Genomic DNA, 288,358 nt, shown 5'->3' with positions numbered 1-288,358 from the left:
ACATTCAATAGGGTATTATATAAGAATGGTTGTGTGGCCAGAAACGTATATAAATTGACCCGCCCCTGCAGAACACGTTTAATAGGCTATTATATAAGAATGTTTGTGTGACCAATGATGTATATAGATTGACCCACCCATGCAGAACACATTTAATAGGCTATTATATGAGAAAGGTTGCGTGGCCAGGAATGTATTGTATATATAGACAGAGCCCACCCCTGCAGAACACATTCAATAGGCTATTATATAAGATTGATTGTGTGGCCAGTGATGTATACAGTCATCCCTCACCACACATTAGTTGTGTGGAGTGTATGGTGGGGGCAGTATGTACAGAGGAGGAGTGGGGAGTGTATGTGGGGGACAGTATGTACAGGAGAGGAGTGTGGAGGGTATGATGGGGCAGTATGTACAAAAGAGGAGTGAGGAGGGTATGGTGGGGACAGTATGTACAGGAGAGGAGTGCGGAGGGTATGATGGGGACAGTATGTAAAGGAGAGGAGTGTGGAGGGTATGGTGGGGGCAGTATGTACAGGAGAGGAGCAAGGAGGGTATGGTGGGGACAGTATGTACAGGAGAGGAGTGCGGAGGGTATGGTGGGGACAGTATGTACAGGAGAGGAGTGCGGAGGGTATGGTGGGGACAGTATGTACAGGAGAGGAGTGCGGAGGGTATGATGGGGACAGTATGTACAGGAGAGGAGTGCGGAGGGTATGATGGGGGCAGTATGTACAGGGGAGGAGTGCGGAGGGTATGATGGGGGCAGTGTGTACAGGGGAGGAGTGCGGAGGGTATGATGGGGGCAGTGTGTACAGGGGAGGAGTGCGGAGGGTATGATGGGGGCAGTATGTACAGGGGAGGAGTGTGGAGGGTATAGTGGGGGCAGTATGTACAGGAGAGGAGTGAGGAGGGTATGGTGGGGGCAGTACATACAGGAGAGGCATGTGGAGGGTATGGTGGTGGCAGTATGTACAGGAGCGGAGTGCGGAGGGTATGGTGGGCGCAGTACGTACAGGAGAGGCATGTTGAGGGTATGGTGGTGGCAGTATGTACAGAAGAGGAGTGCAGAGGGTATGATGGGGACAGTATGTACAGGAGAGGAGTGTGGAGGGTTTGGTGGGGTCAGTATGTACAGGAGAGGAGCAAGGAGGGTATGGTGGGGACAGTATGTACAGGAGAGGAGTGCGGAGGGTATGGTGTGGACAGTATGTACAGGAGAGGAGTGCGGAGGGTATGATGGGGACAGTATGTACAGGAGAGGAGTGCGGAGGGTATGATGGGGACAGTATGTACAGGAGAGGAGTGCGGAGGGTATGATGGGGGCAGTATGTACAGGGGAGGAGTGCGGAGGGTATGATGAGGACAGTATGTACAGGAGAGGAGTGTGGAGGGTATGGTGGGGGCAGTATGTACAGGAGAGGAGCAAGGAGGGTATGGTGGGGACAGTATGTGCAGGAGAGGAGTGCGGAGGGTATGGTGGGGACAGTATGTACAGGGGAGGAGTGTGGAGGGTATGATGGGGGCAGTATGTACAGGGGACGAGTGCGGAGGGTATGATGGGGGCAGTATGTACAGGGGAGGAGTGTGGAGGGTATAGTGGGGGCAGTATGTACAGAAGAGGAGTGAGGAGGGTATGGTGGGGGCAGTACATACAGGAGAGGCATGTGGAGGGTATGGTGGTGGCAGTATGTACAGGAGAGGAGTGCGGAGGGTATGGTTGGGGCAGTACGTACAGGAGAGGCATGTGGAGGGTATGGTGGTGGCAGTATGTACAGGAGAGGCATGTGGAGGGTATGGTGGTGGCAGTATGCACAGGAGAGGAGTGTGGAGGGGCATGCTTGTTTATGGAGTGTAGATTGAGCATGCCCCGGCAGAACACCTTGTACAGGCCAATATAGCATAATGCTTGCAGTGGGGCTGTGCTTGTTTATTGTATGTAGACTAAGCCCGCCCCCGCAAGACACCTTGTACAGGCCAATATACAGTAATGGTTGCAGTGGTGTCGCGCTTGTTTATGGGGTGTAGACTGAGCCCACCCCCTGGGGGAACACCTTGTACAGGCCAATATACAGTAATGGTTGCAGTGTGGGCATGCTTGTTTATGGGGTGTAGACTGAGCCAACCCCCGGGGGAAAACCTTGTACAGGCAAATATACAGTAATGGTTGCAGTTGGGGCGTGCTTGTTTATAGGGTGTAGACTGAGCCCGCCCCAGCGGATCACCCTGTACAGGCCAATATACAGTAATGGTTGCAGTGGGGGCGTGCTTGTTAATGGGGTGTAGACTGAGCCCGCCCCTGCGGAACACCTTGTACAGGCCAATATACAGTAATGGCTGCAGTGGGGGGCGTGCTAGGTTATTGAGTGTAGACTGAGCCCGTCCCTGCGGAACACCTTGTACAGGCCAATATACAGTAATAGTTGCAGTGCAGGCGTGCTTGTTTATGGAGTGTAGACTTAGCCCGCCCCTGCGGAACACCCTGTTCAGGCCAATATACAGTAATGGTTGCAGTGGGGGTTTGCTTGTTTATGGAGTGTAGACTGAGCCTGCCCCCGCAGAACACCTTGTACAGGCTAAAATACAGTAAAGGTTACAGTGCAGGCGTGTTTGAGTATCGAGTGTAGAGTGAGCCCACCCCCGCAGAACACCTTCAATGCAGCTCGCAGCGCAGAGAACGGAGGTAACTGTCAACCTGAATGGCCTGTGTTGTACTGTTACAGATTAATTTGCTATGCTCAGTGTTGCCTGCCCCCCCCCCCCCAGTTGGTGTTAGGGCCCCCAATATTTTCATCCACACAGACGAAGGGACTCCAGGGACCAATCTTCCACAAAGCACAGCATAGTAGGGTATCCAGGGAGGGGGTTCGATCACTGCATCACTTATCCGTCCACACCCTTCGCCCAGGCAACCTTTCGCTATCAAACACGTGACCTACCTGTGTGGGCGGGGCCTCGGGGGTTACCGGTGTGATCTCCGCGCCCAGAAACAAGCCCAAGCAGTGTCACATCCGGAACTCCGCATGCGTAGATTCTGTCTTGGTGTACTACGCATGCGCCTACGAATCTTCCGTACGTCACTTCCCTCAGTCGCTGTCCAAACCGTTCTCCCTTCAGAGCACAGAGCGGAGGAGCGACATTACCTCAGGTATACCTCCCAGCATGCTCTCGGCCAGAGTTACCTGACGTTCTCTCAGGCAGTTTGTCTCTGTATATATATATATATATATATATATATATATATATATATATATATATATTATATATTATTATTTTTTCTTGTGAAAAATATATTTATACAATAAAAAATATATATATATATATATATATATATATATATATATATATTTTTTTTTTTTTTTTAATTGTCAGGTTTTTTTTGTTCAGTGCATCAAATACCACCAAAAGAAAGCTCTATTTGTGTGAAAAAAAAGTAATACATTTTTGTTTGGGTACAGCGTTGCACGACCGCGCAATCATCAGTTAAAGTGATGCTGTGCCGTATCGCAAAAAAATGGCCTGCTTATTAATCCCTTTCCGACCGCTGCACGACTATATATGTCGACAGAATTGCACGGCTGGGCAGATCAACGTATATTTACGTCGCCTTTAAAGGAACACTAAAGGTTTGTTTTTTATTAGATCAATTGATTGCTGTAAGCTAGAGCATTTAAATATCACTTACCTCGTTTTTCCTTTTGACCTCCAAAATACAGTATTTCAGGTTTGAAAATGCCATTTCCTGTCACTCCTCTTCTTGCTTTCCACCAGCATCTGAGCTGTTTTGCATGGTGGAAAGCAGAATGTGCTCACCCCCTCCCTATGACTACAGCCCTGCGTGAAGATGCTCTCTTATCCCTCACAGGCATGGAGGCTAAGCCTAATGGTAACTGTAGTTCCCATTAGGCCGTGAGGTAGCAAGAATGAATGCGCACCGCAAACCAGGAAGTCAGTGAGAATAATGATTCAGGAGTGCTGGAGGTGAATAAAACAGCTTGATTTCAACAGGTATCAAACTAGTTATAATGCAAAACATTACTTTTTACTTTATCAGCTACTGTCAGACTTTAATTTAAGAGGAAAATATTTTTGTCTTTACAACCCCTTTAAGGCTCGGGGTTGCGTGCCCGCGTGTAAACAAGCATTTCCCCGTTCTTCCTAGTGACAAGGACACTGATCACAGCTTCCTGTAATTGGGAGCAATGATCAGCGTCGTGTTACACGTAGCCAGTCTACCCCACTACCCCGAAGGCTTTCCCACTGAAGCGGTGCGGTAGCAGGACCGCTCCAAAAGTCCTGCTAGCCGCATCTTTGGAGCGGTATAGGAGCGGGGTGTTTACCGCTCCTATACCGCGCCTTCCCATTGAAATCAATGGGAAACCACCGTAATAACGCAGTAATACCGCCCGCAATGTGGGCGGTATTAACCCTTTTTCGGCCGCTAGCGGGGGTTAAAACCTCACTGCTAGCGCCCGAATATCGCGGTAAATACGACGGTATGGCGGCGCTAAAAATAGCGCGGCTATACCGTCACCGCACCTCCGCTGCCCAATGTGAAAGCAGCCTAAATGTTTGAAGAAAGATCATTTATTTCAAAATTTCCTAACCAAAACCAAGAAAAGCGCATTTTTTTTCAAACTTTTCTGTCTTTTTTTTTGTTTATTTAGCAAAAGATAAAAATTCCAGTGGTGATTAAATACCGCCAAAAGAAAGCTCTATTTGAGGGAAAAAAATGATAAAAATGTCATATGGGTACAGTGTTGCGTGACCGCGCAATTGTCATCCAGAGTGAAAGCTGAAAATTGGCCTGGGCAGGAAGGAGGTGAAAGTGCCTGGTCCTCTGTGTAATGTATGTCCTGAAGTATGTCCCTCCATGTTACAGATGGGTGTCAGTGTCAGTCTCTCCGCCTCCTCCCAGGGACCTATCACATTTGAGGACGTGGCGTCGCATTTCTCGGAGGAGTGGCAGAAGACCTTGTATCGGGCGGTGATGAAGGACAACTATGAGGCTACGGTAGCCTCGCTGGGTAAGTGCTGCAGTCAGTCAGAGGCGTCTCTAGGGGGGGGCCAGAGGGGGCCCTGACCCCCCCTACATTCTGCTGTGCCCCACCATGTGCCCCCCCAAAAAAAAAAACATTTTTTTTTTTTTTTTTGCTTTTTTTTTTTTTCGGGCCGCCGCTGGAGTAACAGTCTCTCCTGAGAGGGAGAGCGTCCCCAGTCAGCTCTGCGGGGCATTCCTCCCCCTCCCTCTGCTCGCTGACACTGCATAATGCGAGCGTTCACACAACCACAGCCGCCCGATCTGCTCCTTCCCCTGCATCCTCATTGGCACGGAGAAAAGCGAGTTGCAGAAAAGACTCCATGAGCACTGTGGGGGAGGGGGGCCCAAGCCTTCATCTCAGTTACTGAAAAAACAGACTGATTTCTCCCGTCCTTAGGACAGGAGAACCAGCCTGTAAATTCCGAGAGTGGTGACTGCAAGCTGAGCCAAGTGTCAGTCTATGACACTCTTTTACAGCCCAGCGAGTCTAGCCACCCCCCCCACTCTCCTCACATACGAGCAGGGAGGAATAAAGCTCCTCCTCCTTCTCCTTTCAGTCCCGCCCACACTATCTCGGTGTGCTGTATCTGAAGAGAGGGGATGTGTGTTCAGGAAATATGAAAATCAGCAGCATGTGTGTGAATGATGCCTGAGATTCTAGCCTGGACCGTGGGTATGTGTGTGCACTGCAGACTGCAGTACACTGTAATCACTGAACTGCATTATCTCTATCCCTTCTCTCCCCCATCTGTCTCCCTCCCCCTCTCCTGTTCTTTCAAGACATTCACAATTTACTTTCTGTAACGGTCACCACCGTTTACGATATTCCAATCCATCGCCCCACGACAGGTTATCCGAAAGTCCGATAGACATCAGACATGACACATTTCATTTCCCAGAATAAACGAGACAAAACAAGCACTGGTACGGGCTCCAAAATGAATCCTTTAATGGTAACTTAGCTTTGTTATATACAGTACAAGCATGTTACAGTTAATCACAGGGACAAAGACACACTCCACCCACACATCACACAATGGGGGGCTTCATACACATTCTTTTAGATAATAACATTCCGATGAGTTAATTACTACTTATTACCCAGACGGTCTGGCTCCGCATTTAGAGGTGTTAATTACTACAGCTTGACAAGTCACATTCCACATCTTAACAGTGTCATTAGCATACACAATGAACAGGTCTTAGGAGCAGACCTAATTAGCACAATGGACACAAAACAGTATTAGCATCACACAAAGGAATGTCTAGGAGCAGACTCAATTAACACCTCAAAAGCATGTGTCCCCCCATTGAATGAAAACACTCTATTGACCTGTCGGAGTCAGACTTTAACAACTTGTAATATTTCAAGATATCCTGCAATACATGAATTATCAGTAATGTCCCATCTCCCACCAAAAGGGCATAGTGACGCTGGCACAGGAGTAAACCCCATCCTTCAAAAGTCTCTGGGTGTCACGGGCCATTCTGTTACACTTTCACTTTCAGTTAGGCAGGTAATATACAATGCAAATTTTTTTCCTACATCCACAGCTTGCAGGAAAGAAACTTGCATGATTCCCCCATCAACACAAACAGTGCTGACGGGAATATCCCTCCTGCCCAGCAATTGTATTCTATACAGCAACCACTGGTGATAATCATAAGAGAATCTGCTCATTAATGGTTCAAATCTCAGCCAGTTCCTGCTGAACCAGCTGAGATTTAAACTGTCTATGGCTGGTCTTAGCTCTTAGGCAGCCCATACATTGATCACTTTTTTTCATTCAACTATTAGGTTGAATAATAAAAAAAAAAGAAATGATCCAATTCCCCCATCTACACATTATAGGTGGATGGGGGAATCGTCCCAGTGTGGACCAGTGCTGGAACAACCAGAGTTACTGTCCTGTCCCGGCTATTCACAGCGCTGGTCTCTGTCTCCATGGCAGCGGCAGCAGGACATTGGAACCCAGAGCTGGTTACTTTGTGGGGCTGATGTACAGGAGGGCCAGCACAATTTGTTGTTAGAGATGGGCTGGGCATGTTCAAAATTACACATGCCAGAGCCTGCCAGGAAGCCCACACTGCACAGCGCTAATCACAGGCAGTGAGACATTTCCCGGTCCGCAGCTGCACAGATCAGGAAATGTCTCACTGCCTGTGATTAGCACTGTGGAGTGTCGGCTTCCTGGCGGGATCGGGCATGTGGGATTTCAAACACACCCGAGCCCATCTCTATTGGTTGTAGACAGTTGAGCTCCCTGCAGGTTGCTTAGCAGCAGTGGCGCTTCTCTGACATGCTGATCATGATGCAATCCAGGTGATGCTCCCAGTCAAATCCTAGTGTTAAATATCAGAGATTTTATTGATCAAAGCCCACACTTTACAGGCATAGAGCCCACATGGCTGCGGAACATACGTTTGATTATATATATATATATGTGGTTGTACTCTTGATGCTAATAAATATTGTGTTTATTAGATCTGACTGGGAGCATCACCTGGATCACATCCCGATCAGCATGTCAACAGAGAAGGTTATACAGCATTACTGCTGCTAGGTGACCAGCTGGGGGCTCGGCTCTCTATAACCAATAGTGCCAGCCTTCCCTTGCATGCACCCATATTGTCACCAGCACTAGGTCCTAATAGACTGCCGCCCCTGCCAAGGAGACAGACGCCAGACCAGCGCTGTCAATAGCAGGGACAGGACAGCTGGGGAACCCCACAGTGGCAGAACACCAGGCCCCGGTGGTAAGACAACCTTTGCAACCCTGAAAGTTCTCCCACTGCTTTGGACCCTTATATTTTATTGGTGTGCTGGTGACATATATCTCTTGTTTTCTGCCACCCTGGGGGGCCCCAGTATAGTAGGAAGGGAGCTCACGACAGAACATGTAAAAGGGCCCGTTGTGGGATCGTAGTAAAGGGCCCCAGGAGATTTTATATATATATATACTGTATATATCTAAAATTGCATTTTATAGTTGGCCCCCCTACTTTTTTCCCTGTCCCCCCATGTGCCCCCCCTAAATATGAAAGCTGGAGACGCCACTGCAGTCAGTACAGCATACCTCCCAACATTCTGAGATATTAATGTGGGACACCTACTAGCAAATGTATGTAGGCATGGGACACGCCCCCTACCACGCCCCTTAAAGGGGAAATAACCCTTAAAAAGGATAATTAAATCCACAAGTGTTTTTTTTTTTTTTTACCATTACTAGTCCTTTATATTGGCTTTTAAAATTGACAAATGCAGCAGTTCAGAATTTGGATAAAAGATTTAGCAGTATCAGACACTTTTTGAAAGATAACAAGTGAATTTTATATACAACTATATGGATCAGACAAAAATGAGGGACAAATGAGGAGGAAAGAGGGACAGAGGGACAGTGCTTCAAATCAGGGACAGTTGGGAGCTATGAGTACAGTGCAGGTACTGCAGAGAGTTGGTGCACCTTATCCAAAAGCTGTCACCTTTCCCTTCCCAGGATTCCCCGCTCCTAAATCCAATTTCCTGCTTGGAGGAGGCACCCTATTATGTGTGAAGGAGGAATTCAGGCCTGGATCTGGGGTGAGTTGTACCATCTTCATAGCTCCCAACTGTCCCTGATTTGGAGCAATGTCCCGCTGTCCCTGATTTGGAGGGACTGTCCCTGATTTGGAGGGACTGTCCCTGATTTGGAGGGACTGTCCCTGATTTGGAGCAATGTCCCGCTGTCCCTGATTTGGAGGGACTGTCCCTGATTTGGAGCAATGTCCTGCTGTCCCTGATTTGGAGGGACTGTCCCTGATTTGGAGGGACTATCCCTGATTTGGAGGGACTATCCCTGATTTGGAGGGACTGTCCCTGATTTGGAGCAATGTCTCACTGTCCCTGATTTGGAGGGACTGTCCCTGATTTGGAGGGACTATCCCTGATTTGGAGGGACTATCCCTGATTTGGAGGGACTGTCCCTGATTTGGAGCAATGTCCCACTGTCCCTGATTTGGAGGGACTATCCCTGATTTCGAGGGACTGTCTCTGATTTGGAGGGACTATCCCTGATTTGGAGGGACTGTCCCTGATTTGGAGCAATGTCCCTCTGTCCCTCTTTCCTCCTCATTTGTCCCTCATTTTGATCTAATCTATATAGTTATATATAAAATGCACTTTTTATCTTTCAAAAAGTGTTTCCCAGTGCTAAATCTTTCATCCAATTTTTAAATTGCTGCATTTGTACATTTTCAAAGCCAATATAAAGAAATAGTAGTGGTAAAAAAAAGCACTTGTGGATTTATTTAACCTTTTTCTTTGGTTAATTGATAGTAGGTGTCCCTCATTCCTATCTCAAAATGTTGGGAGGTATGCATCTTGTATATCATTATGTGAAGTTTATGTGGATCTTTACTTATCTTCACTCCAGCGCTGCGGTATCCCAGAGCTCCCTGCCGGCCGCTGTCCTCTTCAACTAGACAGCTCCTGGATACCAACATCTGGCTATTTTCATTGGCCGGACTGAGGTTACATCACTCTTGTGCAGTCATCACAGCATTGCCAAAATTGTGCACTGACCTGCACATGCACAGCTTGGTGTACAGCAGAGGACAGGAGGTTTAGAAGCTTCAATGCAGAAGAGACAAGGTATGTCTCCTTTGCATTAAAAATTCTGTCTGTTCCCCAGCGTTTTTTTTTGTTATTTTAAAAATAAAAGTGTTATACTTACTTGCTCTTTTGAGTCTTTTAACCACTTAAAGGAGTTGTAAAGTTCCGTCTTTTATTTTCTAAATAGGTTCCTTTAAGCTAGTGAATTGTTGGTTCACTTACATTTTCTTTCGATTTCCCTTCTAAATGTTTTTTTTTCTTTGTTTGAATTTCTTACTTCCTGTTTCTCCTCAGTAAGCTTTCCACCATCATCCGAGTGGTAGAAAGTAATTTAGAACAGCTTACTGAACACCTCACTGAGGAGGAACAGGAAGTGAGAAATTCAGACAAAGAAAACAAAGAAGAAAAACATTTAGAAGGGAAATGGAAGGAAAAGGTAAGTGAACCAACGATGCACTAGCTTAAAGGAACCAATTTAGAAAATAAAAAACAAATCTTTACAACCCATTTAAGCCCCAGACCATTATGCAGCTTAATGACCAGGCAATTTTTGCGATTCAGCACTGCGTGGCTTTAACTGACAATTGCGCAGTCGTGCGACGTGGCTCCCAAACAAAATCGTCATCCTTTCTCTTCCGTTCATAGACGGACACAGCCTTCTTTGACATTAGGGTTATGCTTCTTCCTATCAGGAGAGTTTAGGCAGAATTTAACAGCACTTAAAGTTTTAAAACCTTTCCTTCGTGCCGCTCCTCCCAGGGGGCGTGGCTCCCCCAGGCATAACCCACACCCTGCTCCAGGAGCCTCAGTCTTTTTCTGCCTAACGACAGGAGAGTCAGGCGCTCTCTGGAGTTCCTGTACTCTGGATTTTTTTTCTGGCGATTTTTCTCGCTTTTATTTTTTTGTTCCTGCATTTTTGAATCCTGCGATTCTTCTATCAACAGCCGACTGGGTGACAGGCTGGGTCCTCGACTCTTGTAGTCCCCCCATGTTTGGCCATCGAGCGTGTGCCGGCCCATAGCTCAGCTTTGGGACGTCCACGACAGGCCCCATTGCTCCAGGGGCGGCCGGGGAACTTCGGTTCTAGGGCACACATATGACCGGTCTCTATGGCTGTGTCACAGTGTGTCTGGCCGACAGCCATGACGTTTACGGACGTTGGTTCTGTCTGGGATACCTCCAGCCGGGTAGTCGCAGGATGGGTAAGTAGTGGCCCCTTACTCAGGTAAGTGGTCTGGCTGGAATGTTTCCCTAGGGAGGTCGACTGAGGGTCCGCCCTGCTTTCCTCTCTCCCCTTCCTCTCCCTCCTTCCCCTGACTGGGTGGTGGCTGTGAAGGGGGGCCTCCTGGGTTTTCTTTATTACCACCGGGGCCCGTGTGTTGTTGGGGGACTGTTCTGGGGGGTGCTGCTGTGTGCTGCTGTCGCTTCCGAGTCCTCTAGGGACCTGGCTGAACGATTAGTTCAGGGTCAGAAGTTTCTCTGCGAGGCGGCCATGGATACGATCCGGGGCTTCCGTCTATGCAGGGTTCTGCGCCGCCTTGTGTGGCTGAAGAGCTGGTCTGCGGACTAGTCCTCTAAGGAGGCCTTGGTGATGGCCTTTAAGGGTGAACGGTCCTTTTGGGACTTCCCTGAATGGCATCATTGTGGATGCCACGGGTGGTAAGCGCATGCTGTTCCCACAGTCTGGGAAGGGCTAGGGACCTCGCCCTGTGCAAGGACCCTCCTTGACTACCTCTGAGCGTTTTTTTTGCCCTCCCTGTGCGGTGGGGGTAGGTCTACATGGTGCTTAAATCCCCGCCGCGGGGTAGCAGCCCACCTAATACCGCATGCCTAACAAGTCTGCGGACGTACCTGCTTCTGCCTGTAGGTCTGCTCCTGCCCGTCTCTCTGGTGGGAGACTGGCTTCGCACATTCATGGCTCGGTGGAGGTCTCTCCTCTCCGACTGTTGGGGTTGCGAAGTGGTTTCCTTGGGGTACAAGATTGAGTTTCTCTCTTGTCTGCCAAACAGGTTTTTTCCCTCCGGCCTCTGGCCTCCTCCGGTTCGCCGGTTGGCTCTGTCAGGGGCTGTCCAGGATCTTCTGGTCAGGGGAGTGATTGTGCCAGTTCCCTCGTTGGAACGGTCTCAGGGGTTTTACTCCATTCTGTTTGTGTCCCCACAGAGGATGGGTCCCGGTCAATCCCTGGGCCTCAAGTCCCTCGTTTGTTTTGTCAAGGTGCAAATTTTCAGGTGGTGTCGATTCGCTTGGTAATAGCGGCACTCCATCAGGGGGATTTTTTTCTGGCATCCTTGGATGTCATGAACGTGTACCTACATGTTCGCGTATCCTCAAAGCACCAGAGTTTCTGTGCTTTGCGGTCGGGGGGGGACCATTTTTAATTGGTGTCCTTCCCATTCGGCGGATTTTCTCCAAGGTGCTCGTCCCGATACTGGCCCGGCTGTGTCAGCGGGGGTTTGTTATCATGGGATGTCTGGATGACATTCTCCTTCGAGCTTCTTTGAGCTCTGCATTGGTGGAGCCGTGTCTATCACGTGTTACCTGGGCTAGTCCTGGATTCCGCCGGGGCGGGAGTGTTTTTCTCCTAACGGACAAACTTCAGACTCTGCTATCTGCTGTGCAGCAGTTGCCGAACCCAGAAGCGGTCATCTCTGCATTTCTGCAGGAAGGTTCTGGGTCCGTTGGTGGCCTCGTTCGAGGCGGTTCTGTATGTCCAATTCCACGCCAGGGTACTAAGGAGGGAATTGCTGTCACGATGGGACTAGCTTCCGTCATCTCTGGATTGCCAGATTCAATTGAGTCCTCTGATCATGTCTCCCCTGGTGTGGTGGCTGGCGTTTCCGGTGCTTTGGGCCGGAAAGTCGTTTTTTTCTGCAGGCCACTGGACAGTGGTCACGACGGATGCCAGCCTCTCCGGTTGGGGAGGGGCGCTTGGGGCACCCAGTTAGCCCAGGGGCACTGGACTCAGGTGGAGTCCTGCCTACTGATCAACGTTCTGGAGCTCCAAGCAATCAAGCTTTGCCTTGCCAGGTGGTCCCTGGATCCACAGGGCCGACAGGTCAGGATCCTGTCCGATGACGCCACGGCCATGGCGTAGGTTGATCATCAGGGAGGCACACTGAGTTCTGTTGCAGCGACGGGGGTCGCGCACATCCTTTCGGTGGGCCGAAGGGTCCGTTCCAGCTCTATCGGCCGGGTACATTCCGGGAATACGGAATTGGCTAGCCGACTACCTAAGTCTCACTGCACTGGGCCAAGGAGAGTGGTCTCTCCACCCGCATGTGTTTTGGGGTCTGTGCCGAAAGTGGGGCATTCCGGACGTGGACCTTCTAGCGTCCCGTCTCTTTCGGTAGGTGCCACGGTTCGTGGCCAGGTTTAAGGACCCGTGGGTGGATGCGTCAGGTGCGTTGGTGGCTCCTTGGGGTCACTGTCGCCTACTTTACACCTTCCCTCCTCGGAAGCTTCTTCCTCGACTGCTGCGCAAAGTGTAAGCTGTAGGGATTCTATTAGTCCTGATTGCCCCAGATTGGCCGCGTCGCTTCTGGTACGCGGACCTGATGCGTCTTCCCCTGGGAATTGATCTTCTGTTACAGGGTCCGAAACCTTCCACCCTGTTTCACAGCCACCGGCCTTAGCGGTGTGGCTGTTGAGAGCCAGGGGCTTAGAGACCGAGGCCTATTGGGCTCGGTGGTCTCTGACGTGCTGCATGCACAGAAGTCTACCTCACGTAGGTTTTTTCCTCATACATGGAAGGCCTACGTCTCTGTGTGTGGGGAGATGAACTGGCACTCTCGTACATGCGTTGTGTACAGGGTTCTGCTGTCTTTGCAGCAGGGTGGGGTTCAGGCTCTCGCCTTACGTACGGTTAGGAGCCAGATTCCTGCTCTGGCTGTTTTTACTTGCAGCGACCCTTGGCGTTGCACTCCTGGGTGCGTACGTTGGGTCAGGGGGTCTGGCAGGTGGCCCCTCCGGTGCGCCCTCCATTACCCCCATGGGACTTGAATTTAGTCCTTTCGGTTCTTCTGAATGCTCCCTTTGAGGACATTCGGGAGGTTTTTTTGTTTATTGTCACAAAAGGTGATTTTATTTCTGGTAGCAATTACCTCGATCAGACGTGTGTCTGTCTGATCTGGCGGCCTTGTTTTGCAAGGCTCCCTACTTGGTCATCCATAAGGATGAGGTAGTGCTGCGGCCGCAGCCGTTTTTTCTCCCTAAGGTCGTTTCGGCTTTTCACATTGATGTGGACATTGTTCTTCCATCCTTATGTCCTCGGCCAAAATGCCAGGAGGAGGCCACTTTGCATCCTCTGGATGTGGTTCGGGCCCTACGAGTGTACTTATTTGTTACGGTTCCGTCCCGGAAGTCGGACTCACGGTTCGTGTCGGTGGCTGGCCCTACAAGAGGGCCTGGCGGTCTCGTCGGCCACCGTTCCTAGGTGGTTCCGATGGATTGTGCTTCAGGCCTATGCCCTAAAGGGGCGTGCGCCCCCCTTTCGGGTTGTGGCGCATTCGACCAGGGCGATCGGGGCCTCTTGGGCTTCCGGCATCATGCCTCTGTGTTACAGCGGTGTTAGGATGCATCCTGGTCGTCAATCCACGCTGTTTCAAAGTCTTGGTGGATGTGTGTGCATCTTTTGATGCCTTCCTCAGCCGCAGGTGTTACGGGCGGCAGTTTATGTTTGGAGTTTCTCCGTTGAGCAACTCCGGTTTTTGTTTGGGGTGTAACCTGGTTTTCTGTGTTACTTTCCCACCCCTCTAATTTTTTTACACTGCTTGGGGACGTCCCTAATGTCAAAGAAGGCTGTGTCCATCTATGAACGGAAGAGGAAATAGGATTTTTGTACTCACCGTAAAATCGATTTCTCTGAGTTCATAGACGGACACAGCATCAACCCCTCCTTGGTTTGTACTGCTTGTTACGGACTGAGGCTCCTAGAGCAGGGTGTGGGTTATGCCTGGGGGAGCGGCACGAAGGAAAGGTTTTAACACTTTAAGTGCTGTTAAATTCTGCCTAAACTCTCCTGGTAGGAAGAAGCATAACCCTAATGTCAAAGAAGGCTGTGTCCGTCTATGAACTCAGAGAAATGGATTTTACGGTGAGTACAAAAATCCTATTTTTACCATGATTTGCGGTTCTTATTGATATTAGCATAGTATGGCGTAGTGGTTAGCACTCCTGTGATATTAAAATAGTATGGTGTAGTGGTTAGCACTCATGTCATATTAGCATAGTATGGTGTAGTGGTTAGCACTCCTGTGATATTAGCATAGTATGGTGTAGTGGTTAGCACTCCCGTGATATTAGCATAGTATGGGGTAGTGGATAGCACTCCTGTGATATTAGCATAGTATGGTGTAGTGGTTAGCACTCCCATGATATTAGCATAGTATGGGGTAGTGGTTAGCACCCCTGTCATATTATCATATTATGTTGTAGTGGTTAGCACTCCTGTCATATTATCATATTATGTTGTAGTGGTTAGCACTCCTGTCATATTAGCATAGAAAGGCATAGTGGTTAGCACTCCTGTCATATTAGCATAGTATGGTGTAGTGGTTAGCACTCCTGTCATATTAGCATAGTATGGTGTCGTTTTTAGCACTCATGTGATAATAGTATAGTATGGCGTAGTGGTTAGCACTCCTGTGATATTAGCATAGTATGGCGTAGTGGTTAGCACTCCTGTGATATTAGCATAGTATGGTGTAGTGGTTAGCACTCCTGTGATATTAGCATAGTATGGTGTAGTGGTTAGCACTCCTGTGATATTAGCATAGTATGGTGTAGTGGTTAGCACTCCTGTGATATTAGCATAGTATGGCGTAGTGGTTAGCACTCCTGTGATATTAGCATAGTATGGCGTAGTGGTTAGCACTCCTGTGATATTAGCATAGTATGGTGTAGTGGTTAGCACTCCTGTGATATTAGCATAGTATGGTGTAGTGGTTAGCACTCCTGTCATATTAGCATAGTATGGCATAGTGGTTAGCACTCCTGTGATATTAGCATCGTATGGTGTAGTGGTTAGCACTCCTGTGATATTGGCATAGTAAGGCATAGTGGTTAGCACACCTGTCATATTAGCATAGTATGGCATATTGGTTAGCACTCCTGTGATAATAGCATATCATGGTGTAGTTTTTAGCACTCCTGTGATATTAGCATAGTATGGTGTAGTGGTTAGCACTCCTGTCATATTAGCATAGTATGGCATAGTGGTTAGCACTCCCGTGATATTAGCATAGTATGGCGTAGCATCTAGTGTCAGGCAAGTGACATTCTGCAATTTGTGGCAGGTGATGTGACAATCTTTAACGTGTGGCAGGTGACGTGGCAAGTGACACACTCGGGGGTCCCACTGATTTTACATTATGGTGAGTTGAACCATTTCATTTTATATTACAATGTAATAATAGAAATAATGCATTTCAATCATCCTGACACCAAAACAACCATGGTGCCGTGATCAATGAAGTGCCAACACCAGAAATTTCCCTGATAAATTGCCCCCGAAATAATATTTTCTGGTAGTGCCCCTCCCGAGACCGGACTCTGTATCCACCCCTGTCCTATGGTATTAGCATAGTATGGCATAGTGGTTAGCACTCCCATCATATTAGCATAGTAAGGCGTAGTGGTTAGCACTCATGTCATATTGGGATAGTATGGCGTAGTGGCTAGCACTCCCGTCATATTATCATAGTATGATGTAGTGGCTAGCACTCCTGTCATATTAGCATAGTATGGCATAGTTGTTAGCACGTCCATCATATTATCATAGTATGTTGTAGTGGTTAGCATTGCAGTGATATTGGCATAGTATAGCGTAGTGGTTAGCACTCACGTGATATTGGCATAGTATAGCATAGTGGTTAGCACTCGCGTGATATGAGCATAGTATAGCGTAGTGGTTAGCATAGTATGACGTAGTGTTAGCACTCCTGTCATGTTAGCATAGTATGTTTTAGTGGTTAGCATTCCATTGATATTTGCATAGTATGGCATAGTGGTTAGAACTCCTGTGATATTAGCATAGTATGGCATAGTGGTTAGCACTCCTATGATATTAGCATAGTATGGTGTAGTGGTTAGCACTCATGTGATATTAGCATAGTATGACGTAGTGTTAGCACTCCTGTCATGTTAGCATAGTATGTTTTAGTGGTTAGCATTCCATTGATATTTGCATAGTATGGCATAGTGGTTAGAACTCCTGTGATATTAGCATAGTATGGCATAGTGGTTACCACACCTGTGATATTAGCATAGTATGGTGTAATGGTTAGCACTACTGTCATATTAGCATATTATGGTGTAGTGGTTAGAACTCCTGTGATATTAGCATAGTAAGGCACAGTGGTTAGCACTCCTGTGATATTAGCATAGTATGGCACAGTGGTTAGCACTCCTGTGATATTAGCATAGTATGGTGTCGTTTTTAGCACTCCTGTCATATTAGCATAGTATGGTATAGTGGTTAGCACTCCTGTGATATTAGCATAGTATGGTGTATTGGTTAGCACTCATGTGATATTAGCATAGTATGGTGTAGGGGTTAGCACTCCTGTGATATTAGCATAGTATGGTGTAGTGGTTAGCACTCCCATGATATTAGCATAGTATGGGGTAGTGGTTAGCACTCCTGTGATATTAGCATAGTATGGTGTAGTGGTTAGCACTCCCATGATATTAGCATAGTATGGGGTAGTGGTTAGCACTCCTGTGATATTAGCATAGTATGGCATATTGGTTAGCATTCATGTGATATTAGCATAGTATGGTGTAGTGGTTAGCACTCCTGTGATATTAGCATAGTATGGTGTAGTGGTTAGCACTCCTGTGATTAGCATAGTATGGTGTAGTGGGTAGAACTCCCATGATATTAGCATATTATGGTGTAGTGGTTAGCACTCCTGTGATAATAGCATAGTATGGTGTAGTGGTTAGCACTTGTGTCATATTAGCATAGCATGGCGTAGCATCTAGTGTCAGGCAAGTGACATTCTGCAATTTGTGGCAGGTGATGTGACAATCTTTAACGTGTGGCAGGTGACGTGGCAAGTGACAAGCTGCATCTGGTGGCAGGTGATGTGGCAAGTGACACACTCGGGGGTCCCACTGATTTTACATTATGGTGAGTTGAACCATTTCATTTTATATTACAATGTAATAATAGAAATAATGCATTTCAATCATCCTGACACCAAAACAACATTGGTGCCGTGATCAATGAAGTGCCAACACCAGAAATTTCCCTGATAAATTGCCCCCGAAATAATATTTTCTGGTAGTGCCCCTATCGAGACCGGACTCTGTATCCACCCCTGTCCTATGGTATTAGCATAGTATGGCATAGTGGTTAGCACTCCCATCATATTAGCATAGTAAGGCGTAGTGGTTAGCACTCATGTCATATTGGGATAGTATGGCGTAGTGGCTAGCACTCCCGTCATATTATCATAGTATGATGTAGTGGCTAGCACTCCTGTCATATTAGCATAGTATGGCATAGTTGTTAGCACGTCCATCATATTATCATAGTATGTTGTAGTGGTTAGCATTGCAGTGATATTGGCATAGTATAGCATAGTGGTTAGCACTCATGTGATATTGGCATAGTATAGCATAGTGGTTAGCACTCACGTGATATGAGCATAGTATAGCGTAGTGGTTAGCATAGTATGACGTAGTGTTAGCACTCCTGTCATGTTAGCATAGTATGTTTTAGTGGTTAGCATTCCATTGATATTTGCATAGTATGGCATAGTGGTTAGAACTCCTGTGATATTAGCATAGTATGGCATAGTGGTTAGCACTCCTATGATATTAGCATAGTATGGTGTAGTGGTTAGCACTCATGTGATATTAGCATAGTATGACGTAGTGTTAGCACTCCTGTCATGTTAGCATAGTATGTTTTAGTGGTTAGCATTCCATTGATATTTGCATAGTATGGCATAGTGGTTAGAACTCCTGTGATATTAGCATAGTATGGCATAGTGGTTACCACACCTGTGATATTAGCATAGTATGGTGTAATGGTTAGCACTACTGTCATATTAGCATATTATGGTGTAGTGGTTAGAACTCCTGTGATATTAGCATAGTAAGGCACAGTGGTTAGCACTCCTGTGATATTAGCATAGTATGGCACAGTGGTTAGCACTCCTGTGATATTAGCATAGTATGGTGTCGTTTTTAGCACTCCTGTCATATTAGCATAGTATGGTATAGTGGTTAGCACTCCTGTGATATTAGCATAGTATGGTGTATTGGTTAGCACTCATGTGATATTAGCATAGTATGGTGTAGGGGTTAGCACTCCTGTGATATTAGCATAGTATGGTGTAGTGGTTAGCACTCCCATGATATTAGCATAGTATGGGGTAGTGGTTAGCACTCCTGTGATATTAGCATAGTATGGTGTAGTGGTTAGCACTCCCATGATATTAGCATAGTATGGGGTAGTGGTTAGCACTCCTGTGATATTAGCATAGTATGGCATATTGGTTAGCATTCATGTGATATTAGCATAGTATGGTGTAGTGGTTAGCACTCCTGTGATATTAGCATAGTATGGTGTAGTGGTTAGCACTCCTGTGATATTAGCATAGTATGGTGTAGTGGTTAGCACTCCTGTGATTAGCATAGTATGGTGTAGTGGGTAGAACTCCCATGATATTAGCATATTATGGTGTAGTGGTTAGCACTCCTGTGATAATAGCATAGTATGGCGTAGTGGTTAGCACTCCTGTGATATTAGATTTGTATGGCGTAGTGGTTAGCACTCCTGTGATATTAGCATAGTATGGTGTAGTGGGTAGCACTCCTGTCATATTAGCATAGAAAGGCATAGTGGTTAGCACTCATGTCATATTAGCATAGTATGGCGTAGTGGTTAGCACCCCAGTGATATTAGCATAGTATGGTGTAGTGGTTAGCACTTGTGTCATATTAGCATAGCATGGCGTAGCATCTAGTGTCAGGCAAGTGACATTCTGCAATTTGTGGCAGGTGATGTGACAATCTTTAACGTGTGGCAGGTGACGTGGCAAGTGACACACTCGGGGGTCCCACTGATTTTACATTATGGTGAGTTGAACCATTTCATTTTATATTACAATGTAATAATAGAAATAATGCATTTCAATCATCCTGACACCAAAACAACCATGGTGCCGTGATCAATGAAGTGCCAACACCAGAAATTTCCCTGATAAATTGCCCCCCAAAATAATATTTTCTGGTAGTGCCCCTCCCGAGACCGGACTCTGTATCCACCCCTGTCCTATGGTATTAGCATAGTATGGCATAGTGGTTTGCACTCCCATCATATTAGCATAGTAAGGCGTAGTGGTTAGCACTCGTGTCATATTGGGATAGTATGGCGTAGTGGCTAGCACTCCCGTCATATTATCATAGTATGATGTAGTGGCTAGCACTCCTGTCATATTAGCATAGTATGGCATAGTTGTAAGCACTTCCATCATATTATCATAGTATGTTGTAGTGGTTAGCATTGCTGTGATATTAGCATAGTATAGCATAGTGGTTAGCACTCACGTGATATGAGCATAGTATAGCATAGTGGTTAGCATAGTATGACGTAGTGTTAGCACTCCTGTCATGTTAGCATAGTATGTTTTAGTGGTTAGCATTCCATTGATATTTGCATAGTATGGCGTAGTGGTTAGAACTCCTGTGATATTAGCATAGTATGGCATAGTGGTTAGCACTCCTGTGATATTAGCATAGTAAGGTGTAGTGGTTAGCACTCCTGTGATATTAGCATAGTGGTTACCACACCTGTAACATTAGCATAGTATGGTGTAGTGGTTAGCACTACTGTGATATTAGCATATTATGGTGTAGTGGTTAGCACTCCTGTCATATTAGCATATTATGGTGTGGTGGTTAGCACTCCTGTGATATTAGCATAGTAAGGCACAGTGTGTAGCACTCATGTGATATTAGCATAGTATGGTGTAGTGGTTAGCACTCCTGTGATATTAGCATAGTATGGTGTAGTGGTTAGCACTCCCATGATATTAGCATAGTATGGGGTAGTGGTTAGCAATTATGTCATATTAGCATAGTATGGTGTAGTGGTTAGCACCCCTGTGATATTAGCATAGTATGGTGTCGTTTTTAGCACTCCTGTCATATTAGCTTAGTATGGCATAGTGGTTAGCACTCCTGTGATATTAGCATTGTATTGTGAAGTTTTTAGGACTCCTGTGATATTAGCATAGTATGGTGTAGTGATTAGCACTCCTGTGATAATAGCATAGCAGGGCATAGTGGTTAGCACTCCTGTCAAATTAGCATAGTATGGTATAGAGCGGGCATTACTAAATGGCGGACTGCGGTCCGGTTCCGGCCCCAGTGGCCATTCTATCCGGACCGCAGCCCCGCCAAGTAGTTTCCTGTGTGTCCTCTGTCACCGGCTAGTTCGCTCTGCCGCTGTGGATGCCGCTCTATACACAGCATGGCAGGTGCGGCAGGTCCGTGCCTCTAACATTGTTTCACTCCTCCCTCCCCACACTGCCTGTGAGTGTCTAAATCACACAGGACACGAAGCGTGACTGCTCTGGACTAAGGGCGGGGCTTTTTAAGTTAAAAAGTGGGTGATTGGTTGCTAGGCAGAGAGGGCGGTCCCAGCAATAAATCACTCACTTTTAATGGGGAAAGTCCTGCCCATTGTCCAGAGCAGCCATGCTTCATTTCCTGTGTGATTAAGGTAGGGTTCTGTGGGGAGGGGGAGTGCAATGCAATGCAATGTAGGACAGGACAGGACAGGGGACGTCTGCGATGGGGAGTCTGATGTGTCAGGACCAGTTTGTGATTTGGGGGGGTCAGTCTGTGATTTGGGGGTCAGTCTGTAATAGGGTGTCTGTTATGGGTCAGGACCAGTTTGTGATGGGGGGGTCAGTCTGTGATTTGGGGGTCAGTCTGTTATGGGTCAGGACCAGTTTGTAATGGGGGGTCAGCCTGTGATAGGGGGTCTCTGATGGGTCAGGACCAGTTTGTGATTTGGGGGGGTCAGTCTGTGATTTGGGGGTCAGTCTGTTATAGGGGGTCTATTATGGGTCAGGACCAGTTTGTGATGGGGGGGGGGGGTCAGCCTGTTATAGGAGGTCTGTGATGGGTTAGGACCAGTTTGTGATTTGGGGGGTCAGTCTGTGATTTGGGGGTCAGTCTGTTATAGGGGGTCTGTTATGGGTCAGGACCAGTTTGTGATGGGGGGGTCAGCCTGTGATAGGGGGTCTGTGATGGGTCAGGACCAGTTTGTGATTTGGGGGGGTCAGTCTGTGATTTGGGGGTCAGTCTGTTATAGGGGGTCTGTTATGGGTCAGCAGGGCCAGTTTGTGATGGGTCAGGTCAGTCTGTGATGGTCAGGTCAGTCTGTGATGGGTCAGGTCAGTCTGTGATGGGGGGGTCAGTCTGTGATAGGGGGTCTGTGATGTGTCAGGACCAGTTTGTGATTTGGGGGGGGGTCAGTCTGTTATAGGGGGTCTGTTATGGGTCAGCAGGGCCAGTCTGTGATGGGTCAGGTCAGTCTGTGATGGGTCGGGTCAGTCTGTGATAGGGGGTCTGTGATATGTCAGGACCAGTTTGTGATGGGGGGTTTGTGATGGGGGGGTCAGTCTGTGATAGGGGGTCTGTGATGGGTCAGGACCAGTTTGTGATTTGGGGGGTCAGTCTGTGATAGGGGGGTCTGTGATGGGTCAGGACCAGTTTGTGATTTGGGGGGTCAGTCTGTGATAGGGGTCACACCAGACATTTATTTTCTTTTTCTTATTTTCTTTGTCTGTGATAGGGGGTCTGTGATGTGGGGGGTCAATCTGTTATAGGGGTCTGTTATGGGTCAGGACCAGTTTGTGATGGGGGGTCAGTCTGTGATGGGTCAGGTCAGTCTGTGATGGAGGGTCAGTCTGTGATAGGGGGTCTGTGATTTGGGGGGGGGGGGGGGTCAGTCTGTAATAGGGGAATGGGTATTTGGGGGGGGGGTCAGTCTGTGATGGGGGGGATTAGGCTGTAATGAGGGGTCTGTGATTTGGGCTGTCATTCTGTGATGTGGGGGGGGGGGGGGTCTGTGATGCGTCAGTCTCTGAAAGGGCAATAGAAAACAATTGTTTTCTATGTCTCCTGTTCACACTGCAACAGCGCCCCTGCGTGCTGAGCAGTATGTTGCAAAATGCATTCTGTTTCTATGCACCGCAATTGAACTGTGGTGCATAAAAATAAATTACATTTATTTTTACATTTCAATAAAGTGTGATGTGTGTGGGTCATAAAGGTGTGTGCATGTGTGTGGTGGTGGGCGCTGTGATGGGAGGTTGTCAAGTGGAGGATATCATGTGGCGTCATAGCACCAATTTGGCATTTGGACCTCCTCTGGAAGAATTTTTTTCCGACTGGACCCCCATGAATTTTAATTCAGTACCCCTGGTATAGAGGTTAGCACTCCTGTGATATTAGCATAGTATGGTGTAGGTTTTAGCACTCCTTTGATATTAACATAGTATGGTGTAGTGTTTAGCACTCCTGTGATATTAGCATAGTATGGCATAGTGGTTAACACTCCTGTCATATTAGCTTAGTATGCAAAAACAGTCAAAAGCAACATGCATAGGATTGATTTGTGCCTTAGGCGGTAAAAACGTGAGTGGATGTTTGCTGCGTTTTTCGACATGCGTTTTACCGCGATTTTACCGCGATTTGCGGTTCTTATTGATATTAGCATAGTATGGCGTAGTGGTTAGCACTTGTTTGATATTAAAATAGTATGGTGTAGTGGTTAGCACTCATGTCATATTAGCATAGTATGGTGTAGTGGTTAGCACTCATGTGATATTAGCATAGTATGGTGTAGTGGTCAGCACTCCTGTGATATTAGCATAGTATAGCATAGTGGTTACCACGCCTGTAATATTAGCATAGTATGGTGTAGTGGTTAGCACTACTGTGATATTAGCATATTATGGTGTAGTGGTTAGCACTCCTGTGATATTGGCATAGTAAGGCATAGTGGTTAGCAAACCTGTCATATTAGCATAGTATGGCATATTGGTTAGCACTCCTGTGATATTAGCATATCATGGTGTAGTTTTTAGCACTCCTGTGATATTAGCATAGTATGGTGTAGTGGTTAGCACTCCTGTCATATTAGCATAGTATGGTGTAGTGGTTAGCACTCCTGTCATATTAGCATAGTATGGTGTAGTGGTTAGCACTCCTGTGATATAAGCATATTATGGTGTAGTGGTTAGCACTCCCATGATATTAGCATAGTATGGCGTAGTGGTTAGCACTCCTGTCATATTATCATAGTATGGTGTATTGGTTAGCACCCCTGTGATATTATCATAGTATGGTGTAGTGGTTAGCACCCCTGTCATATTATCATAGTATGGTGTAGTGGTTAGCGCTCCTGTCATAACTCCTCCTACAAAGACAGGCTGACCTGCGGTCAGCCTTACACTTGTCAGAGGAGTGCTGAAGCACCTCCTAGGGTAGGGAGGGTGGATGCTATCCAATGACGTCATTGCACCTGGAAGGATGGTTTCAACAGGGACTACGCCGTGCTGCCCGACAGATACTTGGGGCCGGCCTATGGTTGCGTCTGAGCCATCTGGAAGGGTGCTCCTGGTGAGGATGGGTGGCTGCACTTGGTCTGGTCTTTTTGGCGAGTTCTGGTGTAAGTGCTATCTCTGTCAGCGATCCGGTTGGAAGAGCTGGTAATGCCCTGGGATGCGACGGGGTAGGACCATGCAAATCCGCCGGGTTGACGGGCGGTCTGGAAGGGCTAGTATTGGTGGGGGTTGCTAACTGGAGCGGCAGTTCTCCCTAAAAAAAACCTTAAAGGGCTCTCTAGCTGGCAGGGGTGGAGGGCTGCACTGGTCGGTCGGGGGGTTGGATTTGGAACGAAAAGCCTATGGTGCATGAGTGGCAGTCCAGGGGTATCTGAGAATCACTGTGAGGGTCACTTTGATTTAAAGATACCACGGTCACTGCACCAACAACACGCTTTGTTTTAGCACCTGCCTCCTGGGCCGGGCCTTTTGGCTAGGACCGGAGGAATTTTTTATTCCTGGCCGGAGGGCCTGGTCATTGTATAACACAATGACCACTTCTTTCACTCTCCTCTCCACTATCCCTTTCCCCCACTTTATTTAATTCATTGCCTATGTTTGTCACGTTTTTGTCTTTTTTCGTTTGTGCACGTTATTTGTTCACTGTGTGATTAGTAGGGTGCCGGTCCTCGGGCCAGCCCTGAATGTCTTGGGAGTGGGTGGACATGGCTTTCTGGCTTAGTTCGCCTGCTCTCATGGGGTCTCCTTTCGGGGGAGCCCCACCTAGTACTGGGAGGGCTCTGTTTCGGCAGTCCCTCCAAGGAAGTTGGGTCCGTGTCGGCTTCGGTTGCTCGGACCACAGTACCTCAGTCCCCGTCTGGAGCCCAACGCCCCGGGGGATCAGGGTTTGGGTCCTTTTTCACAGGAGGACCACTTGACGTTGCACCCGTCTGCACGTTTGTGTGCACATTTTTTCTGCACCGGGTGGAGTTTTTTGGGTGTGTTCACACGCCATAGGCTTTTAAAAAAAAATATATATATATATATATATAGACTAGCACTATCACTTCTCAGCCTTTTGGCTAAGATCAAGTGTAGTATCTGTTCTTATCAGTAGGTGGTGCTATGCTAACTGTCCCTAGTACTCAGCGAGGGGGAAATAAATGGCGGTTGGCAGACGCTAAGCCTGCTGGCGTGGAGGTGGAAACCTGATTTGGTCAGAGAGGCATGAGGTCGAAGCTGGAGGGCTGGGCCCCATGCCTGGATTTGGTGGTGCCTGCCCCAGTCAGTTGTTTGGGAGAGAACCCTTGCTCCTCTTTTAGTGAACCTCCAGCTGTTGCAGAACTACAAGTCCCATGAGGCATGGCAAGGCACTGACAGCCACAAGCATCACACGCAGATGCATGATGGGAATTGTAGTTTTGCAACAGCTGGAGGTCTGCTAATTGTATATCCCTGCTTTAAGGCATCAGCAGCAAAACACAGCGCTCGAGGAATATCTGTCTTATATTTAGGTAGATCATCCTCCTTGTTTAGGCCTATTACGCCTTTTGATCCGATCCTTTACAGACTGGCCAATAGCAATTGCTGCAACAGTTGGCTGAAATAACTGAACTGGTCAAAGAAAAAAGGAAGCTGTAACGGAATGACCCGTGACACCCAGAGACTTTGTGAGGATGGGGGATACACCTGTGTCAGCGTCACTGATAACTCTTGGGTCTGAGTCCACCCTGTGCCCTTTGGGCATGGGGTGGCAAGTGAATCATAATTCATGTATTACATGAGATGGGCTACACATGTTGGATTGTTTTGGCATGGACAGTGATTTACAGTATATTCCTTAATGCCTGCAAAGAATATTCTATGACTAATTTCTATGATTAGACCTGACTAGTGACATGCTAATTGAGTCAGGGCCTGGAAGACATTCCATTGTCCTTGTGTAAAGGTGTTAATCCAGGTCTGCTCCCAGACCTCTAATTATGTATGCTAAATACTGTTTATGTGTGTAATGTACTTGTCGGAGACAGAGCGTCTGTCTGGGGATGTGGATTGGAAGGAGATCATTGTGTGATGGTGTTTTGTTTGTTATGCTGTTAATGAAGGAATGTTTAGTAATTAGCCTTAGTGTGTGATTAGGGGGGTGGAGATTTCATTGTCCCTTTGAATACTTCCATGCCTTGTACTGTATATAAGCTGAGAAGAAACCATTAAAATTGTCTTCATTTGAAACCAGAGAACACAGAGCAAGTCTCGTTATTCTGGGAAATGGGAGACCTGCTGGTTTGTCTGTAGTTGATGGGAGGTCGTAAACGGTGGTGACCGTTACAAGTTCACGGGTCATTCCGTTACAGAAGCCCTTAATAATAACTCCAATTTCTTGTCCACAGGGTCTTAGGGCCTGTGCATTATCTCCCGGATGAGTTAAAGGGGTTGTAAAGGTAAAAAAAAAAAAAGTTTTCCTAAATAGCTTCCTTTACTTTGGTGCAGTCCTCCTTCACTTACCTCATCCTTCGATTTTGCTTTTAAATGTCCTTATTTCTTCTGAGAAATCCTCACTTCCTGTTCTTCTGTCTAACTCCACACAGTAATGCAAGGCTTTCTCCCCGGTGTGGAGTGTCATGCTCGACCCCTCCCCTGGAATACAGGAGAGTCAGGACGCTCTCTACATTGCAGATAGAGAAAGGAGCTGTGTGTTAGTGGGTGTCCTGTGTAGGGGTAAATACTGCACAGCCTGAAGAGGCCTTAGAGATCCCAGAGAGAACCAGGGGGGCTCAGTTAACTCTTTTTTAAAGAGGCAACTTAAAGGCAGAACAAACCATTTCGGTCAGGGTCTGGATGAGAGGCCTCTGCAACTGCGAGGCAGACATCCACTGGATATCTTCTTGTCCAGATTGCGCGGAAGGAGATTCATCTGCTGGGCACTGAATCCTGAGCTTTTTAGCTCTTCCCCATTCCTGCTCCAAACTAGGAGACTCCAGGTAGGGGGATTTGTCACGCTTCTTGCCACCCTGTGTGATGAAGGCAATCCTGTGCTCTAACCCAGATAGGTCTGAAGACAGTTCCTTAGTATCAAAGGGTGAAGCAACAGCGTTGACTGTAGGCACTATACCAGATAGGCGCAGCGACTTAGATTGCCCGGAAGCCTCTGGTCTTTCAGGGGATACAACACTAGGGATACGACCAAGTTATCAGGAACTACTAATGACATAGGTATGCCCTTCCCTGTAGTGTTAGTCCCACTCCTTTTTTTTTGGAAGACCTTTATAGCCACAAACAAAGAGTACTTGGATGTGTGTGACAACACCCCCTTAGAAGGGAGACCCTTTAATAGGGCTCACCAAGCCCCTATACATCAATCCTGCCAAGCACCTTTAGCACCTCACGTGACCCGGGTAAGAAGAAACGAACCACTGCAAGTGTTTGTTCAGAGCCTGCTCTTTGTCCCACAGCTGCCTTCTAGAAGCACCACATGCTTAGCTTAACCAGCTTAAATGACCCGAGTGTGCGCCGGGATGTAGGTGTATTTGCGCATGACGCAAATCTTTGTGCGCCAGAGAAAAGACCATAGCACATGTGCACCATGGCTGCCAAACAGTTTAGAAAAAGGGGTGCACTTACGCCATGGTGATCCGAATGAGAAAAAAAAAAAAAAAACAGTTGTGTGACATCATACAGGCAAGATAAAAAAAAAAAAAAAAAATACACTTTGCAAACACCCACAGCTAGCCCAAAACTCCCTCGTATGGTCACCGCACACAGTTGTCCAGCCCTTAGCTAGCTTGACTGATCGTTACAATTACTGGGACACCCCATAAAAAAATAAAGGAGTTTCGCTTACCCATCCAGGCGCAGGGCCACTTATAAACCAAGGGCCCAATTTTCACCCTTCACGGGTTCTAGTCACATGAACCTTCGCGGGACTGGGTACCCTTTCAGTTTTAGGGTCCACTGCCCTGGACCTGTATAGCACCCTGCAGGAAATGCCTTAAGAGTTGTAGTGTCCAGGATTTCCACTCCACGGGGTCCAGTGCCCAGAGGCAGGTTACCATTTATTTAGGCATAAAAGCCTGTATTCAAATGGATCCGATTGGTCAATACCTTGATTCGTTTTTGGGAATCGAGACATGGAGCTCAGAGAGCTCCAACAAACTGTGCCATTCACCTTGTAGGCACTGGTTAATAAAAAAAAAAACAACCAACACACACACCCCGATATGCTTCCTGTATGGAAGGGATGATATAGGGAGGGGCATTTCCTGTCTGAAGATCTTTGATCTTCCAGTGTCGTTCACCTGACAAAGTATAACCCAGCAGGTAATGCATATTAGCCAGACTCAGTGTCCCATGATGTATGAAAAAAAAAAAAAAAAGTTTTCTATTTAAGATACAATAATTTTGTTTATGTAGCATAGTTATGTAGCATGAGGCCGTTTAACATTTTTAGTAAACGCATTCAATGAATCCAAGCGCTGCAGGCTGAGATAACATGCACTGCATTGATGCTTTCACACAATTTTACAGTAACCATGAGATAAAACAAAGTTCAGGAATATGCCCTTATCCCATTGTTTTGCAAATCTATGTATACTAGTATAAACTGTATGGTTGAATCGGTTCTGATATCACCGTTTTACGAACCTGACAGCTTATTATTCTAAATAGGAAACCTTAATTTTGTTTGCATATATTAAAGATTCTTACTACCAGCAAGAATAAGGCCCCTTTCACACTGGGGCGGGAGCCACGGTGGCGGTATAGCGCTGCTAAAAAAAGCAGCGCTATACTGTTGGATTTGCCCTGGCATTCGGCCGATTGCGGTGCGGTATTAACCCCCGCTAGCGGCCAATAAAGGGTTAATACCGCCCGCAATGCCCCTCTGAGGAGGCTCATTGCAGGCGGTAATGCCGCAGTTTCCCATTGTTTTAAATGGGAAGGAGCGGTGAAGGAGCGGTATACATATCGCTCCTCTCACCGCTCCAAAGATGCTGCTGACAGGAGATTTTTTTCTCTCCTGCCAGCGCATCGTCTCAGTGTGAAAGCCCTCCGGCTTTCACATTGAGGTTGCTGGGCAGGAGTTTTTCAGGCAGTATAGCAGCGCTATTTTTAGCGCTGTACCGCCTGAAAAACTCCTCAGTGTGAAAGGGGTCCAAGTCTTTACATTTAAAGAGCACCTGTCATTTTAGATCCATCATGGCAGCAATTGTTAATGGCATCCACTCACCTGCTGCCGCCACATCCCTCACCTTGTTGTATCACTGCCGCAACCAGCTGTCCCATTAAAGTGAATGAGCATGAATGAGACTATCGGGGAGTCAACAGCGGTTCAGAGGAGGAGCCGCTGCGGGACAGAGGTGACAGTTGCTCTTTAAAAATTATGATTTAAATCAAGCTATTTTACCAGCTATTTAAATCAAAGTCACCCTATTGTGAATACTTTCCGGAAGCACTGTACACCCTAAAAATTTAAAGCATTTCATAGCCTTAGCTTTGGAAGTGATTTAGTGACCCAATATAAAATACACATACACATGAAGTAGAAATATTTATTATTTCAGATCTGGTTACAGAGTAACAACAAAAAATCCAGGGTTCTTGTTTGGTCAGTGATACTTTCTCCAGCGGTCATGTTCTGCAACAAAGAACATTTTTACTAAATGGTGATACACATATTTATATCAAAACATACTGTACATAATTTTTTTTATAAAATACAGGTTTTAGAGAGTCCTTTTAGGCCTCATTCCCACGTTTGGGGTCAATTACAATTTATTGTGATAAAATCAGCAGGGTTTCCTGCTGGCAGTAAGCCATTAAACAAGTAAAAAAGGCGCAAAACACAGGTACCTCAAGTAGTGGTACCCAATAGTCCAAGGGCAAAGGTAAGAAGGTGTGTGTATATACACATATATATGCACACATAGAACTATATGGCAGGGTATCAGTGCTGGCAGTAAGCCGACAGTGCCACAGCCATTTGCATGTAAACAAACATGTGTAATCGCTGTAGGGCCGAAACAACGAATCGAATAATCGACAACTAATCGATTATGAAATTAATGGATTAATCGGCCAGTAACATAATAGGGTAAAAAAAATGCCCTTTATAGTACAAAAAGAGCAAATCTCTACTGTAAATATTACTTTCACTGTCCCAGAGTAAAAAATGAACCCCTTACAGTAGCGATTATTTGCTCTTTTTGTACTAATTTTAGTTTTTTTTAACCCCCATTATGTTACTAAACATCTCAGGCCTGGGTCACACCTCTGTGCTTTTTGCAGAAACACACTAAAGTTAATTTACATGGTTTCACATCCATGATTTTTAAGCTGTTGCGTATTTGGAAAGGGCAAGGACTTTTTTTTAACGCAAAACGGTGCCATTTTGTTTTTTTGGTTCAATATACTTCAATGGAGAAGCTGCAGAAAAACATTTTTGTGGCAATTTGTGTTTTCTAATATGCCCAACAACAATTTGGACAAAAATAAATAAAATGCAAATCGCAGCAAAAAAATTTTTTAATAAGGTTATTAACCGATTATTCAATTAATCGAAACAATAATCGGCCAACTAATCGATTAAGAAAATAATCGTTAGTTGCAGTGCTAAATCGCTGCAACCGATCCAATGTCGGATTACATGCACCATTAGACTTTCATTACTTTGTATAGAGGTTCCTGCCTCAGGGGTTGTGACACCAGCCAGAGGAATCTTTGTATTAATTGCTAGAATACATTGCTTGCTCTGAGCAGCTGAGCGCCGCTGTGGTAGACACTTCTGTGTTACGGGTATGACAGGAAGTCTTGGCTAGCACCCAGAAAACAGTGCGATATGCAGCTATATACTGCACATCTAGCTTGGCCCAAACAAATTATGTAAAGTGTGTGGAAAGATGGAGATCTTCTTTAACCACTTAACGCTCGCCGCATGTATATGTACGTCCACAGAATGGCACGTACAGGCATATGGGCGTACATGTACGCCCCTGCTTTCTTGCGGGTCGGGGGCCCCCCCCCGCTACATGCGACGGGCGTCTTACCTCCGGGAGCGATCCGTGATGAGGGGGCGGCTGTTCGTTTTTGTCGGCCCCCTCATGATGGCTCCTAGACAATCCCGCAACCCCCCGCTGTGTGACTTCCTCTGCCTGTGTAATGTAAACACTGGCAGAGGAAGTGATGTCAGCTCTCCTCTCGGCGGTATTTTCAATCCGACGAGAGGAGAGAAGACATCACAGTAAGTGGCACCAACACTACACTGACACCACACACATAGGCACACTTAACCCCTTCCGATCACCCCCCCCCCCCCCCCCCCGTCACAGTGTCACTGTCATATTTACTGATCACTGCATTTAGTGTCAGTGTGACAGGCAGTGTTAGGTCCAGGGTAGCCCCCGTACCCCCCCCCCCCCCCCAATAAAGGTTTAACCCCTTGATCACCGCCCTAGTTAACCCTTTCACCCCCTTTTGCCAGTGTCACTAAGCGATCGGTTTTCTGATCGCTGTATTAGTGTCACTGTTGCCGCTAGGTAGCTAATTGTTTTTTTATATTGCGATTTTTTTTTTTTTTTTACTAAAGACATGTGGCTGAATACATTTTGGCCTAAATTTTTGACTAAAATTTAGTTTATTCGATTTTTCTTATAACAAAAAGGAAAAAATATTGATTTTTTTCAAAATTGTCGCTCTATTTTTGTTTATAGCGCAAAAAATAAAAACCGCAGAGGTGATCAAATACCACCAAAAGAAAGCTCTATTTGTGGGGAAAAAAGGACGCCAAATTTGTTTGGGAGCCACGTCGCACGACCGCGCAATTGTCAGTTAAAGCGACGCAGTGCCGAATCACAAAAAATGGCCAGGTCCTTTAGCTGCCTAAATGTCCGGGTCTTAAGTGGTTAAAAGTACTGATTTCCAAGGGCTCTACCAGACCAATAAAAGGGTGGGGGGAGCACACTGAAGGAGAGTATTAAAGGGGTTGTAAAGGTTTTTTTTTTTTCTAAATAGGTTACTTTAAGCTAGTGCATTGTTGGTTCACTTACCTTTTCCTTCAATTTCCCTTCTAAATGATTTTTTTTCTTTGTCTGAATTTCTCACTTCCTGTTTTTCCCTCAGTAAGCTGTTCTAAATGACTTTCCACTGCTCGGATGATGGTGGAAAGCTTACTGAGGAGGAACAGGAAGTGAGAAATTCAAACAAAGAAAAAAAACATTTAGAAGGGAAATCAAAGGAAAAGGTAAAGGAACCAACAATGCACTAGCTTAAAAAGGAACCAATTTAGAGAATAAAAGATGAACCTTTACAACCCCTTTAATAGGAGAAGGCTGGTGTTCTTATGAGGACCAGTCACTTTGCCTTACTTGGGAAAAATGCCAGGTTCCTTTTGTTAGTGATTGGTCTGACAAGCGCCCCTTCCTCATACAATCAAATTTGTTTAAATTGCAAAGCATACCATATACTTTAAAATAAAAGCACATAGCAGAAAGAAAAAAAAAAAAAAGCTTATTGAAAGATCAGATTTAAAAGTTCAATCACATTTTCTACTGTATAAAACACTGGGGGTCCCAAGCTCAAATCGTATGACACCATCTGCTTGGAACCGATATGTTACACTGCTGTGACAACAGCAGCAGTTGTAATTGGTACGCAAACGGATCAGCAGATTACAAATCTAAATTCAAGGTAAACATGAATGTATTCTTATGTCAATAACAGGTAATATAAATATAACTTAGCAATACACAGCTTGTATTCTAGTATAAATTAGATGTAACACCACTTACTGATGTGATCATATTGCCAGGCGTAGCTCAAAGCTACATAACTAACAAGTACCATGGCAATCCCTCCAATGCCCCCTCTTTTCACATTGATGTATTTGTTATAATATCGATCATAACCTAAGGGAAAAACAAAAACAAATAAATTTACCAAGTGACAATATAAAACAAACAAAAACAAACACACACACACACACACACACACACTTGAAAAAGTATTCACTCCCCTTGAAATTTTCCACATTGTCATGCTACAACCAGAAACAAATTATTTTATTGGGATTTTATTTGATAGACCAACACAAAGTGGCACATAATTGTGAAGTGAAAGGAAAATGATAAATGGTTCTCAATTTTTTACAAATATGTGAAAAGTGTGGTGTGTATTTGTATTCAGCCCCCCCTGACTCAATCACCGTAGAACCCCCCCATCGCTGCAAGTCTTTTTGGGTATATCTCTACCAGATTTGAACATCTAGAGGGTACCATTTTTTCCCCATTCTTTGCAAAATAGCTCAAGTTCTGCAAGTCTGGATTTTGACTGGACCATGCCAACACATGAATATGCTTTGATCTAAACCATTCAATAGTAGCTCTGGCTGTATGTTTAGGGTTGTTGTCCTGCTGAAAGGTGAACCTCCATCCTAGTCTCAAGTCTTTTGCAGACAGATGATTTTCTTCTAAGGCTGCCCTGTATTTGGCTCCATCCATCTTCCCATCAACTTTGACCAGCTTCCCCAACCTTGCAGAAGAAAAGCATCCCCATACCATGATGCTGGCACCACCATGTTTCACGGAGGGGATGGTGTGCAGTGTTAGCTTTCCACCACACAGAGCATTTTGCTTTTAGTCCAAAAAGTAAAATGTTGGTCTCATCCGACCAGAGCCCCTTCTTCCACATGTTTGATGTGCCCCCCACATGGCTTCTCACAAACTGCAAACGGGACTTCTTATGGCTCTTTAAACAATGGCTTTCTTCCTGAGCCTCTTCCATAAAGGCCAGATTTGTGCACGAATAATAGTTGTCCTGTGGACAGATTCTCACACCTGAGCTGTGGCCTGCTGGCTGCTTCTCTGATTAACACTCTACTTGCCCAGGCCTGTCAGTTTAGGTGGTTGGCCATGTCTTGGTAAGTTTGCAGTTGTGCCATACTCTTTCCATTTTTAGATAAGTGAAAACTATTTATTATTTCTCTTCCACTTCACAATTATGTGCCACTTTGTGTTGGTCGATCACATGAAATCCCAATAAATTACATTTGTGTTTTTGGTTGCAACATGACAAAATGTGGTAAATTTCAAGGGGGTATGAATACTTTTTCAAAGGCACTGTACATAGAGACATCAGTAATAAGATGTGTTCTAACGCAGCCTCTCTCAACCAGGGTGCCAACTGAGGTTATCAGGGGTGCTGCAGCATTCAGCTCAGACCAAGCCCTGTCTCTCCTCGCCCCGTCTCTCCTCCGCTCTCCCCTATGGGGAATCGGATGAATACGCACCGTGTGTCCGTATTCATCCAATCCGTTCCGCCGGACGGAAGAAAAGTAGGGTTTTCTTCTGTCCGCAAAAGCGGATCTTTGCGGAGGCGTATGGTCGCGGACGTTAGCGGATGCATCATCCGCTAACGTCTGCATCATCCGCTAACGTCTGCAATCCCATAGGGTTACGTTACAACTCCGTAAACGGACTTGTAATAAACGGACCGTTTGTCCGTATGTGTGAAAGGGCCCCAAGTCTTTAAATGATTAAACTGAGAACTCTTACACAGGGAGCTCAGCCCTTTGAAGTGTTAACATTGTATCTTTTCACAAACTTGGCAGGCTGCCCAGAGAGGAGAGAAGTCTCCATGGGAAACTTCAGGCAACTTGCATTGACTTTTATTAGAGAAGTCGCATTGAAGTTTTAAATCTGCTTTTTTTTTCCAGCACAATCGGCCAATGCCAAATAAAAAACACCAAATATCGGCCAACCTCTAGTTATCGCTGTACTATAATCTCATTGTCGCTCTAGATCTTCATGACTTTTCAATAAACTTCACTCTCAACGATTTATATGGGAATGCAAATTGCACTTAAAAGTGATTAAGGCTGGATTCACAACTATGCAGTTTTAGTGCTTTTTGCAGATTTGCACTACAGTCCATTTAACATGGTTTCCTATGGAACACGTTCTGTAGTGCAAATCTGCAAAACGCAGAAAGCACTAAAAATGCATAGGTCAACAGATATGGGTTTTTCTCTGGCCGATGCCGATATTTAGAAATTGCGGCGGCCGATATGTTAGGCGGATTTAACAAAAAAAAAAAAAAAAAGAATTTCCCCTTCATCTTATAAAATTTAACAGTTAGACCTATTTCACACTGGGGTGTTTTTCAGGCGCTTTTAGGCTAAAAATAGCACCTGTAAAGTGCCAGCAAAACGGCACCCCTGGAGTCTCAGTGTGAAAGCCCGAGGGCTTTCACACTGAGGCGGTGCGCTGGCAGGACGTTAAAAAAAAAAGTCCTGCAAGCAGCATCTTTGGAGCGGTGTATACTGCTCCTCCACCACTCCTGCCCATTGAAATGAATGGGCACTGATGCTGAAGCGCCTGCAAAGCGCTTCAGCAGGGGTGCTACACGGGTGCATTTGACCTCTTCATCAGCTGCTAGCTGCTAGCGGCGTTTTACCGTCAACGCCTGCCTGATCCAGTGTGAAAGCAGCGGAGTTCCGCCGAATAAAAAAAAAAAATATTAAAAGTCAGCAGCTACAAATACTGCAGCTGCTGAGATATATATGTACCAGGGCTCGACAAATCCCGGTCGCCATGGCGACTAGAAATAGCGTCCTGGCGACTTAGCTTGGAAGGTGGGCAAAAAAAAAATAAAAAATTTGTTCCATAGGACCGGCGCTCCGCAGACTAGGCCGAAGCCGCGGCCTCACCTAAAACATCCTGCCCGCAGCTCGCCACGGTCCTGGGAAAAGGCCGCGAGCGGCATCTGCCGCTCACAGCCTTTTCCCAGGATCGCTGCGGGCAGGATGTTTAAGGTGAGGCCGCAGCTTCGGCCTAGTCCGCGGAGCGCCTTTTCACCAGGATCGCGGCAAACTAGGCCCCCCACCTCCCCCGCAGATCGATCGCGGGGGGCCCATGATGTCCGGTAATTGAGGCCGCGGCCTTGTGAAGTCTCCAGCTCTTCCTTGTGTGAGCTGGCGCCATCTAGTGGTGACCGTTGGTATTACAAGTTAAACAGCAATTCTAATGTCATTTTTCACTGCCGTCTTCTTCCCTCTAATTAGAACCCCCAAACATTATATATATTTTTTATCCTAACACCCTAGAGAATAAAATAGTAATAGTAAATTCATACCCAACATGTCACGCTTCAAAATTGCGTCCGCTCGTGGAATGCCGACAAACTTTCACCCTTTAAAATCTTCATAGGCGATGTTTAAAAAAAAATCTACAGGTTGCATGTTTTGAGTTACAGAGGAGGTCTAGGGCTAGAATTATTGCTCTCGCTCTACCAATGGTTAAACAGAACTTCTATGGATAAGTAGAAACATTGTATCTCTTTTCTCACACTTGGCAGGCTGCCCAGAAACAAGTTGCTCAACAGGAAACTTCAGGCAACTTGCATTGACTTCTATGATACAAAAGTTATTTGCAAGTCGCGCTGAAGTAAAAATCTACCCTTTTTTTTTTTTTTTATAAAAACAATTGGCCGATGACGATCAATTAAAAAGTGCCAAAAATCGTCCGATATATCGGTCGACCGCTACCATTGACACAAGCTCCAACAGTGTTTCACAGGTAAATAAACAGACATTTTATATACTAACCCCTTCTTACACCGGCCAAAACTCCATTTGGAGTGAAATTACAAGTGGCAAGCCAGTTGGGAAGCTGACCGACCTTAACATCCAGCAGTCTCTTCTCAGCCAAAGGTACTAGAAAAAAAAAAAAAAAAAATGTAATAACAGTTTTATTACCAGAGTATATACATTTCCTGTCCTAACAGCTAATGAATGGAGACAATGCAACCATGACACACAACAAAAAAACTTTATACTTGCTTTGGGACCCCCACACCTTTTTTTTTTTTTTTACTCATTGGTTGTTGAGGACACGACGGGCGGCTTCCTTAGCAATCAGCCATCTTCCCCTCCTTAGCAATCAGCTATATACAGCGTTTGAAGTTCCATTACTTTTTTCCGGATGAATACTTCATCCATTTTGACATGACTGAACTAATGAAATGAATGGTCCGTATGTGTGAAAAGGGGACTAAGGCACTTACCTGTCCAGGGATCCAGTGCAGTACTCACCGAGGCTGGTTCTTGATCGATCTTTGGATCCCTGATGCCACCACGGAGCCTGTGGGAAGCTGGCTGTGAAGTCTTGCCGCTTCACAGCCGGCTCTCCACTGCGCATGTGTAAGATGCATGGAGGGAAGAGGCCGAACTTCCAATGGAATAGCTTAGGCAATTCCAGGGCAGGTACCTGTCAAAACTAGATATGGTGGTAGGAGTGATGAGAGAGGTAGCCCTGAGAGGGAACAAGAAGTGCATGCTCTCTGACTGAAGTTCAGGAAAGCTGCCTGAAAGAAGCTGGGACTGTGCTATTTACAGGAAGAAAGTGTGACCAGTGACATTGAGGCAAATGATCAATTGGCAAGTTCTTAAAGGGAGAAGTATAGCCAAAGCTTGTTTGGCTGTACTTCTATGGATCACAGGAATGCAATTCATTTTGTACTCCTGTGACCTGTTTTCCGCAAAGAGCGAGTCCACTCTCTGCCGACGTCACGGATTTCAGTCCAGGCACTGCGCAACAATACAGTCTGGATCTGCCACCCGTATCAGACTGATCTGGCCACCCCTGACCCCCCCCCCAGCCCAGCACACCAATGAGCGAGGAGGGGGGGGGGGAAGAGCAGAGAGCTACTGACTGAGTCTACAGCAATCTGCTCTGGGATCTCTGAAAACGGAGTGATTGGCGGTGTTCGATCACTCGGTTCTCAGTGTAGAGGCATTGGGGGACAGAGGCAACTTCGAACCGATGCTGCATCCACCTAGGTAAAAATAATAAATTAAATAATAGGTAAAAATATGATACTCAAATAAAAAATCCTTTACTTCTCTTAATAGGGCAATGTATGTGTAGGGGAAAAAAAATGCTAAAGCCTTAAGCTGGCCATACATTATATCATTTTTCTTAATCAATGTCCTTTAGATTTACCTTCAGCTATGTAGTGCAAGTGCCTGCCAGACTGCATACAAATTTAACGTGTTTAGGTTTGCCATCATATTATATGGTTTTGGTAAATCTAAAGGAAAAAAAAAAATGGTACAAAAAACGTGCCATTACTTCAGTTTGCTATAGTGCGCATGTGCCGATGCAGGGGATATCTCCAAAACCATTTAGGATATCCTGAGTAATTACAGGTAAGCCGTATTATAAGCTTACCTGTAGCATAAAGTGGTTGTAAAGGGTTAACAACCTCTTTAAACTTTTTTTAAACACCCTGCAATTCCATACTAGCTCATTATGAAGTACTTACCCGAGATCGAAGCCCCCGCAGTGGTGCTTGGTCGCCTCCTCCGTCTGCGCCATCTCTCCACGATTCACTTCCGCATATCGCCGGAGCAGCGATGATGTCACTCCCAGACATGCGCGAGGGTGCCGCCACTAACGCCGTTAGTAATGGGGCATGCGCCGTAGACATTGGTGTCTTTTTGCAAATATCTCCTAAACCGGGTAGGTATTTGTTGCACCTACAGGAAAAGCCTTAATCTAGGCTTACCTGTAGGCTAAAGTGGTTGTAATGGGTTTACAACCACTTTAAGGGCCACAACAGGCAGTGTAAGGGAACATCTCACCTCAAAGCCTTTCAAATGCCCTCTGAAAGGCAATCCACTGCACAAACCTTTATATCTGATGACATGCCCACTCAGTGCAGAGCTGTAGGAAAATCCTAAGAAGGTTGTACGCCAGATTGCAGCATGTGTCCAGCTTTATCCTTTACATGGCATGGTTCCCCTCCACCTTGCTAACACCCCAACTTTGCATCTAGGCCCAGAGGTCAATGGGGAAGCCTAAATTACACATACAATAAAGATTCTCTAATCACTGGTAATGACCCTAAGTAACCAGAAAAAAGCAATAACACGGTGTTGGGTAAAGACACACGGTGAAAGGTCACCTCTGCAATGAGGTGACCCGGTCACAGCCTCCATTACAACGCGTCTGAGCATGCCGCATTCCAAACCTTCTTGTCCCCAGACACCTCACATACAACACACACAGCAGACGTTTCCTCACCCAGCTTGTCAGCCATTTTGATGTCCGGAATGACACTGAGGAGGAGCGGGCAATCCCAATGCCAAGTACTGTAGCACCGCCTCTGACAGGAAGGAAGACGGCTCCGGGCACTGACGTCACTTCCGTACAGAACTCGTCGCCATGTTGAAGGTGGAAGAGTGTAGTTGTAAAATGTGGAACCTTGTGTGTTTGTATTTAAAGGTCTAAATAGAAGTGTATTGTTATCAGACAACCATAAAATAGAATAGTCATTGGATAAGTATCGAAGCTGGAGGAAAAAAAGGATTTCTGACCAATATACAAAAAACAGGTGTTTACCACAGGAGGTAATGTCTGTCTAGAATTTGTTGGCTCCCTCCATATCTGCTGGATTGGTTCATTTAGGGTATGTTAGTTACATTTCACAACCAATTCCTGTTCAGCCTAAAGCCTGGTACACACTGAGTTTTCTTTTCCAGTTAAGCAGACTGAATGAAAACAAAAAATCGAAGAGCACAGGAGGAGCAGTTGTACTAACAATCCACTGTTAGTACAGCGATCTCCCACTGAGCTATTGTGTTTTGGCATGAGGACGTCCCCCCTCCCCCAGCCAGAGCACACTTGTCAGCACTATTCATCCATTGGATTGCTGATTGAATCCCGATCAGACCTTTTTTGGTCATGCCCCTTCGGGCAGAAGCTGGGTTCTGTTGGACCGGCTGCCAAACATAACTGCTAATGATAGATAGAAACCAGCCCATGCCAACCGATATCATAGTTGCCAACATTGTGAAAAAATGTATAGGGACACTTTTTTTGTATGTAGGCAGAGTCTTATAATTAGGGGGCGGGACATTTGTTTGTAGGCGTGACTTAGGGGAATGGGCGTAGTTAAAAAAAAATTGTCTTAAAGGGGGCGTGGCTCAAAGTGGTGTGGTTCGAGTCTGAGATGATTTAGGGATGGAGGGGGAGAGCGAAAGAAAGAGATAGTGAAGGCCAGAGAAGGAAGAAAAGAAAGAGGGATGGGGGGACAGCAGGCCCAGATCCTACACCACAATATCAATATGTGCATTTCAGAAAGTTTAACAATTAACAGATAAAGATACTCCAAACACCTGCTGTTAGCTGTTGGTGTCCCCAGTAGAGTCCCTCCTTGCATCAGGTGTCCCCAGTAGAGTCCCTCCTTACATCAGGTGTCCCCAGCTGAGTCTCTCCTTACACCAGGCTTTCCCAGCAGAGTCCCTCCTTACATCAGGCTTTCCCAACAGAGTCCCTCCTTACATCAGGTGCCCCCAGTAGAGTCACTCCTTACATCAGGTGCCCCCAGTAGAGTCCCTCTTTACATCAGGTGCCCCCAGTAGAGTCCCTCCTTACATCAGGTGTCCCCAGCTGAGTCTCTCCTTACACCAGGTTTTCCCAGCAGAGTCCCTCCTTACATCAGGTGCCCCCAGTAGAGTCACTCCTTACATCAGGTGCCCCCAGTAGAGTCCCTCTTTACATCAGGTGCCCCCAGTAGAGTCCCTCCTTACATCAGGTGTCCCCAGCTGAGTCTCTCCTTACACCAGGCTTTCCCAGCAGAGTCCCTCCTTACATCAGGCCTTCCCAACAGAGTCCCTCCTTACATCAGGTGCCCCCAGTAGAGTCACTCCTTACATCAGGTGCCCCCAGTAGAGTCCCTCTTTACATCAGGTGCCCCCAGTAGAGTCACTCCTTACATCAGGTGCCCCCAGTAGAGTCATTCCTTACATCAGGTGTCCCCAGTAGTGTCCCTCTTTACACCAGGTGTCCCCAGTAGATTCCCTCCTTACATCAGGTGTCCCCTGCAGAGTCCCTCCTTACATCAAGTGTCCCCAGCAGATTCCCTTCTTACATCAGGTGTCCTCAGCACAGCCAGTTACATGGTATTTTCACACAGCCAGGTGCACACACTCTTCCGCTTGTTATCTTCAATGACCAGTCTAGGGGATTTGTTTTTGTATTTTATTTGAAGAACTTGATTGGTAGAAGGAAATTAGTAGGATACTCCAAGTTAAAGGAGTTGTAAAGGAAATTTTTTTTTTTTTGCTGAAATGACTGTTTACAGGGTATAGAGACATAATAGTTAACTGATTCCTTTTAAAAATGATTAAAAATAGATAAAAATCAATCATATAATGTACCTACAGTTTCAGTTTGGTTTTTGCATTCGTTTCCTGCTTCTCTGCTGCACAGAGCCAATACAGGGCAGTGATGGTTTGGAAAACGAAACTGATTGGTGTTGAGGGGTTTTAGACACACAGTAATCACACCTCCTTCATTAGTGACCACAGAGAGAAAGCTCCCATTACTTTTTTCATCAGGAAACAGACAACCAGGAAGTGTTCAGAACCGAGAAGGATTAGAGCAAAAACGAACAATGAGGACAAGAAACCAGGGCTGCAGTAAGGTAAAGGAAGCTATTGAGCTAAAAATAAAAATTCCTTTAGTGACCCTTTAACTATTCACAGGTGAGGACAACTCTCTCAATAGAACTTATTTCTCTTATTACATTGTAATATAAAATGAAATCCCCATAATGCAGAATCAGTGGGAGCCCTGAGTGTGTCACTTCCCACCAGATGCCATCAAGTGTCCCCAGTAGAGTCCCTCCTTACATCAGGTGTCCTCAGCAGTGTCCCTCTGCACATCAGGTGTCCCCAGCAGAGTCCCTCCTTACATCAGGCACTCCCAGCAGAGTCCCTCCTTACATCAGGCACTCCCAGCAGAGTCCCTACTTACATCAGGTGCCCCCAGTAGAGTCACTCCTTACATCAGGTGGCCCCAGTAGAGTCCCTCCCTAAATCAGGTGCCCCCAGTAGATTCCCTCTTTAAATCAGGTGCCCCCAGTAGAGTCCCTCCTTACACCCGGTGTACCCAGTAGAATCCCTCCTTATATCAGGTGTCCCCAGCACAGTCCCTCCTTACATCAGGTGTCCCCAGCAGAGTCCCTCCTTACATCAGGTGTCCCCAGCACAGTCCCTCCTTACATCAGGTGTCCCCAGCAGTGTCTCTCCTTACACCAGGTGCCCCCCAGAACAGCCAGTTACAGGGTATTTTCACACAGCCAGGTGCACACACTCTTCCACTTGTTAGTGTCCCCTTTAGCTTGCACCCAGTAGCTGACTTCTAGCACTCAGAGGGGGATCTAACAGCACAAGTCCCAGGGATCTCCGGTGGGGGTCTGTACTCACAGGGCTTCTGAAGCACTTACACCAGTAATCATCTGCCCCCATCATCCCCTCCACACTCCTCTCATGTACATACTGCCCCCATCATCCCCTCCACACTCCTCTCCTGTACATACTGCCCCCATCATTCCCTCCAACTCCTCTCCTGTACATACTGCCCCCATCATACCCGCTGCTTTCCTCTACTGTATATACTGCCCCATCATACCCTCCCCACACCTCTCCTATACATACTGCCCCCATCAACCCATCCACACTTCTCTCCTGTACATACTGCCCCCATCATCCCCTCCACAGTCCTCTCCTGTGCATACTGCCCACTAGGGATGAGCCGAACACCCTCCCGTTAGGTTCGCACCAGAACCTTCGAACGGACCGACCGTTCACACGAACATTTAGAACCCCATTGACGTGCATGGCACTCGAACGTTCGAATTCAAAAGTGCTAATTTTAAAGCCCAATATGCAAGTTATTGTCGTAAAACGTGTTTGAGAACCCGGGTCTTGCCCCAGGGAACATGTATCAATGGAATTTTTTTTTTAAAAACGGTCGTTTTTTCTGGAGCAGTGATTTTAATGATGCTTAAAGTGAAATATTTTTTAAAAAATTCCTTTAAATATCGTACCTGCTCTGTGTCTATAGTATGCCTGTGAAGTGGCACGTGTTTAGAACTGTCAATGCACAAAATGAGATTACTATAAGAAAAAAGTAATTCAAAACGGCTTTAATGTAATGTCTGGTCCCTGCAATATGGATGAAAATCATTGAGAAAAATAGCACAGACACAGACAGTACACACACCACGTAGCTTTAGGTGCACACTGCAGAGGACAATGGCAGTACACACACCACGTAGCTTTAGGTGCACACTGCAGAGGACACGGGCAGTACACACACCACGTAGCTTTAGGTGAACACTGCAGAGGACACGGGCAGTACACACACCACATAGCTTTAGGTGCACACTGCAGAGGACACAGGCAGTACACACCACATAGCTTTAGGTGCACACTGCAGAGGACACAGGCAGTACACACCACGTAGCTTTAGTTGCACACTGCAGAGGACACGGGCAGTACACACCACGTAGCTTTAGGTGCACACTGCAGAGGACACGGGCAGTACACACACCACGTAGCTTTAGGTGCACACTGCAGAGGACACGGGCAGTACACACACAACGCAGCTTTAGGTGCACACTGCAGAGGACACAGGCAGTACACACCACGTAGCTTAAGGTGCACACTGCAGAGTACACAGGGAGTACACATCACGTAGCTTTAGGTGCACACTGCAGAGGACACGGGCAGTACACACAACACATAGCTTTAGGATTAGAAGTGTTTCCCATAACAGGATGTGGTATGGGATTTTTGGTGATGCATGATGGATAAATACAGTGGATATGTGTATAAGAGTTTGATCAAACCCCAAACATCTGAGTCACATAAACGGTGAGTATTAGAGTAGAAAATAAGAAAAATTTATTAATACAAATTTTGGAATAAATATATTTAACAAGTGCTAAAAACAATCATAATTGAATAGAAAAAGGACTGTATATGCAAATAGTCTTCTTTTTTTTTTAAATTCTTTATTTTATATCTTTTTCATTCTTAATTGCTCCATTTACAGGTATATATAGCTTACCTAAACTGTTACACAATTTAACACTTTCTTAACATTTTCTCGTCAAACATTGTTCCTCTTAACAAGATCTCCACAATCCCCCTTCATGTCCACCATATGTAGCTATATCGTTGCATACTCCCTTTTCCCCAAGACCACCCTTACCCTACCCTCCCCAACCCCCATCTATCCCCTCCAAACAACAACAAAAAAGAAATTCCTAGTGTCCATCTCTCCTCTCTCCCCGTCTCCCACCTCAAAGGTCCCGTTCTCTGTATCTTATATAAGGGGTTCAAACCTATACTATACTTCTCCTCTTGCTCTCTTATTCCCATAGTCAGATTCTCCATCAGCTGAATTTCTGTTACTCTACTTAGCCATTGTTGTCTAGTTGGCGTAGATGTGCTTTTCCACAAAATTGGAATGCATGCCCTTGCTGCCGTCAATAGATGTCTAAGCAGAGAGTTTTTAAACTTTGCCGTGGAAATTGGAAAATCATATAGTAAATAGGTAGCTGGATTGTCTCCTAGCTCCACATCTGTAATTTCTTTTACCGTGTCCGTGACCATTTTCCAAAATTCTTTCAATTTTGAACATTCCCAGAATACATGTATCATACTGCCCTCCACTTCTCCACACCGCCAGCACTGGTCTGATACATCTGGAAATATACGTTTTAATGAGACAGGGGTTTTATACCATCTAGTTAGGATCTTGTAACCTCCCTCCTGATATCTGGTAGCTAAAGAGGCCTTGTGTGTGAAATTGAAGATTTTTGTTTTCTGAATCTCTGAAAATGTTGTCCCCAACTCTCTTTCCCATGCTTGTATGAATGGTAATTCTTTCGGGGCTTCCGACTCTACCAACAAGCTATACATTAAAGACAGACCATGTCTCAGCGATTCTCCCTTCAGGCATATTTCCTCAAACCCTGAGAGATCTCTAGTCGTTCTACCTTGTAGATTCATTGCTCTAATAGCAGCTCTCACTTGGATTTGTCTCATTGGGTCCAATTCTCTTCTAAATACCTCATCCATTTCTCCCCCACATTCAAAATGTATTAGCCTACTCATTCCTAAGCGTCTTAAGTTGTTGAAATGTAAATCTGTAAGACCTATCTGAAACCTAGGGTTCCCCAGGACTGGTGCAAGTGGGCTTAAGTGTTCCGAAATTTTAGTTTTCCTGAATATCTTTTTTATAACTCGTATTGTGGCTCCTATTGTAGGGTATTTTTTCACCCCTTGTGGAATATCTGCCTCTTGGATCTTGATTTTTTGCTCCATGAGAATCCATGGTTTTACCTTCTGAAGGGCACACCACTCTACCACCCTTGCCATATGAGATGCATCGTAATATCTCGCCGTATTCTCGCTGATTTTCCTGCCCAGATAAACTTAGCAAATCTAGTTCTTAAATCCCTCAAGAACCCTAAGGGAATCTTTACAGGTAGGGTCCGAAATAGATAAAGTTATCTTGGCATAACATTCATTTTTATAATGTTGATTCTCCCGAACCATGTAAAGATTTCCTTGTCCCATCGTTGGAAGTCTACCTTGATCTGCCTTACCAGGGGTGCAAAATTTAACTCAAAAGTTCTATTTAGATTTTTTGGTATTTTTGTTCCCAAATAAAGTATATGGGAATCTGTCCACTTAAAGGGAAAATTTGCTGCTAGTTGTTGCTGTGTCTGCCTGTTTACTTCCACTCCCATCGCCTCTGATTTGCTATAGTTCACCTTGAAATTGGACAGGTCTCCATATTCCCCTATCTCCATCAACAGGGATGGTAAGGATAATTCTGGGGACGTTTTTGAGAATAAAAGATTATCTGCGAATACGGCGACTTTGTACTCCGCTCCTTTAACCCGAAGACCTCTTATGTCCGTATTTGCCCGTATAGTTCTCAAAAACGGTTCAAGAGTCAGAATAAAGATAATTGGGTGTTACGACTCTGCTATGTAAGAATTTAATTAGATTGGATCTCAGCTGCGGAGGCTTCTCAGGTCTAAACCACCAGTTCACTCTCTTTTATGAGCAGAGAGTTTAGGGTTTAAGTCATCACAACCTCCATTTGATAACCAACTTAATCATGGGATAGCTCATTCCTTCATAAGCATAATATGCACAAGTAAACAATAAAAAAGTCTCTATGGTATATGATTAGGTAAGAACGAAGGTTGTGGTCTAGTAGCAAGCAGAATATTACTTCATGAGTCTCTGGTAACTACTTTTAATATTGCTTGACGGTAATTAGTTTTAGGCAATTCTGACATTAATGAATGATGTGTCTATCAGGCAGGAAATAGGTGACTTAGTCCCATAGAAAATCAATACAGTCTATTCAGAGTAGTGGACCAGGCAGGAAGTAACACTGGTAGAATTAGTCCCATAGAAAATCAATACAGTCTATTCACAGTAGAGTGATATGCAAATTCATATGATACTTGCGGTTCTGCTGGTAACAGGTCCTAGTGTTTTAAGCTGGTTTGGGATCATCCAGGTTTGTCTGTGACTGCTGGGAGGTCAGGATCCGGTCTGTGGTCTTAGCCAAGATGTTTTGGAAAAGTTCCTGGAGTGCCTAGGCTGGTGCAAGCTGGAGGTCTTGTTCCCAGAGGTGAGGAGGTCTGGATACTCAGGCACTGGAGGTTCAGGGGTGCTACAAGCGGGTCCCAGGTGACGGCAGGCATCCAACAAAATAGCGGAACAACCTGTCGTCATCCCTGGGGGTTTAAATAGGGCCTGGAGCGCGGGAGAAGGCGCAGCACGCCAGGACGCGCTTCTGCGTTCCAGCGTGGAACGCAAACGCCGGCGCACCGGAAATGACACGGACGGCTTACAGAGAGGAGCTCAGCTGTTTGAACAGGGTAAGGCTGCGCTTGTTCTGTATAGGATAATGCCAGTGGCGTTATATTGGGGAAAGTGGGCATCCTTGCCTTGTTCCATTTCGTATTGGGAAGGGATCAGACATTGCATCGTTTACCTTCACCCTTGCCGTCGGGCAGGAGTAAAGACTTGCAATCCAGTTTTGCATCCCTCTCCCCAGCCCTATGTGTTGTAGTGTAGCTCTCAGAAATCCCCAGTCCACCCTATCAAAAGCTTTCTCTGCATCAGTTGATATTAGTACTAATGACTTTTGATAGACTTGGGACATATAGATGGTACTTAGCACTCTCTGTGTGTTCTCCCTCCATTCCTGCCCAGGGGTAAAACCTACCTGGTCTGGGTGTATTAGGGGGGGGTATATAAGTCAATAATTGTTAGCGATTATTTTTGAGAATATCTTCAAATCTATGTTCAATAGGGATATTGGTCGGTAGCTAGGGCATAATGTGGGGTCTTTCCCTTCCTTGGGGATGACAGCTATATGTGCCCCTAGTGTTTCTCTGAGCATCGGCTGTCCCTCTTTTAACGAGTTAAAGGCCTCTAAAAATTTGGGTGCCAATTTTTCATAGAAAGTTTTGTAATATAGTAATGTATATCCATCTGGACCCGGGGATTTGCCCGGTTTCATTTCTTTAATTGCTTCTAAAAGTTCCTCTGATGTAATCGGCCCCTCCATGTTAACAGTAAATTCTTCTGGGATTTTGGGCATTCCTGACTCCTTTAGATATTCCTTTACTCTATCCTCTCTTCTCTGACTCTTCACTGATGTGGATTGACTTTCCAGTTGATACAGACCACTATAATATTCTCTAAAGGCTAGATTATCTCCTTGAGTTTTTATTTTTTCAATATGTTTTTTAGCTCTTGACTCTCTCAATGCGTTTGCCAGCATCCTGCTTGGCTTGTTCCCATATTCATAGTATGCCCTCCGGCATCTACTTAATTTGGCCTTCGCCTTCTCCATGAGTAACAGATTTAATTTATCTCGGAGGGACATTAGTCTCTCTTCAATATGTGCTTTTTGCGATTTCTTATGTTCATTTTCTACTATTCGGATCTCCCCAAGCAGACGGTCTAACTTTGCATTGAGAGACCTTTTTCGATCAGCTCCTAATGAAATAAGGATTCCTCTCATATAGCACTTGTGTGCCTCCCATTTACATAGCGACGATGTTTCGTCATCTTCATTCATTACAAAAAACATTTCTATTTCCTGATTTATCTTACTATCGTATTCTGGGTCTTTAATTAATGTTTCATTGATCCTCCAATTCCACTCCCTGGGGCCTGCTACCCCCCAGTCAGTTATATATATAGGTGTATTACAATACTATTATTTTCCTTAAAATAAGTCATTATAGAGGAAACCACAAGGTCAAGAATAGACGTCACAAGAAAAGACCATATATGGATCAACGAATCAGATGTACTCATATGAATGATGTCACTCTGTCTATAAAGCTGTGATAACAATTAAGGTTCCGCCTTGCGGTTGGACACTGAAGGCAGCAGACTGTTTCTCCTCATCTGCATGCTTTCATTATTAGAGATTTGAATCAGAGGCAGTTTAGGTTTTTGCCCTGGAGTTGTGACAAGGGATATCTATTTCAACAGCATAATAGCTCAGCCAATGGATTTGCACATAATAAAGAGAGTAATTCAAATTGATACAAACATTGTACAATGCAGTATATACAAATGCACGCATCATAAATCCCGACGCACGTTTCGCAAGATCATTTTTAGCTCATCAGGGGTGGATGCGGATGGGATGTATCTAAATAGATAAAGAGATGTGTCACAGTAGTAAAGGCCAGAACAAAATGGCCCAATGCTTACCAATGAACAAAGACAGAGTTTCCATTGCTGAACCCCCAAATGGACAGCAGCAGCCAGAGTGTGGCACGGGAGCTGAGGGGGAGAAAACAGACACAAATACCCCCAGGGGAGACGCCAGGCGGCAGACATGGCATGGGTGAAGGTGAATGGTCCTAATTGTCTCAGTATGCAACTTGATAGATATCAGCTGTAAACATAAATGTATGTGTCTCAATGATTTGCCAAAATTAGTAAGATAAACGTCAAGTTATATAGTATAATAATATTTTTGTATGAGAGCATGTATGCTCTAGCATAAGTATGTATATCAAGCCTTACTAAATAGGCAAAGTAGACAAAAGTTATTTGTATAGAAACATATATGGACTAACCTGATCCAATAATGGAGCAAACATAGAGACCATTATTAAGAAAGTAAATCCTGAAGCAATGTGTTTGTCTGGGAAATCAATCCCTATAGTGTGAAAAAGGGAAAAAAGCCGTTTTGAATGAACAAAGAAAGTGCAGGGAATGCAGATGAAGCACCAGGTGAGTGCTAGGGTGGGGGAAATGTATTTACCTTGATGTGTAAGCAGCTGAACAGCAGTAGAAATCTTTGTGATGTGCATAGTGTTGGTGAGTGAAGGAAATTATCTCAGCCAGGTCTCACCCCTGACTTCTATCCCCGAAGGGGTGGGGTCTGCCCCACCCCCAACGCCATGCAAGGATGGATTGGTGTGCTGACGCCGAGGCATCAGCTGGCAATGGGAGTACGCATATGCAGTAGACTCCCGTCCATCTAAGAGGACAAACTGCACTGCCACTGGGTGACAGCGCTGTCGCGGATGCCACGCAATGGGTGTAGGAGCATAGAACCGATATGCCAGTGCCCCCCCCCCCCCACAAAATCCATTGGACGAGGTGGGGGGACAGCAGGAGACAGAAATCTCCCTTAGCATATCGCAGCTCCCATGCCAGACAAAAGCCGCCAACGAAGACAGCAAAAGGACACAAAGGTCACAAAACACCACCACTGTTGGAGGCAAGGTCAAAGGCTAAAACATGTATATAAAGTATATTTGTAAAGCACAGTGGCTGGTGGGGACAGCAGGCCAGTTTTTGGGCTAAATGGGTGTCTTCCACCCGGGTTCAATAGAAACAAAAATAAAAGGTCTGCAGTCACCAGTGATGCACCTCCATCCCTATATACATACATACATACATAAAAAGAGGTCGCCCTTGGGACTTTAAAGGAGGTGGTCACAGTTTGCCACTAAGTAACAAAAATAGTAACAGTATAAATGTTTATTAAAATTGATGTACATACATGAACAATACAGCATAATAGCTCAGCCAATGGATTTGCACATAATAAAGAGAGTAATAAAAATTGATACAAACGTTGTACAATGCAGTATATACAAATGCATGCATCAGAAAACCCGACCCACGTTTCGCGAGATTATTGCTCGCTCATCAGGGGTGGATGCGAATGGGATGTATCTAAATAGATAAAAAGATGTGTCACAGTGGTAAATGCAAGAACAATGGCAGAATGGGCCAGAACAAAATGGCCCAATACTTACCAATGAACTAAACCAGAGTTTACATTGCTGAACCCCCAATGGATAGCAGCAGCCAGAGTGTGGCACAGGAGCTGAGGGGGAGAAAACAGACACAGATACCCAGTAGTGTATTTAGGTTTTGTGCTGCCCTAGGCCTGACTAAACTTGTACACCCCCTAATTTAAATATGACCCACCCATTTCTGTCAAGGCAACACCCCTTGCTGTTTAAGACCCACTCTGAAATTTTCGAGTGGGGACACTAGTTCTGAGGGCCTGGGGGGGCAATGAATTCCCTTAAATTCCATAGATTTCCTTTCACTTCCTGTTTAGCTATGGGTCATGAAGTGAAGGGAAATCTCTGCAATTGGACAGGGATGGTAAAAAATAAACTGACAGGGGCTATAACCCTCCCTTACTCTATCCAAAATGAAAAAAAGGTGTGCTTAAAGTAGAAGTATAGGCAACACATTTCTGATAATTCTGTGGAAAGGACTAAGAAGATATAGCTAACAGTGTAGCGCAAGCCGGTGGTGACTCTTTCCGTGCTGCCCCCCTTCAAAGTGCTGCCCTAGGCCTGGGCCTTGTTGGCCTAGGCCAGGATACAGCATTGCAGATACCCCCAGGGGAGACGCCAGGCTGCAGACATGGTATGGGTGAAGATGAATGGTCCTAATTGTCTCAGTATGCGACTTGATAGATATCAGCTGTAAACATAAATGTGTCTCAATGATTTGCCAAAATTGGTAAGATAAACGTCAAGTTATATAGTATAATAATATTTTTGTATCAGATCATGTATGCTCTAGCATATGTATATCAAGCCTTACTAAATAGGCAAAGTAGACAAAAGTTATTTTTATAGAAACATATATATCCATTATTGGATCAGGTTAGTCCATATATGTTTCTATACAAATAACTTTTGTCTACTTTGCCTATTTAGTAAGGCTTGATATACATACTTATGCTAGAACATACATAATCTCATACAAAAATATTATTATACTATATAACTTGACGTTTATCTTACCAATTTTGGCAAATCATTGAGACACATACATTTATGTTTACTGCTGATATCTATCAGGTCGAATACTGAGACAATTAGGACCATTCATCTTCACCCATGCCATGTCTGCCACCTGGCGTCTCCCCTGGGGGTATCTGTGTCTGTTTTCTCCCCCTCAGCTCCCGTGCCACACTCTGGCTGCTGCTGTCCATTTGGTTTCATGCATTGGTAAGTATTGGGCCGTTTTCTTGTGGCCCATTCGGCCATTGTTCTTGCATTTACCACTAAACATCTCTTTATCTATGTATATACATCCCATTCGCATCCACCCCGTGCGTCAGGTTTTCTGATGCATGCTTTTGTATATACTGCATTGTACAACGTTTGTATCAATTTTAATTACTCTCTTTTTTATGTGCAAATCCATTGACTGAGCTATTATGCTGTATTATTCATGTATGTACATCAATTTTAATAAACATTTATACTGTTACTATTTTTGTTACTCAGTGGCAAACTGTGACCACCTCATTTAAAGTCCCAAGGGCGACTCTTTTTGTGTTGTGGCACCAGTGTCTAAGGCCCAGTTTTTCTACCCCTGTTCAACAGGGGCATGTAATTAATATTTCACAGCAAGGCCCATTTTTGCAGCCACCAAGATTAACTGTGAGGGCTTAGGCCTTGTACAGACGATCGAACATGTCCGATGAAAACGGTCCGCGGACCGTTTTCATCGGACATGTCCGCTCGGAGATTTTGGTCTGATGGTTGTACACACCATCAAACCAAAATCCCAGCGGACAGACAGTGCGGTGACGTGGCGGCGACGTGGCTTCGAATCACTTTGACGCATGAGTGGGATTTCGGGCCAGCGGACATGTCCGATGAGTCGTACTGACCATCAGACATGTCCGACGGACAGGCTTCCAGCGGACAAGTTTCTTAGCATGCTAAGAAACTTTTGTCCGCTAGGCCGGGAAACTGTCCGGTCGGCCCTACACACGACCGAACATGTCCGCGGTAACTGGTCCGACGGACCAGTTTCAGCGGACATGTTCGGTCGTGTGTACAAGGCCTTACAGTGTTGTGGCACCAACACCACCACAACCACCACCAAAGGCCCTATTTTTCTGCCCCTGTTCAACAATGGCATGTAATTACAATTCTTGATCTAATATTTCACAGCAGGGCCCATTCCTGCGCCCACCAAGAGTAACTGTGAGGGCTTACAGTGTTGTGGCAACACCACCACCACCAAAGGCCCAACTTTTCTGCCTCTGTTCAACAGGTGCATGCAATTACAATTCTTGATACAATATTTCACAGCAGGGCCCGTTCCAGCGCCCACCAAGAGTAACTGTGAGGACTTACAGTGTTGTGGCACCACCACCACCACCAAAGGCCCAATTTTTCTGCCCCTGTTCAACAATGGCATGTAATTACAATTCTTGATCTAATATTTCACAGCAGGGCCCATTCCTGTGCCCACCAAGAGTAACTGTGAGGGCTTACAGTGTTATGGCAACAACACCAACACCACCACCAAAGGCCCAATTTTTCTGCCCCTGTTCAACAATAGCATGTAATTACAATTCTTGATCCAATTTTTCACAGGGGGCCCATTCCTGCACCCACCAAGAGTAACTGTGAGGGCTTACAGTGTTGTGGCAAGGTGAGGAAGGGGGCAGGGTGTCCCTGAATGGCAGTTTGGAAAAGTGGTAACCCTAAATGATACATGTCCCCTGGGGCAGGACCCAGGTCCCCAGACCCTTTTTAGGACAATAACTTGCATATTAGCCTTTAAAATTAGCACTTTTGATTTTAAACGTTTGAGTCCCATACACTTTAATAGGGTTCTAAAGTTCCCGCAAACTTTCGGTCCGTTCGCAGGCTCTGGTGCGAATCGAACCGGGGGGTGTTCAGCTCCCCCGTGGATTTTGAGGTGTGTATAGGATCATTATTCATTTGTAGAAGCCATCCTCTCTTTAACTTCAGCTTTTTCACAGATGGCATCAAGTTACCATCCAAAATTTGCTGACATTATATTGAATCCATTTTTCCTTCTACTCGTGAAATGTTCCCTGTGCCACTGGCTGCAATACAACCCCAAAGCATGATTGATCCACCCCCATGCTTAATAGTTGGACAGAGGTTATTTTCATTAAATTCTGTGCCCTTTCTTCTCCAAACATACCTTTGCTCATTCCGGCCAAAAAGTTCTATTTTAACCTCATCGGTCCACAGAACTTGTTTCCAAAATGCATCAGGCTTGTCTATATGTTCATTTGCAAAGTTCAAACGCTGATTTTTGTGGTGAGGACATAGAAGAGGTTTTCTTCTGATGACTCTTCCATGAAGACCATATTTGTACAAGTATCTCTTTATAGTGGAATAGTGTACCACAACTCCAGTGTCTGCCAGATCTTTCTGGAGGGATCGTGCAGTCAAACGTGGGTTTTGAATTGCTTTTCTCACAATCCTGCGGGCTGTTCTGTCTGATATTTTTCTTGGTCTTCCAGATCTTGCTTTAACTTACACTGTTCCTGATGACTGCCATTTCTTAATTACATTCCGAACAGAGGATATTGACATCTGAAAACGCTTTGCTATCTTCTTATAGCCTTCTCCAGCTTTGTGAGCGATAACTATTTTCAGTTGGAGTTTTCTAGACAACTGCTTAGAAGAACCCATGGTGCTGATTGTTGGGGCAAGGTCAGATGAGTCTGGGTATTTAAAACCTTTGAGATTGACATCACCTGGTCTTCCCAGACGATGATTGAGAACAGTCCATGACACTGGCAGGTCTCAGCTTTGCAAAGGGGGCAGTGCATGCTATAAATTCTGTCGGGTGCCCAAACTTTTGGAGACGCCATTTGTTTGTTTTCTGTAATTTTGAAAGTGTAAATGATGGAAATAAAATCTAACTTTTTTTGACATATTATAAGAATGTCCAGTCTGTAATTTGATGCCTTTTTGAGATTTTTCCATCTTTCCTTGGCTTTGTTATGCACATTAATACAAATACCTGGGGTGCCCAAACTTTCGATCCCCACTGTAGTCCTTCTGCAGGTCTTGGATGATGGCACAACAGGTCTCTGGGTTTCACCTATTTCTGAGCATTACGGCTCCGGGTGCCTCCTTGGTGATTGATATAAGCTACAGCAGTAGCATTGTCGGATTGAATCTGAATCGGATGGCCCTGTAACCTGTGAGTCCAGGTTCTGAGAGCTAAGTATACTGCCCAAATTTCCAGAATATTGATGGGCAGGAACCCTAGGCCGAGGCTTCTACTAATACTGCTCCCTAGCCCAACAGGCTGGCATCTGTTGACACCACCTTCCAGGTGAATGGGAGGAAGGACCTTGCTTTCCACAAGTTCTTGGTTTTCAACCACCAACTGAAGCTTTTGCGCACCTGTGGAGACAGGCACATGGGTAAATCCAGAGCTCGGCTTTGCCTGTTCCAAGCAGCCAGAATGCCCCCTGCAGTAGTCTCGAATTAAACTGTACGTAGGGAACTGGGGAATTGATAGTCCCCTCTTTGTTATGACTTTGTGGATCAATTCTCTTAGGGACTTGATCTTTGGCTCTGGCAGGAATACCCTGCTTTGGGCTGTGTCTATGATCATGCCCAAATATTCTACCCTTCTTAGGGCTTGTAGAGAGGATTTCTGCAGGTTTATGATCCATCCTAAATGCTCCAGGTATCTCACCGTATTGAGCACTGCGTGATCTAGTCCTGCCACTGACTGATCTATCACAAGTAGATCTTCTAGATAGGCTGTCAACATTATGCCCTGTGCACTCAAGTTTGCCAATGGTGGGGCCAGAACTTTTGTAAATACCCGGGGTGCAGTGGCCAAACCAAACGGTAGAGCCACAAACTGAAAGTGGCGATGCTCTATCGCGAATCTTAGGAACCTTTGGTGAGTGGGATAACTAGGCACATGTAAATAGGCGTCCTTGATGTATATGGACGCCAAATACTCTCTGCGTTGCAGGGTGGCGATCATGGACCGAATGGTTTCCATTCGGAAATGGCGAATGTCCAGAAACTGGTTTAGATCATTTAGATCCAGAATGGGTCTGACGTCTCCATTTGGATTTGGAACCACAAAGAGTTTTGAATAGAACCCTGCACCTCAATCTCTTAGAAGGACTTCCTTGATTACCCCGAGACAGCAAGTGATCCAAACCTTGAAAGAAAGAATCTCTTTTTGTTGGATCTTTGGACACCCCTGAACTTCTGAACCGATCGGGTGGGGTCTTTTGAAATTCCAGCTTGTACCCCAGAGATACAGCTGAAACCACCCATTTGTCCTGGATCTCTGTCTGCCAAGCTGCTGAAAACTGCCAAAGCCGTTCCCCCACTCGGCCGAGAGGGGGCGCCCCTTCATGAGGAAAATTTGGAACTTTGCTTGTTAGCTTTTTGTCCCCACTGCTTCCTGTTTTTCTGAGCCTGGCCCTGGTCTTTATCCTTTGAGGCTGTCTGAGACTGCCGTCGCCACTGCCTAGCGGCATGTGTTCCAGGAGCTGGGGGGAGAGAACGTTTAAGACAAGGACGCTTGTTTTTTTCTTCTCTGGCAACAGAGTAGTCTTGCCGTTTGATATCTTTTGGATATATTTTTTCAAATCCTCCCCAAAAAGGCTTTCACCATAGAAGGGAAAGCTGGTCAATATCTTTTTGCATGGGGCTTCCGCTGACCAGTGCTTCAGCCAAAGAATTCTGCGCATGTGCACCAGATGGAGCGTAAGGCAAGATGCTTGTTGAATAGATTCCCTGATGGCATCTATTGTGAAACAAAAAGCCCTGGGCATATTCTCCCAAAATTGGATCCGCTCCGGAGGCAGGTCTTTCAGCCCTTGTTTCACCTGATCCTTTAAGACCTGACACATACCCACTACCGCCATGGCAGGTTGGGTTACTGCGCCTGCCAGGAGAAAGGAAGACTTCAGTAAAGATTCCAACTTTTTCTCAGAAGGATCTTTAAATACCTGAGCATTTTCCACAGGACAGGTTAAGCTTTTATTTACACAAGAAATAGCCACATCTACTGAAGGCAGACTCCACTTCTTGGTAAACTTCTCCGCCATTGGGTAGAGAACTTCCTAGGGGGAGAAAAACACCTATCTAGATGCTTCCAGTTTGCGTTTATCAGATTCTCTAATAAAGGATGAACCGGAAAGGAACATGCAGCCTGTGGGGATTTTATTGAACCCAGTGAGGAGACAGGTGAATCAGATAACTCTGAAGAAGGCAATGTAAATGCAGAGCGTACTGTTTCAGTGTAATATTGCACCTGTATTTTTAGAACCTGGGAAGCAGAGAAAGGTTCTTCTGAAATCCCAGCACCTTCTGACTCCTCATCCTTATCTGATGGCGCTATGTCCTCCTCATCCTCATCATCTTCAGACCTGTCTGAAGGAAGATCTGAAGTAACAGAAGGAGCTCTGCTTTGCTTTTTGTCCTTTTGTGAGGACTTTGCGACTAATGAAGTGATTCTTCCTTCTAAACTGTTATGGGCTACTGCCAAAGAGTCCTCAGTGACATATGCAGGCCCAGGCACTACAGAAGAGGCTGTTGCTCCAGAAGGAGCCAATGGCTCATCCTGCACAGGTGCGTCATATATTACTGGAGAGGAAAGTACCAAGTGGGCTAGAGGCTCTCGTCTCAGGTGGCGATGCTTTTTTGTCTTTTTTAACCCCTGTATTTTTTCTTTGGGAAGACATATTAACAATCAACAAAACCAAGGTACTAACAGTATATACTCCTGTGCTAGTTAACCCTTTACATACAGTATGCAACTAAACACACAGCTTCATGCCCAGTGGGTGTCCTCTCTTGGGGGTGCCCAGCTAACCAATCCACATAGAGACCTTAGGTGCCCTTTTGCAAGTCGCTGTGTCCCAGATCAGGGGAGAGCTGCAGGTTTTGAGAGGCTTTTATGTGCTCCTGCAAAAACGCAGTGAATGACGTGCCCGTATACGTCCGCGATCCGCCCCTTCCTCTTTGCCCCATAAAGCGCGCCCCGGGGGATCTGGCGTCTCTGAGAGAAGCAGGATTCTCCTGCATTATGGCAGTGAGGAAAAAGAACCTGATCGCCCCATGGCAGAGCTCTGCAGCGGAGAGTGTGCTGTCTGAACCGACCTGACACTGTCTGGAGCTTGGTGAGTAAAACTCAACTCTTAAATACCTCTAGTGGCGGAAATAGAGAAGACACACTTACAAGGAAAAAGTTTTAAGGTAAATTCTTAACACTTTTTTCCCACTTACCTGATCCATGCCGCAGGTTTGATGAAAATCTGACATCACCATGAAATTCACCCATCACGGCGGGTAATGTGTGCCAACCTTCAGGGATATGGGTTCCTACTTAAAGGATGCCTCTTCCCTGGGCCTTGAAAAAGACTCTGACAGGACATTTAGCGTTTGTAAAAAAGCAAAAGTGCTGGACCTTATAGCCCAGTCTTCCAAAGAGCGACATTACAGGCGACACTTCATGCGCGAGGCCCGGATACCATCCAATTGTGGCGTAACAATTTAAGCGTCTTTGATGGACCCGAAGTATAGCTCTTTTGCCCCAGGGGCCTCTATGGCAGAGCTTCCTTAGCACTATTTTCATTGCGTCCAGACATTGGCGAAAAAACTGAGGGACAGAAGACCCGTATATTATAACAGCCCTTGCGGGGGGTAGCGCTACACTGGTATTAAGGTTTGAACATGTACTCCAGACACAGATTTAGGCCCCTTTCACACATGCAGATCCATTTTCACAGACTCCACTTGCTCAGCAGGGATTGATCCACTTATGCCAAATGAGCCGGCAGATGACAGGTTTATCTCTGCTCACTGTGCAGCGACGGACCTGTTAGATCTCCGCTTTCCTCTATGGGGAGATTGGATGAAAATGGACCGTCTGTCTGTTTTCATCTGATATGGCAGACAGACGGAAAAGCCTTTTTCTTATTTTCTTTTAGCAGCTTAGTATATTTGATTTAAATGCCATTTTTTTTAGTTTTAGTCGTATTTTAGACCCCTTTCACACTGGGCGGTTTGCAGGCGCTATTGTGCTAAAAATAGCGCCTGCAAACTGACCTGAAACAGTGGCTGCTGTTTCTCCAGTGTGAAAGCCCAAGGGCTTTCACACTGGAGCGGTGCGATAGCAGAACTGCTCCAAAAGTCCTGCTAGCCGCATCTTTGGAGCGGTGAAGGAGCGGTGTGTTTACCACTCCTCCATCGCTCCTTCCCATTGAAAGCAAGGCGCATTGCGGGCGGTATTAACCCTAGCGGGGGGTAAAACCACACCGCTAGCGGCCGAATCCTGCCGCAATTCCGACGGTAAAGCGTCATTAAAAATAGCGGCGCTTTACCGCCACTGCACCACCAGCCCCAGTGTGAAAGGGGCCTTAATGATCTGAATTGTTTTTGTTTTAATCGTATCTTAGTTGACTAAAATAGTATTAATTTAGTTGATGAAAATAATTTAGTTGACGAAATTAAAACCATGCACCCGATCCCCCAAAAAAGTGCCAAATGTGGCAACGTAGGGGGGAGGCAAAAAAGCTGGCCATTGGCGAGCCCAAAAAAAACAAATGTTCTGTCAATCGGAAAAAAAATGTTAGTGCATACGATTGTGCCATCATTTGTTTCGTTTTTCGAAATAATCCAGCATCGACTGGCCCTGCAGGTTGTAGCACAGCTGCAAAATGTCCCGCTGCTGGTGAATAAAAGGAATTTTTCAAGTTGTGATGTCACCTAGGGCAGCTCCAAACCCAAAAAATGTGTAAAATGTAAAACTCCGGTGGGTGTAACAAGGTGTCCGCTTACACCAGGGGTGTCCAAACTTGTTTCAAAGAGGGCCAGATTTGATGAAGTGAACATGCGTGAGGGCCGACTATTTTGCCTAACATTCTTTGAACCATTCAAATTTGGTCTAAGTGTGTTCGTCTGAGCACTAATACACGGCCCAACAAGAATTCTCTTGCCTTTGTGGCTGTGTGTGGTGAAGAGATGAGCTTGGGCGTGTTATTTAGATATATAGCTAGATTCAGGTAGATGGGCGCATATTTGTGCCGGCGTAACGCAACGTATATGCTCTAAGCCGGCATTAATCAGAGAGCATAATACATGATTCACAAAGCACTTGCTCTCCAAGTTGCGCTGGCGTAACCTAAATTTGAAGGCGTAAGCTGGTGTAAGTGTAAGTGGGTGTGAACTTATGCAAATGATGGCCTGAGCCTGGAGCAGTGGATTACGCCCGGCGTATCTTCAACGGAGCATGCGCAGTGATGTCGAAGTATAATCGCTTCCTTGTGTGCATGCTCACAACTGCGCCGGCCCAACTTCCTGGTATACGCCGGCCTACCGGCTTACGCCGAGTGCATAAATACGCCCAGACATGCGCCCGTCCAATGCAAAATTACATCCTGCTTGCCCCCCTGAGCAAGGTAATTTTGCTGGTCCTTAGTTCTTGCCTCTTTTGCTGTACTATGGCTGCTCCAGTCAGCAAGAGAAAGAGGAATTTTTCAGCACAGGAGAGGGCAATTGTGATTTCTGCTATGGAGCAATACGATCGGTTCCTCCATGGTGCGGAGAGTCACGATACCACCTGCGCCAGGAAGCAAGAAATCCTGGACACTATTGCCACTCAGGTTAAAGTGGAGTTCCACCCATAAATATAACATTACATCAGTAGTTTTAAAAAAATTTCATTAGTCCTTTAAGAAAAAAAATTTTTTTTTTAGATGCCTTCAAAGTGTTGTTGCTAGGCAGAATAGTTAATCTTCCCTCTTCCTGCACCTAGGTGCTTAAGCTTCACCGCACAGACTCCTGGGAATGTAGTGGGTGTAACTTTCCAGGAGTCTGTGCACTCCCCAGTCTCAAAGAATCATGTGACTTGGACAGTACAGGTGCTGAAACCTGATCTTGTGCAGCACTGAGCATGTGCGAGATCTGCAAGGCTGAAATCCAGGAAGTCATACAGTCTGGCTTCATGATGCCCACACTTAAAGTGGGAGTTCACCCAATTATGTTTTTTTTTATCTTTTCCCCTTAGATGGATGCTCGTTTTGTCTAGGGGAATCGGCTAGTTGTTTTAAAATATGAGCCGTACTTACAGTTTTCGAGATGCATCTTCTCCGTCGCTTCCGGGTATAGGTCTTCGGGAGCGGGCGTTCCTTCTTGATTGACAGTCTTCCGAGAGGCTTCCGACGGTCGCATCCATCGCGTCACTAGTAGCCGAAAGAAGCCGAACGTCGGTGCGGCTCTATACTGCGCCTGCGCACCGACGTTCGGCTTCTTTCGGAAAATCGTGACGCGATGGATGCGACCGTCGGAAGCCTCTCGGAAGACTGTCAATCAAAATAGGAACGCCCAGTCCCGCAGCCCATACCCGGAAGCGGCGGAGAAGATGCATCTCGTAAACGGTAAGTACGGATCATATTTTAAAACAACTAGCCGATTCCCCTAGACAAAACGAGCATTCATCTAAGGGGAAAATGTGTCATGTGCGGGTGAACCTCCGCTTTAAGATGGCCCCAGTCAATTTCTATTTTATAAAGTGTCTAAATGCTGTAACAACCTAACAAAACGGACCTTAGTTTACAGACTAACTTTACTAGAATACATTAAGCTTGTGTATTACAGGGGTATTTATATTTAAAAAGTGAAATTGTGGCCGGAACTCCTCTTTAATGCCCTTGGCAATGCCACCCGCAGCGGCAAGGACATAAACAAAAAAATAAATGATCTGAGGCTCCGTGTGCGGGAGAAGCTTACCGCAATTCGCAAGCACCTGAGTGGCACGGGTGGGTGGACCACCCTGCAACATTGTGTTGACCCCGGATGAGGAGAAGGTCGCCCAGTGTATGCAGAGGGAGCATTTGGAGGGCGTGGAGGGCTTTGATTCCCGGGATGATGCCTCGAGGACAGGTAAGTGTTTTATATTCCCTATCCGGTGGGTAGCATGTGAGGGGGTGGAAGGGAACATGTGACAAGTGTGTGGGTCCCCCAACATGTGACTGCTTTATGTCATCCACAGATGTGCAGGAGGGAGCGGGCCCATCTGCTGGCGGTGGCCGTACCACCACATCGTCCCCGGAGCAGCCTCAGCAAGACCCCCAAGATCCTGAGGTGGAGGGGACTGTCCACACCTCTCCTCTCGAGGTGGTGGAGGAGTCAGTGGACCTTGGCCAGATCGGCCTAATTATAGAGGAGTCCAGTTTTATGGCTGGGCCCTCTCACACCTCCACCCCCATGAGGGGAAGCCCCTCTGCGTCTCCCACCAGCAGGGGAACCACCTCAAGGGGCTCCCTATACACGCGCTCGATTGCGTCTGCCCCAAGAAAGGCAACACGTAAGACGAGAGGTGTAGCTGTCAATGTCCAGGACCAAATAGCCCTGGACCAGAGCCAGCAGACCCGGCATATGGGGGATATAGCTGGGCACCTGCAGCAGATGGCACATAAGGCTGGCCAAATCCATGATGCAGTGCTGGATGGCAATTGTAACAGTTCTGCAGTGGCTACCTGTGTGGTGGACCTGCAGGCCACCACTGTCAACCTGGTGGACAAGGTTGATAGCCTTATTGAGGCCATAAACGTCAACACGGCTGCCATCCAGGAGGAGGAGAGACAGAGGCAACGCAATCAGCGGTCTAACCTCACCCGCCAGCTGAGGATGCAGGCCCAAACCAACCTGTTCCTCAGCCGGATTGCCGTGGCCTTGGAGGGCAGGCAGCCATCACCTGCCAGGAGTGGCTCACCCGGGGATGAGCCACCTCCAGATGTCCCACCCCCCCCACCCCAGGCTCCCCCCAGGCAGCTGAGGAGCCAGAGAGGTGCCAGCAGGCGCAGCCGCCGTCAGGCAAAATAAGTGCCTGTATTTTTTTTGGACTATTATTTATATGCTCAGGTCATGAGTTTTTTTTATTATTTGATTCATATGCTCAGGTCATGAGTTTTTTTTGGTATTTTGAAAGCACACGGTGAGGAGTGCTGCTACAGTGTGACTGGTGCTGACACTCTTGCCAGCAAAGGGGTGTCACCCTCGGTTGTTGGGGAGAAGTTATCTCCACGACCCGTGTGAATGTAGTATGAATGTACAGCAACATAATTGGAGCCTTGGCGTGGCGTTGCTGCTCCCAAGTCCTGCATGGTGTATTTGGGCTAATCCAATGTGATGTGGATATGGGGTGTGTGCTAGGGACCACAGTGGTGTGCATGTGTGCATTCTCCTTGTGCCATGATGAATGTGTGTGTTTAACGTGCAAAGATGTCTTATCCAGGCATCGGAAACGGGACTTCAGGAGGCCAAAGGTGCGTTCCACCACTGCACGGGTACGTATGTGTGCAGCATTGTAGTTTTGCTGTCCTGTGGTTTGGGGATTCCGGTATGGAGTCATGAGATGGGGTCCAAGTGCATATGCAGAGTCACCTGGAAGGGAAAAGACAGGAGGATGTTAGTCGTGCATGTGTCCCTCGTGATGTCTGCATCATGGGGTCGGACAGTCATGCCTAACACCCATGTCACTCACCAACCAGCCTGCTGTCCCCATACACGTTCTGTTCAAAATCTGTTGGGATGGTGCTTTGATGGTATATGTAGCTGTCATGGCTGGACCCGGGGTGTTTGGCACGGACGTGCCATATGAGGCATTGGGCATCGGCTGTCACCTGTACATTAATGGAATGCCAATGCTTACGATTGCGGTATATGTGCTCTGTGTCACTGGGGGCCGTAGTGCCACATGTGTGCAATCAATGGCCCCCACGGTGCGTGGGAATCTTGCAATTCTGTAGAAATCCTCCATTGCCTTCTGCTGCAGATGCTCCTGGGTGGGTCTGATGAAGTGGTGGGACATGCGTCTGAGGATTGCGGGGACAACCTGGTGCACACATCTGCTCATGGTGGATTGTGACAAACCAGCCACGACTCCACTTGTACGCTGAAAATATCCACTGGCGAGGAAATGCAGTGTTGCCAGGCCCTTGACCAGTGGTTGCACTGCATGTGCACGATGTGTCTTGCTGGTGATGTCATCCTGCAGGGTTCTGGCTAATTCTAGGATGGCAGCAGGGCTGAATCTGAAGATGCAATACACCTCCGATTCCCCCATGCCAAAGACGTTAATGCGCGTTCTGTATATCCTATCCCGTGCCCTCCTACGAGTCGGTGGACCCATTAGTAGTGCTAGGAGCACGCCTGCCCCTGGCATGTTGGCACACAGATGTGTTGTCCTGCAAGTGTGGGTGCTCAGCTCGTCCGTAACGGTGCTGCTGTAGCTGCTCTCCAGCTGACCTGTGCACGCCTGGTGCAAAGATATTCCACCTTTTTGATGGAATAACTTTAGGCCTGACGTACGACTTACGCGCACCAGGCGTAGCCTGCGTCGGGGGCACTTACATGCGTGAATCGGCGTATCTCCCTCATTTGCATATTTGAATAGGAAATCAATGTGAGCGCAAGATGCGTCGAGCGTAAATATGCGCCCAAGATACGCCGGCATAGAAAAGTTGCGTCGGTCGGAGGAAGCCTATTTTCAGGCGTATCTTGTTCTGTGGGTACGGAACATATATGCGCCGGCGCATATTTACACCTACGCCGCGTATCTGTAGATACGCCGGCCTAACTCTCTCTGAATCTAGCTAATACTGTATATATTTCTTTTGTGGCCCCAACGAATCCCAGGGTGCTGTTTAGGACTAAGGCTGCATTCACATCTAGACGGACGAAATCGCGGCGTTTTGTCGCCGCAAATCGCGGTAAAAATAGCGGCGTTTTGTACCGCGATTTGCGGCGACAAAACGCGGGTATTGTCCGCCTAGATGTGCCCCAAGATGACCCCCTCTATGGAGATGATTGCCATCTCCTAGCCGAACGCTCGAAGACGCCTGAAAAAAAGGTCCGGGACCTTTTTTCACGCCGCAGGCGACAGGCGTCCGGCGTTCGGCGTGGAGATGTGAACCATCTCCATAGAGGGACATGTATTTCCAGCCCTCTGGCGGCAGAGGCGTAGCGCTACAGGCGTAAAAACGCCTAGGTGTGAATGGGGTCTAAGGATGAGCTTGGGCGTGTTATTTGGATATACCGTATTTATCGGCGTATAACACGCACAGGCTTACCATTGCCATGAATGCAGCATTACCATTGCCATGAATGCAGCCTTACCATTGCCATGAATGTAGCCTTACCATTGCAAAAAATACAGCCTTACCATTGCAACCAATGCAGCCTCACCATTGCAACCAATGCAGCCTCACATGTGCCATAAATGCAGCCTCACATGTGCCATAAATGCAGCCTCGCATGTGCCATAAATGCAGCCTTACATGTGCCATGAATGTAGCCTTACATGTGCCATGAATGCAGCCTTACATGTGCCATGGATGTAGCCTTACCATTGCAACCAATGCAGCCTCACCATTGCAACCAATGCAGCCTCACCATTGCAACCAATGCAGCCTCACATGTGCCATAAATGCAGCCTTGCATGTGCCATAAATGCAGCCTTACATGTGCCATGAATGCAGCCTTACATGTGCCATGAATGCAGCCTTACATGTGCCATGAATGTAGCCTTACCATTGCAACCAATGCAGCCTTACCATTGCAACCAATGCAGCCTTACCATTGCAAGCAATGCAGCCTTACAATTGCAAGCAATGCAGCCTTACCATTGCAACCAATGCAGCCTTACCATTGCAACCAATGCAGCCTTACCATTGCAACCTCACATGTGCCATAAATGCAGCCTCACATGTGCCATGAATGCAGCCTTACCATTGCCATCAGTGCCTGATCGATGCCCATCTGCAGCCTCGAAGGAGAATCTCTTGTTTACTCTGTGCCCTCTTTAATACAAAGTCCCGCCTCCTATGATAGACAGAACAGTCGTCCAATGGCATCCCAGGAGATGGGACTTCCAATACAGACGCTGCTGAGTAAACAGGAAATTATCTTCATGTAATCTGACGGCGCTCGTCCTGCCCTCTCCACGGCAGCGCCGATAAATACTGTATATATCTTTTGTGGCCCTGGGGGCCACAAACAATATATATATATGCAAATCCCCAGGAGGGCCATATTAAATCAACAGAGGGGCCGCATTTGGCCCGCGGGCCAGACTTTGGACATGCCTGGCTTACACCCTTCTGTATCCTTATTATGGACGAGTGCGGGGTGTAGCAAGATGGTGGCGACTAAACGTCACTTCCGTTACACTTTCTGATGGGTCCCTGGTGTAGCGACCTGTCAGAATTGGTAACGGAAGTGACGTTTTATTGCTGCATCTTGCTACACCCCGCACTCGTCCATAGTAAGGATACACAGAGAGCGGGGACATCCCGTTACACCCACCAGAGTTTTACATTTCACAGTTATTTTTAACAGAAAACTGAGCTTATACGGTTTAATACAGTATTTAGAAATCGGACGCACTGTTTAGATTTTGAATTTTAAAAGCAGCGGCAAACCTGCTGATCTCACAGATCTAGGTAGCTACGGGCCAGATTCAGGTAGCTACGCTATAAGTTACGGCGGCGCAGCGTATTGTATTTACGCTACGCCTCCGCAACTTACAGGAGCAAGTGCAGTATTCACAAAGCACTTGCTCCGTAAGTCGCGGCGGCGTAGCGTAAATGGGGCCGGCGTAAGCGCGCGTAATTCAAATGGGGAAGGGGGCGTGTTTTATGGTAATATGTGATGACCTGACGTGATTGACATGATTTACGAACCGTGCATGCGCCGTCCGTGTACATATCCCAGTGTGCATTGCTTCCAAGTACGGCGTAACGACGTATTGGTTTCGACGTGAACGTAAATACGTCCAGCCCTATTCGCAAACGACTTACGCAAACGACGTAAATAATTCAAATTTCGAAGTGGGAACGACGTCCATACTTAACATTGGCTGCGCCTCCTAATAGCAGGAGCAGCCTTACGCCGAAAAAGCCTTAACGCAAACGACGTAAAAAACGAACGCCGGGCGCACGTACGTTTGTGAATCGGTGTATCTAGGAAATTAACATATTCTACGCCGACAACAACGGAAGCGCCCCTAGCGGCCAAAGTTATATTGCACTCAATTCTACGCCGCCGCAATCAAGTTACGTCGGTGGAGGAAGCCTATTTTTTCAGCGTAACTGCCTTTGTGAATCGGCGTAACGATACGCGGGCGCGGAATTCAAATTACGGCGGCGTATCCGCAAAAGGTATGTGAATCTACCCCAGTGTATCGTTACTATGGAGGAATACGGGGTGTAGCAAGATGGCAAACGACAGAACGTCACTTCCCGTTACCAATTCTGACGAGTCCGCCTATCTGATGGAACACTGAATCTGATGAAACTCCTCTATCAGCTAATGTCGAGCGGCATTCTGGGAAATGTAGTCCGGTTTACCGGCACTCTCGCGCGGTCTATGAATGGTGACATCACTGCTGCTGTAGCCGTAAAGTGAGGCCTCGTGTGCGGTGGTGGTGGAACAGCGCTTCTTCTATCGAAATGCCACCAAAAAAGCCTCCGGCGCCGCAGCAGCCTGCGAAGAAGACGGAGCAGAAGAAGAAGGAGAAAGTTATTGAGGTGGGCGCCTATCCTCGGCTCGGGGCCGTTCTGGGCTGGACGTCAGGCGGTGTGATCCTCCTGGCCTGCTTCCTTCTTATCCTTCCCGGCTACTCTGTGCCCGCGTGTCTACACTGGGCGGCCTGGCCGGGGGGCTGTGTGTGGGATTATTGGAGAGCTGTGGATGTGATCAGCTCCATACGGGAACATTTAGTCACCGCCACTGGACGTGACAACGTGTTGCAGATCTCACCCCTGCCATGTGTCACTTGGAATTTATTTAAAGCCCAACTCCCCATCTATTTGTGCCCCCTAACCCATCTTTCCCGGTGTTTATTTTATCCTTACATGGTGAGGTCACTTATACTCACCTGAGCCACCTATTCAGGTTCCTCACTGATGCCATTCCCATAGGCCAGCAGCTAAACCGTCCTATCCTTGGCAGCCAAGGAAGCTGCCTTCTTAGCTTTCTATGGTGTTGCTCATGTGATCAGTTATGGCACCATCCATCTGATGGCTTGAGTTATCAATCACAGCATGCCTTGAATATTAAAGGGGAGTACCACCCAAAAGTGGAAGCTCTGCTTATCTGACCCCCCCCCCCTCCGATGCCACATTTGGCAGCTTTCAGGGGGTAGCAGGTACCTGTCCCCACTTCCGGGAGATTGCGGCACCAAAGTTCGAACCAACCGGCTGCCATTCAGAAAGCGCTTCGCATGTGCGCAGTAGGCACCAAAGGTCGAACGAACCCGCTGCCATTCAGAAAGCACATCGCGCTTCGCATGTGCGCAGTAGGTAAGCGGCTGTGAAGCAGCAAGGCTTCACTGCCGGGTTCCCTTACTATGAATGGTGGCGGCGGCGGCACCCGAGAGCCGATAGAAACATCGGCTGGGGTCCCGACATTGCTTGATTCTTGGACAGGTAAGTGTCCTAATAGTATGTGTAGCTGCTGAGTGGGGCGCAAACCCCCCCCCCCCCCCCCCAATCATACTTGCCTAGGTGGATGCAGCATCAGACTGATTGCAGTGATGTCAGCGGAGAGCGAACTTCAGTCCGCTCTCCGCTGAAAACAAGTCACAGGAGTGCGTAACGAATTGCACTCCTGCGACCCATAGGAGAAGCTCAGGCTGGACTTCTCCTTTTTAACTGCTTTGGGAAACAGTTAAAGTGGAACTTCAGTCATATATTTTGTTTTAATCTTTCCCTCTATTAAATCTGCTTTTGTTTTAACTTTGGATAGTAAAACACTTTTTATTTCTGGCAGTAAATACCTTATACAGCCCACTTGCTGTTTTTTGTCTGGTGATAAGCCTAGGCTTATGACATCATGCATAGCTCTCTGCCAGGATGGGAGGGGGGGGTTGAGTCATAAGAGGGCCAATGAAAGCTGCAGAGCTGGAGGTGTGCATCTGTAAATCCAGGAAGTGAACAGGCAGCAGCTTAAACTGCCCACAGTTAAAATGGCTGCAGCTAGACTTCGTGGAGGGAGATTTCTGCAGCCTATTTGGTAAGTACAGAATCACAGTATATATAAAATATGCAAAGTGGTTGGAGGGAAGCTTCAGAATGGCAAAGATATTTTTATTACAAGTTGTGAGCAGACCGCAGTTCCTTAAGCCCTTCCTGTTGCTGCCTCTTGGCCCTTTAAGAGGTTCTAAATACTGGGAGGTAAACATTCTGATCATGTGATTGGCGGTCACATGATGGAAAAGCTTCGGATTGCTGTGAAGGATAGGACCATTTAGCTGCTGGACTATGGGACCCGCAGATGGGTATCTACCAGTTATTGTGCCGGGTGTGCACAGTAATGTGTGTACATAGGGCTGCATATATGCATACGCCTGGTGGGAAGAGGTTATAGGAGAAGTGGGGCCAAAGCTCCTTTGGTCCTATTTCTCCATTGGGTCACAGGAGTTCTTCACTCCTGTGACCTGAATTCAGCTGATGTCACTCCGGTCCAGACTCTGGAGAGATCCTAACTTTTTTTTTTAAAGCGGCAGACCTTTTCCGGTCATGCCCCTGTTGGACCCGTTGCAGTACAGATAGGCTGAATGTCAGCCTGGTGTGTACCAGGCTTAAAGCGGGATTTCACCCATTTGTAAAAAAAATTTTTTTCTCCCCTTAGCTTCCTGCTCGTTCGGTCTAGGGGAATCGGCTATTTGTATTAAAATATGAGCAGTACTTACCCGTTTTCGAGCTGCATCTTCTTCCGTCGCTTCCGGGTATGGGTCTTCGGGAGCGGGCGTTCCTTCTTGATTGACAGCCTTCCGAGAGGCTTCCGACGGTCGCATCCATCGCGTCACTACTAGCCGAAAGAAGCCGAACGTCGGTGCGGCTCTATACTGCGCCTGCGCACCGACGTTCGGCTTCTTTCGGAAAATCGTGACGCGATGGATGCGACCGTCGGAAGCCTCTCGGAAGCCTGTCAATCAAGAAGGAACTCCCATTCCCGAAGCCCATACCCGGAAGCGACGGAGAGGATGCATTTTGTAAACGGGTAAGTACTGCACATATTTTAAAATAAATAGCCGATTCCCCTAGTAAAAACGAGCAGGAATCTAAGGGGGAAAAGTGCCCTCTAAGGGTGAACCCCCGCTTTAAGTATTAGAGCCCATTCACATCTAGGCGACAAAACGCCCGACGCCGGACGCTTGTGCCGCTAGAGGGGAGAATTCCCATTGCTGTCTATGGAGATGGTTCACATCTCATAGACGCCTGTCGCCTGAAAAAAAGTCCCGGACCCTTTTTTTCAGGCGCCATTGGCGTTCGGCCATACAAAGCAATGGGAAGGCTTTGTGAAAAAAAAAAGTTACACACTCGCGGCAAAATACGCCGTGTATGCGGCGTATCTTGTCGCGGAGGTGTGAATGCAGCCTTAGAGGGGTTGGGGGAGCTGCATACTGAAGTGGTGTGTGTGTTTTTTTTTTTAATACTGTGCTGCATAGAATGTATCAAGATAGAAAACCTTCAGCCCTTAGAACCACTTTAACGTCAGTAAGCTGATGCCACTGAGAGCCTGAGCCGGCCATCTCCACCCCCTCCAAAGTCACCAGCTTACTGAGCAATTAGCGGTCCTTGATCACTCAGCTCTCATTGTGGAAGGGGACAGATACAGCATCAGAGCAATGCTGCATACACCTAGGCAAGATTTTTTTTTTTTTTTTTTTTCTCAAAACCTGCACTTCTCTTATAAAGTGGAGCTAAACCCATTTATCTAATTGTTTCCCAATCATTTACATTTTAAATGGGAACTAAAGGCGTAAATCTCCAATGGCCTGACACCCAAGATGTCTTTTCCTGGTTTCTTCTGGGTGCTCGTCTTGATTGGCTGGTACAGGATGACGGCACACAGCAGTTATTCATCATTGCAAACTGGCACTGTGCCGGAAATGTAAATGAAGCAACGCATGCACAGCACCGTGTCCATTTTTGATGGGATTGTGAATAGGCAGGTAGGTGTATTTTATTGCAACTGAATCATTTCATGTCTCATCTGCGATAAAAGGCCGGTCTTTTCACAATTGTTTTATTTTTTACATTTAGTTCAATTTCAAGGCATGCAGTGAACTGTCAAAATTGCTTGTGATCTTTACTGAACTATCAAGCCTGAAAATGGATTTGGTTTAGTTCTGCTTTAAAGTGATTGTAAATCTATTTTCGTTTTTTTTTTTATTAAAATAAAAAAGTTTTATACTTGCCTTCTTATTGCAACGGTGTTGCACAGAGCGGGCCCTTTTTTTCTTTTTCTTTCTAGCGGTCTGGAGCATCTTCTTCCCACATAGCAAGATGTGTGCTATGAGGGCACTTGTGCTCCTGAGCCAGAGTGTGTGAGTCTATAGACGCACGCAGCCCAACTTGGCCATGCTTCTTCCTTGCAAGATTTGACTGACCGCAACAAGCACTATGAGTCTCCTGTGAGACCAGGAAGTGAGGTGGGAAGACGTGAAGCTAGGACAGCGCTGGATCGTTCAGAGAAGACGGGTACATTTTTGGGCTGGGGGGAGGGTAGGAAAGGTAGTCATAAATTTTTACTTTAATGCAGGAAATGCATTAAAAGAGAAGTATGGGAAGGGTGTGTGTGTGTGGGGGTTTTTTTTTTGTTTTTTTTTATACACTTGCCTAGGTGGATGCAGCATCAATTTCCCCCGCCGGCTCCAAGACTGAGTACCTGGCGATCAAACGCCACTGATCGCACGGTTCTCAAAGCTCCCTGAGCAGAGAGCTGGTGGCAGCCAGTTCAGGCATTCAGTGGCCTGCTGTGAGGCTGAGGAGGGTGCTGGTCCAGGTATGTGTGCAGATCCCAACTATATGGTCGCAGTCTTCCCTGAGCCGGCTCTGTAACGTCAGCCGACTTCAGATAGGTCTGCTGTAAAAGGGCTGTGCAGAATGAACTGCACTCGTGTGGTCCACCGGAGAACTACAGCCAAACCGAGCTTTGGCTGTACTTCTCCTTTTTAAGGTAAAAATTGATCATTCTTGCATATTTACATCAAGCTTGGCACAATACAAGTTTGTATGTACTGTATATCGCATACCTGATACCTTGCTGGGGAAGCCGGCAATAAATGTTGGTGCTACTACAGTGATGGCCACAATATTCTGAGTCCTGTGCTGAGTGGCTGCCCCACTAAACACTGACCATAGGGGGGGTCACTGCCATAGTTTCTCTGCACCAAAACAGATACATTTATTGGACCTAGGAGCTTATTCACATTGTGTGGTGAGCAGCATTAATCTGCACAGATCAGCCCAGGCTTACAGCTAGGGCACAAAGAAAATAAATGTTTTCCATGTGCCCTGTTTGCACCGCAACACTACCTTGAGGCGAGTCAGTATACTGTGTAAAAATGAAGATCTGCTGCATTTTATTGCTCTGCTGCAGTACATAGAATTAAAATTGTCCTTTGTGACTTTTAACCACTTAAGCCCCGGACCAATATGCTGGCTAAAGACCCAAGGGGTTTTTACAGTTCGCGACTGCGTCGCTTTAACAGACAATTGCGCTGTCGTGCGACGTGGCTCCCAAACAAAATTGGCGGTTTTTATTTTTTGCGCTATAAACAAAAATAGAGCGACAATTTTAAAAAAAATGCAATATTTTTTACTTTTTGCTGTAATAAATATCCCCCAAAAACATATATAAAATTTTTTTTTTTCCTCAGTTTAGAACGATACGTATTCTTCTACCTATTTTTGGTAAAAAAAATCGCAATAATCGTTTATCGGTTGGTTTGCGCACAATTTATAGCGTTTACAAAATAGGGGATAGTTTTTTTGCATTTTAATATTTTTTACTAGTAATGGCGGCGATCAGCGATTTTTTTCGTGACTGCGACATTATGGCGGATACTTCGGACAATTTTGGCACATTTTTGGGACCATTGTCATTTTCACAGCAAAAAATGCATTTAAATTGCATTGTTTATTGTGAAAATGACAGTTGCAGTTTGGGAGTTAAACACAGGGGGCGCTGTAACATTTAGGGATCACTGTGTATGTGTTTACTAGTGTAGGGGGGTGTGGCTGTAGGACTGACACCATCGATCGAGTCTTCCCTATAAAAGGGATCACTCGATCGATGCGCCGCCACAGTGAAGCACGGGGAAGCCGTGTTTACACACGGCTCTCCCCGCTCTTCAGCTCCGGGGAGCGATTGCAACGGAGCGGCTATAAACAAATAGCCGCGCTGTCGTCCCGGATCGCTCCCCGAGCGGACCCGACCTCCGCATGTACCGGGGGGGGGGGGGGGGTCCCGATCGGACCCCCCACCCACGTCTAGGCAGACACGTACAGGTACGTTGATGTGCCTGTCCGTGCCATTCTGCCGACGTAAATGTACATGAGGAGGTCGGGAAGTGGTTAATAAATATAAAATAAGCTAAATTATGCTTTGCATTGTAATAACACCAGGTATAGCCCCTCACTGCCTGTTCACAAAGGACACCAGCCTGCATGCTAAAATGGACAAATATGGAGAGATGCCGCTATCATTAATAAAGTGCTGGTTATATGTTTTGGACCCTTATCATAAAATGGAATACGAAAATTGATATATAGCTTGTAAAACAGTGTAAATTTGCCGTCCCCTCAAAATAACTCTCACAGCCATTAACCACTTAAGCCCTGGACCATATTGCTGGTCTAAGACCAGAGCACTTTTTGCAATTCGGCACTGCGTCACTTTAACTGACAATTGCGCGATGTGGCTCCCAAAAAAATTGGCGTGTTTTTTTTTCCACAAATAGAGCTTTCTTTTGGTGGTATTTGATCACCTCTGCGGTTTTTAGTTTTTGCGCTATAAACAAAAATAGAGCGACAATTTTGAAAAAACATTATATTAACTTTTTACCATAATAAATATCCCCCCAAAAATATATAAAAAAATGTTTTTCCTCAGTTTAGGCCGATACGTATTCTTCTTCATATTTTTGGTAAAATAAAATCTCTAAGCGTTTTATTGATTGGTTTGCGCAAAAGTTATAGCGTTTACAAAATAGGGGGTAGTTTTATGGCATTTTTTATTAATATTGTTTTTTTTCTAGTAATGGTGGCGATCAGCCATTTTTTTTTCGGTACTGCGACATTATGACGGACACTTTTGACACATTTTTGAAACCATTGGCATTTTTATAGCGATCGGTGCTATAAAAATGCATTGATTACTATAAAAATGACACTGGCGGCGAAGGGGTTAAGTATGTTCCCTGGGTGTGTTCTAACTGTAGGGGGGGGGGGGGTGGACTCACTAGAGGAAATGAATGACTGCTGTTCATACATTGTATGAACAGACGGTCAGGCATTTCTCCCCTGACAGGACCGGGAGCTGTGTGTTTACACACAGCTCCCGGTCCCCGCTCTGTAACGAGTGATCGCGGGTGCCCGGCGGTGATCGCCACTGCCGGGCGCGCGGGAGCCAGGAGCGAGCGCCCATAGTGGCCGCTTCGCGAGGTGACGTTATACTACGTGCTCTTGCGCAGGGGAGCCGACCTGCTGCCGTAGAACTGCGGCGGCTGGTCGGCATGTAGTTAATGACTAAACCGCTGGCAACAAAAGTGAGTACACCCCTAAGTGAAAATGTCCAAATTGGGCCCAAAGTGTCAATATTTTCTGTGGCCACCATCATTTTCCAGTACTGGCTTAAACCGCTTGGGCATGGAGTTCATCAGAGCTTCACAGGTTGCCACTGGAGTCCTCTTCCACTCCTCCATGATGACATCACAGAGCTGGTGGATGTTGGAGACTTTAAGTGTTGGTCTGCAAACTAGGCTAAAGAAGCTTTGACCAGTTTTACTTTTACAAGATCATTGTCTTTTTGGGGGCTACCCTGGATGACATCCTTGCGTGTCTCTCAGAGTGGGTGTACATCTTTTTCAGTCTAAAAAGGGACCACATTTTTTAAAGGGGGTTGTAAAGGTTTGTTTTTTTTTTCTAAATGGGTTCCTTTAACCATTTAACCCCCGGACCATATTGCTGGTCAAAGACCAGAGCACTTTTTGCGATTCGGCACTGCGTCGCTTTAACTGACAATTGCGCGACGTGGCTTCCAAACAAAATTGGCGTTTTTTTTTTTTTTCACAAATAGCTTTCTTTTGGTGTTATTTGATCACCTCTGCGGTTTTTAGTTTTTGTGCTATAAACAAAAATAGAGCGACAATTTTGAAAAAAATGAATATTTTTTTTACTTTTTGCTATAATAAATATCCCCCAAAAATATATAAAAAAAAAAGAAAAAATGTTTAGGCCGATACGTATTCTTCTACATATTTTTCGTAAAAAAAAATTGCTATAAGCGTTTATTGATTGGTTTGCGCAATAATAATGGCGGCGATCAGCGATTTTATTTTTTTTAATTTTTTTTTCAGTACTGTGACATTATGGCGGACACTTTTGACACATTTTTGGGACCATTGGCATTTTTATAGCGATCAGTGCTATAAAAATGCATTGGATTACTATAAAAATGCCACTGGCAGGGAAGGGGTCAAGTATGTTCCCTGGGTGTGTTCTAACTGTAGGGGGTGGCCTCACTAGGGGAAATGACTGATCGCTGTTCATGCATTGTATGTATGAACAGAAGGTCAGCCATTTCTCCCCTGACAGGACCGGGAGGTGTGTGTGTGTGTGTGTGTGTGTATATGTATACATACATACATACATACATACATACATACATACATACATACATACATACATACATCCCGGTCCTCGCTTTGTAACGAGCAATCGCGGGTGCCCGGCAGGGACACGGGAGCCAGGGACGAGCGGGGGGCCGGCGGTGCGCACGTGCCCCTAGTGACCGCTTCAAGAGCCGACGTATAGCTACGGGCTCTCACGCAGGGGAGCCGACCTGCTGCCGTATAACTGTGGCGGCTGGTCGGCAAGTAGTTAAGCTAGTGCATTGTTGGTTCACTTGCCTATTCCTTCGATTTCCCTTCTAAATATTTGTTTCTTTGTTTTCTTTGTCTGAATTTCTCACTTCCTGTTTCTCCTCAGTAAGCTGTTCTGGCTGACTTTCCACCGCTTGGATGATGGTGGAAAGCTTACTGAGGAGAAACAGGAAGTGAGAAATTCAGACAAAAAAAAAACATTTAAAAGGGAAATTGAAGGAAAAGGTAAGTGAACCAACAATGCATTAGCTTAAAGGAACCAATTTAGAAAATAAAAAACAAACCTTTACAATCCCTTTAAACCCTCCTTGGGAGGTTCCACACAGACCTGGTCTGGCAAGTCGAGAGCAGGATTCTCTGGACACACGGACAAGGCCCCTTCAGCTTCAAGGTCTGCCCCTGTGCCTGAAGTGGGTGAGATGCGTTGATTTTGTCCGGTTGCAAGATAGTTTTCTGGCCTTGTTCCCCAAAAGGTTTCTTTCCTTCCAATGGACGATCTTCTTCTGCGAGCCCTCAACTACCCCGAGGGGCGACGTAGCTCCTATACACAGACCTTGACAGATTTCAGTTGGCTTTTAACCTGCCTAAAGTCTGCTCTGGCTCCTTCATGAACATTGTATTATCTGGGCCTGACCCAGGCTTCAGTTCTGGCCTGAGTGTTTGAAAATCTGGAGTTTGTGCAGAGGAAGAATGTTGCCAGCAGTTTATAATCCGCAATGCACGCAGCTAAAACGCGCTTTTACCAGAAGACTTTACAGCATATAGTGCTGTACCAACGAGTGTCTACATCTTGCTGCAGTCGTTTTGGTGGCATTCCAAACTGTAATCTGGAATAAGCAAGCGGAGAATGCTTAAAGTGACCCACAATTTTTCTTCCTTTTGCTACTATGTCTGATGCGCTGACTCGGCAATCCCTCATTCAGATAGCTTTAGCGTATGTGCCATGCACGGTATGCTTTTAAGTTGACTGTCCGCCATAGCCTTTGCCATGTTCCACGCTTTATCTCAGACAATCAGATGATGCACTTTAGACTTATCAATGTGCCAAGTGTTGAGCATGCTTTTTAAAGCATCAGATGTTGCTGCAGTGTGTGATCCAGCAAACTCACATTAAAGTGGAGGTTCACCCGGAAATGATACATTTTTAACCTTAGATTGAGGCTCATTTTGTCTAGGGGAATCGGGTAGTTTTTTTAAAATCAAAGCCGTACTTACCGTTTTAGAGATGCATCTTCCCCCGCCGCTTCCGGGTATGGGCTGCGGGACTGGGCGTTCCTACTTGATTGACAGGCTTCCGACGGTCGCATCTATCGCGTCACGATTTTCCGAAAGTAGCCGAACGTCGGTGCGCAGGCGCCGTATAGAGCCGCACCGACGTTCGGCTACTCGTGAAGCGATGGATGCGACCTGTCGGAAGCCTGTCAATCAAGTAGAAACGCCCAGTCAAGTAGACAAAATGAGCATCAATCTAAGGTTAAAAATTTTTTTCGGGTGAACTCCCGCTTTAAGTATAATGTTTTGCAATTGATATTTGACATCTATCCACTGCGCTGTGAGGCTAAGCATGCTGACTTCTGAACTCCAAATGTCAATAGTAAAACTGAGAGCTGGGATGTCTGTAGTCATGAGCTCCTGAACGTGTTTTGCAACACTGTGAAACCATTTAGGTAGACCGGTATGTGTAAAGTAGCGTCTGCTTGGTAGTGTGTAACGTAGCTCAATAAGTTGCATGAGCCTACGGAATCCAATGTCCTCCACAACGGAGAATGGCTGGCTGGATCCTCTCGCAGAAAATGCCATCATTTCTATCTAATGCCACATGCTTTGGAACTGTCATCTTTTTCAAAGATTGTGGCCACAGATGGTGTTGAACTTGATGTGCTTTGGGTACTTTTTGGAAGCTGTGTCGTCTTGTATTCTGCATGCTAAACTGGATGATACGTTTTCAGGTGGTGTATAAAACCTGTTGTCGAAAAAAAAATGCCTTGGCACTGTACCCCTCTTGACATTTAAGCAGAGCAAAGACTGCAGATTTGGTGTCTTCATCCGAAATATTTCCACACTGCAGACATGGTCCACCTTTGCTGGCAGTGCAGAATAATGGCATAGACTGAGCTGTAGTGAGTGAAATCTGAGACCGGGGGGGGGGGGGGGGGACTTTTTAAAACCAAACCCCAGGCAACTATATTATAAAAATAAAAATCAGTATTGTACAACAGTGCAGCGCTTTTGCCATGCAAGGTAGTTATGTCTGCACTGTATTTGTGGCTTGGAAGATATATCGGAGGTCTAAACAGGCACCCATATCTTTTGAGACAGACAATCCCTTTCTCTGCAGCACTTTATACTTTGAATGAAATAAGGAATCTGTATAGATTATTTATTCATTCATAAAATGACAGTCTAATACATAGTACAGTAAAACCTTGGTTTGAGAGCGTTTTGCAAGGTGAGCAAAATGTTTTAATACATTTTGCCTTGATATACAAGCGATGTCTTGATATAAGAGTAGCGTCATGTCACAACTGAGTATAAAAGAGAAGAGAGGTTCCTCCAAGTGTAGCAATATGATTACATTTAATGAAGGTACAACATTTAGCAACTTATTGCTACACTTAAATGCTTTGATATACAAGTGCTTTGGATTACAAGCCTGTTTCTGGAACAAATTATGCTCGCAATCCAAGGTTTTACTGTAACACTCGCAGTTACTATAAGTAAGTGGGACATCTAGGAGTGGTCTGTACTGATCGCTGCCTGCGCCCACTCTACTACAGGGGAGAGCTTGGTAAACACATGTTTACCAAGCCCAAACTTCTCTACCGCCATGCTCCCCAGCCGGACAGATTGCACGAGATCAGTGCATTGGCCACCTGCGGGCACTTCTCGAAGTCCGTACGGACCTGGCAGTGAAAGGGTTAAAGGAACAGGATCCTTTTTGGGTTAACGCTTTAACGTTAATACAAATTCAAGGATTATGCTAATCCTTTATAGGATAGGAGACATAGCCCACTTCCTTGGATCAAACAAGCTACGAAAGTTTTCCTCCAATGGGACTTTTAAGGGAAAGGGCTCCTCAAAAAACAAACTTCTTTAAAAAAAAAAAAAATCAAATAAAAACGTACCATTTTTCAAAAGCAAGAAAGGAATGCGTGGTAACCCCCCCCCCCACAGTTGTAATTGCAAACATGGATGCACAAAGCATGACAAAAAAAACACTTGCTCTGTTGAGTAAACATACGCAACAGTGTACCCAACACATTTCAAGTTGCAGCATTGATCCTCATCAGGGGTGAGTGGTTATGGAGGAAGCATTTTATGTCACGTGGTTTGTGTAGCTTATCATGGGTATTGCATCAGTGCAGCGTTGTACTGGCTAGGTCTGAGGAATGCTTATAAACGCCATATAAAATATATAATACATATGCTGTTTATGAGCATTCCTCAGACGTAGACAGTACAACGCTACACTGCAGGCAAACAGCGTTGAATTAATGTGCAGTACAAACACTAGAGCTACACGATTAATTGTCAAGAGAATCGTTATCGCGATCTTTTTCCCTTGCGATTCTTCACACAGGGTTTCACAATCTTTGATGAAAATAATTTTCTCTCTGCACTTTGGTATGCAAAGAATTTCCTCTCTGCTCTCAGCCAAAAGTCAAAAGTCTGGGCAATCTGCCAAGTTTTGAAAACATTCTTCATCAGTGGAAAGTTAAGTCTAAACATTGTATCACGTTGACTTTTACATCAAAGGAATAAACTTCTGTATGTAAATTAGGAACGTTTAACCGCTTAAACACCAAACCTTTTTCTGACAGCTCTTTTCAAGTTAAAATCGTTATTTATTTATTTTTGCTAGAAAATTGCTTGGAACCCCCAAACATTATATATTTTTTTTTGTAGAGACCCTAGAGAATAAAATGGCGGTTGTTGCAATATTTTATGTTGCACTGTATTTGCGCGGCAGTCTTTTTAGATGCAATTTTTTGGGCCAGTAAAGTAAGCCCTTTTTTTTTTTTTTTTGTATAAATGTACGTGAGAATCGTGATCTTCATTCTAAGCAAAAAAATCGTACTTCTCATTTTGGCCAGAATCGTGCAGCTCTAACAAACACCTCACTCCATACTGTGTCACTCTGAGGATTCAACTTTCACTGCTTCAGTCCACCAAGCGTAAGACATGAGCTATACCAGTCTTTGGTGTGGTGCCTTTCCTGGAGCTGAGTGCCCTCTGTGGGTGGTCTCGGTCTGATCCATCATGTGCCTCCACCCTTTGGACTTTCATGAATGGCTTATGGCAGCAATTATTCCATGGTTTTTAATATGATGCAATACCCATGATATTTTACACAAAATGCTTTCTCCATAACCACTCACCCCTGATGAAGAGGATCAATGCTGTAGCTTGAAACACGTTGGGTACACTGTAGCGTATGTTCACTCGACAGAGCAAGTGTTTTTTTGTATGTCATGCTTTGTGCATCCATGGTTGTAATTGCATCAACTGCATTTTCTTATTTTTCAAATAAAGTACCATCTTTCAAAACTTTTTTTTTTTTGCTGCATTTTGCATTATCCCCTGGCTGGTGGTCAAAACGTTCCTATCCTTCTGCGTTAAGGAGAGGAAGGTTGAACCTCTCACCTAACAGCAGCAGTTTCTAAGCTCTGCTAAGGCCTCATGTACACTGCTGCTGGTAAACGGACGTTTAGTAGCAGTTGGGCTTTTTTTTTTTTTTTTTTTTTCCCAACTGCTCCTGAACTCTCCTCTGTTATTTTATCAGTACTGTACACAGGGTCATTTTATAGTTGTTTCTAGGCAGTTGCGTTAACAGGCTTTTTTTGTAACCCCAAAAAAATGCGTTCAGAAGTTTGTTAAAACGCTTCTAGATGCAAACACGGCTAACCACATCATGTAAACACGACTTAATTGGCTTTTTTTAGACACCGATTTCTAGCTGACATGTTAAATCGTTCATGAGAGGTTGAACGTCCCATGTACATGAAGCCTAGAAGTCTGAAACATTGACACACAGGCTATTCTTTGGGGGGGGGGGGGGGGCTCCTAAACTCAAGTTTGAGCTGCTAGTGTACATGAAACCTTATTCCCAGCAATTAAATCTTTTTTTAACATGAATGGTTTCTTTATTTAAAGGACAAAACATTTGGTCTAAAGAACAAGAAAGGTGCCAAGCAGCAAAAATTCATTAAGAATGTTACGCATCAAGTGAAAGGGCAGCCTCGAGTGGTAAGTGTGTTTGTTTTTTTTGTTTGTTCTTTTGACACATTCTTTGCAAAATAATCAATGCGTGGCTTTTTTGTTTTGTTTTTTTTAATAGGCAACACAGACTGAGAATGATAAGAAAACCAAAAAGAAAGAACTTTCAGAACTGAATGATCTCTTTAAGCCGGTAGTAGCTGCACAAAAGGTCAGCAAAGGTAGATAATCTGCAAATTTTTCACTAAAAGTTGCATATGAAAGTGTTTTTAATTTTATATAGAGGTAACAGGTAAAACCAGTAAGTAAGCTAGCAAGGCTTTCCAGCAAATGCTTGAGTGTTGTAAAAAAAAACAGTTCACTTAAAGTGATGCTAAAGTCGTGTGTGTGTGTGGCGTCTTTAATGAAAAAAAATAAAAATAAAATTGTCATACTTTCCCAGATCCTCCAACCTTTTTGGGTTCCTCTCCCTCCTGTTGAGTGCCCCCACAGCGAGCAGCTTGCTATGGGGGCACCCGAGCCGTACCTCCCTGTGTCCATACAGAGCCACGGCCCAGACCTGCCCCCTTTCTCTGCTGACAACAAAGCAACATGGTACAGAGGTATATGATCTATGCTGGGATTGATCATTCCATTCAGTTCTGGGTAACAGAAAGTTGGAGTTTGGCATGTTAAAGTTTTTTTGCTTGTGACAAGTCAGACTCTAATTTCATCTTAATTGCTTCTTGTGGAGCGTTGTAGGAGGTGACCACACATTGCAGCTTTGTATGTTTCAGTCAAACCAACTGAATCTGCATTAAGACCAAAATATTTGTTAGAGTGCATTTTGACAGTGTCTTCAGTTTAAGTTGCATTCAATATGGAGTTATTAAAAATCCATATGAATGACTGCGACTTGACAGTCATGTGCATAAAAGAGATTACTGTAGGCTCCTGGTCCAATCAGGGCACTGTAGAAATATATGCTGAAGCAATGTCTGGGTCAGCTTTTTTCCATTCAGAATTTTCTTGTAAGATAACTTGTGTTTTTAAATGAGCCTTCTAAAGGCACACGCAAAGCCAGTTTATCACATAAGAAATCTATTTCAGGCCTTATCTGTGCAGCACACAGAGATTTGCATTGATTATTTAAGATGAATGCTGTGGTTGCATGATAACCACCTTTGCTGGTGTAGGATGGTATGTGGCTGCTTCTGTGCTGTCAGGTTTGCATAATATATCTGTGACTTGTGTCATATGTGGCTTTTTGTCATTTCGTATGTAGGTGTTGATCCAAAATCTGTTGTCTGTGCGTTCTTCAAGCAAGGACAGTGTACAAAAGGCGATAAGTGCAAATTCTCCCATGACCTATCATTAGAAAGAAAATGTGAGAAGAGAAGTCTTTATGTTGATGGAAGAGATGACGAGCTTGAAAAAGGTAAGTATTTTAGCCTTTATCAAAAATACTAGCTGAGTGTCACAAGTAATGATGTACTCTTAATATTGGCTTTTTATTTACAGATACAATGGATAATTGGGATGAGAAGAAGTTGGAGGAGGTGGTTAACCAGAAACACGGGGAAGCTGAAAAGAAAAAACCCAAAACTCAAATAGTATGTCTGTGTGTTTTTTTTTTTTTTTTACCATGCCGTTATTACCTGGTATTCGGGCTGCACACTCAATGCTTCTGAAATGGGTTTTCTACACTGCAAAATAACAGAAGTGGTTCTAAAAGTCAAAAGGGTGTTTTTACCTTTTTTTTTTTTTTTTTTTTTTTTTTTTTTATAACATTCCCTGCATTTTGGTAAACCTTTCACTGGCTGTTCTATCTAGATCCATGTGGTCATCTGAAGCAGTGCTGGTTTTTCACCCTCATCTCACAAGATATTCGGGCAGCTGTCAATCCGAGCCTGTGAGGGGGTAGTAGGGGCGGGGCCAAGCCATGCTTTGTGTGGGGTATATATCTATATATCTAAATGTGTGATACTTGAAAAATGTGACTATTGTGCAAAAGTTCATTTATTTCACAAATCCACAAGTAAACCCTGATGGGTGTTGCTTTCTCTTTGATTCCCTGCAAAGGTAAAGAATAATAATGCCCATTATGTGGCACTTACCTGCAGGAGAAGCCCGCGATGTCCCGTCTTCCTCGTGAGTAACGAGCATCCAGTCTACACCCCTCTTCCTTCCAGTGGTGCAAACTCACTCTGTGAGTGGCCTGGGTCGCGTGACATCACTTCCGCGCATGCGCGTGGGAGCCTCCACTCACGGCATGACCGCAGTTAGAAAGGGCATGGCGTGCCCTTCCTAACTCTGGCGCATGCGCAGAAGAAATCGCCGTACCGTGATTTGCAAATATCTCCTAGACCGTGCAGGCCTGGGAGATATTTCAAGCACCTACAGGTACGCTTTAATCTAGGCTTACCTAAAGGGTTTACAACCACTTTAAAAGGTGAAACTAATATACCAGATACTCCATTATATGCAAAGCAAGATGGTTCAAGCTGTGATTTTTCATAATTGCGATAATTATGACTTACAGCTCATAAAAACCCCAAATCCACAATCTCAGAAAATTAGAATATTACATGCAATCAATAAAACAAGGATTGTACATAGAACAATATCGGACCTTTTGAAAAGTACAAGCATACATATGTACTTGGTTTGGGCCCCTTTTGCAGCAATTACTGCCTCAATGCGGCGTGGCATGGAAGTGATCAGCCTGTGGCACTGCTGAGGTGTTATGGAAGACCAGGATGCTTCAATAGCGGCCTTCAGCTCTTCTGCATTGTTTGGTCTCATGTCTCTTATCTTTCTCTTGGCAATGCCCCATAGATTCTCTATGGGGTTCAGGTCAGGTGAGTTTGCTGGCCAATCAAGCACAGTAATCCCACGGTCATTGAACCAGGTTTTGGTGCTTTTGGCAGTGTGGGCAGGTGCCAAGTCCTGCTGGAAAATGAAGTCTGCATCCCCATAGAGCTCATCTGCGGAAGAAAGCGTGAAGTGCTCCAAAATCTCCTGGTAGACGGCTGTGTTGACCCTGGACTTAATGAAGCACAGTGGACCAACACCAGCAGATGACATGGCTCCCCAAATCATCACAGACTGTGGAAACTTCACACTGGACTTCAAGCATCTTGCAGTGTGTTCCTCTCCATTCTTCCTCCATACTCCGGGTCCTTGGTTTCCAAATGAGATGCAAAATTTGCCCTCCATAAGAAAAGAGGACTTTGGTCCACTGAGCAAAAGACCATTTTCCATTTTTCTTTAGCCCAAGTAAGACGCTTCTGACATTGTTTGTTGTTCAGGAGTGTCTTGACTAGAGGAATACGACATTTGAAGCCCATGTCCAGGATGCGTCTGTGTGTGGTGGCTCTTGATGCACTGACTCCAGCCTCAGTCCACTCCTTGTGAAAGTTCCCAACACTTTTGAATGGCCTTTTCCTGACAATCCTCTCCAGGCTGCGGTCATCCCTGCTGCTTGTGCATCTTTTTCTTCCACACTTTTCCCTTCCACATAACTTTATATTAATGTGCTTTGATACAGCACTTTGGGAACATCCAACTTATTGAAATTAACTTTTGAGGCTTTCCCTCCTTTATGGAGGGTGTCAATGATGGGTTTTCTGCACAACTGTCAGGTCAGCAGTCTTTCCCATGATTGTGATTCCTACTGAACCAGACTGAGACCATTTAAAGGCTTGGGAACCCTTTGCAGGTGTTGTGGCTTAATGAGCTGATTAGTGCGACACATTGAGCCTAGAATATTGCACCTTTTCACAATATTCAAATTTTCTGAAATTGTGGATTTGGGCTTTTCATGAGCTGTAAGTCATAATCATCACAAGTATGACAAATCAACTATCTCATATATTAGTTTCACTTTTTTTATGTTGCATTAGTGAAATTAACTTTGCACAATATAACATTTTTGGAGGTTGTGTGTGTGTGTGTGTGTGTGTGCGCCTGCCTTGAGTATCACTTAAAAAAAAAAAAAGTTTTTTTTTAAAGCAGATCTCCTCCAAAAAAAACATATTACAAGCCAGCAGCTACAAATACTGCAGCTGCTGACTTTTAATAGTAGGACACTTACCTGTCCTGGAGTCCAGCGCCGTCGGCAGCAGAGGACGAGCGATCGATCGTCACTCTGCTGCCCCCACCGCCATCCTCGGTGAGGGAACCAGGAAGTGAAGCATTGCGGCTTCACTGCCCAATTCCCTATGGCGCATGCGCGAGTCGCACTGCGCCATGCTCACTGGTCCCCGCTGTGTTCTGGGAGCCGTATGTTTCCCAGAAAACAACGGGGGGAGACTGGATCTGACGTCCTGCCCGCAGACTGTGGCCGGAAGTGGGTGCAAATACCTGTCTAAGGCCCCTTTCACACTGGGGCTGGAGGCGTGGTAGTGGTATGGCGCTGCTAAAAATAGCGCGCTATACCGTCGGAATTGCCGCCAGCGGCTGATAAAGGGTTAATGACGCCCGCAATGCGCCTCAGGCTTTCACATTGAGAAGGCTGGGCAGGAGTTTTTTAGGCGCTATTTTTAGCGCTGTACCGCATGAAAAACTCCTCAGTGTGAAAGGGGCCTTAGACAGGTATCTGCACCCCCCTCCCCCCTGAAATGTGTCAAATGTGACACCGGAGGGAGGGGGGGGGGGGTTCCGATGAGCGGAAGTTCCACTTTAGGGTGGAGCTCCGCTTTAAGCTTTTGAAATTCCAGTTAATGTACCTGACTGTGTGCGCGCGCATCCAGTTCCAGGTAATTTGTTGCTTTGCTCTGACTCATTGGGGATAATCTAGGCATGCAGGAATTTTTTTATTTTAGTGTAGCGCTGCATATTCTTTAATCTCCCACCCCCCCACTTTTTTTTTTGTTGTTCCTTTGGCAGTATTTGTTAATTTTCAGACTGACTGACTGAAATTGAGCGTTATGCTCTTTTTAGTGGCTTTTTTTTTCTTTTTTTATGCAGTAAGTTCACTCCAGCAGCAGTTCATCAGATTTTGACTCCACTAATGGCCAGGAAAGTAGGATTAAAAAAAATGCACAACAGAAATTTTCACCATTTTCACTTTTTTAAATATTTTGAAAATGGAGAAAGCATTGCAAATTAAAAAGGATGTGTTGTTTTTTTTTTTCCCCAGAAGGCCCCCTAGTTTTCAAAGAGGACCTAATTTGCTTTTATAGGGAACATTTTAGAAATGTTATAGAAATGGAGAACTCCGGCGCTGTCTGATGGACTGGAATGCAGTAGCACCTGTGGATCTGATCCTAACAGAAAAAGTGATGATAATGTGAAGTATGGTAGCTGCGCTGTGGGGGAAGGAATGGGAAGGGGAAGTGAAAAGGGAATGCGAAGTAAAGAGATCATGGGTGAACAAAACGGTGAGAGAGAGAGGGAAAAAAAAAGGTATCTGATGATACTACAATGAACAATACAGATGAAAGTGAACAAACGCCTATTATCCTGTAAAGATTTAACAGTGAAAATACATGGTAAAATGGCTACTACATATACAAACGCCAAAACTAGCATAAAATAAGTGGGGGGAGCAAGTGCTAGCAGCTCACCTCATGGCTGTTTGTCCAAACAGCTAACAGATACTGATCGCAGCTGGATGAGTGGGCTGATAAAACACCTCCTCCTGACTCCTAAGACAGCTCTCAGCGGCCAATGTGTGTCATGGAAAAGAGAAGATCTATGCAATGCATATAGAGTGACACTGTGAGGGTACCTTGAACGGGTAAAGATTTGATAAAATGCACTCGCATGAATAAAAGGACAGCGGGCATAAGTCCACGAGTGCCGATTTCGTATCCCCCCCATCAGAGTGTCAGCTATACAGGTGAGAGCGTGATCTGATCCCCATACGTCTGAATAACAAGGCTCAATGTATCATAGGAGCATTAGGAAGAGCGAAAAAGAGACCATAGCGTGACTCCATATAATGGATAAACGTAATAAAAAAAACTTGCATTTAGGTAGTGACGTAGAATAAAACATCCACGAGTGCCGAACTTGTATTAAAACTTCAGACTCTGTCTGTACCCGGTGCTCTAATCCCTATTTATCGTCGCATCACGTGACTTCAGGGGATTCCTGCTAGCACAGGGTGGAGGGGTTTCCATCTATACACTGTTCTGTGGAGGAATTACTGGACTGCTAGATCTGATCCTTATTTATGGACAGGACTTCATCACATGTGTGATTTTTTGATAGTTTTGCACTTTTTTTCCACTTTATTTTATGCTAGTTTTGGTGTTTGTACAGTACAGACCAAAAGTTTGGACACCCCTTCTCATTCAAAGAGTTTTCTTTATTTTCATGACTATGAAAATTGTAGATTCACACTGAAGGTATCAAAACTATGAAATAACACGTGGAATTATACATAACAAAAAAGTGTGAAACAACTGAAAATATATTTCATATTCTAGGTTCTTCAAAGTAGCCACCTTTTGCTTTGATTACTGCTTGGCACACTCTTGGCATTCTCTTGATGAGCTTCAAAAGGTAGTCACCTGGCGCAGCACCCCATCACTCTCCTTCTTGGTCAAATAGCCCTTACACAGCCTGGAGGTGTGTTTGGGGTCATTGTCCTGTTGAAAAATAAATGATGGTCCAACTAAACGCAAACCGGATGGAATAGCATGCCGCTGCAAGATGCTGTGGTAGCCATGCTGGTTCAGTATGCCTTCAATTTTGAATAAATCCCCAACAGTGTCACCAGCAAAGCACCCCCACACATCACACCTCCTCCATGCTTCACGGTGGGAACCAGGCATGTAGAGTCCATCCGTTTACCTTTTCTGCGTCGCACAAAGGCACGGGGGTTGGAAGATCTCAAGTTTGGACTCATCAGACCAAAGCACAGATTTCCACTGGTCTAATGTCCATTCCTTGTGTTCTTTAGCCCAAACAAGTCTCTTCTGCTTGTTGCCTTTCTTTAGCAGTGGTCAGTGTAAATCTACAATTTTCATAGTCATGAAAATAAAGAAAACTCTTCGAATGAGAAGGTGTCCCAACTTTTGGTCTGTACTGTATATGTAGTAGCCATTTTACTATGTATATTTACAGGATTATAGGTGTTTGTTCACTTTTATCTGTATTGTTCATTGTAGTATCAGATACCTCCCCCTTTTGTTTTTATTTTTTTTTTTTTTTTTTTCTCTCTCTCACTGTTTAGTTCGCCCACGATCCCTTTACCTCACATTCCCTTTTCACTTCCCCTTCCCTCCGCCACAGCGCAGCTACCATACTTCACATTTTAGAAATTTAATTGTGCCTAATTTATTACCCTAGAAAAATGTTACTTTCTCATGAAAATAATAGGAGCGTGCATCTTGATATGCAATATACCTGGACATTCCTGTGCCCTACAGTCTTATAGCTGTATATCGGCAGTGTACATTTTAGGCATTGCTACCTGAGCTAGTCCTATGAGATTTGAGTAAGACTTTAGTGTCACTACTGTGCTGGTCACTGTTCTTGCTGGAGACTCTGACATAAGGTGTGTGTGTCCCTGCAGCTTCCAGAAAAACCCAAAATGTGTGGCTTACCCTTTTTCAAAGTACTTTTTAGGCCAGTTTCACACTGCTGTACTATGGCTAGCTGCTGCCATAACCCAGGTATCCATGTCTTCAGGGAGCCGTCCAGTTTACGATAATGGTGGTCTCTGCGGCGGATTTTCCGCAAGATTACCGTTGGCGGCTGGAGAGGGGCCCCCTCCCGCCGCTTACCGGAGCCGTCGATAGCAGCGGAGGCAATTGGGTCCTCTCGTTAATTTTTATTTCTATTTTATTTAATTTTTTTCAATCTCATATTTAAGAGGACCTGTCATGCTTTTTTCTATTACAAGAGATGTTTACATTCCTTGTAATGGAAATAAAAGTGGGGGGATTATATAATATTTTTATTTATTAAAAAAAAAAAAAAAAAAAATTACGGTGTCAAATAAAATTAAAATAATGTAAAAAATGTATTAAAGCGTCCCGACCAGCTTGTAACATCTTAGGCCCCGTACACACGACCGAACCTGTCCGCTGAAACTGGTCCGTCGGACATGTTCGGTCATCTGTACAGACTCACCGTACATGTCCCCTCGGCCGAAAGCCCTCGCATGCGTCGAAGTGATTCGACGCATGCGTGGAAGCATTGACCTTCCAGGGCCGAGCACGTCGCGACGGCGCAGCCACGTCACCGCGTATCGTGTCCGCGCGGATTTCTGTTTGGCGGACCTTTTTCATCGGACAGTCCGTCCGTGTGTACGAGGCCTTAGAGTTCATTAAGGGAAGCCGGATCAGAGGAAATTATGGGATGTTGGTTATGCTGCCCAGCCCCCCTCCCTTCAAGGAGAATTGTTGGAAAAATATCCAGTTGCAGTCTCCTGTACAGCATTGTTTCAGTAGAGGGAGGAGCAGAGCTATAAGTCTGTAATGTAGGCTGCTTGCTAATGGACAAGATCGGAGGAGGGGTAGCAGAATTTCAGGTAATGACCTCATCAGTCTGCTGCTGGTCAGTCATTTAGCATGTTTGATGTGGAACGAACACTTTTTTTTTTTCTCTTCTACCGACTTAAACTGCAGCAGACAAAATGGTGATATTCACCTGGTCGAGCTCGGAGCTTAAAGTGGTTCCAAGTGCAGGAGTTTTTTTTATCTAAATGCAGTCTTTGCATAAAGATTAAAAACCTTCTGTGTTGAGCATCCCCCTAATACCTGAGTCCATATTGATCCAGCATTGTTGCACGAGAGACTCCACTGTCCGTGACTCTCTCCTGAGTGGCTGAGACACAGCAGCTGGCTCCATTGGCTCCACTGCTGTCAAAGCCACTGAGCCAATGAGGAGAGAGAAGGGGCAGGGCCTAACTCTGTTTAAATGGACACACAGAACTGTAGCTCAGGTGTCCCCATAACAAGATGCTTGCTGTGGGGGCACTCAGCGGGAAGGAGGGGCCAGGAGATACTGAAGGCAGTGCGAGTCTTGGGCTTCTGTTGCTGTCAGACTTCTGTAAGGAGGGACTGGGGGTGTGTCTGTTTCTATGGACACACACAACCCAGGTCGGGAGCCCCAATGCTTCTTAAGGATCAAGAAAGGATGGACAGTGCCAGCGGAGGACCACCAAAGAGGAGCGCGGGTAAGTATCGCCTCTATTTTCGCAATTTTTTTTTTTAAAGGTTATCCTTTTTTAGTATCACTTTAAATCGGTAATCTTCTTTCTCTGTTACAATGTCCGTTGTTGGCCTCTAGCTCGCATTTAATTTTATTGCATATGATTTATCTTGCATACACGTATTGGCCACTCTGGAAATTGTTGCTCCTGTGATTTTATGTATTTGTCTTTGATTTGCTTGAACCCTTTTGGCGGGGGGGGGGGGGGCATAAAAAATGTGTAGGGGAAAATAGACCTTTTAGATTTGCAAAAATGCTAGAAACTAGATTCTTAAGCGTGCCTTTTTTATTTTTTATTTCAGGTGTGCAAGTTTTTCCTTGACGCTATAGAAAACAACAAATATGGGTGGTTTTGGGTATGTCCTGGTGGAGGGGACGTCTGCATGTATCGCCATGCCTTACCTGCTGGATTTGTGCTGAAGAAAGACAAGAAGAAAGAAGAGAGAGGGGAAGAAATTTCATTAGAAGATTTGATCGAGAGAGAGGTATAGTGTTGCATGTGTTTGCATGTGTTTGTGTGTTTTTTGTGTTCTTTTATTAATGTACAAAGCAAAAACTCATCCTCAAACATAAGCTAAACTTACTATCTCCTATCTACCGTTGTGCTCATAAGTTTGTCAATGTGATTTAAAAAGAGTAAATACAGTTGATAATAAATGGCTTCAGCCAAATACTAACCATGAGTGAAAATTGTTTTTTGTGTTATTCATATTCTCTGAAAAATGGCCAAGAAATCATAAATTCTGCCAGGGTATGTAAACTTATGAGCACAAGTGTGTTATATAAGATCTATCTCTATCTATCTATCTATCTATCTATCTATCTATCTATCTATCTATCTATCTATCTATCTATCTATCTATCTATCATCAAAATGTAATAATGCTTTCAAAGTGCAGGCATTCTATGGTGCTTACAAGTATACTTGTTAATATTCGTACCCATTTCTAAGGATCTAGAGAATCCCAGGGGCACACTGTAGGTGGTCTCGGGCATCTGCCTGACTTGAACAAGCGCTGACTATTACAGGATGTGACAGACCCAACCAGGATCGGGGCTTTTGGAGGGGACTGCAGGGTGGCCTCTTGCCTACTGACTATGGGCCCTGGCTTTTACAGGAACCCTACTCTTTGGGAGGTGTGTGCCTGGTGGACCCTTGGAGTGGTTTTGTTTCTCCCCAAAACAGACTAGGAACTGGGTGACCTAGATACATATTTAGGGCCTCTATGCCCAAAACCAGCAATGACTGCTTTTAATTTGTGAGACTCGGAGCAGATGTTTAATATGATAAGCTCAAAGCAACCTGATACTGAGGGTCTCCTGCTATAGTCTGTTTATTAAGGTGTTAAGTGTTTTTCTGTTACATATGTCTCTCCCATTGTGTGCTTCCTAGGTGTGCATTCCCATTGTTAATTGAGTCGCATATTGTTTGTCTGCTCATCGCTTGGAGACATGAATGTGTAATGTACAGTACTTTGTATTCAGGGTTGTAGACGCTGGACAGTCTGGTCACCTAGGCTTGTTTAAGAGGCTAGTTGTTTGTTCATGTTAATTAGACCTGTCAGCTATTACTTTTTAGAGGTGAATATCCTTTTAACTGTTTTAGCAAAGAAAAGCGATACTGGAGGTGGGTAGAACGCTGCACACCCCAGATTAATGTAGAATGAGAAAAGGAAATTTACCCCGTGGGGATTTGTGTTGCAGCAAAAAATAATAATGGTAATGAATTGTTTTAATTGAAACAAGGTTTAATTGGTGTTATAGTATGTCTCCTCATAGAGTACATATCTATTGTATTTAAACAAAAAATGTATATACAAGTAATCACAGTAAAAACATGTATACATGAAATAACAGCATATTCATTAGACTGTAAGGGCACACCAACAAGAACATGGCATAATCTTATAAAAATACAAACATGATGAGCAAGGTAAAATGATAAAACTCCAATGCGTTTCGACCTTGTAGAGGGCGGTCATCCTCAGGGGGTAAAGTGGAGATGCTCTAAAACGAAATATGTTGTATAGGTGAGATTGTATCATTTATAATGCTCATCATGTTTTAATTTTTATAAAATTATGCCATGTTCTTGTTGGTGTGCCCTTACGGTCTAATGAATATGCTGTTATTTCATGTATACATGTTTTTACTGTGATTACTTGTATATAATTTTTTGTTTAAATACAATAGATATGTACTCTGAGACGTACTATAACACCAATTAAACCTTGTTTCAATTAAAACAATTTTCATTACTATTATTTTTTTGCTGCAACACTAATCTCCACAGGGTAAATTTCCTTTTCTCATCCTTTTAACTGTAGGATGCGCCGCTCAGCGTCCAAACCATAAAATGGTAATTCTGAGGGTTTGGATGGAGCACTAGCCCTTGTTGGAGGAGGTCCCTTCGATGCGGCAGGGGCCAGGGGGGAGCTGCTGAAAAGGTTCTCTGTGTTGGGCCACCAAGGAGCTATCAGGATTACCTCTGCTTGTTCCTGGATAATCTTTCGGATTACTAGAGGCAACAGCGGGAAGGCATATGAGAGACTGAACTTCCATGGGAAAGTCTGCGTATCTGTCCCTAAAGCCTCCAACTCTTCCAAGTGAGAAGAAGGCTGGAAGCTTCCTGTTATGACTGGACACAGAGGTACACTAAGGGTATTCCCTATCTTGGTGTGATCTCTTGGAACACTTCCCTGTTCAGCTCCCAGTTCCTGCTGCTGACTCATTTGCCTCAGTCTGCTAGAAAATGTGATGTGGACAGCCCTGATTGAGGCAATATGGTTTTCTGCCCAACTCAGGATCTACTGGCTTAGGGACAACAGACTGTTCGAGTGGGTGCCTCCCTGCTTGTTGACATATGCTACGTCTGGCATTGTAGGGCGGGAAAGACCAACTGCTTGCCTGTTTAAATCCTTGGCTCCAGAGGTACCAACGCCTTGCCCACTGCAAGGAGCTCTCTGAAATTGGACCACTGGCCTTCCTCCTCTGGCAGCCAGGATCCCTGAGCCTGCCAGTCTTCTGAGTGAGCTCCCCAAAGACTGGTATGGGTGGTTACTTTTATTGGGGAGCACTGTGCCCAAGGCCTAGCCTCTCTGCAAATGCTCTGGATGTTCCCACCAGGACAGACTCGGTCTCCGCCGGGGAGTTTAACTATCTGATTCAAGAAGCTTTTCTTGTGATCCCAACATTTTAAAAGGGATTTTGAAGGGGTCTGAAATGCAATTAAGCACATGGCACCCCATGATCGCTGCTGTCATTTAAACCTAACGGCTGCATCACCTGGCATGGGGAGGTTCGTGGCAGCAACCTGAAATTCTACACAGAGAGAAGGGTCTTTGATATCTTTCCCCCGGAAGAGAGATCTTTTGACTTACTGTGTCTATTTGGTAATCCAAGGACGGACTCAGAGAAGACATCGGACACGATTTTTCAGTCCAACCTATGTGTGTGATTTATGTCAGTAGTGTGTGTGTGTGTGTGTGTGTGTGTGTGTGTGTGTGTGTATATACCTGTATGTTGTGGTCGTTCAGCTGCTTATCTAATAGTTTTATGAAACTATTGATGCTCCTCCACTGAAACCACCACCTGTGGAAGGGAATTCCACATCCTTTGCCACTCTGACAGTTAAGAACCCTCTACGCAGTTAAATGTTAAACCTCTTTTCTAATTTTAATGAGTGGCTACGTGTCTTATTAAACTCCTTTCTGCGTAAAAGTTTTATCCCTATTGTGGGGTCACCAGTGTGGTATCCCCTCTCGAGCGTCTCTTCTCCAGAGAGCATGAGTTCAGTGCTCGCAACCTTTCTTCATAACTTCTTCTGTACTTGCTCCATTTCCAGTACATCCTTCCTGTGGACTGTTGCCCAGAACTGGACAGCATACTCCAGGTGAGGCCGGACCAGAGTCTTGTAGAGCGGGAGAATTGTTGCTTTATCTCTTGCGTTCATCCCATTTTAATGTGTGACAATATTCTGTTTGCTTTGTTAGCAGCTTGGCATTACATGTCATTGCTGATCCTGTCATCAACTAGGATCCCTAGGTTTTTTTTTTCATCCTAGATTCCCCCAGAGGTTCTCCACCTAGTGAGTAGATTGCATTTATATTTTTTGCCACCCTAATGCATTTTTACATTTTATTTTCCACATTAAACCTCATTTGCCATGTAGTTGCCTACCCCATTAATTTGTTCAGATCTTGAAAGGTTTCCACATCCTGTGGAGAAGTTATTGCCCTGCTTGGCTTGGTATTGTCCGCAAATACAGAGATTGAGATGTTTATCCCATCCTCAGTCGTTTATGACCAGAGTAAATGGGATTGGTCCCAGCACAGAACCATGGGGGGGACCCCACTTTCCACCCCTGACAATTCCGGGTACTCCCCATTTATCACTACCCTCTGAATTTGCCCTTGTAGCCGGTTTTCAATCCACGTACTCACCCTATTGTCCATGCCAACGGACCTTACTTTGTACTGTGAATGTTTATGGGGAACTGTGTCAAATGCTTTTGCAAAATCCAGATACACCACATACATTTTTTTATATTTCTTGAAAGTCTTTATTTCTCCTGGGCAAAGATTAAGAAATGGTCTAGATAAGAAACTATTGAAATTTTTCTGTAAATTAAAATAGGCCATGACTTCGGCAATTTCCGTAAAAATTGTCGGGCTGCAGAGAGATCAAGTGTCAGATCCCTGAACCGCCCATGGCATGGTCTGTTCTCTGTGAGAATCACGAATGTCTGGTGACTCTGGGAAATTGCCACGTAAAGCTAAGCTTTTTGATCAAAGCGAGTAGAAACCCTGAAATGTTTGATCTTCCGGGACAGGAGAAATCACTTGCTCTGACCCTAAGGGGGGAACTTGGCTGAAACTGACTGCAAAGGTTCCCGGACCACTGGAACAGATTTGGAAGTGACGGGACGTAATCCAGCCAGTCTATTGCTAAATGACTGAAAGGAGGAAACCACTTCTTTCATGGAAAACATTAACTCCTGTCGTGGAAATTCCACTTTACGCCATGCGTAGTCCATATCTCCTGCGCTTTAAGTGCCCTTTCAGCCTCTTGGTATAATGCATCTTGGTATCACCCTGTTTCCCCCACATATCCCCAAGTAAACACGTTAACCATCCTCTTACATCCTTGGCTCCATTGCTCGACCACCTGCCCTAATCCTCGGAGCAATCTTTGTTAAACCATCAAGCTCGATTATATAGATCGGCCAATCAAGCTAGGGCATTCTTTTAAACAGGAGGGGTTATACAACAACCAATGAACAATGACTAGGGGAGTCTTGTGGGTGTGTCTGGGCGGAGGCAGTGCATAAAATTTCTCATCCCCTGTACCTGAAAGCCATGCTCTCCAGTAAACGGGAAGCCGCATTGCTTGAAATCATGAACCCTGTCCGACTTTAACAGTTCAAAGGCTCCCGTTTTTTTTATTGTTGGCGTGAATCCTTATTCTCCATTGTTCAGAGAATGCATACCTGGATTATACTACCATTCTGTGAATAGGAGATTATCTGCAGATGTTTTTTTCCTTAACTGGTTTTGTCAACCTGAAGGAAAAACCAAAGTAAATGCAAACATGGCAAGTTCCCTCCCACCTACACAGCCCTTACGCTCACATTTCTTAATGCAAGAGAAGGCACATAACTTGGGAGTAGTGTTGGCAGTGGATGCAGCCGCTGGCTCAGTTTAAGCGGGTCCTCTGTCTGCAGAGGTATCCTCACAATCTATAGGTGACAGGAAACCCATTTCTGTGGGGGTGATGCATCAGCAGCCTTTGCCAAGTGAACAGTGCTGCACTGAGAGAAGACCACAGCCGCCAACAGTTTAGGCGCCGCTGATGTGAACGGAGAAAACCCAGTCTCATTGTCGCCTAAGCCTGCCGGGAACAAGTAACCCGCCGTTTGGAAGCACAACGCCTCCCTTCCACTTTTGGTATCTTAACACTCCACCGGAAGTGTGTCATCGGATGTCTTGTGTCCTCTGCACCCCCACCAATGCAGTAACCTCTGCCCCCTAAAGCCGAGTCCTTTGTCCCCACTTGCACTGCAAAACTTTTACATGAATATGATTTTACTGTTTTTATCTCCTCCCTTTTTTTTTTTTTTTTATAATTAGCATTGCAACACAGCGACTTATATTACTTTTCTGTCTGTTTAGCGAGCAGCTCTTGGACCAAATGTTACCAGGATCACCTTAGAATCTTTCCTTGCGTGGAAAAAACGAAAAAGGCAAGAACGAATAATTAAAGCTGAAGAAGACATGGAAAGAAGAAAAGCAGACTTTACAGCTGGAAAATCTTTAGGGGTATTACTTTCCACTTTAAATTTAAATTGTTAGATTTGTGTTTTTAAAAAGTGTTTTATGTAACTTCCTTCTCTCTTTTATTTTTTTATTTTTTCAGATCAGTGGACGTGAAGTATTTGAATTCCGACCTGAGCTTGTAGACGATGATGATGAAGAAGCAGATGACACTCAGTATATAATGGAACAGGATGAATATGAGGTATTCTGTTTTTTGATATCCAATGAGATTATGTGATTGCCATTTACAGTCACATGAGTAAAAAGTGATTTTAAAACTTCTAATTTATGATTGGTAGCGATTGGGGTCGGTGTGTGTGTGTGTGTTTTATTTTATGTGCTACAGCTGCAGGCACGACTTGCCTCTAATGGAGTATGCACCGCAGGCTGGTGGCTCCTGTAGAAATCTTTTCTTCATTGATGACAGTCCTTTTAACAGCGCTGAATGTCCGCTGCTGCAGGGTTTATTGGCTTCTGGCATAACACTGCAGTACATAGAAGAAGGTCCTCGTGAGTCCCCACCCCTTACCATCCTCCAAAAAGCCCATGCATTGTTTTCAGAATGTTGCACATTCTATTAATGAGGGTGAGGAGGATTGATTATAGAATGCTCTCCTCCATTCAGAGAAAGTGTTGCATTCTGTGAAAACAATGCATGGACTTTATCGTACAGGACAATAGGCAAGTATTTATAGACCCTGGGTTTAGTGGGTTATAGGCTTGTATCTCCAAGTGATTGCACACTGGCACACCAGCAAAGCTTTCAAGGATGTGCTACCCTGGGCGTCTTCCCTATACCCAACTACACCCCTTCAGGCCTCAGTTTTTTGCTAGTGTCTTAAGGATGGACCTCTTCTCCCGTCAAAGAAAAATCATTTTTCAGTTAACTAGTTTATTACCTTCATCTTTTTTTATGCTTTTTAATACCACAGATACCAGAGGCGATTCAGTTTGCATGTGTTGCGCTATATACGTTTCTCACTCACTCAAACACTGCATCTGGATTGGCTCAACTTCTGTAAACCTTTTGAAACTGTACCTGGACCCCATGCCTTGGGGACGGCCTGTAATGTTGCCTTGGGCACTGGATCCTACATGGTTGCTCCCATTGGCACTTGTAGTCAGCCAAAGGTTGCTATACAGGTCCAGGGTTAAGATCTATTGCTATGGGAACTTGAAGACCCCCTCAGTTATGCCCAATGTGGTGGGCGAAGCCTTGGGTGTGTGTATGTGTGTGTGTGTATGTATATATATATATATATATATATATATATATATATATATATATATATATATATATATATATATATATATATATATATATATATATATATATACACACACAATTACATTTTAGTGCTCAGGTAAGACGGGGGTCATCCTGGGTCTGACTGTTGCTGTAAAGACTGGGGCTTTGTTTGGAATGTTCTCTAAACAGTAATTTTTTTTTTTTTTTTTTTTACTGGATGGGTAATATTCCACTAATTGGAGCTTAGTCCCAAGTAGATGACCAGATGTTGCATCAAACCACTGTTTGTAAACTCTACCGCCACTTCTGCCTAGAGCCCTTACAAGGGTGCTTTCTCCACATTTTTGCCACAAGTATTCGTTACAGGATGAGTTGCTGCATACTCCTTCCAGACACTATTATCCTATATACCTCGCCCTTCTACATAAGTACACAGGGGAATACCTGCACTATGGCAGAAACAAGGCGAAAGGCAGCCATGGCTAAATCCAAGCAAACATTCACACGCAATCTCCTAGTGATGCTTCCCTAGCACCAGACCAGGAACCACTTCTTTTTATTTTTATTTTTTTTCCCCTGCATTTTAGGCATGCAACAAGTGGTCTGCTGACATAAGCAGAATTTTCTACATTTGTCACAATTAGTTGGACAACAAACAGCCTTAGTGCATGTATCCTTGTCCAGGACTACAAGACTCCACTACTAATCCGTTCTAGGGGTAGAGGGCAGTTCTCCAGTCTAGGTTGGATAACGATATGCCTGTCCTAGAAGATGCAGACTAAGATGGAAATGAGGATATACAGTGCATCCAGAATTCAGAGCTTCACTTTTTCCACATTATGTTACAGCCCTATTTCAAAATGTTACAATAACCCGTAAGGACAATGTGAAAGAAGTTTGTTTGAAATCTTTGCAGATTTTATCAAAAAGAAAAAACAAAAAAATGGAAATTTTTTCTAATCAGTTACCCATATTTGTGCCTTAATACAATCCTGTCTCTGAGGTCTACAGACGATTTCTTGGACTTTATGGCTTGGTTTGTGCTTTGACATGCACTGTTAACTGTGGGAGCTTATATAGACAGTTGTGTGCCTTTCTAAATCATGTCCAATCAACTGAATATACCACAGGTGGACTCGGTTGTAAAAACATCTCAAGGAGGATGATCAGTGGAAATGGGATGCACCTTTGCTCAATTTTGAGTGTCATGTGAATACATATGTATTTCCCCCTTTTATTTTTATTTTTTTGAGGTAAAAGTGAAGGAGGACTGCACTAAGGTAAAGAAAGCTATTTAGGGGGAAAAAATTTTTTTTACAACCCCATTAAGGGAAGACACATTAACCCACTTTTTTTTTTTATGAATTTGCAAAGATTTCAAACAAATTTCATATTGTCATTTTGGGTTATTGTTTGTAGAATTTTGAGGAAAATCATGAATTCAATGCATTTTGAAATAAGACTACCATAACAAAATTGAAGCGTTGTGAATACTTTGCGGATGCACTGTAGTAACTGTATTTGAGAGGATGCTGAAGATTTATTTTTTGCCCCCACACTTTTTTACATTTTGAAGTGGGAGCATCCCGCAACATGCTTGCTTATGTGGATAAACTCTGTTGTGCCATGCAAAAAAAAACTTTGACATTGTAGTTCTTGATTCTCCATCATCTCGCCAGGCCCCTGGTTGTTCTTTTGGTGGTAGGTTATGGTATTGGTAAGAAATATACAGTTTTATTTTTATTTTTTTTACTAGTTTTGAGCCCGTTTTTTTTCCTTTTTTGCTAAAATTAAAAAAATAGCCAACATTTACCACCAAATGAAAGCCCAAATTGTCCTGGGGAAAAAAACGGGTAAAATCCGCCTGAATGCACAAAGTAGTTGATATGTGCAGTTTTCACGAACTCATGTCAAAGTTGCAAAATTTAAAAAACAAAAATCACAAGGTGTTGTAATGGTAAAACATTTTCTTTTCCTAATGACTTCCTTTACCTCAGTGTAGTCCTCCTTTACTTACCTCATCCTTCAATTTTGCTTTTAAATGTCCTTATTTCTTCTGAGAAATCCTCACTTCCTGTTCTTCTGTCTTACTCCACACAGTAATGCAAGGCTTTCTCCCTGGTGTGGAGTGTCGTGCTCGCCCCCCCTATCTTGGACAACAGAAGAGTCAGACTCTCTACGTTGCAGAGAAAGGAGCTGTGTGTTAGTGGGCGTTCTGACTCTCCTGTTCAAGGGAGGGGGCGAGCACGACACTCCACACCAGGGAGTAAGCCTCACATTACTGTGTGGAGTTACAGAAGAACAGGCAGTGATGATTTCTCAGAAGAAATAAGGACATTTAAAAGCAAAATCGAAGGATGAGGTAAGTGGAGGAGGACTGCACTAAGGTAAAGGAAGCTATTTATGGGAACAAAATTACCTTTACAACCCTTTTTAAAGGAAGGCACATTAACCCACTTTTTTTTTTTTTTTTTTTTTTTTTTTAATAATTGCCTTCCCAAGGTTTATTTATATCCTATATTCGAATTAGCTGTGCTTTCTTATACTGTATACGGTTCTTCGCAGTGAAAACAAGAGTTCACTAAAGTGGCTTGATTCTGCAGCATCATTCCTTAAAGTGGTTCATAATCCACTTCTATTAAATGCTCCCATCCGCTCTGTACCATTCGAGTAATTGTCCCTGTGCTTGTGTTTTGTACAAAATCTCCCCTATTTGTACCTAAATATGAGCTCTGTTTCAGTGCTCAGCTGATTGTCGACTCTCTGGCTCACGGCTGCAGTGGGCGGGGCCGAGCCCTCCCACTGATGTCAGTTGGGGAGAGAGCCGACAATCAGCTGAGCGTCGGGAGCCACGCTCCTATAGGTACAATTGGGCAGAATTATTACAATGGTACAGAGCGGATGGGAGTATTTGAGAGCACTGTTATGAGCAGAGACGGGAGGTAGGAGGAGAAGGACTGGAGACAGATAGCAGGTTGCGAATGACAAAATCGTGCAAACTGACCACTGTGTCAGGGCTCGGTAGTCATGATTATTGTGGTCTGTTTGCAGAGGGGATGGTATAGCCAGGCAGGATACGCCCAGGTATTTGGGGGTTATCAAATGCTATAAATGCCTCTGTACCAATCAAAGCTATTAAATCATTCAAGGATTCTGCATATAGAACCTTTGAAACACTTGGACTCCTTTTCACACTGGAGGCTTTTTTAAGGGGGTTTAGCGCTTAAAAAAAAGCCTCATCTGCAATCCCAGTGTGAAAGCCTGAGTGCTTTCACACTGGGTTGCTGGAAGGACATCAAAAGTCCTGCAAGCATCGCTTCACCGCTCCTAAAGCGCCCCTGCCCGTTGAAATCAATGGGCAGCGCCTCCAAAGCTAGCGGGTGTTAAGCGCCCCTAAAACTAGCGGCGCTTTACCGCCCAGGCGCTGGCAGTGTGAAAGGGGCTCTTAAGAAGCCTCCTTCGGAGCTGTATCGTTCACCCAATTTTATTTGAGACCACGCCAACACATCTTCTCGACCTGGAACAAACCTGCTCCTTCCCTCCAACCTACTAATTCTCCTGTCCAGCCAAGCAACATTTTTGTCTTTCAATCCTTATCACTTGAAAGTCATAACGGACACCAGCCTTTCTGGCTGGGGAGGAGTGTTTCGGTCCCTCATGGTCCAGGTTACATGGTCACCTGTGGAAACTATGCTGCACATCAACATCCTGGAGCTCAGAGCAATACATATGGCTTTGCAGCTCTGGACTCCCCTTCTGCGAAGATGTCCAATCAGGATGCAGTTGGACAATGTCACAACTGTGGCCTATATCAACCATCAAGGGGACGTCCCCCGGTAGTTCAGCCAGATAATCTCATGGGTAGAAACTGGCTTCAGTTCAAATCTCAGAAGTGGACAACTGGAAAGCAGACCACCTCAGCCATCTGGATGTAGCCATCCTAGCCTCCAGATTTACCACCTCTGTCTGTGGCCAGGGCCAAAGATCCTCTAGCTCTGACTTCGGATGCCCTAATTCCTTGGTCTCACCTCAGGCTAATCTGTTCCTTTGCCCCAGTGAGAATTAAGCCTTGTCTGCTCAAAAATGTAGAGGCAGACTAATTCTCATTTTTCCTTCCTTCTTTTATTTCCTGAATCAGTGTATCAAAAGGAAATCTGCCGTCTGGTAATTCCTCTTGACCATGTTAAAAGTAAACGCGATGGGTTCATGATTAACGATCAACTCGCCCATATACTTTGTATTAACGCCCAAAAAAATGAACAAGATATGGGACCCGTGGATATCTCGACTCTGTATGGAACTCGATTTTGTCATTCGCAACCTGCTATTTGTCTCGTGTCCTTCTCCTCCTACCTCTTCTTCTCTCCTTTATATTTTTTTCTTTTTCTTTTCCTCTCTTCCCCTTTTTTCTTATTACTTCCTTCCTTTTCTAGTACTTGTATGTACAATACAGATGATAGCTTATGGGGCCTCACACAGTAGTGAGCCCTGAGATGATCTATACCCCAAGTGCCCTCCGATCCGCCCGGACAGAAGGGGACAGATCTCCATCTGGTGTGTGTTTTTTTTTTTTTTTTTTTTTTTTGCAGATCGGATTGCAGATAGGCGGGTGTAAACGGACATGAGTCGTTTACATTTGCCGCTCTATAGAGGTGAATGGAGAGTCTGTTTTTGAGTCCACCTGAGAAACAGGCAGATGCACTCGATCGGGGTGATCATGTTAAAGGGGCCTAAGGCTGCTTTCACACTGATGCACAGCAGTTTACCTGCACCTCAACTGACCTCAATCTTCACTTCTTCCTCAGGATTCCTGCAGCTGGCTTGTACTGCCGGTGGGTGCTGGTGGCTGGTATTGCTGGTTTATACTGATGACTGGTACTGCTGGCTGGTATTGGTACGGTTACTGATGGCTGCTGTCCCAGATCACGGGTTTCCGTGTTCTGACCCGCCATCCCCGAGCATAATTGTGACAGAAGCATGCCGCTGCAGTAGAGCAGAGCCGATGCTTCCTGTCACAGGCGGAGTACATTTGGTATCACTCCGTCTGTGAAGGAACTGGCGCTAATACAGGAAGCATCGCCTTTGCTTCCTCTAGCGGTGGCTCCATTCTTCTCACTAATGCTCGGAGATGGCGGGTCGGGAACCCACGATCTGTGCTTGCCGACCTGCCATCTCAGAGCAAGACATGGCGGGCCACATTGGAGGGCGCCCGGCTTACATTCTCAAGGACAAATCTCCTCCTGCACTTTCACATGCCCATTCAGTGGGAGTTTCCTGGGCTTTCTAGCACCAAGCCTCTGTAGCCTACCTTTGTAAGGTTGCCACCTGGTCTAAGTTCAGTCAGGTGATCAATCCTCTGTGGAAGCAGGTTTCGGCTGCAAGATTCTTGCAGCACTTTGAACTTGAGCTTTTTGATTGTTGTGCCTGTTTTGTACACTTTTGTTTGACCCATTGTTGCCCACCCTTCTTCATTGCTTTGGCACTATCCATGGTGTATGAATACTCTTGTCTGTGTTCTGTAATGTATGAGTAAGATGAGCAGAATTTTGACTTGCATGTGCATTCCATATCTTGGAGTACTATACAGGACACTGACTACTGTTTTATTCCTCGGTTGCTCTACATTGCTTGCTACAAAACTTGCATAGTGGGGAAGAGTTCTAGAGGAGGTGTCCTATTACCTGAAGATACAAGCCTGTAACCCAGTGTCCTGTTGTTTTTGCCTGCATCCTGTTCTGTACTCCAAGCCATGGAATTTACAAGCAAGTCCAAATTCTTCTTGTACAATGGGGAGAGAAGACAGGTGTGGGTGCCCATGGGGATCTTCAATGTACAACAGTGCTAGACCCAAAGCTTTTAACCCTTGGGGGGGTCCTCTGCGAGGACTAGGAATCTGTGAGGAGAGAAGACTTCTCAGGGACCTATGGGACATCATTCACTTCAGATAAGTTGCCCTATTGCAGCTGTAGTGCAAGTGCAACAAAAACTACAGCTTTAAAAGAAGCTGTAAGCTTAGAAATATGGGAGCTGCCATTGCTGACCTTGATTGGTAATCTGAGCTTCACTAGGAGTTTTGCTGCTTCAGATAATGGCTGTGTGAGCAAATTGATAGGAAGATGAGTTTTAGTGCTGATGTGTACATCCTTATTTATTTTGATTCTCCAAGTAAAAACCTTCAAACAGTTGCTCTTCAAGGTGAATCTGCTTTACCCACACAGGGCATGGTAACTGGTTCACTTAAAGTTGGCTCTCCCCAGCCTCAAACTTCCCTTTTTGTTCCCTCACTGCCCTGTTCTGGCACCGGAGTAAAAGAAGGTTCTTTTATAAGTAACAAGTTGCTGGAGTTGGAGCTCCAGAGTTTCTCTTCCGTTCATGGACAGACACAGCAGCCTTTGACCTTAGGGTTATATCTGCTTCCTTCCAGGAGAGTTAGGCAGAAACAAAGCACTTTTAAATGTTAACACTTTCCTCAGTGCAGCTCCTCCCCAGGGGGCGTGGTTCCCCGGGTATAACCCACACCCTGCTCTAGCAGCTCCAGTTTCTTTCTGCCTAACGTCAGGAGAGGACAGGCACTCTGGAGATTTTATTTCTTGCAATTTTCACGCTTTTTATTATTTTGTTCCTGCATTTTTGAATCCTGTGATTCTTCTATTAACAGCCGACTGGGTGACAGGCTGGGTCTTGACTCTTGTAGTCCCCCCCCATGTTCGGCCATCGAGTGTGTGCCGGCGCTCAGCTCTGGGTTGTCCACAACGGGCCCCATTGCTCCAGGGGCGGCCGGGGAACTACATGTTCCAGGACACGCATATGACTGGTCTCTATGGCCTTGTCACAGTGTGTCTGGCCGACAGCCATGCCGTTAGTGAACGTTGGTTCTGTCCGGGATACCTCCCGGAGTCGCAGGACGGGTAAGTAGTGGCCCCTTGCCCTGGCAAGGTGGTTTGGCTGGTGTTTTCCCTGGGGAGGTCGAATGAGGGTTTCCTCTCCCTCCTTTCCCTGACTGGTTAGCGGCTGTGAAGGGGGGCCTCCTGGGTTTTCTTTATTACCGCCGGGGACTGTTAACTCTGGGGGGTGCTGCTGTGTTGTACGAGGTGTTTGGTGCGTCACTGGGGATTTTAAACTGCGCCACGGCTGCCATTTTGCCGTGGTCACGATTTACATAGCTCGGCGGCCATTTTCCTGTAGCCCGCTGGTGATTTTTTTTACCTCACACGGCGGCCATCTTGGAAATCTCTTGGCCTCTTGTGACAGTTTTAGCGCTGTGAAACGTTGTGATTCTTCCCTGAGGTGACAGACACAGCACAGCCAGCATATCAGAGCACACCTCAGGTTTTTAGCTCTCTCTGAAGCTGGGTGGGGTGGTGTGTCCCTGGGAGGCCTCTGCTTCTATTTTTGCAGCCAGGAGGTGTCCGGTGGGGTGCTCTGTCTTGCAGTACACAGCGGTGGGGCAATATGGAACCTGCATCTGGTGTTTCTGCCCCAGCTATGCCTGAGATATACTTTAATCCCCCTGCTCCTGCCGCATCTGTTGAGGCAATGTCAGCTGTACTTGAGGTGTTTCTCGCCAGGTTTGAAGCAGCTAGTGCCCAGTAGGGGGGTATAAAGCGCCCCCTCCCTGAGCCTGCTTCTGGGGATGTCTCTGACACAGACTCATTGCCTGCTGTTGCTTCTGATTCTGTAATGTCAGATGATGCAGGCTTAACCCACACGGACTGTGAGGATGACTCTGCCTCAGGGTCAGTGAATGATAGGGAATTTGTTAGAGCTCTTATTTCTGCGGTGCGTGATACTCATAAACTTGAGGATTTGGCAGGGGCACCAGTTGTGCCGGTCCCTTTTGGGTTCCGCAAGCTGCCCAGCACCGCAAAAGTATTTCCCTGTATTTCTTATTTGGAGCATTTGCTATGTAAGGAATGGGACATGCCACAAAGTTTTTGCGGTCCGTTATCCCTTTGAGGAGGACTTTAAAAAAAAAAAAAGTGTCTCTCCTCCGTCAGTGGACCCTCCTGTGTCCAGACTGAGTAAAGCCACCACATTGCCTGTGGTAGGGGCTCCTTCTTTTACGGACCCCACTGATAGAGTGGAGTCTGTGGCCCGCTCTGTTCACAGTTGTGGGTTCGGCTGTGAGACCGGTCGTGGCCGGGTCTCTGGTGTCGCAGACACTGACTGAACTGGAAAAGTTGTTGCTGCAGAAGCTGGAGGAGCAGGATGCTTCCGAGACCTGCAAGGACCTGGCTGAACAATTGGTTCAGGGTCTAAAATTTGTCTGTGAGTCGGCCCTGGATACGCTTCCCTTGCCTTCCAGAGCCTCCGCCAATGCGGTGGTACTACGCCGCCTTGTGTGGCTGAAATGCTGGTCTGCGGAGCAATCCTCCAAGAAGGCCTTGGTAGATTTGCCCTTTAAGGGTGAACGGCTTTTTGGGGCGTCCCTGGATGACATCATTAAGGATGCCACAGGTGGTAAGAGCACACTGCTCCCACAGTCTGGGAAGGGCAAGGAGCCTCGCCGTAGGCAAGGGCCCTCTTTTACTACCCCAAAGCGTTTTTTTTTCGTGCGCCCAGTGCAGCAGGAAAAAGTTTGCAAGGTGTTGAGGTGCCCCCTGCAGGGCAGAAGCGCCCCTGTTTCCGCAAGCCTGCGGACGAACCTGCTTCCGCATGAAGGTCTGCCCCCGCCCAGGTCTTGGGTGGGGGGCCGGCTTCACAAATTCGCGGCTCGGTGGAGGTTTCTCCTCTCCGACCGCTGGGTTTGCGAGGTAGTTTCCTCGGGGTACAAGATGGACTTTTCTCTCTTGTCCACCAAACAGATTTTTTTCCTTCCAACCTCCTGCTTCATCCGGTTTGCCGGAAGGCTCTGTCAGGGGCTGTCCAGGATCTTCTGGTCAGGGGAGTGATTGTGCCAGTTCGGCCTGGCCTTGGGCACCACAGGTTTTCACCAAGGTGCTCGCCCCGATACTGGCCCTGCTGAGACAGCGAGGGATCGCTATCGTTTGATACCTGGACGACCTTCTCCTGAGAGCTTCCTCAGGCTCAGAATTAGAAGAGGACGTGTCTATCACGTGTCAGACTCTCCGAGAGTTCGGCTGGCTTCTGAATATCCAGAAGTCAGTGTTGGTTCCGTCTCTGCGTCTGGAATACCTAGGGCTAGTCCTGGATTCCGCAGAGGCGAGAGTTTTTCTCCAAACGGAGAAACTTCAGACTCTGCAATCTGCGGTGCAGCAGTTGTTGACCCAGAAGTGGTCGTCTCTTCGATTCTGCATGAGGGTTCTGGGTCTGATGGTGGCCTCTTTCGAGGCAGTTCCTTATGCCCGATTCCACACCAGGGAACTACAGAGGGAGATTCTGTCACATTGGGACAGGCTCCTGTCTTCTCTGGATTCAGTTGAGTCAACTGGTCAAGTCTTCTCTGATGTGGTGGCTCATGTCTCCGGTGCTTCGAGCCGGGAAGTTGTTTCTGCCATGTCACTGGACAGTGATCATGACGGATGCCAGCCTCTCCGGCTGGGGGGCGCGTTTGGGGCACCCAGTCAGCCCAGGGGCGCTGGACTTAGGAGGAGTCTCGCCTGCCGATCAATGTTCTGAAGCTCTGAGCAATCAAGCTGTCCAGCTCTATCGGCCGTGTACGTTCCGGGTGTTCAGAATTGGCAAGCCGACTACCTAAGTCGCCAAACACTGGACCCAGGAGACTGGTCCCTTCACCCGGAGGTGTTTTGGAGTCTATGACAAAAGTGGGGCACTCCAGACGTGGACCTTCTAGCGTCCTGTCTCAACCGGAAGGTGCCACGGTTCGTTGCCAGGTCGAAGGACGCATCAGACGCGTTTGTGGCTACTTGGGGTCACTATCGACTGATTTACGTCTTCCCTCCTCTGAAGCTTCTTCCTCGCCTGCTGCGCAGAGTGGAAGCCGAAGGGATTCCAACAATCCTGATCGACCCAGACTGGACGCGCCGCTCCTGGTACGCGGACCTGGTGCGTCTGGTGGCAGACGCCCCCTGGCGTCTACCTCTGAGAAAAGATCTGCTGTCGCAGGGTCCGATCCTCCACCCTGCTTTACAGTCGCTGGCTTTAACGGCGTGGCTGTTGAGAGCCAGGTACTGAAGGAGAGCCAGGTACTGAAGGACCGAGGCCTATCGGGCTTGGTGGTCTCTACCATGCTGCGTGCACGGAAGTCTACCTCACAATTTACCATCGTACGTGGAAGGCCTACATCTCTGTGTGAGGGGATGAAATGGCACCCTCGTTCATACGTGGTGTCTAGGATTCTGCTGTTTTTTACAGCGGGGAGTGGATCAGGCTCTCGCCTTGAGTACGGTTAAGGGTCAGATTTCGGCTCTGGCCGTTTACTTTCAGTGAGCTTTGGCGGCGCACTTCTTGGTGCGTACGTTTGTACAGGGGGTCCGACATGTGGCTCCTCCGGTGCGCCATCCACTACCCCCATGGGACTTGAATTTAGTCGTTTCGGTGCTTCAGGATGATCCCTTTGTTGACTCTGTCACAAAAGGTGTTTTTTCTGGTAGCAATTACCTCGATCAGACGAGTGTCTGAACTGGCGGTCTTGTCTTGCAAGGCTCTCTATTTGGTCATCCATAAGGATAAGGTGGTGCTGCGGCCGCAACCGTCTTTTCTCCCGAAAGTGGTTTCGGCTTTCCACATTAATGTTCTTCCATCCTTATGTCCTCAGCCGAAAAACCAGAAGGAGGCCACTTTACATTCCCTGGATGTGGTTCGGGCCCTACGAGTGTACTTATCTGCTCCGTTCCGGAAGTCGGACTCGCTGTTCGTGTCGGTGGCTGGTCCCAGAAAAGGTCTGGCAGTCTCGTCGGACACCATTTCTAGGTGGATACGACAGGTTGTGCTTCAGACCTATGCCCTGAAGGGGCGGGCGCCTCCCTTTCAGGTAACGGCGCATTCGACCAGGGCGATCGGTGCCTCTTGGACTTTCTGGTATCAAGCCTCTGTGTTACAGGTGTGTAAGGCAGCGACCTGGTCGTCGGGCCACACTTTTTCAAAGTTTTACGAGGTGGATGTGAGTGCATCTTCTGATGCCTCCTTCAGCCGCAAGGTGTTACAGGCGGCAGTTTAAAGTTGGAGTTCCTCCGTTGAGGTTTTGTTTGGGGTGTAGCTTGGTTTGCTGTGTTGTTTTCCCCACCCCTCGAATTTTTTTACACTGCTTGGGGACGTCCCTAAGGTCAAAGGCTGCTGTGTCCGTTCACCGTAAAATCAATTTCTCTGAATTCATGGACGGACACAGCACCCACCCCTTTTGTTTGTACTGCTTGTTACGAACTGGAGCTGCACTGAGGAAAGTGTTAACACTTAAAGTGCTTTGTTTCTGCCTAACTCTCCTGGAAGGAAGCGGATATAACCCTAAGGTCAAAGGCTGCTGTGTCCGTCCATGAACTCCTGAGAAATGGATTTTACGGTGAGTACAAAAATCCTATTTTTTCTTTTGCCCGCTGATGTTGATGCCTATGTAAAGCAATGAAGGACTTTCTGTAGCAGTTATTTGTGTGCACAGTAGACTCCTTTTTAAAATTATTCCTCTAAAATAATCGCCTAAAATTAGGTCTACCAGAGTGCCTGAACTCTGAAATTACAGAAACATTTCAGTATTTGTTTGCTCTTTTTCAAGGCGCCTTTTTTTTTTTTTTTATTCATAAATGTCTAAAAAAGAAGGTAGTGGGATTATTTCCAGACACAGATGACAATATCTCACAGTCCCATTATTTGATACAGTAAAAGAAAAGACAGTTAAGAGAGACAGTCGCTCTCCCAAAATGAGGGATTTTTAGAGAGATGTCAATACTGTATAAAGGTAAGCACACTGAACACAGATTGTTCAAAAAAGTATATCAAAATTTAACAAACGTTAAAAACAATTTGAGTATTAGCATTGACCACAATAGTTACAAAAGCAGGATAAGTAACAGTATGCAGGTGGTCAACAAGTTTCGCACAGACATGCTTTGTCAGGGCCTTGCAACTTTTCGTTTGAATTGTGTGGTCTGTGTAGGACATAAAAATACATCATTAATACAAATTATATAATATAATACAACAAGTTACATAATTATAACATCATAAATGTCATCTGTGAAACCCGAATTTTAAGGAAGATCTTTTTCACAAGTGTGTGGTTTTTTTTTTTTTGTTTCTTTAAAGAATGACGCTTCAGATGTTCAGGATATTGATCTCAGTCGATTTGTTCTGAAAGATGTTGATGACACTGGAATAACCGTAGCCAGCAGTGAACGTTTCAGCACATATATGCCATCAACCAATAGAGAGGGTAAGTTAATGGTAATCATTCTGTGTTTCAGCAGTTCTAGCCTTAATTTACAGAGTTTGCATAGTGTCCCTTCTCCAACCATGATAAGTTAACATTTTCCCTTTTACATGCACCCACCAAGATTAATCTAGATATTAAGAGATCTACCTCCCCCCCCCCCCCCCAAAAAAAAAAATGTGCACTTGATCTCATAGCTTGTGGACTTGTAGGATGATGTATGTTGACCACTTCCTGTCCGTAGGAGGTCCTATTGCATCCTTCAGTTGAAGTGGTAATTTCTGAATGATGCCTGCAGCTACAGGCATCATTCAGATATCTTTCTTTTCTGCTGGCGGTTCCCTGTAAAGTAAAAGCCATTCTAGTGGCTATTCAGCCACTAGATTGCTTTTGCAGGCAGCAGGAGGGGACATCCCTGCCCTCCGGTGCCTTTCCGGCCTCTCCTGTTTAATCGGGAAGCTGGATTTCCAATCCAGCAGTGGCACTGGACTGCCATCGAGCTGGCCGTGGACATCTCTATGACCCTGGGAGGCCGGAAGCCATGTCATAATGTCCCTTCCAGTTTTGGCAGATGTAAACACTGGCAGGTATTTAATTTTTTTTTTTCTGCTTTTCAGGGTACAGGAGATATCTGGAATCTCATTGACCCCAGATGTCTCCGTAAAGAGGACTTGTCATGCCTTATTTATGTTACAAGGGATGTTTACATTTCTTGTAATAGGAATAAAAGTGGTGCAAAAAAAAAGGAACCGTGTAAATTTTTTTTTAAGTGCCCCCATCCCTATGTGCTCGAACACAGAAGCAAAGGCATACATAGGTGGCATCAACAGCGTTCGCAGCACACATGTGAATTATTGCCACGAACATTACAATGAGAGCAATAATGGCACTAGATCTCCTAAACTGGTAATCTGTTAATTTTTTTTTAAAGTACTGTTTGTCCCCATTCCACAAGTGACATGTTGGGTATCTACTCAGCGTAACATCATCTTTCACAGCGTTTCTTACATTTAGGCCAATGCGACATATTAAACGTCTGATTTGTGCAAAAGTTATAGCGCCTACAAACTATGGGATATATAATGGCTTATTTATTTTTTATACTAGTAATGGCAGCAGTCAGCGACTTATAGCGGGACTGCGATATTGCGGCAGAGAGTCTGACACTGTGGGAACTGGAGACAATAGAGTGATCAGTGCTAAAAATATGCATTGTCGCTGTACTAATGACACTGGCTGGGTGGTGGTTAAGCATTCAGGGCAATCAAAGGGTTAAATGTGTGCCTAACCAGTGTCTTTGTGTGCTGTTTTTACTAAGGGATCTAATGGATTATATTCCCTGCATTGCATGGAAAGAAAATTCATCATGCTGACAGAGCACAGATCTGCCTTGGTTACATAGGCAGAGCTCTGTTCTGTGTCTCTCCTCGCTGATCAGCGGGTGCTGGCGGAAATCATTTGGCCAGCACTTGCTGATTGGCTTGTGCTGTGTCTAATCGCAGCACAGCCACGCCATGAGCGCCCCCACCCATTCTGTGCATTAAGGTAAAAAACCCTCTTTGCTGCAGCTGCCCCCAGAGCCCCCCTCTTTCTTACATGAGCCCATCCGATCCAGCGATTGTGCATGAGCCCAGTAGCTCCAGCCGCTTTCTGTCATCAGACAGATTGAATGGCTCTCGCTGCTGCCAATCAAATCCAGTGACGCAAGAGCGGGTGGCCCGAGTCCCGTGTCAATGGAGACAGCAGCAGGACTTAACAGCTCGCCCGCATGGGTGCCCCCAGGAAATGCAGCTTTCCGTGGGGACACCCAATGAGGTGGAGCAGCCAAGAGCGCAGGTGTTTCGAATAGTGGCCCCCCCCCCGTCAAAAAATGCCTCCACCAGGGTGTGCATGCGCAGTACGGAACAGCACTGCAGCTGATTTCTCGACCAACTGTTGTGGCGGCCTGAAGACGCATGCACAGATCGTAGGGGGCGGTATTCCTCGATCTGCACCAAAGGAAAATGTAATTGTCAGATTCTTCCTCGCTATTGTAGGGCAGGTTGTGAAGTTCTTGAAGAGCGGGTTTAGGGTGTGTTTTAACCTGCCCTTAGATGCAGCCAAAACACTCCATTTATCACAATGAGCCCGCCGTGCAACGCGGAAAACACGGTGTTCAATACAGGCAAAACCCGCTCTGCAACAACAAGGCAGAATCTGACAAGTACATTCTCCCTCCGCTGTTTGTATAGCGTTGAATAATGCCTCAGATGTGCACATACGCTGTGTTTACATCACGCCAGCTGATCAACATATACGCTGGAGTGACGTTTGTTACTGCGCAGAGGCATTTGCACAGAGGAGGTAAGTATAACATGTTTGTGAAGGTCGTTTGTTCATTTTTATAAAAAAAAAAAATCAGTTTAACATTAACCTCCTCCTTAACTTGCCAAGAACTCGATGAAAGGCACCAGTCTCGCATGTTTACCAAAACAAAACGAAATCTGCGCTATCGTGGTAATAAGCGGCCACAAACAATCCAGTGAAACAAAGCAATGAACAATATACAAAAAATTGTAGCGCTAAAATATAAATTAAAAAATAAAACACTGAAAGTCTATATCAACACTGAGTGGCAGTGTAATCAGATGCAAGTCCATGTAATTGTGTAAACGTTGATAGATGAATAAACCATGTGCAGTAAATGATTCCAAACACCACGGTGATTCACGGTAAATTAATCGTGTGAAAACCACCACCAAAAGGGGAGGCTTACCAGATGTATTTAACCCAAATAAGCGTACGCTCAAAGGGTCAATAAAAGCTGAATGTGAATTGGCGGAAGACGCATCAACAGGAACTGGATATACAATCGGCAGGATATCCTGAAGACATCACTTGAACCAGGACAGGGGGAAGTATCAGCAACTTGGAGGTAACTCTCAGAGGATCAGACCATACCCAGAGTGCATGAAGGAAAACGAGAGGCACATAGAGTGATACCGTAACAACTTAGAAGGTTTAATAACGGTTAAAAACACTTAGTTTCGATGAGTAAAAAGGACATCAATATAAAAATGCGCATGGCAGTGCTGCCTGCAGATGATGCAAACTATTGCGAAACACGTCAGGACTCTACTGCTGCCATGCGCATTTTTATATTGATGTCCTTTTTACTCATCGAAACTAAGTGTTTTTAACCATTATTAAACCTTCTAAGTTGTTACGGTATCACTCTATATGTGCCTCTCGTTTTCCTTCATGCACTCTGGGTATGGTCTGATCCTCTGAGAGTTACCTCCAAGTTGCTGATACTTCCCCCTGTCCTGGTTCAAGTGATGTCTTCAGGATATCCTGCCGATTGTATATCCAGTTCCTGTTGATGCGTCTTCCGCCAATTCACATTCAGCTTTTATTGACCCTTTGAGCGTACGCTTATTTGGGTTAAATACATCTGGTAAGCCTCCCCTTTTGGTGGTGGTTTTCACACGATTAATTTACCGTGAATCACCGTGGTGTTTGGAATCATTTACTGCACATGGTTTATTCATCTATCAACATTTACACAATCGCATGGACTTGCATCTGATTACACTGCCACTCAGTGTTGATATAGACTTTCAGTGTTTTATTTTTTAATTTATATTTTAGCGCTACAATTTTTTGTATATCGCATGTTTACCAGCCTTGTCATCTTGGCACTGTAAACTGTTGGGTTTAAAGGCTTTGTATGCATGTTTGTTACACCCATATGTAAGGTGTGACGTGACACAGTCACATTCCCCAATCTCCACTTTCAAATTGCTCCCCACTTACCTAAATCGTAAGATTGTTGTTCCTGCATCCTTGTGTTTTACCTTTTTAAATGGTTGTGGTCCCCCCCCCCCCCCCCCCCCCACACACACACACACACACATCCATTCATAGGATTTGTGAATGGAAAGCCACTGTGGCAGACTGATTCATGGATTTCAAAGTACTGTTCTGGTTCCGATGCTCTACATGCTCCAATGCAAAGGTTTTTGTAATTATGCAGGTTCATTTATAAAATGTTTGCAAATGGAGGTAGACTACACTTTAATTTCTTGCTCTCCTACACTTTTACCAAAAAATAATCATTACAGATCTCACCAATTTACTGTTTGCATATTCATTTAGAAGTGCTTATTGCAAGGCATAGTATTGCATTTAACCCCTGCTGTTCCAAAAAGTCTGCTGTTTACTCTCAAAACGTATTTTCTCTTCAGACATAAAGTTAAGTGAAGCATCAGGAGGAGAAATGACAAATGGTGAGCATAGCGACTATGAAGAAGAAAGTTATGACGAGGATCAAGAAGATAATTTGATCAATGATGTGCCTGTTGATGAAAACCTTTTTACTGGAGAAGATTTGGATGAACTTGAGGAACAGCTAAACACACTCGAGGAATGAATCTCACAGTTCACATTTTACATCACTAGTGAGATATTCAGACTGCCAAGCTCTTCAAATTTTTTATTATTTTAAACAACAAAGTTTAATTGTTCCCTTACTGCTTCTGAAGTGCACATCAAGAAGAAAAATAAACAAATAAAAATCTTATGGTGTTGTCCTGAGATTAGCAGACTGATGAAACTCTCTAAAGGAATGACAAAGTTCTCTTTGGGTGTAGTGGTATGTGATGTCTTTTACTATAACGCAAATTTCTGTGTTGATTTGTAATGATTTAGTAAATGCATCCAGCAAGAACCTATTGCCTGTTGAGATTTTGAATGGCTAGAAATGCTCTTGATTTTTACTGTTGCAGTACAAATGTGCACACAGGCTTGTTGTGGCCATACACTAACTGTCCTAACCTGTGATAACTCCTCAATAGGGATCACCTGGCAGAACAGGGTTTTTAAAATAAAATAAAAAATGTCTTAAAACTTGTTATTGCCTAGGTGGATGGAGAGAAAGTCTGCTACCTTTGTGCTCTTGCATTCTATGGTGAAGTGGTAAAACGAAATAAAAGCACACATAAATATTTAACTTTTTACAGGTCTGGCAGGCTTGTACTCTTGCCAACATTCTCACCAACCAGAACCAGGAGATTCCACAAGGCATGCGACTTAGAGTAATAGTTGTGCCTACAAGAGCTCTGCATTGATGATGATGAAAATGTCAGACACTCTGTTCACTGTAACATCTGCTGATATCCCTGGCCCAGGGTGTGGCTGCCATGCCATCAGGGTTAAATGACAATTTCTTTGAAATCTTTATACGTAATCTAAAATGTTAAATGTATGCTTGTCTTAATACGCTTGCTCTCAGTTGTTTAAAGACAGTGTGACCTGATTCCAGACTGTCCATTATAATTTCTAGTTATTTTCTCAATTGACACCCTTAACCTGAAAGATTATTATGTCTACCTAGTAGTAGAGGGAATCCTCCATATCATGCCACATCAGTTGTCCTATTGGGATATGTGGTGGAGAGTGTTGCTCCTGTCTCAACTCCACATTTTTGCATTGATGCATGTTACAAATGTATTTAGGGTAATATGGTGGAAATGGGACAACCAATTCCCCAAGCCATGACCATGTGTGGGTGGTTCTTCTCCCCAACAGCATCTGTTATATTTAGAATCTGCTCTGCTGTGCAGGGCTCTAAACAACAATGTCATTTATTCAGAGATTTGTAAATGAAGGAACTGTAAGTATCTTTGCCACTGCAGCAGACGGGCTTCTAGTTCTCAATAGAACACAAATGTGGCAATTTCTGTACTCTTAGGGTCCGCACGTCTGAAAGGACCCCATGTCCGCTTTTTCATCTATCCGTTTGCGGATGAAAAAGGGACATACATTGGTCCCTATGTGATTGCGGGTGTCAGCGGATAAACATCCGCTGACACCCGTAATCACCCGCCTCCGCATAGATCCGATTTTTTTTTTTTTTTTTTTTTTTTTTTCCTTCTGTCTGCGGATCGGATGAACACGGACATACTGTCCGTGTTCATCCCCCCCCCCCCCCCCCATAGGGGAGAGCAGAGAAAAGACAAGGCTCAGCGGGGATATACGGAGCGATCCCCGCTGAGCTTACGCACACACAGAGGTGGATCATTACTTATCTGCCCCATGTGAAAGGGCCCTTAGGCCTTGCAGTCTTCAGTGTGAAAGCCCGAAGGGGTGCGCTAGCAGGACTGCTTCAAAAGTCCTGCTAGCCGCCTCTGAATTGACCCTTTTTTTTGTCCGCTAGCGGGGGTTAAAACTGCACCACTAGCGGCCGAATATCGCGGTAAATACGGCCGTAAAAATTGCGCCACTATACCGCACCTCCCCCACGTGAAAGGGGCCTTAGTCCATGACTGCCTCCAACTGAAAGTCTGTACAGACGTAGAGCTGGAGCAAGAGTCTGCAGCCCAGAGTTGCAACAGCAATCCATTGATCGTGGGTGCAATGCTTTTGCAGGCTCCTATGCAAAAAAATGCATTAATTTTTTTTTTTTCTGTAACAGGTGGTTTTGGCCTTCAATGCAGGATTACATGGCATTTGGGGTATTCTGGATTGTTGAAGTTTTTAGTACTAATGGCAAAACACATATATGAGCATTGCTCCAGGAAAATGTTGTAGGGAAGTTGTCTGACGCTGACATGCAAGGATGGAGGAGGACCTGCTTTGAGGTTCCGGCAACCAATGCTGGAAAATACCTGTACAGTCCTAAAATTGAGCTTTTGTATTCATTACGAGTAAAATAAGGCAGTTTATCAAAACTAGAGCAGCTTTGCATGGCAACCATTCAGATTTTTTGTTTTTTTAAATGTTCGAAGTTTAACTGAGCAAGCTGAAGATAGGCATGGGCCTCCATGCACAGCTGCTCCAGATTTGATAAATTCCCTAAACGATCTTTCAAACATATAAATAAACTTGTGCTTGTCCTATCCTGTGTCTGTTACAGAGCTACAAATTCACAAGCCAGTCCCTGTATGCAATGTCTGGGTTCTAATATATTAGAGCAACAGTGTGAGTTATAGAAGCATACTGTTCTTTACCTGAATATTAAAGATGCTTGGTTCAAGTATTTTTTGAAAAATCAAGAGATTGTATGATGATTGTGGCAGTGCAAATTAAATTTGGACTCTGTAAATCTTGCACTAAATCTGTTTTTTGTTTTCTAGAGTAAGCATGCTACTGTGTCGACTAAAGTATTTTTCCTCCTAACTAGAGTTAGTCCAGTAGATAAGTCGGGTTCTTTCTGGGCCTAAACAAGTCTCTTTACCTGGCCACCCACATATCCAACATTGGTCCAGAAAGCTTTATTTTGTTAATGTCAAACATGACATCCATTGTAGAGGTGGGAGTATGGTTGGTTGTTGTGGTATGTTTTTGTTTTCCCCCAAATGCCCATCATTTTTTTTTTTTAATCTTCTACCAAATTTGTCTTGCCTTTTTTTTTTTTTCATTTTCCAGCCATCAACACATTATCATAGAATACCAGTTTTTACTAAAGCTGCAGAGTGCAAAATCAGGCTCACTTGCATAGAAACCAATCAACAGCTTGTCCAATTATGCTTTGGCAATAAAACCTAGAAGCTGATTGGTTTCTATGCAGAAGTGAGCCTGATTTTGCACTATTCAGCTTTATTAAGTAAACCCTGTAAATGTCTAACTTGCTCTTCTCCCACATCCATGAAAGTTATGTGTAAGCCAAGGCCAAACAAAGCTTTACAACTTGAAGTGGAACTTTACCCATAACAACTGATAAAATATTCTTTAGCAAGACTCTCCAGTTTCTTGCTGAAGGCTGCCATTTTGCTGTAGTCCGGAGCAGAAGTAAATCTTTAGGCTGGAAGCAGATTGGCCTCCGAAGGTTCTGTGTGGTTTTTTTTGGCATGCTACCGAGAATAGAGAACTGAGGTTGTGCAGAGCATAATGGGACTTAATTTTTGTACTTTACAAAAAAGTTACACAAATCACTGATGTGCATCTGTAATCCAACCCCACCGCCCCCCCCCCCCCCCCCCCCCCCCCCCCCCCCCCCCCCTTCAGCACAATTAGCTGGAGGATCCTTTTTTTTTTTTTTTAAAGGATGATACTTGGTCCATTCTCCTGGCTTAGAAGTGTGTTCGTTTTCATTACATTACAGCTTTGGCTTTTTGAGTGTCTATTTTCTTAAAGCGGAGGTGGGCGGAAACTTCCCCCCGGCGCGTAAGGTGTGTCATGAGTTTCCGAAAGAATCCAAATTGCGAGTCAGCGTTATGCGGCGCCTGCGCACTGACGTTCGGCTTCTTTCGGAAACTTGTGACGCGCCTTATGTGTCGGGGGGAAGTTTTTGTCATCACGTCGATCGCTTGGCCTCTGCATAGGAATGCCCACTCCTGCGGGAGCCATTACCCGGAAAACGGGGGGGGAGGCTATACGACGGTATGTACAGCAAAAAAAAAAAAAAATCTGCATACTGTCAATGTTGGAAGTGAGCACAATGTAATGTTAGAAAAATGTTTTTAGGGTGAACCTCCGCTTTAAGTCACTTTTACGTAATACTTTTTCCTGTGTAAATGATTTGTCTGTGTGTGTGTGTGTGTGTGTGTGTGTGTGTGTGTATATATATATATATATATATATATATATATATATATATATATATATATATATATATATATATATATATATATATATATATATATATATATATATATATATATATATATATATACACACTATGATTTTCATACCCCCCTGCATTATGTCGGTAATTGGTTATCAATGTTGACTTGCTGTACTCCATGTTATGAAAAGTCAAATTTTTAGCAGCCTCCTACTTGTACATCTTTAATTGTACAGCACAGGACAAAAGCTCTGCAGTCAGACCATGGATTGATTATATGTGGCCTCCAAGTCATAGGACACTGGCAGAAGCTTTGCTGGGATTGCCCTCTAGTGAACCTTCATTTAACCCTACATTCCATAGGACTCAAGTGTGTTTTTATATATATATATATATATATATATATATATATATATATATATATATATATATATATATATATACCTCAAAATTTCCCTGCCCCACCCCTAAACACACCCTGAAATTACACTGTTAAATGTTTAAAGCAAAATTAAGTTCCAAAAATAAAGAACAACTTTAATAATATTAACATAAAGCATATCCTTGCCCATGAAATGCAGCCTCACGGTGCCCATGAACACAGCCTTACTGCCCGTTAATGCAGCCTCTCTGTGCCTGTCAACGCAACCCTTACTGTGCCTGTAGCCTCACTGTGCCCCATCAAAGCAGCTTGACTGTGACCAATTAATCCAGCTTTTCTGTGCCCCATCAATGCAGCTTTACTGTGCCTTAGCAATACAGACTCCTTTTCTTTGGGTATGGAGGGGGTGTGAGGTGGGTAGTTGTTACTTTTCTACACAGAGATTGCTCTAGTCTTAATGGATACTCCGGACTCTGCCCCCTTCTGTGTATACAGACTCATCTCTCTCTCTCTGTCTGCTGCATGGGTCTGTGTTCGGCGTGCGGTGTAACAAGGTCCCGCCCCCCTAGATGGCTCATTTCTTAGACGTAACACTGATACTATCGCACGAGCAGTCTAGGTGGGCGAGATCTTGTTACACCGAACACAGACCCGTGCAGCTGCCAGACAGCGGGGATCACAGCAGGACATGCCCGCTGTGTGTGTGTGTGTGTGAATAGACAAGCGAAGCGGTGGAGAGAGGGAGGGGAGCGCTGCAGCCTCAACTCTGCTAAAAGTGGTGCCTCTGTGTCCTCCGGCTGACAGTTTCCTTATAATTTTTTGGGCCTCTTTCCCTCCCAGGAGAAGTTTTCTACTCCAATATTTACTATATTTGCTAGCAGCCCCTGGATGTACATTCTGGGAACTGTATCTGGACCCCGCGTTAGAGGGGCTGGCCTGTAATGTTTGCTTTGTGCACTGGATCCTGTGTTCAGCATTCACCTTGGCATATGGTGCAAAAAAGGTAGGTCGCCACAGGGTTGCATTCCTTTCCTATGGCATTTAGACCCTGATGCCCCCTTCAGGTGTATGCCTACTGTCGTGGTTGACACCCTTTGGGAACCTTCAGTGTGGCTAAGGTAAGATGTGGTTACCCTGTGACTTAAATGTGGGGTGTTTTTTCACTTTCAGTTTGTCTTCAACTCGCCAGCAAATGTCAATGCACTGTTTTTAATTGGGCAGCTAATTGGCAAATTTGGTTTAATGTTGATTAATGTAAAGTTATGCACTTGGCAAAAAAATATTCATGTATCGTACATACTAGGGGGAGTACAAATGGAGGAATCATGGGTGGAGAAGGATCTGGGTAGATCATAAGCTTAATGGCAGCATGCAATACCAAGCGGCAGTTTCCAAAACGAGCAAAATCCTTTCTTGTATTCGTGTTTGTGAACTTTACATTAGGGCTGAAAAACCTAATCGATTATGAAATTAATTGATTACAATTTTCATAATCGATTAATCGGCCAGTAACATAATGGTGTTAAAAAAAAAAAAATTTGCCTTTTTATAGTACAAAAAAGCAAATCACTACTGTAAATATTACTTTCACTGTCCCACAGTAAAAAAAAAATTAACCCCTTACAGTAGCGATTATTTGCTCTTTTTTTTTTTTTTTTTTTTTTTTACCCCCATTATGTTACTAAACATCTCAGGCCTGGGTTCACACCTCTGTTTTTTGGTGCTTTTTGCAGAAACACACTACAGTTCATTTACATGTTTTCCTATGGGACACATTCACATAGCGTATTCGCGTATTTGGAAAGGGCAAGGACTTTTTAGCGCAAAACGGTGCTATTTTATACTTTAATGGAGAACCTTTTTTTTTTTTTTTTAAGGCTTTTATCCGATTTAATCGGCCAACTAATCGATTATGAAAATAATCTTTAGTTGCAGCCCTACTTTACATGATCCTCTTTATTCCCCTGTGGCCGTGCATTCTTAAAAATGCAGCTATATACCTTGTTTACTGATCGCAGATTAGCGATCACGGGACATGGCGCCTCTTTTCTCGTCAGATGCAGTGGGCGGGGGGGTGTATCCCCCACTGACATTCAGGAGGAGAGAGGTGGCCTTGTCTGCTGCAGCTTTCATGCGAGAGAAGAGAGACGGCATGTCACGTGATCGCCGATCTGCGCTTGGTAAACAAGTTTATATAGCTGCATTTTTAATAAGTTACAGGGGGACATTAGATTAATCAACAATTAAGAGGATAATGTAAATTTAACCCTAATTTAAGCAGCAGGACAGGAGGGGGCGGCGTGGACATGGAGCAGACAGAGATGGGGAAATGACACTGAGCAGGGTGGCGGATCACTGAGACACATATGCTGACTCTGGTGTCAGAGCGCAGTAGCCCTGATATATCTGATTCAGCACAGAGAGGGGAGGCTAAAAACAAGCAGGATCAGCCAGGTATTACAGGGGGCCAAATGACACAGGATAAGCACTGTGCTGTATAACTTGCTTTAACCACTTCAGCCCTGGACCATATTGCTGGTCAAAGACCAGAGCACTTTTTGCGATTCGACACTGCGTCGATTTAACTGACAATTGCGCGGTCGTGCAACATTTGTTTCGCAAACAAAATTGGCGTCATTTTTTTCCCACAAATAGAGCTTTCTTTTGGTGGTATTTGATCACCTCTGCGGTTTTTAGTTTTTGCGCTATAAACAAAAATAGAGCGACAATTTTGTTTTGTTTTTTATATTTTTAACTTTTTGCTATAATGAATATCCCCCAAAAATCTATAAAAAAAAACAATTTTTAAGTGGTCCATATAGTACACTTTGATGACCTTTAAAGTGAATAACTCTACACAGAGGACAAGTGGGCACCCTTTATGTCTGGAGGAAGAGATTTTGTCTTCAAATACGGAAAGGCTTCACCGTAAGAGCTGGGAAAATGTGGAATAGGCTCCCGCAAGAGCTGGCTCTGGCCAGCTCAGTAGATTGTTTAAAGAAAGGCCTGAAACACCAATGCGTTTTTTTTTTTTTTCCATGCTCTTTAAAGAAACGCAGGACTTTTTTTTTTTTATATATATATATATATATATATATATAACATGGGTTCCTATGGAACATGTTCACATCAATGCATCTTTGGAAAGAGTCAAGGACTTTTTGTTTTTAATGCAAAATGGTGCTTTTTTTTTTTTGGTTTAATAGACTACAATGGAGAAGCTACAGAAAAGTATGTAGTGTGTTTTTTTTGCTGTGATTTGCATTTGACCACTGGGCACTTAAACCCCTTTCCTAACCACACCAATTTTCAGATTTCGGTGCTCACATTTTGAATGACAATTACCGGTACTCATACAACACTGTACCCAAATGAATTTTTTTTCCTTTTTTTTTTCACACATAGAGATTTCTTTTGGTGGTATTTAATCACTGTTGGGTTTTTTATTTTTTTGCGCTATAAAAGAAAAAAAGACTGAAAATTCTGTAAAAAAAAATGATTTTTTCTGTTATAAAATTTAGCAAATTAGTAATTTTTCTCCGTAAATTTTGGCCAAAATGTATGCGGTTACACATATTAAAAATAAGTACAAATTGGTGTATATTTGTTTTTGTCTTTGTGAAAGTTAGAGTCCACAAGCTATGGTGCCAATATCTGAAAATTGATCACACCTGAAGTACTGACGGCCTATCATTTCTTGAGACCCTAACATGCCAGGAAAGTACAAATACCCCCCAAATGACCCCTTTTTTGGAAAGTCATTCCAAGGTATTTAGAAAGAGGCATGGTGAGTTTTTTGAAGTTGTAATTTTTTCCCATAATTCTTTGCAAAATCAATATATTTTTTTCACAAAATTGTCATATTAGCAGGTTATTTCTCACACACAGCATATGCATACCATAAATTACGCCCCAAAACACATTCTATTACTCCTGAGTATGGCGATACCACATGTGTGAGGCGGCCCAACATGCAGGGAGCGGCCCAACATGCAGGGAGCACTTTCAGGCGTTCTGGAGCACCCAAGCCAATTCTGACATTTTCTCTCCTACATGTAAAAATCATATTTTCTATAAAATTACATAGAACCCCAAAACATTATATATGCTTTTTTTTAGCAAAGACCCTAGAGAATACAACAGCGGTCGTTGCAGTATTTGCGCAGCAATTTTTCGAAAAAAAAAAATGTTTAATTCCTTTTTTTTTTTGGAAAACGGTTTTGTGCTTGTGTTTTTTTTTTTTTTTTCTAACAAAACAGTAAAGTTAGCCCGATGTTTTTGCATAATGTAAAAGATGATGTTATGCCACGTAAATAGAGATCCAACATGTCATCCTTTAAAATTGCACAGACTCGTGGAATGGCACCAATCTTCGCTACTTAAAAATCCCCATAGGCGACGCTTAAATTTTTTTTTTGTAATGTTTTGAGTTACAGAAGGAGGTCTAGGGCCAAAATTATTGCTCTCGCTCGAATGCTCGCAGCGATACCTCAGATGTGTGGTTTGTACAGAGTTTTCATATGTGGGCGGGACTTGCGTATGCGTTCGCTTCTGCGTGTGAGCACACAGGGACAGGGGCGCTTTAAAAAAAAAATTATTGTTCATTTTACTTTATTTTAGTTTGGCACTTTTTTCCAAAAAAATATTTATTTGATCACTTTTATTCCATCCCTTGTAATAGGAATATGGTGTTACAGGTCCTCTTTACAGTGAGATGTAGGGTCAATAAAACCCCACATCTCGCCTCTAGGCTGGGACGCCTGAAAAAAAAAAAAAGAAAAGATCCTGGCTTCGATCGTAGCGGTGAGTCGGTAGAAGCACCGGAAGGGGGGGGACGTCCTCTCGCATCCCTAAGAACGGTCAAGTGGTGGAACAGCCACTATGATCATTTCTTATGGTGTAGGGAATCGCCGGCTGAAAAGGCTGATATCTGAATGATGCCTGTAGCTGCAGGCATCATTCAGATATCCCCACACACAAAGTCAAGGACGTCATATGACGGCCGGTGGGCGGGAAGTGGTTATAACTTTTTTTTTTTTTTTTTGCAAAGTTGTCCATTTATACAATATTTCTAACACATAGCATTTACATACCAAAATGACACCCCAAAATAGATTCTCCTACTCCTCCTGAGTATGGCGATGCCATATGTGTGAGACTTCCACAGCCTGGCCACATACAGAGGCCGAGTAAGGCTGGGTTTGGCAAGCTGGATCTGACTGCAATTGTCAGAGCAGCGCTGTGGGCACTACAGATCCAGCCCACAGCGCTGCTGCCACCGATCCCTCTCCTCTCTCACTGTACCGATCGGCACACAGAGGGGAGAGAGGAACCGGTGTAATGACATGACGCCGGTTAGTTTACAAGTGATCGCTCCGTCATTTGACAGAGCGATCACGTGGTAAACGGCCGCTATCAGTGGCCATTTACTGTGATGCGCTGGGTCCTCTGGACCCCGGCGGTCATGGGACACTACCGGGGGCGCGATTCTGGGAGGATGTCAATGTGCGCCCTCCCAGAATTAACGAACCGACTTGTAGCTGTCATTTGGCTATAGGGCGGTTGGCAAACGGTTAAATCTGCTCAACAAATTTTCCCCAAATATTTATAGGTAAAGTTGATCCAGGCAATATCTGATCACCACTTGGGGGATCAATAAAGGGTTTTCTTCTCCACCGCCCTAATCCAACCACCCCCCTCTCCCAGAGCACATTGGTTAATTTTTTTTATTGATGTTTTCTTGCCTTCCTTTAGATTAACTGTGGGTATTGAATTGTGTATATGGAGGTTTTCCATTTTCTGTGTGTGTGTGTGTTTGTGTGTTTTTTTTCTCTCTCAGATGGTTGAACTGGACAGACTTGCGTGCGTGTGTGTTTTGTTTGTTTTTGTTTTTTTCCCCCAACAAGATTAACAATGATACTTAAAGGAGGTGAAAAACCTTCTGTGCTGCAGCATTTCTTACCTAAACTTGATTGTTCCAGTTATGAGCCCAGCTGCTGTCTCAGGTCCTCATTGGACAGATTGATGGCAGCGTGGAGACACTTGATAAGGGGAGGAGTCAAAAGCGCTTCCAGGGACCCCAGAAAAGGAGGATTGGGGTAGCTCTGTGCAAAACCCTTGCACAGAACAGGCAAGTATAACATGTTTGTTATTGTAAAAGTGTTTTTTTTTTTTTTTGTTTTTTTGTGTTTTTCTTGTCAAATTTGGTTTATTGAATTAAAAATAAAGACATATACAATTAGTAATAAATTATAACAATTGGTAACATTAGTTAAGTATATATTAAGAATATGGAATAAACGTATACTTAATGATTTGAGAACATGCATAACAACAGATTATCAAATAAAGATTGAGAAATTCAAATAAGAAAAACCATTGTATATTGTAATTCTATCGATACGTGATAATATTATTGCATCAATGCGGTTTAGATTTATATAAAATGACTATCAAAATAATTAATTGGAGATCCACTAGTTTAAGAATGAACTTAGAAATGTATGGTTTTAATTTTGTCATAACTGTATATCGTATTTGTTTATATTTCATTACCATTGTGTGTATAGAAATAATAAAAAGGGATAGAGTAGAGAGAGAGAGAGAGAGAGTAGGAATAGAGGGAAAGAGTCCAGGGTAAGGAAGATCTACATTGTAAGAAATGTAAACACAATATTGCATAAAATAAATCCATTTTGATTGGTATTTGTTTCCCATTATTTTATTTTATCAAGGTCTCAGTAGGGTATTGTCAAGATTTGTAGGAAAAAATGTCATCCAAGGATTCCATATTTTCTCAAAGTTGTTTATAGTATCATTGGTTATGGCTTCTGTTTTTGAGAGGATCATTGCTTGGTTTTATTCTGTTTTTAATTTCAGAAGCCATTAGTGTAATAGATTTTCAAGCTTTGGTAATGGTTTGCTTTGCGGCTGTGGTAATCTGGATAAAAAGTTTGAATTGTGTATAGGAAATATGAGCTAGCTTTAAATTTTAAAAGCGCAGTAGTTGGATCTGGAATGATGGATTTCTTAAATATTTTAGAAAGCATGAGGAAAATATCTTTCCAGAAATGCATGAGTATCTTATAATTTGTTTCCAAGGCTATTATATTTTGAGAAGACATTTTTGTATTGGTCTAAAAACTTTTTTCCAGCTGGATGCAACCATTCGAAATCCAAGTTCATTCTCCCATTTTTCTACATATGAAGGTAGTTTTGTGTCCGATGTAGTATTCAGGCGATCCCCTGATGAAGTCACGTGATGTGACGAATACGCGTCGGGAACACAGAGTACACACCAGGAGCAGCATCTGACGGACGGTGGACGAGCGCGGCGTTCGTGGCTACGAAGACCGCCTTTAGACTGCCCCATGTGAGTCTTTTACCTACCTATTTTTGTTTTAATAAATTTATTTGCTGCACGGTTTATGCGATGTGCCCCCCCTCTCTCCTTCCATCCCTGCCTATACATCTCGCCATGAGCGGACGGCTCTTTTGATGCTAAAGAGAAATTGGCAGCAGGAAGAAGATTGGGATACGAGTTCGGCGCTCGTGGAGATAGGCACACGCTCCTCATACACTCCTGTAAGTGGACAATCAGCCACTCCTTACTTTGGGTACTTTGTCTCCTTGTTGCCTGTAAGAAGATAAAGCTACAACTTCTATATCGCTGTCTTTACATGTATGCACCACGATTGAGACAAGTAGATATCCATTTAACAGCCAGCTGGTACAGTGACTGATTCGGGTTTGTATGTGAGTAGAGAGGTAAGCCATCTGATTCACTATCGGTGAAGGGTGCACGGTGTGTGGACCTACCTGATCACACACCTTTATTCACCTGAGTTTGGCATTTTCTACACCCAATCACGCATTTACCTACCAGTCACTTTTCATTTGTTTGTTTTTTGGACTGCACTCCAATATTGTCTATAAGATTTCACCTTTTCTTCAAAGTCTTACCAATTTTATATATGTTTATTCCCATTTATCACCTAAGGAGGTTTCTTGTTCGAACTGTTCACTTACCATTGATATTTTGAAGATTTTTTATGTGTTTTTTGTTACACAGTTTAGGCTAGACCACACCCATTTTATTTTCCATTGTGGGTCACTTCCACTGTGTCAATATACTTACTATCCCACGGTCCACTGTCCACGGATTTTTGTCCCCCCACCTCTTCCCTTTTCCCTCCCCCATTTCAGGTTTTTTACAGCGCAGACACTTTCTCATTTTACACATTATTAGTTTTTGTCTTAAGAGGACAACATTCCTGTTGTTTGCTGCAGTATTCACGCCCACCCACCCCACTGCCCCTTCTCTGGCCCACTTCCCCTCACCTTTATCCCATACAGCGCAGGAGTTCACTTAATACATTCAGGTGATTGTATAACGTTGAAATTAGTTTACATATATGTTCAAATTGTGTCATATCACTCGGCTTATTGTGTAAATATGGTTCAAAAAAGTTTTTGATCTGTAAATAGTGAAAGAATTCTGAAACCGGGAGTTTGTTTAAAACATTTCCTGAAATGTGAAAATTATAGGGCTGCGGAAATTAACGATTAATTGGTCGATTAATCGTTAATTTCTTTGGTCGATTAAAATTATTTTGATCGAGGACGATCCGCGGAGTGAGCTCCGCGGTCTCGCCCATAGGTAAGGCTGCGGCTTTGGCCTAGCTCCAGAGCCGTGGCCATCTTGGTCCACCCGGCGGCAGCCGAGTAGCGGCGCGCTGACGTCATCATCACCTGCCCGCCTGCTTGTATCTTCTTCCCCCACGTGTGTCCATCAGCTACTCTGCAGATGGGTCTGCCTGCCTGATAGTCAGGTAAGAAAGGACAACCATCTGTGTGTGGTAACATTATGGGGCAGATGTATATATTCCTGGAGTATGGGGACAGATGTGTATATTAAAGCATGGGGGCAGATGTGTATATTACAGCATGGGGGCAGATGTGTATATTACAGCATGGGGGCAGATGCTGTAATGTACACATCTGCCCCCATGCTGTAATGTACACATCTGCCCCCATGCTGTAATGTACACATCTGCCCCCATACTGCAAGAATATACACATCTGCCCCCATGCTGTAATGTACACATGGGGGCAGATGTGTATATTCTTGCAGTATGGGAGGCAGATGTGTATATTACAGCATGGGGGCAGATGCTGTAATATACACATCTGCCCCCATACTGCAAGAATATACACATCTGCCCCCATGCTGTAATGTACACATGGGGGCAGATGTGTATATTCTTGCAGTATGGGAGGCAGATGTGTATATTACAGCATGGGGGCAGATGTGTATATTACAGCATGGGGGCAGATGCTGTAATATACACATCTGCCCCCAAACTGCAAGAATATACACATCTGCCCCATGCTGTAATGTACACATCTGCCACACAACTACTTTTAGCTGATCTCCTTGCATTGCAACTCTGCATTAGCCACTGGTAAATATGGTGGGGGCAGTATGGGGGGCAGATGTGTATATTCTTGCAGTATGGGGGCAGATGTGTATATTCTTGCAGTATGGGGGCAGATGTGTATATTACAGCATCTGCCCCCATGCTGTAATATACACATCTGCCCCCATGCTGTAATGTACACATCTGACCCCATGCTGTAATGTACACATCTGACCCCATGCTGTAATGTACACATCTGACCCCATGCTGTAATGTACACATCTGACCCCATGCTGTAATGTACACATCTGACCCCATGCTGTAATGTACACATCTGACCCCATGCTGTAATATACACATCTGACCCCATACTGCAAGAATATACACATCTGCCCCCATACTGCAAGAATATACACATCTGCCCCCATGCTGTAATGTACACATGGGGGCAGATGTGTATATTCTTGCAGTATGGGAGGCAGATGTGTATATTACAGCATGGGGGCAGATGCTGTAATGTACACATCTGCCCCCATGCTGTAATGTACACATCTGCCCCCATGCTGTAATGTACACATCTGCCCCCATGCTGTAATGTACACATCTGCCCCCATGCTGTAATGTACACATCTGCCCCCATACTGCAAGAATATACACATCTGCCCCCACCACATTTACCAGTGGCTAATGCAGAGTTGCAATGCAAGGAGATCAGCTAAAAGTAGTTGTATCTGTATGTGCGTTAATTAATCGAAATTAGTCGATTAATCGATTAAAAAAAAAAAAATTAATCAAACACGAAAATTGTAATCAGTCACAGCCCTAGAAAATTACAAAGTAATCGATAGAAAATCACTTAATTGTGTTAGGCCAGCAGAAGTCCATTTTTTAAAAAAAGTATTAGGAAATGTGTGAGCTGGGTAAAATTTGGGATTTCTGATAAATGACACGAGAGGTGTATGTGGGGATTGTAGACCCTTGGTTGTTTAAAATGTATCCCATATGGTAATTGTGTGTTTAGTTATTTTATTTTCAATTATTTTATGGTCAGAAGAGGTAGACCAAATCAGACTAGGTATTTATATTGGGTCGCTGTCGATTGATTCAATTGCTACCCAAAGAGGGATTTCATGTTTCATGTGATATTTGGGAATATTCGCAATTTGCGCAGCATGGAAAGAAGTAGTAAAGTTAGAAAAACCTAGTCCACCTTTTGAGTTTTGGGAGATAGTGTGCTGGGGTAAACGAGATTTTAGGAAGTTCCAGATGAATGCATGTGTTTTGCGTTGAAGGTTTCTTAGGAAATATGCCAGTATAGACAAGGGTAATACCCCCAAAAAAATATAACATTTTTGGTAGTATAGATATTTTTATAACATTTATTTTGCCAATCCAAGATATTGGTAGAGTGGACCATTGTTTAAGATAATTAGTGATTTTTCCATAGCAGTGGGGGATAGTTGGCAGAGAATATGTCAGTAGGATCAGGGGTAAGAGTAATACCTAGATATGTGAGGTTTGTAGATGACCATGCAAAAGGGAGGTATATTTTCGCTTGCTGTAGTGTATCTGGAGATATATAAAGCTGTAGATCCTTGTGAGTTTATTTTTAATCTTGATATTCGGGCAAAGTGATCTAACTTTTTTATAAGGTTAGGAGCAGTTATATGTGGGGAGGACATACAAATTTAAATATCAGCAAATAAACAAAAGTTTGTTGGTGACTGGCCAATTCTATGCCTTTTAATTGATGGGTCTGTTCGAATAATTGGGCAAGGGGTTCAATGAGTAGGGCAAATAAAAGTGGGGAGAGAGGACATCCCTGGCGAGTACCTCTGTTAATATCGAACATGTCAGACTTGTATCCTGCGTATTTGGCATATGCTTTGGGTTTATTATACAGTGAGAAAATAGGGGGGCCAAAGCCCCATTTTTGAAGAGCAAATTGTAAATATGACCATGATACTGTATCAAAAGCTTTTTTTGATGTCTAGTGATACAAGGCACATAGGTATACATCTTTTAGCTGCTTGGATCAGTAAGGTTGTCCTACGGACATTATCTGCTGCTTGACGTAAGGGGATGAAACCTACTTGATCATTATTTATTAAAGAACCTATTATATTATTCAGACGAGAAGCTATTACTTTCGCTAGAAGTTTTACATCTAGATATAGGCCTAAAATTGGCACAGGTTGAGTCATCTGACTGGGGCTTAGGAATCATTGATATTATTGCTGTAAGGGTTTCTGATCGAAAAGATTGTTAAGAAGAGAGTGGAATGCTTCTGTTGGCATGGGAGTTAGTATATGGGAGAATTTTTTTTATAGTAAAGGGCTGAGAAACCATCAGGTCCCGGACGTTTGTTTGGTTTGAGGGATTTGATTGCCAATTCAATTTCAATAGAAGTAATGGGCCTTTCCAGACTATCATATTGAGTTTGAGAGTCTGAGTTTTATTTGTGAAAAGAATGATTCTGCAGAGGATTGGTCAAACGATCCTTCTTTTTTTATATAGAGAGGTTAGATGTTTATGAAAGGTATGCAAGATCTTTATTGGATTGCTTGTGTATCTGTCTTGAGATTTTCAGACGAATTGGTTTAAAAGGGTTATTTCATTTTTTGCATGCACGGGCAAGGAGGGTGTCTGGTTTATTAGCTTTAAAGTAAAATTTATGCTTGGATTTATGTAGTGTTTTGTTTTTTGTTTACGATTCTGATAGAAAAAGGTCTAGTTTTAAACTTGCTTCATCTAGTTGTGATTTTGTCTTTGGAGTGGGGTTAGTTTGAAAGTTATTATGACACTTACTCAAGTTCCAGTTTTTGTGCTGTAATTTTTTATTTTCTTTCTTAAGATATGATGCTTGGCGTATGCAATATCCTCTAAGGATAGGCTTATGTGCTTCCCATAATGTTATTGGAGATATATCTGGAGATTTATTATTGTCTTTGTATTATTTTATAGCAAGTTCTAGCTCGGAGGAATGTGACGGGTGAGAAAAGAGTAATTTTCCAAGTGGGGTCATGTTTTTTTGGAATTAGAGAGGTAAATGTGGATATTATAGCAAAATGATCTGTCCAAGTATAAGGTTTTATAGATTAGGTTAGTAGTTCTGGGGACATACTTATAGAGATTAATATATGGTCAATACGGGAAAATGATCTATGTGGGTTATAATAAAATGAAAATGTATGTTTTTAGTAGGGTTAACTTCACGCCAGGAATCTTTTAAGAATGTTGTTGAAGTCTTTGAAATTATCTAGATTGAGAGTTGGATATGGGTAGAGCTGTGGATTTATCTAAGTAGGGATACAATATTTGCTCTAAATCTCCACATATCAAGAGTTTACCCATTGTATGTCTATCTATTAATTGAAGTAAATGAGAGAAAAATGATGTTGGTCTTTTATTAGGGGCGTAGTAAGACACTACTGTGATTGGGATATCATATAGATGACCCGTAAGTATTAGGTAACGGCCTTTTGAGTCCTTGATTTCTGCTAAAGGGGAAAAAGCTGTAGTCTGGTGGAATGCTATCAATACACCTCTGTGTTTGGATTTAGCTGAGGCTGTAAAGACTTGGGGGTATTTTGTACCAGAGTATTTAGGTGCGGAAGTTTCAGTAAAGTGTGTCTCCTGGAGACACACTATATGAGCTTTTGAAGAAAACCACCTGAATACTTTTGTTTGTTTTTGGGGAATATTTAGACCTTGTACGTTTTTAAAGTAAGTACATTCAAAGGAGCCATATATTTAAGCATATCAGAATTTTTTTTTGTAATATTAGAATCCCCCTGGAGAAAGACAGAAAGAAAAGGGAAAATAGAAGCAGAATAAGATAGAAAAGAAAGGAGGTAGGAATCATGTATATAAACTAGTTATAATAACATAAATATATAGTAAAAACTAAAATGTTGGTGTACTGAGCTTGCAAAATTTACAAGCTTGGAGGCACGAAGTCTGTCTGAGGCCCCTCGCACTGTAACCAAAGTGGAGGAGAGTCCCAAGACAGAAAAAATGGGGGATGCAGTGACCATTTCTCAGGTTCCCCATGGCAAATTTGTATTTATTTATTATCTATTTGGCAATATAATCAAATATAAGAGCAAAAATAAATGGTTTCCTATCTTATAAGAAAAGTAATTAAAGTGGAGGTTCACCCAAAAACCTTTTTTTTTAACATTAGATTGAGGCTCGTTTTGTCAAGGGGAATCGGGTGTTTTTTTTACAATCGAAGCAGTACTTACCGTTTTAGAGATGCATCTTCTCCGCCGCTTCCGGGTATGGGCTGCGGGACTGGGCATTCCTACTTGATTGACAGGCTTTCGACGGTCACATACATCGCGTCACGATTTTCCGAAAGTAGCCGAACATCGGTGCGCAGGCGCCGTATAGAGCCGCACCAACTTTCGGCTACTCGTGACGCGATGTACGCGACCGTCGGAAGCCTGTCGGAAGCCTGTCAATTAAATAGGAACGCCCAGTCCCGAAGACCACACCCGGAAGCGGCGGAGAAGATCGCTCTCTAAAACGGTAAAGTACTGCTTCGATTTTAAAAAAACTACCTGATTCCCCTTGACAAAATGAGCATCAATCTAATGTTAAACATTTTTTTGAGTGAACTCCCGCTTTAAGGTACTACTATTTAATTTTAATGTTGTGTGTTTTGCCTTATATCCCTATTCAGGAAGATAAGGCAAAAAACACAAGTCTACATTGCCCTAAGATTTTAAGATGTGGGAAAGGTGGTGTATGTCTTATCATAACAGATATATCTGTTATTTGCCAGGATAACTCAGTTGAGTAGATGAAACATTGGGAGTATAATTTTGTTTGTTCTTGGCATTCAAATGAGGAGGAAAGAAAAAGGGGGAATAGGATAGAGGGGGGGGGAGATTTAGGGAAGTATAGGAGAGGGTAGGAAGATGTGGGAAATGGGTGAGGAACATATGACTGTTCTTATACTTATGCTCTGAGGTTAGGAAGTTCCTAAATGGTGGATTTTGAGTTCAATACAAAGGTTAAACTAAATGTTGGATAATTTAACCATGAACTTGCGGAATTTCAGGGTGAGATGCAGAGACTATTCAGTCCATAGTGTCTGGAGGATTCAATTATGGGTAGTTGAACCATTTAGCAATTGTTATTGGGGATAGATCAGTGAATATTTGGTATGAATGTCCTTGGAAAGTTAGAGATTCTTTGTTCCTGGCTGCAGCCATAATCTGTTCTTTAGTATGGAAAAAGTGGAATTTAGGAATGTCACAAGGGGGAACATCTGTTTTGCGTGGTGCTAATGCTCTATGAATTCTGTCTATTGCCAATTGGGATTGACGGTGATAACTACTGAAAGAGTGCTGTCATGGACGATTGAAGTTCAATGATTGACTCAGGTATTGCTCTTATGCAGAGGTTTGATCGGCGAGCCCTATTTTCAACGTGTTTGTAAAGTAAAATTTTCATCTTTGAGTATCTCAAGCTCGTTGTCATGGGATACAACATTTGTCTCAATGTCATCCATTCTGCATTCTAGGTCTGCAGTGCGCTGTCCTAAGTCATGAATTTCTTTAATCAATTTAGTAATATAGTAATTTGGTCAGAGGCCTGCCTTAAAGCGTTATGTAACATTTTCTCTATTTGTTTTAAAATGTTGGATATAATGTTTCAGTTTGTGGCGTTTTATATTTATTACCCTATCTTTCAGGTGTCTGTGGAGCTTCAGCGGGACATGTCCGTCGCTGTCCGTTCCACATGCGCCCGTTTTTTTATTATTATTTATTTATTTTCCACTTAAGCCCCGGACCATTAGGCAGCCTAAAGACCAAAGGACTTTTTACAATTTGGCACTGCGCTGATTTAACTGGTAATTGCGTGGTAATTGCGTGGTCATGGAATGTTGTACCCTAATGAAATTTGTGTCCTTTTTTCCCCCAAAAATAGAGCTTTCTTTTGATATTTGATTGCCTCTTCGACTTTTATTTTTTGCGATTATAAACGTAAAGACCAAAAAAAATTGTTATGAGAAAAATCCAATAAACTCAATTTTAGTAATACATTTAGGCCAAAATTTATTTAGCCACATGTCTGGTAAAAAAATGTCAGCATATATTTATTGGTTTGCGCAAAAGTTATAGCGTCTACAAACTAGGGTACATTTCTGGGCATTTTATGGCCTTCAAAACTGTGATAGGTAGTGAGGAGTGAAATCAAAAATTTACGCACTTAGAAATCCTGAAGGCGGTGCTTGGATTTTGGTGTCCCGTACGCGGCTATGCTCCCAAAAAGTCTCACACATGTGGTATCCCTGTACTCGGGAGAAGCGTCAGAATGTATTTTGGGGTGTGATTCCACATATGCCCATGGCATGTTTGAGCAATATATCATTTAGTGACAACTTTGTTCAAAAAATAATTGTCCTTTTCCCGCAACGTGTGTCAAAATTTTAAATATTCCATGGACTCGACATGCCTCTCAGCAAATAGCTTGGGGTGTCTACTTTCCAAAATTGGGTCATTTGGGGGGTTTTGAACTGTCCTGGCATTTTATGCACTCTTCTAACCACTTGAAGACAAAGCCCTTTCTAACACTTTTTTTTTTTTGCAAGAAAATTACTTTTAACCCCCAAACATTATATATTTTTTTAAAGAAAAGGCCCTACAGATTAAAATGGTGGGTGTTTTTTTTCACATAGTATCTGCGCAGCGATTTTTCAAATGGATTTTTTTGAAAAAACACTTTTTTCTTTCGTTCATTGACTGACACAGCACTTTAATTCTTGACCTTAGCGTTTATATCGCCACCTTCAGGAGAGGACTAGGCAGAACATGTAAAAACGGCAAAACTGCACAGTACCGCCATGGGGGCGGTCCTACTGGCTATAGCCCCTCCCACTGCATCCAGCAGCTCAGTTTTTTTCTGCCTAGTGTTAGGACCTGGCTCCTGGTGGGGACCATTGGTCCTGGAGATTTTTTTTTTTTATTCCTGTGATCTTCTATCAACAGCCGGGCTGGGTGACAGGCTGAATAATATAGATCCTGGTAGTCTCCCCAGCCCGGCCATCGAGCGGGAGCAGGCCCTAGCTACGCACTGGGTTAGCCACAACATGCCCCTTCTGATCCAGGGGTGGCCGGCAAGCTATATGCTCCGGGGCACACATATGACCGGGCTACTGCTGTCCATGTCACAGTGTGCCGTCGCCGACAGCCACCCCTGTACCACTCGGGTGATGGGTCTGTCCGCGGAATGCGCCCAGCAGTCCCCACAGGAGGTGTAAGTATGGTCCCACCTGTTTTGGCAGGATGGAGCAGCTGGGTATTCCCTAGGAGGTCAAATAGAGGGTCTCTCACTCTCCCTTTCTTCTCTCCCTGTCCTTTTCCTCCTCCCCACTTCCCTGGTCTGGTGACTGACATCTCTGGCCCTTCAGAAAAGACTCACATCCTGAGGTGGACAGAGTGGCTCTATCGGCTGTAGAAAACTGGCAGGCAGACTACCTGTCGTCAGACACTGGACCAAGGGGAATGGTCCCTACATCCGGAGGTTTTTCGACTCCTTTGCCTGAGATGGGGCACGCAGGATGTGGATCTCCTGGCCTCTCGACTCAGACATTACTGAGGTTTGTGGCCAGGTCCAAGGATCCCTGGGTGGATGCATTGGTGGCTTCATGGGGGCATTATCAGCTGATTTTATGCCATTCCACCAATAAAACGTCTCCCTCGTCTGCTTCGCAGAGTGGAGACCGATGGCATTCCGGTAATGCTGATACCCCAGATTGGCCTCTGCGCCCCTGGTATGCCGACATAGAACGTATGGTGGCGGATGCGCGAGGACCTTCTGTCGCAAGGCCCTAATATTTCATCCTGCTTTACAGTCGCTGGCTTTAACGGTGTGGCTGTTGAAAGTCAGGTGGTAAGGGACCGAGGTCTGTCGGAGTCGGAGATCTCCACTATGATGAAGGTGCGGAAGTAATCTTCTCGGAAGACTTATCGCACATGGAAGGCCTACATCGCTATGTGTGAGGAGATGTGGCGTCCGCATTCTGTTTCTAGGATTCTGCTGTTTTTGCAGCAGGGAGTGGATCAGAAACTTGCCCTAAGCACCATTAAGTGGCAGATATCAGCCTTGGCTATCTTTTTTTCAGTGTCCCTTTCATTGGTGAGTACATTTGTGCAGGGGGTTTGACATGTGGCCCCTCCGATTTGACCACCGCTGCCTCCGTGGAATTTAAATCTGATGCTCTCGGTACTTCAGAAACCGTCATTTGAAAACATTAGGCAGATCCCTCTATTGTCACTCTCTCAGAAAGTAGCCTTTCTGGTGGCTATTACATCTGCCAGGAGGGTTTCTAAAATGGCGGCCATGTCTTGCAAGTCTCTCTACCTGATCCTCCACAAGGATATGGTGGTGCTACGCCCGCAGGCTTCATTTCTTCCTAAGGTTGTTTTGGTGTTCCATCTAAATGAGGACATTGTGCTTCCATCCTTGTGTCCTCGGCCATCTCATCCCAAAGAGGTTGCTTTGCATTACTTGGACGTTGTCGGGGTTCTGCGGGTGTACCTGTTGGCTACGGCTCAGTTTCGGAGGTCGGATTCACTGTGTCGGTAACTGGTCCAAGGAAGGGCCTGGCAGTCTCGTCGGCCACCATTTCTCATGGATTAGACAAATTGTGATCCAGGCTTATGCCTTAAAGGGGCGGGTGCCTCCCTTTCCTGTCACAGCACATTCGACCAGGGCAATTGTTGTCTCCTGGGCTTACCAACATCAAGTGTCAGTTTCCCAGGTGTGTAAGGCGGCGACCTGGTCGGCCATTCACACTTTTACAAAGTTGATGTGAGTGCATCGGCAGATGCTTCCTTTGGGCGCAAGGTTTTGCAGGCGGCTGTTAAAGGTTGCAACTCCTCCATTGCGGAGTTATGGGTGTTTGGGTGGAGTTTTTTGCTTGTTGTTCCTACCCTTTTGTTTTGTTTTTTTACACTGCTTGGGAACGTCCCTAAGGTCAAGAATTAAAGAGCTGTTTCCGTCAATGAACGAAAGAGAAAATAGGATTTTTGTACTCACCCCTCATCTCCGGACACAGAACCCACCCCTCCCTTTTCTGTTTGTACTGCTTTTTGACGAACTGAGCTGCTGGATGCAGTTTGAGGGGTTATAGCTAGTAGGACTGCCCCCTGGGTGGTACTGTGCTGTTTATACATGTTCTGCCTAGTCCTCTCCTGAAGGTGGTGATATAACCCTTAAGGTCAAGAATTAAAGTGCTGTGTTCGTCAATGAACGAAAGAGAAAAGGATTTTATGGTGAGTACAAAAATCCAATATTTTTTCTTATTTGAATGCACTAAAACACACTATATTGCCCAAATGTTTGATGAAATAAAAAAGATGATCTTGGGCTGAGTACAGGGATATCAAACACGACATGCTTTAAAATTGTGTACATACGTGCTGTGGCAACGAACTGCATACATTTTTAAAAGCCTTTACAGGTTGCCACTTTAGATTTAGGCTGGAACCCATGTTAAATGGACTGTAGTGCAGATCTGCAAAAAGCATTAAAAATGCATAGGTGTGAATCCAGCCTTACAGAGGCGTTCTACTGCTAAAATTACTGCCCTCGATCTGACATTCGCGGTGATACTTCACATGCATGGTGCAATTGCTGTTTACATATGACGCCAGACTGACGCTTATGTTCGCCTTTGTGCGAGAGCAAGGGGGGGGTCAGGGTGCTTCTTCTTTTTTTTTTTTATATAAATATATTCTCAGGGAATGTAAATATCCCCTAGGATAGCAATAGGTAGTGACAGGTACTCTTGAAAAAAATTGGGTCCTGTTAGACCCTAGATCTCTCCTCTGCCCTCAAAGTATCTGACCACACCAAGATCGGTGTGATAAAATGCTTTCCCAATTAAATCCAAGTCATGAAATGCTCGTAGCTTCTGTTTTTTTAGGCCATAGAGAGAGATGATTGGAGCTGTTCTGGTCTCTTATCAGCTCTATGGTTAGCTGGCAGAACCACCGGATGCATTCTCAGGTTCCCTGCTGGGACAGGAGAGCCAGAGAAAAACATGGAAGACGGTGGGGGTCGGGGACATTTCCTCCCACTGCTTATAAAAGCAGTCTAGAGGCTAATTAGCTGCTAGGATTGCTTTTACATGAAAGTCGACCGCTGGCTGAAAAGAATTATACCTAAACCCGCAGGCATCATTCTGGTATAACCATTCAAAGTTCAGCAACATACCAGTACATTGCTGGTCCTTGGCATATATTGTAATCTATCTTTTTTTTTCCATGCAGCCTGTTGGCTGAACGATAAGAGATTGATCGGTGGGTATGGCCACCATTAGAATACCTCCCTTCATCCACCCACTTCTAATGATGGGCATACATGCTTATCCTGCCTTTTTTTTTTTTTAACTGTGGTGGTGAAATCACCTCCTACAGCGTTGGAGTCACGGCTTTATGTATCGTGGGAGCAAACGCTGTTGCTGTCAAGATTAATAAATCTGCGCTGCAACTGAATGGCATATCTGCTAAGCAAATGATGGTTAACATTAAAACAAAGTAACATTACAGTATAACAGTAAGGCCTTACCATACATACAAAGCAAATGTAAAAAATAAAAAATAATTTTAACGCAACCTGTTGCTAAAATATATATACCGAAGCATGGGGGCATCTTCCCGCAAAAGTTATGCCCCGTACACACAGTCAGGCTTTTCAAAGGGCAAACCTCTGTCGGAATTTCGACCTTGTGTACAAATTGCTCCTCCGCTCCTGCTGTCCCCCATAATTTGGCATATATGCTCCGTTATTTTTTTTTTTTTTTTAACTGTGGTGGTGAAATCACCTCCTACAGCACTAGAATATCTTTTTATTACTTTATACCGATACTGATTCCCACACATTCCTACAGCCACCATGGACGTCTTTTTATTTTTGGATAAAAGGCAGGTCAATTTGGAGGAGGTGTTTAACATAGACACGCCCACCAATAAAAACAGTCATTTGAAAATCCTTATGAGAAAATTAGTCAATAATATGGAGAAAAAAAGTTAGTTTATGGTGGGACATAACTACTTTTGAACAATACCTGAAAGGCAGCATTGTCTTAAGATGGGACAGAACACCAAATGATGGTCTAACAGACCATGAATCCATTGACGAATGGTTTAAGTTTTTTTAATAGTAAAGGTCTCTAATTACTCATGTTCCTACTAGAGAGGAAACGGAAGAAAGTAAAGATGATCGATCAGATTATATCAGAGGTAAAAGAGGAATTGGATGCTTATAAAGACACTACAGTATTTGCCACTTTTACTACACAACTGAACAGGGATCTCACAAAAAAAGGACAAAGTACAGCAAAGGAAAGGTAAAAAATACAGTAGAGATGTGACTGACTTCAAAACGGACCGAACATTCAAATGGCAGAGCCAAGTGGGCCAGACAGACCCCATCTCAACCTACTCTACACTGGAAAAAACGGCCAGAGTTCACCCACAGCATGATGAACAAAACTATGGTACACAATATGGACCACATCAAGAACACCATGAGAGAAATAAGAGAAATGCTCCAAGTCATGATGAAAGACAATGAAATTACAACCAACAGACTCCTCAGTACAATGATAGAAGACCCCAACAATACGAAAGAACACCACAGAACAACCGGAAAAAAAACTTTTTGGAAAAACAAGAAAAACCATAATGGCCATAACAATGGGCCAAAACCCCCATATGAACAAAGAGACAATAGAACATATCAATACAACCAAAGGGACAATAGAGGTGCACAATATGAGAATAGGGGACGTCCATATGAAGCATATGGACAAAGAACGAGAAGTCCGGAGAGACATTACCCAGGGACCACAGGGACCTGCCACCACCAGGACCATATCGTCCATACGAAAGGAGCCCCACTCTTACATACTTTACTATACATTAACTATTACGCACCTCTGAGCCACAGACCAAATGAGGAGAGATCAGACGGGTACCACAACCCTGACATTAATTACAAGAGGTCTTTTTTTAGAGGAAGGCAGAGAGCACCATCCCCCGAAGAACATGGAAGCACTAAGGAACACCAGGAGAACCCCAGAAAGAAGAGAGGGATGCAGAGGAGGCAAGAGAAACCAAAAGAAGAAAAAGAGATTGAAAGGTGAAGGGATCTTCAATCTGAGTGGGTAGGCATTAACTCATGAAGAAATTGGGGTCCTGGATAAGGGCCTCAAATATGCACGCACAAAAAACTTGGATACATTTGAAACTTATATAGGGATTCAGAAATACATTAGAAAACTGAACATCAAGAAGTACATCATGAGTAATCCCTTCAAATCCAAAATCATAAGTTCAAATGAAGGAATCACACACAGCACCCTAAGAAATAAATCGATTTTTAACCCCCCAGTGAAACATAGCAAACATATCAAAGTTTTTAAGAAAGTTGTCTAAGATAAAGAAAAAGGAGGAACCAAAGCATATAAAGAATGGAATCCGCAACCTAATCAAAAGAAAAGACTGATGGGTAGATTCAGTAAGATCGCCGTAACTTTGCGGCGGCGTAGCTTAAGGAATTTAAGCTACGCCGCCGTAAGTTAGCGAGGCAAGTACATGATTCACAATGTACTTGCCTGCTAAGTTACGTCGGCGTAGCCTGAATCGGCGGGCGTAAGGGCGCCTAATTCAAATGTGTTGGGGGGGGGGGGCGTGTTTAATGTCAATGAGGCTTGACCTCACGTTTTTTACGTTTTTTTAAAGTGCGAATGCGCTGGGCGCCTACATTTCCCAGTGTGCATTGCGGCTACGTACGCCGCACGGGCCTATTGATTTCGACGTGGACGTAAACAACATAAATCCCGATTCGCGGACAAGTCGCAAACGACGTAAAAAATGTGAATCTCGCGGCGGGAACGGCGGCCATACTTTAACATTGTTATTCCACCTAATAGGTGGAATAACTTTAGGCCTGCTAATGCCTTACGGAAGCGGCGTAAAACTACTGCGGCGGCCGGGCGTACGTTCGTGAATCGGCGTATCAACTCATTTACATATTCTACGCCGACCGCAATGGAAGTGCCACCTAGCGGCCATCCGAAAAATTGCAACCTAAGATAGGACGGCGCAAGCCGTCTTATCTTAGTTATGTTTAAGCGTATCTCTGTTTGAGCATACGCTTAAACATAAGTTGGCGTAGATTCTGAGTTAGGTCGACTTATCTGCTGATAAGTCGGCCTAACTCTACCTGAATCTACCTATTAGTAATCCGGCCAGCAGACAAAGGCGGAGGAATTGTTATCCTCTCCAAAGAAGAATATAGCACAAGTATGAATCAAATGCTACAAGATGAAGACACATATAGCCGCCTGTTGAGCAATCCTATGTTCAAGTGCATGAAAGCGCTAGAACAGACTGTACATTTGGGAATGAAAAGAAACATTCTGAACAAAAAAGAGGCCAAATACCTAATACCACAATCATGCCGTACACCAAACCTATACTCACTTCCAAAGATTCACAAGAACAAGACAGATCCACCTCCTAGACCAGGGATATGCAATTAGTGGACCTCCAGCTGTTGCAGAACTACAAGTCCCATGAGGCATAGCAAGACTCCGACAGCCACAAGCATGACACCCAAAGGCAGAGGCATGATGGGAATTGTAGTTTTGCAACATCTGGAGGTCCGCTAATTGCATATCCCTGTACCTAGACCAATAGTCAATGGTATAGACTCTCTAACATCAAGAATGGGTCAATACAACGATCATTCCTTACAACCAGCTGTACAGAAGACTCAAGCTTATCTGAGAGATACCAAACAAATGCTACAAGTTCTGGAAAAGATCCCGAGAGAAGATGGCCCTGGTGGTTTGCAACAGCAGATGTTGCATCCCTCTATACGTTTATACTACACCATCAAGCCTGTGAAGCTGTCAAATGGGGATTAAGGAAACATTCCATGTTACCATGTGTCCAAAGAAAATACCTTGTGAAATGTCTTGCTTTCTGCCTAAAAAAAATCGTAATTATTACTTCCAAAAGACAGGCGTGGCTATGGGAGCTAAATCTGCTCCCAGCGTAGCAGGGCTCTTCATGGCGCAATGGGAAGAGGAACAGATAATTTCCAATCGTCCAAAATGTTTGTTCAGTTACAGAAGATACATCGACGATATTTTCCTTGTGTGGAAAGGGGAACAAATAGAACTATTAGATTTCCTCCAAAACCTGAACATAAACGATGGAAATATCAAACTGGAAAATAAGTGACAAAAAGATCACCTTCCTAGATTTAGATATCTTTCAAGAAGATAAAACACTTGTTTCCAGAACCCACTTCAAGAACGTGGACAGGAACAGTTACCTCCCCCTGGAGAGCTGCCACCACAAAAACTGGTTGTATAATATAGCAAAAGGACAATTCATTCGCCTGAGAAGAAAATTTACCCATAAAGACTCTTTTACATCACAGACTGAAAAGATGAGACAGAGATTTATAGAAAAATGATATGACAACACATTTATCAACAATAAAATTACTGAAGTAGCAGAGATAGACTGAAATACACTCATAAGAGATAAATCAAAGCATGAGACCGCAAAGGACATGGTACCAATTATCTTCGATTATAGCGTGCAACATAAACAAATTTAAAAAATTATCAAGCACCATTGGAATATCCTATTGGCAGATAAGCATCTGCAGGAGACTCTCCCCAGACTTCCTAATTTTTTTTTTATAGCAGACCTCCCATAATTCGGCACAAGATTGTGAAAAGTATCCTGGACCCCCCAGGAAGAGGCCTGACCTTCTTCACTGGAAAGGGCTTTTTTCCCCGCAAGCGCTGTTACGCATGTGTGAGAACAAAACATCCAAATGAAAAGAAAAAGGACTTTACCTCCACCAGTACAGGAAACTCATATGAAATCAAAGAATTTATCTGCTGTAACACAGAAGGAGCTGTATATGCCCTAGAATGTAGCTGCGGGCTACAATATATAGGCCGGACAAAAAGACCCCTCAAAATCTGCATAAAAGAACACGTGCACAATATAATCAAAAGGTTTCGATAAGCACAATGTGTCACAATAATCACAACAAAGACCCCACACAACTCGAATTTTGGGGCATCGAACCTTACGTTAGACACTGGCGGGGGCATAAAGTCGGAACACTAAGCCAACTCGAATCAAAATAGTTATTCACGTTGGACACTTTCGCACCTTGGGGCTTGACAATTGAATTCGATCTGAATTGTTTTATCAGTGATTTTTAATCTTGTTAGTTTATGAACTATTCCACAAGTATTGCCTCTCCTACTATGTAATTTTTCTTGCCGATGTCATTTCCGGTGCAATTGTATATTACTACCCCCCTCCCTCTACCACAATCGAGTTTCTATTCTATATTAATCTTTATGGCTATTATGGCTTCTGGGTTTCCTTCAGAATAATTTTTGCTAAATTTCCCCTGTTTATCCACCTGCCGTATGTTTAATGTCTATTTTTTTATATTTTATATATATTTTTATTTTTTATATTTTAATATCTTGCCATTCACATTTTTATAGACATTGGCCGTTTTGTTTTTAATTGGTTTACCATATTTACACAAAGTTAGTAAGTATGACCTTTATCATAGCATCATATTATTTGCTTTAGAGTCGTATGCCCATATATTCTTTTACTATTAGCATCATGTTTTTTTTTAGGCCCCGCTATGATCCGGTCTGTTCCACTGTTGTTTCTAGTTTTCTAGGCCACCTCTCCACTTGCGGCCAGCAGAAAATAGCCATTAAACGGATGTGTATCTATTTTACTAGATTGTGATTTTAGTTAAAGCCACTGCATTGTTTACTGTGACCAAATCCACCCAAACATGGCCGCCGTTGCAACTTTTTTTTCTATAAATAACCATGAAAATGGCCACCGACCTACTTCTGCTGACAAAAAAACATCCAAAAATGTCCGCCATACTACTTACGGTGTCCGGAGCTACAAGAAAATGGCCGCCGTAGATATTTAATGTTTTATTTTTGCCCATAGACAACCAACACAATGGCCGCCGACTTACTTCTGACGACAAAAACCACCCAAAAATGGCCACCGTACTACTTCCAGGGACCAGAGCTACAAGAAAATGGCCGACATAGTAATTACCTGTATTAATTCACAACCATATATATATATATCCACTTCCTAAAGGCCTCCCCTAATGAAGTTACGTGACTGTAACGAACATGTGCGGGAACGCAGGGCACCGGAAGTGATATTGGACGAGTTTGCGACTCGTTTTTGATATGCCTGTCTGATACTTCACATTGTAAGTACCTGTTTTTATTATTGCTGCCAATTCCAATAAATGTTTTAAATACTACACTATCGAGCATCCCCCCCATGCTCCAGTGTGAGGCTATCTGATTCAGATTCACCAGGGACACTTAAAGGGGACTTTGATGCCAAAGTAAACATACATACCAGCGGAGTCGGAGACATCAGGAGCCACCAGGAGATTGAAAGACACACTCATACGCTGTTACCTTACAGCGGTATGGTAAGGGGACACCTATACCCTAAGTTGCACGGAGAACCAGCAACCACCTATCAGTAGCAATCTATACCAGAGACTGACTACTAGCACCAGCACCTTCACCCTGATCACTGTGCACACACAGCCATCCATCCAGCTTGCACCTTATGGACATTATCTGCACTGCATTTTTTTTTATTCATTTTTATTTAATTTTATGTAATTTAAGTGTGAATATATTTATTTATGGTTGCATATGTCACATGATGATGCCATTTTAAAGATTTTATGAGTTTTATTCTCACATCTATTTTGTGGTACACTTTTCACAGTATTTGGACACTTTATTAGTCCATCGTTTATACTGTGGCAGCTGATTATTTATATTTTATTGTTGCTATTGTGACCATTCATTTATAGCCTTTCAAGTGTACCTGTCACATGAGCACATTTGCACTTTATCACCTATTTATGCACAGCGCAGCACTACTTCTACATTTATACAGCACTAGAGTCACGGCTTTATGTTTTGTGGGAGCAAACGCTGTCAAGATAAATAAATCTGCTGAATGGCTTACCTGAAAACAAAAAAAAATGGTTAACAATAAAACACAGTAAACAATATAAAAAAAATTACATACCTGAAAAGCAAACATGATAAAACATAATAACAATAAAACATTGCAGAATATAATACAGTAAAAAAGAGCAGAACAATAGAAAGAGAATAGAGAACAATAAAATGACAACTATTTATTTTTTTACACTTTTTTTTGTAACAGTTCGGTTCCAGGTTCGGGTCTCTCAAAATGTGATGGCATCTTGGGAGACCCTGTGTAAGTGTGTCCTAGTCTGTGAAATGCTGTACCCTACGCTAAAACCGCACTAGTGTGTGGTAGTGTTCAAAACATTCATTAATGCAAAGACCAGGATTGTCAGGACAGCGAGGACAATAATGGGTGTCACGCCTATATCCGCGCTTTCTACAGACACAACATTTTCTTTGAGGGGCTCGTTGGGTAGGGGTAGCAGGGAGGACATACAGAAAATGCCTCTCATGCAGCCGGATTACTGCATTTGGTTGGGGATGGTGGGATGCGGCACTGCCTGCATACAGGAGGGCTCGGACCATATCTCCCTGGAATTTATGGGAAGAGCCAGTCCATCCTGAAGCTCTGTATAGCACAAAAGCATTCAGCAAAGCCAATTGAAATAAGTATACAGACACTTTTTTTGTACCAGAGTCTGGCCTTATGGGCAACCTAGGTATGGCGCCAACAACTGGTCGTTGAGGTCCACCCCTCCCATATTTTGGTTATATTCGTGGACACAGAGGGATTTCTCCACAACACCAGTCGCTGTACGAATTTGGGCTGTCGTGTCTGCGTGAAGGGAGGAAAGGACGAAAACATTCTTATCCCTCCACTTCACAGCGAGTTAATTATTACAACTTGTGCAGGCTCTCTCCCCCAGATCAAACAAGTGGCAAAAGTGGCACGCTTGTGTAATAATTGTCCACATACAAGTGGTACCCCTTTCCGAATAAGGGTGGCACTAAGTTCCACACTATCTTGCCAGCACTCCCTATGTAATCTTGGCAGTTCTCTGTCTCTACGTGACTATCTTTTTAGTTGGAAACCATAAAACTACATGTATAGCCTGTGGCCCTGTCACAGAGCTTATACATCTCGACCACATATCTGGCACGCTTGCTGGGAAGGTACTGTTTGAAAGACAAGCGGACAGAAAATGTTATGAGGGACTCGTCAATGCAGACAACTTGATAGGGAGTATACAAGGCGGCAAAAGCTTTGTTGTGGTGGTTTACAAGGGGCCGAATTGTGTAGAGCCAATCAAATTCAGGGTCTCCATGAGGACGATAAAGTTAATTGTTGTTAAAGTGCATGAACCGCAAGATCTGCTTGTATCGTGCCATGGCCATGGAGGCAGAGAACACGGGCAATTGGTAAACTGGGTCAATGGACCAATATAACCGCAGCTCACTCAATTTAACTATAAAGATATCGAGGGATAGGCCCAGAAAGGTCTTAAATTTGCAAACCGTAATTGTTTTTTATTCTTTGGCAAGGGAGAACTGGGGATTAGTGGAGATGTATTGACCAGCATAAAAATTAGTGTGGTCCACAATAGATCTATAGAGATCTTCAGTGAAAAATGGCAAATATGAATCAAGTGCCGTAAAATCACCTGAATTCCAGGTTGGCCAGTGTATGGGGGAAGTACGGGTGCTGCAGAAGTGGTGGGCTCTCAATTAGGATTGGCCAATTCTGCAGGAAGGACACTATGGGCACGATGGGCCTGTGCTGAGTGAGTCTAATGGGAGTGGTTTAATAATTATCAACCAGCTGCTGCACCTGTAGGACTCTGAGGAAAGTGGCAGGGTCTGCTTCCCTTTAGATGCAATTCCCTATTGGGAGTATTTAAAAAAAAAAATTCGCAGTGTATGCCAAACATCTGACTTTTATCTTGGTGCAGACTTCTGGGAAAATCAACGAGCCAGTCATACAAGCAGGAAATGATGTTTCAGGGGGTGTTCTGTACACATTCTGTGTACAAAGAACCTCCAGATAGCCATGTTTCATTGCATGTTACAGAAAGTTGCAGCCCCGCAGATTAAAAAAATAAATAAAAAAATGGAGTAAACCTTTGAATAAGCCTGTCTGGAAGACGTGAAGAGACAAGGTGGTAACAGCTTTGTAAGAGCTGAAATTAGCGGCATACTCTGTGATGGATGTGTCAGACATCAATTTATGTTTTTCAAGAGCAGTGTTCCCTGTGGTCACGGCAAGGAGTGCATTATGACTGAAGCCATGGTTGGCAAGACACCAGAACACAGATCCAATCTATTTGGCAGTAGACAAGATACAGCCATCTCAAGGGTGACCATTAGCAGGTCAGGGTGACTATCATCTGACAAAAAACTGAAAATTCAAAAAGGTCCAGCATACAGGTGGCAACTTCCAAGTAGATACCAGGAGGCAAAATCCTACGGACCGAGAAAGATTAGTGAACGAACTGGAGAAGTACCCAATCTTAATTATTGAAGCCTTAAATATCTAAGGCTCCTGTCTTGGGAGAAAAGTCCTTTTCAGGGTGCACCAATCCAGGGGGTGCCTGTGTGAAGCTTTACGCATACACCTGGATGGAAAACCTTCAGGATCAGTGGTCCATATGAGCTATATTGGTGGAAGATTAATGTCAGGAAAGGTTCCATCCGCTGGTGCTATTTATTACCTGGCTCGCAGTACTGTGTCTCACCAGCAGGTCTCCTTACAGTTCCATACTGTCGGGAGAACTTCTCCCTGCTGGTGTTATATCACCCTTGGGACGCAGTACTGGTCTCCACCAGCAGATGGACCCTGGCAGTATGGAGCATACGGCCCTTCTGCGCTCAGGTGTGACCTGAACTTAATTACTACATATATATATATATATATATATATATATATATATATATATATATATATATATATACCCGGCGAGTTCAAGCAGACCTCGCCCTGGTATCTTTCTACCCCTCTGACCCGGAACCTGCAAACCTAACCCTGAGCCTGCTAACCTGACCCTGCTTCCGATCCGACCTGATCCCTGTCCCGAGCCCATCCTGGGCTTATCCTTACTATTGCCTGTTTACCTTGGATCCTGTTCCCCTTGGATTCCTGCCCCGCAGCCTGTCCATCCGTCCGCCCCCTGCGCTGTTGTGTTCCCGTCCTCACCCAACTGCTGATATCCCCTGGTGTATGACCTCGGCCTGGCTTTGTTTACGATTACGGTATCTCCCCTTGATTTGTATATACTATTTGTTGTTAATTGTGCACTGGTTGTCTTCATGTTTGTAAATAAACACCTTTGTTATTTCACTACATACATTGTTGGTCTCCTCTGTGCAGTCACACAGTACTGGTCTACTATATTCTCTGACAATTAAGGGGGGTCCACCTTTCGGTTACAATAATTTTTATTGAAAAAGTATAACATCATGACAAACTCGTCCATGCTGGGGCATAATTCAATGAGCATAACGATCATATAACATTGACAGGTGGGAAGTCAACCTTTCAATCTCTTCCAGTCCAAACCAGGAAGTGAATGAGAGAACTGACACTAGAACGCTGGGGTGATACAGATGAATGAATTTAATAGGTATTTACTCGTTTCTTAACAGAATCATTACACTTTCCTGACGCATTCATGGCAGCACACAATGGGTTGTGACTCCGCCCCCACAACCTGACAGGATTGGTTACCTATAAATTTGAAGAGGGAACACCCCGCACCATTCTCTTTTTTTTATCCTCACCTGACAAGACTGGACGTTACAAGAAGATTTGCCTCTTACCGCAATCGCCCCAGCAGGTTCAGGCCTCTCCTGTTGGAAGTCCCTCCTGTACAGTCTCTAATAGAGCTATATGGTGGGAACCCCGCTCTGGTGGTCTCAGGGGTCTGTTCAATGTCTTTTCCTGGCTATCTTACAAGCTTTAAATAAGCTTAATGTGGCATGGCTCCCCCCTTTTTTTTTTTCCTTTTACTATATTCATGGCTTCCCCAGAGTCTGCTGCTGCTGCCTGGTTATTGGTCTTATTAGGCTCTTCTGTTCCTTGGCCCCTGCAATGATTTACCTGGGTTGCTGGCTTTGCTGGGCTTTGCTGTCCCTCTCACCGCCACCGCTGCATCTCCCGGCCGTTCTGCGCATGCGCGCAGCAGGCTGATGACGTCGGCGGTTCCTTTCGCCCTCACCCAAGATGGCGGCGGTCGGCGCGGGACGCTACTGCGCATGCGCGGACGCGTCATTAGCGCCGCGACTACGGCGCCAATTTTAAAAACAGAGAAATCTGTTTTTTCCTTCTCTAGGCTGCTGCTCTGCCTGAAAAACTTCAGGAAAGCTATCCAGGTACCTGGGGGCTTCTCTCCTTTCAGGCCCTTCTGCTCCTTTCTCATTCCCCTAAAGCTAACATCTTCCTTTCTCCTTTCAGACACCTGCTGCTGTCCCTGCATCTTTTCATGGAGTCCACTGCCCTAGCAGACCACCACCAGCAAACAAGGTAAGGAGGCCGTCCAAGTTGGTAAGTAGTGAAGAGACAAAAGAGTGCCGGCCACTAACACTGCATTGTTTTTGCAGTCCCATCAGGCCTAGAGATGCAAGTCCACGGCAAAGAAGGAGGTCCAGCCGTGCATCCAGCAAACGCTCACGCAGAAGTCGGTCAAGGTCACCCTCTCGCCATTATCGGAGGCATAGCCGGTCACATCGCAGCCGCTCCCGTCGAAGCCGGTCTCACCGCAGACGGTCTCCGTCAGTCCACCGCGAGCATTTTCAGACCCGTCCTGCAGCAAATGCTTGCTGGGTGTGCGGTGCTGCTGCATTGCCAGGAAAATTAGCCTGTCGCTCCTGTTTTGCCGAGGCAACCAGAGAGAAGGAAGCTGACGCCAGAATGGCCACGGATATCTTAAGAGAGTCGGTACGGGAATCATTCATGGAGACCACGGCCATGCGTACTGACCCTATTCCGGGTCCTTCATCTGCGCATGGCTCGTATGCCCAACTAGCAGAGACCCACTCTGACTTCGGAGAACGCGAGCCAACATCAGGATTTGATTTCAGCTTAGTGGAGCCCTTTGCCCGCTCTGTTAAGGAGGCTATCGGCTGGGAGGAAGCCATAGAAGAGCCCCAAAAACTTGGGAAATACTTCCCTGAATTAAGAAAAGATCCTGAGCTATTTCCATTCATTGAGGAACTGGAGGATCTCATTAGGGACGAATGGGAAAAGCCGGACAAGCGGCCCAGCCTGTCCAATAAGCTGGCAAAGCTGTACCCTCTAAAGGAGTCCAAGGTCACCTCCTTCATTAATGCTCCTATTGTGGACTCATCCCTCATGCGACTCGCTAGGCATGTCACCTTGCCGATAGAGGATGCGGTCACCTTCCGTGATGTCCTCGATCGTAAGATCGACTTGGAACTGAAAAAAGCCTACTCCTCGGCAGGGGGGGCCTGCAGGCCAGCCATCACCACAGCGGCCGTGGCTAAGGCCATTTCTGCATGGGCGGCCAATGCGGAAAAAGCCCTCCGAGAAGGGACTGACCAGAATGAAGTACTCTCCTCCCTACAAGAAATCAGGCTAGCAGGTGACTTCATGGCAGGAGCCTCAGTGGACATTATTCGCTCCGCCGCTAGATCTATGTTGGCCTCAGTAATGGCCCGCAGGGCCTTATGGCTGAAGCCCTGGGTCGCTGACTCTGCTTCCAAGTCTAATTGGTGTAAAATACCCTATGACGGCACGAATCTGTTTGGTGCGAAACTGGACTCAGCAATTTCTAAAGTCACTGGAGGAAAGTCTGGACTTATTCCCTCCGACAGAAAGCCCAAGCCTCAGAAGGGCCCTGCCTTCAGGCGCAATCTGCCGGACAGGTACAGGGATACTAGATCCTACCGCTGGGGGCAGAACCCGGGCAAGGATTTCAGAAGGGATTGGAGGTCGACTCGTCCTTCCTTTGCGAGGGTCCAGAAATCCAAGGCCTTCACCGCCGGAGACCAGCAGAAGTCCTTTTGAAAGCTCGCCTGCCCACCCAGCTCAGGTGGGCGCCAGGCTCAGGAGTTTTGCACGAATTTGGGCAGAGCACATAAGAGACCCGTGGACACTCTCCACGATCAGATATGGCCACAAGTGGAATTTTATGTCATTCCCAGGAAGTTTCTTTCGTCCTACCAAGGTTCCTTCTTCCCCGGACAAGAGGAAACTGCTCCTGCAGTACGTCTCGGAGTTAATTCAGAAGGAGGCAGTCATAGAGGTTCCTCCGCACCTAAGGGGCAGGGGATTTTATTCCCCTCTATTCTTGGTGCGAAAGAAGTCGGGGGATCTTCGGCCCGTTCTGGACCTCAAACGGCTCAACGCAAGCATCAGAATAGAGGCCTTCAAGATGGAGAGCCTCCAGTCCATCCTTCTGGCAGTAAATCTGGGAGACTGGATGCTGTCCATAGATTTGTCGGACGCCTATCTCCATGTGCCAATCCATCCAGCCTTCCAGAAATTTCTCCGTTTCTCCATCAACGGGTGCCACTTCCAGTTCCGATGTCTACCATTTGGTATCTCCTCGGCACCCAGAACATTCACGAAGGTTCTCCTTCCCCTCATTGCACTCCTCAGGGAAAAGGGGCTACGGGTGCACCACTACTTAGACGACATTCTCCTATTGGCAGAAGATCGGGAGACTCTGCTCCTCCAGCGGGAGACCCTAATATCTACCCTCCAGAACTTTGGCTGGTTGATCAACTGGCGGAAGAGCAGCCTGCAACCTTCACAGGTCATGGTATTCCTGGGAGCAGAGCTGGATACCAAGCGGAACAGGGTACAGCTCCCGTCAGAGAAGGTGGTACCTTTGGTACAGAAAGTACAAAACCTAATGTCGTCCAGACGTCCGTCAGCCAGAACCTGCCTGAGCATGCTGGGCTCCATGGCATCAACCATACCCATGGTGCAGTGGTCCCAGTGGCACATGAGAACGTTGCAGAACGCATTCCTCAGACAGTGGAACGGGACCTCAATGTCACAGTCCATCCATATTCCCGACTGGGTGAAGCACTCACTTTGGTGGTGGACTCACCACCCCAACCTCAGAAGATTCAGGCCTATAGTCCCTCCAAGTCCAGAAATAGTGACTACGGACGCCAGTCAGAGAGGTTGGGGGGCTCATTATCAGGACCATGCGGTCCAGGGTCGTTGGCACTTTCCAGCCCAGGGTGTAGTCTCCAACGTATTGGAGCTACGAGCAGCCTTCCAAGCCCTCTTGGCCTTCGCACCTCTACTACGAGGGAAGAGTGTCCTCCTCCGAATAGACAACAAGGTCGCGGTGGCCTATATTCGAAGACAGGGGGGTACCCGGAGTCGCACGCTGTCGGAAGAAGTTCGTCCCATAGTGGAGTGGGCTCAGATACACCTTCTGGATCTGAATGCAGTATATGTCCCGGCAGCGCAGAATGTGCTAGCCGACTATCTGAGTCGGGAATCGCTCTCGAACAACGAGTGGTCTCTGAACCACCGGGCATTCTCCCTCCTAACGAAGGCATGGGGCATCCCAGAGGTCGACTTGGCAGCAACACCAGCGAATGCCAAATGCCCGAGATTCCTCTCCAGAGCTCCCTTTCGGTCAGCCGAGGGGACGGACTGCCTAGTACACCCGTGGGACTTCAACCTGGGGTACATCTTTCCCCCAACTCCTCTAATAGCGAGGTTCCTAGCCAGGCTCCGGAGATCCTCAGTCACAGTAATCATGGTGGTGCCATTCTGGCCGAGGAGGCCGTGGTTCACGACCCTCTTGCAGCTCAACACCCGGCCTCCAATCCACCTGCCGTTCTCAGCAGATCTCCTATATCAAGGCCAGTTCCTCCATCCGGCCCCGGACAGACTGCACCTAACAGCATGGAGGTTGAGAGGATTAGGCTGAGAGAACAAGGTTGCTCCCAAGAGGTGATAACGACACTGATGCAAGCCAGGAAAAATTCCACAAATACCACCTACACTAGGGTTTGGGAAAGATTCTTCCTGATGGCACAATTAAAAGGCTGGGATCCTGTCTCTCCAGCTCCATCCCAAATTCTGGAGTTCCTGCAGTTGGGCGTTGATAAGGGACTTAATTCAAGTACCCTCAAGGTACAGATATCCGCCCTGTCCGCCAAAACAGGCACTAGATGGGCTATTCACCCTCTGGTTATTCAGTTCATGAGAGCTTGTCTGAAGATCAGACCCCCCAGAAGACCATCCTTTCCTACATGGGACCTTTCGGTGGTTCTAGAAGCTCTCTCCTTACCACCCTTTTTTCCGTTTGACTCCATTTCCCTGTGGGACTTGACTCTGAAATTATCCTTCCTCATCGCTATTTCTTCAGCCAGAAGGGTGTCAGAGATCCAGGCTCTGATGGTCAAGGAGCCCTACTTAGTCTTCTTATCCGACAGAGTGGTACTAAGGCCTTCAGATCGTTTCCTACCAAAGGTTGCTTCGGCCTTCCACTACAACCAGGATATCGTCCTTCCACACCTTACGGACGAGAACGGCGAACCCCACGCCTTGGACATTAAGACCACTATATCCAGCTACCTTTCGGCTACCACTCACCTTCGAAAGACAGAGGCTCTCCTGATCATTCCACACGGAGCCAGACGCGGCCAAGCAGCTACTTCTCGTACCATCGCCTCCTGGCTAGTCAAAACTATCGAGAAGGCCTACTCCGTTCAACAACTTACAGTTCCAGAGGGCATCAGAGCGCACTCGACCAGGGCAGTGGCAACATCCTGGGCAGCATATTGTGGTGTCTCATCAGAATCCGTCTGCAGGGCAGCAACCTGGTCTTCCAGGCATACGTTTATATCCCACTATAGAGTGGACGCTGCTCTTTTGTCTACAGCCGACTTTGGTAGATCCATCATCAGGGCCAATTCTTCCGCTCACTAGGAAATAAATACTATTGCATTAAACCCTCCCGACTGGCGAGTTATTTCCCATTGTGTGCTGCCATGAATGCGTCAGGAAAACGGAAAATTGTATACTCACCTTTCCGCAATTTTCCTTTCCTGACGCATCTTCATGGCAGCACACAGATCCCACCCTGCTGTTTAATGATGATATATACAGAGAATGGTGCGGGGTGTTCCCTCTTCAAATTTATAGGTAACCAATCCTGTCAGGTTGTGGGGGCGGAGTCACAACCCATTGTGTGCTGCCATGAAGATGCGTCAGGAAAGGAAAATTACGGAAAGGTGAGTATACAATTTTCCGTTATTCTGTCTGTCTACCTTGCAGACATTAATTTTAGGCAAAACATTTTTTTCCTTTAATTAGTGTGACACGTTGAGCCTAGAATATTGCACCTTTTCACAATATTGAAATTTTTCTGAGGTTGTGGATTTGGGGGTTTTAGCTGTAAGCCATAGTCATCACAATTATGACATTTCACGGCTTGAACTATCTTGCTTTGCATGTAATGAGTCTATCTCATATATTAGTTTCACCTTTTAACCACTTAAGGACCCCTTCACGCCAATATACGTCGGCAGAACGGCACGGCTGGGCACAATCACGTACCTGTACGTGCCTCTTTAACCACTTGACATCCGCCGTCAAATGACGGCGGGCGGAATGCTCAATTGTTCCGACAGGACGTCATATGACGTCCTGTCATTTAAAGCCTCTAGGGCGCGCGCGCACCCGTCGCGTCACTGGAAACACAGTGCGCGTGCCTGTCGGCCGCCGGGCACCCGCGATTGCCCAGTAACTGAGCAGGGACGTGGAGCTCTGTGTGTAAACACAGAGCTCCACGTCCTGTCAGGGAGAGAGGATACCGATCTGTGTCCCTTGTACATAGGGACGCAGATCGGTCCCCTCCCCCAGTCACCCCCCTCCCCCTACAGTTAGAACACACCCAGGATACACATTTAACCCCTTCCCCACCCCCTAGTGGTTAATCAATGCATATTTATAGCACTGTTCACTGTATAAATGTGAATGGTCCCAAAAATGTGTCAAAAGTGTCCGATGTGTCCGCTATAATGTTGCAGTCCCGAAAAAAAAAAACGCAGATCGCCGCCATTCCTAGTAAAAAAAAAATCATTATGTCCCCTATTTTGTAGGCAATGTAACTTTTGCGCAAACCAGGTTATTGCGATTTTTTTTTTCTTTTACCAAAAATATGTAGAAGAATACGTATCAGCCTAAACTGAGAAAAAAATATATATTTTTTAAAAAAATGGGATATTTATTATAGCAAAAAAGTTAAAAATATTGTGTTTTTTTTTCAAAATTGACGCCCTTTTTTTGTTTATAGCCCAAAAAAAAAACACACAGGCGATCAAATACCACCAAAAGAAAGCTCTATTTGTGGGGAAAAAGGACGTTAATTTTGTTTGGGAGCCACGTCGCACGACCGCGCAATTGTCAGTTAAAGCGACGCAGTGCCGGAAGCTAAAATCTCGTCTGGGCAGGAAGGGGGTGTATGTGCACAGTAGATAAGTAGTTAAGCCCAGCCGTGGTGTCGCGAGCGCGCCGCCAGTCCGAAGCTCCGTGACCACGGGACCTGCGGACCAGATCGCCGCCGGTGTCCCGCGATGGGTCACAGGAGTTGAAGAACAGGGAGAGGTGTGTGTAAATAAATTGTTTTATATATTTTTGGGGGATATTTATTATAGCAAAAAGTAAAAAATATTGCATTTTTTTTCCAAAATTTTCGCTCTATTTTGGTTTATAGCGCAAAAAAATAAAATGGTCCGGGTCTTAAGTGGTATTAGTGAAATAAATGCACGATATTCACATTTTTCGAGTATCACCTTTATGATGCTAGTTGTCATCAATACCCGCAAAATTTGAATAGAATAGTAAAGAAACTTGTGACTTTATACATAAAAGAAGGAAATGTTCATAAATTGTCCAAATGAGTAATCAGTATATGTAGTGAGGATATCAGTCCCTCATGCCGCGATGGAAGTTGAAACTCAAAAGACAGCCACGGTGACACCTTTTACAAGGCTTTCCAGAATGCTAATAAGATTGGTAATAAATTCTCGTTAACACACTGGATCATGGAAAGGGATAATCTTTATGGGAACCCTCAAAAGATGTCAATTGGTCAAGCCACAACCTCCTCAATGATTATCACTGACTTCACGGTAACCAAGCTCAGATCAGTAGGGTCAAAGCATGCAATTAGACACATGTAATAAAGAAATGCTTTACATTGTATAAAACAAACAAGGACAATTTATTGACTAAAAATGCACTCACATAGTACCCAAATAAAATGAATGTATGGGTGACGACAGGATTTCTTCCTCCAGAAACATGGCCGACAGCCACGCATGAATGGTAGCGTGTGTGCGTAGCTCTGCCCAGTTGCAACTTCCATAATGGCATTTGGGACCGATATCCTTACTACATATATTGATTACACTTTATGGGCATTTTCTTCTTTTATGTATAAAGTCACAAGTTTATTTACTTTTCTATCCTAATTGTGGTAGTCATATCTGGCCTTACTGGGTATTGATGACAGCTAGCACCATTTTTAGAATAAGAATTGATTTAATTGGCCCAAATGATTATCCTGGAAATGAAAACGAATTAATGCTCAAATGGGAGTGTGCCAGTTGGTTGAACGCATTCACGCACATTACACGTTTTTCTGCCCAAACTCTGCTGCTTCTGGATGCACTGGCTGTGTTTTTTTCTGCCTCTAAATGCCCCTGCCTCTGAACTCCTTTTAAATGCTTATGTGTTCATGTAAACATAGGCTAACATGCAGGGGCGTTTAGAGGCAAGAAAAAATAAAAAAGCCAATGGTCTCTAGGAGCAGCAAAAAAAAATTGTCCAGTGTGCATGAGACCTTAAAAACCTCCACAAGTTGTATTGCAAAATGGATAAAGTCTATTTGTTTAGCTTTTTTTTTTCCTGTAGTGCAGGAACTGTAATCCTGAAAGCTTACTGAGGAGGAGAATTGTGGAGCAATGACCTAAAAAAGTATCCATGCAATCGCCAAGTAAAATTGCTTAGATGTTCAGGTCAACCAGGTGTTGTCGAAGGGGAGTAGCCGCTCCAGGTGGGAACCCAAAAGAATATCCTCCGTTGCAGATAACTCAGGTGCAGGCAATGCACTTAGCAAAGCAGGAATAAAAAATTGTCTCTGGACAGCCGCACCTCTGATGCGTTTCGCACTGAAACTATTACTTAGTCAAGCTATGACTAAGCACTAGTTTCAGTGCGAAACACGTCAACAGTCGTCAATAGTGCTGTCCTTCTTTTAACAAAGGCTAAAATTTGTTCAGAGTGCGGCTGTCCAGAGACAATTTTTGTTCCTGCTCAACCAGGAGTTGTCCTTTGGGTATAAAGTCCTGTCTAAGATGATCCCTGTCCAAGGTAATTCCTTGTAAGTCTCCATCAGGCGTAGCAATCGGTGTGACAAATTTCAATGACGGGCCTAAATATTTAATTGTCATATATTTTTATTAGGTATTCTGTGTATCACTCTAAGCCCTAATGGTAGTAAGGGCTTTTAAACATATTTCAGACATCAGATTTCTGTCATGTTCTCCTAATAAATGACAGCTAATGTAATCATTTTTTTTTTCTTGAACATCTTCATTTAGGGGCTTGACACTGAGAGACTTGGCTTTGTGATTATTCCTGCAGGGCAAAAGAAAAAAACTCAAATCTGTGTAGCGGGGTCACACTATCGTGGACTATGTAGTGTGAATTCTCACTGAACTCTAGTTATGTTGTATGTACATGTTCACACCCTTTTGGAAGCCATGCATTGTGGGATCGGAAGTATCGGGAGATATGGACTCCACTGACTCTCAGCAGAAATAGACTACACTTCCCACAATGCCCTACCTTATTGGAACATGTGACACCTCCGCACAGGCTTATGGGGGAGATTATTTAAATAGAGGGAGGAGTTGATTTCTCTCTCGGGACCTGCATCTTCTCCTCTGCGGAGCTGTGTAGAGCCACACAGCAGTGTTGCTAGGCCTGAAGCCTGGGCCTGTATTTCCCCAGAAGACTAACCATCCAGAGGGAAGCAAGACCAAGAATGCCCAGCTCGTATGCCAGGAGACCGGAGAAGCCGCCCAGCTCACAACTGAAACAGTGGGAATTTGATACCGGAGATCGCGTGCTGTGAAGCAGTGAATGACCAGTGCACCCTTTGAGAAGTAATCAGGCGGTTCGGGCCTGTTTGGGTAAGTGAGCACATGCTCAGCTTCCAATCCTCTGTTTCTTAGACATATCACTTGGTGTCACCCCGCAAGCCTTATACACGAGTGTGATCTCTGACTGAACTATAGCAGTCTTTCAAGTTGATAGCTGTTCCGCAGGATTGACCGTCGCTGACGAGCGATCAGTCAATCAACTCTGTTATTCATCGTACCTTGTTGACTGAGTTTATTTCATCTTTTGCCCCTTTTGGATTACAAATCTAAAAGTGCACCAACGGCCGCAATGTGGTCTCCGTTCTCAAAGTTATTCTTGATATATGTTCAAGCCAGGCCTGGCAAGAAGTATTTTACATTAAGCGGTTTTGCAGGATTGCCCGTTAGAGGGAGCTCGCGAGCATAGACGGCCTTATTAATTTAGGTTGGACCACACTACCCTCTAGTTTAAACCCCTTTTTCTTTACTTTCTGACTTTCGCAAGGGCCGTTGCACAGTCATTGTGTGTTAATGTATATTTGTTATTTACCTGTTATTAAAACCCATTCCCTTCTTTGACATATACAAAGTAAAGTCATTCGTCTGGTTTGAACATATTAATTGTGTGACGTGTCTTTCATATGGAGATCGCCTACAGAAGCAGGTAACATTATTATTATATTATCATTGTATGTTATGTGCCTTGCTCTTGTGGCCTGGACAGGTAGAGGTCACAATATACCTGAAATACATTTGATGTGCCAAGGGAGGGTTCGAGCTAGTTAAGAGGGGGACAGATCAGTTAAAGAGAGTAGATCCCAAACCTAATCAGCGGCTCCTCCGGGGGTAGCGCTACATATGGGCAAGGTATAACTATGAAAAGCTATAAAGCTGTGTCCCTTATGGCCTACTGACCAGGATGTAGTCAATGCATTACATGATCAGTGCCGATACATGCACAAGTTGAAAACAACCCATAAAAAAACAGAAAGGTGTTAGGACTAGTTAGATTTAGTGCTGGCTCATTGTTTTTCAATGGAGCTGCATTTCTGTTTGCTAGGTAAATTTAGTCTCGCTGTAAGCATTGTGGATGTAATTGGTGAGTTAGGTAAATTTAGTTGTGTTTAATGTAATCAGTGCAGCTACATGTGATTAGGTAGGCCTTCTCAGTGTTTCAAAAAAATTGGGTGATATTGCGCACTCTGGTTGTGACTCAATGATTGAAAAAAATTGGGGAAGGGGAGGGAAAACAGGGTGGTAATAGTTGTATTTTTGTTGGGGTATTAATCCATGCAAGGTAGATAGATAACTGTTCAAAGAAGGCAGCCAGTTCAAAAAGTAGAAGTAAAAGAACTCTGCAATACATAAAGGGGAGAGAGAACAGCGCCCTCTATGTGCAGTAATAACATTTTAATAAGACACAGTAGAAATGATTGCACTCACAGGATGATGGTAGAAACACGCATGGTATGATATAGATCAGGGATATGCAATTAGCGGACCTCCAGCTGTTGCAAAACTACAAGTCCCATCATGCCTCTGCCTCTGGGTGTCATGCTTGTGGCTGTCAGAGTCTTGCTATGCCTCATGGAACTTGTAGTTCTGCAACAGCTGGAGGTCCGCTAATTGCATATCCCTGATATAGATCATCCGCTCCAACTTCCTATTGTGTCTTATTAAAACGTTATTACTGCACTTAGAGGGCGCTGTTCTCTCTCCCCTTCTTCTCAGTGTTTCAGCTACTGCTGGTTTGCCTGCTTCCTCTGCTTTCCGGAGAGCAGTAAAATTCTCTGGCACATAGGTATGGAGCAATGCAAATTAATATTTATTAGATATGTGCATTCCCATTCTTACGAATGTTATTTGTGTACAAACATTTTCATTTTCGTACCCGCAGAATAATGTGTACATACGAAAAAAATAAAGCACCAAAATACGAAAACGACAGGATTACGAATGAGCCGCATAACGAACAACCGCAAATACGAACGAACGATCTGACGAAAATACGACAAAACGAAAACGGCAAAAGAACAAAAATTACATCTATAACAAAAGATTTGCATTCTGTATCCTGCTTGAATCCCCTCTCTGTTCGTATCCTCAGCCGTATGTTCACACGACATCCACAACAAAAGATTTGCATTCTGTATCCTGCTTGAATCCCCTCTCTGTTCGTATCCTCAGTCGTATGTTCACACGACATCCACAACAAAAGACCCGCACCCTGTATTTTGAATTCCTTTTTTCTGTTTGTATTTTGGATTCAACAGAATGCAAATCTTTTGCCACAGATGTCACACGAACACACGACCGAAAACACCAAAAGAAAAAGGACCCAAAATACAGAATAGAAATCTTTTATTATAGATGTCATTTTCGTTTTTTTGAATGGGCAGTGAGTGTAGTTAGTAAAGCAGCTTCTCTTTTGTGCTGAGTAGTACAGTAAAGCCAAATAAACTTTTCTGTGGATTTTCATCTGACGGGAGATCAGTTGGCCAGACTTTTGAACCCAAAAATGGTTTTCTGATGGAGTTTAAAAACGAACAAATTTTCTGAGAACGAACGGAAAACGATCGTTTTTATGTTTGTTGTTAAAAAAGTCTGACCAAGTGTATGGGGCTTAACAATCGTTAATATGGATGAGCCGCGTGTTGAAAGTGCCGCGAATCCCTGCGATATATTTACGAAAGTACAAAATGACGAAAATCCTTTTTCTGTTCGTAGCTTCAGTCGCATGCCCACATGACATCCACAACAAATTGTCATAGATGTCACACGAACACACGACCGAAAACACGAACAGAAAAAGGAATCCAAAACACAGAATGCAAATCATTGACGAAAATTATTGTCTAACAAGTAACGAACATGAATTAAACAGAATAACGAACCATCCCGCATGTACGAAAATAAAACGGTAACGAAAATACGAAACGATCGGAATACGAAAAAATCTCGTTGTACGAAAAACGAACGGGAACGAACAGGAAAACGGGCGTCTTACGAAAAACGAACGGAAACGAACCTACGGAACGATACGAAACAGAACAAAAAAAACGAATTTTTTTTCTGTCTAATATTTATATAACCCTAGCCAATCCTGGCCCTGAAGGCTGCTGGGAGTCTGTATAAATACTACAAGACACAGAGCTTACGGGTCTTTGCCTACAGAGGGGAAGTCCAGCCTACCTTCCAGGGCAGCGCTGCCATCTGCTTGCTGTTAGTGAGACCTTAGGTGGGCAACCTGTGGACCTGGATGCTTAAGCTAGAGAGCTGACTGAGGAGCTGTCATCCAAAGATCTAGTCTAGACTCTGGTATGACTGAAGAAAGCTGTCGCATAGATGTTGGAAGGAGGCAATTAACTGTTCCTGGACATTTGTGAGTACAGATTGCTGTGAGAGATCTTAGAGACTATTTGGCTGCTGCCACACCTCTTGTGCTAGAGCATCGGTGCTCAATCTGTGGCCCTCCAGCTGTTGCAGAACTACAAGTGAGGCATTGCAAGTTTGCTCTAATTGCGCTAAAGGAAGAATCTTGGGTGTTTTAACTGCTTCTACTACAAGATAAATCCACAGTTTGCTACTACAAGGACTTCTGCATCAGCTTTTTAGAAAGAAGTTTACTGTCCTCAACCTGTACATTGTTCTCATTTTTGGAGTATCCCACTCAATTCCCTCAACCCCATATCAGTCACTCCAAAAATAAACAAAAAGAACATTCCTAGACAGTTTTTTTGAGAAAAAGAGTGATTGTTAACGTGTGCCTGGCTGTGGGGCAATCTACTGGCAAAAGAACCTGCTGCTCCTTCGGGTGTAGTGTTGCAAGAATAATATGGACTAGCGTCAATAGGCTTTTGTTTGCTTCAGAACCGATATTCTTCCTATACAAGTCCATGTTAATGCTAAAGCAACTTGGATCAATGCAGGTCAGAAGGAGGTCGACAAATGCACCTGCAATAATTCTGATTGACTTCAGAAGCGCTTTAAACTGCATGCTGCATTTATCCACCAAAGCCTGCTGACACTGGCCCTATAGAGACCTATTTATAAAGAAGTCTTTAGCATGGCTATGGCACTCACAAAAATCCTTTATAAAGCACAGACATATTGTTTACAAAAGTGTTTTCTGACATCTTCTGAAATCTGATGTGAAATGAAGCCCCATTAATTTTAATGAATTTGTGGGGGAGCCTGGGAGGTAAAAACATAAAATGGTCACGTAACTTGGACAGGTAATGTGACCGGGCTCCTATACTATCAGAACGTCAGAAGCGTGCAATGCTTCTGTTCCTTGATAGCTGCTGTTCTAATGCCAGCATCTTGGTTTTGGTTGCGATACATTCTCTCTGCCTGTTCACCTGCAAGGTAATTGATGTGGTCAGTCTCTGGATAGAGACCAAACCTGATTTAAGCCAGCCAAGCCTGCAGTCTCATGCTTGTGATAGCGTGTGTAATGCCTGATCAAGCTCCCTGTTTGTCTGCCCTGCTCTGCTAAATTGGATTACCTAGTTGACAACCTCGGATCGGATATCGAATATTCCCATAACTCTGCCTGCCTTTTGACTTTAAACGTTGACGCTGACAATCTGAAACTTGCCTGTCTGCAAACCACAAGTACCTGTTTGCTTTGCTCAGTTCGCGCATGCCCTGGCCTGGTAGCCAGGCAGTATAGCATTGTGTATAAGACCTGGGGGCAACCGAGTATCAGTAGGCCTGCTTGCCTTATGAGAAAGGGGGCTGCTATAGGTGAAGAACACAGAAGCTAGCTATAGTGTCTGACCACCTGCATTAGGAGTAAGCGTGACGCTACAGTTTTATGCATGTTGTGTTTTATTAACCCCTTTGGCAATCATGTGACTACTATCACAGTGGTAACTTGATTGGATGCATATGTGTTGTGTGGCATGTGGGCATTAAAGCCCACCTTTTTGCCCTTGCACGTATGTGTCAGATGGCCATAAATAGGTTAATTGGATTAAAAATGCAGGTGCAGTGTGAAGTATTTACTGCAAAGTCCTGCGAAAAGCAGATGCCACATTTCCCAAGAGGCCTTGCTCTTTACATAATTACCATGGTAGTTGTAGAAAAAAAGCAATACACCTTTTTTTTTTTTTTTTTTTTTTTTTTAACAGTTTTACTTCAAATGTACACATTCTTGTTTACATATGTAAACATTTGTCAAAAAAAAAAGCTTAGTACAATGTTTTATAAAAATGCATATGGTTTTAAGAGCATAAGCTTTGCATGGCTGCATAACATAAATGTTTTCCTAATGCCACTAGTGGTTGACATATTTCTGACTTGTTGCTAGGGATGTGCCCGATGTTCAAGTCGAACATATGTTTGACTCGAACATCGGATGTTTGCCCGTTCGTCGAATTTAGAACATTATGGGGCGTTTGCGGGATATTCGAACGCCCGGGGAAAGCCCCATAATGAACTGCGAGATCGTCAATGCACTGCAAAATCGCAGTGCATTGAGGGCTGCTGATTGTCCATAGCATGCACCTGACCTGCATGCTTTGGCCAATCACAGAGCGCTCTGCTGTAAGAGACATGATTGGCCAAAGGCAGTCATGGCTCAGGGGGGTACCCCAAAGCACCCTCCCCATGTTGAGGCCATGTGGGCTGGTACGGTTCAGAAGGGGGGCGCTCTCTCGCACCCCTTTTCCTGCAGCCTGCCAGGTTGCATGCTCGGATAAGGGCCTGGTTTGGATTTTGGGGGGACCCCATGCCATTTTTTTTTAATTTTGGTGCAGGGTTCCCTTTAATATTTATACCAGACCCAAAGGACTGGGGGGCGAAACCCATGCTGTTTTATTCAATTATTTGTATCTATATTGCCGGGATCTGACAATACATTACAGCCACGAGCAGTTTTAAATTACATTTGTTCCTTTAGAAATGCAATTTTGCTGTGGTAGTTTTATTGTTTTACTTTAAGCATTATTAAAATCACTGTTCCTGAAAAAAACACAGTTTTTAAAAAAAAAATCTGCATTGATACATGTCCCCTGGGGCAGGACCCAGGTCCCCAAACACTTTTTATGGCAATAACTTGCATATAAGCCTTTAAAATAAGGACTTTCGATTTTTCATGTTTGTGTCCCATAGATTTTAACGGTGTTCGCACAAATTTCTTGCATGTTCGCAAGTTTTGGTGCGAACCAAACCAGGGAGGTGTTCGGCTCATCCCTATTTGTTGCTAAGGGTTTAACAGCCAATTTCCACTAATTGTTCAGTGCAGTTTTTCTCTCTTTTGAAAAAGGTAATCCATATGCCAAGTTGGTTATCCATAGCAAAAATCAGACATTTTCTCCCACTTTATATATCAGCGCAGACTAAAATTTCTCACATTTTAATGATGCATATGTTATTTATACAGTATTAACCACTTTAGGACCAGAACCTTTTGCACCAGTATAAGGCAAACATTTGATAGATGTTTTATCCTTATTTTTTTGTGGACCGCATTTGATTCAGAATGGTTTAATTTGATAATGCAGATAATGCTTTTTATTTAGCAGTTTACAAAATGCCCTGTTTATCAGTAGAGCATAAAAAGCTTGACACAAACACACTATACTAATAATAAGGTTTGTAGCACAGTGACACACCTTGCATTAACAGGTTGTAGTCAGGCAGCCAGTTTATTTTGTACCACATTGCAAGTTTTTTTTTCTTCAATTCAGCGCACCACAACATGCAGCTGGTTCACATCTGTAAGTTGTGGTATGCTTAAACGCATGGGGCGGTTAGGTGCTGTCTAAGTTCATACTGAAGTGGGCATGGGCATCTGCAGGAGGGGGGAGGGGAGTCAAGCCCCCCCCCCCCTGGAATCAGCAAGGTGTCCGCGAGCTGAGCGGTCAACTGCTGCTGCTCTCTGACAAGATCTGACTTAGACTCACTTGGCTCCGCCTCCAGTCCCAGTCGAGAAGATGTAGATCCGGCCAGCGCTGCCCACAAGAGGAGCCCCACAGTGTGTCCCCCTCTAAATTAGGCTGCTTGGCTGGACAGGATCGTTGTCTGTATAAAAAAAAATCCATGTGGGCAGAGGCATAGCTTGAAGCTTGTGGGCCCCGATGCAAAAGTTGACCTGGTACCTGGGCTGTTCTCACCCTGTCCTCCTCTCCATTCAGGAAATGGCTCACAGCTTGTCCTCTGCCAATGAGAACAGAGGGGTGTGGACCATGGAAGGCAAAGTGGAAGCCCAGTACTGGAGCATGGCTGTGGGGCCCTTGGGCAGATCAGAGCTGGACTTTGTGGAGGATATGATAATATGATAGGGAGGCTGCAGGGAACCCCTGGAGCTAGGTGTGGGGTTGCAATTGTGACCCCTGCAACCCCTTATGCTACGCCCATGCATGTGGGCACAGCACAGATCCCTTGCTCAACCCCGCCGTGATCCCTGGGGCAGCTTAACTATTGGACACTCACTGCTATGTGACAGAGCCTTCTGTGAGGAGAAAGGCAGCCATTGGGCAGAAATAAGGGAAGGGTGTGTGGCCAGCCTTCAGGGATCAGCCGTGGCCACGTCTTGTGCCTCTGGATGATGGAAACAAAACATGGTCTTTTTGAAACTGGGCAGCATCAGGAGAGTAAGTAAAGGTGTCCGGGAGAAGCAGAATGTACACATATAGAGGACATGGGAAGTGACTGTGGACCGGCAATAAAAGAACAAGGAGCGGGTCTGGTGAGCTGGAGATGACTTCTTACACACATCTAGGGCCAGATTCACAAAGAGATACGACGGTGTATCTCCTGATACACCAATCGTATCTTGGACTTAAACTGGTCCTATCTATACGTCTGATTCATAGAATCAGTTACGCATAGATATGGCTAAGATCCGACAGTGTTACACTGTGTTACACTGTCGGATCTTATTTTCAATTTGAAAATGGCGCCGGGGGCGTTCCCGCTGATTTACGTTGAATAATATGTAAATCAGCAAGATTCGCGAATTCACGAACGTACGCGGACCCGACGCAGTGTTCTTACGACGTTTCCGTAGCGGCTTTCCCGGCGTATACTTACCCCTGCTTCTATGAGGCGCAGCCAATGTTAGGTATAGCCATCGTTCCCGCGTCGATTTAAATTTTTTTTACGTCGTTTGCGCAAGTCGTTCTCGAATATGGATGGACGTTGTTTACGTAAGCGTCGAAACCACTGACGTCCTAGCAACGTCAGTGGGAGCAATGCACGCCGGGAAATTCCGCGGACGGCGCATGCTCATTTAAATCGGCGTGGGAACGCGCCTGATTTAAATAGTACACTCCCCCTAGCCGCGGAATTTGAATTCCGCTGGAGGATTTACGATCCGCTGCCGCAAGTTTGGAGGTAAGTGGTTTGTGAATTACCCACTTGCCTCTCAAACTTGCGGGAGCGGATCTTAAATCAGGTAGATCGAGCGGATCTAAAGTTCCGCTGATCTACGTGAATCTGGCCCCTAGTGTTTACAGATTCTAAATGGAGTGACTGTGTATGCATTTCCCAACTCTGCTACTCTTATCTATCCACTTGTTACCTCACTTAAGCTTTGCATAAGGTCAGCCACTGTTTGCGCCTAGCACAGCGATTCCCTTAACCCTTCACCAGCCAGGTTTCCAGGTTATGAGCTTAATGCTCCATGGGTTTATACAGTACCCTGGCTCCAATGCTCATACAGTCTAACTGTTTTCATCAAGATCAATATATGGCCACCCACAACATGTATTGCAATATAAAAACATGTACATTCTCTAGGTTATTTATATGGGCATGGTAACTTCCAATACAAAGCGAAGATGAATTATCTCTTATATAACACATATCTTTCCAGTGGAATTTATAAATAGTTAATCAGATAATGGCAGCTTGGTCCTTCTATTAAGCTTCTGCATCAGGTTTCTCAAACCTTTGCATGCCTGTGCTTTATGTGATAATGACTAAGCCCCTCCCCTTCATGACATTGTCAAAAAGGTGCAGAGCTTGGGTGACCTTAAAATGATGCCCCCCTCCCCCCTGAAAAAAGTTCTGCGGATGCCCATGGAAGTGGGTCAAGGAACACATGTATTAGGCATTAGGGTGTGCACCCCAAATATATTAAAACATGGATGGTGTCAGTAGAGCAGTGGACTTGTCAGTAGAGCAGAGGTTGGTGTGAGGGACGTGGAGAGTGTCAGTAGCTTTTTATTTTTATTATTTTAATCTTTAAAAAAATAAAAAGTAGGAACCCCATGGGCATTGGTGCAATATCAGCAGGGGGAATCTGCACCTCAAGCGGTGATTAGGGTGTGCCCAGGCAGGGCCGTCTTGATAGCATCATCGGCCCCTGGGCTAAGTAATGCTTTTGGGCCCCTACAATGATGACAGTGCAGGTAAACAGACATTAAGTAGGTAGGAGACAGGCTGTCTCCCCTTTGCATCTATCACTCTCAGTGCCATCATGGGGCCTCCAATTTCAGGGCAGTGTGGGCTCAAGGGCCAGCTGCTTTGGGGAAAGTGCAGCCCCCCCCATGCAGCTGGGGCCCCTGGGCAGTGCCCAGGTGTGCCCTCTCATTAAGAAAGCCCTGTGCCCAGGCACATCCCCCTGCGCATGCCTATGAACCCTGATCAGATATCACAAATGTGGCTGTGTCTATACAGCCAAACACTGGACATGATATACTGTATGCACTCTTTCAAATGTCCTTAAGTGGTTGATAGATCAAAAAACATATGTATCAAGTTACACTGGCCAAAATTAAGCACTGCATATAGAAATAGATTGAAATGCCAAAGGGTAGTCTCTTATGCATTGTTTTTTTTCTTGTCTTGATCACTTTATTTTCAAACCTTTCATTGCAGATTCCAGACTCTAAAAAAAAAAAAAAAAAAGAGAAAATTACACGGTTACAATCACACTCTTCTACATATACAGTCCTGATCAAAAGTTTAAGACCACTTGAAAAGTGGCAAAAATTTTTATTTTACATTGTTGGATCTTAACAAGGTTCCAAGTAGAGCTTCAACATGCAACAAGAAGAAATGAGAGTGAGACCAAACATTTTTTGAGCATTCAATTTAATGAAAACAAAGAATAAACTGAAACAGGTTGTTTTTCAGCTGATCAAAAGTTTAGGACCACACCTCCAAAAAAAACCTAAACCCCCCCAAAACAGAAATCCAACTTCCAAACATGAACTCAGTAATGAGTAGCTTCGCCGTTATTGATGATCACTTCAAAAATGTGTTTCGGTATGCTCGATGCCTCGCGTTTCCATGAGGTGAGTGGGAACATTTCTCCAAGTGGTGAAGACAGCCGCACGAAGGCCATCTACTGTCTGGAACTGTTGTCCATTTTTGTAAACTTCCCTTGCCATCCATCCCCAAAGGTTCTCAATTGGATTTAGATCAGGGGAACACGCAGGATGGGCCAAAAGAGTGATGTTATTCTCCTGGAAGAAGTCCCTTGTCCTGCGGGCATTGTGTACTGTAGCGTTGTCCTGTTGAAAAACCCAGTCGTTACCACAGAGTCGAGGGCCCTCAGTCATGAGGAATGCTCTCTGCAACATCTGGACATAGCCAGCGGCCATTTGACACCCCTGCACTTCCTGGAGCTCCATTATTCCACTGAAGGAAAACGCACCCCAGACCATTATGGCGCCCCCTCCACTGTGGCGCGTAGAAAACATCTCAGGTGGGATCTGCTTGTCATGCCAGTAACGTTGGAAACCATCAGGACCATCAAGGTTACATTTTTTCTCATCAGAGAATAAAACTTTCTTCCACCTTTGAATGTCCCATGTTTGGTGCTCTCTTGCAAAGTCCAAACGAGCAGTTCTGTGGCGTTCAAGGAGACAAGGTTTTTGTTTTGAAGAGGTTTTTTGTTTTTGAAGCCCTTCAGTCTCAGATGCCATCTGATGGTTATGGGGCTGCAGTCAGCACCAGTAAGGGCCTTAATTTGGGTCGAGGATCGTCCTGTGTCTTGAGGGACAGCCAATTGGATCCTCCGGCTCAGTGCTGATGACATTTCTTTGGGTCTTCCACTTGACTTTTTTGTTCCATAACCCTCAGGATCATTTAAGAAATTCCAAATGACTGTCTTACTGCGTCCCACCTCAGCAGCGATGGCGCGCTGTAAGAGACCCTGCTTATGCAGTTCAGCAATGTTCAAAACCGACCACGTTCAAAAAGGGAGAGTTTTTTTGCCTTTGCCATCACAACGTGTGACTACCTGACAGAAAATTACAATGAATCCACATTTTTGCACAGATTTGGCCTTTTAAAGGCATGTGGTCCTAAACTTTTGATCAGCTGAAAAACAGCCCGTTTCAGTTTAATCGTTATTTTTAATTAATTGAATGCTCAAAAACAGTTTTGTCTCACTCTCATTTCTTCTTGTTGCATGTTGAAGCTCTACTTGGAACCTTGTTAAGATCCAACCATGTAAAATATGATTTTTTGTCATTTTTCAAGTGGTCTTAAACTTTTGATCAGGACTGTATTTTTATTATTTTTGGGGTGTAAAGCAAACTTTTCAACCTCATTCCTTTATTAGCAATGTACAGTGATTGGCAGCACAATCATTTCTCTGTCAATTCAGGTGAAAAGATTTGCAGTGGTGTTGCAGGTTTTTAATGCTACAAAATTGGGTTCTTCATCCATTTTGCTACAAGCTGTAACATGGAGAAAAATAAAACTGTTGCTGGAATAAAGTGCAGGCACCCCAAGTGGCCTAAAAAACTTATGGTCCTTTTTAAAACCTTTATATTGTAGCCAAACGACTCTAGTGTAAGTGCTTCTGTCCCCAAACATTCGAATTGGCCTATCACTATGACTGACTAATGCCCTGTACATACGATCGGTCTATCTGATGAAAACGGTCTGATGGATTTTTCCATCAGTTATCCGATGAAGCTGACTGATGATCAGTCGTGCCTACACACCATCGGTTAAAAAAACGATTGTGTCAGAACGCAGTCACGTAAACCACGTACGACGGCACTATAAAGGGGAAGTTCAAATCCAATGGCGCCACCCTTGGGGCTGCTTTAGCCGATTTCGTGTTAGTAAAAGACGATTCGCGCTTTTCTGTCTGTTACAGCGTGATGAATGTGCCATCTCCATAACGAAAGCTAGTTATACCAGAACGAGCGCTCCCGTCCCCTAATTTAGTCTGAGCATGTGTAGATTTTTAACCGATGGACGCGCCTGTAGGGGTTTTTTTTCTATCAGTTAGTTAACCATCAGATAATTTTAAAACAAGTTCCTATTTTTTTAACCAATGGTTAAAAAAACGATGGGGCCCACACAGGATCGGTTAGTCTGATGAAAATGGTCCATCAGACCGTTTTTCATCAGACAAACCGATCGTGTGTACGTGGCATAAGGTCAACTCAAGCCAACAAGTTTTTGCTTGTCAGTTCTGCATAGGAGTAGGAAAGTGTTAAAACTTACATTTTTATTCCTGTCTCACCATACATTTCATTTTCAATCACATACTAAAGCCCTGTTCACATCTGAGCAACTCTGAAATGGTAGCAGAATCGTACGATTCTGCCTGTGCTTCCAGGTCAGGCTAAAAATGCACCAAAACCCTGAAAAATTAGCTTGATTGCCATTCATTGTTAATGGCAGCCCAAGTACGCTTAAAGTGGATGTAAACCCTCTATTCACCCAGTGAAGTGGACAGCCTCAGATGATACACAGGGATGAACCAAATCTCCCTATATAGGTTTTACATCTATATCTGCTGTCTTCACATTTATATACTGTTTAGAAAGTTCCGATCATGTTAATACTAGGGTTGTCCCGATACCACTTTTTTAGGACTGAGTACAAGTACTGATACTTTTTTTCAAGTAGTCGCCGATACCGAATACCGATACTTTTTTTAAATGTGTCCCCAAATGCAGCCATGTCCCCCACAAATGCAGCCATGTCCCCCACAAATGCAGCCATGTCTCCCCACAAATGCAGCCATGTCCCCCCCATATCCAGCCATGTCCCCCCCATATCCAGCCATGTCCCCCCCATATGCAGCCATGTCCCCCCCCCTATCCAGCTATGTCCCCCCCCCCTATCCAGCTATGTCCCCCCCCCTATCCAGCTATGTCCCCCCCCCCTATGCAGCCATGTCCCCCCCCATATGCAGCCATGTCCCCCCCCATATGCAGCCATGTCCCCCCCCCCCATATGCAGCCATGTCCCCCCCCATATGCAGCCATGTCCCCCCCCATATGCAGCCATGTCCCCCCCCATATGCAGCCATGTCCCCCCCCATATGCAGCCATGTCCCCCCCCATATGCAGCCATGTCCCCCCCCCATATGCAGCCATGTCCCCCCCCATATGCAGCCATGTCCCCCCCCATATGCAGCCATGTCCCCCCCCATATGCAGCCATGTCCCCCCCCATATGCAGCCATGTCCCCCCCCCATATGCAGCCATGTCACCCCCCCTATCCAGCCATGTCCCCCCCCCTATCCAGCCATGTCCCCCCCCCTATCCAGCCATGTCCCCCCCCATATGCAGCCATGTCCCCCCCCATATGCAGCCATGTCCCCCCCCATATGCAGCCATGTCCCCCCCCATATGCAGCCATGTCCCCCCCCCCATATGCAGCCATGTCCCCCCCCATATGCAGCCATGTCCCCCCCCATATGCAGCCATGTCCCCCCCCATATGCAGCCATGTCCCCCCCATATGCAGCCATGTCCCCCCCATATGCAGCCATGTCCCCCCCATATGCAGCCATGTCCCCCCCATATGCAGCCATGTCCCCCCCATATGCAGCCATGTCCCCCCCCATATGCAGCCATGTCCCCCCCCATATGCAGCCATGTCCCCCCCCATATGCAGCCATATCCCCCCCATATGCAGCCATGTCCCCCCCATGCAGCATGTCTCCCCCATGTAGCCATGTCTCCCCCCCATGCAGCATGTCTCCCCCCATGCAGCATGTCTCCCCCATGTAGCCATGTCTCCCCCCCATGCAGCATGTCTCCCCCATGTAGCCATGTCTCCCCCCCCCCATGCAGCATTTCTCCCCCATGTAGCCATGTCTCCCCCCCCATGCAGCATGTCTCCCCCATGTCTCCCCCCCCCCATGCAGCATGTCTCCCCCATGTAGCCATCTCCCCCCCCCCCATGCAGCATGTCTCCCCCCATGTAGCCAGCCATGTCTCCCCCCATGTAGCCAGCCATGTCCCGCTTACCTGTCCTGCATCCCCGCTACCACCGACAGTCAGTGGAATACGCGCGCCGTTCCATTACAGCTTTGAATAGCTGTAATGATTGGCGCTGCGTATAGACACTCCCCCTCGCTCGGGATTGGACAGTTCACCCGAGCAAGGGGGAGTGTCTATACGCGGCGCCAATCATTACAGCTATTCAAAGCTGTAATGGAACGGCGCGCGTAGTACACAGTCAGTCGGCGGTAGCGGGGATGCGGCGTAACGGCATTGGCGGTGGTGGCGGCGGCGGGGGGGGGCAAGTATTCTATTCTGGTATCGGGGGTATTTGCGGGAGTACGAGTACTCCCGCAAATACTCGGAATCGGTCCCGATACCGATACTAGTATCGGTATCGGGACAACCCTAGTTAATACATTTTCTGTTCCTGGTTAACACAGAGTGTGATGTCTGGGCATACAGCCAAGATAGCTAAAATTGCTGATTGGAGGAAAGGCACACACCCCCTCTCATCATAGGCAGAGACTCTCAGAGGTGTTTTATAATAGGGCCAGCCCCCTGTTAATCTATTTTAGTAACCTCCCCTGACAGAAATGGGCTTTTATCTGATGTGTCAGAGAATTTGTCAGGGGTTATCAGGCTGATGACAGAGGAACAGTTCTGGAGAGAGCTAAGGGACTCTTCGAAAAGAGATAACAAATTACTGCAGATATATGTGCCCAGCTCAAATTTCATGAATTGGGTTTACATCCACTTTAGGAAACAAGTGTTTTGTCATGTGACAAACTGACCAGAAAATCCCCAAAACATGCCATTCAAAAAAAAGCCAAGGTTGGCTATGAAAAAGTGTACAGGAGCTACTTTGGTACGTTTTTGCAGAGGTGGTCCACCCAGTCATATGAATGGTGTTGCTCCAAAAACATGCAAAAACATTCAACGCCCCTGTGTTGATCAGATGTGTACAGGGCCCTTAAAGAGATTCTAAAGGCTGAAGGTTTTTTACCTTCATGCATTCTTTGTCTTATTGATGCATAAAGCAGCAGCTCAGGAGTGAGCACACAGCTGGGCCCCCAGGGCAAGCGACATTCTCTAGGGGCACTGCTCAAGGGGGAGGAGCACCAGCGGGGGACCCGAAAAAAAGAGAAATGGAGAAGCTCTGTGCAAAACCACTGCACAGAGCATGTTTATTATAAAAAACAAAGCTTTAATACCACTTTAAGCTCACACATGATACAATCTGACTGCGCAATCTATTTTATTTACATAGACCTGACTCATTAATTGTCCACCTGCAGACACACTCACACAGTAGGTGTGTAAACACTGATTGAGTTGTGTCTGCCTGGTTTAATTTGACGTAATTTGTTCTGTCAATGTAAAGTGAGTAAGGCTATGCAGAACAGACAACTAAACGAGTAGAGTGAACTGTTGTCCGACTCTGCTTTTAGGCTGTAAGTATGTTGAACAAGCGTAAATAAACTACACTGATAAAAATGCAGAGGTTTTGCACAGTAAGCAATAATGAGAGGCCTGCCAATGGTACTGGCAGGCAGGGTAGCAGCCCTTCCATTATACACCAAAGGCAGCTGAGGTGGTGCTGTCACTTATCACAATGCATTCAAAAACAGACCAAAAACATATATTTGGTTAATTCATAATATGATTATAGTAAAATATCTACAGGTACATAAAAGAAAAAAATGATTGCCCACCTTTATGTCCCAAAAACACATCCCTCCATCCATTCCAGTGGTGCAGAACTTGGAGCACTTTGCTTTCCCCCCATTCAGCACAGAGATTTGACTGAAAGTAAAAAAACAAAAAACAAAGGGTCTTTTTATTTAGTCATTATTATATTTAAACCATGTAACTAGGTGAATGGATTTCCATAGGATTGCTTCATACCCGAGGATGTTTAAAGACCTGTGAAACCCAATACAATTCCATCAAGTAAAATAACTTCCAAAGGTTGCTTTAAAAAAAAACAAAAAAACTGTTCAACTGTAGATTGGATGCGATTCCGCTAGCAGCTTTACTTTTGTTCTGCTATTATGCTGTTCTAAATTTAGTAATACCGGGTTACAAGCATTTGTGAAATAGTGTGATCTCCTGGGAGAGAGGGAGAAATTTCCCAGTAACTTCTACTCATTTACATTTGTTTGGTTATCAAGTATTAGTAAAGGTAAAAGCAAGCTCCAGGATACTTCTTTTGCTTAAAGCCTGAGGATTTTTTTTTTTTTTAAGTCAACAGCTACAAATACTTTAGCTGCTGACTTAATATAAGGACACTTACCTGTCCAGGGAGCCTGTGGTGTCGGCACCCCAAGACGATCCCTCCATCGACTTGCCGGCATTGCACATAAGGAAAACCGGCAGTGAAACCTTTAGGCGAGTATTGCGGCACTTTCAGAATGGTCCCGTCGTCTTCTGGGACACACACAGGTCCCAGAAGGCAATAGGGGGGGGAGGGGGGATTGATAAAACCATGGAAGTGAAAACATACCAAAAAGGTATAAAGAAAAATAAATTATCCAAAAATGAGGGGGGCAGGGTGAGGTGGGGTATTTGTTTCAAACTGAGTTACATTTTTGCCTGAAATCCGCTTTAACTTATAGCAGTATTAAAAGCCAAGTTCATCTTTTTCAAAAAATAGCCTATGTAAGGAGCACCAGTACATATTTGAAAAAGCTTTTTAAAATATGTATTACATTAGAACTAATGGAATATTTTTTATTTTTTTTTTTCATTTTGGAAAGAGTGAGAAAGGGTTTTAAGCCCTGTAATGTTTATTTTTGCCATCTGTGTCCCATTGGGGAGATTAACCTTTACTTCCTGTCCCATAGCCAAAACAGGAAGTGAGAGGAAATCCTTCCAAAATGAGGGGATCCTGAGGTGTTACCAGGGTCACCAGAACTAGTGTGCCCATTGGAAGATTTCTCCTCTATTCTGTTCTGGTGGCAACCCAAAATATAGGATTCTCTTTTTCTCTAACTTTCGATAATAATGTTAAACAGAACAAACAGAGAGGGGGAATCTCCCTAACAAGGGCACAGACAGCAATAAAAATCTGGCAAGAGTTATAATCCTACACTCTCACCAAATAAAACATAAAATAGTTTTGCCTTCATTAGCAATCGCCAAATCCTGCCTTGTTGCTAAGATGTAAACACTATTGAATCAGTGGTGGTGCGTCCATAGTGGGCGCAGGAGCGCCGCCCCCTCTCTACTGCACCTGTCAATCTCCAATAGAGATATTCATGCATTGCATGAATCTATCTATTGTCGCCGCTGTCGCCCACTATTCAGGTGTCCGGCCTCTTGTTGAGCGCTGGCCTTCTTAATTACAGCGGTGGGGGTGTTTTGGAAGTGCCTGATTAGAGCCTGTGGGCTCCAATAGTCTTCCAAATAGTTAAACAGTGGGCAAACTGCTGTGCGTTTCCCGTTTAAACAGTGCTGTGTTAGGGAATCGCTTCCCTAACACTGACCCGCCTCTCAGCCAATCAGGTGCACCAGGTCTGGTTACCGGTCACCTGATTGGCTGAAGCGACAGGTGCTGTCATTGGACGCCTATCCGGCGTCCAATCAAAGCATCTCTGACTCGAAGAGAATGGGAGAAGACATCGAGGACTTGGAGGGAGCGTGGAGGACGGCGCTGACCCGAGAAAGGTATGTTTCGGGCAGGGAGGGGGGCAAACTTGCTGAATTTGATGGGGCAAACTGGCGGCGTCTGATGGGGCAAACTGGCGGCGTCTGATGGGGCAAACTAGCATAATTTAAATGGGGCAAACTGGCGGCAATTGATGGGCACAGTGGCTGCGTTTGATGGGCACAGTGGCTGCGTTTGGCAGTGGTGACAATTGATGATCACAGTGGCTCCGTTTGATGGCACAGTGGTGGTGTTTGAAGGGCACAGTGGCTGCAATTGATGTTTTTTTTTTGCAGTTTGTTTGCATCCCCCAAAATGTTTGAGCACCAGCCGGCGTGGCGGCGTGGTGGCGTGGTGCATATACTGCGGTTGGGGGTGTGGGCGTTCCCAACCTCCGTCTCACCACACTACTTCACATCATAGCTGGACTGGCTTCCCGCTCCTCGTTTTTTACTTCTCTGCACTCAGGTATCTCCACACACTTTTCTTTGTTTTTCCTTTCCCCTGCACTGGTTGTAATGGTGTTGATCTTCCACCATGATCTTCACCCCACTCCTGGTCGTCCTACATTCGACCCCTACCCCTGCACTTATTTTTCTCACCAGTCCATTGTCATTCCTTTTACTTTATCCTTTCAATTTTTCCCTTTCCCTTCTACCTCAATACTCCCTCTTCACCTGTGTTTGTTTTGTTTTTTTCTTCACCCTGCCTTCTGGCTCTTCATCTTTCACCTTCACTTAGCCTTTACACATATATTTTTCATTCTACCATTTTTTTTATTTTTATTTGTTTTTTGTTTTTTATTATTTTTTAATTATTTTTGTTTTTAGTTCTTAGCCTTTATCATTTTTTTACACTAGGAGGATCTATGGGACCGGCACCGCCCCTAAACCTGCCTGCAGTGGTGCTATCGCCGCTCTTCATGCCATGCCCCCTCGGCTTCCGACCCCGATGTCTTGGGGTGGGTGGCCCTTGGTCCTCTACGCTGTGCCCTCCGGTACATACTTGGCTGTAAGTTACTCCCCCTTTGGGGTGTTTTTGGGGGGACACTACCTCCCCCCCCCCCCTATTCCACCTAGATATACCTTACTGACCTTATTTATTTCCATCCGCAGACACGCACATAACATGCTCCTGATGAGCGACTCAAATGCCGCGAAACGCGTCAAGCTACCATGATACTGTGTATGTGATACACATCCATCTGAGATATGTGCTTTAGCTATCTATACCCTAGAGGAATTTTAGACTGTTGTATGTGCAAATGTTACCATTTTAACTATATTATTCTTTATCAATATGGTGGATTCCCCCTGTTTTACCATGATTATCGCTGTTAAGCATGTGTTGTACCGGTTTTGCATACTCAAATAATGGCGCCTTTTGATAGGTGCGTTTTTGTACATGTTATTAATGCCTGCATCCATGTTCTGTACGCTATATCAATACATATGTACCAACCCACCATTTACTTGTCTTTGTCATCTTGAGCTTCATTTAAAGTCCCACCCATTCTTTCATTTGCATCATTTGTGACGTACCGCCACATTGCTAGCAATTGTATTCTACAACGACAGGGATGGAGGCGCTAGACTCTACCCAGTCATGACCTTATTTAAAGTCCCAATTTCCCCTCCCCTTTATATTAGTAGCCACTGCATTGACTGCTCACTTCCAGCACTACAGGAGCAAAAGTCAATGGGTTTCACATCATAGCAACAAGGCAGGATGTATCGGTTGCTAACAGGGAGTTTTTCAGCCAGGCTTCTAAGAGGCCCAAATGGTCTACAGGTATGACAGAGAAATGAATAAACATTTCACAATCCTGCACAGTTTTGATTTTCTAGAAAAAAGATTAACCTAGCCTTTAAATCACAATACAAAAAAAGTATTATAATGCAGTTTACAATTTCTTAGCTCTAGCTGCATTCTTTTCCTTTATTTAGACATGTTAATCTGGCCAGTAAATCTGTTATTTTTCATCTTTATTTTTCAGGCCGAGCTGTCCAGACAATGTGGCAGTTGTAGTGTTGAGAAAACCATTTAAAACTGAAAGCGACATTGCAAAAAAAAAAACAATGTTGCTGTAACTGCTTAAAAGTGTCAGCTGGAGTTTGGCTTTAACCTCCTGGGACCCGCGCTATAGTCGAATGACGGCTACAGCGCGGATCCCAAAGTCCAACAGGACGTCAATTGACATCCGCCCCTTTGGGCGTTCCCCGCGCTCCAGAGCACGCAGCGGGGAAACTCTGTGTTGGCCGTGTCCCTTGGACACAGCCAATTACAGATCGCCGCGAACGGCCAATCAGAGTGGCCGTTTGCGATGCGATCTGTGCGGCCAATGAGAGATGATGTAAACATATGAGATCATCTCTCATTGCCGTTTTACACAGAGACAGCGGTGTCCGCCATAACGTCACAGTCCCAATAAAAATTGCAGATCTAGTAAAAAAAAAAAAAAAAAAAAATAATAATTCTGTCCCCTATTTTGTAGGCGCTATAACTTTTGCGCAAACCAGTCGCTTATTGCTTTTTTTTTTTTTTACCAAAAATATGTAGAAGAATACGTATCGGCCTAAACTGAGAAAAAAAGTGTTTTTTTTTTTAAATTGGGATATTTATTATAGCAACAAGTAAAAAATATTGTATTTTTTTCAAAATTGTCGCTCTTTTTTGTTTATAGCGCAAAAAATAAAAACCGCACAGGCGATCAAATACCACCAAAAGAAAGCTCTATTTGTGGGGAAAAAAGGACGTCAATTTTGTTTGGGAGCCACGTCGCACGACCGCGCAATTGTTAGTTAAAGCGACGCAGTGCCGGAAGCTGACATTTCATCTGGGCAGGAGGGGGGTATATGTGCCCAGTAAGCAAGTGGTTAATTTGTAAATCAAGTTCATATCATCTGCTAGTCCATATAACACTACCCTCTTCCCAGATTGACAATGCTGCTGCCTAAAGATGTCTCTGTTGCGTGTAGTGGAGCCACCCTTGGACAGAAAGTGTGTTACTGGCCAGATCACTGGGGGAAAATGGAGGGGAAAATAGAGGGCAATAGCCCCCCCCCCCCCCCCCAGCTGAAAACAGGTCACTGGAGTGCAGAATGAACTGCATTCCTGGGATCCATAGAAGAAGTAGGGCCAAAATAAACCAACAAGATCTACAGCCTCTTTCATCCTGGTGAGTGAGGAAGTGAAATGGAAAATTTTCTATCAAATACTTACTGTAATTTTCCTTTCCTGATAGACTCCATGGCAGCATATGTGTGGGTTTACCCTGCCTCCACTCCTCCCCTATAGGACCCCTCTCCCATAAATCTTTGCTCCAAGCCAGTGGTTGTGTTCCATAACTAGCCTACTCCAGACATTTGGGAGGGAACTCCTGCTGCCATGGAGTCTACCAGGAAAGGAAAATGACGGTAAGTATTCTATAGGAAATTTTCAGTTTTGCTGACAGACTATGGCAGCATATGTGTGGGAAATAATTTGCTGTACACACCTGGATGAGCAAAATGTTGAGCAAAATGTTGAGCAAAGAAAGTTTAACACTGTATAACTTGTAAAGTTATATATAACTGTAGTACTTGTAAACCAAAATTAACTGAAGATAGGGCAGCTGGTTCAACACAGTAATGGGACACAGACGTGTTCATAGATGACCAGGAAGCCACCCTGCAAATTACTTTGAAGGCTACATGACGCAAAGCTGCCCAAGATGAAGACCCACTCCTAGTCGGGTGAGCAGACCAGGGCTGATCCGCCCTATAGGCTCACTATGCAAGCCGCTTAGGGCCCCACAAAGCTGTGGAGGGCCCCCCAAATTATTAGAGGCCCCACCTGGTGAAAAGTCATTTTCGGCCCCTCACCCCGCTTCTCAACTCTCTGGCTGCATGGGAGAAGAGGTATGAAGTCAGCACCCCCCGCTTCTCACTTTAATCTTTAATGTGACATGTCACTGGTCACCCCCCCCCCAAACTTCTCAACTCTAACGTGACATGTCATTTTTGGCAGCCCCCCCCCACTTCTCAACTTTAATGTGACATGTCATTTTGCTTAAGGCCCCAGGGAGGTCAGGATTGGCACTGGAGCAGACACTACCTCCAAAGGAGCCAAGCCCTTGGCTCTGTGAGCCTGTTGGATGACCTAGGCAATCCGTGTTTGATGTGATGTAAGTAAAGAACGCACAAGCCATTACTGTACAGAGTCCATGTAACCAGCAGGAACAGGAAACACCACACAGGAAGTGAGTACAACAGAGATGCACCATAGAGTTGCATTTAAATAAACACAACATCTGTGCCACAATCGCCCTAGATGAGGCACATTTCTCTGTCCTTTCTGGCAAAAGAATGAACAGGCATTCTGAAGCCTGAAAGAAGCTGTAGCTTGTAGATATGACTTTCCAACATCTGAGGGATTCCTAAAATTGAAGGAAGGCACAGCTGGAAGTCAAATCCGGATTCCCTGTTTACTAGATATGCGCTTCACCCAATTAAGCCACGGCATGCTTTCTCCCACTCAAGTTAGAACTCGAAGGTTGGCAGAACAATTTCTTGGCTCCCACAAAGACTGATGCACCCTTGAGAATTGAGTCAAGCATAGGTAACAGCACCGCTCAAATGGAAAGAACGTAAGAAAGTTCTCCATGACCAGTTAACCAATCTTTTTATCCAACATGATAACCACGAAAAGGCGAACTTGACAGAGAGCTTCAACTAAAAAAGAGCCCTAGAACACTCTACTCCAATTCCCAAGGGGGAGTTGAGAACAAGAGGGAGACTCCATTGGAAAACCTCAACTTACTCAGAGGTCTGAGCCTAGTGGACAGGAAAGATGCCTAGACTGGAAAACGCCTGTGAAGGTCGATAAAGCTGACACTTGAACTCCGAGGGAGCTTCCAATCTCGAGAACACCCTTCCAGAAAGGCTGCCTTCTCCAGCTTCCACTTGATCCTCGGACCCGTAGACACCATAGTGCCATTCATTTTTCTTGGGATAGTAGGACAAGGCAGGCATATGCCCCTTGTTTCGATAAAGATTATAACAACCAATAAGACCCTGAAAACACACAGGGTAATGCTGAAAGCCTGAATGGCTGGAACTGGAGCTGGAGATGGTCTTGACCTACAGTGAACCGAAGGAGCTTGTGGAAGTCTTATACAACAGAAACATGAAGATAAGCATCTTAAGTCTGTTGGAAACAAACCAGTTACCTGGCTGGACCCCCTGTGAATCAGGGACAATGTTTCCACCTTCAGCTTCTCCTTTGCTGAAAATTGTCTCAGGTGTGCAATTTCTAAAACTGGCCTCCGCAAGCTGTTCCTCTTCATGACCTTAAAGTGGAGGTTCACCCTAAAACAATTATCTAACATTACATCCAGCATACCAACAGTATGTACAGTACAGTATGCTGGTATATTTTTTTTTTCGCCGTACATACCGTTTAATTGTTATTTTCCCCCCGGCTTCTGATTCCCACGGGACTGGGCGTTCCTATTGAGAGCTTAGATGATTGATGTCTGGTGAAAAACTTCCCATGGCGCATAAGGCGCGTCACCAGTTTTTTGTAAATAGCCGACCTGCGAGTCGGCGCTATACGGCGCCTGTGCCCGCCGTGTAGAGCTGACTGCGCAGGCGCCATATAGAGCTGACTCGCAGGTCTGGTGACGCGCTTTATGCGCCATGGGAAGTTTTTCACCAGATGTCAATCATCTAAGCTCTCAAAAGAAACGCCCAGTCCCGCGGGAATCAGAACCCAGAAGCCGGAGGGAAAACAACAATTAAATGGTATGTACGGCGAAAAAAAAAAAAAAAAAGACCAGCATACTGTACATGTCGTTAGTATGCTGGATGTAATGTTACATAATTGTTTTAGGGTGAACCTCCACTTTAAGAGGGACCCTGAAATCTCTCGCATTCAGAGACTGGCACAGCAGCACTTTACGACTTCAGCGACTTGCGTAAAACATGAGTTTATGCTTTCTTTACCTCAGCGTGAGGCAAACATCCATGGAAATGAATTGGAGAAGATGGAGGACTACTGATGGACCATGCATGTCCCAAAAGGACCACTTTGATGTCCCAATAGTCTGAAGCCCAACTCAGTAGCTTCTTGGATTCCGAGTTCAAGCTTTTAGCATACTCCTAAAGGGAATATTAGGTCCCCTCACCAGCTCTTCCTAAAATCCCGACCTGGTCTGTAAAAATGTGTGACCCTCGCACACTCAACTTTGTTCTTTTTCTGGCCTAGCCAGTGCTGGTTCTGAGGTAGGATCTAAACATGCCAACTGTGGCCCGGGTTACGGTGCTATCCAGCTTGCCAAAAGATGGAGCGCCCTAAAAGGGAATGCTACACTACGCTTATTAGGAGGCGAGACCAGCAAGCCTAGGCCCCAGCCATAGCACTCACTTTGCCATAACTAATAAGAGCATAACCCATGCCACTATGCGGCTGATGTCATTTGGAGCCTTATCATGGAAACCGACACCAGCTCTGACTCCTGAACTAAAGAATTTCTGAAAACGCTCCTGAATACTGCGTCCACATTCTCCATCCACATTTCCATGCTTTTCAATATGGCCACAAGAGCCCAGGCCAACTTTTAGGCTATTCACTGCATCTTCCAAGGAAGAGCAGCATGCTTGCTCACCTCATTAAGGCCTCAGCCATTTAGAGAGGCAGTCTTTAGATGCTTCACATTCTTATCTCTGAATGGATAGAGCTTGGCCATCTTGCTCAGAAGGGAGGGATGTCTTGCGACCTAGCTCCATTTATCGAAAATTATGACCCCTAGTTCTGTTAAGAATGAGAATTTAGAACACTCTCTCTATGGCAATTCAGAGTGCAGCTCCGATCCAACTTTACAGTCTCTGGATCAAAGTTGCATCAAAATTTGCATCAAAGTAGCGCAGGAACCCCTCAAAGTCGCTGCAACTCTAAGTTGCATAGATTGGAATAGGTGCCATTGAACTTAATGGGCTGTGACCCACCATGCGCCCCCATGTGTCCAAAGTCGTATGACAAGTCGCACTAGTGGAAATGGAGCCCAAAAGGTGCTTACAGAACTCCTGCTTTGCAAGAGACTCTACCTTGGTTGGAACAGTTCCTGTTCTTCCTGGTCATCCTAGTGGGAGAACATGCCGCAATGGCCGTTAGACTTTGTGTGTGGCTTGTATCCCACTCTTTAAGGGATTCTTGCACCACGTGCCTCACTAGGGATTCCATTTGCTGGAAAACACCACCATCTGGGCTTAGCATGGCTCACACAGAGACTTGCCCTCTGAGACCGAAGTACCGCATCGCCAGCAGGCTCCCTCCTTGGAGCAGCTGACATAGCGTTTGGTGCCTACAGGCGGATTCATAGTTTCTGCTATGAAGGCTGGACCTTAACGGTGACCTATGCCAAATACTTTGGAAGAGGAATTTTGTGACCCAATGAGGTCTTTATCACCTTGTGCCTTGTATTGTCACTCTGACCTAGAAGGACTCACAAAAGCAAAAAAGGGTACAAAGGAAATGGTAAAAGAACCCAAAAAGAGTACCCAGGTCAGCAAGGAAAGGACAGGGTTAAACCCACCCTCTCATACCTGCTACATCAGGGCTGGCCCCATGGAGGGGCAGTGAAACATCCACAGTGTGTACTGCACAGAAAGACCTGCACAGGTTGTCAAATCTTAGCAGAAAAACACAGAGGCAGCATACCAGGGTGTTAAAGGCTAAGTTCAACTTTTTTTCCTTTCTTTCTAAATCCCAGCTCTCCTAGGCACCAATATAGCATTTATGTACTTTTTTTGCAAAATTAAAGCTTTCCATACAATCTACAGATACATACCTTACTGTCCTACATTCACGATTCAAAACGTATCTATTGCCTCGGTCTTACGTCCTTACAGACTGCAGGTCATGACACAGGAAGGACTTGACCAGCTGACCCAATTAGCACACACCCTGCATCATCCACCCTCCCACTCCCAGATTTTTGCAATCAGTGATCACCCTTCTCACTAAATACACAATATACAATCAAATTGCATAGTGTATGGCCATCTTTATACAAGTACATAGAAGGGAGTGGACAGAAACACTCAGCTGTCAAGCCCCATTCACATCTCTGCATAGCGGGAACTCACATTCCCACATGCGTTTTTTTTTTACACTCCTTGAGAATGAATAATTTTTTTAAATATTTTGGGATCGCTATTGAGTTATTTGTAAATCGCTATCATATCTCCTCTCAAGCGTTGTTTCTCCAGCGAGAATAGATTTAGTGTTTGCAGTCATTCCTCGTAATCAAGGTCCTCCAGTGCCCTTATTAGTTTTGTTGCCCTTCTTTGGACTCTCTCCAGTTCCAGAACATCCCTTCTGAGGACTGGTGATCAGAACTGGAAAGAATACTCCAGATGTGCTTTAACCAGAGTTTTATTAAGTGGTAAGATTATAGGTTTATACCTGGAGCATATCCCTTTTTTATACATATTCTGCCGGCTTTGGTAGCTGCAGCTTGACATAGCATGCTATTGCTCAATCTGTCATTTACTAGGACCCCCAGAACTTTCTCCATTCTTGATTTCCCCAGCAGTTCTCCCCTAGTCAGTAGTTTGCATTTATGTTTTTTGCCCCCCAAGTGCATTATTAAACCTCATTTGCCATACATTGGCCCACTCCATTAAGGTAAAAAAACATTTTAGCTTTAGAATTATTTTACAGTGGTTCTAAGGGCTGAAGGGATTTTCACCTTCAGTAATTCTATGTGAAGCAGCACCCCCCCCCCCCCATCCCATCCTTACCTGAGCTCCCATGATCAAGCAAGGCTCACGATAGCCTAGGCTGGCCCGGGACTCTCGCCTATTGTCTCCCGCTGCTGTCAATCACAGCCAGGGAGCCAATGAGGAGACAGCGGGGGGAGAGCCGCAGATCTGTGTCTTCTGGAAGCATGGAGCAGCAGCTCAGAAGCGAGCATGCAGTTGTACCCCCAGGGCAAGCTGCTTTTTTTGGGGGCACTGCTTAAAGGGGAGAAGCAAGGCGCGGCAGCGGGGGACCTGAAAAGAATAGTATTCGAGTTGCTCTGTGCAAAACCACTGCAAGGAGCAGGTAAGTATAACATGTTTGTTATTTAAAAAAACAAAAAAAAAAAAACAGCTTTAAAACCATTTTCAGTTACCTGTTAACCCATTAAACAGGTATAGCAAGTTATTTCTTCGCCAAGCCACTTTCAAGATACCTGGAGCACAATCTTTAAACATCTCCTTTTAAGATTCCAGCATATTTGTTAGGCGGGTGACCAACAAGCTAAAAACTGTAGTCCATTTAAATTCATGAAGGAGGTATAAAAGTCAGTTGGACCTTTCTTTTTTTTATGTTACATAGCCATCTTCTATGGATGTCAAGCTATCAGTGGTGTATTTAGGTTTTGTGCTGCCCTAGGCCTGACTAAATTTCTGCACCCTCCCTAATTTAAATATGACCCACCCCTTCCTGTCAAGGTAACACTAAATTTTCCAGTGGGGACACTAGTTCTGAGGGCCTTGGATTCCCTTAATTTGCAGGGATTTCCTCTCACTTCCTGTTTGGCTATGTGGCGGGAAATGAAGGGAAATCTCCAAAATGGGAAAAGGATTGCAAAAAAATAAACTGACAGGGGCTATAACTCTTCTATACTCAGGGCCACCATCAGGGGAGTACAGAGAGTACACCTGTAAGGGGCCCGGAGGTCCCCAGGGGCCTGGATGGCAACCCCCTTAAAAAAAATATATATATATATATATATATATATATATATATATATATATATATATTTTGTTTTAGGGGTCCGGAGGCCCCCAGGTCCCCAGATGACAACCCCCCTTTTTTTTTTATATATATTTATATATATTTTTAAATATATTTTTCTTTCGTGGTTCTCTGCTCCAGGGGACCCATGCCTGAAGCTGTGTAAGGGCCCCCATAATTCCTGATGGCGGCCCTGCCTATACTCTATCCAAAATTAAAAATAAAAGTGTTGCCTACAGTTCTACTATTTCTGCAAAATTTATGGAGAGGACCAAGAGGATATAACCATGCCAGTGGTGCAGCAGAAAACATAGCACAGCGATGAAGGTATGTGGTCCAGGTATTGAGCAAAGGGAGGATTGGGGGCAGGAACAAATAAATCCATCTGTTAATTTTTCTCATCAGCAAACAATCAGCAAACAGAAATAAAATTACTGTATATACTCGAGTATAAGCTGAGTTTTTCAGCACTTTTTTTGTGCTGAAAAAGCCCCCCTCGGCTTATACTCGAGTCTCCCTGCCTCAATGTGCCCATCTGCAGCCTTATGATCTCCCAGCACTGTGACATGCAGTCTAGTCAGCGGCTATCCAGTGTAACAAAGCCCTGCCTTATCCTTGTCCTCGTCCGTGATAGGCTGATTCACTGCTGGAAAACTGAGTCAGTGTTCCGTCACGGATTAGGAGGTGGGGCTTTTTTACAGTGGATGGCCGCTGACTAGACTGCATGTCACAGCGCCGGGAGATTATAAGGCTGCAAATCGGCAAATCGCTGGGAGATCAGGCACATGAGGCAGGGAGATGGGCAGAGTGAGGCTGAGGCATGCAGATGGGCACAGTGAGGCTGAGGCATGAAGATGGGCACAGTGAGGCTGCAGATGGGCATTGTTGACCCTCTTTTCCACTTACAGTACCTGCTGCCTTTCTCACCCTCGGCTTATACTCGAGTCAATATGTTTTCCCAGTTTTTCGCCTCTGGCTTATATTCGGGTCGACTTATATTTAGGTTGGCTTATACTCGAGTATATAAGATAAGATTCCTTAATATTTACAACTCGCACAAGTAAAGGAGAATACTGCAAGGTATAGGTGACCGTGTCACTGTCCCTTGTGTCTGCACTATGCCTCGGTTTAAAGCTCTTTGGCAGCTATATAAACGCCATGCATATTTCACCCAAATAGTGTAGCTTTCCTTCTACCCCATGCTACATAACCTTGTCAGCTACTGTATAAACATTAACACCTACCTCCTATATAGATTACAAATAGCCGATATCTATTGTAAGTTATATAATATATAGCAACTCCTCTGCCAAAGGCAATAAGAAGAAGATTTCCTAATGTTTAACTGCCATATGCATCACTACAAGCTCGAAAACCCTCTGGGGTTTCTGGTATATACAGTATATATATATATATATATATATATATATATATATGTATACCATCCCTACTACCCAGATTAGAAGCCCAGTGGCAGCTAGGTAGTTGTTCTGCAAAAACTGGTGTCGTTTTCCTTTCAGCCTGGGTACTTAAAGCCTGCCTGGCTCCCTTCACATGTCTCCACTGCACCTCTCCCGACATGGGGCCTCCTCACACAGTGGAGAGCTCCTATACTAGCCTGTGCTCATCAGCTGTCTTTCTCCTCCAGACAGTTTCAGCCTCCTGACATGGCATCTGTCCCTCTGTAGCTGAGAACTCGGGTGAGAGGTTAGCTGTGATCATAGGACAATCAAAACGAAAAGCTGTGCCCCCCCCATTGTGGAACTTCGCTTGCCTGCATACTGGCAGCAGTGTAGTCCCTTAATGGGCCCAGTCCATCCCATAAGACTGGCGCTACACTAAAAGTGTAGCGCAAGCCAGTGGGAACACTTCTCTTGCAGCCCCCATGAACAGTGCCACTCTGGGCATTGTCGGCCTAGGCCAAGATACAGCATTGCAAGCTAAATTCTTTACAAACCATCACTACACCAGGAGGCACCTTGATGAGCACAAGTTTTTTTATTTTTTATTTTACATCATAACTAAAAATTGGAGAGATGAACACTAGAAAATCAATTAGAATTAAAGCTCAAATTTAAACAAAATGTTCACTGTCAGATTTTTTTTTTTATTCCTGTTAGTGTCCCCGTTGGAGAGACTTCCTATCATCCCATATTTCGGTGAAACCCTGTCACACCTTGACAGGCACCAGGTGAAGTGAGGGAAAAATCTTTAAACTTGAAGACAGGATAAGAAGATGATCTAACCCCCTTCCCGTTCTAATAAATAGGTCTTCCTGCATTTTATGGTTCATTTTTAGAGACGGAACCGTTGACATAGCTTTATCTCTCTCCCACTTCCTAGCTATCTAACTTTTACTCCATATACAGTATCTCACAAAAGCGAGTACATATATTTTCATGTTACAACACTGAAGAAATTACACTTTGCTACAATGTAAAGTAGTGAGTGTACAGCTTGTATACCAGTGTAAATTTGCTGTCCCCTCAACAAAATAACTCAACATACAGCCATAAATCTCTAAACCGCTGGCAACAAAGTGAGTACATTTTCCCTCCCCGTTGACATGTGACTCGTTAGTGTTAGTCTCAGGTGTGAATGGGGACCAGATGTGTTAAATTTGGTGTTATCGCTCTCTCACTCCCTCATACTGGTCACTGGAAGTTCAATATGGCACCTCGTGGCAAAAAACTCTGAGGATATGAAAAAAAAAAAAGAATTGTTGCTCTACATAAAAATGGCATTGGCTATAAGAAGATTGCCAAGACCCTGAACTGAGCTGCGGCATGGTGGCCAAGACCATACAGCGGTTTAACAGGACAGGTCCCACTCAGAACAGGCCTCACCATGGTCGACCAAAGAAGTTGAGTGCACATCCTCAGCATTATATCCAGAGGTTGTCTTTGGGAAATAGACGTATGAGTGCCGCCAGCATTGCTCTAGAGGTAGAAGTGGTGGGGGGGTCAGCCTGTCAGTGCTCAGACCATATGCTGCAAACTGCATCAAATTGATCTGCATGGCTGTCATCAAAGAAGGAAGACTCTTCTAAAGATGATGCACAAGAAAGCCTGCAAACAGTTTGCTGAAGACAAGCAAACTAAGGATATGGATTACTGGAACCAAGTCCTGTGGTCTGATGAGACCAAGATAAACGTATTGGGTTCAGATGGTGTCAAGCGTGTGTGGCAACAACCAGGTGAGGAGTACAAAGACAAGTGTACCTTGCCTACAGTCAAGCATTGTTTTGGGAGTGTCATGGTCTGGGACTGCATGAGTGCTGCCCGCACTGGGGAGCTACAGTTTATTGAGGGAACCATGAATTCCAACATGTACTGTGACATACTGGGGTTAATTTACTAAAACCGGAGACTGCAAATTTTTGTGCAGTTGTGCATGGTAGCCAATCAGTGTCTAACTTCAGCTTGTTCAATGCAGCTTTAACAAAAAAACTGGAATCTGATTGGTTTCTGTGCAGAGCTGCACCAGATTTTTCACTCTGCAGTTTTAGTAAATCAACCCCACTGAAGCAGAACACAATCCACTCTCTTCGGAGACTGGGCCTGCAGGGCAGTATATAAAAATGACAACAATCCCAAACACACCTCCAAGACAACCACTGCCTTGCTAAAGAAGCTGAGGGTAAAGGTGAATTTCTGGCGAAACATGTCTCCAGACCTAAACCCTATTGAGCAAAACAATGGTGGCCATATAAAATATTGACACTTTGGGCCCAATTTGGACATTTTCACTTAGGCGTGTACACACTTCTGTTGCCAGCAGTTTAAACATTAATGGCTGTGTGAAGGTGAAAAAAAAAAGAGACCGCTATCTGAAATGATATTACGTGAATAATAAAATAATACTTCAACACATACAAAAATACAATCAATAACTGTGATCATCGGAAAGTGTAAAAATATTAATTCAAAAAGGGAATTTTTTTTTTATGTAGTCCAACCTAAAAAGGCAAAATTAAAAATAATAAAAATCCATCCTTTCAACTAATCATAAATGGATTAAAACGATGTGTAATAAATCCAAAAACAGTTCAATCGTATTCCAACACTGCTGTGTCTAAAAATTGTGCTCCGCCCAAAGTGAGAAAATCTTTTGCGTTCAATAGAAGTAGTCAGCCACAAAGTGACCATCAATAAAATATATAGAGAAGATGGAATGCTCCCATCAATTCATATATCAGACTTGCTTCAATCAAGCTCTTTATCTCCTTTAGCAGTTTAGGATCAGAAGTGGTAAGCCACAACGTGACCATCAGGATAGATAGACAAGATGAAGTACTCCCATCAATTGGTAAATCAGACTTGCTCCACTCAACCTCCCTTTCTCTATTAGCAGTTTAGGATCTATAAGAATGGCTCAACCAATGTGCAACAAAGAGGCAGATGATCATGTAATACCATTTAATATTAGACAAAGTTAAAACAATGATGTATTGCACTCACATACTGGCAGTAGTAAATACCAGTAAGTACCAAGTCAAATGCAGCTCTAGACCAAGGGTGCCTAATCCGCTTGCTGTGAGGAAAAACGGCATGCAGCTTAATAAATGAATTGGAAGGCTCCTTTACATGTGCGCCTCACCCTTATTAATGGCTGTGTGTTGAGTTATTTTAAAGGGACATCAAATTTACACTGTTATACAAGCTGTACACTCACTACTTTACATTGTAGCAAAATGTCATTTCTCCAGTGTTGTCACATGAAAAGATATAATAAAATATTTACAAAAATGTGAGGGGTGCCGGTGTACTCACTTTTGTGATATACTGTATATCTTCTGGCAACCAACAACACTGACAACAGGGTATTAGAATTATTCATAGACGTTATAGCGAAACAAACAGTAATAGAGGGGTGATCACATTCTTGTCTACATATCTCCTTACCTAATGCTATTTTTATGCAAAGTATCCAGTGTTCCATTGTTGGTATCAGAGCTGGCTTTTTTGTCCAGGTTCTGAAATCTCTCTCGTGCGCTCATTCCTTTCTGTGCGCTCTGCTTAGGGATGTCCAGCTTTCCTCCAAAGCTCAGACTCCCCTGGTCTTTATCATATGTAAACAGCATAGGATAGCAGTCATGACCCTGGCAGGAGATAGAAATAAGAACTTAAAGAAAATCTAAAATGATGTTCATATTAAAAGCATAATATAAATATAGAAGAATTTAAGGGTCTGATAGTATGATTTTAGTTGTTGGATAGTAAAGTGGGTACAGTTTTTTTTCCAAAGAGAAACCATGCTGTTATTTCAAAGGTTTCTTATGTTGTATAATTGAAGTGTATACACTATTCACATTTACTGTTTTTCCAGTAAATTTTCAGCTCATAGAAGTACAGTACTTGTGGAATTCTTAGATCGATCATGTTTTCTGAAGGCTCACTCACCTGCTTTTCAAACCAAAAAAATCATAGCAGTCCCGAATTAATAATTTTTATTAAAAGTGAACTTTAACATCACCCATCCAATATGTATAGGTTATTTTAAAAAAATTAGTTTCTAGAAATGTGATGGAATATTGACAAAGCCTGGTTCATCCAACTGTAGCAAATCATCCCCATAGACAAACAGTCATGGGAACAACTAAAGCAGGGGGTCCTCCAACTTTTTAAACTAAGGTTCAGTACGGTATCCATCGGGCTGTAGGTGATTGGACTGTTGCCAATGGGAGTTTAAAATGTACCAACATTGGTGGACAGTAAGTGTAAAAAACACTCCAGCATCTTCGGTAGTAAGAATACCCTGGCATTAGCAGAAGTTAAAAAAAAATGTTGCAGCATTGGTTGTCAGTATGAGTAAAACATGCACTTGTGTTGGGGGTCAGTGGAGGTAAAAATGCCTTGGCAGCAATTGGGAGGAGTAATGCCCCTCCACTGGTGTCAGTGAGGGGAATGGTATCCCAATGGTGTAACAAAAAACACACACACCGCTTCAGGCAATGTTCAGGTGTATCCAGCTCCAGGTGCAGCCCCCGGCTCACCACCGTCCCATAGCACAAAGAAGAAGAAATGGTCACACACGAGAGCCAACAGGATACTTGCTGAATAAAGTCTTTATTGTCATAAGCCAGACAATCATGCAGGGTTACAGTTGACGCATTTCACATGAGTGTACTGTGCTTGTTCACAACTGTTGTGAGCAAGCACGGTACACTCATGTGAAACGCGTCAACTGTAACCCTGTATGGTTGTCTGGCTTATGACAAAGACTTTATTCAGCAAGTATCCTGTTGGCCCTCGTGTGCGACCATTTATTCTTCTTCTTTATCCCAATGGTGCAATTGGGATTCGGAGCGTTTTCCCCAGAACTGTTGTTAAGTGATTACCTACCTTTTTATATTCGCTGTGCCTCCCCACTTCTCTGCTGGCTAGATGATGTCACAGCTAGAACTATGTAGGCACAGTCAGACAGAAGATTGCTCAGCCCAATGGGGAGAGCTAAGGTATATTGTCCGTTTCTTGAATGCTCTGCATTCTAGCACTTGTTACCCACTGCCACTCTGCATACAGCACCAGAAAGCATTGAAAAGATTCTGCGCGCGTGGCCTTCTCATTGCAGGAAACATTGCTCCATGAGCCATAAGCTGGCCATAGATGGATCAAAATTCAGCCGGGGCAGCAGGGTCTGGCTGAATTTCGATCCATATGTGGCTGCTCCTTGTTGTGACTTGTTGGAAAGCTGATCAGCAGGTCAGTGACAGCGGATCGTCCCCCCTGTCGGAATACAATGTCTCAGCATGGAGTATTTCTTCATCCACCTCAAATGTATGGACGGAGGAATCAGTTTTTTTTTTTGCCTTCTGGTTCAAAACAGCACGGCAGCTCCCTCACTGTCACTGGTCTCCTGTCACAAGGCCTCTCTCTGATGGGCAGCTGGGATACACAACACCCTGCTGCAAACTTGACCATCCCAGGACTAGCACCATTGCTAGGCTCTGTTACATACGATGAGCCTTTTTACCACAACCTTCTAGAAAGTGTTTTCAAACCTTTTGGCTTATAGTCTTGTTGTTCTGCACTTAGAGGTGCCTTCCTTTTTATCTTGGCTCCCTCTGTTGTGTGAATTTTAAAATATTTTTAGTTTGTCACCATACCTATGATCAATAACATCAATTCATGTGGTATTAGTTATTTTACATGAAATTTGCACATAAAAACTTTAAAATCATAAAAAGAAATACTGCATTGACGTGGAACCATCATTTTCCTACATGAAACTAGCATTTGACAAAAATGTCCCCAAAACTGGCATTTTATCTCATTAACTGTTATTTTATTATTACCTCAAATGGTTCCTTCACTGTCCTTCCTCAGTGGAGGCCTCATAGAAACTAAGTGTTAATTTCTGCCAGAAGGTGGTCTTAGTTTTAGCAAAAACCTGCACAATAATGTTTATGAAATGACTTTTTCATACAAAATAATGCACAAAGGGTGATATAACGTGCATGTGGTAATTTAAGCAGACCCGTGCAATAAAGTGAATAAAGAAAAAAAAATGCACAGCAATAAAAATACTGCATGCGTAGGCTTTTTTTAAAAGGAACAATTTTGTGTTTAAAAGGACACAAAGTTTCTCCAACAGAGGGTGTCCCAGGTTAACAGCAGATGCTTCATATTGTGTTTGTGACAATTCTTAAAGTGTATCTATACATAAAACTTTTATTTTTTAAGTTTTGAATAGACTGGGGAACTGGGAAAGGTTGGAACTAATTTTTTTTACCAGACAAGAAGTGAAGGAATATCTCCAACAGAGGCTTTGACTGCAGTAAAACCTGACAGGAATACTAATCCACTCTACCTCCCCAAAAAAAGAAAACATAAATAAGTTTTGGGTATAAATAACTGCTTAAAGGGGTTGTAAAGACAAAAATATTTTCCTCTTAAATTAAATTCTGACAGTAGCTGATAAAGTAAAAAGTAATGTTTTGCATTATAACTAGTTTGATACCTGTTGAAATCGAGCTGTTTTATTCACCTCCAGCACTCCTGAATCATTATTCTCACTGACTTCCTGGTTTGCGGTGCGCACTCATTCTTGCTACATCACGGCCTAATGGGAACTACAGTTCCCATTAGGCTTAGCCTCCGTGCCTGTGAGGGATAAGAGAGCATCTTCACGCAGGGCTGTAGTCATAGGGAGGGGGTGAGCACATTCTGCTTTCCACCATGCAAAACAGCTCAGATGCTGGTGGAAAGCAAGAAGAGGAGAGACAGGAAATGGCATTTTCAAACCTGGATTACTGTATTTTGGAGGTCAAATGGAAAAACGAGGTAAGTGATATTTAAGTGCTCTAGCTTACAGCAATCAATTGATCTAATAAAAAACGAACCTTTAGTGTTCCTTTAAGGACCGCCGGACGCCTATTTACGTCAACAGAATGGCACGGCTGGGCAAATGGGCGTATATATACACATCCCCTTTAACTTGCTAGCCATGTGGTCGAGCTCCGTGACCGTGCCCGCGGGACCCGCGGACTCAATGTCCGCCGGTGTCCTGTGATTGGGTCACAGAGCTAAAGAACAGGGGGAGATGTTAGTGTAAACACAGCATCTCCCCATTCTTCTTAGTGACATGTCACTGATCGTCTGTTCCCTGTCATCGGGTACAGCGATCAGTGATGTGTCACGGCAAGCCACACCCCCTGACAGTTAGAAGCACTCCATAGGTCACACTTAAACCCTTCAGCGCCCCCTACGGGTTAACCCCTTCACTGCCAGTGCCATTTTCACAGTAATCAGTGCATTTTTATAGCACGGATCTCTGTAAAAATGACAATGGTCCCAAAATGGTGTCAAAAGTGTCCGATGTGTCCGCTATAATGTCGCAGTCACGATAAAAATTGCTAATCCATTACTAGTAAAAAAATTAATAAAAATGCCATAAAACTATCCCCTATTTTGTAGGCGCTATAACTTTTGCGCAAACCAATCAATAAACGCTTATTGCGTTTTTTTTACCAAAAATATGTAGAAGAATGAGTATCGGTCTAAACCGAGGAAAAAATATGTTTTTTTTAATATATTTTTTGGGGATATTTATTATAGCAAAAAGTTAAAATTATAATCATTTTTTTTCAAAATTGTCGCAATGCAGTGCGAATCACACGCGATGTCTGGCATTGCAACAGTGTGAACCGGCCCTAAAACTACTAAACTAACACCTGGAGGTAGGGGGATGACAGAATAAGTTTTAGACTTTTTGCTTTGTTTTCTACTGCTATTACTGCCTATGACCTTTCCAGAACTCATTACATGAGTCTGTTAGTTGTTCAGGTACTATGCATTACAATATGGAATTGGGCCTCATCCCCGCTATGAGAAAGTGGATACACTTCTGGAAAGTTCCAAGCATTGAGGCTGGGTTCACACTGGAGAATGCAGCGGCTCACAGCAGGAGTCCATTGCGTCTCCATTCACCATTTCAGGTCCAATTTCAATTTGGACCCGAGGCTGGATTCACACCTATGCATCTTTAGTGCTTTTTGCAGCTTTGCACTACAGACGTGTTCCATAGGAAACCATGTTAAATGGGCTGTAGTGCAAATCTGCAAAATGCACTAAAAATGCATAGTTGTGAATCCAGCCTTAAAGGACCAGAAGACGCACAGGGCTCCTGTGCAATACGCACCGGGGGCCGCCGCTGCAGGGATGTGTGAACCGGCTCCATAGAGAGGCAGTCACATACTCCTGCTATGTAAATTGGATGTGGAGAAACCCGCATCCAATTCACAATAGTGTGAACCCAGACTCAAGGACAAAAGCATAAAATAAAATGTGTATTCTGACAGTTTAAAAAACTGTCATCTACCTCCTGCAACTGTTACAGTGGGGATCGAAAGTTTGAGCACCCCAGGTAAAAAATACCAGTTACACTTACGGTAGCTGTTTTTCTGTAAGTCTTACAGGACGGCACCTTGAGAGTAGACTGGCTCCACCTGACAGGAAACACAATCAGAAAGAGGTTTAAAAGCCCCGCCCCTCCCCGTGCACCTCAGTTAGTGATAAAGTAACCACCATTAGAGCACGGGAACCAGTATATAAAAATACAAACCATATAAATTCCTCAGGGTGGGAAATAGGCCTGCCGTCCTGTAAGACTTACAGAAAAACAGCTACCGTAAGTGTAACTGGTATTTTCTCAAGTCGTCTTCCAGGACGGCACCTTGAGAGATAAGCAAGTAACCCTCAGGCCTACCTTAGGGCGGGACAACTGCCTGCAGGATTCTTCTGCCAAACGTCAAGTCTTGGGGTGACAGAAGTTCCACTCGGTAGTGTTTGAGAAAGGTGTTCTGGCTTGACCACGTTGCTGATCTACAGATTTGTTCCACTGAAACTCCTGCTCTCTCTGCCCAGGAGGTTGCTATAGATCTCGTGGAATGTGCCTTGACTTTAGGTACTGTTTTGCCAGCCTTAATGTATGCTAATGAAATTGCCTGTCTTATCCACCTAGATATAGAGGCTCTAGATGCTTGGCAACCCTTTTTCTGTCCTGAAAAATTAACTAGCAAGTGAGATGAGCGTCTGAACTCGCTCACCCTTTCCAAATAACTTAACAAACAGCGTCTTACATCCAAACAGTGGAAGGTCTTTTCCCTTTCGTTCTGTGGATTTGCGCAAAATGAAGGAAGAATAATTTCTTGTGACCTATGAAATTTCGTTGCCACCTTAGGTAGGTACAGGGGATCCTGACTTAGGACTACCCTGTCTTCAAAAATACGAAAATAAGGCTCTTTGATTGAGAGCGCCTGCATGTCTCCTATTCTTTTGGCCGTAGTAATAGCCAGAAGAAAGGAGAATTTAAATGTCAACAGCCTAACCGGAATGCTGTCTATCGGTTCAAACGGAGGTTTGGATAAATGGTCTAGTACCAAGGTGAGGTCCCAGGGGGGAACCCTGGAGATTTGAATAGGGGATAACCTATCCCTAGCCTACAGGAACCTCTTGATCAGCGGATCCAGGGCCAGCCTCTTGTCTAAAAAGTAGGACAAGGCGGCTACTTGTACTCTTAAGGTTCTTGTGGCTAGTCCTAGATCAACTCCTTCCTGGAGAAATTCCAGGATGACAGATATTTCAGGTAGTGGGGCTTGCCTGGCTGCACACCAGCGTGAAAAAAACCCCCAGGTCTTAGCATAGATCTTTCTAGTGACCTCCTTATGACTAGCCAAAAGGGTATTTATTACCTTCTCCGAACATCCTCTCCGCTGCAGGTTCCACCTCTCAAGTACCAGGCCGTCAGACTGAAAAAGTCGGGCTCTGGGTGAAAGATCGGTCCCTGCCGCAGAAGGTCCACTCGGACCGGGAGAGGAAGGGGGGGGAAGAACAGACCAACGTTCTAACATTGGGAACCAAGCTCTTTTGGGCCACTGGGGAGCGATCAGGATCAGCTTCCCTCGTGAGCGACTCAGTATCTGTAGGACCCTTGGGATCAGACTCAGGGGAGGGAAGGCATAGGCCAGATGAAATGTCCAGGCCTGGGCCAACGCGTCCACACCCTCCGATCCCTGATCCCGGGAGAGGGAGAAGAATCTTTCTACCTTCCTGTTCGCGAAGAGGTCTATCTCTGGGTTGCCGAAACGATGTCGAACCCAGTCGAAGACTTCTCGATTTAATTCCCACTCCCCCTGGAGGATGGGTTGGCGGCTTAGAAAGTCCGCTTCTAGGTTTAGGACTCCCCTGATGTGGATTGCTGAAAGGGAGAGGACTCTCTGTTCTGCCCAACCCAGAATTTCTAAGGACAGCCTTAGGAGGGAACGGGACCTGGTGCCTCCCTGGTGATTTATGAATGCCACCGTGGTTGCGTTGTCGGAGAGAATCTGTATTTCTTGGTTTATGACTCTCTCCTCGAACGCCTCCAAGGCCTTCCCGACCGCTAATAATTTGCGGAAGTTGGAAGAGGACCTGCTCTGTTGTCGATCCCAGGACCCCTGGGCCTGGAGACCCGACATGTGGGCTCCCCACCCCCAGTAGCTGGCATCCGTGGTTATCCTGAGAGGATTTGTCTGGTTCCATGGGAGGCCTTCCTCCAAATTCTGAGGAATGAGCCACCACCCCAGTGTGCATTTTACAGACTCCGGGATGCTGACCCTGGAGTCTAGGGATGAGTCCCTCCCGTCCCAGGAGGAGAGCAGGAAGGCCTGCAGTGTTCTGTAATGAAGCTGGGCCCATGGGACCGCTGGGATGCATGAGGTCATCAGTCCCAGTAACCTCATGATCTGTCTGAGGGAAATTTCTATTGAACCCATGACGGATCTGACCACTGACCCGAGTCTCTGGATCTTGTCCTCTGGAAGAACCAGCTTTTTCTCTACGGAATCTATCAGGAACCCCAGATACATTTTTCTCTGTTCTGGGAGGAGAGAAGATTTTTCTCTGTTTACAATCCATCCCAAAGATTCCAGAGTAGTCAGGACGGTGGCCAGATCCGAGAGAAGAAGCTCTCGGCTGGGGTTGAAAAGCAGTAGGTCGTCCAGGTAGGGGACAAGGGAGATCCCTTTCAGATGTAGAAAGGCGACCACCTCTGCCAGGACTTTCGTGAAAACCCTTGGGCTGGAGGCCAGACCAAAGGGGAGTGCGGTGAACTGCCAGTGCTGAATCCCCTGAGGGGAGGCAATGGCAAATCGGAGGAACCTTTGATGGTCCCCGAAGATTGGGACATGGAGGTAGGCGTCCCTCAAGTCTATGGTTACCATAAAGACTCCTTCTAACAACAGTCCCTTGAGACTGTAAATGTTTTCCATGCGGAACTTCTTGTAGAGAAGAAAGGTATTTAAAGGTCTTAAATTTATGATCAATCGGAATTTCCCCGAAGGTTTGGGCACCATGAAAATATGTGAGTACACCCCCTGACCCTGTTGTCCTGGTGGAACTGGGATTATGACTCCCTGCTGAGCTAGATCTGTCACATTTCCCAGAAGGGCAGCTGCCTTGAAGGGATCTTGGGGTAGATGAGTGAGGAGGAATATTGGGGGGGGGAAGTTGGCGGAATTCCAATCTGTAACCTTCCCTCACTATTTGCAAAATGTGAGGACTCTGTGTTATACTCTCCCAGGCTGGAAAAAATTGGGAGAGTCTTCCCCCGACTCTTAAGTCACTTGGAGTCCTTACCTGCGGGTTTGGGATCGGGGAAAAGGATACCCCCTTTTGGCTTATCCTTTCCTGCGATCCATCGCTTATTAAAGGCCGATCTTCGGTCAGAAGGTCGTTTTTTATTCTGGGGGCCTCGAAAAAATCTTCTCCTGTTAGGTCTAGGTTTTGGGGGGAACCGTTTCCCCTTTTCTGAGGCCCTAGTTAGAGCTTGATCAAGTCCTGCCCCAAAGAGAAAAGTGCCTTCAAAGGGCAGGGCACATAGACGGGTCTTGGAGGCAAGATCACCTTCCCACGTCTTGAGCCATACCGCCCTTCTGGCGGCGTTGACGAGAGCACCCGTCTTAGCAGAGGATCGGACTGTTTCAATCGATGCATCTGCAAGATAGGCTACCGCACTGCCTATGACTGTAAGAGAATCTCTAATTTCTTTAAACTTGGAGGTCTGAGGTACATGCTCCAGAAGTCTGGTTAACCAGGTATCTGCATTCCTAGCGATGCAGAAAGAGGCCAAAGCGGGTCCAAGGGCGGCCGCATTAGCCTCCCAGGCCCTGCGAAGGGAAGTGTCTGCCTGCCTGTCTAAGGAATCTTTTAAGTTCCCTGCATCCTCAAACGAGAGGTCAGACTGCCTGGAGAGTTGGGCTAGAGATGCATCTAATTTAGGAGTTTTAAAAAATGTATTTTCTAATTCCTCCTTAAAGGGACAGCGCCTCTTCCAGGTCTTGTACCTTAGCAGTTTCTTTTCAGGCTCCGCCCATTCCCTCAGAACTATATCTTTAAGCGACTGATGGACTGGGATAACCTTTGGCTGGGGTTTAGCTAGACCCTGGTACATTCTGTCCTGAGCCGACACCAGCTCTGCTGGATGCTGAATCCCCTCAGAGGCATAGACAGCAGACAGCAGACCCCCCATGTCATCTGCAGAAAAAATATATTTGCCTGATCTGGCATCCTCATCCTCATCCTCAGAATGACTATCAATTACCCCATCTTCTGGAGCCTCTGAATCTTCGGTGTCGGATAGGAGAGACTCCCTAGCCCTGGAAACTCGTGGCACTGGGGTGGATGAGCTCTCTTGGGAAGAGGGGCCGGCTGCTAAGGGCTCAGGATCCCTATTTTTTAAGGTGTCCTTAAATTCCTTTAATGTGGAAAGCATTTGGGATTGGACAGTTAGGAATTCTTTCATAATAAGGGAAGCTTCCTTTCCTGCCAGTTTTTGTATGCATTTGGCACAAAGAAGTTTGGAGTAATCTGCAGCCAGCTTAACGCTACAGTTACCACACCTCTTGGTTTTGGAAGTGTGTTTTAGGGAGAGATTAGCAGCTTCCCCCTGGGCAGAAACCTCCTCCCCTGTAAGGGGAGAGAAAAATATATCACAGTCCATACATACAAGTGTGAGAGGAGGGGGGGGGGGGAAGGAGAGGACCCAGTCCAATATGCCCCCCTGACATTCTGAGGCAGACTCACCCTTGGTGGTGTCCTCGGCAGCGGCTGCTAACGAACGATCCTCGTGCTCCATAGCGAAGTCGTACAGGCGCCACTCTCCTCCTTGCTGCAGTGTGAACAGCGAGGAGCCGACGCCGCTGGCGGCCGCCATTTTGGTGAAGACCGGAAGCGGAACTTCGTCATCACCGTGCGCCGCCTGTGACGCGGCGTCGACTGCTGGCTCCATTCGAAAATGTCCCCGGGAGGACAGCACACCGGAGCCACGCTGAGGAAGCCCTCACACCCGCCCAGCAGGTAAGGGGTCCTGGAGGAGAGGGAACATGGCCAAATAGGAGTACTGGGATAGCCACTATCCCAGGGATTCCTACAGAAAGGAAAGAAGGGGGGTATTGTTTGCAATCTTCCTCCCCCCCCCTATCACACGGGGAAAACCCCCCGGGACGGGCATTATACCCTTAGCTGAGGCAGGGACGGCCTCCCAGGACCCACTGCTCAGTACCCGGAGGGGGACCACCAGCCCCAGGCCTTAGGTCTGACAAAAAATAATAAACCGTTTCGCTGGGGGAAACACAATCAATAACTGAGGTGCACGGGGAGGGGCGGGGCTTTTAAACCTCTTTCTGATTGTGTTTCCTGTCAGGTGGAGCCAGTCTACTCTCAAGGTGCCGTCCTGGAAGACGACTTGAGAAATTTGTATTAATGTACATAACGAAGCCAAGGAAAGATGGAAAAATCTCCAAAAGGCATCAAATTACAGATTAGACATTCTTATATGTCAAAAAAAGTTAGATTTTATTTCCATCATTTACACTTTCAAAATTACAGAAAACAAAAAAAATGGCGTCTGCAAAAGTTTGGGCACCCTGCAGAGTTAATATCTTGTACTGCCCCCTTTGGCAAGTATCACAGCTTGTAAACGCTTTTTGTAGCCAGCCAAGAGTCTTTCAATTCTTGTTTGAGGTATCTTTGCCCATTCTTCCTTACATTTTTCCAGTTCTTTGAGATTTCTGGGCTGTCTGTCATGCACTGCTCTTTTAGGCCTTGTACAGACGATCGAACATGTCCGATGAAAACGGTCCGCGGACCGTTTTCATCGGACATGTCCGCTCAGAGATTTTGGTCTGATGGTTGTACACACCATCAAACCAAAATCTCCGCGGACGGACAGAGCGTTGAATGCTTCCACTTCGACGCCATGCGCGGGTTCTCGGGCCAGCGGACATGTCCGATGAGTCGTACTGACCATCGGACATGTCCGACGGACAGGCTTCCAGCAGACAAGTTTCTTAGCATGCTAAGAAACTTTTGTCCACTGGAAACCTGTCCGCTAGGCCGGAAAATTGTCCGGTCGGCCCTACACACGACCGAACATGTCTGCGGAAACTGGTCCGCGGACCAGTTTCAGCGGACATGTTCGGTCGTGTGTACGAGGCCTTAAGGTCTATCCATAGATTTTCAATTATGTTGAGGTCAGGAGATTGTGAAGGCCATGGCAAAACCTTCAGTTTACGCCTCTTGATGTAATCCCCCGTGGATTTTGAGGTGTGTTTAGGATCATTATCCATTTGTAGAAGCCATCCTCTCTTTAACTTCAGCTTTTTCACAGATGGCATCAAGTTACCATCCAAAATTTACTGAAATTTTATTGAATTCATTCTTCCTTCTACTCATGAAATGTTCCCTGTGCCACTGGCTGCAATACAACCCCAAAGCATGATTGATCCACCCCCATGCTTAACAGTTGGACAGAGGTTATTTTCATTAAATTCTGTGCCCTTCCTTCTCCAAACGTACCTTTGCTCATTCCGGCTAAAAAGGTCTATTTTAACCTCATCGGTCCACAGAACTTGTTTCCAAAATGCATCAGGCTTGTCTATATGTTCATTTGCAAAGTTCAAACGCTGATTTTTGTGGTGAGGACGTAGAAGAGGTTTTCTTCTGATGACTCTTCCATGAAGACCATATTTGTACAAGTATCTCTTTATAGTGGAATAGTGTACCACAACTGCAGTGTCTGCCAGATCATTCTGGAGGGATCGTGCAGTCAAACATGGGTTTTGAATTGCTTTTCTCACAATCTTGCGAGCGGTTCTGTCTGATATTTTTCTTGGTCTTCCAGATCTTGCTTTAACTTCCACTGTTCCTGATGACTGCCATTTCTTAATTACATTCCGAACAGAGGATATTTACATCTGAAAACGCTTTGCTATCTTCTTATAGCCTTCTCCAGCTTTGTGAGCGTCAACTATTTTCAGTTTCAGTTTTCTAGACAACTGCTTAGAAGAATCTATGGTGCGGATTGTTGGGGCAAGGTCAGATGAGTCTGGGCATTTAAAACCTTTGAGATTTCACATCACCTGGTCTTCCCAGACGATGATTGAGAACAATCCATGACACTGGCAGGTCTCAGCTTTGCAAAGGGGGCAGTGCATGCTATAAATTCTGCAAGGTGCCCAAACTTTTGCAGACGCCATTTTTTTGTTTTCTGTAATTTTGAAAGTGTAAATAATGGAAATAAAATCTAACTTTTTTTGACATAATATAAGAATGTCTAATCTGTAATTTGATGCCTTTTGGAGAATTTTCCATCTTTCCTTGGCTTCGTTATGCACATTAATACACATTTTTACCTGGGGTGCCCAAACTTTCGATCCCCACTGTAGGTAAGTAGTTGTTTTGTTCCCGCAAGTTTGCTTTAAAAAGACATTGAACGCAGACTTAGGGGCATATTTAAAAAAGCAGGCTAATGTAGGCACATTTATCTGCATAGGTTGGCTTGCAAATGCTGGCCATTTGCTGGTGTTTGCCCTGTAGAATATTAATAATGTAAATCTGCAGTGATGCTGTAAATGGTTTACAATTGTAATGAAAGCCAACGGCAAATATATTTGTCAAACCAATAATTGGTTAGCCAATTTAGCTTGGTCAGCTTAAAAAACATGCCCCAAAGTGTCATGCATGTTTTTCATCTTGAAATGGCACGATTTTTTACAGTGAACATAAAATACTTTTTTACTTACGGCAGCAACTAAGCTGTTTTCTGTAATAAATGTCAAACACAGGAGAGGCAAAGTATCTGTGGTTAGAGTTGCAACCCTGTAAGCAATTGATTATTAAATAGTTAATAACAGTTTCTATTATTGTAAACTAGTATTTATTTAGCACTGACATATGCAATATGGAGAAGAATCAATGCAAACAATTTGCTTAAACCCAAAACAAAAACGTAATATGATGTAGCATACCAATCCTTAGATGTTGTGGCTGCATTCGTCCCCCCCCCCCCCCTCTGTATTTACTTGGTGATTGGCCAGTAACACACCTCCTGTAATAGAGTGCCCCACTCTGGATGAAGGAGCACATGAGGCAGCAGTGTTAATCTGGTAACACTTTTAGATGTACTAGCAGATTTAGAAAGAACAACTAATTAAAGCCAAACTCACACTGCAGTTACAGACACAGATTTTTTTCCCCTCTTGGGATAAAGGTTAAACATGAATAAATAAAAGCTTACCATTTTAAGTACCCCTGTCAGTGGTAAATGGTTTGTCTCAGCACTCTAAACTCCTACATTTGGAGGACAGCTTGTTCTGCTGAAAAATAAGACTTACTGGCCAGATCACCAGGTGAAAATAAAGGAAAGGAAGCCTAAAACAGAAACAAATGCAGACATCACATCTAAAAATCGGTAGCTGCAATTTGTCGTTAACACCACTTTAAAAAAAATATAATCTGAATTGGAAGCATTACAAATTTGTACCTTTTCAACAGGAATGGACCAGGAATGGTATATTTTTACATACCATTAGTTACATTGGTACAGCTTGGACCAATGTAACTGTAGCGCCCCTCTTACTTTCAGTGCGGGCGCTACACTAAATTTAGTGGGGAATGGAAGGGTTAGTTTTACTCCCATTCGTGATTTATGGAAACTCAGGCTGCTGCCCACTTCAGGACCGGTCCTGTAGGTCAGTCTGCGCTCCAGGGGTATGTTATCATCCCTGGGTGGCAGTTGGCGCTAGAGGTGTTCTGACGGACCTACCTTCTCCCAGCAGCCAATCAGAGGAGTTCTTCCCTCGTTGGGCATGCTGGGAGGGGGATATATCTGGGGCAGCCGCTTTTGGCGGGTTGTTCTATGCGGGGCCCGAGTTCCAGGTGCGGTACCCACCTTCAGGGTACACGCATCCATGGGCTCCGCTCCTGCGGCCTGCTTTGCTGAGGTTGTGTACCATGCAGAGCCTCATCCTGACATTGAGAGGGGCCCCAGCGACTTGCTGGGTCCCAACCTTCTGTTGAGAGGATCCTAAGCTGGAGGCTGTGCGATGGGGGATCGGCTCGGGGGAACCTAGAACTAGAGGTTGTCCAGGAGGCCTAGACGAACCATCAGGGATCCGGTCACCACACCATATGACAGGTATGCTCAAGCTGTCAGTGGGTGACACTGATTGAACTGGGAGGATTTGCTCAAATTGATCTCACAAATCCCAAGTTGTCCGGCCTGTGGCAGAGGCCCTGAGTCAGGCCTGTGGCAGAGGGCTGTCTCCTCCCAGTGATCCGCAAGTGACACTCCGGCTGCCAGGCCTGAGATAACCGCCTGTCCGGGGGCACTTTACCCACCCTGATTGGGGTGGCGACATATTGAGCTATATCATTGCTGAGAGCAGGCTTGCTCTCTCTTCATATCCAAGGCCTGATACTAAAGTTTTCTCTACGCTCATCAATCTTTCTCTGTCGTGTGCCATGTTGATGTTGGCCGTGTTGGGCCTTGGAATAAAGCATTGAAAACTGAATTGATGTCTGGACACTTGCTCTTTATTCACACTCACAGAAATCACCCCTAGACCAAGTCAAGAAGGTAACTCAGTAAGCCGATCCCAAACGAATCATCGGCTCCTTCGGGGGTGAGCGCTACATAACTGTAAATACTATACCTAGCTGACCCCCATGTAAGCTGTAAATCACTGAAGTAGACGCCGCTACTCAGGGCCAGTGCTACTTGCGCCCCCCCCATAACAAATACAACTTCTGTACTGCTAAAATATAATTTCTATAACTCTATACAGTATAGAAAGGGCACAAAACAGTCTAGCACCATCCCTATCTATACCCCCCTGTGATGTTTGTTTCCCCCTCATTGAACTTTTTAGAGAACTGGGTGACAGCAGAGGGCTGGGTGACAACAGGGGACTAGGCGACAGCAGATGGTTGGGGGACCGCAGGGCAGAGCGACAGAAGAGGGCTGGGCGACAGAAGAGGGCTGGGTGACAGCAGGGGACTGGGCAACAGCAGAGGGCTGGGTGACCGCAGGGCAGAGGACTGGGTGACAGCAGGGGACTGGGCAAAGACAGCAGAGGGTTGGGTGACAGCAGGGGGCTGGGCGACAGCAGGGAGGGAGCTGGGTGAAATTGCGTTGAAAACTGCTCTGCCCAATAACTCACAGTGAGGACAGTGATACAGGAGAAACCAGATACCATCTTGATCTTTGTTAGCCAACAGCACTTTTTATTTCTACGTAAAAGTCTAAAGATGGAAGTAATAAAGTTGACAAAGATCAAGATGGTATTTGTTTTTTCCTGTAGCACTGTCCTCACTGTGAGTTATTGGGCAGAGCAGTTTTCAACCCAATTTATCCCAGTCCAGTGGCTGCATAAAAGACAAAACAACAATTTTAGAGCCTTTTTTTTTACCTCCATGTTGCTCTGCCCAGAAGGACAACAAAATCTTCCCTGATGCCAGCTGCTCCGCCCCCTGCCCTCCAGTGACATACGGGATTAGCCCTTGCCTGGTCACACCCCCTCACAAGTCCCGACCAGTGACCATGAAGGAGGCGGCCAGCTCTTTTGCATCAGAGCCCTGAGCCGCCGAACAGCTCTGCAGCTGGGGGAGGGATCTGCCAGTGTATTGCATGCAATAGTTCCCTCCCTGCGCCCCTGTACGATCCGCGGCAGCGGACATTCCCTCTCCTCCAGACCTCCAGTACACACTCCTGCAGCTCTAGAGGTTACATCCAGCGGGGATGAGGAGGTAACAGGCCATGGCTGGGCCCTAGATGTTGAAGCGCCCCAGGCAGCTGCCTTATCCGCCTTGTGGTAGCGCCGGCCCTGCCGCTACTCCAGTGATCTTCACTTGCTTTTGAGTCCCATGCTGAGCTGCTGGCCTGATGCTTTGTGAACACAGAAAGTCAGCTCGAGTAACATTCAAATAATGCATTTTCTGAATGAATGCAAATGGTTCCCTGATTAGATAATGCAGAGTGTGTAACGCATACCTACCAACTTTTGAGATAGGAATGAGGGACACCTATCAGCAAAAATGCAGGCATTGGACACCCCCCTTTCCACGCCCCCTTAAAGGAGAATTGTACAAAAAAACAAGATTGCTTTTTTTTTTTACCACTATTATTCCTTTATATTGGCTTTTGGAATTTACAAATGCAGCAATTTAGAAATCAGATGAAAAGTTTAGTGCTGGAAAACACTTTTTGATAGATAAAAAGTACATTTTATATACAACTATATAAACCAAAATGAGGGACAAATGAGGAGGAATGAGGGACAGAGGGACATTGCTCCAAATCAAGGACAGTCCCTTGAAATCAGGGACAGTTGGTAGCTATATGTAGCGTCACCTGATAGAGACTGAAACTGAAGGAAATACAGGGAGCCTGTTACTGACTGTCTTCTAATTCTGTCCGGCCAACTTTATTAAGAATAGAATACAAATTAATGAAGCCTGGGACTCCAGATTTGTTCCAGGTCAGTGACTTACTCAATGTATTTCAGCGAATTGATCACTGTAACAGAGAACATTTTATTATAGAGGTCAGCTATGCCAACCTAAATATTCACTCAGTATAGATTTCCTTTCAGCCCTTGTACAAAGATTATGGCACAGCAAGGTGAGGCATAGCATAATGATATAATTAAAATTTGCCTATAACATTGCTGTGAGCATAGGGAAAATTTGTAACAAATGGTCCTGGAGACTATTCTATTAACCGGTTCTTGAAAAATCTCACCTCTTTTAATATATAACACGCCATTCAAACCCTTATACTGTACTGTAATCAACATACAGTTGAACCTCGGATTACGAGCATAATCCATTCCAGGAGTATGTTCGTAATCCAAAGTACTCGCATATCAAAGCAAGTTTTCCCATTGAAGTCAATGGAAACAAAAATAATTTGTTCCGCATTGACTTCAATAGGATGCATTACCGAATGCGGCCAGTGGTGGGGGGGTGCAAGAGAGCGCCGAAAACAGGCGAAAAGGCCAGAGGACACTTCGTCTCGTTTCTTGCGCCCCAGTACCTCAGGCCAAATTAGGTACTGCAGGCCTATTTTCGTCTCTGCTCGGCTTCTGCGCCCACGTATCTCAGGCCAAATGAGGGACTGCAGGACTATTTCACTTGAATTCTGCTCGTCTTGTGAGTCAACACTCGCAAAGCGAGTCAGAATAAAAAAAAAAAAAGTTGCTCGCAAATCAAAACGCTCTCAAACCAAGTTACTCTTAAATTTATCATTTAGTCAACTAAAAGTTAACTTTTCAGGAACTAAAAGTTAACTTCAAGAAAAGCTTTTTCGATACTCATTCCCTTTTTCCAGCTAAAGCTGTACTAATAGAGGTTTAGTTGTAAAATAAAGAAAAGGGGCGCACCATCCTTGCTCATTATCCAAGTGGTATTTTTATTAATACGGTAAAAAAAAGTATACTCACAAACAACTAGTGGTAAAAGCATATCAGAGTCCACAGTATACACAAAGCAACCAGGTCACCAAGACTAATCTGAAGTCTCGGAGTAAGAGGGAATCTCCCCTCAAAACACATCAGCCATCTGGAAGGTCCTCCAGCTTGCAGGTATTAGTTTTAGTGACATCGTTGCTTTGTGTATACTGTGGACTCTGATATGCTTTTACCACTGAGTACAGTGGAACCTTGGATTGCGAGCATAATCCATTCCAGGAGAATGCTCGTAATCCAAAGCTATTGCATATCAAAGCGAGTTTCCCCATAGAAGTCAATGGAAAACGAAAATAATCTGTTCCGCATTGACTTCAATGGCATGCAATACCGCATGTAGCCACAGGTGGGGGGGGCACCGGAGAGCCTCTGAAACACTCGGAAAGGCCTGAGGACAGCTCGGCTGAACTTGGGAAAACCTCGGAAAGGCTTGGGAACTGAGTATTTTTGAGGTTTTCAGAGCATTTCCGAATGGCTCCGGCACCGCTGTGTCTTGAATCGTTTTGCGAGACAACACTCACAAACCGAGTCAGAATTTAAAAAAAAATAGTGCTTGTATTGCAAAACGCTCCTTAACCGCGTTACTTGCAATCCGTGGTTTCACTGTATATTTCTTTTTACTGTATTATTAAAGATACCACTTGGGTAATGAGCAAGGCTGGTGCGCCCTTTCTTTGTTTTACAGTGTTTCTATTGGGTTCTCTCCTAATCCTTAATCCCTCTCTCTTGCACTTTTTACATAACTAGCTAATGTTCATGTGCCTTGCCTCGTCCTCAATTAGGAAATCCCCCAGATCAATATTGAGGGAATTTGATTATATCCAATTTTTTTTAAATTCACAACCATGCTTGTAGCTTCATGACACCAAAAGAACTTTCAGTGGTCCTGCTCAAAAAGAAAGGTTGAAAACCATTTTAAGGTTCTTGCTAAAGTATTGACAGTCAGGATTTGTGTCTTACCTCATCTTCTTTGTGGCATCAACAACACATATGGTGCTATCATGGCTGACCCAAGCCATGTGGTCTCCACTGTGGGAGAAAGAGACACTGTGCACCCAGCCACAGCTGCTACTTGATTCAAACATCATCTCACCAAATGGCATTTTGGATCCCCAAGGGGTAGGTGCAGGGCGTTCCTCCATTTCTTTAATATAGGATGAGAAGATCCTGTTGAAAACATATTTATTACATTTACATTATTGTTACCACTGTACTGCTAAATACTTAAAGATTTCAAGCATTAAGAGAAATATAGCAGAATAAAGTTAGGTTAACAGCAAGCTATGACGGATGGAAATAAAAGGTTGGGTGCAGGGCCGTCTTTTATACAGGGCAAAAGGGGCAGCTGCCCAGGGCCCTGTCGTTGTTGGGGGGGCCCTGCGCTGCCCACCGGAGTTCGGCCACCTCCTGTACTAGTTGCATGCTGGCTGCTGCTCGCTACTGTCACTTGGAAATATTTCCAAGTAAAAGCGCTCCTCTCCTGGCAGCTGCTCTGATCATCATTCTGGTACATGCACACTCTATGAGAGCAGAGGAGGAAAGGGGTGGCGACTGTGCACAAAGGAAGCTGCTTCTGGAACCGGCATGCTGCATAGACATCGGAGGACAACATGCTGTGAGTAGCATTTGGGAATGAGAAAAGCGTTGTACTGAAATGGGGGGGGACTTTGTGGGAGGAGAGTCTTGCCTTGTACCGGAGTGGAGTGGAGTGTGGAGCTCTGACTGTATGAAATCTGGGGGGGAAGAGAGCCGTGCACTCCTGCACCCACCTCGTCCCCTGCACTCTGCAGGCACCTTGTCCCCTGCATTTTGAACTATGCACGCACCTCGTCCCCTGCATTTTGCACTCTGCACCCACCTCGCCCCCTACACTCTGCACCCACATCGCCCCCTGCATTCTGCACTCTGCACCCACCTCGCCCCCCAGTGCTGAGACAAGGCCATTTGGTGCCCAGGGAGAAGATGGCAAACTGCGCCCCCCCCCCCCCGTTTTTAAGAAAGAATAAATGTTGTTTCAAAACAAGAATATACTTAAAGCAATAGAACAAAGGACTGTGGCTGTGTTTGATGGCACAGTGGCTGCGTTTGATGGGCAAAGCTCAGTGGCTGCGTTTGATGGGCACGGTGGCTGCGTTTGATGGGCACAGTGGCTGCGTTTGATGGGCACAGTGGCTTCGTTTGATGGGCACAGTGGCTGCGTTTGATGGGCACAGTGGCTGCGTGTGATTGGCACAGTGGCTGCGACAATTGATGGCAGAGTGGCTGCGTTTGATGGGCACAGTGGCGACAATTGATGGCACAGTGGCTGCGTTTGATGGGCACAGTGGCTGCATGTGATGTAAAAAATGATGGTCACCTCAGTCCGCCTTCCCCCACCTCCCCTCCCCAATACAGTAATTAAATTATTTTTTGTTTTACTATTATTGTTTGCTTACTTTTTCACAGACTACTTCAGTATTGATCTTCTTGCAGTAGCACTAGGCACTGTAGGCACTGGCAGGCTCCTCGTGGCTTGTCCTTGCAGGCAGCAAACGCCGACACAGCTCCCTGTGCAGAGACGAGTCCTCCCTCTCTCACCTCGCCTCCGGCGTGACATCACGTGGCGCACGCCACTGGAATCCACCAATCCTCCATGGGGGGGGCCGAGTAAACAGCCGCAGGGAGTAAACACACATGAGGAAAGGAGCGCACTCGGCAGCCAGTCGGCACACGATTTGTAAAGTGCCACTGCCCCTGCCCGCGCTGTATGACAGTGACACAACACACAACTGCGGCTGATTGCGCCCCCCTCCTGAACGAAATGGTAGCACCCTGGGCACTCGCCCCTCCCGCCCCTGCCTTGTACCGGCCCTGTCGCCCCCTGCATGCTGCACTCTGCACCCACCTCGCCCCCTGCATTCTGCACCCACCTCACCCCCTGCATTCTGCACTCTGCACCCACCTCGCCCCCTGCATTCTGCACTCTGCACCCACCTCGCCACCTGCATTCTGCACCCACCTCGCCCCCTGCATCTAGTGCACCCCTACCTGTAGCGCACCCCTTAACCCTGCACTCTGTAGATAGCTCACCCCTGAACGTTGCATTCAGCACCTAGCACACACTCCCCAACCCTGCGCTTTGTAAATAACGCATCCCGGCACTTTGTACCTAGCGTACCTCTGAACGCTGCATTCTGTACGTAGTGTACCCTTCAACTCTGTATGTAGCACACCTTTCAACTATGCACTCTTTATGTAGTGACCCCTCAACCATGAACTCTGTACATAGCGCACCCCTCAATGCTAGTGCAGTTTGGCCACACCCGCAATTTGATGCAGAGGTTATGATGTGCAGTAACCTCTAGCAACCAATCGGTGAACAATAATGATTTGCAGTAACCTCTAGAAACCAATTAGTGAGCAGTAATGATGCTTTGTAACCTCTAGCAACTAATCAGCAAGCGAAAATTATGTGCTGTAACCTCTAGCAGCCAATCAAAACCACTGCCTGATCTGCTGCAGTAAACTCATTTTGAGTCTAGCTGGGGGAGGGGGGCAATAAAATGTTTGCCCAGGGTTCAATCAATATTAAAGACGGCCCTGATTGGATGACAAGGTGTACTATACTTCAAACAAATTAGCTGCGGTTTGTTATAATAAGCCTATACAAAGAGGTATCGTGTCTGTTTTTTTAACTTGTAGAATGGACATAAGATAAATGAGAAATTGCGTAACCAAAACTTTGGTTAAAATTAAGACATTTCTGTTACATTTTACGACTGAAATGGGGAAGGCACAATTAGGTGATTTTTAATGGTCTAATGAATAGCTCCTGAGGGTTACAGAACTTCTTTTCAACTACCTCAAACCTATTTTTGGCCAAAAATTATAGGCCCTTATTATTACTTTATGTTTTTTATTCACAGAAGAAAAAAGTAGAGACAAGGTAAAAATAAAAAAAATAACCCTTTCCTTTCATTTCCAAGTGTAATTGTATTGATAATATAGTTTCATGATGTCATTTGTTGGCCTGTAAGTAAATCTACATATTTTGGTGTATGCATGCATTGCATGAGTGTATGTTATTGTGGCCAGCCTATTCAGATAACCGGACATTGGGCGCCGGCTATCTGAATAACGGCAGCTGGTTGGCTGTGCGGAAGTGCCTATCAGAGCCGAGTACAGCCCACTGTGCCATCAATTTTCGCCACTGTGCCATGAATTGTCACCACTGTGCCATGAATTGTCACCACTGTGCCATGAATTGTCACCACTGTGCCATCAATTGTCACCACTGTGCCATCAATTGTCACCACTGTGCCATCAATTGTCACCACTGTGCCATCAATTGTCACCACTGTGCCATCAATTGTCACCACTGTGCCATCAATTGTCACCACTGTGCCATCAATTGTCACCACTGTGCCATCAATTGTCACCACTGTGCCATCAATTGTCACCACTGTGCCATGCCAAACGCAGCCACTGTGCCCACATCAATTGTCCCCCACTGTGCCCACATCAATTGTCCCCCACTGTGCCCACATCAATTTTTCCCACTGTGCCCACATCAATTGCCCCCACGGTGCCCTGTAAAATGCTGCCAGTCAGCCTGCGGATAAATGGGGAAAATCTATGCAGGAGGATTTGTTTCATCTCTGTGTAGCGCCTGAGGCTAGTAACTTCAGTGGGTATATCTGAGGGCTTACAACCATTTAAGGGTCTGGGTTGCATTTTAACTTCTCTCCCAGTGCAAAGCAGATGATTAAAGTGTCAAGAATCTATTAGATCTAGTGATTACAGCAGCTTCTTGCCTTACAACAGCAATCTACAATTCCATAAAGCAAGGGTTGTTCCTTAATAAGCAAAGGAGAAAACAAATAAAAAGCCATAGAAAACAATTAGCCATCAGTTTTCATTCTCCAGGCGACCCCAAACTGATGAAAGTGAATTGTGCCTGTAAATGTCCCCCCCCGCCCGGCACTTACCTTTCTGGGGTTCGCCATCCTCCTTCCACGGTCCCTCGATGTCTTCTGCCGCCCTCGATGACGCTTCAGCCAATCAGGTTACTGATGACCAGAATCAGCGAACCTGATTGGCTGAGACGGCCGTCAGTCTTATCCAAGGGACGTAGCCCACCTACGTTCCCTGGATAAGACATCCGGGAGCTGAAGGGCTGTACTCGGAAAGCCTATCAGCAATGCATGAGTGTATGTTATTTGCACGGCGCTGCAAAACGAAATTTTAAAAGCCTTAAAGGGCCCGTTTTTTTTTTTATGACTACATGAGGGGGGGCGGCGCCCGGGCGCCCCCTATGGACGGGCCGCCACTGATCAAAAGTGTACATACCCTGGTAATTTTGGCCTGATAACATGCACACAAGGTGACACAAAGAGGTTTGAATTTCTATTAAAGGTAAACATCCTCACCTGTGATCTGTTTGCTTGTAATTAGTGTGTGTGTATAAAAGGTCAATGAGTTTCTGGACTCCTGACAGACCCTTGCATCTTTCATCCAGTGCTGCACTGACGTTTCTTGATTTTGAGTCATGGGGAAAGGAGAAGAATTGTCAAAGGATCTGTGGGAAAGGGTAGTTGAAGGGATATAAAAAGATATCCAAGGAATTGAAAATGTCAATCAGCGGTGTTCAAACGCTAATCAAGAAGTGGAAAAGGAGGGGCTCTGTTGAAACCAAACCACGGTCAGGTAGACCAACAAAAATTTCAGCCACGGCTGCCAGGAAAATTGTTCAGGATGCAAAGAAAAACCCACAAATAACTTCAGGTGAAATACAGGACTCTCTGAAAAAAATGTGGTGTGCCTGTTTCAAGATGCACAATAAGGAGGCACTTCAACAAAGATGGGCTGCATGGTCGAGTCTCCAGAAGAAAGCCATTACTACACAAATACCACAAAGTATCCCACTTACAATATGCCAAACAGTACAGAGACAAGCCACAAACCTTCTGGGACAAAGTCATTTGGAGCAATGAGAGAAAAAATTCGCTTTTTGGCCACAACCATAAACGCTACATTTGGAGAGGAGTCAACAAGGCCTATGGTGAAAGGTACACCATCCCTACTGTGAAACACGGAGGTGGATCGCTGATGTTTTGGGGATGTGTTCGCTACAAAGGCACAGGAAATTTGGTCAAAATTGTTGGCAAGATGAATACAGTATGTTATCAAAAACTACTGGAGGAACATTTGCATTCATCAGCCAGGAAGTTGTGCATGGACGTACTTGGACATTCCAACAAGACAATGATCAAAATCACAATGCCAAGTTGACCTGTCATTGGCTACAGCAGAAAAAGGTGAAGGTTCTGGAGTGGCCATCTCAGTCTCCTGACCTCAATATCATTGAGCCACTCTGGGGAGATCTCAAACATGCAGTTCATGCAAGACAGTCCAAGAATGTACAGGAACTGGAGGCTTTTTACCAAGAGGAATGGGCAGCTTTACCATCTGAGAAGATAAAGAGCCTCATCCACAAATACCACAAAATACTTCAAGCTGTCATTGATGTTAAAGGGGGCAATACACGGTATTAAGAATTGGGGTATGTAAACTTTTGATTAGGGTTATTTGGGTAGTTTCTGTTGTCATTATGATATAAAAAGAGTAAACACAGTTGATTGATAATAAATGGCTTCAGCCAAACACTAACCACGAGTGAAAGAAAAGTTTTTGTGTTATTCATATTCTCTGAAAAATGGCCAAGAAATCATAAATTCTGTCAGGGGATGTAAACTTATGAGCACAACTGTATATCCCAAAATCCCTGGATCTCTGAGTCAAGCACTGGTGCAGACACAGTAATTAGATCAGACAGACACAAGCAGCCTGAATAATGAAAGTAAGAGATGTGTTTAGATGCTATGTGACCCAAAACAAGTTGCCTGTCCCTTTTGGCGAATAGGGGCAAGCTAGATTAATACATGGATAAAGAGAAATTGAATAGCTATTAGACATGTGCACTGCCGAAAAATTGGTTTGTTTTCATTTCTTTTTTTTTTTTTTTTTTGCTTTTTACGGAAATTCGAAAAATCCAAATTTTCTGAAATTTAGAATTTTCGAATTTCCAAAATTCCAATTTCCTAATTTCCGAAATTCCAATTTCCTAATTTCCCGAAATTCCAATTTCCTAATTTCCCGAAATTCTAATTTCCCGAAATTCCAATTTCCTAATTTCCCGAAATTCCAATTTCCTAATTTCCGAAATTCCAATTTCCTAATTTCCGAAATTCAAATTTTCCGAAAATTGGCAAATTTGAAATTTCGGAAATTTGTAAATTCTGAATTTCGGAGATTTGTAAATTCGGAATTTCGGAAATTTGCAAATTTGGAATTTTGGAAAATTTTTAAATTCGGAACTACGGAAATTCGGAAATTCCAAATCTGAAAATTTAAAAATTCTGAGATTTCGGAATGAACAAATTTGTCAAAATTAGTTAAAAAAAATTATTCAGAACTAAACAAATTGCATATGTCTAATAGCTATGAAACTACAAAACCGCAGCTACAACATGGGAGCCTATCATTACAAGGTAAGGCAATGAAAAACAAAACAGGAAATATAACTACACTAATACCTAGATAAAACAAACATTTGAAAGTGTATAATGCCTTTAAGTACTTTTGAGTCATAAGCTTGGAACATGGAAGCTGTAAATGATTATCAGAAAAGTGTATCTTTATACCTGTTCCAGTTCAAAAGCTCAGACAGTATTGAAAGCAAAGTATCAGTATCAGAGCCAAGGTAGCCTCCATAATCTCTCATGGTGCATACATAAGAGTCACTATGTCATGGTCCGGAGTCAGGCTTGGAGGCCAGTAACTATAACAGTAGAGCAATACCCACCAACAAGCAGGACAGGTAAAAAGGACACGGGTTCACCTGAGGTGCAGGGTCTAAGCACTAACTGGTATTCACCAAAGCTCCTGATGGTGGAGATTAATTTTGCTGTGTGTTAGTACCAGGTCACAATCCTTAAAATCGCCTCACTAGGACGTAAGAAAGCCGGGGTCCAGTAGTAGATAAAGCAAGTAGGCATATGGAAAAGTGCAGTCAGTCAGTAAACAAGCCAAAAGGTTGGTAACAAATGGTTGCAGTTTGGGAATAAGCAGAAGAGTAGTTGAGGAACAAGTAAAAATACACTTTAATAAATTTTAATGCGCAAAGACACAATACAAGACCTTTTTTGGGGTAAAATGTAAAAGGTGGTGTTAAGTCACGTAGCTAGATACCTAAGCTAACATAATGTCTGGTGGGATGGAGAACATAGAGAGGCACTGGTAGGCGGCGGGAGGGGAAGGCTACCCCTCCTGCCACCTGTAAAAGAAATCCAGCCTCTAATTGGCTGCTCAGATGGCTTTTATATAAAAGCAGATAGCAGCAGACATCATCCCAGTACACCACTTGAAAGACGCAATGTAAATATACAGTAGGTATTGCGGACTTCAAGCGGTTAAGAAGCAGATGTTAAGTTCCATTTGGGGATCAATCAAATGGCAGTATCTGCAACAAATCTTGTGCGAAGTTAAGGAAAGTCAGTTTTGCTGTTTGTTCTGTAGAAGGTCTTTCTTCTACAGAACAAACATTGGGGTTAATTTACTAAAGACAAATCCACTTTTTAGTACAAGTGCACTGCTAATGCACTTGGAAGTGCAGTCGCTGTAGATCTGAAGGGAAGATCTGAAATGAGGGGAAGCTCTGGTGATTTCTATCATCCAATCATGTACAAGCAAAAATTCTGTTTTTTCTTTTCCTTGCATGCCCCCCTCAGATCTACAGCAACTGCACTTCCAAGTGCATTAGCAGTGCACTTGTAGTGCAAAGTGGATTTGCCTTTAGTAAATAAACCCCCTTGTGTTCACTGTGGACGTGAAGCATAATTAAAAAAATAGTTAGTTTTTCTTTAAATCTAATGTGTAGATAATACTGTATGTTGTGGCTTTCAAGTGGCAAACCTGGATGAAACCTACAGCTAAAGGCATCATCCCAATATTACATTTTTTTTTTTTTTACAGGAGGCTTTTATGTAAAAACTGGTGCCCCTCCAGGATCTTCATCCCACCAGATGTTATTTTATGCATTTATTTACACAATCTTTTATATGTATTGTGTTTGTGCGCATTAAAATTCATTAAAGTGTATTTTTTCCTCAAAAAAATTGCATTTGAAAAACCGTAGCGTTTGACATGAAAAAATTGCAAAACTCACCATTTTATTCTTATGTTTTATATTTTCTATATATATATATATAAAAAATGTTTTTGGGTTTGACTTTGAAGTAATCTTCTAGCAAAAAAAAGCAGATTTTTACATGTAAACGAAAAGTGACAGAAAAGGCCTGGCCTTCACACTGGTTTCTTTTTTTTAGACTAAAATAAGCATACATTTTTTGTACTGCAAATATTTAATTCAGCATTAAATTGTCTTTAAACCGATATATACACATTTGCATTTGGTGCAAAATAACATTTCTTTCAAGTGCAGGGCTGCTTGTAAGGCCCCATACACACGATAGAATCTATCCGCAGATAAATCCCATCTAATGGGTTTCAGCGGATAGATTCTATGGTGTGTACACTCCGGCGGATATTTATCCGCGGATATTTCCGAATTCCAGCAGATAAATATTTGTCGACATGCACAGAATATCTATCTGCTGGAATCGGATCCCACGGATGGATCCGCTCGTCTGTACAGACTCACCGGATCCATCCGTCCAAAGGGATTCCCTGCACGCGTCGTAATGATTTGACGCATGCGTGGAATTCCTTATATGACAGCGTCGCGCCCGTCGCCGCGTCAATCGCGGCACGTCATCGCCAGAGGATTTCGGCGCGGATTTCAATGTGATGGTGTGTACACGCCATCGCATAGAAATCTGCTGAAATCCTCCAGCGGACCGTATCTGCGGATAAATCCTCTCGTGTGTATGGGGCCTAAGAGTAAAAACATTCATAATCTGCCACTTCAATACAGTATTCATAAACAGCACATACATTTATTTTTTTATTGTGGTGTACATGAATTTTGAAGTGGTTTATATGATTGCAAGTGGTCTCAAAAGAGGGAATATTTCAATTTTAACTGGATATGATTTTAGGGCTTCTGATGACAAAATGCATAAAAAACACTTGACTTCCCTTAATGTCACATAATGCATTTTTTCTTCATTGGATTTAAGGTTTTGTGAAGTTCGTGCACTACTTTTAAATTGGAATAATTTTCTCTAGTAACACTACTAAACATTAAGGCCCCTTTCACACTGACAGGCCTTTTTCAGGCAGTTTAGCGCTAAAAATAGCGCTGCTATACCGCCTGAAAAAATCGTGCCCTGCAGTCTTCAGTGTGAAAGCCCGAAGGCTTTCACACTGAAGCGGTGCGCTAGCAGGACCGCTCCAAAAGTCCTGCTAGCCGCATCTTTGGAGCAGTATAGGAGCGGGGTGTTTACTGCTCCTATACCGCTCCTTCCCATTGAAATCAATGGGAAACCACAGTAATACCGCCGGCAATGCGCCTCTGCAGAGACGCATTGCGGGCGGTATTGACCCTTTTTCGGCCACTAGCGGGGGGTTTAAACCACACCGCTAGCGGCCGAATATCGCAGTAAATATGACGGTATAGCGGTGCTAAAAATCGCGCCGCTATACCACCACCGCACATCACCTTCCCCGTGTGAAAGGGGCCTAATGGGTATTATGTATCAGTGTAAAATTACTAAGCTTTCTCCAAATCCACTAATTAAAAAAGAAGAAAAAGATGAATACAATGGCAGGGAGAACTGTCATCAATCTAAGGCCCCATACACACGAGAGGGTTTATCCGCAGATACGGTCCAGCGGACCGTATCCGCGGATAAATCCTCTCGAGGATTTCAGCAGATTTCTATGCGATGGCGTGTACACACCATCGCATTGAAATCCGCGCTGAAATCCTCTGGCGATGACGTGTCACGCCGTCGCCGCTATTATGACGCGGCGACGGGCGCGACGCTGTCATATAAGGAATTCCACGCATGCGTCAAATCATTACGACGCGTGCGGGGAATCCCTTTGGACGGATGGATCCGGTGAGTCTGTACAGACGAGCGGATCCATCCGTGGGATCCGATTCCAGCAGATAGATATTCTGTGCATGTCGACAAATATTTATCTGCTGGAATTCGGAAATATCCGCGGATAAATATCCGCCGGAGTGTACACACCATAGAATCTATCCGCAGAAACCCATTCGATGGGATTTATCTGCGGATAGATTCTATCGTGTGTACGGGGCCTAAGGGGTAGTAAATATCTGCATGTATTATACTTACAGATTGCAAAGCAAGCCTGCGCATAATCTGAAAAAATATATCTAACGGTAAAGTAACACTTAGTAGATAACTTCGGCCATTAAGAGAAAAGGTGATATTGTATTATAATTAGCTATTCGATTTCTAGATGATTACTGTTTAAGTGCTATATAGCCTTAAAAACTATCAGCTTACCTGCTTTTAAAATCACTTGAACCTGCTGCGAGTAGGACATTGTTTGGATGCCAATCCAAGCTAAGGATAGTAGATCTTATGGGCTTCTTGATATGTTTGCAAACCCACCTGTAATAATCAAGTGACAGCACAGAAACATTATCGTTATAGCCCATTATGAACTAATGCATTTTTCTACAGTAAGCAGTTCACAAAAAATGTATGGTAGTGGTAAATAGTTCTGGATTACACTATATTATCAAAAGTATTGGGACGCTTGCCTTTATATGTACATAAACTTTGACGGCACCCCGGTCTTAGTCTGTAGGGTTGCAAATTGAGTTGGCCCACCATTTGCAGCTATAACCGCTTCAACTTTTCTGGGAAGGCTTTCCACAAGATTTAGGAGTGTGTCTATGGGAATGTTAGACCATTCTTCCAGAAGCACATTTGTGAGGTCAGGCACTGATGTTGGACGGAAAAGCCTGGCTGACAGTCTCCACTCTAATTCATCCCAAAGGTGTTCTATTGGGTTGAGCTCAGGAATCTGTGCAGGCCAGTCAAGTTCCTCCACTTCAAACTCACTCTCCCCTGTCTTTATGGACCTTGCTTTGTGCACTGGTCCAAATAATTTGGTGAAGGGCGTTGTTTTTCAGAGGTTGCCCTTGCCCTCTTAGTTCCAGTGAAGGGAATGACTAAGGTGTCAGCATACCAAGATATTTTGGACAATTTAATGCTCCCAACTTTGTGGGAACAGTTTGGGGATGGCCCCTTCCGTTTCCAACATGACTGCGCCATGGGATGCCATTACATTTTGTCCCAATACTTTTGACAATATTGGCTGGGATTCACGAACGACTTACGCCGACGTAACTTCTTATACACCGCATAAGTCCACGGATGCGCTGTCGTATCTATGCGCCGTATTCTTGAAAATAGATACGCCTGAATTCTGGCTTCATCCGACGGACGAAGTCTCCTACGCCGTCGTATCTTGGGCGCATATTTACGCTGGCCGCAAGGGGCGCTTCCATTGTTTTACGCATCGAATATGTAAATGAGCAAGATACGCTGATTCACGAAAGTACTTACGCCCGTCGCAGTAATCTACGCCGTTTAAGTAAGGCGTACGTCCGGCGTAAGTTTACCCCTCATAAAGCAGGGGTAAGTCATGTAAAGGTATGGGCGCGGGAACAGCGTCGTATTTTACGTCGTTTACCTAAGTCGTACGTGAATGGGGCTGGGCGTAGGTTACGTTCACGTCGTACGCATTGAGCGGCCGTATCTTAGGGAGTATATGCAACGTAATTCTGAGCATGCGCGCGCATGCGCCGTTCGTACGGCCATTTATTTACATGGGGTCACAAATCATTTTAATACAACACGCCCACTACCTGCCTACTTTGAATTAGGCAGGCTTACGCCGGACCATTTACGCTACGCCGCCGTAACTTAGGGAGCAAGTGCTTTGTGAATACTGGCCTTGCCTCTCTATGTTACGTCGGCGTAGCGCATATGAGATGCGCTACGCCCGCTCAAAGATACGCCGAGCTACGTGAATCCCGGCCATAGTGTATGATTATTCACACTAAAATAGGGATTTCAACTCCTAAACAAATATGCATTCACAATAACATAAGTACTTATAAAAAGAGTCAGTATACCTATTGAATATATATTGTGGTATATAGTAAATATAAAGGTGCCGCAACTCAAAGGCTTAAATACTCAACCCAAATGCATATACAAATAAATAAGTGCACTACCAATGAATCAATATAACTGTACATTTTATACCTACTTTTATTATTTTTAATCCATATTTTCAAAATACGGAAAGTGGTTATAAAATGTAATTCATAATTACAATGATAGATACTATTTATTATTATTATTTAATTACTTTTTATAAATGTGCTACCAATGAATCAATTTAAATGCTTTTAAACCAAAGTCCACATCTAAAAATATCGAAAAAATAAATAGTTCATAGGTGCTCTTATGTGATTCCAGCTAAATCTGTGCTTTAATTAGTGCTCTTTCCCACAAGAAAAAAAATTGTGCTCCTCCTACCAGAAGAAATGGATCCCAGGTAATAGGGATCTTACATGCTCTATTACAATTGTTATAAGCTGTGTTATTCCACTCAAGAATTCAGGTGAGGACGCTCCCTCTTTGTGATATATGGACTCCCCCTGGATGTCAGAAAGTATCATACTGTCAAAATGTTTATACTGAAATAATAAAACCGTATTGTATTTATGAAGTTATGCAAATCTTGGTTTTGGGAGATTTACCTTTTTCCATAAATATCAACAAGACATTCAAGTTTGTTTATCCGTGCTATTTTGAAGACAAGTGACACAAATGATATGCTTAAAAATATATATTTATTTATTTACAGTGCAAATTAATATCAGGTCTATTTCGTGATAATACAACTAAATGGATATATTTCTACATATCAAAGATAAATGATGATTCAGATAATATTACACAAGCTCTATTATAAAATACCACATTTCAATACTTGTACATTTTAGACTTGGTTAATTGTGAATATCTTCCGTGACTCCACGGACTTGTAAACAATTGTGTTTACCTTAATACGGTGTGATACTTTCTCAAAACAGACCTTCTAATTTTTATACTTTAAAATGCTTTTATACTTTAAAATGCACAAACAAAATTTTATACTGTGCACAGCTTCAAAATTTGATTAAGGCCGGAATCACACTAGTGCGTTGCGTTTTTGAGCTGCGTTCCCGTTGCGAATTTCTCTAGAGGGTGTTCTGCGGATCAACTGCGGTTTAGCTGCGGATCGGGTGCGATTTATAAAAAATAATTACTTGAGCTGCGTTTTTGGTGAGGGCCAATCATTGTTAGCTGTGTGATGATGTAGGTAATAAAAGGGAGTGACCTTTCTTGAACTCTTCCTTTTTCACGAGCATTCAGTATAGTGTGGAATAGGATTTGGATTTCCTAAGAAATGTGTGCTGCCCTGCCCATGATCATGCCTACAGTTGTTGCTGCAACAGCAGCAATCTTGATGGAAGTTGAAAGGAGGAGAAGGAGGAGTAGAAGAAGAAGATACTGGGTTCATCCTATCATTGCAAATAGGGATGAAAGAGGGCAGTTCATTATATTATATGAAGATCTCCGTGGGCATGAGGACAAGTTTTTTAATTATACACGCATGTCAATAACCAGGTGATTATTTATTTAATTTTGCTAAACATTTTCTTTCTCCATTGTTCCATATTAAATTTATAATTAAAAATTTTATTTTTGTTTGAAGTTTTGATGAATTGTTAGGACTAACGTACCATAGTTTGGAGCGCCAGAACACATGCTTCAGAGCAAGCATCCAGCCTGCACAAAGATTATTAATCACATTAAGGTACTTTTCCACACCTATGTGCATTTTCAAATTGATGTTGAAGCATGTATTCATTTTTGGTTTCAACTATCCAACATCTGTACTTATAAATGAACAACCAGACATAAGATGCCCAAAAATATATTTATTTTTTACTTCTTTCACAAAAATAAAGAAATAGACAACATATTTTTGCTTGGACTAATATAAAAAATAAAAACTTTGCCTTCAAGTTTTCCTCTGGATTAAACTTTGATTCAAAATATGCACACATGCTTGTTTACTGTGGGCATAACGTAAACTTTAGAGATGTTGATATGTTTTGGGAAATAATGGTGTGTCTGAGGAGTATTGACTTGCTGAGGTAGATTCATCAATCTCGGTGCTTGAAGCATGGCTAGACTCGACATGGTGCTGTGGCACATGGTGCTGTGGCACATGGTGCTGTGGGCCATGTTGCTGTGGGCCATGTTGCTGAGGCACATGGTGCTGTGGCACATGGTGCTGTGGCACATGTTGCTGAGGCACATGTTGCTGTGGGCCATGTTGCTGAGGCACATGGTGCTGTGGCACATGGTGCTGTGGCACATGGTGCTGTGGCACATGGTGCTGTGGGCCATGTGTCTGAGGCCCATGTGTCTGAGGCCCATGTGTCTGAGGCCCATGTGTCTGAGGCCCATGTGTCTGAGGCCCATGTGTCTGAGGCCCATGTGTCTGAGGCCCATGTGTCTGAGGCCCATGTGTCTGAGGCCCATGTGTCTGAGGCCCATGTGTCTGAGGCCCATGTGTCTGAGGCCCATGTGTCTGAGGCCCATGGTGCTGTGGCACATACATCCCCTGCATTTGTGTTTGTGGCATAATTGAAGGGAATGTGGATGGGATGGGATATGGAGTTCGCCTCTGTTGTACCTCATATATTGAAGTTGGCTCCTGAAAGCTTGAAGTGTAGGATGGAGGAACATAGGGGTAAGGTTGGTTTCCTGGGTCTGGGTACTGGCCTGACATTGGTAAGTGTATGTGTGTTGTTTCTTTAGTTACATATGGCCTTTCAAATGTATGTTGCTCGCTTGGCACTGTAAATGACTGCAGAACGTGTTCTACTGTGGTTCGCATTTCTAAATATCTCTCAGGTACAACTTTTTTGATCAATGGTACAAAATTAAGCGCCAGTATTGTAGCTGGACATAAGAAAGCATCCACCTTTCCAGCCATTTGTTGTAACATCTCTAGAAGACGCTCGCTTATGTCCATCTGCGATACTGGCGTTCGCTTACGTGCCACTTTGGCAGGCCGCGCAATGGTTGTTGGAGCTGAGGAGGGTCCAGGCATAGGCTCAGGCAATCCAGAGTCAGTCTCTGGGTTTGTGACCCATAGATCTGACCCAAGTGGCATTTCAGGTATTTCCTCATTTGGATCAATGCAAACTGCTGGCACGGATTGGGCCTCAGATTGGCTCTCTGGTTGATCCTCCAGGACATCCTGTTCGTCCCAACTTGCTTCGGTCCTGTTTTTATTAAAAAATAGAAACATTACTAATGCTAAATATATAGTCACGATACATAGATGATGTAGAGGATAACTTACTCTCATCTCTATGAGTGGTTTCAAGAAGGCAAGGTCCTCTGCATACATATAGGGTACTCTAGCTGGTGCCCCCGAGCCACTCCTCACTTCTCTTAGATGTTTGTTGTATTTCTTGAAGGCATCACGCATGCTTCGCCAACGATTCTTGATGTATACCACTGTAAAAAAGAGAAGATAATAATTATTTAATATTTCTTATTTGTTCAAGGTACCTAGCTACAGGAAATTCATTTGGAAGTCTCCACTATGAGTTTAAGGTTGGAAAATCAACTATATCTGGCATTGTACATGAAACATGCCTTGTTATATGGAATGTACTAAAACCATTGGTCTTCAAAAAGCCTACAAAAGAAGATTGGTTGAAGATATCAGATGAATTCTGGGAGAGATGTAATTTTCCAAACTGTGTGGGAGCCATCGATGGCAAGCACATACGCATCCTGAGGCCATTTGATAGTGGGAGTCAGTTTTTTAATTATAAAAAATATTTTTCGTTTGTATTAATGGCAGTGGTAGATGCCAAATATAATTTCATTTATATTGATGTGGGTGCTTATGGTAGCAGCTCTGATTCTGGTGTATTTAATCATTCCACATTTGGGAGAATGATAAGGGCGAATAGTCTGGATTTACCAAACGATTCCTCCTTGCCCGGAACAAATGAGCCAGCCCTCCCATTTGTTTTTGTAGGGGACGAAGCGTTTGCCCTTGGTAAAAATCTTCTTCGACCATTCTCAAGTAGAGCGCTGAGCAATGATAAAAGAATATTTAATTATCGGCTCACTAGGGCACGTCGAGTAGTAGAGTGTGCATTTGGAATTCTTGCCAATAAATGGAGAATATTGCACACCGCCATCAATCTCAGTTTGGAGCATGCTGTCTCTGCTGTGAAAACTGCGTGTGCACTGCACAACTATGTGCGAGAACGTGATGGAATTGATTATGAGGATTCCATGATGCATAATATGGAGGCGGCACAGTGGAGTTTGACTAGGGGCACTAGCAGTGGGAAATTGATTCGAGATCAATTTCTTAATTACTTTCTATCGCCAGCTGGCGAGTTACCTTGGCAGATGCAGGCAATTTAAAACCAAAAAATGTGGTGTTGTCATTAAAATATATGGCCCTTTAAATATTAAAACATAAAATACTAAGCTAAAAATGTCACTATGTGTAATTTGAATGCATCTTGAAAAAAAAAGATTAAAGTTATCTTTTGGCAGCATATTAAGGACTCCGAAGTGATTCTCTACCTGCAATTGGACAAAAACACCAAAAATTGGCTTGGTGATACTGTTATGTGTGTTCTGCTGGGTGTCATTGTACAGAGGATGATGTCTTTGTAAGACCACCATGGCCAATAACGTCATAATAGGATGACAAATACAGATAGTCACTCCCCCAAGGATCTGAAAACATACTTGGTAAAGTGAGTTTACATATTTTGGTGATAGACACACGCAGACTCATACAAACAATGACCAAGGGTGTGGGAATGAGTCACGTGCCACCAGCAACACGGGGACAGGGTGCATTAGGAACACCATGCCAAGATATAAAACATGTGGCATGGTATGGGTTAGCAGACTTTACATGTCCACACAGAATGCATGCTTGGATAAAGGCCTGCTCTGGATTTGTGGGCGGTATGCACTGTAGTTATTGGGGTCTACTTAGAATTATAATTTAAGAAGTTAGGGAATGAAAAAATAAAACAAACTTACCTTTGTCAGCTTGAACTTGGGATGAGCACATGCTCCACTCTGGCAAAAGGCTTTTGGTAATTTCAACCCAGGTAGTTTTTTTCAATACATTGTCCTTATATTTAGGATGCCGGGTGTCATAGATTTGTGGGTTCTCCCTGACAAGGCGGATAAGCTCCTCGGAATCCACACAGTCCTTCACCTTAGCAGTGACTTTTTTGCTCCGTTTTTTGGACATGGCTACTCACCTCAGCAGCATGAAACAGACAGAGGAGGAACTAGGAAAAGGGGGAGGTGGTGGAGGAGAAAAAAAAACTTCCGTTCAAACCGCAACACACCTGCGATTTAGATGCGTACCCATAGAAGATAATGGGACTGAATTCGCACCTGAGCCGCACCGCAAGACATAAAAACCGCACGCGGTTTGGAGGCAATGCGCAGTGCGGATGCATCGCACATATGTGAACCAGCCTCATTGAAAACAATGTATTTTAAAATGTCCTGCGATTTGGATGCGGTTGAAACCGCACTCAATTCGCTTAGGTGTGAACCTAGCCTGAGACTTATTTTTTTAGATTTAGAATGAATTTATTTTACACACATATCATAACAAAACCATTGTACCAATGTTGGCTTTAGCTTTTTAAAGACAGACAAAACTGTGTATGTCTCTTAATATTTGGAATATAATTATTACATAATGTAGTTAAAATAATATAACTTCTGCAAATGTGAGGGTAGAACCCGGCCGACTGCTGGGGTCCATGTCCCAGCTCAGGCGATTGTGGCAAAAACTCTCCCGCGAACACGAGCTTAAGTCGGAGCACTCGCTGATGACCTCGTTCCTGTGCAACCCTGAGGTGCCGGCTAGACTTACACACTGCATGTCGTGGCCCTGGGCCTCGCGGCATTTGTTCCATTTTGGACACCTGGTGGACCCTAGGTCTCGTACGCTGCTCCCGTTCTCCAAGCTCCAATCTCAACATGACCTCCCCAGACAAGTGTTTTACAGTTATCTGCAGATCCACCATTATGCCCAAACTAAAGCCCCGTGGCTACAATTCTCTGCTCCTTCCCCATTTGAACGCATTATCTTAGAAGGCCGCTCACGTAGAGGACTGATCTCTGACATTTAACAAATCCTGAACAAGCACTCTATGCAAGGCCAGGGCAAGCACCCCTATATGCTCCGCTGGGAGAAGGAATTGGGAGAGGAGATCCCAGAGGAGGCGTGGGGGGCGATCTGGCGTCAGGCGGCCAAGAGTTCCATGTGTACCCTCTATAAGGAAAACTCCTACAAGATCCTCTTCTTTTGGTACCTGACTCCGGACGTCCTCCACAAAATGTATCCCTCCACCTCTGATCGCTGCTGGCGGTGCCAGCAAGCTAAGGGCACGCTCTTCCACATTTACTGGGCATGTCCCGTAGTAGTCCCGTTTTGGACCTCTACGCAACAACTATTGACCCGACTCTTTGAGGCACCCATACCCTGGACCCGAAACTCTTCCTCTTCGGTCTCTCCCAGCCAAAGCTAGCCAAACCCTATAAAAAATTACTCAGACATGTTCTCACAGCAGCAAGGTGCCTGAAAGCCCTCCACTGGAAGAGGACTGCACCCCCGTCGCAGAAAGCCCTTTATGCCAGGGTCAAAGATGTTGAGATAATGGAGAGAATGACGGCCAGACTGAGAGACAGACTTGACGACCACGACAGTGTCTGGGAGCGGTGGCGCTCTCGGGAGGATCCACCCTGATCCGGCAGTCGACATTGGAAGGTACTTCTCCCCCTTATTTTGCTGCTCATTTGGTCCCCCTCCTTTTCTTCTTTTTCTGCTTCCCTTTTCTCTCCCCCTCTCTCACTTCTTTAAGTATATTTAAAGTGTCTTATGAAAAGTTGAACGAGGCATCAGTTTCAAGGCAATGTACGCTACATATCCCTCTAGAGACATTGTTACTATTGTTATTTTGTGTGATGCCATGGTTTACAGGAGGATCCCTCTTTCAGGGCTCCGACACTTGCATACTAGACGATGCTCTCGTTTTATTTCTGCCTATGTCTACTTGCCATTTTTGTACCACTGTTTTATTTTTTTTAAAAGATCAATAAAATTTTATTTGAAAAAAAAAAAATACAACTTCGATTTGCTTTGGTATACATGGTTTTAGTAATGTATATGCAAAAACAATTCAATTACCAAAAAGGTATGCATGAAAAGATTAATACTTTACCAGGACTTAAGAATTCTGTCATTTTGAGAAGCTTCAAGTTAGGTGATGAGTCCCACCGGACTTCTTTCAACCGCCTACATCTCTCCGCCGTTCAAGATCTCCTTGCATTCCAGAATCCTCATAGCATCCTTCCTGCCCGAGAGATAGCGAGAGATGGAGGTCTTCTTCCTTCAGCTCCCTCTTATGCCGCGTACACACGATCGGAAATTCCGCCATGAAAAGTCCGATGTGAGCTTTTGGTCTGAAATTCTGACCAAGTGTAAGCTCCATCAGAATTTTTTGTCGGAATTTCCACCAAGAAAAATTTGAGAGCTGGTTCTCAAATTTTAAGACGGGAAAAGTTCTTGTCGGAAATTCCGATCGTCTGTATGCAATTCCGATGCGCAAAAAAACACGCATGCTCTGAATCAATTCGATGCATGGTTGGAATCATTCAGCTTAATTTTTCTCACCTCGTTGTAGTGTTGTACGTCACCGTGTTCTTGACAGTCGGAATTTGGTGTGACCATGTGTATGCAAGATACGTTTGAGCCAAAATTCAGACGGAAAAAAAATCCACGGTTTTCTTGTTGGAATTTCCCATCATGTGTATGTGGCATTAGCCTCCTATTTCAGAATCTCTCTTCTGCTATCAATAGCTACTTTTATGCCACCCAAAAAGTGTGTGTGTGTGTGTGTGTCTACTATGGAATTCATAATATGGTAACCTATAAAACATATCGTCATATCACAACAACCAAGTCGAACGCCATCTTGAATAATTACTATTTTTAACCTCTAAATCAGTGTTGTATAAGAAATGACCTCTAATTAAATGTTATGACCTTCTGCCCTCACCTTAGAAAGACACCATTAATTATCAAAAACTTTCAAACGTGTCAATTTCCTCCAGACATCCTGGCTCTTCTTAAATTATATGGGTTGGGAAACTCTACCCCACATAATTAGTTGGGGTTATAAATTCCTTGAAACTGAAATCATTGGAATTTAACTTTAAGCCTAACAGTTATTCATGAACATTATCACTAATAGAATACCATGTTTGCAACTTTTATCATAATAATCTATATATGTATTTAACAGGTTTTTATGAACAATACATTGTTAAGATATATGGAAGAAATATCATTATTTAAAATTCATTACAATACAATAGCTTATTTGTGAATAAGCCCTCTGGTTTCATTCATGCAACAAACACTACTGTGAGCTCATGTGAAACAAGAGCTTCTTACCATTTTCTTATCTTGTTATTTTACTAAGTGTTCAAACCTTTGAATTATAACCTGGGGAGATGGTACAGACATACTCCTTGTTAAACTTCTTGTAACAATGTCTATTCATGAACTCCGATTCAACTTTTAGAGAGAAAATGGCTTCTCTCATGTTCATATGAAAAATATACAATATACAGGCTTTACATATATATGTATGAATATAAATTATTTTAACCCCAATAATCCCGACAATACAATCCTGGTTCTATCGAACATCCTGCTGATATTAGGAAGATGTATGCCGGGTGACAGCGAAGTATGTCCACCATCCATAGGCTGCTTTGCTTGGCTCCGGTCAGATCTTCTCCTCACTGTCACCCGACATACATCTTCCTGATATCAGCAGGATGTTCGGTGGGGCCAGGATTGTATGATATTTTCTGACATCCAGGCGGAATCCATATATCTCTGAGAGGGAGCGTCCTTACCTGAATTATGGAGTGAAATACCACAGATGATTTCCAATTGTAATAGCGTGTGTGAGATCCCCATTACCTTCTGGTAAGAAGCACACAATTCCTTTTCTTGTGGAAAAGAGCACAGATTTTGTTGGAATCACATAAGAGCACATAAGAGCACCTATGGACTATTTATTTTTTCTATATATTTAGATAGGTCTTTGGTATAAAAGAATTTATATTGATTCATTGGTAGCGCATTTATAAAAAGTAAATACATTATAATAATAATAAAATAGTATCTATCATTGTTATTAATACATTTTTATAACCACTTTCAGTATTTTGAAAATATGAATTCAAAATAATAAAAGTAGGTATAAAATGTAATAAATAATAATTACTATTCTTTTGTATTGTTATTTATATTATTTTTTTTATAACTACATTTATGATTTTGAATCCATACTTTTAGGAGTTGTAATCCATATGTTTAGTACAAATAATCAACTATATAGATATATAAATGTTTTTGTTTTTAAAATTAAAAAGTAGATTTATAAAAAAATTTGGACTCAATTCCCAACCCTTGTGTCCTACTTAATCCTGATGAAGGGGTGACAGCTGCCTCCTGAAACACGTAGGCTTTTATATCCAAATAACGTTCAGAATACATTTATTTTATTGGTGTAGTGCTTAAATTTCAGATATAAATATTGCATTCAGAACTCAAGGTGATTTTAGTAATCCTATGCACACAAGCTACCCATTATCCAGTGGCCTCACAGTGACATCAATAACATAATATTGAAAAAAAAAATAAGAATCATCATCATCTCAAGGTTCCAGTGCCGTCAATCTAAACCTTTAAAGTGGTTGTAAACCTCAGACATGAAATATAAACAAAGCATATCCTTCTATAGTGTGTGCTTGTCTTAATCCAGAGCACCAGGTATAATTTTTCTCTACTGCTTCGTTCCTCTGCTATAAGCCCGAATCCCTTCTGATGAGTTTTCCTGACACCAAGAGAAAAATGGTGACAGGGGCGGGCAAAGTCTGTGATTGACAGCCTCAGCTCTGTTTCTGTGTGCTGTATGAAGGGGGTGTGTCCTTTCCCTCCAATCAGCTCTCAGAGCTCTCCTCAACGATTTAACTTCAGCTCTCCACCCCCTGCTTTTCAGAGCTGGGAGATCCTGTGTAATTTCTCCATTTTGAATGTAGGTGAGTCACTTCACTGGGTATATGTAAAGTTTTACAACCACTTTAAGCTGTATCAAGTTATGGCAGGTGCAAGATGAAACAAGCGATGAGGTTGCATCATTAGCTTCATTAGATTATACAGCATGAACTATGACGTTACATTGGACATAAGATGAGGCTGCACTGGATGCAGAATAAAGAAGATTAGCTTTTTACAGTCAGTTGTTGTGCTGGAACGATACTCATAACACAGACACTGTAATATTGGCATGGACTGGAAAGACACCTTATATTGGGCAGCATGTCTTGTATTGGGTGCATTGGCTGCCTAGCTACTGGTATCTGTAGAGCACCACTAGTGAGAATTTAATCAAACTGTTGTATTAAATATACACTGTGTATTCATCAATAACAATAACTAGAGATACTGTTGTTAAAAGGAGGATTGGGATTTTGTAGGAATTTCAGAGAACTGGTTCAACAGCTCTCATGATTGGCTGTAAACCATTCAAGGGTATACCCTTTATTGCAGGGATAGAGAGTGTAAAAAAAGGGGGAGGGGTATGCCTATATATCAAGAATAATGTACAAGTGAATGTGAGCGATGACATTACTAAGGGAGTTAGGGAGGAGGTGGAATCCTTATGGATAGAGCTCCAGAGGGATGAAGCTAAGGGGAAAATAATACTGCTATAGGCCCCCTAACCTGAGGGAGGAGGGGGAGACAGATCTCCTATCACAAGTTGGATTAGCAGCAAGGATGGGAAGTGTTATCATAATGGGGGATTTTAATTATCCAGACATAGACTGGGCAGAGGGAACCAGGCATTCATCTAAGGCTCGCCAGTTCATAAATATCTTGCAGGACAATTTCATGGTTCAGATGGTAGACACACCAACTAGAACTAAAGTGTTACAAGATCTACTGATTCCCAACAATACAGACTTGATCACGGATGTGGAAATATGGGGCAATTTAGGAAACAGCGATCACAGGTCAATTGGCTTCAGTATAAATCACACAAATAGGGAACAGAAGGGGAATACAAAGACACTGAACTTCAAAAGAGCCAACTTCCCTAAATTACGGACCTTGCTGGAAGGCATGAATTGGGATAAAATCTTAGGAACAAAGAACACAGAAGAGAGATGGGTTTGCTTTAAGAGCATAAGGGCATTAGCCAATGCATCCTATTGGGTAATACATTTAAAAGAGCGATCAAAAGTCCTGGATAACTTTAATGCAAAAATGCATATAAAAGCAAAGGAGAAGGCCTTCAAAAAATACAAGGTTAATAGATCATCATCAGCATTCAGACTTTATAAAGAATGCAACAAGAAATGTAAGGGTGCAATTAGGGCGGCTAAGATAGAACACGAAAGACACATAGCGGAGAAGAACAAAAAAGCATCCCAAGAAATTCTTTGAATATGCAAACATTAAAAAAGGGAGGACAGACCATATTGGCCCCATAAAGAATGAGGAAGGACATCTGGTTACAAAGGATTGGAAAATGTTGAAGGTATTGAATTATTCTTCTCCTGTGTGGAGAAAAGCCAATGTTTAAAAAGGGCCCAAAATACATCCCTGGGAATTACAGACCTGTTAGCCTAACATCAATAGTATGCAAGCTCTTGGAGGGGATGATAAGGGACTATATCCAAGATTTTAGTAATAAGAACGGTATCATTAGCAGTTATCGAATCGTTCTTGCCAAACCAATCTATTAACCTTCTATGAGGAGAAGATTTGCCATCTAGATAAAGGATGCCCCTTAGACATGGTGTATCTGTATTTTGCAAAAGCATTTGACAGTTCCCCATAAATGTTTACTGTACAAAATAGGTCTGTTGGCATGGACCATAGGGTGAGTACATGGATTTAAAACTGGCTACAAGCGCGAGTTCAGAGGGTGGTGATAAATGGGGAGTACTTAGAATGGTCAGGGATGGGTAGTGGGGTTCCCCAGGTTTCTGTGCTGGGACCAATCCTATTTAATTTGTTCATGAACAACCCGGAGGATGGGGTAAACAGTGAAATCTCTATTTGTGGATGGTACTAAGCTAAGCAGGGCAATAACTTCTCCGCATGATGTGGAAACCTTGCAAAAAGATCTAAACAAATTAATGGGGTGGGCAACTACATGAAAAATGAGGTTAACGTAGAACATTTTTAAATAATGCAGTTGGGTGGCAAAAATATGAATGCTATCTATACACTGGGGGGAGAACCTCTGGGGGAATCTGGTGGCCCTAGTAGATGATAGGCTCAGCAATGGTAGGCAATGCCAAGCTGCTGCTAACAAAGCAAGCAGAATATTGGCATGCATTAAAAAGGGGATCAACTCCAGAGATAAAACGATAATTCTCTACAAGACTCTGGTCCGGCCGCACCTTGAGTATGCTGTCCAGTTCTGGGCACCAGTCCTCAGGAAGGATGTACTGGAAACTGAGCGAGTACAAAGAAGGGCAACAAAGCTAATAAAGGGTCTGGAGGATATTATTTATGAGGAAAGGTTGCGAGCACTGAACTTATTCTCTCTGGAGAAGAGACGCTTGAGAGGGGATATGATTTAAATGTACAAACACCATACTGCTTAACCCACAACAGGGATAAAACTTTTTTGTGGAAGGGAGTTTAACAAGACACTTATTAAAATGAGAAGAAAAGGAGGTTTAACCTTAAACAACGTAGAGGGTTCTCTACTGTAAGAGCTGCAATGATGTGTACTTCCCTTCCACAGGCGGTGTCTCAGCGGGGAGCATCGATAGTTTAAAAAAACTATTAGATAAGCACCTGAACGACCACAACATACAGGGATATACAATGTAATACTGACATATAATCACTTACATAGGTTGGACTTGGACTTGTGTCTTTTTTCAACATCACCTACTATGTAACCTACTATGTAACTATGTAACATCTGGACAGGTATTCAATGGTCAGTGAAATCGAATTCTAGTACAGTGGCATTCAACTGTTGGTCAGCTATTTACTGCTACCAGGGTGCTACGTGGATTATTTGTTGCACATAAGTATTTTTTTTTCTTTTTCCCAAGGCTCTGTTCACACCTAGGCGGTTTTTTTTTCAGGCGGAAAGTCGCTCGATTTTTTCCGCAATTTGTACAGGTCAAAAGGTCACCAATGTAAAAAGCAGAAAACGCCTGTAATCTGAGCTTCAGGCATTTTGCTTCAGATGACAAAATGTTCAGATGTGAACAGGTGCTATTGAAATGAATGGGATTTGTCTTGTTGGGCGTTTTTAGAGCTGAGGCTTACAGCAAAAAAACGCCCAATTTTTTTTAGGTGTGAACAGAGCTTTAAGGTTTCTTTAAAATGGAACTGAGAAATTTTTCAAACTTAGTAAGGGTTCAGAAATGTACATTTTACTTGGTGTTACAGCTGACCTACATAGTACAGCTGTTGACGTCTACTGCTCACATATACAGTATCTCACAAAAGTGAGTACACCCCTCACATTTTTGTAAATATTTTATTATATCTTTTCATGTGACAACACTGAGGAAATTACACGTTGCTACAATGTAAAGTAGTGAGTATACAGCTTGTACAACAATGTAAATTTGCTGCCCCACCAAAAGAACACAACACAGCCATTAATTGTCTCAACCGCTGGCAACAAACGTGATTACACCCCTAAGTGAAAATTTCCAAATTGGGCCCAATTAGCCATTTTTCCTCCCAGGTGTCATGTGACTTGTTAGTGTTACAAGTTTTATTTGTGAATGGGGAGCAGGTGTGTTAAATTTGGTGGTACCGCTCTCACTCTCTCATACTGGTCGCTGGACATTTAACATGGCACCCCATGGCAAAGAACTCTCTGGCCGGGTACACACGAGAGGATTTATCCGCGGAAACGGTCCGGGGGACCGTTTCCGCGGATAAATCCTCTGGCGGATTTTGATCTCATGGTTGTACTAACCATGAGATCAAAATCCCCGCGGAATTCCGTCCGCGGTGACGTGTCGCTCCGTCGCCGCGATGATGACGCGGCGACGTGCGCGACGCTGTGATATATGGACTTCCACGCATGCGTCGAATCATTACGACGCATGCGGGGGATGGATTCGGACGGATTGATCCGGTGAGTCTGTACAGACCAGCGGATCAATCCGTTGGACTGGATTCCAGCGGATCGATTTCTTAGCATGTCAAGAAATTTTGATCCGCTGGAAATCCATCCCCGGGGACAAAAATCCACGGAAACCGATCCGCTGGATCGTACACACCAGGGGATCTATCCGCTGGAACCGGTCCGCGGATCAATTCCAGCGGATCGATCCTCTCGTGTGTACGGGGCCTTAGAGGATCTGAAAAAAAAAAAGAATTGTTCCTCTACATAAAGATTTCCTAGGCTATAAGAAGATTGCCAAGACCCTGAAACTGAGCTGCAGCACATTGGCCAAGACCATACAGCGGTTTAACAGGACAGGTTCCGCTCAGAACAGGCCTCGCCATGGGGACAGCAAATTTACACTATACAAGCTGTACATTGATTACTTTACATTTTAGCAAAGTGTAATTTCTTCAGTGTTGTCACATGAAAAGATATAATCAGAGCTTTTTTTCTCAGAAAATAGGTGCAGGAACTCAACCACGACCTGTTCAGATTTCACAAACAGTAGAAGGGTCTTAAAGGGGCATTAAATACCAGAATTGTATTACATACAGAGTGCAGAGTTCAGGGGGTTAAAAAGCTGTCACTTGTAAACACAGAAACCAGACTTCTGTGTTTACAAGTGATTGTGGTAAGAAGGCACCAAAGGGTCTGAGCCAGAGGTGGTGGAACTAAGTTCCACCAAGTTCCCCCTGAAAAAAAGCCCTGGATATAATAAAATATTTACAAAAATGTGAGGGTGTACTTTTGTGAGATACTGTATCTAGTGTTAGTGAATAATGCTGGTCACTTGAACAATGAGGTTTTAGATAAGAATTGTATTGCAACCTCTGGCTAAACAGTTTTAAAGGTTCTTTTTACTACCTACAAGAAAAATTTGAATCAATATATGTGGCTACTAGGAGGCATTTGAAGCCCCAGAATTGTCTATCCACTCGATTTATATATAAAATATATAATAAATATATAAAACATAGGCTGTAATCACCAGTCATTCTCCTGTTCAAAATAACAGATGGAGATAAGCCTTGAACCACTGCCCACAGCAAACTTGTTTTCCTTGGGTGACCACTTCACACATCGTGCTGCACGATTAATCCTCAGAATGACGAGAGTTGGTTTCCACACATTGTTTCGCAGAGTCCAAACGTAGGCATTTCGATCAGTGCCACATGTCACAATTCGATTGCTCTCAGGTGCCCAATCAATGCCTAATTCAATAAAGAAAACATATTAGAAAAAAGTTTGCATACCTCTGTAGGTAAAGGGAAAATATTTATCTGTTCATTCATGGACCTGCCCAAAGTGAAAGCTTAACTTATTTAAACTAGAGAACCACTAAAAAGGTAACCACAATTCTGTGTTTTCTAGAGATGTGATCATCGTAGTTTTATTAGCAATAATGCTGTCTACACTATTGGCTTTTTGTGGCCCCTGAGCCAGCTTGCCACATGCTGATGATGGAATCATCAGGTGTGTTAGAAAAAAGCTCCCGATCACTGTTGTATCCTACTGATAAATTGGAATCAGCTTGCTCCCCCACTTCACCCCAATCCCCTCTTAACTGTATGTTTAGACAGTGGCATACCTGGATGGTTGCCTGCCCTGGGTACAGCCGCCTGATGGGGGCTATCCATACCTCTGTCAAATGGGACCCACAGCTACCAAAACAACTTACTGACTCCCCAAGTTCTCAGTGTTAAAGAGCGTTGACAAACAAAATCTATCACCACTCACTTCCTCTGCAACTGTATCAGCCATTGAAAGATCTCACACCTAAAAGCCATTGACTGTAAAAAAAATATTATACTAATGAGATGGCAAAAGGTAAAGTATTTACGGACTTCAGTGTAGAAATGGCAAAGGCCCAGGAAAAAAAAAACCTGCAAAAATTGGGTTTTCATTTTTCTTTCTGGAAAAATTGGAAGAAAGTGTGTGAAATATGTTCTTTTATAATAAGTAAAATATTCATGACATGTGTTCAAACTTTATAATCTGAAGACTATAATGAAAGATTTGAGACTTTGTGTAGAGTCTTAAATGACTGAAAGTTCACTTTCACTTACAGTAACAGTGTACTTCTCAATGCAGTTTTAAAACAATATGCATTTCTGACACTAGGGGGAACTGCAGGGAAAAGGCTCCAGTTTAGTTGTCTTGTGGGCTCCATCTTGTACCTCCTACATTTGGGTGAATGTTGGGATACAGTAGATGATAGTTTCTCTCCTCTCAGGCCTTAATTGACAGGTAAGAGCAAATTTGTCTGAAAAATTGGTTTATCTTTATAACCTTTAAATGATTCCTATTAATGTTCTCCATTATCACAGCATAATGTTCCCTGTAGTCTACTCAGTACATTGTTTATTCTTTTCCCTTTTCCAGTAAAATGGTGAGACCAACCTCTAGTTTTGCAAATATCGTCAGAAGAAATATAATTTTCCAAATGCTACAAGGATGATCAAACACATTCTTGTATACCAGAGGTGCCCTAAAGACATTAAAAATATTTTATACAATAAAATAATAGGGACCCTAATGAAAGTGAGAGTAGCTTTTCCCTCCACAGTTCTCATTCCGGAAACATTTCTGCTGCTTCTGGATTATCACGTAGGGGTCACTAACATTTACAGCATGCGATAACATGGTCACGTGACTAATTTGAATTATCGCATGCGGTAAATAAAATCCAATTCACCTAAAAAGGATTATGTGGTATTTACTGCAAAATGAAAAATGTGCCGGTAAACAGTGTTGCCAACCGTCCCTATTTTTATGGAAGTCCGTAAAAAACGGGCACTTTTGGAGGCAGGGGGTGATGGTGGCTGCGGTGGCACCGCAGAGGGGGATTGGAGGCAGGGGGAGATTGGAGGCAGAGGGTGTTGGTGGCAGGGGGTGATTGGAGGCACCACAGAGGGGGATGGTGGCACCGCAGAGGGTGGGGGATGGGGACAGGGGTTGTTGGTGGCACCGCAGAGGGATGGAGGCAGGGGACGATGAAGGCAGGGTGTGATTGGAGGCAGGGGGCCTGGGGGAGATTGGAGGCAGGGGGTGTTAGTGGGAGGGGGTGATTAGAGGTAGGGGGTGTTGGTGGCACCGCAGAAGGGGATGGTGGCATCGCAGGGGGTGGGAATGGAGACAGGGGTTGTTGGTGGCACCGCAGAGGGGGATGGAGGCAGGGGGCCTGGGGGAGATTGGAGGCAGGGGGTGATTGGAGGAAGGGGGTGATTGGAGGCAGGGGGAGATTGGAGGCAGGGGGAGATTGGAGGCAGGGGGAGATTGGAGGCAGGGGGAGATTGTGGCATTGCAGAGGGGGGTAAATGCAGGGGGTGTTGGTGGCAGAGGGGGGTGAAGGCAGGGGGTGTTGGTGGTAGAGGGGGGTGGAGGCAGGGAGTGATGTGACTAAATAATTTGCCCTTATTATATAGAAAATAACAAAAATATGTTTTTTTACCTTAATATCTACCTTAAATAACATTGCTATTTGCCTAGCGTACTTGTTTGTAGCCTAAATACTGAAATTTGCACCTAAAAATGTAATTTAGTAACTTTTGTGAAATGCCAGTAAAAACGTGGCTGCGCCAGTAAATTTCGGGTGTCGTGTCAGTAAATTTCAATCTGGTAGGTTGGCAACACTGCCGGTAAATATCATCAAAAAAACATGCGGTAAACTCTTACGTATAATTCACAAACAGAACAGAGAGTAAAAAAACATGCAATATTTATCACCAGTGTTTTTCTGGCGGTATCACATGCAGTATTTGTCAGAAAAAGCCTGGGGTCCCCCCCCCCAATAGCTTGTTGCTTAGGAGCGGCTGGGAAGTCCGCCGCAGAGTCCTTAACAACGGATGATTCATCAGCTGTCAGCAAAATGTGAAAAACATTACCGACAACAAAAATTATGAAAAAATAAACAACCAAATGGCAAAAAAATAAAGTAAAACAGGGTGGAGTGGTGGGGTCCCCCCCCAAAATCCATACCAGACCTTTATCCGAGCATGCAGCCTGGCAAGTCGAGAAAGGGAGGGGACAAGCGAGCACCCTTCCTGAGGAACCATACCAGGCCACATGCCATCAATATGAGGGGGTGGATGCTTTGTTGATGGGGACAAGGAACTCATCCAGACAACCCTGGGCTGAGGTTCTGGGGGTCTGCAGGCAGGGGGCTTATCGGAATCTGGAAGGCTCCTTTAACAAGGGGCCCCCCAGATCCTGTACCCCTACCTATTCTCAAAAAAAAGTGTAAAAGGTGAATAAAGACAGTACAAAAGTTTTAAACAAGTCCTTTATTAAAAAATAAAAAATCACGCTACCACTGCTGGAACCAACAAAAGCTCCGCTCGCCGCGAGCGCCCCTGCGGTCTAGTGCCTCACTATGTGCCATTTCTTAAAAAGTTATGGGGTGGGGCCACCCAGCGATGTCACCTGGTGGCACCGCCCCCTTGTGATGTCACCGACCCAGCATGCACAGGTTGGTGACATCACAAGGGTGGGGGTGCCCCCCGGTGACGTCGCCGGGTAGCCTCTCCCCACAGTTATTTAAGAACGGTTACACAGCAGTGCAGCCAGACTGCGGGAGCATTCGTGGCAAGCAGTGTTTTTTCTTTTCTGGCTCCTGCGGTGGTGGCAGCGTCATGATTGATGATGGATTTACAGTTTTTTTTTTAATAAAGGAATTTTCTAAAATGTTTGTACTGTCTTTATTCAGTTTTAAACTTTTTTTGGTGAAAAAGGCTGGGATCTGAGGGCTCCTTATTAAAGGGGGTTGCAAATTCCAGTAAGCCCCCTGCTTGAAAACCCCTACAACCCTGGGCTGTGTTTGTGGGCATAAGACCCATGTCCCCATCAATATGGGGACAAGGGGGCTCTGCCCCCCCGCCCCAAAGCACCCACCCCCCCATGTTGAGGGCATGTGGCCTGGTATGGGTCAGGAGGAGGGGTGCTCGCTCATCTCCCTACCTTTCTTGACCTGCCAGGATGCATACTGGGATAAGGTTCTGGTATGAATTTTGGGGGGACCTCACAACATTTTTTTTTTTTTTTTTAAAGACCATTAATATGCATTGGGGATGGGGGGCCCGCACTGTTTTTTCCCCTGTAGTTTTTAATTGACGGCATGTCAGTTGTTAAGTCATCTGTGCGGCTGACTTCCCAATCCGCTCCTTAGCAACCAGCTCAATGTGCCAATTTACTGCATGGAAATGCAGTAATTACCACTCAATAGAACAAATACAGCATTCGTTATTGAACGCAACATTTTTAGTGAATTGCACTTTTAAAACGGATTTACTGCAAGCGCTTTTTTACCGCATTTTATGGTCTGTTATTAAACTCTTAGTGAATTTACCCCAAAGTGTTTATTCACTAGCAGCATCTTCAAGTAACGACACATGAAGTTGCTAAATGTAAAAACAAAGCCCAGAATATGATCCAAATTACTGACCAAGGAGTGAGGGAATTTAACAAAATACTAAAATGTTGCCCTGTCAATTGTGTGGCAGGAGTTATTCTACACTGGGTGTTCACATGATCACTGATTACTCCGTTATCAGTCTGCTAAAAGCGGAGAGAAGGGACTGTTAGTCACCTCTCTGCTCCATCCAGCTCTCTTCGGCTCTCAACATGCTGAGAGGCAGAGCCAGCTGTCAACTAGGCGGCTAGGTGGACCCCAACAACATGGTTGGTATCCTTTCAGAGCCTGGAGCTGGAGCAGCTCTGTGACATCAGCTGATAGCAGCCATAGCCAGCTATAAGCATACTTAACGTAACACAAGTACATTCCAGTGACTTACAAGAGAAGTATGGCCATAAAAGCTTTGGCCATACTTCTCTTTTAGGGCAAATTGTATTATTTACAACCCTCATATCCTGGGATAGCAGTTTGTATTATAGTAAACAATGAATAAATACTATAATCTACCAAATATACTTACAATCACACAAGCACTCCATAACTTCCAACAACAGAAATTACATAGGCGGTGCTCCAGGCAGCAACACATTAGATATCAAGGTTAGTTTCATGAGTCCCTGAGGCTTGCTTTAAGTATTTTTTCATAAAATTTTATATATTTTTTTATAGGTATACAGTTTTCTTATTTTATGCTTGCAAGGTGCGTTAAGGTGGGGGTCATGTGAATTGTGTAGGGGCTTTTAGGTGTAGATCTATCATCAGTGGGGTGTATCATGGTGTTAAAATCTCCCCCGACTACATGTGGGATCTGTGGGTTGTTGGGCAGTCTAGTGGAGATCTCACTGAAATTTTGTTTGCTAGGGCTATTGGGGGCTTAAATATTGGATATTGCTAGGTCTCTATTTGCTACACGGATGTGTACCGTGAGGAAACGGCCGTGGTTGTTGTGGTCAGTGGAAATGACTTCACAGGGAAGGTTTTTGTGGATTAAGATAAGGACCCCTGCTTTACGTCCTACTGCGTTGGATCCTAGAACTGTGCCTACCCAGAGTTTTCTCATGTGGTGGAAATCGGTGGCGGATAGGCAATGTCTGTTCGCAGCCTCATCAGGTTAGCGAAGGATTTTTAGTCTCTTATTAGGGGATCTAAGCCCTTTTACGTTCCAGGATGTGACTTTCATGGGGGGGGGGATTTAAGTGAGGGATTTGCGCCGGTGACTGGGACTTATTAAGTTTTGGTCTGCGGGAGGGAACTGATGCCTTAACGTGTGATATTGCGATTTTCAAATAGAAGACAGGTGGTGTATGAGAATCTAGTAACAGGTGATTGATATGCAATAAGTGCAGGAGATGAGGGAGTGTTGGGGGGGGGGGGGGGTTTGAAAAACAGAACAAACAATATACTAAACATTAGGTGAACTTCTCTTTTTTCCACATGGAGATACTGCATAAGTCAGCTCCCAAGCTGACCCGAAAAGTGCATCGTAGAATCGCGCTTAAGGAGCAGGACTGTTTTTTGCATCCGACTTCGGGTATGCATGAGGAACGGAGTTAACTGAATGCAGTAGAACCATGGAATACATAACAAATATGCCAGAGGCATAAAGTGGATGGGGCGGGGGGTAACCCGAGTATAAACAGATTAAACATAGTAGCCCTGCTTACGTTCATAGAGGCCATACTCGGGGGTGACCTTACAGAAGGTGGGACCCAAACTCAGGTAACCTAACTGGGAAACTTATGTACGCCCAAATGTGTTCTGAGCTTGTGTAAGAGGATACCGAGTCAGCCAGGAGTAGAGCGATGGTCGTGTCCTGGAGGCCTGAAGCGCTTTGGGGAGTCCTTCCTAGGGCTTCTTTGTTCCAGAGAGCGATTATTTAGGGTTGCCCTGGATGAGGAGTTGGAGTGGAGGTCAGCGTATTGCTTGCGCAGGAAGACTTCTGCTTCAGAGGGGTCCTGGAAGGAGAGTTGATCCCCATTGGGGGCCTGGAGTCAGCGGATTGCAGGAAAAGCCAAGGTGAATTTCGCTTGTTGCTGGTGGAGTTCTGAGCAGACCTGTTGGAAGGCCTTCCTTTTCTTGTAGACTTCGACGTAGTAGTCCGCAAAGACTAGGACCTTTATCCCATCTATTTGAAGGCATCTGGAAAGCCTGAATTTTTGTAGGATGGTGTAACAAGACCCTTGCTCGCTCGGTTCCACTCTCCCAACACTCCTCTGCTGCTGTTGAATCAGATTCGGATCGCAACGTCTGATGGTTCGGTCATCCAAGGCTCCGGGATCCGAACTACAGCTATGTGCCGTTAGAAATACATCAGAACAAATACCAGGCAGGCTGTATGTAAGTTCAAACAGGCAACTCTTTTATTGGATGCACACACACTTTTATACAACAGTTTAAACGCCCTGCCCCCAACAACCGCTTTCCTATTGGTCAATTGTAAAGTACATTGTAGTTCTCAATTAGGTCCTCTTGGCCATGCAAATGAGGACTTGGAAAAAGGGTCAGCAGTGATTGGTCCGATAGCTTGAATAGAAGGACTGCTATGTGTAATGAGACAGAAGCCCCAGGGGGTAATCAATGAACACAAACAGCCAGACACAGAACAATGCTTTTCCTTCAGACAATGAAGATGTCTGGAGGGGGGGAGGGTTAGCTTTAAGACAGGGCAGAAGACCCCCCACTGTGTAACAGATTTCAAAGAGATACACTTCAGCATTCCAAGGTCCATGACAGATGGCAGCTTTATCTGAGTAGTTCAGGTATTTTGCAATGCTCGGACAGGGAGTTTTGCGCTCCATGTTGTAAGTTCCCATGCGGTGGGCCCGTTCAACTGTACATGGGCCAGGAAGGCCTGTCGCTTTCAGAATGTGGAATCCAGAATTCTGCAATGGCTGATGCTTAGAGGGACTCCGGGATGCCAACGAAGTACAGATTGCTCCTTCTGGATCTGTTCTCAAAAGTCGTCCAATTTTTGGAGCATGTATTGGTTCATTTTGACCTGGGCTTGTTCCGTTGCTTGCGCTTGGTATAGTTCATCTTCCACGTTGGATAGGAGGCTTTCAACTTAATTTAATCATTTAATCTGGTGTTATGTTCCCCCAGTTGTTTTTTGATATGCTGCATCCCTGCATTGACTGCTTTCTCTACCGCAGTTATCATGGGAGAGAATAGTGCATCCACGGCCAGGGCAATGAGCTCCGTATTGGTGTTTGTACTTGAATCCCCATGGTAAGAGGAGGGAGAGGCAGTATGTGGGGAAGGATGTGTGGAGTGAGGTGCTGTGGAGCCGCTCACATCCATGCCAGTCACTTCCGCCGTGGGATCCTACCAGGCCGAAGCTGGGGCCTCGATTTGTGGCTGGGCCAGGGGCACCAAGTGGGCAGTGTGCGACCGTGGCCCGTTTTTCTCCATGAAAGGTCCATGGAGGTGCGGGGGGCTCCCGAAGAGGCTGCAGGCAGTGCGGGGAGGATTGGGCTGGCTTTGCAAGCAGATTATGGGGTTGAGCTGCAGGAGCTGTGGAGAGGATGCAGCTACTCCATACGGCGCCGGAACTGGAAGTGATTTTTTTTGGTGTTTTTTTAAGTAACATTTATCGTATTTGGTGTTTTTAGATCAACAGAATGCTTAGTGGGGTTGTTCTCCAATATTAGTTTGGTGTATGCCTAAAAAAAATACCTTAAACTTTTTTATGAGGATCATTAAAAGAGAAGTATGAAAATTAGGTCAGTCTGGACTGACACATTGGACGACAGATATTATAGGTGTTTACCTGTAACCTGGCCGTTGTGTTCTTTCAACTCATGCATTTTGGTCCATTTTTCTCCTTCTTTCTTGTAAATATGGACATCATGACTATTTGGGCAAAAAGCTATTTCTGTGAGGGGAAAAAAAGGGATAAATACAAATATTGCACAAGCATAGTAATCTAACTGGATCACGTTGCTCAAAACAAAAAACAGTTGGAGAGATTTATAAAACAGTTAATGGAAAGATATGGCTGGTTTATACATTATTTCATTAATTTTATTTATGTAAATATAAAATATACTAGTACACATGGCCCAAATGTTGGGCGGCATCAGCCGTTTCAATAGAAACCAGCCGACATTAAGCCCCTGTGTACTGCAGTTGGTCCAACAGAAGCCAGACGTTCTGCCAGCTTCTTACTAAGGGGCATGACCAAAAAAGGTCTGCTGATTGGCTCCCGATCAGCGCTCTCAGCCAATGTTAAGACTTGCAACATAAGTTGCAGTAAAAAAATAAATAAAAATTGTGTAAAGTAACAAAGAAATAATAAAGTCTTGAAAACTTATGAAAGCTTTCCTTGAAAATAAAGATTTTTTTTTTTTTTTTTAACAACTTAAAGGCTTCTAGGCAACAGCAAAACTGAACCTCATGGGCTGGTAATTGATTCATATTGTTGCTGTAAAGGAAGAGGATGAGTCCTCTCAGTGAGACAATTGGGAGAACGATGTATGAAAATGGGGTCTGTAGAGAGGTGGGTGTTAGAATCAAGATTCAGGCTGGCCCTTTAAGGCTAAGCAAAACTTACTCGAGACAGTCTTTACCTGGAAACAGTGATTGACCGGCTTCCAGCAGTCCATGTGTAAAGCACCTATTGCACGCCACATACCATAAGTTTGCTCTGACCCTGCTCTCTCCACTGTGATTCGGTTAGTCTAGACTAGCTGGCTAGTCTAGACTACACTTCTGCTTGACCCTCCTGTGTTATTAGACTCTCTTGGCCTGCTCTGACCTGCTCCATGCTTGCAGCAGTCCTTGCTGCTCTGTTGACATTTGTGGTGGTGCACCACAAGTTCCAGCCACCCTTTTCTGCCTATGGTCCTGCTCGTGGTACATGCTATGTATTATTGAACTGTCTGCATATGTAGCACGTCTGAACTGTTTACTATCAACTATACTCTTGATCTGGCAGTGGGGAAAATGGAGATGATGGAAAGGAAGAATGGTAAAGGGAGAGAAAGTGTTTTAGGAAAAGGGGAGGAAAGAAGATTAGGGAAAAAATTCAATTTAAATTACATTTTAAGGGGGAAAGGTGTAATATTTTTCCTGCATGTTTTCACCCTTTTTTTTTATCTTGTGTTGCATATCAATGATGCTGGTTGTCTGCAGCCACTTCCCTATCTACAGTACATGCTCATGCTCATTTATAGTCTTCATCAGAAACCAGCATGACAGGGTGACAAGGCAGGAGCACGGTTAAGAGATGGGTACAAAGCTTTGACACTAACAAGAAGTGCCTGGACAAGGACCTTCACTGCAAGATTAACAGGTTTTATTTTTACCAAAGGCTGCAAATTTAAATGGAAATTACTTTTGTGTTTACTTTTATTGTGAAACTAAACTTAAAGTGGTTCTAAAGGCAAGACTTATTTTTACCTTAGAGCAGATTTTTTTTTCCTCCCATGTCCTTGTGGTTGATCTCCTACCTTCACCAACTTGCCATCCATGTTCTTCTGAGCTCTATAGTTCCTCTACAATAGGCTGCTGAACTTGCTGAAAAAACGTCATTGCCTGGCGACTTCCTGTTTGTAAGACCACTGGCTTCTATCCCTCTCCTAAGCTCAGCCAGCGGTCTGACACGCCCGGTTGTAGTCCTCTAAAAATGAACAGGAAGGAAGCAAAGATGTAGTGGGCGGATGGGGTCTCACCCCCCCGGTCTGTGCCACCCATTTAGGTGGTGTCCTCCTCCTCCCTACCAGCAATCCACCCTCCACTGTCAGCGCCGCCCCCCCCCCCCCCCCCCTACCGCAGCCCACCGCCTGCTATCTCCGTGCAGAGCGGGAATTATTATTAGAAATCAGTTGTATGACACAGCAGGGATGTCCCGCTGTGTCAGGTATAGTATATCAGAACACTGATCGCTGATGTCCGCCCCCTGCCCTTATTGGCACAGTGCGCGGTCAATCATAATAACGGCGGGAGGCGGGGACATCAGCGATCGGTGTTCTCATGAATGTTGGTACTGGTGGTCCCTGACATTTGACTCTGGTGGTGGTCCCTGACATTTTGCACTGGTGGACACTGACACGTTGCACTGGTGGTCCCCGACATTCGACTCTGGTGGACACAGACATGTTGCACTGGTTTGCATTTATATTAAAATGCTTTATATTTATAAGGCTGTAACCTATCATACTGTGTGTAATGTATGGCTTGCTGGCTGCAGAATGAGGGATGTGGAGAGGGAGAGGGAGAGGGATGTGGAGAGGGATGTGGAGAGGGAGAGGGAGAGGGATGTGGAGAGGGATGTGGAGAGGGAGAGGGAGAGGGAGAGGGAGAGGGAGAGGGAGAGAGAGAGAGAGAGAGAGAGATAGAGAGAGAGAGAGAGAGAGAGAGAATGCAATCACTGTTCTAAGAGATCCTCCCTGCCAGAAAAGATAATGCATTTTTTGAATCACAGAGCTGACTTCCTGAAAATTCAGTCATATTTCTTAAACGGTAAGAAATATCACAAATGTAATAACTGTTTAGCGTTGTGTGGGGGGTGTACTATAATGCTTTAACGCATTCTCTGCATTAGCCCAGGTTCACACTAAGCCGTGTGAGTTTCGCTGAACTCGCACAATTTCACTCCCACATGCAAGTTCAGATTTCGGCTGCGATTTCACAGAAATCTTTGCTGTCATTGGAAATCGCAACCTGAAATCCCGAAAAGTAGTACAGAAACTACTTTTTGAAAGTGCAGCATTGCACTGATTAGGATGGTGCCATTGCCAGCAATTTCCACAATTTGACATGTTGAATCGCATGTCAAATTGTACCAATGTTAACCAGGGCTCAAGGTAAAAAAAAAACTTCATGTGTCTGTGTCCCTCACTTCTAAACACTTACCTGAGCCTAATCTTGAATGGCTCCACCTGCTGTCAATCAAATCCTGTGAGGTGGGAGTCGGGGTTGGGTCGAGCCGCTGTGTGCGTCTATAGATGCACACAGCCCAGCTCAGGATTGACACATAAGAAGATCTCCTGCAGGAGGCCCCACAAGAGGGCCGCTCTGTGCAATGTGAAGTATAGGAAGTTTACTTATTTGAAAAAAAAAAACGCTACAATCACGTTTATAAAAAAATGCAAGCTGACAGCTCTTTATTGCAGAAGAGACATGCGCAGCTCTGCAACATCCTCCGGCTGAGACAAACTCCCATGTGCATGGCAGGGGGCCAAAAACCCAGCACCTGGAAGTAGCCGTGGAGAAGACGACAGTGGCTGGCGAAGGATTTAACCATTGCATCGCTGGAATGAGGAGGTAAATACATCTGCGGGCTTAGTTCCACTTTTATCATGTTAAGCCTATATATGATTTAAATTATTGGGTTTTCATAAACTTTAATGATCAAGTTTCAAAACAATCAGAAATACTCACGAGTTCCATCTTTATTAAAGGCATGGCAGCTTATTGGTTCCAGGAGGAAACTGTGAAACGCCATTTCTATATGAAAAAAGAAAAACAGGTAGCTTGAAGAAATAAAGTTATACAAGAAAACTCCCAATGGTAGCGCTACACCATAGAAACGGTAATCCACAGTGTTCTGTGTGATTAAAAAGTTTCACAAAAAAACACCCGTGCAGCTGTCAACCACTAAGGAGACATGGGCAAAAAGCAAAAGAACAAAATATACAGCGCACAGGGGTTGAGTGAATGTCACTTTATAGTCTAAAAATTTATAAAAAACACATATGCATGAATAATTGAAATAGCCGCAAATAGCACAAAGCTTTGTGCCATTTGCGGCTATTTCAATTATTCATGCATATGTGTTTTTTATAAATTTTTAGACTATAAAGTGACATTCACTCAACCCCTGTGCGCTGTATTTTTTGTTCTTTAGCTTGAAGAAATAGTCTTTTCCTTACATTGAACATTAAAGGGCACATTCATGAAGCTGTGAATGTGACTTTTAGCAAACACTCACTGGTGGTAGATTCACCTTCAGTTAATGTTTTCAAATGTCAGAATTACAGCTCTAAAAAATATGCCGCAGAGTTTGTTTGATGCTAAGATACAAGCACAAAATGATGATGAATGCAAGCAAAAATGTTACCATAACAATAAACAATGTTAACTGCTTGCTGACCAGCGCATGACTATATACGTCGGCAGCATGGCACGGACAGGCAGAAGGAAGTATATGTCTCCTTTAAAAGCGCGGCATTGTGGACACGCGTGCGCCGCCACGAGCCCGACCGCAGGTACCGCGGACTCGATTGCCGCGGGGATACCCACGATCGTCTCACGGTAAGGAAGAACGGGGAGATGCTGATGTAAACAAGCATCTCCCCGCTCTGCCTAGTGACAATGACAGTGATCACCCCTTCCTGTAATCGAAAGCGGTGATCACTGTCTTGTCATGTGTAGACCATCCCCCCCTACAGTAAGAATCACTCACTAGGGCACACTTAACCCCTACAGCGCCACCTAGTGGTTAACCCCTTCACTGCCAATAAAAATCCCATAAAACTATCCCCTATTTTGGAGACGCTATAACTTTTGCGCAAACCAATCAATAAACGCTAATAATACGTATCGGCCTAAACTGAGGGGAAAATTTTTTTTTTATATATTTTTTAGGGATATTTATTATAGCAAAAAGTTAAAAATATTTATTTTTTTCAAAATTGTCGCTCTATTTTTGTTTATAGCGCAAACAATAAAAACCGCGGAGGTGATCAAATACCACCAAAAGAAAGCTCTATTTGTGGGAAAAAAAGGACCACGTTGGAAGACGATGGCGCAATTGTCAGTTAAAGCGACGCAGTGCTGAATCGCAAAAAGTGGTCGGTCATTTGGCTGCATAATGGTCCGGCGCTTAGGTGGTCCCCAGGGCTCCCTGCCAGCCGCTGACATCTTCAGCTCAGGGGTTTCCTTTTAATTGGCTGGCCCAAGGTGACGTTACTCTTGAATATGCATGGGATTTCAATCAGCTCAGAATTGGTGAAATTCTACACCTGGCTGCACTTTCGCAGATCAGTGTGCAGTGCAGACAGGCAGGTAAGGTAACTTAGAAATATAGGGACAAATGTAGCGCAACCCCCAATGTGAATAAATAAAGGAAACAGTGTATATTGAGGTGTATCTTCCAAATAATGTGAAAAACAAACAAATGTGTGAAGTCCACTGAATGTGAAGGAAGTTCACTCGATCACTGTTCAAAGGGTGGCAGGTTTTCCAACAGTAATATTACACTGAGCAAAAGCGACAAGAAAATAAATAAAATAGGTAAGGTAACTTCAATACAGAAAAGACATAGCATGTTTCTTCTGCATTAAAACTCCTGCCTGTCCATAAGTTCCACTTTAAAGCGGGGGTTCACCCTAAAACAAAATTCTAACATTACATTAAGCTCCATTCTGACATTGACTGTACGCAAATCTTTTTTTTTTTTTGCCGTACATACAGTTATATCTTTATTTTCCCCCGACAACTCGTGACGCGCCCGTATGCGCCGGGGGGAAGCTTATGCCACACGTCAATCAATTTGCCAGTGCATAGGAACGCCCACTCCCGCCGGATTCATACCCGGAAGTCAGGGGGGAAAATAAAGATATAACGGTATGTACGGCAAAAAAAAAAAAGAAAAGAAGATCAGCGTACAGTCAATGTCAGAATGGAGCTTAATGTAATGTTAGAATTTTTTTTTGGTAAACCCCCGTTTTAAGGTGGGGGGGGGGGGGGTGAGATGGACCTCCTGGTACTAAATCCATCTGAGCACTGACAACATTCCTAAGAATTGATGAAGGGGGGAGTGTGTTTTGCCCCTGAAACACATTGGCATTTTTTCTGCTATGAATCAATTTTATCATTAAAAACTTAGACTCTTAGACATTTGTTTGCCAATTTCAGTGGCTTGTATGTACAGTATGTGGATTTCCAATTCTGGGTTCTTTTTTTCCTGATCTTCAGGGCATACGTCCCAACTTTTGAACTTCAGAATGAGGGACACCTCAGGAAGGAATTAACCTTGCATAGCGCGCCACGGCAAATGTGGGGGTGGTCAAACGTCTGACAGTGGGAGGAGCTTAAGGGGCGTCAAACAAAACTCGGGCTTTCTTGTACCTATAAAATATGCTTTTATTATTTATTATATATGCTTTTATATTTTATTATAAGCAAGAATCTCATGGATACATAAAAACCCAAGCACATTTATTTAAAAAAAAGGATAAAATAATGCAGGGTTTTGGAGTGCATTATGTACATAGTGCAGGGTTCTGGGATGAGCTATGTACAGAGTGCAGGGTTCTGTGGTGAGCTGCGTACAGAGTGCAGGGTTCTGGGGTGAGCTGCGTACAGAGTTCTGGGGTGAGCTGCGTACAGAGTTCTGGGGTGAGCTGCGTACAGAGTGCAGGGTTCTGGGGTGAGCTGCGTAAAGAGTGCAGTGTTCAGGGGTGAGCTGCGTGCAGAGCGCAGGGTTCTGGGATGAGTTGCGTACAGAGTGCAGGGTTCTGGGATGAGCTGCGTACAGAGTGCAGGGTTCTGGGATGAGCTGCGTACAGAGTGCAGGGTTCTGAGATGAGCTATACACAGGGTGCAGGGTTCTGGAATAAGCTATGATGGGAGGGGGGCAGTGGAGGGCAGTATGATGGGAGGGGGCAGTATGATGGGAGGGATGGTAGTGGAGAGCAGTATGATGGGAGGGGGCAGCATGGGGAGGGGTAGTAGTGGAGGGCAGTATGGTGGGAGGGGGGTTAGTGGAGGGCAGTATGATGGGAGGGGTAGTAGTGGAGGGCAGTATGATGGGAGGGGGCAGTATAATGGGAAGGGGCAGTGGAGGGCAGTATAATGGGAGGGGTGGTGGTGGAGGGCAATATGATGGGAGGGGGGCAGCCACAGTGGAGGTCAGTATGGGGGGACAGCATGATCTGGAGGAGGGCAGTATGGGAGGGAGCAGAGTGACCAGGAGCATCCTCGAGGCACTGCACTGCAGGGAGCATTTCTCCTACCTTTCCAGTGACAGAAACAGCCTTCATATGAGACCCGGAGTCGGGGGTGGAGTCAGGGGCGAATCTGGCGGTCCTAGGCACGGATGACTGTTTGCCTCTACACTGTGGATGCAGCTAGCCTTGGAACGCAATTCCGCGCATATATATTGGTTTTGTGACCCCTTGTTATTTTTGCCCATTACAGATATGGAGCTTTTTGTCTCCCTGTATGGGTATTTCCATAGGGGGCGAGTCTATCTGACTTACTGAGGCATGATGTTAGGCCATCGTCACGCGACCCTTTGATTGGCCCACACTCCGGGCTATGGGATTCGATGCAATGATCACATGGTCCCTCGTACCGGAGTATCACTGCTCTATGCCCCGGACTACAAGTTTTGAGTGGGCGGTCACATTGCCACCCATACTGGAGCGTGATTGTACGGCACTCATGGGAGTGGGATTGGACGGCGCTTCAGCGCCGTGACGTCACCGCACATTTTTTTTGGGTGGCTGTGGCGAGCCTGCAGTGAGGCGCGTGATGTGTAATTTTTGATATATTTTTTGATGGTTTATTTTATGTATGTGTCGGGTGCAGTTGTGATGTATGTAATATGCATTACATAATTTCATGCTCCCCTTTGATGTGTTACATCACTTCCTGTTCCCTCCCCTGTTTGGGCTGGCTTTGGTCTGGTATATGTATAAAAGCAAGCAGTATGGGGGTGCAGTAACATGCCCCTGGTGACGGCTCTAAGCCGAAACGCGTCGTTTCTGCTTTACAGCATCCCATACTGCTTTTACAATTTTTCATGTGATCACTTTTTATCCGCTTATTTTTTTTTGTTATATGAATTTTAAAATAAAACCTGTCACGGTTTATTTTTTGACCTGCACCATCTGGAGCACTCTTTTTTGTTTCGTTCTTGTTGCTCTGTGAGCTCGTTGGAGTTTTTCTATCTGCATCCTGCATTGGAAGGCCCATCTGTCCAGTTCCTATGGCCCTTTCATCCATCCCACTTGAGTGATTGGAACATCTACCACCATTTGGGGAGATCCTTTGTGCAGTGATGCAGGTCCACTGTGACCATCAAGCGTATGAGACTTACTGTTGCAAAACCCTATGGTAAGAGTACCTCACCATATTTATATCTATATTGTGATGCCTTGGTGATCCCCTCAGGCAACTAGACATTCAACATCATATGTCATCTATTGAAAAGTCACTTCTTTTAATTGACTATTATTTCACACATCGGGTTGTGTGATCATTTCACTGATCCAGCATCGCATTGTTTGTGGTGTATGGTCTTTACATGGACTTTTTCCCATACATTAAGTTGTAATTTATATATGATTTCCGATCTTATGTCACTATACATTTTGTGCACAACACATTTAGCGCTGCACTATTGTTCCCTACTTCTCCTTTAGCTGCTGAAAGTCATCTCTGTACCTAGGACTGCCAGCTCAGCCTCCCGACTCTGCCCCCAGCTCAGCACATGCACTAAGGATGGCTTCGCTTCCTGATTCCCTCACCGAGGATGGCAGCGGAAGCCGCTGAGGACCGAGCGATTGCTCAACCTTCGGCTGATGACATCGCGTGCGCGCTGACAGGTAAGTGTCCATTTTTTAAAAGTCAGCAGCTGCCGTATTTGTAGCTGCTGGCTTTTAAAAAAAAAATTCTGCGGAACCTCTTCTTTAATGTACACTGGACATTTTACAACCTCCCCTGAATGATTTAGGCTCGGTTCACACCTATGCGTTTTTGGGCGTTTTTCTGCTGTAAGCCTCAGCTCTAAAAATGCCCAACAAGATAAATCCCATTAATTTCAATGGCTCCTGTTCACATCTGAGCGTTTTGTCATCTGAAACAAAATGCCTGAAGCTCAAAAAAGTACAGGAGCTTCTTTTTTTGCAGATTACAGGTGTTTTCTGCTTTTTACATTGGTGACCTTTTGACCTGTACAAAAACCTGGCAAAATCGCGGTAAAAACGCAAAACTTTCTGCCTGAAAATTAAATGCTCAGGTGTGAATGCAGCCTGACAGATAGTAAACAACTCAGGACCTCCACAAAACCCTCAACGGTGGTTACAGAGGCAACAAGTTGTGTCCTACATTTGCTCTTTCAACATCAGACATTCTGGCTAAGCCGACAGACTTTGAAGCTATGATACTACAGGAGAACCCCCAACCGATGTGGTTTCCCAACTCTATTCTATAATCTTGAATGTGTCTTCTCCAGATCTCCCGTCCTACACGCAGGTTTGGGAAGTAGAGCTTCATCACACAATTAATCTCTCAGACTGGCAAAAATGCTTTATACCAACTCTCTCTGGCCTCTACAACCGAGTAAAGGTTAATCGATGCCAAGCGGCTCTTAATGGGATTCACCTATCAATAACTGACACATGTTGGCATTGCCATGCCTCCGAGGGTACGTTAACTCACATCTGATGGGATTGCCTCTCCATCCATGAATTTTGGCAACTTATTTTCTAGTTGTACTGTAAACTAATGGCGACATCTACACAATCCTCTCCTGAAGTGGCCTTACTATGCATGATACCTGGACCTTTTAGATCCATCAAAAAAGATATTTTGTGGCACTTCCTGACTGCTGCCAGGATAGTAATTCCCCGTCACTGGAAGTCAACTACTGTACCTTCGCTGGGGGAGTGGACCATTGAGCTGGACTCCAAAAGAGACCTTAAAAAGATGTTGGCACAGGAGCTAGGAAAGGAAGAACAGTTTTCTCTTAACAGGACTGCATGGTCCATGTTCCGCTACTTCTTCGATTTACAAACATTGATTGAGATCGATACTGATCCTAGTCCAATGCACGCATGACAGATTGTATTCTTACCTTAATCTTGCTTTCTCCTGATCTCCTTTTCTCGCCCCGTCTTATACCCCTCTGGTTTCTTCCTCGACCCACCTTGGGACCATACTACAACCACACACTGAAGCATCATTGTTGTAATATGATGTGCGATTGCTGCAGCATACAAATTTTCATATTGTTCTGCCTTTAAAATCTCCAAACATTTATATACCTGCATCGGACGGACTTAGAAAGAGAACATGTTCTCTTTTTTCCAGACGGAAAAAAATTCTATCGGAAATTCCGTTCGTCTGTATGGAACGCCGAAGGAGAAAAACCATGCATGCTCAGAATCAAGTCGACGCATGCTCGGAAGCATTGAACTTCATTTTTCTCGGCTCGTCGTTGTGTTGTATGTCACCATGTTCTTGACAGTCAGAATTTGGTGTGACAGTGTATGCAAGACAGCTTGAACGGAAAAATCCATCAGAGTTTATCCCAATGGAAATTCCGATCGTTTGTACAAGGCATTAGACAGTGTTATACATCTGTTCTTTGTCTGTTTAACTTCTACCATGTCAGCAGATACACTGACTCATAAACCTCATTGTTGCATTATATGTATGGAATTTCTACACCCTTCATGATTCCAGATCTGTCTGTAAATTTTGTTTCTTTATCCTAATAAAAACAGATTGAACAAGAGATACTGACATTGGCAATATGTAGTCTGTACGTCTTTTAAACAGTTAAACTGTTGCATGCAAGTATTGCTACAGAAAACAGTTGTGGTTCAGGTTTCCTTACATAAAAGGCAGTGTGTAAAACTGGGAAGTTGGCTTAGCAGATACAAAGACAGAATCGCAAAGACACTCTGCATTATATACCGAAACAACTGCATCACAGTGGAAGTAACTAGAATTCAAATGCAAATATTTATTTATGTTTCTGTTAGGAGTCAGATGCAGGCACACAAACATCAATATCACACTGGCTGTCTTTGCAAAATGATACATAAAAGCAACAGACATATAAAAACACACCTAAAAAGACTGCATATGTTAGGCCGCGTACACACGACCGGTCCAAACCGATGAAAACGGACCGAAGTCCAGTTTCATCGGTCCAAACCGACCGTGTGTACGGCTCATCGGACTTTTGTCCTTCAGACCAAAGTTTTAGAACTTGCTTTAAAATCGAACCGATGGACGGCTGACCATCGGTCAAAACCAATGGTTAGTACACAAAAGCATCGGTTCAAAACCCGTGCATGCTCAGAATCAAGTCGACGCATGCTTGGAAGCATTGAATTTTTTCAGCACGTCGTGTGTTTTACGTCACCGCGTTCTGACCCGATCGTTTTTTGAACTGATGGTGTGTACGCACATCAGACCATCAGGCCGCTTCAGCGGTGAACAGGTGAAAACGATCTGTCGGACCATTCTCATCGGATGGATCGACCATGTGTACGCGGCCTTACAGTCTGATTGTACTACCTTCATAAAATTGTACAACTTAAATACTAACAACTATGTAGTAATAGGGCCTGTCTAATTAAACAGAAATTAAATAGATTTATTTTTGGTAGGTGTATTACATAGAGATTTGGTAAATCAAAATGAAATTGTACAACAAGATTATAAAAGTGAATATCTAGCTTTAGACAGGCATTGTATTCTGAAAAGATTACAGTAGTTCAAAAGGTGAAGTTTCAGATTAACATAGAGAAACCCATGTAACACAAAGGCACGATAAGCAGAAAAACTTCCCTGCCCCCATTTGAAACCTCAATGCGATACGTTCAACAGACATGCAGAGGCCTATGAATAGAGTAGTAAACGGGGAAAAAAAGTAGATACCCAGGAACATCAGGCAGAGCTTAAAGTGGAGGTCAGCCTAAAAAAAATATATTAAAAGCCAGCAGCTACAAATAGTGCAGCTGCTGACTTTTAATACATGGACACTTAACTGTCCAGGGCACCTGCGATGTCGGCAGCTGAAGCCGATCAGACGCTCGGCTCTTAAGTGCTGCCGCCCCCATCCTCGGTGAGGGAATCAGAAAGTGAAGCATTGCGGCTTCACTTCCTGGTTCCCTACTGCCCATGCACGAGTCGTGCTGCGCATCCTCACTGGTCCCTGCTGTCTTCTGGAAGTGGCGTAGGTCACCGCGGTCACTGCAGTGATCTATGCCAGGAAGTGGGAGCAAATACCTGTATTACACAGGTATCTGCACCCTTCTCCCCCTGAAAGGTGCCAAATGTGACACCGGAGGGGGGGGGGGGGAGGATTCCAAAAAGTGGAAGTTCCATTTTTGGGTGGAACTCCACTTTAAAGTCATGATATCTGAACATTGCACATATCTGTAGTGTTTACTTGTCTATCTCCAAAGATGTGTAGTTTCTCTCTGGTGCTTTCTCTGTTAGCAGGATGTGTCACTCCTGACAAGTTTACCTGTCACATAAGATACATTTGTGATTGGGGAGGGAGTTCAACATGCAGAACACAGCTCTGTATCCTTCCTTTGTTCTGTGCTGTGTGTGGAGGGGTGTGTGTCCCTTTCTTACAATCAATCAGTCACTGAACACTGGCCACAGGATGAAACTAGAAAAAAAGACAGTTTAAAAGGAGAGGTCGTTTGGCTGGGCTTCTCCTAAGGGTCACAGGAGTGCAATTCGTTTTGCACTCCTGTGACCTATTTTCAGCAGAGAGCGGTCTGAAGTCCACGCTCTGCTGATGTCACACAGATCAGTCTAGATGGTTGTCTCAGCCTCTCAGCGAGCCGCTCCCAGCCCCTCCACAGCGCTCCAGTGAGCATGGAGGAGCAGAGCAGGAGAGTTGCTGATTGACAATCAGCAGCTCTCCTCTCAGCCGAGAGAACCGAGCCATCGGCGATGTTCGATAGCTCAGTTCTCAGTGCAGAGATGCCAGGGGACAGATTCTGCATCAGACCGATGCTGCATCCACCTAGGTAAGTATAATGGGGTTAAAAAAAAAGTCAAACCCATACTTCTCTTTTAACCTTAAATCAGAGTTCCACCCAAAAATGGAACCTCCGCTTTAAAGAAAGGTGACCCCCTGACATGCCACATTTGTCATGTAATTTTTTTGGGGGGGAGCGGAAACCCTCTTTTTAGAGGGTTCCCGCTCCCACTTCCTCCTGGGGCTCTGCGGCGCTGGAAGGACGTTCACCTCTCCCCCCTCCCTCTCTGCAATCATCTGGGATACATCACAGGTCCCAGGTGATTGCCTGGCCAGTCACACACATGCGCAGTGCGTGCCTGGCTGTGAAGCCACAGCCGGACGCCCACAGTGACAATGTCAGCGCTGCGGAGAGGAGGGGGAGAGGTGCAGGGCTTCATTCCCTTACATCGCTGGGACAGGTAAGTGTCTGATTATTAAAAGTCAGCAGCTGCAGTATTGGTCCGTTTCTCCAGTGCTGAGAATTCAGGTAGGAGGAGATTTCCACTTTAGCCTGTATACACGCCCACATGTCTGATGCCAAAATCATGTGACCTGGCTAGTTCAGATCAACAAGGCAATATTCTCTACAGCATAAAAGACAACTGAGCATGTGCAGGTTGGTTACTCTGCCTGGGTTAGCTGGTTTTCCCAAGATAAACAGTGCAGGAGGGATGGATCTGTGCATACAGGATAGAACAGCCTTTTTACACAATGCAGAGGATTAACCCCTTAAGTTTCACAGTGAGTATAACAAGCAAACTATACAGTACAGACAGATTTTACCGATGTGGGTTTAGTAACACGTTAAGCTGTGTAGGTTTTTTTTCACTGTCAGGATGGTAAGGATGTGGAACTCTCTTCCACAATCAGTGGTGTCGTCAGGAAGTATGGATAGCTTTTAGACATGTGCGATTTGGTTCGTAACGTATGTATTTTCGTACAAATTTGTTAGTATTCGTACATTCGGATCAATTCAAACATCCGAATAGCTGAAGGAACCAAAATACGAAAATTATGAAATTACGAATAAGAAAAATAACGAACATGTGAAAATACGAACTTACGAATGGACAAACTTACGAAAATACGAAACACAGAAACAGTAAAAGAATGAAAATGACATCTATAACGAATGATTTGCATTCCGTATTTTCAATCCTTTGTTCGTAATTTTGATTGTTCGTATTTCATTTGTGTGTTCATAATTTTGTTTCTTTGTATGTTCGTAATTTCATTAGTTCGTGTTCTCGAATCGTTCTTTTGACTGGACAGTGTAAGAAAGTACAGGACTTATTAGAAATTAAGCAAGATACACCCTCTCAAAATGGCGTACAGGCAGGGCCGCTGATAGGCCAGTACAACTGGCCCTGTTGTACCGGGCCCGGCCAGCAGGGGGGCCCGGGCAACCTCCACAGATAACGAATTAATGTAGGTAAAAAAACCTCCACAGCCCTGACCGAACATCGTTAGTCATCCTACCAACACCCCCCCCCCCCCCCCTTGCTTTCTACGTTTTTTTTTGGGCTCAAAAACTTGATGGTTCGGTTCGTGTAGGTGGCGTCAGGACGGGACTATTTTCTCTATGTCGGGCGCGGAAGAATATCTCTTCTCTCACGCGCCCACTCCTCTGCTGGCTCAAGTCCCGGACAGCTTGTCCTTCCCTGGCACCGCGGAGTGATTCTTCTCCCTCCGCTCTTGGCGCTCTGCTCTAAACTCGGAGAGAAGAAGCAGTGGCAGAAGAAAAAAGAAGCACTGTGACCTGACCTGGCAGTGGCATCTGACTTTTTTTGTGACACTGCCAGACTGAGACTGACACTCCAGCGAGTCCAGGTAGCCAGCAGCATCACTACAGGATCAAGGAGGAAGTGACTCCTGGGCCATAACAGGTGTGTACTTGCTTGGGGGGGGATTCAAGATCTACTGTCTGCAGCAGCATCTAAACATTATGGCATGGGTGGCACTGTCTTATGGCCCATAACGCATTTGCTACCTGCAGACAGTGCTACCCATGCCGCCAATGCCATATTGTGCTGCAGACAGTGCCACCCATGACGCTAATGCAATAACGCATGTGCTACCTGCTGACAGTGCCACCCATGCGGCCAATGCTATATTGCGTTATGGCATTAGCGTCATGGGTGGCACTGTCTGCAGCACAATATGGCATTGGCCGCATGGGTGGCGCTGTCTGCAGGTAGTACATGTGTTATGGCCCATAACGCATTTGCTGCCTGCAGGGACAGTGCCACCCACTGTCTGCAGCACAATATGGCACTGGGGGCATGGCAAGAGTGGCACTGTCTGCAGTACGTTATGGCATTGGCGGCATGGGTGGCACTGTCTCTGCAGTACATTATGGCATTAGCATGTCCCGCTGTCAAGTTGCTGATCGCCACCATTACTAGTAAAAATAAATAAAAAATACATAAATACATCACATAGTTTGTATATGCTATAATTTTTTTGCGCAAACCAAGCAATCAACATTTTTTGGGATTATTTTTTTACAAAAAAAATGTTGCAGAATACATACTGGCCTAAACTATTGAAGACATTTGATTTGTTACATTTTTTATTGTATATGTTTTATTGCAGAAAATAAGTGTTTTTTTCAATTTTTTTTTTTATTTATTTAAAAAAAAAAAAAAAAAAACTGCAGAGGTGACTAAATACCACCAAAAGAAAGCTCTATTTGTGGGGGAAAAATTACATACATTTGATTTGGGTACAATGTTGCACCACCAAGCAATTGTCACTTAAAATAATGCAGTGCCATATCGCAAAAAATGGCCTGCCTGTGTTGCCGTTTGTCATCAAGGCTTCTTGATAACATGCAACCTGTAGAATTTTTTAAACGTTGCCTATGGAGATTTTAAAAGGGTAAAAGTTTGTTGCCATTCCACGAACGGGTGCAATTTTGAAGTGTGACATGTGGGGTCAAAATTTATTCGGCGTAACATTATCTTTCACAATATAAAAAAAAATGGGTTAGCGGCCCGACACGAGTTACGAACATCCGACTTGTGAACGACTCCTACTTACGAGCGGGAGGCTGCGTGGCCACTTTGACAGCGGGCACATTCGACTGAACCTTTTTGAAGGTGGGCACATTCGACGGACCCTTTTTGACTGCGGGCACATTCGACGGAATCATTTCAACAGCTGGCACATTCGACGGAACCTTCGAAAAACAACGTATCTGCCGTTCTGCTCATTCGCGGCCACTTTCCGACGGCGGGCCCATTCGACGGAACTTTGAAAAACGACATATTACATGCTGTTCTGACTTATGAATATATTCGACTTAAGAACAAACCTACAGTTCCTAGCCCATTTGGAACTCAGGGACTGCCTGTATTTATCTCATGAAATTAATTGCTATTTTATTATTGCATGCAATTTTTAGGAAAATGTGTCGCCCAATACCGCATGCAATATGCTTTAGTGAATGGAGCCCATGATCACATTGGAGGTGGAGTGAGTGATAAGCGCATTTGGGCAATCTTACTTAGATATGACCCAAATTTGGGATTCTGGCTGCGTTTGTTGAGAACAAGAATCCTATCTCCCTGTTTCAGGTCAATCCAAAAATGTATCCACACAAGTCTGGATTTCTGAAGCGCAAGGAGAGGAAAGAGCGAGAGGAAGAACAAGAAAAAATAAAGAAGAAAAATCTAAAATTTCACTATTTTAAGAAGCCAGAAACTACCCAGGAACATAATGTTGAACAGGAAGCATCCTCAGAACGAGATATGGATGTTAGGTCAGACACAATTGAGGGCCCTTCTCAACATTGTGAGCTGCTCACTTATACCTGAAGATTTGCAAGAAGAGGGTATGCCTGCTTTGAAATTCAAAACTGCTCCACAGAGTGTTTTACCTGAGGAAAATGTGTGTCCTCATGCACCCAGTCTGCTGCAAGTATAGAAGATACCTCCTCCATTGCATATCCCTTTGAAATTTTGAGCAATTTAGAAACTTCATGCAGCTCCTCTTTTGCCTCAAGTTCTACAGGTCCTGTTCCTATGAATTTGTGCCAAGTAGATTGGAAAGAACCAGCACTGTTGCCAGAAAATCTTCAAGACAAAGAAAAAAAGCAAATTGTGCTTTCTGGATTGATGACTGAAGAGGAGTTGAAAAAAATGGCATATCGTATGACTTTGGACAGCGATGGACGTTCATTTACGGAGTATCTTTTATATGCAAATTCCTAAAATGGACGTGAGAAGATTTTAAGAGTCTGGTTTCGATGGAGTGATTCCAAACATGTTTTATACTGCATCACTTGCAGAGCTTTTTCTTCAAATTATTACCATAGGAAGGATGGAAGTATACTATGTAGGAGAGAAGGCTTTGACCCTTCCAAAAACACATGGCATCGACTTTATACACGATTGCCAGAGCATGAAGGTTAGCTCAACACCGAAAGTACTACCTAAGTTGGCAAACTTTACAGAGGTCCATAGGTGGACAAGGTGTGGACTTTGAGATGCAAATAAATTTGGCAAGAGAAGCAGAAAAGTTTGCAACTCTGTTGGAAAGGCTTCTTCATGTTACCTTATTTTTGGCCTCACTGAATCTGGCTTTTAGAGGATGTTCTCAAAGAATTGGAGACTTGAAATTGGAGATTTAAAATGGTAATTTCCTTGGAACTCTTGAACTTGTTGCTAAATATAATAGTGTACTTAGGGAGCACTTGGAAAAGGTGAAACAAAGCCAGGAAAAAGGAAAGCATCTACCTGCACATTATCTGTCATCAGCCACACAAAACGAATTAATCGATGTATGTGGAAGACGTGTTTTGATTGTTGCTTTTAGGAAAGCATGACAATCTATTTATTTCTCAGTGATCTGTGATGCAACACCAGATATATCGCATATGGAACAGAATGTTATTATTCTGCAATATGTGCACAGAGATCTTGTGAAAAGAAAATGGGGCATTCAAGAAAGGTTCCTGGAATTCTTTGATTTCTTTGAGAAGACTGGTGAAGAAATTGCTGAAATGCTGCTATCAAGATTGTGTGAGCATGGCATTGATGTCAAAGACTGTAGAGGTCAAGGACATGATAATGGAGCCAACATATCAGGAAAAATTAAAGGTGTAAGATCCAGGATCCAACAAAAAGTATCCAGCAGCCTTTAGTCCATGTGCAGCACACTCATTAAATCTGGTTGGTGTACATGCAGCTTCAAGTTCCCCTGAGTGTAAATAGGCTGTATGTTCTATTCAGCAGCAGTCCTGAGAGATGGAGCTCTTTGTTAGATGAAGTTGGTGGTTCTTTACATGGCCTTAGTGACACCAGACGAAGTCCCAGGATTAAAACAGTAAGGCCAATCGCACAAAAGCTTCCAAGTATTCTGAAAGCTTTGGAAAGAGTGCTGAAAAGTAAAAAACTGACAAGTACTGCACACTCTGAAGCGGTAGGGTTGCTAAATTATTTCTCCTCTTTCCGTGCAATTGTTCTGGCTACATTCTGGGTCAAGTTCCTGCAAAGTTTTGAGGAACGGAATAAAATCCTTCAGTCAAGGTCTGTATCTATTGACATAGGTGCAGCCAACATCAGGGCTTTGTCTGAAGAAATTAAGATTCTACGGGATAAGTGACCAGCTCTACTCGGAGTCTAAAGTTGTTGCTGATTCTATGGAGATTCCCAATGAGCTACTGAATGCTCACCAGCTAAAAAGAAGGCTGATAAAAATGTTAAAGATCTGGATGTCGAAAAAAAATTCAAAGTCAATATTTTCTTCCCAGCAATGGATGTCAAAATTTCAGACCTGGATCAAAGATTTAAATCAATGGAAAAAGTCTGCAAGCTCTTTGCTCCCATCTTGAGACTGAGGACTCTTTCAGAAGAAGAACTGAAAACTTCAACAGAAATTCTGATTTCCATGTACCGTGATGACTTTACTGAATCCCTACTAACAGAACTACAACACCTGCGGAAAATCTATGCAGAAACATTTACCAATCAGCTGGGTCCCTTGGAATTATTCAATTCAATTTATGAGCTGCAGCTTGAAGGGATTTTTTGAGAGGTTTGTATTGCCCTTAGAAATTTTGCTACCCTTCCACTCTCAGTTGCAGAAGGAGAGAGAGCGTTCAGCAAGTTAGCCTTGATAAAAAACTATCTCCCATCAACAATGAGTGAGCAGCGTTTGAACAGTCTGGCTCTTCTGTCCATTGAGCAAGACAGCTGAACTTTCGAGACCTTATAAATGAGTTTGCTGAAGCAAAGGTACGAAGAATGTCCACTACAAATGCGTACCACCTTTGGCAAAATGGGAAAGGACTAGTGAAACTGGTCCGTGTTTCTTTTTGACCCTGCTGGAATCTATTTCAGAGAGGGATTTTTTTGTGTCTGTACAGTGTTAACATTATGTAGTTTGGACACTTCCTTAACATTCACATTGTTTTTGGGTAAAGCCATAAATATGTGTACATATGCAGGCTGTGAACTTGTACATTTTATGGACGCATGAGAGGCCAACATTACCACCCTTGCATGGAAGTGATTGGTCAAACATTAATTTTTTGTGGATGTTCAATTTTTGGCTGGTGTGGCTTTTGGCTTCAAGAGTATTGCAGCAGCACTCTAAACTTGGGTCGTTTGACTCCTGTTGTTTTTGGGCCTGTTGGCGCACTTATGTTTACCCAGTTGTTGCCTACTTTGAAAAACACCTGAAAACTATCTACAGTAAACTATCTTTAACAAGACCTGGCTTGTTTTTTTCCCCACCTTTATCATTTGTTTAATCTCCCCAATCTTTTCAAAATACCACTTCATTTATTCATTAATGTTTTTTTTATAACATATTGATATTAAAGAGGTCTGTTCTCATCTGAAAACAGTATTCATTTTGGATAATAAAACTTAACTGGCTGGAGAAAAATAAATATCACTTGTAGACAAATCTGCACTTGGTTTCAAGGCGGGGTCTGGGGAGGGGCCACGGGCGGGACCAGGGGTGGAGCTGAAGGAGGGACCAGGGGTGGAGCTGAAAGGGGCCCCGTCAGGTAGGCTGTACGAGGCCCCATGATTTCCATCAGCGGCACTGCGTACAGGGGCTGAGGCTATAGCCGCGTGTTGAAAAACAAACTAAAATACATTACGAATGACCGCGATGTATTTACAATAGTACAAATGCATTCGAAGCATGGTAGGAGGCTATAGCCGCGTGTTGAAAACAAAACTAAAATACGAGATTGCGAATGACCGCAATGTATTTACGAAAGTACAAATCAATTCGAAGCACGGTAGTAGACATCAATGAAAACAAAACAATGTTACGAATCAACGGAAAAGGCAATCTCACAAAAGTAATACTTACTAAATTACAAGTAGTGTACCGAATAAACAAAAATTATTATCTAACAAAATTACGAATTTTGAATCAAAGAAAATAAATTAGACAGAATTACGAATCATTCAGTATCAACTAAATCAAACTAACAAAAATACGAACAAGTCCGAATATGAAAACTCACGTCTTACGAAATAACGAATCTTTACGAATCTACGAAAATGAAACAAAACAAAATTCTTTGTTGTGCACATGTCTAATAGCTTTAAAAGACTCTTGAAGGTGCATCTTAGCGAAAATATATGGGGATATGGGAAATTATTTTACACACACACACACACACCAACAAAGGTTGAACTGGATGGACTGTTGTCCTTATTCAACTTTACCAACTGTAACATTCTTCATAAGTAAATCTGACCACTAAAACAGCAACCATGCACACATTATGCTACTTAACACAGAACAAGTTAGCCACCAAAAATTAATGTACAGTATATTACCATAGCTCATCAAACTTCATGCCAAGTAAACTGGACAATATATGGCAGTTCCCCCGCAAATGTATGTCACAAGAGACAGAGAAGTTCAGTCAGTGTGCATTAATGGAATTTAAAAATCACACTTGCCATATCCCCGGGAAAGGAAACTTTTCATGTGGCTGGCAATGAAGTACACTGCAATATAACTATCTCAGCTTTATTCACTTTCTTTAATGAAACTGTTTATGTTCCTAGGAATGCTAGCACCAGTTTGTAAGCAACTAATCTGGTGACACATACACATTAGTTTAGTATTCAGTGTTATATAAAATGTAAATGATATTTTGCAGATAGATTAACCTGAACAAAAAAACGTGGCCAATCAACAAGGCAATTTTTTTCAACAATGTCATCACATAATCTTAAAACTACATAAAAACACTATGCACTCAATAGATCATCCATATATTTTAATGCTGCATGAGCAATTGTTGGTGTTGTCCCCACGTTCAGAGAGGAGACATGATCTTCTCAGCCACAACCGATAAACAAAACTAAGATTTCATCCTTTATTAATTGTAACACCAGGTTTCTGGTGTATATTATTACCTGCATGTCATACTAAATTCAATACATACAGTAGGTCGAACGACCCATAGGTCTTCACGATCATTTGTATGACATTGAAAATGATTATGCTACTAATGTAGCAAGACATTGGAACGATTATCACCAGAAGAATGTTTCTAGTCTGGTCATTCAAGGGATTGAGAAGATAGTTTTGCCGGTTAGAGGAAGTGACAAATTTAAGATGTCATGCAAGAAGGAGGTTTACTGGATTTTCTTTTTTAATACTAGAAAGCCTGTTGGCTTGAACTTTGAATGGGATGTTTACCATTTTTATGAGTAGATGATCATGTTCCTCCTTTTTTGGTCAGTCGGCTTTGTTTTTTTATTTTTGGGGCTACATCGGTGGGTATATCACTCGATGTATGCCATATATTAAATCCATACTCAAACCCACCCATAGAGTGTCTTTAGCGACAGTTTCCTCCTCTTTCAGGGACATCCTTATCATTTGTGACTGTTACAGTTCTGGGATTTCTTGTGAGTTATGTGATCTCTGATAATTTTCATGATCAATTTTGTGATCATTTTGTGATCAATTTTGTGATTATTGCTTTTTGGTATAATGTTTGGATATTTGCTGTTTTTTCCTCTACATTAAAGCTATGTTTACATTGTAATGATCATGCTTGTAGAGTAGAGTAAAGATGTTCCATTTGGACTTTTTCCCTTTTTTGGTCATAGGAGTACTGTAGGAATAGTTTGAATGCCAACAAGGTTCCTGTCCGTTTATGCATATATACATTTGTAACAAAATACATTTTTTCACACCATGCCTGATATATGGGGTGCATAGAGTTTTTTATTTAGTTTTAAGATTTGATGATTGTGTTAGATTTTATGACATTGTTAAAGTAGAAGGGATTGTTTGGCTCAACTTCTCCTGTGGATCACAGGAGTGCAGAATGAACGGTTTTCAGACTACAGTGGGCTGATGCCACAGAGCCGATCCAGGGTGGGGAAAGATCGCAACAATATGGTCGGGATCTGCGGATGTGAGGGCGATCTGGCTGCGACAGCCACTCCCGTCCCCTCCACAGCCCATCGCTCCAGTGAGCATGGGAGGGGCAGAGCAGACAGCGGGGACTGACAGTCACCAGCTATCTGCTCATGGAGCTCTGAGAACCGAGTGATCGCTCAGTTTTCAGGGCCAACAGGGGACAGTTGCAGCATCAGACCAATGCTGCATCCACCTAGGTAAGTATGATTATAAAAAAAAGTGCATATTTAGATTCTTCAAAATTACTGTGCTTTATAGCTGGGATATGGCACTGAACACCTTTTATTGTACACATGGTACCACCCAATGGGTACTACACATGAATATGAAGTAGCGGCAGACCTAAGGATAAGAGGGTCCAAATGAATTTATTAGTTTGTACAAAAAAACAGCGAATGTGTTTTGGCGTCAGAGAAACCTCCCTCTTCATCAGGGCTTAATTAAAATAAAAACCTAAAATGGACTTAAAATAGGGCTTTCCTGTGTGAATCTGTGCAGGGAAGTGAATTGCTGGATCTGGAGAATTGCTGGCCAGCAGTGTCTGCAAGACCAATCCCAAAAAGCTTATCTTGATTGCTGATACCGATACTGCTGGCCAGTAACTCTCCTGATCTAGCAACTTGCTTCCCTACACAGATTCATACAGGTAAGTTCTGTTTTCAGAGTGCGGCCGAGTGCCATAGCAGGTCCCGCCTTATGGAGCCTGCGCAATGCCTATGATGGACGTCCCACTGGTCCAATGCTTGGACCACGGGATGTGTGATGTCCATCATAGGCGCTGCAGGCTCCAGAAGGCGGGAATTACAATGCGGCCACCACGCCACATACCGCTCTCCTCTCCTCCCCTCCTCGGCTCTCCTCAGCTCTCCTCCGGCTCCCCCCCAGGCTCCTCGGCTCTCCTTCCCCCAGGCTCCTCGGCTCTCCTCTCCTTCTCAGCTCTCCTCTCCTCTTTGGACAACTGACGGAATGACTGACTGCTTGCAGTGACACCGCACACCATGGCAGAGCTGAGGTAGGTCAGAGACATTGTATGTAAATATCAGTGTATGTAGGTCAGTGTAGGTAGATCCGTGTATGTAGGTCAGTGTAGGTAGGTCAGTGTATGTCGGGTAGGACAGTCTAGGTAGGTCAGTGTATGTCATGTAGGTCAGTGTATTTAGGGTCAGTGTATGTAGGGTCAGGTAGGTCAGTGTATGTAGGTCACTACCGTCAGTGTAGGTAGGTCAGTGTAGGTAGGTCAGTGTAGGTAGGTTGTGTAGGTCAGTGTATGTAGGTCACTACCATCAGTGTATGTGGGTCAGGTAGGTCAATGTATGCAAGTCTCTACTGTCAGTGTAGGTAGGTCAGTGTATTTTTTAAAAAGTTGTTTTGGTATGTTCCTTTTACTAGCCTTAAAAATATTTTTTTTTTATTTTGGGTCATTTTAATACAGATTCGCTGTCCTCGCTTATATATTTGTGTGTGGATATGTGGGAGGAACTTTCCTTATTGCTGAAGGGTATAATAGGTGTACTTTTTTGATCGGTCCATTTATTTATTGTGACCTTACTTATCCGGTGACTACAGAGGTGAGATTGGAGAATGTCACTTCCGGTGTCCCGGCTGCCTATTAAGTATATAAGTGTGATGTGCTGGCGTAGGAAGTTAGCCTCAGTTCCCAGTTGAAGCCAGTTTTGGGGAAACACATCGGGTGGAGCATTTCCTAACGCCATCACGCTCATATTATTCAGCCTTTAGGTTTGATCCTTGGCTGACTTATAAGAAAAACTTTTTTTAAACGTTGTACTGTACTTTTTACTATTTTTGTCGTGGACAATTGCTGTGGAATTTATATTTTTGTTTTTGCTGTGACACTTGAATGTGTTTTAAAATAAACCTCTATTTTTTGGACATTCTTCACTATGAAGACTATTGCTTTTTTCCTGCAAAGTTACCATTCTCAGATCCAGTGCCTGGTAAAGCAGAGTGGATTCTGCCTGCTTCTCCTGTGTGATCCGGTCTGAAGAACAGCTGAAGGTGTTTCCCTTATCTAGCAAGTCGGAAGCATCCCTCCCTGATTCAAGTGGTCTGTTACTGAGCCGGCAGGCTGATGCACACGCTCTACAGATCTCCTTAAACCGAGATCCTTCCAGTCTGGTAAGCGGCAGTATTATCACACTCTTTTGGCTGAGAATAGGATCCAGGCCTCTTCTATATATTCCATTGAATATTACAACGATTATTGGATTTATCCCTAGAAGTTTCCTACTGTTAATAATTTCCTCACTTCACGTTTGGGACTTTATTTCTATATATATATATTTTTTTACACAGTGGTTATTTAACACTCAGTTACTTTGGTAGCGTTTTTTCACTGGTTTATTTGTGCATCTATATGCACAAACATATTTAGTTACTTTGGGAACATATAATATATATATATATATATATATATATATATATATATATATACACATACATATATACATACATACATACATACACACACACACACACACACACACACAAACAGTGCCTTGCGAAAGTATTCGGCCCCCTTGAACTTTGCGACCTTTTGACACATTTCAGGCTTCAAACAAAGATATAAAACTGTAATTTTTTTTGAAGAATCAACAAGTGGGACACAATCATGAAGTGGAACGAAATTTATTGGATATTTCAAACTTTAATAAAAAACTGAAAAATTGGGCGTGCAAAAATATTCAGCCCCCTTAAGTTAATACTTTGTAGCGCCACCTTTTGCTGCAGCTGTAAGTCGCTTGGGGTATGTCTCTATCAGTTTTGCACATCGAGAGACTGACATTTTTGCCCATTCCTCCTTGCAAAACAGCTCGAGCTCAGTAAGGTTGGATGGAGAGCGTCTGTGAACAGCAGTTTTCAGTTCTTTCCACAGATTCTCTATTTGATTCAGGTCTGGACTTTGACTTGGTCATTCTAACACCTGGATATGTTTATTTGTGAACCATTCAATTGTAGATTTTGCTTTATGTTTTGGATCATTGTCTTGTTGGAAGACAAATCTCCGTCCCAGTCTCAGGTCTTTTTGCAGACTCCATCAGGTTTTCTTCCAGAATGGTCCTGTATTTGGCTCCATCCATCTTCCCTTCAATTTTAACCATCTTCCCTATCCCTGCTGAAGAAAAGCAGGCCCAAACCATGATGCTGCCACCACCATTTTTGACAGTGGGGATGGTGTGTTCAGGGTGATGAGCTGTGTTGCTTTTACGCCAAAGTTTTGCATTGTTGCCAAAAAGTTTGATTTTGGTTTCATCTGACCAGATCACCTTCTTCCACATGTTTGGTGTGTCTCCCAGGTGGCTTGTGGCAAACTTTAAACGACACTTTTTATGGATATCTTTAAGAAATGTCTTTCTTCTTGCCACTCTTCCATAAAGGCCAGATGTGTGCAGTATACGACCGATTGTTGGACTATGGACAGAGTCTCCCACCTCAGCTGTAGATCTCTGCAGTTCATCCAGAGTGATCACGGGCCTCTTGGCTGCATCTCTGATCAGTCTTCTCCTTGTAGGAGCTGAAAGTTTAGAGGGACGGCCAGGTCTTCGTAGATTTGCAGTGGTCTGATACTCCTTCCATTTCAATATTATCGCTTGCACAGTGATCCTTGGGATGTTTAAAGCTTGGGAAATCTTTTTGTATCCAAATCCGGCTTTAAACTTCTCCACCACAGTATCTCAGAGCCGTATGTAAACACATCGATCCCTTTTATAGGGAGACTCGATCGATGACGTCAGACCTACAGCCACACCCCCCCTACAGTTGTAAACACACACTAGGTGAACCCTAACTCGTTCAGCGCCCCCTGTGGTTAACTCCCAAACTGCAACTATCATTTTCACAATAAACAATGCAATTTAAATGCATTTTTTGCTGTGAAAATGACAATGGTCCCAAAAATGTGTCAAAATTGTCCGAAGTGTCCGCCATAATGTCACAGTCACGAAAAAACTCGCTGATCGTCGCCATTAGTAGTAAAAAAAAAAAAAAAAAAATCTATCCCCTATTTTGTAAACGCTATACATTTTGCGCAAACCAATCGATAAACGCTTATTGCGATTTTTTTTACCAAAAATAGGTAGAAGAATACGCATCGGCCTAAACTGAGGAAAAAAAAAATATGTGTTTTTGGGGGATATTTATTATAGCAAAAAGTAAAAAATATTGCATTTTTTTCAAAATTGTCGCTCTATTTTTGTTTATAGAGCAAAAAATAAAAACCGCAGAGGTGATCCAATACCACCAAAAGAAAGCTCTATTTGTGGGAAAGAAAGGACATCAATTTTGTTTGGGAGATACGTCGCACGACCGCGCAATTGTCTGTTAAAGCGATGCAGTGCCGAATTGTAAAAACCCCTTTGGGCATTTAGCAGCATATTGGTCCGGGGCTTAAGTGGTTAAACGGACCTCTGAGACTATCACAGTGCAGGTGCATTTATACGGAGACTTGATTACACACAGGTGGATTCTATTTATCATCATTAGTCATTTAGGTCAACATTGGATCATTCAGAGATCCTCACTGAACTTCTGGAGAGAGTTTGCTGCACTGAAAGTAAAGGGGCTGAATAATTTTGCACTCCCAATTTTTCAGTTTTTTATTTGTTAAAAAAGTTTGAAATAGCCAATAAATTTCGTTCCACTTCATGATTGTGTCCCACTTGTTGATTCTTCCAAAAATTTTACAGTTTTATATCTTTATGTTTGAAGCCTGAAATGTGGCAAAAGGTCGCAAAGTTCAACGGGGCCGAATACCTTCGCAAGGCACTGTATTTATTTGCACTGTATATGTACCTACATATTGAGTTAGTAAACTTCACGTAATCATTTGTTTTGGTTGCGCGCGTGTATTATCTGTAGGTCAGTGTATGTAGATCACTACTGTATTATCTGTAGGTCAGTGTATGTAGATCACTACTGTCAGTGTATGTAAGTCACAACCGTCAGTATAGGTAGGTCAGTGTATGTAGGTCACTACGACCCAGCCAAAAAAAAGCCTGTATCACATACATCTTTCTCCCCCCCCCCCCGGTTTCTGGCCTTGGACTTGGACTTCAGGCTGAAGCCCCTGGTCTTTTTGCCACCTAGCAATGCCCCTGACGCTACTCCTGTAAGTGCCGTTGGCTAATAATGGTCAAAAGCACAGTCACTGTACACTCCCAGCAAAGATAATGTTGATGAGCAGCGTTCTTCTTCACTAATGCAGAGGCTGCCAGCACAACAGGACACAGCCCAGGCACTCTGACACAAAGAGAAATGTAGGGGATGTCTTTGTGTGCAGTGTAGGGTAGTATGGGCTACTCCAGAACCAATAACAGAAACAAGAGGACATTCTTTATGCTGCAAACTTTAAGGACAATTCTTCTGAACAGCTCAGAACACAATATTTGCATGAGAGACCAGAGGTATGTACTCCTCAAGAGGGGAACTACTTTACCCAGCTTTAAAGGACAGTCCTCCGACGAGAAACTAGAAGAGACCAATGTATGCACCACTCAGGAGACAAACTACTTAGCTTAAAGTCTTTCCACAAAACTAGAACGGACTGGTCAGTATGTACCTCTCAGGAGAGGAACTACGAGGCCCAGCAATCCTAATAGTACACTGTCACTAGGATCTTGCAGCAAAGATGTGCTCATGGGGCCAGGGGAGCAGCTCTGCCCACTCATCTTTCTACAGGTGCCTTCCAGTGAAACTATGTGGACTAGATCCTTAGGTGAAGTCTCAGGGTTGCCGATACCTTCTCGAGTGTAGGACCCTGGCTCTGCTACAGCCGGGACCTCGATGAACAGTAACTTGAAACAGTAGAATGGGTAGCCACGCCATAACAGGTGGAATCCCTGTTCTACAGCTCAGAGTATTTATACGCTCCTCTACCACCTTCTGGGCACTATTTCCCAGAGATCAGCTGCAGTACCATAAATATTCATACTGCCCATTCGCCTTGCTCCACTCCTATGTTCCAAAACTTTCTGAAAGGCCAGGAAGAGCAAACCTGCAGCCTATGAAACCCAGAGCCAAAAAGTAATCAATCATTGCTCCAATGACTACAGAGGAGCCCAAAAAAAAAATATGTACCTAACATTCTGGCAACCTAACTAGGAGGGTGGTATATTTAGTACAAAATTAATTTGGACTTTATCCTTTGGTCTGTTGCTCCTTCTACTTGTTCATGTTTTTTTTTTATCATCTCTTTCATCATGTCTGCAGTCGCTGACCATCTCCTGTGTCATGTCTGCAGTTTTTGACCATCTCCTGTGTCATGTCTGCAGTCTGACCATCTCCTGTGTCGTGTCTGCAGTCTCTGACCATCTCCTGTGTCGTGTCTGCAGTCTCTGACCATCTCCTGTGTCGTGTCTGCAGTCTCTGACCATCTCCTGTGTCGTGTCTGCAGTCTCTGACCATCTCCTGTGTCGTGTCTGCAGTCTCTGACCATCTCCTGTGTCGTGTCTGCAGTCTCTGACCATCTCCTGTGTCGTGTCTGCAGTCTCTGACCATCTCCTGTGTTGTGTCTGCAGTCTCTGACCATCTCCTGTGTCATGTCTGCAGTCTCTGACCATCTCCTGTGTCATGTCTGCAGTCTCTGACCATCTCCTGTGTCATGTCCGCAGTCTCTGACCATCTCCTGTATTTTGCCCATACTGACTATATCCTGGCGGGTGTCTGCTGTCTGACAGCCCGTTGGGAATGTTGGGTACACATTTTAGCCCCCCCTGAAAATTTGACCACCAGTGCCCTAAAATGTTTAATCACTATTCCCCAAATCATCTCTGACTAGAGGTGTCTGCCAAGATCCCTAGAAATGTGATTTCTCAGAGGCTATGTTCTTCCATTCATTCCTGAATGTCTTTGTGAAATCTGGCTTACAAGCTCACATAACACTGCTCATTGCTCTGGTATTACTGTAGAACAGGGCCTCAGGTTAACTCTGCACTCAATTGTCAAGGACAGAGAATGAGCCTAAACGTCATGAATGTTTTGTGAACTCTGATTCCTGCTTTGATATTACATAGGCCTGGAGCCGGTCAGGGAAATAGCTGAAAAATATGCCTGCCTGTGAAATTTTGAAATGACTCATAGGTTCGGTGTTTCCCATTAACCTCTCACCATGGTACAGGGAGGAAGCTAAGCCTGCCTTTCACAGGTCCGATTGAAAGGCCACAGCTGCCTCCATCGAGCTGGCTATACACTGGTAGAATATCGTACAAACGTTTGAATGAAAAATCTTGTCAGTACATTCAAAAATGCCAGCAGAGGCTTGATGAATGTCATGCGAAAAGTATCAAAATATCATTTGCTTTTAACATTTGATTTTGGAATGAATGGAATTTCCCGAACAAGAAACACAAACACTGTTAGAAATTTGCTTGTTAGAAAAATATTTTCCTTCTTTTTTAATGTAGCGCCCCCTTGCTTTGAGCATGGGCACTACACTAATTTAGTGGGGAACGGGAGAGTTACCTTGCTCAATGTTTGCCCAAATTTGATGATCTCTGTCATTCTGGAAGTTCCACTGGGTCAGACTGTGGTCAGGGAGTGCAGTGCCACCCCTGGCTGGCAGCTGGCGCTAGAGGGGTTCTGGCGGAGCAGATCTTCTCCCAGCAGACAATTAGAGGATGTTTTCCCTCGCGGGGCATGCTGGGGGAGGGTATATCTGTGAGAGAGGTCATGTGTCGAAAACTTTCTGCAGGGTCCCCGTTCCAGGTGCGGTACCCACCTTCAGGGTACGCGCATCCATGGAAACCGCCGGCGTGGCCCACCTGGCCAGAGCTGAACTCTGCAGCGAACCTCTTCCTGAGGAGAGAAGGGACCCCAGTGCTCCACTGGGTTCCGAGGCCTATTAAAAAGGATCCTAGTTTGGGATCGGGTGTCCAGACCACTGAGGCCCCGTACACACGGCCGAGGAACTCGACGTGCCAAACACATCGAGTTCCTCGGCGAGTTCAGCCCTGAAGCCGCCGAGGAGCTCGGCGGGCCGAGTACTCCCAAAGAACAACGAGAAAATAGAGAACATGTTCTCCATTTTCTCGACGAGTTCCTCGGCGGCTCCATCGGGCCGAAAGTGTACACACGACAGAGTTTCTCGGCAGAATCCGGCTCTGACTGAGTTTCTCGCTGAATTCTGCCGAGAAAATCTGTCGTGTGTACGGGGCCTGACAGGTATGCTTGCTGTCATCCGGGGACCATTTGCAAAAGAAGTTTACTGGGAGGATTCTCTGTTCTTATCTGCTTTAAGTTCTCTATTGAAATTTGCCCATGGCAGGGGCCCTAGACACAGGTATGTGTGGTAGATCTGTTCCTCCCAGTATTATTCAGAGGTGGCACTCCGGCCAATGATAGCGGTCTGTCCGGGGGCACCTTACCCACTCCGAGCAGAGTGGCGAAGTGTATGCATTCAGTTTAATGCCGAGCAGAATATTGCTCAGTTTTATATCCAGGCCTGATACCGCATGGTTCTATTTCTTCCTTCATCAACCTTGGCCTTCCTAATGTATGTTGAAGTTGGCCGTGTTTGACCTGGACAATAAAGTATTGAAAAGTCTTTATTGGATGTCTGGACCTCCACTCACTGTTGCTATTCTCCCAATTGCACCCTTAGATACTGCCAGGGTGACTTAGCAGGCCAGTCCCAAATCATTTAGCGGCTCCTCTGGGGGTAGCGCTACATTAATCACTTGACCTCACTTTGACCTCATTAACTAATTAAGTATTTTGAAAGAAAATTCTACCCATATATGGCTAACTTTACAACAAGGAAGCAGATTAAAAACAAAACAAATACAACTCTTCATGGCAACATACTCTGGCAAACTTTGGGGGAGGGGATTACACAATTCTATTTGGGCAGGTATTGCACCGCAGTGCTTACCCATCACGCTGGCTCTCATGGAACACATGATTTCCTATAACCGATAGTCTCATGCTTACATGGCTGTGTCCCAATACATTATTTTTCAGTTACAGTAAAACCTTGGTTTGAGAGCGTTTTGCAAGACAAGCAAAATGTTTTAATAAATTTTGCCTTGATATACAAGCGATGTCTTGATTTAAGAGTAGCATCATGTCACAACTGAGTATAAAAAAAGTAAAGAGGACCCTCTAAGTGTAGCAATATGGTTACATTTAATGAAGGTACAACATTTAGCAACTTATTTCTACACTTAGGGCCCTTTCACACGTACGGACAAACGGTCCGTTTTTTACAAGTCCGTAAACGGACTTGTAATGCTTCCCTGTGGGATGATGCATCCGCTAACGTCCGCAAAGATCCGCTTTTTCGGACAGAAGAAAACCCTATTTTTCTTCCGTCTGGCAGAACGGATCGGATGAATACGGACACACGGTCCGTATTCATCTGATTTCCCATAGGGGAGAGCAGAGGAAAGACAGGGCGGTCTCTGCACAGTGTGTGGGAACCGCCCTGTCCGCCGACAGCTCAGCGGGGATTTACGGATGATCCCCGCTGAGCCGACGGACACACACAGGGCGGATTAATACGGATCCGCTCCGTGTGAAAGGGCCCTTAGAGGTGCCTCTCTTCTCTTTTTTACCCTGTAAAAAAAAATGCTTTGATATACAAGTGCTTTGGATTACAAGCATGTTTCTGGAACAAATTATGCTCGCAAACCAAGGTTTTACTGTACACAAAATCATTACTGTCTACAGAAAGATCACTTGCTTGAAAAGTCCAGTGAGACTTATGTAAATAAGTAGCTGAGGGGATATACAGTACTTTACTTTGTTGTAGCCTGATTGAGGCAGTGACAAGGTAAAAATGTACTTAAGTCTGCAAGCGGCTGGCAGTCACGTGATTCAGACACCCCAGCTAGTGATGCTTGGCACTTCCTGTGCACAGATGTGTTTGAATGTCCTGTGGTTTCCAAATCTTTAGTGCTCCTTATGGATTGACGTGTTTAGAATTGTAAAAGAAAGAAGATAGTGACATCTTTACTGCTGTGGAGTGCAAGAATTTGTGTAATTTCATTAACTTAGTGTACAAGTCAGATTTTCCTAGGCACAGGGGTGTAATCAGCTGATGCACATAAAAAAGTAAAACAGTAAAAAATTTAAAGAAATATATTTGCCAGTCTGCTAGTTTACAGCACAGGAAATTCCAAACGTTTAAAAAAAAATATGGTGGTTAAAGATAAAATATTTGGGAACATACAAATAGATTCTAATATATAAAACAAAGAAAACCGAAGATTAACACTTACCTGTGTGCTTTGTAAGTGCCGTCTACTTAATGGAGAACGCAGAGCAGTTTCCGAAGGGTAGAATTATCAGTCTGCAAGCATTTACAGAACTTCTCTTTTCCTCTCTGAGCAATGCAGCCACTTCCTTGTGTGGGCGGAGGTGCTTAAAGCAAAAAAAAAAAAAAAAACGAACCACAAATAAGCCAACATTTTCTCCCTCCCCCTGCTGTTTGACTGCTCCTTCCTCTGTTAGAACTCAGACGGTATAACATCTGAAAGCCTGCATTAACCAAAGTTTTCCAAAAACTATAACAAAGGACTCCTGTGTCTTAAAGATTCATTCTAGAATTTAACTTTAACTTATGTATGGTATTTTTGTTATATCTACAGTATTAGTTTGTACTGGACCACAGAAGAAGGAAACCGATGAATATTAACCACTTGCTTACTGGGCACATATACCCCCTTCCGGCCCAGGCAAAATTTCAGCTTTCAGCACGGTTATGTTTTGAATGACAATTGCGCGGTAGTGCGACGTGGCTCCCAAACAAAATTGACGTCCTTTTTTTCCCCACAAACAGAGCTTTCTTTCGGTGGTATTTGATCTTCTCTGCGGTTTTAATTTTTTGCGCTATGAACAAAAAAAGACTGACAATTTAAAAAAAATAAAATCTTTTTTACTTTTTGCTATAATAAATATCCGATACGTATTCTTCTACATATTTTTGGTAAAAAAAAAATCGCAATAAGCATATAGTGATTGGTTTGCGCAAAAGTTATAGGCCTACAAAATAGGGGATAGAATGAATTTTTTTTTTTTTTACTAGTAATGGCGGTTATCTGCGATTTTTGTCAAGACTGCGCTATCACAGCGGACACAGACACTTTTGACACATTTTTGGGACCATTCACATTTATACAGCGAACAGTGCTATAAAACTGCACTGATTACTGTATAAATGTGACTGGCAGGGAAGGGGTTAACACTAGGGGGCGATCAAGGGGTTAAATGTGTGCCCTGCTAGGTGATTCTTACTGTGGGGGGAGAGGACTGACTGGGGAAGGTGACCGATGGATGTCCCTATGTACAAGGAACACACCATCGGTCTCCTCTCCCTGACAGGACGTGGATCTCTGTGTTTACATACACAGATCCACAACCCTGGCTCTGTGACTGCCGATCGCGGGTACTTGGAGGACATCGCGGCCGCCAGGCATGCGCATCGGCACCCCCCGGAGACCAGAGGACATCATATTACGTCCTCCCGGCATTGTAGAGCCACCTTGTGGCTGTCATTCTACAATGCCCCCGGTCCGAAGTGGTTAACAGCATCTGTAACCATTCAGCCTAGGTTCACATATGTGCGATAAAGGAACCAGCGCGATTAAAGTGCGGCTTCCCACATCGCATCTCTCCCGCAGGCAGTTCACACTGCCCTCTGCGAACCTCTGCGGGTGTCAATACATTGTTAATGACACCCCCAGATCAGTTCACCATTTACAGTGCGAACTGTGAACTCGCACATGAATCAGATTGGATGGGTGAGAAAAGAAAAGTCCCTGCACTATTTTCACGTGAATCCAATACGAGTTAAGCCATACACTCGCACTGCACAGACATCGCATTTGTGATCAGTGCGAATCACATGCGATGTCTGAGATCGCATATATGTGAACCTAGGCTTAATCTAAGAATTGATGTATTTAGCAGTGATAAGTGAACTTAAGCTGGGCTTACAGCAATAGTCCGTTGCATCCCCATTCACCGTTTTGAAATCCGATTTCAGCCCAAATTGTTGTCTGAATTCGGACCTGAAAAGACCAAAAGACGCACCGGACTTCTGCAAGGGCTGTGCAATTTGCACCGGAGCCGCTGCAGAGATGTGTGAATCGGCTCCATAGAAAGCCGGTCACAATCTCCTGCTATGCAAATTGGATGCAGAGAAACCTGCATCCAATTCGCAATAGTGTGTACCCAGCCTTAGGGCCAGTTCACACTAGTGCGTTTTCCTATGCTGCTGCTGCGCTGCAATACACAACAATGGAAAGCACATTCTTTGGGACTCATTCACTTCAATTCAGCGCAGCTGCAGCACGTTTTTTGAAAAAGGTGCAGATGCAGCACGATTTGGCCCTATAGACTTCAATGAAAATGCACCAAAAACATGGGTACAATGCATGTATATGTGATTTTGGTGATTTTTTTTTGCAGTTTTGTGTATAAAATCCATACTCCTGTATAAAAAAAGTATCAGAATGAAAGAAACTCAAGATTGGTACACTGCAAACACGCAATGAAAAATGCATTATGTTGCAATAGTGTGAACCTAGACTTAGTGCCCATTCACACCAGAGCCGTTGTTCTGCGTCGCACGTCGTTGCCAGTACAACCATAATGCAACATCAAAGAAATACAATTGGAGCCAATTGGTGTTGTTCACACCTATGTGCCGTGTTGTCTTACATTGCGCTAAAATTATACGTGCATAATTTTTGAGCAATGCATCGCTGTAACAATGCTCTACAATAAATCCCAGTGCAAAGCTTAAAGGGTCACTAAAGGAAATTTTTTTTTTTAGCTAAATAGCTTCCTTTACCTTACTGCAGTACTGGTTTCATGTCCTCATTGTTCGTTTTTGCTTTGAACTTGCTGTAATTCTGCTGTGATCTCCACACTTCCTGGTTGCCTGTTTCCTTATAACCATCGTACTGGGAGATTTTCACGGTGGTCTAAGCTGTCCTTACTGTGTGTCTAAAACTCCTCAGAACCAATCAGATTAATTTTAAAAACAAAACACTGCCCTGGATTTGTTGTTTTTGTTCTGTGAGTCTTCCCGACTCACCTCTCACCCGGAAATTCATGTATGTACCTTTAAAACCGAACGTGAAACTAGAGGCACATTATATGATAGATTAAATTAAATTTTTAATCATTTTTTAAAAGGAATCAGTTAACTTTTATGTCTCTATACCCTGTAAACAGTCATTTCAGCAAAAAAAATGTTTTCCTTTAGTGACCCTTTAACAAAAAAAGTGTTTCGCCTTCCTGCAGCCATCTTGCCATCATCTTGTTTTTCTACACTCAATCAGCAACCTTGAAGGAGTGATGTCACAGAAAATAAGCAAACTACGTGTAGCACTACCGCCGAAGGAGCTGCTGGATATTTTCGGGCGGCATGTTACCTCTATTTCCTCGCCGCCCAGGGTGATGGATGAGAGTAGAGAAAGCTCAATGTCCACACTTTACACTTCCTTTTTAAAGATTTGCTGAACTTGGTAAAAGAATAAAAGAAGTGGTTGAAGGGGTGGAAGGGTAATAGGTTAATAGGTTCAGGTGCGGTATTTCAATCGGGAAGCACTCCTGCTTCCTGCGACACAGCTTTCGTCGCCACTCTAGCCAGGGTGGGTATTGCGCACCCGGATAGGTTTCTCTCACTAGCCTAGCAGCCAGAATGTTGCACGGAATATGGTACAGTCTCTGCCATAGACCTTTCCACAGATGATACTTTTTGGTCCGGAATCCTCGTAGCACAGGATTTAGCACCCGGATCTCTCCAGAATAACTTCTTGCAGAACTTGAAACTGAAAGGCGATCACCATCAAGCCTTTCAGTAAACAGTGCATTCTTCGATGAAGTTCAAGGCCTCTCTTGAGACACAAGTCTCAGTCCCCTCCAAGATAGGTCCTTCATCAAGCGGCTTCCTCCCTCAGGACGGACAGCACAGGATCACCCTCAAAAGCGTAGGCCCAATCTGCTTACTGGGCCTACTCAGAAGATCACAACCCTGGACCATAGTGATCCGAAGCCAGGATTACAGGTAAACGCACCCCTGGCCAGGAGGGCCACACCTGGGTGGTGGGATGACAGACACAGGATCAGTGACAACCCCGGACCGATGACGTCTGTCCCTTAATTACCCCTCCCCAGCACGCACAGCGGGACGATCAACCCCCACTGATTGGCTGCCGAAGGGAAATACCCAAATCACCTTGACCTAGCTGCTGCCACCCTTGGCCTGGAGTAAAAACTACCCCCCAGGCGAACAATAGTGGTCACTCACAGCACAGCCATGGCTGGAACAGAAGCCAAATTTGCTCAAAATCACACATGTCCGAGTCAACTAACTCTCAGACTTCCCCCTAAATTTAAAATAGCACCAGCCCAACAGGAGCAGGCTGCTACATACACATTGCAAGATAATGAGATAATGCAGTTTGATGTAGTGCACCAAAGTTCAGCCCGAAATCCAAAGCCGGAACTGGGGGGGGGTTTCGGGGTGGCGGAATTAGAGGTGTTGTATGTGGAGTAGCATTTTTTTGGGGCTGGGTGGTGGGGTTGTGTGACTTACCAGTGCCCATCAATGCTGACCACTGACCTACATACACTGACCAGTGACCTGCATGACCTAACAAACTGACCTACTGACAATGGCATAGATACACACACACTGACTTACCTGAGCTCAGCTGTGGTGTCAGTCACTCGTCACTGTCAGAGGAGAGGAGCTGCCATGCCGAGTAGGAGGAGCTGCCATGCCAAAAAGAGGAGCTGCCATGCCAAGGAGGAGGAGAGGACTGCCATGCCGAGGAGAGAAGCTGCCATGCCGAGGAGGAGGAGAGGATCTGCCGAGCCGAGGACCAGAGGGAGGAGAGCCCCCCACCCGAGCAGGGATATTGTTCGGCGGCTGCATTTTGTTGAAATTCCCGCCTTCTGGAGACTCTGCAGGCTATGATGGACGCCCCACGTCACATGGTCCTCCTGGCTTGGCGCTGCAGGCTCCAGAAGGCGGGACCTATGGCACTCGGCCGAACTCGGCCCCAGTCGCACTCGGCCGAACTCAGCCACAGCCGCACTCGGCCATCAGATCGGTCCCGGGCCCCGGCGCTCGGGGCCAACAATACAAAGCAAAGGTAAATAGATTCAGGGTTTTTCGAGGGCCCATTTGGGGCTCCAGCCCCCCAAGCCCAGGCCTAACGACACCCCTGCCGTGGGGCCTATAATCTGGTCCACATTAGAGATGGCGACGAGTGGAAGACTGCGTTCCGCACCCGATTCGAGCATTTTAAATACCTGGTTATGCCCTTCGGTCTTTGCAATGCTCCCGCCACCTTTCAACATTTTGTAAATGATATATTCAGAGACTATCTCGACCTGTTTGTCATAATCTATCTGGATGACATTTTGATCTTCTCCTCTTCCCTGTCAGACCATCGGGAACATGTCTGAAAAGTATTAACCCGGCTTCGTCAACATAGCCTGTACGCTAAATCTGAAAAATGCGAATTTGAACGAGAGAGCATTCAATTCCTGGGACTAATCATCTCAGTAGAAGGTGTTAAAATGGACCCTCAGAAAGTCACTGCTATTATGGACTGGCCGACTCCCACCGATAAAAAAGCGATTCAGCGTTTTGTGGGATTCGCAAACTATTATCGAAAAAGGGGTTCTCCTTCATCATCGCCCCCATTACAAGTTTAACCAGGCAAGGCACTCGGTTCCAATGGTCCCCCGAAGCCCAGGCTGCTTTTGCTACCTTGAAAGATCTGTTCATCTCAGCCTCCATCCTGAAACAGCCCGACCCGGCACTACCGTACATCCTGGAAGTGGACGCCTTTGAGGTGGCAGTTGGAGCGGTGCTCTCTCAGAGACAGGGACCCAAGGCCCTACTGCACCTAGTTGCATTCTTTTCTGGCAAATTATCGGAAGCTGAGAGGAGTTACGATGTCGTGGACAGGGAACTGTTGGCGATTAAAGCCAGTCTCGAGGAATGGCGCTACCTCCTGGAGGGTGCAGCACACCCTATCCTGATCTACACCGATCATAAAAACTTAGAGTACCTGAAGGGCGCTAAAAGACTGAAGCCACGCCAGGCCAGGTGGGCACTCTTTTTTACCCGGTTTTCTTTTCATATTACCTACAGACCTGGGTCAAAAAACACCAAAAACTGGACATACTCTCTCGGATGTTTAATGGGCCCGAAGCCCCTTCATCTTCAGACACCATCCTAGCTCCCAGTAATTTCCTCATGTTACAAGGGGATCTCCTGTCCCAAATTAAGCAGGCCTCCTCAAAGATTTATCCATCATCGGATCCGGCCTTACAGTTAAGGGATGACCTGTTATGAAATAAGGATAGGATCTTTGTGCCCCAGCAACCAGGGGGTAGCAGTCCTCAAATCCTGTCACGACCATGAATTGGCCGGCCACTTCGGAGTACACAAGACGTCCGAGCTTCTCCAGCGTACCTTCTGGTAGCCACAGTTACTTCGGGACTGCAGAAGCTATGTGGAATCCTGCACCACCTGCATCCAAAACAAGGGCAGCAGAACCAGAGCTTGGGGGTTATTGAAACCATTACCTGTTCCGGAGAAACCACGAAGGATGATATCCATGGATTTTATTGTCGAGCTACCTCCGTCAGAAGATTACACCACCATCTTCGTGGTGGTGGATAGACTTTCCAAAATGGCTCACTTTCTACCTATGGTGGGAACACCTTCTGCTTCTGAAACAGCAAAAGTATTAATCAAGGAGATAGTGAGACTCCATGGCATACCCGCCGCAAATATTTTCTCTGACCGTAGGGTGCAGTTTACGTCAAGATTTTGGAGAGCACTATGTGGAGCCTTGAAAATTGATCTCTCCTTCTCGTCTGCATACCACCCGCAGACCAACGGCCAAACTGAGCGCACCAACCAAACGCTTGAGCAATATCTGCGTTCCTTTTCCAGTTTCTCAGGATGATTGGGTCTCTCTATTGCCCCTTGCAGAATTCGCCTATAATAACTGTCAATTGCGCTACCAAGCAGTCTCCATTTTTTGCCAACTACGGTTTTCACCATCTGTTCCTATCTAACAACATTCCAGAATGCACAGTACCGGCTGCCCAAGAAACCCTGGACTTCTTTTCAGCTAACAATAAGTTACTCCAGGAGACAATGGCCAAAACCCAAGAATATAATAAGGAGGTATTTGACAGGAGGAGGAGAGAAGAACTAAACCTAGCGCCAGGGAACCAAGTCTGGCTGTCCACCCTGAACCTGAAATTAGCGTGCCCATCCAAGAAATTGGGTCCCAAGTTTGTGGGTCCCTTCCAGATACTTAGGAAGATTAACGAAGTGGCCTACGAATTAAAATTACCTGCCTCTTTCCGGATTCGCCCAGTCTTCCATGTGGCATTACTCAAACCTACAGTCTCGAACCCCTTCACCAACCGGAATGCCGGGCCTCCTAAGCCAGTACTTATCGATGTCGAAGAGGAATTTGGGGTGGAGTCCATCCTGGATTGCAGGAAGAGACGTAACCAGGTTCAATACCTGGTGAAGTGGAAGGGCTACGGCCCGGAAGAAAATTCCTGGGAACCAAAGACCAACATCCATGCTGAGAGACTGATACATCCAGAGGCTGCCCGTAGAGGGGGGGGGGGCAATGTCATGGAAAGCGTTCCAGCACGTGCGCGCAGGGACGGCATTTGGCGCCAAAACACTATTTAAAGCAGCCAGGTCCCTCACCATCTTGCGATCTAGTCTACAGCGTGTCCCTGGAGTATCCTGTTTGTATCCTGATTACCTGGACCCGGCTTCCTCTGACTACTCCTGCCTGCCACCTGTCCCTGATCCCGGCTACGTCTGACCACCGCACCTGCTCAGCCCCTTGCTCTGTTCTCTGCCCGCCTGTTATACCGACCCGGCCTGGACTTTGCTCTGGCTTCTGATCTGCCCGTCTGTGTTTGACCCAGTCTGCTTCACCTGCTTGATTCCTGTCCCGCGAGTGCCGTGCTTCTGCTCCAGCTTGCCGTTGGTATTCTGCCAGGACTTATGGTGCACCTTTCTACTACCGCATCCAGCGCGCTACTCAGCTTACTAACCAGGCGCTTGTGTCCCTCTTAACTCCTGACCCCTGTCTATTCTACCAGGGGCTCCTGAGTCAGAGGCTTGCGAGAGGCCGCTCCCTGCACGTTGGGCTCCACTACCAGGTACGAGACAAGAGGTCTGTATCTTTGCAACTGGGTTATAACATCATCCTTCTGGCATATCCAAATAAAAGTGTTTTAAAGTACCACAAGCATTGGAAATAGATTCAAGGTTGAAGAGACATAGAATTGGCCCTTCCCCAAAGGGCTTTGCAGCGATACCAAGTTACAAGAATGCTGCCTGCAGGGAGAAGACTTTCTTATAGAGTATAACCAGTCCTGGAATAGGGCAAGGTGGCAGAGCCTACCCATACGTATATATGTGGTCATGCTTTGCATCAGGAAAGAAAAATTACTCAGGCATGTATAAGATTTTCCTCTTTATCTACTGTCATCTTACGCTATGTGTAAAATATGTTCCAAAATGAGAGCTTGGTTTGACACACATGTTTGGTTCTTAAAGCGGAGCTCCACTGAAAAGAAAATATTAAAAGCCAGCAGCTACAAATACTGCAGCTGCTGACTTTTAATATTAGGACACTTACCTGTCTTGTAGTCCACCGCCGTCCGCAGCATAGGACGAGCGATCGCTTGTCACTCTGCTGCCCCCCCCGCCATCCTCGGTGAGGGAACCAGGAAGTGAAGTGCTCCGGCTTCACTACGACGCATGCGCGAGTCGCGCTACGCCTGCCGATTGGCTCCCGCTGTGTACTGGGAGCCGAGTGTTCCCAGAACACAGCGGGGGGGGGGGAGGGGACGTCATGCCCGCAGTCTGCCCGAGACTGTGTGGCCGGAAGTGGGTGCAAATACCGGTATTTAGACAGGTATCTGCACCCCCTCCCCCTTGAAAGGTGTCAAATGTGACACCGGAGGGGGGAGGGTTCCGATCAGTGGGAGTTCCACTTTAGGGTGGAGCTCCGCTTTAATGCATTAAAGAGGTTGTAAAGGTTTGTTTATTTTCTAAATAGGTTCCTAGTACCTAGTTGGTTCACTTACCTTTTCCTTCGATTACATTTTTTTTTTTGTCTGAATGTCTCAACTTCCTGTTCCTCCTCAGTAAGCTGTTCTGGCCGACTAACCACCGCTCGGGAGATGGTGGCAAGTTTACTGCGGAGAAACAGGAAGTGAGAAATTCAGACAAAGGAAAAAAAAAACATTTAGAAGGGAAATCAAAGGAAAGGGTAAGTGAACCAACAATGCACTAGCTTAAAAGGAACCTATAACAAAACAAACCTTTACAACCCCTTTAAGCAGCAAAACATTATGCCTTTATAACTCCTTTAAAAGGCCTAGTTAGACTTACCGGTGACGGCATTTCTAAGAGCCTTTCAGGACAACCTTGGAGAGAGCGCAGCTCCGCCCATTTTCTAGGAAACACACATGATCCTTTAAGATCCCTCCTCTTCCACCATGGCCTCAGTTATTGTGGTCTCCGACAACTGGAAAACAAAGCACAGAAGAACCACAACAAACCATGATAGACATTTAAAACATACTCTTATTCAAATACCTAGGGAGGGAAAATAGCGGTTGTCCTGAAAGGCTCTTAGAAATACCGTCACCGGTAAGTCTAACTAGGCCTTTCTCTTATCGCCTTTCAGGACAACCTTGGAGAGGATAACCGAGTAACTTACCCTAGGGTGGGACCACTGCTTGCAGTACCTTCCTGCCGAAGGCTTGCTCCGCAGCGGACAGTAAGTCTAGCCTGTAGTGCCGTAGAAAGGTCGAATAGCTGGACCATGTAGCCGCCATGCAGATTTGGTCAGGCGTAGCACCGGCTCTTTCGGCCCAAGAAACTGCCGTAGATCTTGTTGAATGGGCCCTGATTCCCGTAGGAGGCACCTCTCCTCTGGCTTGATAACTCTCTACAATGGCTTGTTTAAGCCATCTTCCCAACGTGCTTTTAGAAGCCTTCTCTCCTTTTCGTGACCCTGAGAATATTACGAACAAGGCGTTTGACTTCCTGAACTCTTTGGTGACAGAAAGGTATTGAAGTACACATCTTCTTACGTCGAGAGTATGAAAGGTTTCTTCCCCTGCATTAGAGGGAGCTGAACAAAAGGTAGGAAGGATTATTTCCTGAGACCTGTGAAAGGTTGATGAGACCTTAGGAAGAAAGGCTGGATCTGTTCGAAGAATTATGCTGTCTGGAAAAATTCTTAAATAAGGTTCTGTGACTGCCAAAGCTTGGATTTCGCTGACCCTTCTTGCGGTCGTGATGGCCACCAAAAAAATTGTTTTTAATACTAAATTTTTCAAAGGAATATTCCCTATGGGTTCAAACGGAGTCCCCGTGAGACCCTGCAACACAATTGATAAATCCCAACTGGGAAAGGTTTTAAAGGCTATTGGCCTACTTCGACCCAGTGCCTTAAAAAATCTTGAAATTAAATGTTCCTTAGATAGAGTTCTTTCTAAATAAACTGAAAGAGCCGCTACTTGTGTCCTTAGGGTGCTAATTGCTAACCCTTTCTCCATTCCTGCATGAAGAAATTCCACGACAGAAATTACGCTATGAACCTGGAAATTTTTGGACGTACACCAGGAATTAAATTTTCTCCAGACTTTGAGGTAAATTGCTCTGGTTACACTTTTCCTGCTGTCTAGTAGAGTTTTTATTACTTTATCCGAGAGTCCCTTTGATCTTAAAAGGTCTTCTTCAGAAACCAGGCCGTCAACTGTAAACGTTCCACTTCCAGATGGTTCACAGGACCCTGAGACAGTAGGTCTTTCCTGAGTGGTAGCTTCCACGGTGGTTTTGTGGCTAAATTCTGAAGTGATGCAAACCACGGTCTTTTTGGCCAGTAGGGAGTGATTAGGATCAGACTGGCTTTTTCTTCCCTGAACTTTCTTAAGACTAGTGGTATTAGTATGAAGGGGGGGAAGGCGTAGCACAGCTGGTAGTGCCACTGCTGAGCTAGAGCGTCTATGGCTACTGCCTGGTCCTCTCTGTGAAGGGAGAAAAATTTTCGCACCTTCGCATTCTGCTGGTTGGCGAACAGGTCTATCTGTGGTTGACCCCATTCCTGCGTGATTGACATGAAAACTTCCATGTTTAAGCTCCATTCTGCCTCTACTATGCACCTCCTGCTCAGTAGGTCTGCTAACAAGTTTTGAGACCCTTTTAGGTGTATTGCTGACAGGGACGCTACATTTAGCTCTGCCCAAGATAGCAGACGGTTGGCCAACTGCATCAGACTTCTGCTTCTGGTTCCCCCCTGCCTGAGGACGTAAGCCACTGCTGTGGTATTGTCCGACAGGACCTGAACATGGTGGCCCTTCACCGATTGACAAAAAGCCTGAAGCCCCAGGAATATAGCTTTTAATTCCCTCCAATTTGAGGACCTTCTGGCTTCTGGTTTGGACCAGGTGCC

General features: G+C 44.4%; 4 protein-coding genes and 1 pseudogene across 5 annotated transcripts; 3 read left to right on the top strand and 2 right to left on the bottom strand.

Annotated features, from left to right (window-relative positions):
- Nucleotides 1–25,267: 25,267 nt before the first annotated feature.
- Nucleotides 25,268–25,389, top strand: LOC120944520 (annotated as a pseudogene).
- A 4,348-nt stretch (nucleotides 25,390–29,737) lies between these two features.
- ATP5MF (ATP synthase membrane subunit f) lies at nucleotides 29,738–39,385 on the bottom strand. 2 transcript variants are annotated; one of them, XM_040357066.1, is made up of 4 exons: nucleotides 39,277–39,385; nucleotides 36,798–36,905; nucleotides 32,986–33,102; nucleotides 29,738–29,837 (listed from the first exon to the last, which is right to left on the bottom strand). In XM_040357066.1, the coding sequence occupies exons 1-4, from the start codon at nucleotides 39,290–39,292 to the stop codon at nucleotides 29,809–29,811; spliced, it is 270 nt and encodes an 89-aa protein (XP_040213000.1). In that variant the 5' UTR covers nucleotides 39,293–39,385; the 3' UTR covers nucleotides 29,738–29,808. The 2 variants fall into 2 exon arrangements, with proteins under 2 accessions (XP_040213000.1, XP_040212998.1); XM_040357064.1 differs by lacking the exon at nucleotides 39,277–39,385 and adding an exon at nucleotides 39,158–39,206.
- A 27,383-nt stretch (nucleotides 39,386–66,768) lies between these two features.
- On the top strand, nucleotides 66,769–114,236 carry ZC3H15 (zinc finger CCCH-type containing 15). Its single transcript, XM_040357063.1, has 10 exons — nucleotides 66,769–66,945; nucleotides 80,466–80,558; nucleotides 80,650–80,749; nucleotides 81,793–81,945; nucleotides 82,029–82,120; nucleotides 89,981–90,163; nucleotides 95,849–95,995; nucleotides 96,093–96,194; nucleotides 109,401–109,527; nucleotides 113,751–114,236. The coding sequence occupies exons 1-10, from the start codon at nucleotides 66,868–66,870 to the stop codon at nucleotides 113,933–113,935; spliced, it is 1,260 nt and encodes a 419-aa protein (XP_040212997.1). The 5' UTR covers nucleotides 66,769–66,867; the 3' UTR covers nucleotides 113,936–114,236.
- Nucleotides 114,237–167,876: 53,640 nt separating this feature from the next.
- On the bottom strand, nucleotides 167,877–277,245 carry ARPC1B (actin related protein 2/3 complex subunit 1B). The gene is made up of 10 exons (XM_040357062.1): nucleotides 277,094–277,245; nucleotides 248,105–248,170; nucleotides 244,491–244,595; nucleotides 236,300–236,522; nucleotides 219,422–219,529; nucleotides 208,902–209,108; nucleotides 203,220–203,295; nucleotides 190,561–190,757; nucleotides 173,958–174,048; nucleotides 167,877–167,928 (listed from the first exon to the last, which is right to left on the bottom strand). Exons 2-10 carry the CDS (start codon nucleotides 248,166–248,168, stop codon nucleotides 167,890–167,892), a joined length of 1,110 nt encoding a protein of 369 aa, XP_040212996.1. The 5' UTR covers nucleotides 248,169–248,170; nucleotides 277,094–277,245; the 3' UTR covers nucleotides 167,877–167,889.
- On the top strand, nucleotides 222,174–225,520 carry LOC120943650 (protein ANTAGONIST OF LIKE HETEROCHROMATIN PROTEIN 1-like). The gene is made up of 3 exons (XM_040357061.1): nucleotides 222,174–222,610; nucleotides 222,699–222,800; nucleotides 224,572–225,520. Exons 1-3 carry the CDS (start codon nucleotides 222,390–222,392, stop codon nucleotides 225,449–225,451), a joined length of 1,203 nt encoding a protein of 400 aa, XP_040212995.1. The 5' UTR covers nucleotides 222,174–222,389; the 3' UTR covers nucleotides 225,452–225,520.
- Nucleotides 277,246–288,358: the final 11,113 nt, after the last annotated feature.

This window comes from Rana temporaria, chromosome 6, assembly GCF_905171775.1.
Source record: "Rana temporaria chromosome 6, aRanTem1.1, whole genome shotgun sequence".
NCBI classification, from domain to species: Eukaryota; Metazoa; Chordata; class Amphibia; order Anura; family Ranidae; genus Rana; species Rana temporaria.
Note: the sequence above shows the minus strand (reverse complement) of the source record. Positions and strands in the feature narration are given on the sequence as shown.

Excerpts from the sequence above, each read along its gene's own strand:
- LOC120943650 (XM_040357061.1), top strand. The coding sequence starts at position 222,390 with ATGTGTGCTGCCCTGCCCATGATCATGCCTACAGTTGTTGCTGCAACA. Across the intron at positions 222,611-222,698 it reads ACACGCATGTCAATAACCAG|TTTTGATGAATTGTTAGGAC; the intron begins GTGATTATTTAT and ends TTTTGTTTGAAG. Across the intron at positions 222,801-224,571 it reads AGATTATTAATCACATTAAG|GTACCTAGCTACAGGAAATT; the intron begins GTACTTTTCCAC and ends TATTTGTTCAAG.
- ZC3H15 (XM_040357063.1), top strand. The coding sequence starts at position 66,868 with ATGCCACCAAAAAAGCCTCCGGCGCCGCAGCAGCCTGCGAAGAAGACG. Across the intron at positions 66,946-80,465 it reads AGAAGGAGAAAGTTATTGAG|GACAAAACATTTGGTCTAAA; the intron begins GTGGGCGCCTAT and ends CTTTATTTAAAG. Across the intron at positions 80,750-81,792 it reads TGCACAAAAGGTCAGCAAAG|GTGTTGATCCAAAATCTGTT; the intron begins GTAGATAATCTG and ends TTTCGTATGTAG.
- ARPC1B (XM_040357062.1), bottom strand. The coding sequence starts at position 248,168 with ATGGCGTTTCACAGTTTCCTCCTGGAACCAATAAGCTGCCATGCCTTT. Across the intron at positions 236,523-244,490 it reads ACACAACGGCCAGGTTACAG|GCATTGATTGGGCACCTGAG; the intron begins GTAAACACCTAT and ends TTATTGAATTAG. Across the intron at positions 203,296-208,901 it reads GATGCCACAAAGAAGATGAG|GGTTGCAACTCTAACCACAG; the intron begins GTAAGACACAAA and ends AATTGCTTACAG.
- ATP5MF (XM_040357064.1), bottom strand. The coding sequence starts at position 39,191 with ATGGAGGCTGTGACCGGGTCACCTCATTGCAGAG. Across the intron at positions 36,906-39,157 it reads CGGGTCACCTCATTGCAGAG|TACCTTTGGCTGAGAAGAGA; the intron begins GTGACCTTTCAC and ends TTTTTTTTCTAG. Across the intron at positions 29,838-32,985 it reads CTGGCAATATGATCACATCA|AACATGACCGCTGGAGAAAG; the intron begins GTAAGTGGTGTT and ends TCTTTGTTGCAG.